Raw genomic sequence first — 288358 nt, 5'->3', positions numbered from 1 at the left:
TTGGGTAACATAAATCTATATAATTCATTGGAACACAACATTTTTGCAGATTTAAGAAAATAATGCTTTTGTATTACAATTGGCAAATACAACCATAAATAAATGGCTGCGTTCCAATATCATTCATTCATTGTTTTCTAACATCAACTGTGTGATAGCCTTGCCCCAGTGTTAATCTTTAGAAATATTACAGTATAGGTACAGATTAACAGAGTTGGAAGGAACATTGTAGGTCATCTAGTCCAATCCCCCGCCAGGTAGACCCCAATATCTTTCTTTAGCTATCAGCCTTTGATGTAGAAGACCTGCTCTGTCAGAGAATCTAATGGCTATTAGAAGATCCAGAATCAAACTAGACATTAAAAACAGAAACTATAGCCACTTTCTAGGACAAATGAAAGCATGACTATATATATAGAATGTCAAAGATTTGCAGCAAATCCCCATTTCTTTTACATAAAATCAGATACTTGGTTTAAAAACTAAAATAAATGTGGTAAGAGTTAGAATAGATTCTACTACCAAGTTTTGAGAATGAAAACATGATTCATAATATCAATCCATTAGCTTAAGTTCAGTGCACAGCAATAAAATATTATGCCTGGGATATTTTTAAAAAGTAAAATTTCTCATAATGCCAGCATTGTTATTGAATTTTAGCATACAAAAGGGTTTTTTAAAACAAGAATCACTCCAGTTAAGAATTACTCCAGTACAGTATGTTGAAAATATGCTTAATGCCAGAAGTGCTTATAAAATTATAACATAGTTCTCAGCACTTTCATAAAATTATGAGCCGTGGTAGTGCAGTGGTTATAGCGCAGTACTGCAGGCTACTTCTGCTGATCACCAGCTGCCAGCAGTATGGCAGGTCGAATCTCACCAGGCTCAAGGCTGACTCAGCCTTCCATCCTTCTGAGGTCAGTAAAATGAGGACCCAGATGGAGCAATATTCTGACTCTATAAACCGCATAGAGAGGGCTGTAAAAGCATTGTGAAGCATTATATAAGTCTAAGTGCTATTGCTATTGTTCTTTTTCATAAAAATACTATATTGCTTTAGCTTCAGCAGTACTAATTTGCCTAAGGCCAGGCTTTCTATATCCATAAAACGTCTCATGTTGTGAAGGTTTCTTATTATGATTTCTTGTGCCACACCAAATAGGGCTAATTAATTAAGAACTCTTTTGAAATATATTCACAAATTAGTAGTAATCATGTGTTAATAGTGATCTCATGGCTGCTTGCATCTTTGCTGTTATTGTGGATATCCAATGTCCAAAAACACAACAACCAAAAGCAAGGAAAAACATTTTCCATACTGCTGTCAATAAACCTGTATTGACAGGAGTTGAACTTAAATTCAAAGAAACTTTTCTTTTTATAATATATATAATTTTCTTTATATATATATATATATATATATATATATGTATGTATGTATGTATGTATGTATGTATGTATGTATGTATGTATGTATGTATGTATGTATGTATGTGTGTTACAACCCCTGGTATGCCTAAATATGGGAGGAAAGTCACTACTCCCTCTTTCTGTCCTTCGGCTCATCACAGAGGACTAAGTTAGCACACAGAGCTAATTAGCTCGAAATAGATCTATACTAGTCTCCCTTTATTTATTTATCAGTACAAATACAACACACACACACACATATAGCATTTATATATATATATATAATGGATTTAAGAAGAATGTATCTAAAACTGTTAACCAATTTATTATGAAATATATAGTAAATATAAACCATACCTTGTCACAATCAGACTCAGAATTACAAAGTAGTAGCTGAACATTACGCTGAGAAGAATGGATGCGAGAAAGAGTGGTGTTGAAAAGATTCTCACTTTGAGTATTTGCTGGCTTTAAAAGTAAGGTTTCATTTATAAAGCACTTAAAAGCAGACCAGCAACAAGAGTCCTGGAACAAAAACCACATAAGTCAGTGTTGCATGATCATTCTGAACAATACATTTTTAATAATAGAATAAGTAACTTCAGAGATGTTCTGGGCCGCCATACAGACAGCTTTCAATTTTTTTGAGCAAATGTGATTATTACTGTGCATAGTAAGAAGTTATTTTTCAACATTCAAAGATGTTATTTTTTCTACTTCTGATGTTTGCATGGTAAGTTAAAATTTAACTTTAACAGATTTGTCTATGATCAACTATATTTGAAAGAAATAGTTCAAAATAAATAAGGGTTCTACTGAATGTCTCCATAATCAGCATCAAAAAAGACAGTATTATGGTAGTCAAAGGAAAAAGCATTTAGCATTTAAATAAAATTTTAAATGTAAAAACAAGTAGCAGACAGTTCGTAAGGCACAGGATCCCAAACTTCCTTTATTATTACTGAATATTGTTAAAATATAAAGTTTAATATCTAGTAGGGATGTGCAGTGCTTTGGAAATTGAGAAAAGATGTTCAGAGTTGAGAAGACCACAAATATAGTAATTATGCGCTGCTCTTTAAATCATGTAGGAATTCTCCAGGGATTGCATAAGTAGCCCTATTTATCTATAGTAATTATTTAGATTAGTAATGTAAAGTAAAAGTATCTATTTCCATTTTCTATTTTAAGCTAGGATAAGGAAGTTAAGAAATTACACACACACACACACACACACACTTATTTATTTACTTATTTATTTACTTATTTAAAAACTCTCGGGGCAGTATATCAGTACTTAAAATTTATTTTCCCGTTACCTGGTATATTATAATCAATTTAATTTATTTGGTGACAAGAAAAACTTTCCATCTTCCGTATAAATTGAGAATATTTTAATTACTCCTGAGATACATAAAGAGTTGCATATTTATCATGTAAAACTTCACCTACATAAGCTTCATCAATTAGATTTAGATGGGCTGAAAACTGACTGAACACTGTAAGTGTACATAGATGAGTTATATAAAGGTTGTGGTCAGCATTTAAGGATATTATCTCAATAATACCTTGACAAATTATCCTTTTTATAATATCCTTTTCTTAACAAAACCTTTTTTGAAAAACTTCTGAGTGAAACCTATTTAAAAATTTAGTGGTGGGGTGGTGGGGTAGTAGCATAATACTTAAGCAAATAGTTCCATAATGCTTACTCTAGCAAATCATGTTCACTGATGCTAATTAATGCCAAAAAGATAAAAGATCATATCATTTTTTTACTTTAAATTGAATGGAGGGAGGGGAGAACTCTGATGAAATAGAATTTCATTACCCAAGCTAGGTAACATCATCAATAGACAATGTGAGTATCCTCATATAAATATTCCACATTTTGAACCAATTGCATTTTTCATACTGTCTTTAAAAATAGCTCCATAAGGGCAAAATTGAAACAATTTAATTTGGAAGTCATGTATAAAAATAAAACTAAAGTCTCTCAAAGGTTGAGCTAAAGTTTTGTGACTTCACAGACATACTGTGTCCATGTAGGTTTTTGGCAATTATATGAACTTGTTTGCTATTGCCATAACTGTTGAGCTGTTGACAAAAGTGCAGCCACATTAGCCAAGGATAACGAAAAGCAGACCTGGCTCCATCTGAGCCTTCAAGGAAAAATCTGTGCAAAAGCATTTCCTAGCTATATATAACATAATATAAACAAAATGTCAGATTGTTTAGTAATGTGAAAAATGCACACATATTAAAATACTACCTCAGGAAGTTTCTACTGTGCTGAAGAAAAGTTGGTCAGGTCTTTAAAAGATGCTTGCATGTGTGTGAAACCACTAATTTCCTGAACTTGGCAGACATATTTTTTGAGAAGTTATGATTAAGCAATTAGTTGCTAGCTATAGCTATTTGGTCTGTGGAACACTGGCAATTTTTAAGAAGTGATAAACAAGACTATTCAATGCAAATATTGGAGCATTCAGAGAATTTGGTTCTGATTAGGGATTCTTGCATTAAAAAAAAGAGAAACACATCGAGCAAAGAAGTGGAAAATATATTTTGTTCAAATATTTAGCATCAAAAAACCCAAGTCTGTAATGTTGAATGTGCTAAAAGAAAAGGAATAGGTGAGTGGAAGTTGTTTATCTTAGTCTTTTTAAACTTGTAATTAGATTACAATTCTGAATATAAAGCAATTGCCATGTAGTACTGAAATGTCAGTGAATGGAACCAATGATTTTGCATATTTCAGATTTCAGAAATACCTTTTCTTTTAACATTGCTGTTGATGTTAACTAGAAATTTGAAGATTTATGGAGCAATGTTATTCTGCTATATTTAATTAGCTATAAAATATGTTCAAAACATCTAGTAAATGTTTTTATCTGGTTCAGAATTCTTGTTACATGGAATTATTTATTTTATGAGCTAATGCCATAGTGCTAATTATTTAGGAGTTTCTCCCAGGGTCATTTGACTGATAAAGCACAACCATACAATGATCACTTAGCAAGATATGTTGTAGATATCTATCATTCAGAAACTTATACTTTGTGATACACACTGTTCAAAATCTTCTATATGTGCCAATAAGAAAACAAGTTATAACAAATTTTGATAAAGTCTTACCCGGTAATTTCTGGGTGAATGTAGACTTTGCATACCCTAAATAAATGCAAAAAGTAAATACATATTATTATTCGCAAGTTCATATAGTATTTCAGTTTTCAGTATTCTAGAAATGTGACTTTTCACATAATAATTAATTAGTCATTTGTAATTAAAAATATCAAACATATTGTACTTACCACTTTTATAGTTTTACTCAGAATGTCTATACTCTTAATGACTTCCCCATACAAAGGAGTAGCACTAATGGGTGTAGTGTTTGTCAAACTGAATGAAAAGGCACCAACTAAAAAGCAAGCAAGCAAAAGTTTCATATCTGCAGGAGTTTAAGTGTTCTCTGATGAGATGAATTAATTTAGCTGTCCTCAAGTACACTACCTATTTATTAACATTTTATGGACAGATAAGAAGAAAACCACGCATTTCAGTTTGGAAAGCTTTATTTCATGGATCAATGAGTAACCCTTTTTCTTTTCCATTGGCCAGATGAATATAGGTAAGTGAGTTTGTGCGTAGGAGCCAGGATTTATGAAGCTAGTGAAAATGTGTCCCATTCGCACATTAAAAAGGAAAAAAAAAGTGAGAGGGTAATTCCCATTTTCAGTATGAGTCAGACACTACAATACAACATATCTGTACACATATCTTGATGTAACAAATCTACTAGCAAAACAAACTTTGCATCAACTTCTAAACCTGAAGGTGGGTAAATGGTTTTGGGATTTTTTCTGCTACTTATGAACACTTAAATTGGCATGGAAGGAACCATGATAGAGATAGGATATTCCAATATTACTCACTCATAATTACAAACTGATCATTAATGTTTTAAGGGTTGTTTAAATTACCTAAGATATTGAAAAGGAGTCTTCTGTAAATGTGTCAGATTATTTTAAAAGAAATATAGATTTGAAATGGTTCCCTGTCATAATTCTGTATCATGTCAAACTTTTATAGATCAGAGAGAAGTACAGTAAGGTATTTGCTTGTGTTTCCTGAATGTTTTCTTCCAATCATAAAGTTGGCAAATATGGTCATTTATTGTTCTACTCGCCCAATAATCCTGTAAAGCAGATTAAACTGAGGTATTATGACAGGCCCATTGTGTCCAACATAGATGGACTTGAGCTTAAGTGTGAGCAGCCTGAATGGAAAATAAATTGCATATGGGGCTAGGGCAGTCACACCTATTTCAGGCCAATCAACCTCATAGGTCAGTGATGGTGAACTTATGGCATCCATGCCACAGGTGGCATGCAGAGCCATATTGGTAGGCTCGCAAGCTCAGTTCCAGTGTGCATGTGTGTGCCGGTCAACTGATTTTTGGGCCGTCTTGGCCCACCAGAAATTGGGAAACAGGCCGCCTCTGGTGGGCCTCCGGGGGGGGGAGCCCATTTTCACCCTCCCCAGGCTCCTAGAAAGGCCCTGGAGCTTGTGGAGAGTGAAAAACGGGCCTTCCAGTCCAACCAGAAGTCAGCAAATGGGCCATTTACGGACTTTGGAGGCCCTCCAGGGAGGTGGGGAAGGCCATTTTTGCCCTCCCCAGGTTCCTAGAAAGGCTCTGGAGCCTGGGGAGAGTGAAAAACAGGTCCACCATGCCATTGCATGCCAAAAGTAAGGGAAGCATGGGGGGGTCGTGTGGCATGTGCTGGGGATGGGCGCATAGAATTATGGGTGTGGGCATGCATGGGCATGACCCCCTGCGTGCCCCTCGCTTTGGGCATTTGATGGCAAAAAGGTTAGCCGTCACTGTCATAGGTTGTTGCTATGGGAAGAAACTGAATAGAAATACCCTTATAAAACACTTTGACGTTTGATGAAGAAAAAGAAGAATATAAATCTAATAAATAAGGAAATAAACAAACAAACAAAAAACAAATAAACAGGAAAGGCCTAAGTGGCTAAAATGATCTAACCATAGCTACTATGTAGATATCTGGACAGAGAATTGAAACAAAGAGCAGTTTTCACAGAAAGTGTGCTTACCGGAAGACACTGTCAACATTTCCTAATATCTATAATCTATTTGAATTTCAATTTGGTCACTATATCTAGTCCATCAGTCTTCCTTATCTTTGAGTTGATGATACATGAGCCAGAGTCTTTGCAGATATTTAAATATTGAACTGATTTCACTATCAGTCGTAGGTATTGAACAGCATGGAAAACAAGATTAATGTTTGAAGATTTCTGTAAGATCTTATATAAGAAAGATTAGAACAGTAATCCTATTTCTAACATTGGAAACTAGCGGGACCACATAAATATGATACAAATCCAGGGGTGGGATTCAGACAGTTCGCACCAGTTTGGGCGAATCAGATGTTGATTTTGCATCCGTTTCACTGAACTGGTGGTTGCAAGGATCCACCCACCCTCCCCTCCCAGGAGTCTCCACGCAGCTCATTTATCATGCTAGATAATTGCAGGGCCTGCGCAGAGGCTCTGAGCAGGGGAAAAAAGGTCTCCTGGAAGTCCGAAAAGCCTTTTTCGCCCTCCAGAAGGCTCTGGGAAAGCCTCTGAGGTCTGGGGAGGGTGAAAACGCCCTCTCCCTGCTGTGGTGCAGGAAACTGAGTAGGCCACGCCCACCATGGCCACGCCCACCCAGCAACCGGGCAGAGAATTGATTGCTAACATTTTTGAATCTCACCGCTGTACAAACCTAATAGTTGACACATGGCCAACTCACCACAGGGACAGCTACAGCGGGCAGCTGGAGGGATAGCCAGGCAGGTAAGCAGGCAAGCAAATGAGTGGACAGAGCCATTCTGTGCTCTGCCCACCTGCTACCTTCCCCACCATCTGGCTCTCCCTCTAGCTGATTCTGGCAAGTTGGCCGTGTGGCAAGTTGCTCCCTATGACAAGTTGGTCATGTGGAGTTGTCCTGCAGTGACTTGGCTGCAGTAAACTGGCAGAGGTGACTTGGTGGTGGCAAGATGGTTCTCAAGTTCAGGTCAAAAGTCAGTTCCATGCCCATTCAAGCACCAATATTTATATTTATTCAGAATTTCAAAGTTCCAAACAAGTGCCTTAGAAAGCAAGAATGGGACATAAACTAGCACACGTTTGCAATTCTTTAAAGCAGTGACATCTTTTCCTAAGATCATGTGGTAGTTACAGAAGAGAGCCAGAGAATTCCAGGAAAGGAGGCAGCCATTTTAAAAAGTGGCAAAAAAGAAAAGAAAAGCTATGCCCACACATCCTGCTTTCACAGCCTTAGTAGTAAATAAGACTTAGGAATGAATTGAGAAAAAAACAGGATAACTGCCTACCAATAACCTTCGGGATTTCTTTCATTGAACTGCCGTAACTTTGGCTTCATTTTCAGTTCTATGAAACAGATTTCAGCGACAATTTTTCTGACACTTTGGTTTAAAGTGATGTTGTGGTCACAGTCTTATATGTGTCAGCATTTCTAGACATCCTACAGATTCCCAAAGTGACTTGCAAAAGTTAAGAGATATCAATGCGTTGGAATTAAGACCTTTCAGAATTGTGACACCTTTATTATAAAATAAGCACAGCCCATCATTTTGTCTTACACACACTATTCTCATGTAGGCATACTGAAAATATACATTCCAGGCTTACCATAGCTAGGCTGCAGAACTCCTGGCAATCTTGAGATAGCATCAAATGATGAGAGCTTTTGGTATCACTTTGCTTTCATCTAAAGGTCTCCCTTTAAGATGATGATATCCGACCCTCTCAGTTCCTGGCAAATAGATGGGGAAGAAATGGAAGTAGTGACAGATTTTATTCTGGGCTTCAAGATCACCGCAGATGGGGACTAAAGCCAAGATGCTTCCTCCTGGGAAGGAAAGTTATCGCAAATCTAGACATCATAGTAAAAAGCAGACACATCACCCCGCCAATAAAAGTGTGCATAGTCAAGGCTATGGTTTTCCCAGTTGAAATGTATGGCTGTGAAAGTTGGACCATAAGAAAGGCTGAGTGCCAAAGAATTGAGGCCTTTGAACTATGGTTATGGAGAAGACTTCTATGAGTCCCTTGGACTGCAAGGCAATCAAACCGGTCAGTCCTAGAGGAGATCAACCCTGACTGCTCTTTAGAAGGCCAGGTCCTGAAGATGAAACTCAAATAGTTTGGCCACATAATGAAAAGGAACGACTCACTGGAGAAGAGCCTAATGCTGGGAACGGTTGAGGGCAAAAGAAGAAGGGGACGACAGAGAATGAGGTGGCTGGATGGAGTCACCAAAGCAGTAGGCGTGAGTTTAAATGGACTCCAGGGGATGGTAGAAGACAGGAAGGCCTACAGAAATGTTGTCCATGGGGTTGCGATGGGTCGGACAGGACTTTGCAACTAACAACAACAAAAGGTCTCCCAGTTTCTGTAAGCCCATCATACACACAGTTACTGGGTCAAACATTTCAAAAACTCCTAGTGTACCTCATTTACTCATAGTTTGTTAAAGAGGTTAGTGTTGGCTAAGTTTGCATATTCTGTGAAGTCATAAATCTTGGCTTACAAGCCATAAGGGAGCTCGGTTCTAAGAGTATACTAAGCCAAATCACTAACCCATATGCAGAAATTCAGTCATAATTCTTAACCTGTGCATTTGTAACACATATGTACTTACTTGCATCAATTTCTATAAACTTTATTTTAATGTATTTATGATGTATGTAAATTAAATACTTCTGAAATAATTTTACTTTCGTACTGAATAGCCTTCTTTGGCATTTCCAGGGCAATATTCAAACATCCCTTTCGACAAGATGGGCAGCATATAAATTTAATGATAATTAAAAGTGAATAAAAATATTTTTATTTTAAAGTCAAGTCTAAACATCAGTTATAAGCACACAGAATATAACCAAAAACACTCAATAAATATTCAGATAAAGTAGAAATAGATTTAAAAGTCTGAATACACAAACTTATTCATTTGTGTACTAGACTTGTAATTGGGGATGTGGTGGCTCAGTGGCTAAGATGTTGAGCTTGTCGATCGAAGGTCGGCAGTTCAGTGGTTCTAATCCCTAGTGCTACATAACGGAGTGAGCTCCTGTTACTTGTCCCAGCGTTTGCCAACCTAGAAGTTCAAAAGCACATAAAAATTCACATAAAAATGCAAGTAGAAAAATAGTGACCATGTTGGTGGGAAGGTAACAGTGTTCCGTGCTCCTTTGGCGTATAGTCATGCCAGCCACATGACCACGGAGATATTGCTTTAAAGTGGTAGAATTCCCCATAGTCCCCTATGTCATTCTTTCTGAAGCCTGATATACATCTCATCTGGTAACATCAAATGCTTTTTCTAATCTGTATGTTGGAAACATGCTGAATCAACAATTTTCATGCTCTGAAGTTTAATTCCACTTTGGAAAGCTCAGGCAATTTTACTTCACTCTGCCCATTTACTCTCCATCTCTTACTTCCCAGTTATCTTACTGTCTTACATTATAACATCTAAGTTTCCCCACCCACCCTTGTTAATGTTAAGAAATTATTTTCCTATAGTTTAGTCATTACTGGGTTAGATGCAGTTCATCTGTTATGAGGGGAAGAACTGCTTTCAAAGAATGTGACAAAATTAGCTTGTGAAATTTCAATTACCCTGTGAAACCAGGTACATTATAATTGGGGACTGTAGATCTCAAGAGATAGTTGGCTGTTTTATTTGAGAGTTTAGCTGTTCATATCTTATGCACATGAATTATCTAAGTGCCAAAGAGAAATGCTTTGGAAATAGGTGAATCACCCTTTCTCCCCAGACCACTAAAAACTAAACAGGTATGATTAACTATCTCATTGTTGAAATTGTCATCGTGTTCATGATCATTTGCATGATCATAAGCATTGCAATTCTGAAGTTACTATTCTGGCAATGTGGTTGCATTTTACTTGAAACTGGTCTGCTGCCTTTAGGGACTTTTTCTTTTTCTTTTTGCTGGTTACCTCAGTTCTCATGACATCAATGAAAGCTAAGCTGTTTTTCTTAGTAAACATTTTCCGCAGAATATGCTAAGACTTTTTTTAAAAATGACATCCTGCAGTTAAAACAAAAACATTTTAAAAATCTATTCAATATTATTTTTACATTCATGTTATTTCCTATCAGTAGTTTAGATCAGAAATCTGGGGCACATACATTTAAATGGGAACACTAATCAGTATAACATCTGGATAAATTTGTGTGAAAGATGAAAACATATTTTCTCCAAGGAAATACTGGTAGTTACCTTTTGAATCTGTTAAGTACATAAAAAAGACATTGCAGGTTATTCAATCAGTAGTGTGGGAATATTTTCCATAAGAGTAAAAAATACAAAATAAGTGGCTTTTATATTAAACGCCGCTGTCAACTGTACAATTAGTGAACACAAAACAAGGAAACACTTTTAGAATTGAATTTCCAAAAGTAAAACTTAATTGGATACACCATGTTGGTACTGAAGAAACAAAACCAGCTCTCTTAAAGAGGTTCTCTTAAAAACTCTGTCATTCGTACAAATTCAACCCCTGTGGTTACTTTAAAAGGGATGAATTCAGTACTGCTATCACCGAGTTCTGCAAAAGTAGAACACACTTCTGCAAAAAGTAGGAGATCCGCCCAATTGGTTTGCTGATAGTTTACATAGCAACTTAGCTATTGCTCCATCATTGTGTTACTTTTTAAGAACCCTCCCCCCACTAGCTTCACATGGTTTTTCATTGTCTCAAAATAAATGAGAATATCATTCAGGCACACCAACATCCCTTTATATAGGTGCTCATGTAACACATTGTTGATTAGTTGCATGAACACCATGGGTGTTCCCTGCAGCTCAAAAGGCATCACTCAGAATTGGAAAAACCTTAAAGGACAATCAAAAACAGTTTCCCATTCATTGCCTTCTTTTATTCTTACTTGGTAACATGCTTCTCCCAGGTCCAGCTTGTTGAATACCTTTCCCTTGGCCAGGTATCCCAGCATGCCCTTCACGACGGGGTAGGATGCATGTTTTTCACACAGACACTGTTGATTCTGTGAAAATCCATGCATAATCTCAAAGACCCATCTTCTCTTTAAAGAGCACCACGGCTGCCGTTCTAGACTTTGCTGGATGGCTGAAACTCCTAGCTAGACTACTATGAAATGTATAGTTTCCTCATGTCTTTCTGATCTGAGGATTAATGTTTCGGTTAGACATTTGGCAGGTTGTTCAAGCAATGGTGTGGGGTACTGAGCAGTACTGAGTCTACCAGGGCCATAAAGACACCCCACACCCCTGAGTGGGGCATTAGCATCTCCACCTGGGTGATCAAAGGGATGATGGCTCCACTTACCATTAGATCGCCATCCCCTTCACTGTCACTTTCGTAGAAGACCAGGTTTGGGTTGCTGGGGGTTGGAGTTCCCTCCCCCTTTCTAGAGGAGGAAGAGATCTCCATGATCTCCTATGCAAACTGTGTCTTCTCTTTTGCCCTCTCTTTTCCCCTTCTTGGCCTTTGGCTGGCTCAGGCCCCTTGTTGCTGACATGGGTTGTGGCAGTTGGCTGATCAATGGCCCTCTTTTTCCACATTGGAAGCAGGCAAGTGCCATGGGTTCTCCCTAGGGATGGCAGAAGGGGCTCTTGATCCCTTGAACATTGGTGGGTATCTTTCCTGACCTTGGGGGCAACTCTTATGCGCTGTGCTGCTGGTACTCCAACAGGTATAGATCTACTATGATCGCCAGCTGATACTGTGCCCTGAGGTTATATGGAATTCCTTGGGGCAGGCAATTTTAGTATAGCTCCTTATTTAATCCGTTTCAGAAGTGGTAGACTAGTAAGCATCCGGCCATCCTCTCAGCTTCCCAGCCAGGCTATGAAACCCCTGAATGTATTCAGCTACTGGCCGATTCCACTGCCTTATGGCACGGATCGTGAATTCTGCTCAGCACACCTGGGTAGGATCTCCAAACATGCCTCAAAGTACATCCAGGAGGACATCCGCTTCCCACAGCTTGGATGCTCCTTCATCATGGACGTACATCACTCCTCTTCTGCCTCATCCTCTAGGTTGGATGTGATGGCATTCACATGGGCAGCTTCAGCTGGGTGGATTGCCCCATAGTGTTCCAGATGATTCCATGCCTGGTTCAGGAAGTAGACTAGTTTCTCCGACCACTCATCAAACATGGCATTTAGAGGCAGGGGGGCCCGTTCATCCCAAAATAGCATATAGATAGGGTGGCAGCCCTGCTCCCTGGGGGACTGCTTGTGCCTGGGCTTCTGCTGCTGCAGGGATTCCCTCGACTTGCCCCATAGCTGCAGCCAGGGCAATGGCAGCCCCTGCTGGAGGGGCCCCAACTCCTTGAACAATACTACCCAGTCTCACTCTCTGTGGTGGAGGGGGCTACCAATACATGGCCCATCCTAAGCTCCATTCCTGGAACTGACAGATTCATCGGCGTTGCTTCCTGCATCTTCATTCTGACAAATATTTCATGCAGTTGCTCCAAAGATGGGCTATGGCATGCTGTTAGGAATTTACACTCCCCTGGCTTTTCCCAGTCTGCAGCCCTCCGTGCCTTCCATTTGCTCTCTTGAGTAATGGCCATTCCAGAGAGAACCAAGGGGAACTTCAACTTGACTGCCTTCACCACATCATGCCTTTGGATCAGGACAAATGGATCCAGCCACAATCCCCTCTTTATGCACTGGTGGTTGCTCCGTCTTCTCTACTCTCACTTTGGATCATGCTACCACTGTTAAACTCTGGTATCCACTTGAATGACTACTGGTGCCCCCCAAGAGGGGAACAATCCAGGCTTTGCTGTGGCATCAGTTTTTTGCTCTGTTCTGAACATTGTTAGGTTACTGTTGTGGCCCAGCAGGTGCCGTTGCTGCTGCCACCAGACTCCGAGAGTGAGGTCCCTATGAGTCGGCTCCAGAGGAGGTGGGGGACCCTGGACAGGATTCCGACGCTGAGCAGGGATCGGAGAGTCTGGTCGGCCACCAGGAGGCGCCTGAGGCATGGAGCAGCGGTGAGAGCCAGAGGAGGGGGGGCTCCCGATGCCATGCCTTGGAGCAGCGGGGAGGAGTCACGAGACAGTGAGTCAGAACTGAGCAGGGAGTTCCTGGACGCTCGTTACCGCCGCGCCCATAGACGCAAGGAGCATGGGCGTAATTATCGGCGATAAGAGCTCTCAGCTGCTGATCAGGAGCTCCTCTCCAGGTTATAAAAAGGGTTGACTGTGCATACGCCCTTTGCAGCAGTCAACAGAGGACTTATGCCAGAAGTTCTAGTCTGGAATTCTAGCAAGCTGGATAGCTGCTTTCGTGTTTTGTTTTTGTGAGTTTTGTCTTGGTGGTTTACTGCCACGGAACCTTCTGTTTGTTTGTGCAATAAACCTTGTTCCCTTGTACTGTTCCAGAGTGTGTTCTGTGTGGGCAAAGGAGGAAGGGGGGTCAGAACAGGTTACAGCTCTCTTGGGCTTAATTGAGTTAGGAGAGCTGGTTTAATGTCAACTGTCCAATTAGCGAACCCAAAACAAGGAAACACTAAGGAGAATTGAATTTCCAAAAATAAAACTTTATTGGATACACCATGTTGGTACTGAAGAAACGAAATCAGCTCTGGTTTCCCATGCAAATGCTTGCCCAATTAACCCATAACCACAGACCTGGGGTCATAGTGACCACAACAGTTTTCCAAAGTGTTCGAAACACTCCTATTTTTAGAAGTGGAGCATTCTGGTTGCGAATAGCTTTTGTTTTCCCACCAATAAGAGTGTATGCAGCATCAATTATTTGGTGTTTTCTGTAATAGCATTTGAATTTGACTTTTGGTCATTTTGATTGCACATCTTTGTTAATGTATTTCTTTTTGTAATGTTGGGGCCAGGTTTTCCACCAAAAAGAGTGCGATTTGGTGATCCAAACTTAGAATAAACTGTTCTAAAATGGTATGGAGAAGCAGAGAATGATCTGAGTGAAGTGGAATCGGATTGTGATGAAAATTTTGTAATAGACAATGAGGAACTGCCTGCTACATCAGCGATGATGAAGCTCCCAATTAAATTGATGACTAGGTGCAATCTGACGTGCAATAATTTATATGGCAAGAAAAAATTCAAATGGTCTTCTGCACCTTTTGGAAGCAATAGATCCGGAACCGCTAGTCACAATATTGTGCAATTACCTGGACTATGGCCAGCAGCTAGAAATCTCAGAAATTCACCTACTCCCCTAAAGATTTGGAAATTATTGTTTTATAAAGAAATTATTAGTGCCATCATTCAGTGGACCAATGTAAAAATTAGAAAAGCAAGATTGAAGTTCAAGGATGCAGAAAGAAAAAGTGACGTCCGTGATGCTGATTTAATAATTTTTTGGTTTACTGCTCTATACATCAATGTTTAGATCCAACCATGAAAACATCGAATGTCTTTTTGCTAGTGAGGTCATTATGACCTCATGACTGTAATCGCGTAGCCAAAATAGCATGTCTGTGGTTAAGGGTTAAACAACCCTTTTTCTTCTCCCCACCCCTGGTTGATCACCTTGTCCAATTATGACATGGTCTTTTGTTATGACAACGGTCCATCTCTTTCTCGAGCACCTGCAGCGGTGACCTTGCTCGCTCCAAGCTCTCATGATCCCTGCATACATTCTCCACATTCCATCTCCCTCTCTCCAGTTCCTTGGCAAGTTGAAAAGCAATAGGTTTGAAAGAAGCAAAGCAGTTCAATCTTGACAGCCACAGCAATACTGAACTCCTAATTATTCCCCTCTAATTCCCTTGTGAATTAAGCAAGCTTAAACTGGAAAGGCAATGGAATATCTGCTTGGGATATGAATGTGACTCAGTTAGGGTGCTGAGTGATTCAGAGTCAGAAGGACATTTGGAAGGCTGAAAGTATCTTATTTTAAAGAATAAAATAAGATTGTACTGAATCATACTGTATCTAGATCTGAATCAAACATGCCTCTCAATTTTCCTTTTTGCCACTGCCCTCTGCCATTACCAAACGTACTCAACTTTTTCTCTTCTGAGATATACTTCCTCTTCCCTTTCTAGGGGTGAATTGGTGTGATCAGTGAAATCTGAACTAAAGGGAAGAGTGCCTCTGGTAATTTGATAGCCTGAGTAACAGTTCATCTGAAGGGTAAGATCCTATACCAGGGTGTCAAACTCAAGGCCCTGGGGTCAGATCTGGCCCACGGGGTGTTTAAATCTGGTCTGCAGGGCCGCCCTGGAAGCAGCAAAAACTGGCCCCTGCTGCCACTGCCAGCAAAAACAAAGCTTGGGGGGGGGGCACTGCCGACCTCTATTTTCTCTAGCAGAGGATTTCAGGAGACCATCATAGCCAAAAACAGCTTGCAAGGACCACAGGTGGCCCTCCTGAACTTTGTTTTTGCTGGCAGAAGATTACAGGAAGCCGTTGCAGCCAAAAATGGAGCTCAGGAGCCTGTTTAGATTGGCAAAGTGCTCGGGCCTCCACAGGCACCCCTGATACGAGTGATGTCAAGATGGCCATACCCACTCCGGCCCCTCGAGGTCAAACGCAACCCTGATGCCTTCAATGAAATCGAGTTTGACAACCCTGTCCTATACTATTTGGGAGCCTGTGTTCAGCTCATACTATAACACAGTTCATCATACACTATAATGAGCCATCAGTTGGATTTACACAGCACACTAAACTATACATTCAGATTAACAAGACAGTTCAGCATTCATGTAACATGCTATGTCCAAATACAATAACCACGGAATGATTTAATTTGATTCCCTGTTTTCCACATTATACTGCAATATAGAATACCCAAACTAGCCAAGCTGGTGAAAAATTAATTTCCCTACTGTATTGCCCAAAATCTACCAAAAATGGAAGATAAGAACCCCACTATAGACAAAGGAAGAAATTTTGTCTTTAACAAAAAAAATCAAATGTTCTCATACGTTTAAAAATAAGATAAATTTCCCAGCAAACAATGTAATACCATCTTTCACAACTGCAAATATTTTTATGATTTTATAAAATTATATATATATATATATATATATATATATATATATATATATATATATATATATATATATATATATATATATATATATATATATATATATATATATATATATATATATATATATATATATATATATATATATATATATATATATATATATATAACCTAATTGTGGTTAGTGATTAGCATGGCCTTCTTTACTGGTAGCCCTTCAGTTATGACTGGTGACACAGCAACCATTCAAATTACACCCAACTCCCCTCAAAAGTACTTACTGTATGATCTATGGCTGAAATTATGTCCACTGCAGCATCCTTGCATTTGTTTGCACTTGCAACTACTCCAGATTTTCTGTGTGTGCCCCCTGGCTATTTCCCTTCCATCCTGTTCGGCTGGATCCCCACATACACTGGTCCTGCTTTATCATCCCAGCCTGCTCCACATCCTTCTCCCCGAACTCTTGTCAGAATCCCACAAGTAGACATCTTTTCCTGAACAAATAATAATGTTTAGTGAGGAACTTCTCCTTTCTTTATTTCCCCTAGCATTAGCAAAGCCCTCACCCTACTAATGATGTTTCTTAGTTTGAGTAAGGAAACAAGAAAGCAAACAAGTTCAGAAAGCACCAAAGAGCCCTCAAAGAGGAGCATGTTACCATATTTCTTGGTCTATAAGATGCTTGGTCTATAAGACGCACATTAGCTTTAGAGGAGGAAAACAAGAAAAAAAAATCTGCCTCCCAGCATCCATCCAATATTCATCTGGCTAGTGTCATGGCAGCAAACAGCAAACTCTTCAGCTTCAGCACGTTATTGCAGCCCCAGCATGTGACTTGTCAGGGCTATGCTTCATTACACCCACCACCTGTCAGCTGATCAACAGCTGGATACTGGCCTCCCATAGCCCCACTGATCAGTGGGCTGGCCAACCAGAAATGCTTCCATGGCTGTCTCCTTCATGTCTTCTGCCTCCTCCGTGAATGCTGCAGCCTTCGCTGCCGAGCAGCTGATTGGTGGTTGGATTGGCCTCCCAGAATACAGCTGATCAGCTATTCTAGGCACAGGCATCACTGCCAACGCTTTGCTGCTGCCACCTATCATGGCTACCACCATTTGGTAGCGGCGATCTGCAGTGATCCCCACAGCAGATTGGCAGTATTCCAGGAGGCCAATCCAACTGGCAATCAGCTGCTTGGCAGTGAAGGGTCTGTGGGGGTGGGGAAGTGCATCTTATAGACCAAAATATGGTAATTTATGCTAATTCAATTGTGCTTTTGTCATAAAAATTTAATTGATCTTTGAAGGTCTCAGAAGGCTTTGTCCTGTTTTGCAATGAAGAGTACTTGCAAATAAATTAGTGGAAGACCAAGATAATGATTTCGCCATCACGAGTACATGAAATGGAACAAACCCCTGGTCTAAATTTTAAGCATAACATAGCAAATTTTGGGTAACCAAAATTTAGGGTCTGCCAGGAGACAATATTTGGATGATGTTGTCTGGACTGTTAGACTTTTTGTTTTGCTTTATCAAAGTATGGTTAAGATTAAACAAAAAGGAAAAAAAATAAAGGGCAATTTTGATGGAATAAAGAATTGTTTTGGAAATGGAAGTAAATGAAGACCTTCTGCAGAATGAAGGGTATTAGGAATAAAAGTGATGATTTGGGAGAGAATGAAACTGAAACAAGTGAATAATAGAAGGGATATTTTAAAGATTAAGAATAGGAATGATACCATTATGTTCAAGAGTAGATTAAAATAAATGCCATTGTGTCAATATCCATGGAAAAAAAGTCCTAAATGCTGAATCTGGGAAAAAAGATCTGCACATGTAATTAGTGCAAAAATGGAGAAATGTTTGTGGATGTGGTTTGCTTATAGTGACAACTTGCAGGACACATATGAGACGTCAGCGTCTGTGCTTGGTAATTGGAAGAACACCACATCCACATTTATTCCATTTGCAAAGTGAAAGGTAATAGCAATGTATGAAAAAATAGAAGTGATTAATTTGTTAAATACACCTGAGCAAATGCTGACAGTGAATATTAGATTGATTGATGCAGCAAGTATTATCAATCTGAAAAAAAGTATCAAAAAACTAAGATAATTGTGTTTGACCGAAAAAGTAAATGATTATATATTATACAGACCCAGTATGGAATAATGATTAAGGTGCTGGCTTGCAAACCAGGAGTCTACTTGTTCTAGTCCTTCCATGGGCATGAAAGCTGGTTAGGAGGCTTTGGGCCAATAACAGTCAGCTCAACTCAACTTACAGAGTTATTGTTGTGGGAAAATAGGAAAAAAGAGTATTAGTTATGTTTGCCACCTTGAGTTGCTAATGAGACAGGATAAAAGTAAATGGCAACAAACAAAAGCAAGTAGATGTGTATTTTTAGCATGTTAATTGTGGAAAACATGTTAAGAAATGTGAAGATATGCAAATTCTGGAAGCAGTGATGTATAGTATGTAGTTTGTTAAAAGGAATACATCTTTATCAAAGGATGTAAAATCAATTGTGTAAGAGGCTCTTTCTGCATACAGGTTGAGCATGTCAACATAAATGAAGCAGTTGAAGAGTGAGAAAGTTTAGTTGAGTTTGCTGGCAATTCAAGAAAAGATGTAGTAAAAATGAATGGATAATGAATAAACATGAAGGCAAAAGATAGGATTAGTATGAAAAACCCTTTTGAGGTGGTTTGCACATTTAGGAAATGATCAAATGAGATCAAAATATCCGACAAGAGAATGGAGGAGACATTATCAGATGTTACTCATGAACTCAAAAAAAATTACATGGGAAATAATATAGAAGAATTTCTAAGGGTAGGAAGATATGGAAAGGCACAGTGAATGGAGTTGTTATAAACAAAGTTAGTATCCTTTTTCCTTATTGCTTTTCCTTATTTCCTTATTGCCTTCCATTTCTGTTACTTTCTATTTCATATTGTTTTTCTGCATTTTGTATTTCATGGCTTAATTTTAACAGGAGACTGGGAAGTATGTGTGTATGTATATATAATATATATATAATAAAACAGAATAGCTTTGTGTTTTGAATGATAACGCTGATAATTTTATGCTGTAAGTGTAAAGATTTAGAAAAATAATCACACGCAAAGTAACTTTTAATCAAGCTCAGTTTCGCTATGAATTGCGAAATGGAACTTTAAAAAATGTCCTGTATTGTTACTGTAAACCTAAAGAAAAAAATGTAGGTGGGAATCATATTTCCGAAGTTATCCTTTAATCTTATGTGACAGCACTATATTAGCAGAAATCCCCTTTCGTCTTGGGCAGAGTCCTTATCTTGTACTATGCTTCCTTCCTTGGAGCATCTGATTATGACTCCACATGATGTGTTTTGATGCACAATCTTCTCCATATTTTCATCTCTACTTATCTAATTTCCGGTCTCCCCCAGATGGGTCTAATTTGTGGCAATCTAGATCACGATTTTAGTACTTTGAAGGCCATTTCAAGAAGAGAAAATTGGTGTCTGCCTTAATGATAGATTAGAAACAAAATAGTAGAGAGAAACATAATAAAAGTTAAAATAGTTTAGTCTTTGTTAAGCATTCAAACATAGACATAGGCAGCCAAAAGAATTACGAATTCGTTGGACATTATGAATACAGCACACAGATCACATGAGATGGAATAAATGATTCATACGATCTTAGTTCTGAGACTTTGTTTTCTGCACAATAAGCACTGTCCGTATCTATTATAGTTATGCTATTTGGAAATCAAAAACACATTAACTGAATCACCAAATTGCAGAGACCATCTATTTTCGATATCATTATTGCATTATTATTGCCAAGTATTTGATTAGGCTGCCAGATTAATTTCTTTTAATATTACATTGATATTTTCATTGATTAGAATTTCTGAACTTCTGAAGTGTCAAGATTTATGAATAGGTCACTGAATATCTGTTATCTGATGGTATAGCATTCTTTTTGACTTGTTAATAGAAGAATTGCTATGAAGCAGTTTCTTGGGCTATGGATCTGTTATGTTAAAAGACAAATTTAGAGACACAACAGCATGTTTGAAATGCAGAAAAATATCAGTCACCCTTTGATGTTTGCCATTATTAATTTAGTAATCTGTAAAAAGATTAACAGATATTTGTAGAAATAAAGACCTTGAATAATAAATGTATTGAATTCTATTAACATCTATCATTTTTTTAAAAAAATCAGAAATGTAAACATGCCTCCTACAAAGATGTTTAATTTTTTTATCCAAGTTGAAAGTTGATACAAAAATTTCAAAATTTCAAATGCTGTAATAATTTTGCATATACACATTTATGTATGGAGTGGCATGCAAGTCCCAGAAGTGGCTTAAATCAAATTGAGAGAACTAAGCAAAATGGCATCCAATATAGCAAGTGAAACATAGATATAAGTGGTCAGAATAGTGGGATTCTTTATAATTATTTTCGTATTAAAACATTATACTATCTTATTCATTATAGTGACCACAGTAGTTTTTCATTGTTATGCAAGAACCAAAATCAAGAAACGCAGTTCTCTAGCTTTCTTACTATGATCTCTATTTTCTTACTATGATCTCTAGTGAGATCATAGTAAGAAAATGCAATGCCAATCCTTCGCAAACTAAATTTTGCTGCTCAATTATCTGGTAATAGGGTGAAAAACACAATAAAAAATAGTCAAAGGATACATGCTAAATTCAGTTTTTGAATCATTCTTTCAACAAAACATGTTTCCACTGTTTGGCAGATAATTGTTTAGCTCTGTTTTTTGGTGTTGAAATTTTTCTGTAGCAATTTTCTTCTAATGGATAAAGCAATTTGAGGTGGAGTTGACAGGAAATTTCTAGGGGGGAAAAGTGAAAGATTAAGCAAGGCTGGCATGGAGCTTAATATCACACTTTCTCCTGCCAGTTTAAGATGCAAAAACTAATCAGATGGGAGACTTCTAGTCTTTTTTCTCTTAGTATCTGGTAGTTTGACCATTAAACAGGCGAGTATGAACTTGAATAACCAAAATGTATTTTTATATATTTCCTTAAAATTAACTCCACAATTGTTAAAGCATTACCATTTCTCACTTTTTTGTTTTTTTTTTGAAAACAGAGCTGAAATAGACGTCTGGGGTTATTCTGACATATAAAGAAGTTTGGGAAATCTGAGGATAAGGAAAACACAACTCTGATTTCAGGTTGCCATATGGATAATGCTTCAAGAGAAGAACTTTTATTATCAGCATTATAAAAATATGAGACACGTAGGTCTTAATTTAGTATCCTTTAACTACACAGCTAACAAGTTCTTGAATGAAGTAGTGCTATACTATAGATGCATCAAGAGAAAAATAATCTGATTGGTTTTTATAATTAACGTAAGGAACCTTGAGGCTTCTAATATGCTAAGAGCCAGTTTGGTACAGTAAATATACGATTTAGACTCCAAACCCCTTGCCACCTGTTGCTTTTTTGCACTCTTTCTAGGGCTTCAGCATCTATTGCGTATCATGGGGACCAGAAATGGACACAGTATTTCAAGTATGAACTCATTAGTGTGATCTTGATGCTATTCCTCTGTTGATGCAGGATGGGACTGCATTGGCTTTTTAGCAGCTGCAGCAACTGATGGCTCAAATCCAGGTGGTCATCAACTAAGACAGCAAGAACCCTCTCCACAGTTACAGCTATTGAGCCAGGTACTACCTATTCTATACTACTGCATTTGTTTTTTCTTGCTTAAGTGTAAGAGCTTACTTTTCTCACAATTGAATTGCATTTTATTGGATAGAGCCAGTGGTGGATTCCTACCGATTCAGATCAGTTCGGCTGAACCGGTAGTGGTTTGGCGGTCTGGGTTGCTGGAAGTGGCAGCGCCCAAGGCCTGCCATACCCGCAAACTGGTTTTCAGGGTAGCGCATGCACAGAACAATTTTAATTACATTGCACATGTGCACACAGTGCGCACATCAGTGAATTAGCAGTACTGTCTGCTGGAACCCACCCCTGAATAAAGCCCAGTGTTCAAGTATGTCAAGCTCCTTCTGAATCTTATTTTAACAATTTCCCCACAGCTTGGTGTTGTCTGCAAATTTGATGAGCACCCCTTCTATTCCATCTAGATCATTTATGAAGACGTTGAAGAGCAGTGAGCCAAAGACAGATCCATGAGATATTCCACTGCATGCTTTCTTCCATGTAGTTCTGATGAGGACTACATGCTGAATGCATTTGGTCAGCTAACTGCATACCCATTTGGTGGTGATCCAGTCTATCTCACACTGTTCTGTCTTATCAACAAGTAGGCTATGATCTACATTATCAAACGCCTTACTGAAATCTAAGTTTACTATATCCACAGCATTTGCCCGATCCACTCATTTAGTCACTTTATCAGCGAAGACATTATAAGGTGGGTTAAAAGCAGGTCATGGCAAACATGAGCATGCTGGCTTCTAGTAATCACCTTATTCATTTCTAGATATGTGTAACTGTCCACTGTTTATCTTTCCCAGGATTTTCTCAAGTATTGATGACAAGCTGATTGGTCTGTAGTTTTCTGGATCCAGTTTTTCCCCTCTTTTTGAAGACTTCTGAAAGTGTTGCTAAGAAAACTGCAGGGACTTGTTCAAGAAGTCACCATGAGTCAACACCGACTTAAAGGGGTTCAGACTCAGTCAGACAGACACACAGACATAGGCACTCACACAATGTCCTATTCATCTAATGTTTCTTAATTTCCCCTCCCTATTCTTTTTCATAAAATTAGACTTCTGACTTCGATGCTTATAGCAATACAGAGCAGAAAAATTACTGCAGGTAGTCCTCGACGTATGACAATTGAGCTTAAAAATTTTGTTAAGTGAGACATTTGTTAAGTGGGTTTTACCCCATTTTACAGCATTTTTGCCACAATTGTTAAGTGAATCACCGCAGTTGATAAGTTAGTGCTTATCAAAAGATCACAAAAGGTGATCTCATGACCCCAGGACACTGCAACCATCATAAGTATGAACCAGTTGCCAAGCATCTGAATTTTGATCACACGATCATAGGGCTGCTACAAAGGTTGCAAGTGTGAAAAATGGTCACTTTTTTCAGTGCCGTTGTAACTTTGAATGGTCACTAAATAAACTGTTGTAAATTGAGGACTACCTATAGCTTAGTCATTGTTTAAGCTTTTTGTGGCCAGGTAAAGCAAATTGTATTTAACTGTATGTGTCAAATATGATGCAATGCATGCATGTTAAGGTATAACTTTATTATCAAAAAGTTTTGTTATCATCTCAGATGATAATTCAGAAAACAACCCCGTTTTCTTAGGTGCAACAAGCTTTCTAGCATGCATGAATCGTGACTTCATCACAATGATATAAACAATAAATTTAAAAAATCCCTCCCAACCGGATACCCTTTTTATACATTATAAAACAGTAAGCATGTTTATAATTTCCAAGTCATTTTTAAGGGTAAAGAACCATTAATATAGATTGGTCTTCTTCATGATTCGCAAGAATTCTTCCTCATTTATTTCTCCATCTCCATCACGATCAGCTTCATCTATCATTTCCTGGGAAGCAAGGGGAGGAGAGAACCACTGAAGATTAGGCACTGTTCTAGAAGCATCTGACACTACTTTCATGGAATACATCCTCAGCGTTAAACTTATAACTTTTATAATGTTTAAACTTCAAATATTATAGGAGTTATATATACTGTAAGAAGTTATTGTTATATGTAAAGTTATATGTAAGAACAAATTTATAAGTATTTGCAGCTCTTAAACATATAAAAATGACACCACCATTCTACCAGTGACAGAGAGATTAGGGTTGAGAAAAATCCTCGGGTCTGTAGAAACGCTCATATTGTTCAGGGGAAAAAAGTATCTAAGGAGGGGGGATAAATAGAGGCTATTTTTCATAGAATATATACAATGACCTTGTAATGTTGAATACCAGGTAGGGGAAAAGAAACAAATAAAAAACTGTCCTGATGGATTGTGAATTCTGTAAAAGTGTGTCACCACTAAATGCAGACTGAACATGTTCATTTGGTATAAGGCTCTTTATTATTCTATACACACTGATAAACTGGAAAACCATAACTGAACAACATTTAAGGTTGTGTTTCTGTAATTCGTAACATGTTAAAAACTTATTAAAATAATTTTATCAGCTCCTTAACGAGGTGCCCCTACCTAATTTTAGACCCACAACTAACAAAATGTGGGTTGTAAAAACTGTATATCAAAAAGACATCAAGAAGATTCCACCTCCACCCCATCTAGGCATGAGATCCTTTTATCTACTTTATTATTAAATTCAATATTTTAATTTAATGCCCAATGTTTTAATATTTTTAATCTTCTTTGTGTTTTATTCTGATATTTATGGCATTATAACCTACCCAGAGTTGCTTGATAGTAAGATAGATGGCATATAAATTTAATAAATAAATATCAAACTGATTTAGATCCTTTATTTTATCTCTTTGTTTTGGTTTTATTCACTTTTTAATTGTCTTCCACTTTGTAAACTGAAGCATTAAAAATAATAAAATTTCTGTAAAATAATATCATGAATTGTATATTAGAAGCTAATTCAGACCTTAAACTGAAGTGTACTGAAAAAATGACTAAAACAGACTCAATAGTTTTAACCACACAGGAAAACAACACCAGAAAGACCAATCAGTAAAAACGAACCAAAGTTTGAAGAGAAAATAAACTTTTATTAGAAACCAATAAAGAGCAGGAATTACAACTCTTAAGTGACATGACATAAAAGTCCAAAATGCTATGCAAAGCTGAACAGTTACCTGCAGTTCTTCATCTGTTAAATTTTCCCCAAGTTCCTTGGAAACTCGCTTTAGGTTTTTAAAGGAAATCTTGCCTGTACCATCATCATCAAAAAGTCGGAAAGCTTTCAGAATTTCTTCTTTAGAATCTTTTTCATTCTTACAAAAACAAAGGTAAGATAGTAAAATAAAACAAAAACACCTCCAAGCATCCTACATCTCTCTTTAATGACAGTGAAATCATGTTACCATTTTTGTGGTCATCATTGTTAAAAAGTCTTCAAAGTTTATGGTGCTGCTTCCATCTTTCCCAGTGTCTGCTATCATCTTTTTAATTTCTTCTTTCTTTGGCTCAAAACCAAGAGCACGCATTGCAACCTGCAATATAAAAGCTAATAACTTGTACACATCCAATACATACTTGAAAATTACCTACAAATGTTTCTGCCTAAAGCAGTTTCTCCTGATTAAAGAAGTTCCATTGTTGTCCCAGTTTATACTAGATAGGTTCTTAATGTGGGCCAAATTGAGTTCCACTAGGCATAGAGATCTTTGCAAAATTTTATTCTGTACAGAATAATGTATTCATTTATTTGTTTGTTAACTTTATTTGTTGCCTATTTTTCTTACTCTAGGCTACTCTAAACATCTTAATGCTGTTTGGGAGTAGATTCCAATTCAAGCATGTCATCTATTTCTTTTATGTAGTTTTTACAAAGTACGTCCCAATAAAGGAATATACAGTCATAATTAAGTCTTAGATCTTTTACTGCTCTTACTCCTTCAGTCTCACTATAGGAGTTAATAGGGATCTGCAATTAGCTTGCTTTCTGTTTAATCCATGGAAATTGCCCCATTGTTCTTACTTTTCATATTCTATTGGTTTAACAATTTCCATGCAATTTCATTTCCATATATTTTTACTAACTCTAACTCTAAATTACAATTTGCTGTTGTTTCCCTGAGACTGCTGTTTCCCTCTCCCTTTCTCTCCAATAAGATAGCTGCATAAAGGCTGGAAAAACATCCTGTGCTAAATCTTATCAACATGTATGCATTTATGTTCATGAAACGATAGGTTAAAGATGCCTGCTAATGAAAGTAGTGAAGCCTTGGAGCCTTGTCCAGGAGGGAATCCTGTTTTCTGATCTATACCTGGTAGAACTCAAGTTTCAAATCAGAAACAAGAGTTGATCCATAAAGCACAAAATGTATGGTATGCTCCCTCTACAAGAGGCTATCTTTGGACCCAACTGTTTTGACAACTACTGACCAATCGTCATCCTTCCCTTTTTGGGAAGATTGTTAGTTTGCAATTGATTAAAACCCTGGAAAAAACAGATCATCTAGACTTGTGATGGCGAACCTATGACATGCATACCACAGGTGGCACATGACCCATTGCCCCAGCTCAGCTTCACTGCGAATGCGCGGGGGAGGTCACGTGTGCATGCGCAGGGGGCGAGGAAGCACATGGGTTGTACAGCACAACCCCCCCCCGGCCTGTTTTTCATCCCAGGAGGTTTCAGGGAGGCCTGCTAACCCCAAAACGGGGGGCGGGAGGGTCATGCGCATGTGCGGGGGGAATGCATCCATGCATGGGGGACTGGCCACATTGCATTATGAGTGTGGGCGCACCTGCTGCCGCCCATGTGTGCATGCTTTAGGCACCCAAGGATGAAAAGGTTAGCCATCACTGATCTAGACCCATTTCAGTCAGATTTCAGGCTGGAATTTAGTATTGAGATAGTCTTGGTTGCATTTGTTGATAACTTTTGGCAGATAGTACATCGTTATGCTCCTTGATCTATTAGAAGCTTTCAATACTACTGACCACAGTATCCTTCTGAGGTGGCTCTTTGGGTTAGGAATTGAGACCACCATTTTATGGCTATTCTCTTCCTCTTTCCAAGGGCTGTTGGTTCTAGTTGGTTGGGAGATTGTCCCCTGGACTCCTCTGTGAGATGCTGCAGAGTTCCTCTATCCCCTCCTTTTCAACATCTACATGAAACCACTGAATGAAATTATCTGATTGTTTGGAGTTTAGTATCATCAGTTTTTTACTGAAGTACTGTACTATGGTACCCATATTTTACACTATTTTCAGTTAGCACAAAGTTTATTTAAGCAATGAAACAGCGAAGTGAAATAAGGTAACCTGTAAGTTGGGTTTCCATGGACATGACAAACAGATATGGCAAAGTTGGATTTTGCAAGCTAGTCCTGATGTAGCCCTTAATAGACCACTTTGGGTAATACCATAGAGTTGTAAGACAATATTGCAGTATAAAAAAATCCAAATAAAACCAAATTGTTAAAGAAGACAAGGAAAATTAATATATACCTTCAGTTCTTTGACATCAATGCTACCGCACCCTTCAGTATCAAACAAATCAAAAGCTTCTCTGATCTCCTGCTTCTGATCTTCAGAAAGCTCATGTTTTAACCCACCACCTCTCCGACGATGGGTGCCACTCAAACCTGGTTTTTTGAATCCAGATGCCTTCAATAAATGCAAGTTAAAATAGTGTTTGAAATGTCTATTTCATTGAACTTATTTTCCACATCGGCAAACAAGCCAATAGTAAACAGCCCAAAGAACTGCTAAGACCACCCTCACCAACACTGAGAGAGCAAGCCACTACTAGAATATAAACTGACACCAAACCCCACTCCTTACTAGCACTGGTGATATTACCTAGTTTGGGTAATGAAAGAAAACAATCAAAACTTAGAGAATACCAAGGACCCCTCATTTCAACCCTGAACTATAAATATTCTCCCTTATTTGTACATGTTGCTTTCAAGTGTAGATGTTCACTATATATGTGGTACTTATATTGTACTGCGCTTAGATATAAGCAGATATAAAACATATTAGTTGGTAGAAAACATAAAGGTTTCTTCCTTAAAACCATATTTCAATTACATATACTTTATCTGTCTAAACAGAGGTGTACTTTGAATGCTCTCTCAAGGGGAGAAACACTTGAAGGATGGGAATAAACTGCAAAAACTTGCAATTTTTAGTAAGACTGGGAAGGTGGCGTCAGACATGGCACTAAGCCATGTTTACTTTTGAGTTGTCGTGGAAATACAGCCCTTTTATAAACTATGATTTTTAGCCCGCTGGAGCTTAGTCAGCAAGTTATGGCTGAAAACCACGCATGCGGTGCCTTTTTACTACAAGTATTAACACTGCAAAGAGGAAACAAAACCCACTGTATTAATACAATTAATGTTATTTAAACCGCCCCATGGTCCCTCGTGAAGCATTTCTTGATTTACGGTACTTAGGACTCAGGTATATTCACTGGCAAAAAAAAAGGCACCAGTTTTCTGCACACTTATCAGGGAATAAATAGGAAAACTTTTCCCCCCTCCCAGCAGAACTTCAGAAGATCGAGATGCACCACTTTTTTTCAAAAAAAAAAAAATATCGGGTCGGTTTTTACTTTGCTCGGGTTCTAAAAATATCCGCGAGTAAAATAGGGCACAGATTTACTACAGCCAATCAGGCTTGGTTTGGCGCGAAAAGGGATCCGAAAGCCACTGGGTTCAGGATGAATTGCAACTGTGATCGCTAAAGAGTTCATGATGCTGTAACTTAATTCAGTTAAGTAGATCCAGAGGGAGGGGAATGCGTGAGAAAGGCTACAGAAAGATGAGCAGGTATTATTTCCTTTAGCAAAGCCTGGGGGGAAAGAAACACTCACCATTCTCTTACAGAAGCTGGGTTCCCGTGTTCAAGAAACCACACAAACCAAACCACCTGCAAGAATCGATTACGTCCCGCCTCTAACGTGCCCGGATTGTCCAATGACAGAAGAGATTCCCGCGAAAACTCGCCTCCCTTCCTTACGCCCGAGGCCAATCCAGAACCGCGAGTGACGGCCGGGCTTTGTGACGCCATTTGGAGCTCGTGTTGCAGTTTCCGCTGGATACACAACAAACGAGGCGCTGGCGTTCCTAGTAACCAAAACCGAGGACGCGAGGAGGTTGAGCGTTGGTTTCCCTGGGCAGCTGCTGGTTGACACATTAGTTTGCAATAAGCCAAGTGAGGTCAGGGTGGCTTCAGTCTGTGCTGAGATTATTGCGGTAGGGAGATTCGGAATAAGGCGTTGGCTTTTGACCACTTTCATTAATGAAACAGCAATGTAGCCACATTGGTCCAGCAGGAACACCAAACCAGAGAAGAGCAACAAAGATGATTAGGGGACTGGAGACTAAAACATATGAAGAAAGGTTGCAGGAACTGGGTATGTTTAGCTTAAGAGAAAGAAGGACTAGGGGAGACATGATAGCAGTGTTCCAATATCTCAGGGGTTGCCACAAAGAAGAGGGAGTCAAGCTATTCTCCAAGGCACCTGTGGACAGAACAAGAAGCAATGGGTGGAAACTAATCAAGGAGAGAAGCAACTTAGAACTGAGGAGAAACTTCCTGACAGAACAATTAATCAGTGGAACAGCTTGCCTCCAGAAGTTGTGAATGCCCCAACACTGGAAGTCTTTAAGAAGATGTTGGATAGCTATTTGTCTGAAACGGTATATGGTTTCCTGCCTAGGCAGGGGGTTGGACTAGAAGACCTCCAAGGTCCCTTCCAACTCTACTATTGTATTGTATTGTATTGTATTGTATTGTAACCGACCTTCAAGCCTAACAACGCAGGATTTATTTATTTATTTATTTACTTATTTATTTGTCTAACATGTACAACATAACAGGTATAAGTATGAACATAAACATGAACAAAGCAAGTAAATACAGATAAATGGGGACAATAAGACAGGGACGGTAGGTACGCTGGGGCGCATATGCATGCCCCCTTTAAGGACCTCTTGAGAATGGGGGGAGATCCACTGTAGACAGTTTGAGTGAAGCTTGTGAGGGTTTGAGGCTGTAACAACGGACTCGGGGCATTCCAGACGTTGACTACCCTGTTGCTGAAGTACTTGAGTTCTTAGTGTTTAGCCATTTACTTGTCACAGAAGCAAGCAGTGGAGATAAATTTATCAAGGTCTCAACAGGATCAGAACAATAGTACTGGAAACTCTTGCGATGCATTTATTGCGACTTATTTCTAAAAGTTTTTTGGCTCCAGCCTTTCACAAAATCCTTCCGAATCATTGTTTAGACTGGTAAAGCCTCTTGTTTATTTTGTTTACACTTTTCTATAAGGATCGTATTAAACTGAAGGACTATCGGAAATAATCAAAAGCTCAAGCAAAAATATATGAACGGAAAACAGAGAGTTGGCAAATAATTACTGACATGAATGAGTTCCTAGGTGAAATAACCGACAAGTGAAGCAAAAGTATGTTTTAAGGAGATCACAGGATAAAAGTGATTCGTGAACTTCCTGTCGGTTATTGATAGTTCACATAATTTACGATTTTTAATGAGCTTTATTAAGTGACCTGAATGTATCAATTTTGGAAGCAAAGATTAAAAGTACCCAAAATATTAAAAATAACATTTAAAATGTAACCAAAAAATACACCTTTTCCTGAGCTGGTGAGCAGACTGTATTTCAGTAACATTGTAATTTTCAAAACAATAGAAAAGAGCCGGGAAACCGAATACAGTCACTAGGATCCTTACTTGAAAACCCACGCCCTGCTTTTATTTAGTCCTTTGCAATTTAAGCTGCAGTCGGATTATATTAATGCTTATCATCCTGTTCGAAAAGCTTCCCAAGGTCTCAACAGACTCTGTATTTCGCTCATTCTTTCGTCTGTCTTTTGGCTGGAGTAAGGGCAGAACACGGGCAAAAGCCTCAGAGGCTACCGAGCATGCTCAGCAGAAGACATTTCCGTCCGGGGCAGCGGCGGAGAGACCCTGGATTGCTCGGGATGTAACCGAGGGCGCCTTCTTTGCGAAGAGAGGCAAGATTAGGGCCCTTAATGGGAGAAGGATTAGTAGTTTTTCGGGTTCAAGCTGCGGATTCTAACGTTCACAAAGGGAACTAAAGCGGAGCAGGTAATTGCTTTCTTAAAGCCGATTCAGTTCGCGGGAGATATTTCGCACGCTTCTTTGGAAAATCTCCCTAGTCCCAATTCTGTCCAACGCCTCCCCGACCTTACTGGACGAAGGGTGCGTGTGGGGTGCGTGTCCCTTTGTATCATGTAGGGCGGAGTCCGAGGAGCGGCAGATGTTGCTGATTGACACACTGGCGCTGCGCTGCCCCTCCCTCTGGTGACACTTTATGAGTTTCAATCACACAAGAGCTGGAAGGGACCTTGGAGGTCCTCTAGTCCAGCCCCCTGCTCAAGCAGGAGACCTGTAACATTTCAGACAAGGGGCTAAAAACCTCTAGTGATGAAACACCCACAACTTCTGGTGGTAAGTTGTTCCCCTGGTTAATTGTTAGGAAGTTTCTCAATTCCAGGTTGCTTCTCTCCTTGATGAGTTTGCATCCATTGTTTCTTGTCCTGCCTTCTGGTGCTTTGGACAATAATTTGGCCCTTCCTCTTCTTTGTGGCAGCCCCTCAAATACTGAAATTCTCTGCTTCCCCAGAGGACTGGGTTCGGAAGGAGAAAATGAGCCACCTCCTAGTTTCCCCGCTATATTACTCTGGGGCGACAAAATACAAGGATTGGGAGCGGGTCTGGATGCGGTCCAAATCCTTCCCTTGTCACCCAGACTCAGAGGAAGATGGTCGGGCAAGGCAGAGCAGACGGGAAGGAATAACTGCTGCTTGGGGATTTCTCACTTGCTGCACAGAGAAATGGGCATCTAACCCATTAATGGGGGGGGGGAAGTGTGTGTGTGTGTAGGTAATGGTGGACAGGACAGTTAAGCAGCTAACGAGTGTTGCAGCTCTTCAGGTCTACTAGTCTCATTTGGGTGAGCAAGAGGGTGAAGAGCTCTTCCAGGTTGCAGCCAACAGCTACTTGCCCCAGGAGCAGGAAGTGAAGCCAATTCAAGAACTCCTTTTCCAGATTTCAGCCTCTTCCTTCCCCTGGGCTACGGTGATGGCCAGCTGATCTGTGTGAATAGCTGCTGACAAGGTCTTAAGAAGTGGTAGATTTCCCTACTTCTGAAGCCCTTCACCTGCCCAGGGGGAAGCAAGCTCGCTTTCCTTTTCTTTCTGTGAAGGACTTTCCTTTTGAGGAGGGGGACATTGAAACAATTTGTATTAAAGAGGAACCAGTCGGTTTCACCTATATATATTTAAGCAGTGCAAGGACCTTTCCCCCCACCTAGGTGAAACCGACTGGTTCCTCTTTAATACAAATTGTTTATATATATATGTTTGCTCTTTCATGCTAGTGGATCATTTGATCAGAGAAACAAATGCCATTTTCTCATCCACTGGTCAAATAAGCAAAAGCCTAATCCGAAGTTCTGAAGCAATTTTTTTCAGATCAATCCTGAAATGTTTCTTATTGTGGCGGCAGAAAAAGTTTTCGCAGGTGAAAACTGTACCCTGTTGAGCTCCCTGAGGATTTTTATATCAGAACTCTGCATGCTTCAGGGCCTACTTTAGATCCTGTTTGATCTCATGTTGCCCGATTCGAGGTGTTGAGTTTTTTGGTGACTCTGCTTTAATATATTTGTAATCACAGCATAGTTTCCTGTGAATCGTTGGGTTCTATGGACCTTAGTGATATCATTTCCCTTGGTCGGAAGTCTTTGCCTGGCTAGAGAATTCTGGGAATTGAAGCCCACACATTTTAACATTATTGAGGTTGAAATACACTGTTCCAGAGAATATAGCATCTGCTCTCTTCCTTATTTAGAACTTCCCTGAAGAAGGCATCATAGCAGCATGCAGCAATGGTCCCATCTGATTTGTTGGGGAAAGCACTTGGTTATAAAATTACCAACATTACCAGAATTCAAATTTGAAATGCAACTGAGGAATGACAGCCAAAGCCTTTGAAATATTTCAGTGTGGTACTTTACATACTTTACAATCAATCCCAACTTTTGGAAATTCCTCCTATAATGATCATCAGATTTTATTCTGCCAGCATAAGATGTGAAATATAAATAAAATACATGTACAAAACAAGATTGAGGTGTGTTATCAATTTGTTCTCTTTGGCGTGAAGTGGAGATGAGCCTTTTTTCTTGCAGGACTATTGGCAGGTAGGAGATAGTGACAATGGAGGATGATTTTCTCTTGGACAGGTGGGAGAAAGGAGAGTAAGCACTGCTCATCTCAGGATGCTTTTTCCATTCATGGCCTGGTGGACTGAAAACAATTAGGTAATGTTTACATTGTTTTCTAAAGGATTGAAGAGGAGGGATAGAAATGCAGATGATGTGGATGAGCCCAAGTGGTGATGGGAAGGTTTTACAGTTGTTGTGCAATGCTGACATAAACCCTTCCAATTTAGGCACCATTGCAACAGTTGACTATACTCTTGTACAGCTGCTTTATTATGCAAATTATTATATTCCAGTTATTCAACTCTCTCCAATATAAAGTTTATCTTCTAGTATGCTATAATGCATAACATTTTAGTCCTGTTCACTGACTTAATGAAATTATTTACCCAACACTTCAAATCATACAGTCACCACAATGGATTTGTCCAACACACTGAGCCACAAACTAGTTGATTGCATTTCAATATAGCGTGTTGTGGGAACACAGCCTAAATACTGTTTCTGTGATGTGTCTTCCCACAAAGAAAAGATAGCTTGCATCTGATAGTTTCTTGTATATTCCTTGAGAAGTTTTGTTGGTTTTAAAAAGAGTAATACAATTTCGTTATTTTTATTAAGATAACAGTGGTTCCATAAACAATTGCATTGATGTTTCTGTTTTAAAAAGTTGTTTAGAGGCAAGACTGATATAAGGAGCCCAGCAAATCTAGATTATGAGCAAAGAAAGTTGCCAAGAAAAAAATTGCTAGAAGAAATAACCAGTTTTGTACTATATATTTTTCTTTTCTTCCTTCTGAATTTTGCATGCATCTAAGAACTTTTCAAGCTAATAAAGAAGTTGATTAATTTAAAGATATGTCCAAAGCATTTATTAGCACATGCAACAGATATGACCATGGCATAATTCTAATTTTTGGAAGCTCTATAAGCTTACTCTGTTCATCTGCTAGAAGAATGGGAGAAAAAGAGACTTTGGTTTTAGTACAAAGAGAATCTGCCTGCATGCCTGGTCAGAGCAAATCCAGAAATCACAGAAGCTTTTTTTTCATTTGCCTGAATTAATTGTAACACTATGCATATATAATTTTTTTTTAAATAGCAGTATTCTGGAGGTAGTGCTGCTCTTTCTTTCTTACAATCTGGTCTTTATTGCTTCCTTTTGCTCCAGTAATAATAATCCAATTTTCCAATTAAATCCTTACTAATCCCAATTTACTTGATTAAGGTCCATTTCTAATGCTAAGGGTAGAAGTTTGTTCTTTGAGTATTTTGCCACCTCAACCATCACATTTCTATGGGATATAGAATTTAATTTCTGTCTGAACTGGGTGCAGCACTATCTCTGAGAGACATGTCAGTCGTGTCCAGAGGGTAACATAAAAGCCAAAACAAATAAAGCACAAGCAACAAATATGTGTTTCATTTGCAGCTGTCCTGAGAAAATGGCTTTCAGAAACGTGAACAGAAAGAGACATATTGGTCTGCAACATCTTTCAGCTTTGGCTTCCACTGGACGGACACTTTTAGGACCCATGAAATCGTCCAAGTTTATAGTTGATGAAAGTATCCCTGGTGGTATGTTGATTTGCTCTCCACTGAGACTTCTTGAGAACATGGATTTAAGTAGTGCTGTGGGGCAGCTTCTTAATGAAGCCATCCAAGCACAGAACAAAGATTATAAAACAGGGATGACCACGTTGCTCTTTCTTGTTGGTGCATGGAGCAATGCTGTACTTGAGTGCCTTCAACATGACGTTCCACTTTCACTCATAGTAACTATAATGTCTGAAGGTTTGGATTCTTGCATAGAACAATTGCAGTGTATTACGCTATCACTACACAACATACAGCAAAAGCTAAAGGATATTCCTATAGAATGCGAAGGCTTGAGCCTTATCAATAGTAGCTCTAGCTCCTCTGGAAAACAGTTTACAGACATTAGGAAAACGGTTAGCAAATCTGGCACTAGTATTTTAAATCTGCTTAAAAATGAGCTAGCAGAAGAAAAATCAGAAGAGCATATGATCCAGCAAACAAATGATATCAATCCAGGCACACCCATCACCAACAGTATGAAATGTTTACTATCTGAGTCAATGAACAGCAATTTTGTTTCCAGTGTTTTCAAGACAATGATTCAGAAAAACTCTGATTTGCATAATTGTCATTTTGATGCCTTGACTTATAACAGCAAATCAAAATTAACCCATAGTAGATACTTTAGCAATGTAAATAAATATCAATCGCCACAACAAACAATACATCTGGATGAGTGTCCAAAACCTTTTGACAAGCTCAGTTACTTGGGACAACTCACATTATCTCTTAGCCATGGAAATGAATCTGCCACGGAAATGATAAAGGGCATTCTCAGATGCCAGCTTCCAGGTGCCAATAAAAAAACTGATACCTGTCCTTTCCAATTTGATATTTCAGAAATTGTGACATGCTGTTTATCAGGAATATCTGAAAGTCATTCGTGTGTTCACCCTGGCTATATCACACTTGTATGTCCAGCAAAAGCTGCTGCTGTGAAACATTTTCAGGCTAGGCCTATTCGTGTTATTCTTACAGATGGTGACCTAACTGAAACTTATCACCATTTAGGGTTTAACAGATTAGAGAATATGAGCATGTTTTCAGAAAATGTGTCTCATTCAAAGGAAAGCTCAAGCTTATGGGTTGATTCTATAATGGACATTCTGATTCAGTCTAATATTAATTTAATTTTGGTGCAAGGTGACGCATGTGAAATTCTAGAAGAAAAATGCCTCCTACATAAAATAGTGATAATTAATCATGTGGACCATAATGTATTGAGAGCTTTTAGTAATATTATGAGAACTGAGATAGTGACTTATATCAATCAAGTGAATGAGGATTGTATTGTCAAAGGCATATGCGTGAATCTCTATGGAACTCTGGAATTGAATTTGGTGGAGGTCAGTGGCCAAATCCCACTTGCTTTAACAGCAGAAGGACTTCGATTGGTAACAGTTGTGCTCTGTTGCCCTTTAATGTCAAAGATGCAAGCCATGGAAGATCAGTTTTGGACCTGTGTGTACCGTCTGCACCATGCGCTTCTTGATCAGGCTGTTTTTCCAGGAGGCGGTGCAGTTGAGCTCCTATGCCTCAGTTTTCTTGAAAAACTAGAAGAAGCAATCCCAAACTCTACAGGCCACTTTCATGTTGCCTCTTCCTGGTTCGCAAAATCCTCAGAACAATATAAATCTTTGGTGCTTAGCGTTTTGGCAAGTGGTTGGCGCCAGTACCTCTTTGCTGTCATGGGTAATGCAGCAAACTGTACGTCAGAGTTTGAAACCCACACTGTCATACAGCAGCATCTCAGAAGAGCAGCCATGCATGGTTCACCATCAGCCTACATCCTGGAGGAATTTAGTAAGGGAAAGATAGGAATAAGCATTGGACATTCGGATATAGATGGAAAGGCTTTGAAAGTGTGTGATAATATTACTGCTAAGATAGAAGCTTGGCGCAGAGCTCTAGAATTGGTGCTCTTGGTCCTTCAGACGGATGCTGAAATTATTGCAGGTCCAAAAAAGGATGAATTGTTGAAATCACAAGACTCATGTGACTTCCTATTTTTATAGGATTCTGTGTTGCTGTTAACAGATAGTTAACAGTATTAATTAGCTATTAATAGTATTTGTGGGCAAAGTCAGGAGCAAAAATGTCTCTGAAAACACAGTCCAGAATGGAACCTTTGTTTCATAAAACAAAGTTTACCCTCAGGGAATGAGTTCAATCCCCGAAAGACTCATTTCCATTATTTCAATATATAATTATAACTCTGGTTTCCTTAATTGGCAATAATGTAATCTGGTGAAAATTTAATTGCAGCTGTATCCCCTTTAATCCCCCATTAATTTTGTGAAAATGTTGTCTTTCATCAACAGAAATATTAAAGGGATCAATAGTATAGAAAAGGTACTTTTAAAGGCAATCTTTGTACCAGCATGTTCATTAAATTTGTTTTAATAAATGCTTGTTGAGCATTTGTGTTTAGAGTGTAAAACAATTTTTTTTAAAAAATGATTGTTATCTATATGTATAAGCAATAAATTAGCTCTGGAAAATAATATTTTAAATATCAGAAACTATACTTCATTTTTTTTCTGTTCTGCTTTGACTTAAAATATTTGAGAGTATTGCTGTTCTTAAAATAAAATCTATACGTATACATAATTTCTTGTACAAACCCAATTTGAAATCTGAGAGAAATCTAGAGTATAGTAAGGTAGACTTACACAACCTGAGCTATTACTATTCAACTTTTGAGTCTAGCTGATTTTTTTCTCATAATGCTCCTAGTGTTCTCACTGTAGGGCACTGTGATGGTATCCAAATGACAGCAAGATCAACAAGAGATGTGAAAGCACACACACACACACACCCCTAACACCTGACAATTTTAGAAAGAAGAAAGGCGGAAAATAGATATTCACTCCCCCCCCCCCCCATTTTTCCTCTAGATTTTATGTACATTTTTCTTTCTTTTGTGGTCTTAGAATCTGCTCGCCATGGCTGATCAGATAGCACAAGATTCTTTTTAAAAATCTAGTAAATGATTGGCCGAATACCTAGATAATATATTAAAACACTGCAAATTCTAATGTGATAATGGCACCTTTAATTTCAGTGGGATGCATTAGAGCGTTAGAGAATTATCCAGATGTTTGACTGTCATTGATAATAATCCTAGTGATCTATGTTTGTAAGATTTCTAGGGCAACACATTCAGGAACCCCCCCCCCCCATTGAAACTTTCCTTTCCTTTCTTCCTTCTGAAACCTTCTTTTTCCTATGTCTGCTCTAAATCTCTTAACAGATCATTAGAGGCCTTGAGGAGAAGAAAAACCACTTTTATCTACATACGCCAGTGTAAAAAGAATTGACTCCAGCAGATGGCAACCTACACTGCTATTTACTACAACCTTAAATACAATTAACCTTAAACATTTTAATTAAAAGCAACATGATTTTGTTGCATAAAACTGTATTCAGGTAGTCTGTGTTCATGCAGTATGAGAAAGGACAGAGAATCAAATAAAAGCCATATTTATACATCATCAGGGAAGAAGGGCTATTCTATCAGCTTGCCCCAGGTGCATGATGTGGACTCAGTGAGTTTTCAGAAGGAAGTTGGGATGATTCCTGAGGCTCTGCTGCACAATTTGAAATTAGCATGCAACTTGGGTCTTATATTGAACGATATCTCTGCAGACACTTTCAGTTTGTGGATCCTGTAATGTCCACTCTTTTATGGAAGAACTCTCAAGAGATGAAATAGCACAAGATTCCTAGTGCCCTGCTGGAAAAAGAGGGGATCCAATTAAACAAGGCTGATAACCTTCAGTAGGACATACATTGCAATAATAAAAATGATGAAGAGAAAGTACTTATATACTCTTAGTGTAACCACACATATTTGTTTATTTATTTAATAAATTTGTAGCCCACCCATTTCATACACTACACATCATACCAGGGTACTTATAACATAGCCGGCTGGCAGCCTTCTTCCTGATAACCAGGTCCCTCTTTGGTAAGAAGGGTTTGTGGAAATCCTTGTGAATATTACTGCAGGCATCTGTCAGATAAAATCACACATTCAAAATATCTTGAAGTCCAGCTGGACAGGTCCTATGAATGTGACTGGAGCATGTTCAGTTCACGTTTCAGCCAATTGGTCCTGAGGAAGAGGCCTGGTCCTTGCAGCTGTGAGCTCTGCAACCTGTGTTTTGGACCCATATTTCTCCTGAGTTATCAAAGCCTCCTGGGAGATGGCATATGATTAGATCCAAGTGGCGTTTAATGCCTCTGCAGAAGTGGATAGCTAAGGTGACCAACTTTTTTACAATGAAAAGGAGGACAAATAAATTGGGAAAAAATATCGTAAATAAAAGAAATATTTTATTCATTGCAACAATAATACACTAAAATATGATATATGTATAATAAAAACATTTGTAACATTTTATATTGTAATTATGCTTACATGCCTGTTAATTATTATTTAAATGAGTACTTTTCCATTGAATTAATATTTTTTGTCAATGTATCATCTTCTAACAATATATTGGAAATATCTGAACGAGGAATATCCTTCATATTGAATTTTACGGCAAGTGCTGCAGCTAGAGTATCAACATTCAATCTCAATCTCAGTCTACTGCATGCGTATGTGCCGTGTCGTGTTTCGGTAAGAAGTAAACAAATCCACTTGCACGCGACACTCTCTCTCAAGGTCTCCCATGCGGAGCGCATGCATCTCATAATCGCATCTTATACCGCACTATATCGAGTCTTGACGAATTGTCATGTCAAATACAAATACGTCACATAACGCGCAACAGATTAGTCTACAAATATAGAAAAGGAAGACATGTAGGAGGACACTTTTCGAGGGAGGACAAAACTTACAAAAGAAGGACTGTCCTCCCTAAAGGAGGGCGGTTGGTCACCTTAGGATAGCGCTCTCTGCTTTGAAGAAGGCAGTATTTCACTTCAAGAAGCCATTTTTGAACCTAACTTTCTTAAACAACTTTTGTCCAATGTCCTACACTTGCCTTTTTAGGAAGGTTGTTGATATGGTGGTAGATGCTCAGCTTCAAAGAGCCCCAGAAGAAGATCTTTTTCAGTTGGAATTCAGGCTGAGTTACAGTAGTGAGAAGATATCTATCCTGTATTATGGAGTATGAGAAAGACATTTTGAGATTAGACAAAGCTGTCAAGTTCAGATAAAAGGCAGCAAAACCTCAGCTGGATAGAAGGAAGGGCAACAAACTCAGACACCGCCAAGCTTCTCCAGTGGTAAAGGAGATGTGGGGAAGAGAGAATTGTACTTTCAGACTCACAAGATTATGTCTGTAGCATTACAATAAAATACAATTAACTCATCTGGTTGTGAGTCCAATCTGATTTATCCTGTGAGCCTGACGTCAATCTAGCTTTGCAGAGTTGCTTTGGATAGTGAGATGGGAATATAAATTTAATAAATAAATACAAATCTCCCTAGCCTGAAATATTTCGAGAACAGCTACGGTATAGTCTGTTTGCTATGCCCGCAGACTAAAAACAATTATTTTATTAGGCTAGCACAAGAATTGTATCCATACCTTTCTGTTGTGGCCCAGCAGGAGCCGTTGGAGCTGCCACCTGACTCCAACAGTGAGGGTCCCTATGAGTCGGCTCTGGAGGATGTGGAGGACCCTGGACAGGGTTCCGACTCCGAGCAGGGATCAGAGAGGCTGGTTGGCCACCAGGAGGCGCCTGAGGCATGGAGCAGTGATGAAAGCCAAAGGGAGCGTGCTCCTAATGTCATGCCTTGGAGCAGTGGGGAGGAGACAAGGGAGGGTGAGTCAGACGTCAGCAGTGAGTTGTTGTTAGATGCTCGTCACCGAATAGCTAATAGGCGTCAGAAACAGTTGAGCAGTTACAGGAGGTAATTGCACTCGGCTGATGGTAATTAGACTCCTCTCCAGACTATAAAAGGACTGCTTGTGCACACGCCCTTTTGCAGAAGTCAACGCATGAACTAATGTGGGAGAACAGTCTTGTGAGCATGGCAGGCTGGATTGCTGCTAATGCTTATCAGTGCCGGGTTGTTGCTGAAGCTTATTTGTGTTGGATTGCTACCAAGGACCTGTCTGTCTGTAAATAAATCCTGTAACTTATCTTTGGCTCGGAGTGTGTGTTGGTGGGGGATGAGGGGGGTCAGAACACCTTTCTAATTTTCTTCTTTATATAACTGTAGTTATAAAGTCACTACTTTATTTGTATGCTTGAATATGCTATGTGAAAAAGATTCTTCACTGGATGTGTTTTCAGCGGGGATAAAAAGCAAATAGGCAGTTCAGCAGCCTCCTGAAACTTTTCCTTGCATAAAGCAAAACTTCTCATAGTGTACAATGGCATGAACAGGATGTACAGAAGGTTTCCATGTGGTGTGTTCCTTGAAGTAAACAAGTAAACAAAGAGGAGAAAAAGTGTATTTATGTTTGCAAGCTATTGCCAAGCTTTATTTTTAATTTTTCACTCCATTTCTTGAACACAGCTATTTACTTTTAGGCAAAAATAGAACTGCACAATTATTTTCACCCTAAGTTTCTTGAAGAAAACTACGGTCTGAGTTCTAGCCACATCCTGAATTCTTCCTGTCCACATTAAGTGATATAAAAAATTTGGACTATTGTGCCATACAATACATTTTAACTGTTTGTTTGGATCATTGTGGTTTCTTGAAAAAAAAAATCAACATTACTGGGTTCGTGCATTGCAATATATCAAAAATCTTCACAAACCACAATAGCTGGATTAAAACCATAAACTAAAGTCAAGAAATCATATGGCTTTGCACTATGCATAAACATTTTTTCCAGCTTCCTTTTTGCCTGTTTTCATTTCCTATATGTCATCTCAACACAGCTTTTTATAGTATATATGAAATGCTTTTTTGTTTGAACTTTCTGTTTTAATTAGCATCATAAATAAGATAGGTTTAGTATATTATTTCCTAGTCTTTATCAGTCTTCAGTCAAAACAAGCATGCCTCAGAATAACACAGCGGTTCTCAAATAGTGGGGCGCCCCCCCCTGGGGGGGCGCGAGGCTCCGTAAAGGGGGGCGCGAAGGCTCCCTTTCCATCTGGGTGCAACGGCGGCGAAGGCGTGGGCGAGGCATAATACATCCCGCCTGGAAGTGGCAGCACTTCGGACTGTGGATTTTCATTGGAGCCGCGGGCTGGAGCTGTGCAAGAAGCCTGCTCGGGCGGGGGTGGGAGGGAGGGAAGCATGGGACCGCCCGTCTTCGCCACCACGTAGCTCGGCTCCCCGCCAGCAGCTCCACCGCCAGCATTCCGTCTGGAAGCGGAAGCGCAACAGCCGCTGTTGGGAAAGGGACAAAGGGGCGGCGGTCGCCCGATCTTGCCACCGCCACCCCTTCGCCCCTGGTAATGGCGACTGTTGTGCTGCTGCTTCCAGCTGGGATGCTGGAGGAGCTGCTGGCAGGGAGGGAGGGAAGAAGGGGAGGAGGGAGTAAGGATAGACAAGCAAGAGGGAAAGAGGAAAGAAAGCAGGAGGGCAGAAGGGAGGTGGAAGGAAGGAAAGAAAAGCAGACACGCCGGAGGGAAAGAGGAAAGAAGGCAAGCAGGCAGGAAGGAGGCAGAAGGAAGGAGGGAAGAATGGAACTGGAAGGGAGGATAGGGAAGGAGGGAGGGAGAAAGGAAGGATAGGAGGATAGGGAAAGAGGAAAGAAGGCAGGCAGGCAGAAGGGAGGGAGGTTCAAGGAAGGAAGGAAGCATAGATAAGCAGGAGGGAAAGAAGGCAGGCAGGCAGGAGGAAAGAGGAAGGAGGGAACTGGAAGGGAGGCAGGAAGGAAGGGAAGGAGGAAGGGAGGGTGGAAGGAAGGATAGACAAGTAAGAGGGAAAGAGGAAAGAAAGCATGTGGAGGAAATACCGGTGTGCTATGTTATGCAGAGGTGTACTTATAACAATTTTATAGACAAATGATACTATTTACAGTCGCGCGGGGGGGGGGGAATGTTTTCTTCTTCCTAGGGGGGGCATGACAGAAAATAATTGAGAAGCACTGGAATAACAAGAGTTGGAAGGGACTTTGGATGTGTTCTAGTCCAATCCCCTGATCAAGCAGGAAATCTACCATTTCAGACAATTGGTTACCCAATCTCTTCTTAAACAATCTCCAGTTTTGTAGCACCCACAACTTCTGGAGACAAGTTATTCCACTGATTAATTAATTAGTTCCAGATTGGTTGTCTCTGATTAGTTTCCTTCCATTGTGTGTTGTCCATCTTTCAGGTGCTTTGGAAAATAGATTGACACCCTCTTCTTTGTGGCAGCCCCTTTGATATTGGAACAATGCTATCATGTCATCCCTAGTCCCTTTTTTCATTAAACTAGACATACTCAATTCCTGTATTCATTCGTCATATGTTTCAGCTTCCAATCCCCTAATCATCTTTGTTCCTCTTCTCGGCACTCTTTCAAGAGTCTCAAATCTTTTTTATATTGTGGCAACCAAAACTGGAGACAATATTCCAAGTGTGGTCTTACCAAGTCCACACTTGGTAAATTCTAAAGAGGTATTAACACTTTGCATGACTTTAATTCTATACCTATCTATACCCTGTAACCCTAACTCTCTGCTGGGAGTTTATTGTTTGCATTAATATTACCAATCAAATCAGATGTCTATGCACACGAGATTAGTTTTAGGACCCAGATCTTGCACATAGCCCAGGCACAATATTTCCTTCTCCTTTTTCAACCAGATTGTCTATACATATATCCCAACATAAAATGGAAGGGCAGGAGTGTACATTTTAGCTGCAAATCCAAAGCTCGGGGGACGAAAATGGATGTGGGAAGCAGAAGAAACTTTTCTGGTCTTGTCCAAGCAGGTTGTTCTCTGCTCTGACCTTGAGGGAAAGGAGAGAAATAGTTAGAGATCTGAAAGTAAGCAGATCACCTGGAGGAGGACCATGAAAGAAGAACACCTGAAAGACAGTAGAGAGATTGCTGAAAAATGTAACCAAGAGGAAGGCTGGAAATAGCTGCATGAATTTGGTGAGCTATTTTCCATGAGAAATAGAAAGGTCAGGAGGAAGAACTGTATGTGGTAGGAGGGAAGCGGATCTCCGGGATTAAAGTTTAGGAGGGTGCAACTCAAAGCCAAGAAAATCTTCAGGGATCTGTGCAAAGACCTGCTTGGGCGTGAGAAAACAGGAATTGGAGGAGAGAGAAGGTGCTGAACTATGAATCAGAAATTTCTAGGAAATAAACAGGAGATAAGAAGAAATGCTCTTACTAAAATTTGTTTTAAGGATTGTAATTTATGAAAATTGGGGATTAGTCATGCCCAACTAAATGGAGAAATGACCTGGAAGATAATTCCTGCTCTTGGAAATAATATAAAAGTTCTAGGCCAGCATTTGAAATCAACTTACATTGCTTTTAGATAGGCAAATCGGCTTCATGGATTCTGATGTTTGAAGATGATTTTTAACTATTTCAAGAGATTTGCTTCTGAATCTTGTAGCAGAAGTTGATTATTTTTGGGGTTATCTTAAGACTTCTCATCTAAACCACACTCCTATGTCCCTTGCCTGATGGTAAAACTATGTTTTCTGGAGCCTTTAGAAGCCAGCAAGGTTGGGGCTTAATCTGATGTCTTGGGAGATGTTGTTCCAAAGGCTCTCTTCCTGAACCTCATCAGATAAGACTCCTTAGCTGTCAGGACCCAGAGCATGCCTCTCCTGCTGGATATGATGGGATGGGTAGATTTGATTGGAGAGAGGTAGTCCCTCAAATAGTCTGGTCCCATGCCATGAAGGATTTTAGTAATCACCAGGACCTTGAATTGAACCCAAAAGCAAAGGGGCATCCAATGCAATCCTATCCAGTACAAAAGATGGAATGTCCCCAGAAACAGTGGGCCCCCACATCCATAGATACTCATTGTTGCATAGATTGAACTGAAGTCAGGTGTTTCTCATACAATCTCCCACAGCCTCCAGACATCAAGACAAGACTTCCGTGTCATCATTTATTTGATCTAGAGTGGAGATGTAAAGCCAGGTACCACCAGGATGTTAGATGGTATCTTCTTCTTGTGATTCAGTTGATAAGTCATGTCCAACTCTTTATGACCATAGCACGCCACTCCCCCATCTTCCACTAACCTCCTGAGTATGCCCAAACTCATTCCCACTGCATCAATGACACTATCTAACCATCTCACCCTCTCCTTTAAAAAATTTTTTTTTAAAAATTTTTTTAAACATAAAAGACAACATATAAAACTCTCATCCATTACATACAACATGTCATTTGGTTACAAGTGTTTGTGCATCCATATTTTCAATTACGTATACAATCACAAAATTTCCATCTAATATAACTAAGTACCTCACTTTCATTGTACATCATATAATCAATTACGGTTAATATTTATTTCTTTTCAGCAAACCTAATTCCCTTGCATCCTTGATTGTCTATTTTATAACAATATACCTTTATGTAATCACTTATCTCACTCTGATTATTTTTACAATGTAAAAGAATTTTCCAACTGTTTTATATTTATACATCACTACTTTCAATTATGCATAATCCCGTCAATCATCCATCAAGTATGCTTATGTTCATTGTTGTCCTTCTACATCATACATTCAAGTACAAATATTATTCCTTCATTTTTAAACAGAGTATTCTAAATACTTACTTCATACATGTACCAATCTTTCATTACTTCCTTATTAAACTATTTATCAACAAGATATCTGTATGATATACATCACTACTTAGAATTATGCATAATATCACCGATCATCTATCAAATATACATAGATTCATTATTATCCTTATCCTTCATTTTAAAACAAAATATTCTAAATTATTCAATTCATACCGTGTTTCCACGAAAATAAGAAAGGAGCTTATTTTCTTTTGACCCCCCAAATTTTGTTTGGGCCTTATTATTGGGGGGGACTTATTGGTTTGAGGTTGCTGGGTGGCTGCTCTCTTGCGAGCGGGCACCCGAAGAGCCGGGCACAGCCTCCGGGGCAAACGGCTGTGTTGCGCTGTTGCAGCAGCGCAACAAAGCCGCCATGAGGTGCCCATGCTCATGAGCAGCTGCCTGGCAACCCCCCTTTCTAACCGGGCAGAGCACCACTCACCAACCCAGTAATATCCCAAAGGAGCTAAGCCGGGTGGCGCTCTGCCCAGCTGGAAAGAGGTTGCATGAGCACTTGTTCTGCCTCCAGCTCGCGTGCCTCCCAGCCTCACCATGGCCAGCTCTCCCTGCAGGGCTGGGCCAGGGCACCGCTGCAGCCCTGCTGCCGCTGCCACTACCATGCTTGGAGCATAACCGGCTTCCAAACTCCGGAGATCCGCTGCCGAGTCTTCCAGCAAGAGCTGGGCATGGTGAGGCTAGGAGGCACGCGAGCTGGAGGCAAAATAAGTGCTCGCGCAACCTCTCTTTCCAGCCAAGCAGAGCCTTTGGGATATTACTGGGTCAGTGAGTGGTGCTCTTCCCAGCTGGAAAGGGGCATTGCCGGGCGGCTGCTCATGAGAGCAGCTGCCCAGCAACCCCCCTGCTCCATGTGGGCCCAACGCCACCCACCAATCTAGCGGTATCCCAAAGGCGTCAAGCAATGTGAGCGCCTTTGCCCCCCCTCCCCCGGCTCCTGCGGCTTTGCACTTCGGGATATCGCTAGGTTGGTGAGTGGCGCTATGCCTGGCTGGAGGAGGGTTGTCCATGGGGCTTATTATTGGAGGAGGGCGTATATTTTTGCCCACAGGAAAAATATGGCATGGTCTTATTATCAGGACACGTCGTAATTTCGGGGAAACACGGTATATATGTCAGTCTTTCATTGTATTGTTATTAATCTATTTAACAACATGATTGTATTATCACTTATCTCCTTCAGTTAAAACATAAATAAAACATTTTTCATTTCCAGGTTTTTTTTATCAAGCCACTAATAAAACAAATCCCATATCTTATAGAATTGCTCATCTTGTTCTCTAACTTCAAATGTCAATTTACTCATTTCAGCACACCATTATTTTTCGAATAACTTCCTCCTGTTTTGGTATTGTTTCATTTTTCCAGTTTTTTGCAAATACAATTCTAGCTGCTGTCAAAACGTTTACAATCAGATATTTCAAGTCTTTATTGTAAGTTTCTGGTATGATTCCCAATAAAAAAATCTCTGGTTTAAGATCTTTGTGTTTGTGTATCATTTTCTCCAACCACATGTGAATTTTAGTCCATTATCTTTTGGCTTCAGTGCAAGTCCACCACATGTGGTAATATAAGCCCGGTGCCTGATGACATTTCCAACACTTTTCTGATTTATTCTTGGACATCCTTGAAATTCTTGTTGGGGGTAGAAGCCACCTGTAAACATCTTATACAAATTTTCTTTATATGCAGTTGACATTGTCATTTTATAATTTTGAGACCACAATTTCTGCCATTTCTCTAACTCAATCCCATGTCCAAAATTTCCCCCCCAAGCTATCATAGTTTCTTTAACTTGTTCCTCTTGTAGTTCAACCTCTAATAAATATCCATATAGTTTTTTAATTATTTTTTCATCAGTACCTGTTAAAAGTTTGTTTAGCTCAGTCATTTTGTTGTAAAGACCTTTTGATTTTCTATCTTCATTATATCTAGAGTGTATCTGCACATATGAATACCAATTCATTTCTATTCCTTCTTGTTTCAACTCTTGGATAGATTTGAGTTCACCCTTTGCAGTCAATATTTTAACATATCTAACTGTTTGTTCCTTTTTATATATTTTTGGATATGAAAATGCTTCAATGGTTGATATCCAGGCTGGAGTTTTTAAGTAATGTAATCTTTTAACCTTTTCCCAATTTAAAGCCTCCCTTAAATAATGTCTTCTAAAATAACCATGTGCTTCAGTTCCCTTATACCATTAAAAAGCATGCCATCCCAACAGTAAATCATGACCCTCTACATTCAATAATCTAGAGTTTTTTAGTGTTATCCACTCCTTAATCCACATCAAATTTGTTGCTTGGTAATATAACTCCCAGTCAGGTAAGCCCAATCCTCCTCTTGTTCTAGCATCTTGTAGCAATTTGAGTTTTATTCTTGCTTTTTTCCCTTGCCAGATAAACTTTAAAACTATTTTGTTTAGATCTTCAAAAAAATCCTTGCCCAATCTAATTGGGATTGTCTGGAACAGGTATAAGATTCTGGGTAAAATGTTCATTTTAATTGTAGAGCTTCTTCCTATCATTGATAGTTGTAGGTTTTCCCATTTCATCAAATCAGTCTCAATTTGCTGCTTCAGTCTAATATAATTGTCCTCCTTAAGAGTGCTGCATCAAGCTGATAGGTATATCCCCAAGTATTTAACCTTGTTTGTGACTTGAATCTGCAAAACCTCCGCCAACTCTTCCTTTTGTCTTAATGGTATGTTCTTTGTCAAAATCTTTGTTTTATCTTTGTTTATTTTCAAACCTGCTACTTTTCTGTACTCCTCTATTCTTTCTAACAATTTGAATGCTGTCTCTAATGGGTCTTCAAGAATAAAAACCAAATCATCTGCAAACGCTTGTAGCTTGTATTCTTCTTTTTTAATTTTCATTCCTTTTATTTCTTCTTCTTCTCTAAACTTTCTGTTTAAAACTTCTAATGTTAAGACAAAAAGTAATGGTGATAGTGGGCAGCCTTGTCTCGTACCTCTCTTTATTTCAATAGTCTGTCAGTTCTCCATTTACCATTATCTTTGTTGTTTATTTATGATATACCATTTGTATAATTTGAATAAATTTCATACCAAAATTCATCTGGTCCAATTGTAAGAACATAAATTGCCAATTCACGTTATCGAAAGTCTTCTGTGCATCAAGAAACATCAAAGCCATTTGTTTTTCGGGATGGGCCTCATAATACTCCAAAGTATTCAAAATCATTCTCATATTGTCTTTAATTTGTCTCTTTGGTAAAAAACCATTTTGAGAAGAGTGGATAAAACTATTTAGGCATTTTTTTAAGTCTCTCTGCCAATATAGATGCAAATAACTTATAATCTGAATTTAATAAAGAAATTGGTCTATAGTTCTTGGTTTGTGTTAAATCAGTCTCCTCTTTGGGTAGCTATGTAATGAATGCTTCTGACCATGATTTAGGTATTCTACTCTCAGACATCACTTCATTCATAACTTCTAAGAGTGGGAGAGACAAGGAGTCTTCAAATGTTTTGTAGAATTCCACTGGTAATCCATCCAGTCCTGGAGACTTTCCATTATTTTAAGTGTTTCCGTTAGCTCCATCATCGTTATTTTACCTTCCAACATTGTTCTAGCTTCGTCTGGTATCTGGGGAAGATTAGCGTCCTGTAAATATTTTTTAACTCCTCCCTCTTCTATTTTCTCTTGTTCATACAGCTTAGCATAATAGTCTTGTATAATTTTCTTCTTCTCAACATTTCCATACTGACACTAAATAATATGATATTGAAAGAAAAAGACTTTGTACAGAAAATGGAAAAAGAACTGGCCTTTTTCTTTAAAGAAAATAGAAAAGGAGATACATCAATGCAGGATCTTTGGGATACAATGAAGGCCGTTACTAGAGGTCTGATAATAGACTACACAAGGAAGAGAACTTTAAAGAAAAGACAAACACATCAAGCTTTAGAGAACGACTACAAAATACTTGAAAAAGAGCTACAGAGATCTCCACAAAGAGATGTTAAAATAAAAATGGATACAATTAAACACAAAATGGATCTACTGGAAAAGGAAGAACTGGCACAAAAAATTAGAGGTACTAAACAGAACTACTTTGAAAATACAAATAAGCCAGGCAGATGGTTGGCATATAAACTGAAAAAAGAGAGAGAAGCAAAGAAAATGTTGCAGCTAAGAGATGAGCAAGGACAAATTCAGTATGGAAATGCTCACCCTATCCTTTTGCTGTTAATCTTTCCCAACATCATAGTCTTTTCCAACGAGAGCTCTCTTCTTATTAGGTGGTCAAAGTATTTGAGATTGAGAGTCAGGATTGATTTCCTTTAGGATTGACTGATATGATCTCCTTGAAATCCAAGGGACTCTCAAGAATCTTTTCCAACAATGGTATCTTACCCTGCACCATTGGATAATCTCACCCAGTGGCTTTATATAGATGTTAAACAGATTGGAAAAAATACCTAAGATGTGGCATCTGCAAAACAGGTCTCCCCTTCCCAATCAACAGCCCCCCCCCTCCAATCAACATCAACTGGAATAGTCCCTGCAGGACAGAAGAAAATTAGTCATCCACTCCCAACCCCCAAAACTGATCCAGAATGATACTATGCTTGTTTATACAGTTTTTACTGTATAAATAAGGTAGCCTTGTATAAACATATTTTTATCTTAATCATTAATATATAATCTATCGATATTTATTAAATATTGAATAATATTTGATGCTTATTTTTGTTTTGTTCTTTTTGTATTATAAGTGTTGGGCCTAAGGTTAAATCTTTGTAAACTAAATGTTTCCATTTCCTCTATCTATTACATAAAAGGATTTTACTGTGAAGTTTCCAAGAGTTGGCCTAATTAATTTACGAGCCCCGAGACAAAGTTCAAAATTCATTCATTTATTAGGACTAACATCTTGGCATGGACTTCTGTGTAGCCGAAACTAAAGCTCACTTAATGGCGTCTGAACTTTACCCCTGTGCCCCCTCCCCTCTGGCTGAGGTCATCAGTCACATTCTCCAACAGGACGTTATGGCAGGGTTCTGGACATGCACATTCACATCCCAGTACAAAAATATGAGACTTTTACTCTGGCCAAAAGTATGCATGGCATTCCCCCCCACCCTTCTCAAGTTGATAGTAGTCATGGAAACACTTTAGGCATTGACATTTACATTTATTCTGGAGTTTCCTTTCTAAATATGCTTTCAACGCAATTGCTCTATTTTTCTTTTTTAAAAAAAACACCAAAGTTGTAGTTTCAGAAGCCTTTGGATACTAAAACATGATTATAGCTGCTGTAGCAGCTGTCTAGCTGTTGCAGTTAATCTAATGTTTTAATATGGTTTTATTTAAGTTGTAGTTGTAGTTTTGCTGCTTTATTGTGGTTATGCAGACTTGTATTTAATTATATTTAATACTATTGTGTTTTGTTGTAAGCTGAGAGTTTGCTGTACAGGCCACATGGCAAAATTAAAATAAATAAAAATGTTAAATGAATAACATATAAAAAGATACAAATGTTATTATCAATTTTATAAGTGGGAAAAAGTTTTATATCACCCTTCTTCTTCTCAATTATTTTGTTGATTACCTTGAGCCTTTTCAATTTATGAGAATTTATGAGAAACATTTTACTATCTCCATTACAAACGAACAAACAAAAAATTCTTATTTCCCCCCTCCCAAGATTTCAAAACTCTGATGAGAAATGCTTTCTCTTGCATAGCCTGGTATAGTCCAAAAATGTTGGATGAAAGTTAATTGCTAGCCAACATTTTAATAAATTTAAAGCTGCCTTTGGAGAGATGGAAGGCATACTATACATGGAGCAATGTCACACAAGAATGGGAATGAATATAGGCAGGGAAATTTTTATTGATAGAAATAATAAAGGTGAGATATGAATAAATAAGTGTTTATTAAATTATTTTCATAAACTGCAGTAAAGAATCAGGGAGAGATGAACAAGCTGAAACTTCATGAAGGGGTCAATGAGCTGAAAAGTTGGAGGAGCCCTGGTTTAAAATCATGTACCGGACACCGATGTATATGTTCATTTTACATCTCCTGACTTTGATTTGCTGATTTTTGACAACCTATGCCCATGATGGCGAACCTATGGCACGCGTGCCAGAAGTGGCATGCAGAGTCATCTCTCTGGGCATGTGAGCCATCAGTCGTTGTTCTTCCGGGTTCTGGCGTGCTGGCCAGCTGGTCTTCCCGTGCGCAGGAGCAACAGAAACCAGAAGAACAGCCGTCCGGTGCACATGCGTGCACTGGGAAGATGATCTTCTGGTTTCCGGCGTGCGCATGCACACCGGCCTTCTGGTCTTCTGGTTTCTGGTGCACGTGTGCACGAAGACCAGGTGGCCGGTGTATATGCGTATCAGAAACCAGAAGACCAGGTGGCCGGTGTGCATACATGTACTGGAAACCAGGAGATCATCTTCCCAGCATGTGCATTCACACCGGGCAGCTGCTCTCTGGTTTCTGGCACGTACGCCCGCATGCACCCCCCCTTTCGGCACTCAGTGCCAAAAAGGTTCGCCAACACCGACCTATGCTCTGCCAATCCATATGTCATATTATGCCATAGTGAGGTCTCTTTGTTGTAGGTTATGACATGCCATGTTCACCAGCTGCCTTCAAATAAACTAGCTGTGGGTCCTAATTTCTTGATTTATTGAATAAAAGACATATCCCTTTTAACATATCCCTCTTTAAAGTTTCAAAAGAACTCTTTCCTTCCTTCCTTCCTTCCTTCCTTCCTTCCTTCCTTCCTTCCTTCTTTTTCTTTCTTTCTTTCTTTCTTTCTTTCTTCTTTCTTTTTTCTTTTTCTTTCTTTCCTTCCTTCCTTCTTTCCTTCCTTCCTTCCTTCCTTCCTTCTCCTGTTCCTCCCCTCCACTTCCTTTCTGCTTCCCTTCCCCTCCTTTCCCCTCCCTTTCCCTATGTTCTCTTCTTTGGCAAACAACTGGGCAATCCATCAAAGGCTGAAAAGGTCAGCCAAAATACAAAGTTGAAATGCTAATTTCAAAGTAAGTGTACTGCAATTTTTCCAAGAGCAGTCATGTTAATTAAATGTGCTCCAAGTGCATCTGAAATAATTTAATGTACTCTACAGATGTCGCATATTATCCAGCTTCCAAAAGCATTTATTTTAAAAAAAAGCTTTAGCTGGAGAAGAGTTAATCAACCATAATTTCAGTGTAAATTTGCCTATATGTTTGCTTGTTTTGAAATATGGAGAAAAATATTTCAGTTTTCAGTTAATAATCTTACTTTAAAGATTGTTTGTTGATATTTTATTATTTCCATTCATCAGTTCTAGATGTTTCAGCATACCTAAATTAGGTTCTAAAATGGTGCTAAGACAACTCTTCATTGCAGCAGTTTATAGCTCCTCCACCTCACTCCGGCTATAATATCAGGGCAACTGTTGACTTTAAGACAGGCAATGAAAGATAATGTTTTCATTCCCCTTGAAAATTCAGCTTTCTAACACCTTTAAAGGTTTTGGATAGGCCTCTATTATATCTCCCCTATTTTAGAATCTCTTTCGTGTTCTCTTTTGAATCTTTTGTTTGATGCACTCATGCAACAGTTTCCTTTGCTTTCCCTCACTAACTCAGTTATCTCCCTCTGAGAATGATGGCTCCATCTCTTTCCGACCATTAATTTAATTCCCTAGTATCCTGGTTTTCTAGTTAGAATTTCTTGCACAAAGTCTAGACTGATACGTCCTCTTACATTTTTCCTGGGGCGTCATTAGTTGTCCTTTCCCAATACAGTTCTGAGTCAGAGGATCTATTCCAGGTCTCAAATTCCCATACCATGTGTCTGATCATATTAGTTGGAGGAGGAGAAAGTTTGCTGATTTCCTTTGCCTCCTAACTTTCTCCTATGTTTTTCTTCAGAACATTCTAGCACAAGCACCAAGATGAAGGAAGGCAACTCTACCTCTTTGTTCTTTATTGTTTCCCATATAGAATGCTACTACAAATATTGGGAATATCCTGGGAAATGCAGTTTATCTATTATTAAAATGGGGATACTACATCTCCAAGCAAGATGCTTACCTTTAGACAACTATTCCATTAAGGATGACATAGGATACAACTAGAAGGGTTTAGCTTCATTTTTGGCTCAAATTATTTGAACTGAACATCCATTTTATGTCGCTGTTATGTGGACTCTATATTTGAAATGAATATTAGAAATTGCTGAAAATTAGTTAGCTGTATGAAATTCTAGTCAGGTTTACTTCCACTAGTCAGTATTATTACTTCTTCTTACTTCAGTAGATGATTACTTCCACTGAATCAGGTAACCTAACTTTTTTTTAAATTGTTCATGTGGTTTTTCTGCTTTTGCAACAATTTTCTTCAGTTTGTTATTTCAATATATTTGATTGACAAATTTGCTCATTTTGGAAAAGCTCATCTGTCTGTTAAAATGTGTTGTTGACTTTCCAAATAGAAAACCCAACACAATGAATAACTAAGTACTATTAGAGTACTTTTAGAAACTTAGTACTTTTAGTACAATTAGAAAGATAATACTGTTTATGATTCAAGGAACCTTGGAAGTTTCATTTTAAAAATCATCTCTGATCTTTTGCTGATTGAAGACATACAAAAATGTAACCTTTCCTAGCACAGCCTTCTAGCCAAAATGCACACAAATACTCATAGGTATAGTTGATTGTTAAGAGAAAGAATAACAAAGTGTGAGATATACAATATGTGTATGATAAAGTCCTCATTTTATAGCATAAAACAAGCATTTGGGGAATAGGACTGTATAATTTTTCAATGAAATATTAAAGAGCAGACTCTCAACCTATTGATGCAATGTTCAGGACTGCTTCATTGTATTGCAAATTGTTTCATCAGATGGAGGGCTATACAAAATGGAAGAGACTCAAAATATTTCTCATGTTTGTTAAAATCCATCTCCACATAAAGAGAACCTTTCCTATAATTATCAGCCTTACTTCTTAAGATGGCAATGGTATTCTCCTAAAGATCACAGAATTCTAGGAATGGTTTCTTGAGTGTGACAAAGAGGAGCTAAAGCTGGAAAAAGAATGAATAACTTCAAGATTTCTTCTATACACCTTAGTCTAACTGAAACTTTGGATCCGGTGACTAATATTTTTTCCTATTCGGTTAACTCACAATCTTTAAGCTTGGAGAAGCATCTGTCATGGTGTTATCCAGATGTTACTTTTTAAAGTTCAAATAAAAACCCCCAAATGTTTCAGGCTTTATTTAGAAGGAAGATGATGCTATCTTGTATTGAATCAGAATTTTGGAAGTCCTCCAAAAGCCAAAGACATTATATCATCTAATGGAATAAAAATCTTCAGAATACTGTTCCATTTCATTCATTACTGGCTTGTTTCCTAAAGTTAACAGAAAATTCACTATCTATTTAGAAGCCTATTATGCTAAGCTGATGCTTAACATTTTTCCGGGCACCAGCATGGCTTTCATTGTGTTTTATATATGTGGAAAAATAATGATTTTAGCTACCGAGACGGATGATATTCTACAACATCAGGAATGTTTTATATTTTAGAGTTTAGTCCCCTACAGTGCGAGGTAATACTACCCAGTTTGGCTCAACTGAGTGGGTATTTAGTGCAAGGGTCCCCAACTCCCAGCAGCAGTCCACTACCGAGCCTTGAGCCTTTGGGAACCAGGCCACAGAAGTGATGGGTGAACACACAGGTTCACACATCTCCACTTGCGCGAACAGTGAGTAACAGCACGTGCACACACTCCATTTATGTGAACGGTAGGCACATGTGCAATTTTCCAGTCCTTAAAGCTGAAAAGGTTGGGGAACTCTGATCTAGCACAACTCTGGAAACTATTCTGAATTACTGTTCCCTTTGCTACTATAAAAAAAACTATGTGTGTGTGTGTGTTTTTGTTTGTTTGTTTGTTTATAAAATTTATAAAATTTATTGGTCACCCATCTTACTATAAGGTAACTCTAGGCAGCTTAAAGATGTAAAAATACATCTACGTTAAAACAAGAGTAAATTAAAACCAAGATTAAAATCAAGGACACTTGAGGAGGGCGGGGGCAGAATGGGGAGAGGTGGGATCAGTTGTTAGTTGATCAGCTATCTCCACTGTGCTGATTCCCCATTAAGACCCCAGGCCAGCTGGCAGAATCAGATCTTTAGGCCCTTACAAAAGGATAGGAGGGTTGGGGCCAACTTCACATCAAGTGAGAAGAAGAAGCAAGAAGTTCCCGAGGGCAGTAGCAGAGAAATGTTTAATTCTATAGTATTTAATTCTGTTTTCTATCAGGTCATTTCCCTATGAAAATTCTGGATTGGTTCAAAAGCAGGCTTCTGTGATCCCTGACATTAGCAGTGCTCATCTGGTGAGATATCCGATAGAGGAGCACAGCAGTGGCTGTTCAGCTCCCCCTCACAAAAATTGCTCAAACGTTCTTTTATTTTGGAAAGTATGACATGGCAAAGGGATATATCATGAAATAATACCGATGAAGTTAAGAGACTGCAAGCGATTTATATTTTTTTTCATTTTTAATTAATAAAGGCCTTTTTATGTGAAGTGTGATTTTGTTATTCTAAGATCTCTAATAGCTTAATATCTGCCTTTATGAATAGAGAACAGTTTAATAGATAGATTAGCTAAAACTGTACTGGATTGATGAGAAAGGGAAAGAGTGTTTCATAGCTGAAGTAGTATTTTGGCAGTTCTATAAGTGGAATGTTTCATATTAAAATACTGCCTTGATTAATATTAGACATTTTAATTTTCTGATTGTACTACACAAAAACAAAGTAAGTAAAAAAATGATTTTGTGCTAGATCCGTGATGGCGAACCTGTGGCACGCGGAGGCCTGTCTGCTGGCACACAAGCCCCAGCTGAGCTCCCCCAAGCATGCACTGACAGCCAGCTGATTTTCAGGTCTCTGCAAAACACTACACAAACCATCTATATACATCCAACAGGAACAGGAAGTGCCTCACAGGAGCAGATAGAGGTAAATCCTAGAGAGGCAGGAAATGCATCACTGAACAATGGAGATAAATGCTAGAGAGGAATAAAGCTGCATACAAGGCTGATATAACTCCTGTAACAGCGTAGGCATGCATGGGGGGAGCGCGGGGGGATGCATGCCGCCCCGGGCCCCATTTTTTGTCCCGGGAGGCTTCAGGGAGGCCTGCTAGGCCCAAAATGGGGCGTGGGGATCGCAGGTGCATGCGCATGGGGGGTGCGGGACTGCATGCATGCATTGTATTATGGGTGTGGGTACGGGCATGTGCATGCACGATAGTGCATGTGCGCGTGCCCACACCCATATCATGCACATACACCTGCTTTCGGCACACAAGGACAAAAAGGTTAGCCATCATTGTGCTAGATGAATTCAGTAACCTCATGCTTATCATTTGGCTGTCTGGTTGCTACCTAAGTACTTATTCAGCTGAACAGAAATGTTATGCCAGGGTGATCTTTTGATGAAATAATCCTTATTTGAAATGAAGACTAACTTTTTATAATTTGCTCTTTCTCTCTAAAATATCTTCCTAATTCTTTGCAAGGAAAGAAACAGCTATAGTACAGCCCAAGGCATTTTTTTTGCTGTTTGAAGCAATATAGCAAATGGTACCACCCGTTCATTCAAAAACCAGGAGCAATACTGTACAAGTCATCGAATAATTTTGGAGTAAATGGAAGAAAACCTGAAGGAAGAAAATATCAAGAAAAAGATGCCGAGCAGAATACAAAATTCAGGATAGAATTCAGGATAGAATTTCAGAATTATTGTGCAATAATTTTCTGTATTGGTGGTCATCAATTTATGACCACAATTGGGATTGAAATTTCAATTGCAAAGCAATTCACTCACTAGCAAGCCATCATGTGGCCAGCCATTTTTACGGTATACATTAAGTGAATCATACGGAGTTAAGTGTTTCATGCAGTCATTAAGTGATTCTGGTTCTCCCAAATGACTTTGCTTGCTAGAAGTCTGTTGGGATGGTTGCAAATTGAGATCACGTGACTACATGATACTGCAACCATCATAAATGTGACCCATTTGCCAATATCCAAATAGTGACCACATGACTGTGGGGATTGATAATGGTCATAACTGTGAAGGTGGGTTGTAAGTCAATTTTTCTGGGACTATTGTAACTTTGAATTATTGTTAGATAGTCATAATCTGAAAATTGCTGTTGGAGTCTTATTTAGGTACCTTCAAATCAATTTTGACTCCTATTGATTTCCTGGACAAGTACCTACAGTTTTCTATTTTTTTTTTCAGATTTGCTTTGCAAAATAGGCTCTCAATTTCCATCCTAATGCCTTTAGCCCCTACACCAAATTGAGTCTCTAGGACAGGAGTGTCAAACTTGTGGTGTCACATGACATATCATGACTTTTTTTTCCTCTGCTAAACTGGGGCTGGGCGTGGCCAACATGTGATGCATCCGGCCTACAGGCCCCAATTTTGGTACCCCTGTTCTAGGATCAATTATATACACCTTAAAATATGTTAAATTATGTGCCATTTCATATGCTGTACCTTTTTAGTAGGTATATACCTAGCAAAGACATTTTCCCAGTTTTCTTAACCAATCTTTCCACAGTAATGGTTTGTAAACAATTGCTTCTAGCTGAACATTAGCCTAGTCATTGTGGCTTATTCAATAAAGTTTTTAAAAACTTGATGATTAGTATTGTAGCTTGTAATTGTTTTTCATTGCAAAACAGCTGCAAAGCATCAGTTTGGAGATAGATTTGCTCAAGAGATTACAGAAGAGAAAAGCTCAGACAAAATTTCTGAAAGTAGTGAAAAAAGAACAAACTAAATATTATGAAATACATTTAAATGATAGCAAATCCAGATTTTAAAATACTGAAGTTGCTGGAAAGAGGGAAATTCCAGGTTAAAGTGACTAAGAAATTCTTGATCATACAACCAAGTCTAAATTAAGAAATCAAAAAAGCATATGCTCATAAAACAGACATGTTTTTAAAATGAGTTTTTAATTAGGTTGGTTGATTTAAAAAAAGTAAAAACAATTCTAGACTTTTCTAATCTCTGCGGGATTATGGAACTGGATAATGGTTCAGCCACACATTTAGCAGCTGTATAAATACAGTACAGATATCTAAGTATTCCTTTTCAGTGTGTTTTGGAACAGAAGACACAAAAGTCATCAGTAGTGCTATTAGCCAGAAACACTTGCTGCCCTACAGTTTTACTATTCTTAAAGGGATAAGTTTGTTCCCAAGGCACTTCAAGCTTTTCATTCCAAGATCTTTTCTCTTCTTTATGGAGCTCACCCATGGATGCAAGATATCACAGACCAGTTGGAGATAATACAATATTTTAAGAGCCATTATGGGTGATCCTTAATATGCAGAATTTGTTAATTTGGACATTATCATTTAGGGGAGTACTCACTTTTGTTGCCAGCAGCTTAGACATTAATGGCTGTGTGTTGCATCATTTTGAGGGGACAGCACATTTACACTGTTATACAAGCTGTATACTCACTACTTTACATTATAGTGTAATTTCTTCAGTGTTGTCACATGAAAAGTTATACTTAAATATTTACAAAATGTGAGAGGGTTTATTCATTTCTGTGATATACTGTATCAAAAGCTGAAGCAATAACTTCAACACTATTAAATAGGACCCCATTTTTATATTGTACACGCATTAAAATATGTAAACTAAAAACATATTCCAGATCTTTTCTATATTTGTCCCAATGTCTCTTTCCCCCCCCAAAGCTATCAACTTTTCTATAAAGGGAATGCTGGTTATTTTGTAACCAAAGTAAACTGGATAAAGGCACGATAGTTAACCTTGGGACCCAGTACACAATCATTTTCTCTGTAAAACAAAAGAGCAGCTTACAATTCATGAAAGGGTGTATGAAATGGTTTTTCCATTAAAAGATAAAAATGTTAGGATCCTAGCCAACAAGTAAGGAAAGTAGAAATACAAGAGCAGTTGGACAGTACATAACCTGCAGATGAATCCTCTCTGAAAGTTGGAAATGCAGTTAATGCAGAATGCAGGAGCCAAATTTATCTCTGGTATGTTTTTTTAAAGCTGCCATTTCAGTGGTCTTACATCAACATCATTAGCTTCTATTCTTTTTCTCCCAGTTGAAAGTGCTGTCCTTAAATTCAGATTATCTTCTGAAGACTTGTTTTATAAATTTCCATAAAAGTAATTCAGATGATGAGAATGTGAGATAAAGCCATTTTTGTGGCAACACGCTCCTAAAGTCTATGGGATAAGCGGCATCACTGGTGCTATTTAGGCAGGCAATATACCTTCCCTATTTTTAAAAATATGATTAATGTGTTTTCATACTTTCTTGTTACATGGATTATATATGTTTATGAGCATAGAAGGATATTCTGCTTGTATGTTTCATCTTGTGCCAAATTCTTTGTTTTCAGATGTCATCTTTTTTCCACCTGACTGCCTCTGTTTCTGACGGATTTCAGTAAACAATAAATCAAGAGGCTTTTCTATTTAAAGCGGATAGCTTTTGAGAGATTATAAAAACATATGTTTCAGGAAAAAACATGTGTTTCAATCACTTTTTCCATAAGACTTAGTAGTATGTGTAGAGGTAAGAGCTTAATTATAATTATTGGCATCCCTTAATGTTCCTTTCTGAAAATTGTAAGATGTCAATTTTCTGAGACTGGCTGAGAATTCCAAACAAATTTTGAGAGCAACTGAAATCTCAGAAGACATCTCAGAGAATCACACGACTACAACATCTGCAGGACAGACTTTACTCACCTGGCTTTCTGGAGACAAGAACAAAATTTTCTGTCTGCATTGAGACAATATGGTCTATCTAGCCTAAAATGAATCTTCAGATTTTTGATCCTATCTTCTGGTTTCCCCTTTGTTCTTGATTGCTCTCATATCAATTTAAGAACTGTGGTGGTACAGTGGTTAGACTGCAGTATTGCAGGCAAATTCTGCTGACTGCCGACTGCCAGCAGCGTGGCAATTCGATTCTCACTAGCTTAAGGCTGACAGCCTTCTATCCTTCAGAGGTCGGTAAAATGAAGACCCAGATTTTTGGGGGCAATATGCTGACTCTGTAAACCACTTAGTGAGAGCTGTAAAATACTATGGAGCAATATTTAAGTCTAAGTGCTACTGCTATTGTATTAAGGGTCTTATCCTGATGAAATATGACAGAGCCAAGAATACAAACTGAATGACAATTCAAACAGCTTTTAAGTGCAGCAGAATTGAATGGCTACGACGTTTTGGACATGCTTCCTCTCTGAAATAACTTAGAATTGTATTTTAGTCACTTCATCCTGACAGTGATGCCAAATGCAAACGTTTTTATTCCAGACTTTTCCACTCCTCAGGCTTTTGCCATTATTATTCACTATCCCTATGTTAGCTAGGCTGCAAAAAGCCATATGTTTTGGGGATTGTGGAAGTGTGCTTTCAATTAGCTCACATGTCTTTAATCCAAGTATAACATTAAAGCATATAATAAAAGAGTACAACTCATGCAGCCATAGTATAAAAATAAGAAATGAAAACAAATACATATTCGAAGTTCAGTTTGACTACTGAACAGTGTGAGTATGTCTTTTAAAAGCAAATTCTGTCCACTCTGATTGACATTCTTTACCAGTTCATACCATAAAACTAATATGGCATTATAGCATTGTAGGAAGTTATCACCTAGCCCTCTCCCAGAAAAATGAAATATCCTAGGAAATATTGATAAGGCAGAATATTATATTTTCCTGGATGTGAAAAAGGGAGAAACACATTTTAAACACTAAATTCCTACAGCTTCCTGCCCATCCCCACTTTTGTCAATGGGCCATTAAGAAGGCCAAGCTAGTCCACTTTACATAATAAAGAGTTCTCCTCTTCAGTTGTGATGGGATTAAGGCAGGATAATAAGCCTTTACTCAACTGACCACATGGCATCTGAACTCAATCAAACCTGAATTCAAAACAGCCTAGAGGGTTGCCTCTGCATGGGCCCATGTGAGTCTGGCAACCAATCAGAATACATTTCTTACACAGGAACAGGAAACAGATAGGTGGGGCAGAACAGATTATAAAAATCCCTGCAAGCCCTTCTTCAGTCCTTCTCTTCCCTTCTCTTCTCTTCTCCACCAACATTGAAGCATGTGATCACCTTTGCTGTTCAGGGCTCAGGCCATGTGGTCCTGTCCACCATTAAAACCATCTTTCCAAGCAGCTTCCATGTCTCCAGTGTCTTTTTCCCCACTTGGAGCCGAACCCAGAAGGACATTTCTTCCAACAGCATATTCCTCTGACATGTTTTATATTAAAGTGATGTATGCATATGCATTTGGCAGTTGTACCCAAAAATCATTCAATTTTCTATGTAAATTTGATGGACTGCCTGGACTGCACAGATCCCAATGAAAGAGTAATATGGAAAATATTGAGAGAAAGATGCAATGTCCTACTTTAAAAACCTGATGGCTAGAAGAGAGGAATATTTTGGGCCACATGGAATCACCAGGAGTCTGGGGTAGAGGCCCCCATATCCCACAAGAGTTGCCATCAAAGTCTTAATGAGACATGAGGAAAAGTGTTATCCATATGGAAAATGCTCATCTTCATAGCATTTAATTAAATAGTTATTTTAAATGTATATTACATTACATTTTTGTTTTGGCCATACCCAATCCATTGGGATCTATTTCATTCGAGGCCAGTAAGACACTCAGTATTCCAAGTTATAACCTCCTGGATCAGTTTTGGGAGTGGATTTGGAAGACTTATAAAAGTCAGATTGGAATCATTCTTATCAGGGAGATCCTTAGATGACCTTTGTCCAGGAATCTAAGCCGTAAGGAGCTCTTTATTGTTTTGATCTTCTTAATGTTTGGAAGTATACATTTGCTTTCTTACCTAACTGCTGGTTTAGATTTAACTCTTTTCCCAAAATCCCACTGCACATTGATGTTGGCGTGCTTTCATTGATATTGGTTATAAACAGAATCCAGAATAACAGAGTTGGAAGGGACCTATCTTCCAATAACAGAGTTGGAAACAAGCAGTCTGGACATATGTGGAGTGCTTCAGATTGGAGGCAGGAAATCCTATGCCATTTCAGACAAATGGTTGTCCAATCTCTTCTTAAAAACTTCCAGTGTTGGAGCATTCACAACTTCTGAAGGCAAGTCGTTTTACTGATTCATTGTTCTCACTATCAGGAAATTTCTCCTAGGTTGATTCTGTCCTTGCATAGTTTCCATCCATTGCTTCTTGTCCTGCCCTCAGGTGTTTTGAGGAATAGCTGATTGCTGATTCCCTCTTCTTTGTGGCAACCTGTTAAATATTGGAACACTGCTATCATGTCACCCCTAGTCCTTCTTTTCATTAAACTGGACATACTCAACTCCAGCAACTGTTCTTTATATGTTTTAGCCTCCAGTCCCCTAAACATCTTTGCCTGCTTTCCTTTTTAGAAGTATTGAGGCTAAAGGGTGCAATACTCTGTACACTTTCTTGGGAATAAGCTGCATTGAATTTTCTTTTATACTTATTTATGGGTCAAGTGGCAATAACAATAACAATAAGTGTGGCAAAGTAAGTGAGCATCTTCCATTACTTCTGTTGATTTATTTTCTCATGGTGTCAACTACTAAAACCATCTCTTTTTCTAAATGAGTTATATGTTTACCTATTTTCAATTACAAGATGATATATAAGGTAAAGATTCCCCTCGCACATATGTGTTAGTTGTTCCTGATTTGGGGTGTGTGTGTGCTCATCTCCATTTCAAAGCCGAAGAGCCGGTGTTGTCCAAAGACGTCTCCGTGGTCATGTGGCCGGCATGACTAAATACCAAAGGCACACGGAATGCTGTTACCTTCCCACCAAAGGTGGTCCCTATTTTTCTACTTGCATTTTTACATGCTTTCGATCTGCTAGGTTGGCAGAAGCTGGGACAAGTAATGGGAGCTTACTCTGTTATGCAGCACTAGGGATTTGAACTGCTGAACTGCCAACCTTTCTGATCAACAAGCTCAGCGTCTTAGCCACTGAGCCACCGTGTCCTTATGATATATATAAAGATCGCTAAAAAGAAACACACAAGTTATATGTAACCGAGATCACACTTGAAGGTAATGGTAGGGCTAGGGTTACATTTAACTTTAACTTCACATTAAAAACATACACCATTTCCTTTTCCTTTATCTAAATTATTTTGTTAATCATTAGCTGCTCTTTAGCCAAACTCTAAGAGTCGAAATTGACTGCAAGACATTAGCAAATACCCAGTTCATTTTTCTTGTGAATAATAACTTAAGAAAAGTCCAGCACCACCCATTAATGTCTTATCAAAAAAGGAAAATATTTTCATGTTCTTTGAATAAGGCACGACCCCAGCAAACCAGACTTGACCGAGCAAAATACAGTTGTATTGCTGGTTAAATGATTAAAGGATTAACGTCATGTGACTGGAATGGAAGTGCATTATTAAACAAGAATGAGACAGATTGTTGTTAGGTAGTGACTCCTTAACAAACAGAAACCCACCCAAGCAGTATAAATGACTAATTTTTCTCCCTAAATTCTTTCACACCCTACATATGAGATAAAGTAGGGGATAAGGGACCTGTCAATTAGCTGGAATAAATGAGTAAGAAAAATACAGTGAGGTGAGAAAGTATTTTTTCAGTTTGAGGACCAACTTGAACTAATCAATAAAATCAGTGATCAGGCTAATTATTATTAAAGTATTATTAATTATTTTATTTTATTTATAATTATTACTAACATTTTCAGTGTTTTAAGAAAGCAATCCTCAAGGGGTTTTGGAACAGCCAATTAGTTAGCCAAATCAATATGAATTGCTAATTGCTCAATTTCATATCTGTTGACTGAAAATATTTTCAGCTCCATTAACTTTAGATCCCAAGGCAAATACCATCCTCAAAATCTGAGTAGTATCCCTCTGCTTTCCTACAATATATGTAAATAATTCTAATTTTTAATCATGAACTGAATGGTCAACAAACTCAATGGTAATTAAATTAAATCTATTTTAAATTTAAATCAAAATTTGTTTCCATTCTCTTTCTGCAGTCCAATTCTTGTCAAATAATAAACTTGGGTTCAAAGACTATCCTGATTTTTAGACCTTGAGATCTAACACTGAGGATAAATATTGATGTTTCAAGAGTGTAATATACGCATTTATATTATGTGAAATTCAGAGATGGGAGGAAGAATATGCACCAGTTCTTAAATGTACAAGAAATATGAGTGCATGTCTATTTAAAAGGGTGTCCAGATTTTCTCCAGCAAGAAATCTGTTCTCAGCTATTGTTTATGCTTCAATAACTGGAACGTTGTTATTGTTGTGAGACATTCCCCCCTCCCCCACTACTGAGTTAAAGTCTTATACACCCAATCTAGAATCAGCAGAAAACAATGCTTGCATGAAATTTCTTGTTCCCATTGCCAACTTCTCTCTTCCTCTAGTGTGTTGCTTCTGAATCACTGTTGCAAATGGTTTTCATATCTTCATCATCAGGTGGGGAACACATCCGTCAGTCTTGGCACCGCAGTCAGGAGGTGGAGGGTCTGGGTTGAAGACTTTGCCAGGTTGCTTTTGTTTATTTTGGGTGTCCTTCTTCATACTGTAAATTCTACTTATCACAACATAAATTGAGTAGAATTTAAAAAAAAATGCAAAAAGGAATCGCAAATGGAACTGAGCTTCTATAAGTGGATCTTGGGGGAGAAGACTTTCAACTAAGATTTCCTCACCTACTTTCTTATGCAATCAAAGAAATGCTGATTTCCAGTATTATATTCAAGAGACAAGGAAAGGGTAGGGGAAGTTAGTTCCATTGTTTCACTGTTATCAACGTTTCACCTTTCACAAAACTGGTAAATTCTGGCAGCTAGAGTGGACTATCCCTATGAGGGTCATCTGAAGGATTGTCCACTCAGTGGGGACCTGGGTTGGTGTAATTGCAGAGAGGCTATAGAAACTAAAGTGGTTGTGCAAAGACAAAGCAGAAAGCTATATCAAGACTAGATACCGTGAACCTTCAATTTAAACGGGATCTCATTTAGCAAACTTAGAAAACAGTAGGTCAAATTTCTGTGTGGATAGTTGCAAATCTATTGTGTTTAAGTAATCATAATTACTTATAATTGAATGAGAGAATTAAGTGTATGTTAATATTATCTTAATTCTATTACATTTGTTGTGATATCATTTGCATAATGACATGACAGAAGTGATAGTGACGCTTAACATTTTTGCATAATGGGGCATTACCATACTTACTCCTATAGAAAGTGTTCTGTACTTAGGAAATGATGAAACAATGACTACCAAGAATTTAAATGGGTTTTTAACCATTACAACTTAATTATTTCAGCTGTTGAAGATTGGCTGGAAAATTAGACATGTCATATTTGAGAAATTGCAGACATACTTGGCACAAAGCTGACATGATGAAAAAAGGTTCAACATTCCCCTCCAATAAATAAATATTTATTGGTCCAGTACATCAATCTCAAAAAACACAACCAACCAGACTTACCTATTTGATGGCTGCATATGCCTTCCCATCAACAACACCTAGATCTTCATATTATTGTTATGAGGATATGATAACTATACTCATTGAATGACCAAGTCAGAAACTAAATGATGAAATTTTCCAGAACTTAACAGTAACACATTGCAAGATTTGATGTCCAGTATACAGGGTGCATGAAATAGAGTTGAGAAGACTGGTGACAATATACAGATCTCTTCTTGGACTATAATAGTTGAAGCAACAAATATTCTATCTAAATTTCTATCTAAATTACTACCTTCCTAGACACTTCTAAAGATTTCCTTGTAATAGGCACCTAAGTTTAGACCATATTTTTCAGGAAATTATTATTATCATCATCTAAAACTTGCACATACAGCAGCTGTGCTCTGTAATGGAGATGTTGCTAGTAACATTCTAGTTTCAGTTGCTGGCTGCAAGCCCAGTTATTCTTCTGGGTCTTCTTGAATATGAGATGTAATGTGTGGTCTGTCTCAAGTTGTGAGAACAGCTTATCTTCATTATGTTAAAGTGTTCGGTAACTACCGGTAGCTGTTTCTCAGTTACTGTGGATACAGGTCCATATATCTTCTGTCATATATCCCTTCTCATTAGATCTGCTCTTGTAGTAACATTCCATCGATTCCAGGTTCTCTTGACTTCTCCATGTATGTGTATGTGTATAGGTTTCTGTGTATAGGAGAAATTGGCTGGATTCTGGGGTAGGAAACTTTGGATCCTAGGATTTAGGGATAGAAGAGACCAGTTGGTAGGCTAGATCTTGGGACAGTTTGGATTCTGAGCATAAAGAGAGGAGAATAAAAATGGATGACATGGGAGGAAAAAGTGGAGAGTTGGGAGGGAAAGGGAGAGATTAGTAGGATGGTTCATTGACATGAAGACGAGAAAGAAGTCTTTATAGAAGGAGGATGAGAACTGTTGAGACCCAAACCAATAATCTTCATGCACACAAATAGACACGCACACACACACACACACATGCATAGACATATATACTCACAGACAATTTAAACTTTTTTATTCTTGTCCATAGTGATTCAAAACATCAGATTGATGGGAAAACAGGGGATGGTGGATAAACATATGGAATATTGAAAATTAAACACACAAAAAGCTTTAAAAATAAGTATTAACGTTAATAAGTATTAAACAAATAATAAGTTTTTCACAGAAAGCTTTGCTTTTTTCTTTTGTTCAGCCAGGACAATAAAAATACATTGTATGCATTGTTAGAAAGATTTTAGGAAACAAATGGTACAATAAGCTGTAATTATGCACTGTTTTTTTGTTTGTTGAGATGTACTCAGTGGCTCTTGCTTTGCAAGTCTCTTGAAACATCACTTAAGTACTAAGCACTTAGAATCCCTTGTTGGGCCTCATGCTGGGAATTTATGGCAATAGTTGTAGACTGAAATTAAAGCAAAGTAGAAAGCAGTGAATTTTTATGTCTGTTCTTTGGGGAGAGCGGAACTATAAAGAATGGATAACATGACATGTGTTATTTAAACACAGTGCTGATTAATGTTCAACCCATCATTGTTAATTCAACTGTTAAAAGTTGTTATTCATTAACTATGTCTTTTTAAGCTAAGAAAGTTTTATGCACTTAGGCATCATTTAAATAGTGAAAAAGTTTGATCATTATATTATCATTTAATTATTTTATTTATTTGTTGGATTTATCAACCGCTCCCTCTCCCCAAGGGGACTCGGGGCGGTGTACAGACAGAATAAAAACATTATAAAAAACATTATATACAACAATTACAAAACCCCATAAAAACAAATTAAAGACAAGTCTGTACAATAGTGCAAAGATTAATTAATGATTAAAACCAAATTAAAATACCCCAAAATTTAAAATAACCGGCCAGGAAAGTCAAGGGATTAGATCATGATTGCGATTGGGTCAGGCCAGCTAATTGGAACAGGTGGGTCTTGAGTTCCTTACAGAAGGAGCGGAGATCAGTAATGATTCTAATGTCAGGGGGAAGGTCGTTCCAGAGGGTCCGGCCCATCACAGAGAAGGCCCTACTCCTGGGCGCCGCCCGCCGGCATTGTTTGGCGGACGGCACCCGGAGGAGTCCCTCTCTGTGAGAGCGAATTGGTCGCAGGGATGTATGGGGTAGGATGCGATCACGCAAATAGCTAGGTCCTGAGCCATGGAGCGCTTTAAAGGTGAGAATCAACACCTTGAAACGCACCCGAAAAGCCACAGGTAGCCAGTGCAGCTCGCGCAGGAGAGGTGTTACATGGGAGTACCTAGTACTCTGGACCGCATTCTGGACCAGCTGCAGCCTTCGGATGCATCTCAAGGGGAGCCCCATGTAGAGAGCATTGCAGTAATCCAGACGGGACGTCACCAGGGCGTGAGTGACTGTGCGAAGGGCGTCCCGGTTCAGTAGGGGGCGCAATTGGTGCACCAGGCGAACCTGGTGGAAGGCCCCCCTAGCCACTGCCGTCACGTGGTCGTCCAGCGACAGCCGCGTGTCTAGGAGGACGCCCAAATTGCGCGCCCGGTCCACGGGGGGGAGTTGCTCACCCCCAATGGCCAGAGATGGAACCCACTGGCTGAACCGGGGTTCATATGATAATAAACTTGCCAGGGATTTGATCACCACTATAGTCTGCAATGATCATATTTCATTTCTACATTAATGTGCAATACTTAAAATGCAGAATTCTTTGAACGTATGACCCATTGGGGACACTTGATTGAGAAAGAAGAACCAAATTTAAGAATAAAGTCAGAAAAAAACTAGATGTCCTGATCCTGTAAGCAGCTGCTGATAATTTATAATACAGGATGATGACACACAAGCTTTGCCCTTGGAAATCATATGCTGTAATATCCAGTCAATGTTGCAAGTCCACATGTTTTTAGGGTTACACTATATTGTTGCCAGATTTACATCATAACTTTTATAACACACACTGTTTTGAAGTCCCCAAACTCACAAGAAATTACTTTCAATCCAATTGTGCTTATATATTTTTAATCTACCAAATCATAAATAATGTTTATTGCTAATACATTAGAAAGCTCTGTATTTTCTCATGTAAAACTATAATTAATAGTCTTTGGCAACATAATAAGAACTTTATTGTAGCATTCTTATTGCATCCCTGAGTGCCCTAATGCCTATTTTGTTTACAAAATTTGCAATTTATTTTTACAGCATAAACAAATTCATAACATCTTCAAGTCTACATCACAATGTCAGTTTGTGTTATCTGTAGGGAAATGTTTGGATGAAAACATCCAAAAGTGATGTTTTCAAAAAGAACATTTTCTGCTTTAAAGGACAGAAATACGTAGTGTGTTTTCATTTAGCTGAGTTTTTTCAGATGAAAAAAATTATCTGGTTTCCATATGTACAACAGTCCATCGCCTAATTAAAGTATTTACATTCAAGTTAAACCACACAATAATTCTCTGAGTTTTAGGCACATTTAGTTTTAATATAATCCTGGGTTTGACCTAATCAACAGGAGACTCCATTGTTCCAGGATCATAACATTTCCTAATCATTCCAGAATTCCATTTGTGTTCCAGGAGAGAGTTAATTTCTTGCAAATAAACATGATTGCACATCTGATTCCTGCCCATTTCATAGGAACATATGCCAAATTCGTTATTTGTTTAGCACTTAGGGAGTTGATTGAATCATTTTTGCTCAGTGTGAAATTGGCACAGCAGCTCGTCATTGAAAGGTGAGTCTAAGTTGAATGAATGAGGCAAGGTGTGAATTTTGGCAGTAACACATTCAGGTTGGGATGATTAAGACAAGTGAGTCTATTACTGCACTATGATTTTAAAAGAAGCTTTTCTGTACTGTCAATGTTTCCAGTTTCTTTAGAATTGTTTCAAAAAGTTACCAATAATGAATTCCTCTATATATTTGACTATTGACTTTTGGATTCAGGTAGTCTTGAACTTCCAACAGTTTATTTAGTTAGAGCAGCACTGAAAAAAGTGACTTACAATGTTTTTGACACAACCATTGCAGCCCCCGCCGTCACCTGATCAAAATTCAGAAGCCTGGCAACTGACTCATTTATGTTGGTTGCAGTATCCCTGGATCATGTGATCACCTTTTGCCACCTTCTGACAAGTAAAGTCAATGGGGAAGCCCAAGTCACTTAACTGTTACTAACTCAACAGCTTCAGTGATTCAGTTAATAATGGTGGCAAGAATGGTGGCAAGAAAGGTGGAACGTAAGGGGGAAATCAGGAGATTCAGGCAGTTCAAATGTGTATAAAGATTTATTGCAAGAATGTGAACTACTAATGGTAAAAGGAAATAAGCAGGAGTTAAAGAGGAATTCAAGGTGGGCTGAACCTAGATTTCTTGTGGGCATGCAAGGACTCATGACTAATGATACATTTGACCCTTCCCTCTGGCTCAGCCTAGTCATCTCCTACAAAAGGTTGTAAAATGGAGCAAAACTCACTTAACAAATGTTTCACTTAGTAACAGAAATTTTGGGCTCAATTGTGGTCACCCGTACACATCTGAAACATTAATAGCATCATAAGCAGATCACTCTGCTCTATCATCCAACAGAAATGAATTCTGGCACATTTCAGTTGCCAGAATGTTTTGTAATACGGGTACAGTTATAGAAAGAATGTAACTTAATTTTAAAAAAGGACAAGATCTTATGGGATTCCAAACATCGTGCTCTATGATGGAAATAGATAAATGTATTCTAGAGGTCTATTTTTTTTTTGTTCTGTAGCTGATTCTTTTTTACTGTCATATGGTAATCAAACCATTCATATTCTTAGCTGTAAGCATATATAGTGTCGAGGTCATAGGTGGATTGAAGTCAACTGATGCCCTAAGCACAGGCCATTGTGGTGCCCCTGGAAAAATGAGACTCTCACTTCATGAGAAGGAAAAAAATATAATGTTTGATAACAATGTCAAACCTATCTTTTAAATGTTAATTATTCACCATGCCAAAGAAAATGTTTTGAACAGTGCACACTAAAGTCAAATACAGCAAATAAAGGCAAAAAAACCCCCTGAAGTCCAGTGTGGTAATGAAAGAGTTAATGGTATGATTTGGGGAAAAACTCTTCCCCCTAACCTTGCTGCCCTAAGTCTATATTTATTTTACTAATGGTTAGTGTAGGAATGGTCCAAGTAGAAATTCACTTTGCACTAGGATCATAATGATTTCTTAATGCTCCTCTCTTCCCAGATCTCTATGGGATTTAACATTCCAACTGACCAGAATATTTCTTCTGAAAATTTCCCAACAAGTAAAATTCCATGATCATTCCTTCAGCATATATTGGCCAAACGTTTATTTTGTTGCTAAGCTTTACTTAAGGCATACTGATCAAGAAATCTAGAGCTTTGCAGTGTAGCCAGGCTACAGGTAACCTTTCCAGTCTGGTGAGCATCAATTATAGTTTTGGGGAGGTCTTCAAATGCCTTTGAGTCAAGACACAATTCCAGATACCCGTGTGGTGAAGATAAAATGTTGATAGTGAAAGCCTTGCATTCTGGTCTATAACCGGTTATTCTCTCATGGACTGAAACACTTGATTCAAATTTCACCCTTTAAATGAACTGATAATCCTAGAAATCCACCTACTTTTGCCACAGAAAATATTGGTTTGGATCATTTCTCTTAATAAATCAACAACTAAGAGATATTTGTTTACTTATTTGTTTAATTGGGTTGTCTTTGTTTCTCTCTTTGTCCTTTGTGTGGAAAAGAGATAAGAGTTTTAGTCACTTTTATGCAGAAACATTGAAAATTCAAAAGGTTTTGTTGTCTTTTAAGCAGCAATTAACACTTGGGGCTATAAGTTTTATTCTCTTGAAGAGGAAGTATTGATCCAACTAATTGTAATGTTGATTACAAGTACTATACCACGCGGTATAAACACTTCTCCGTGTATGAGATCAGAACAACTGCCTCCATTGCCTCCCCATAAAAAAAAAAGGAAAGTAAGCAAGCCATGAAACCTCTCTTAGGAAAATAGGCACCTCTGATCCCTAAGTGCTACACGGTCACCTCGATCTTTCAAGAGAGTTTTGTTTTTGGGATCATTGCGCAGGCCGAGGAAACGTTGCCACCTGGAAACGTTCCCATCGGTTGTCACGAAAGAACCGCGAATTATCCTCTTGTGAGAGAACCGGGCGTCCCGGGGCCTCTAAATTAGTCCGAGGCCCGTCTTACGGTGGGGTAGCAGTGGTGACCGATCGCGCAGGAGCAATGGCCAAACTCGGGATTTGCACAGGCGGCCCAAAATAGGGCCCCGGAGCGGAGCGAGCGCTGGGCAGGGTAGGGTTACGCGAAGGGATGCGAAGGAGGCGGGAAGGAACGAACCTCTTGGCTTCTCCATCCTTGCCAGTTTCCACAGCAGCGGAGCCAGGGCGAGCGATTCTCTCGTACCGGAGACAGGCAGAGAGCCAGCGCAGGGAAGCACCGAGGGGAAGGGGAGGGGGTGGCTGGCTGGGGGAGGAGAGCGGGAAGGAGGTGGGGCCGGGGGCAACAAACAAGTAAAGAATAGCGCGGACTGAGCGGGCCTCCCGAGGCAGCCAAAGGAGCGGGAGCGACTCCCCCCTTGGCTTCTTTTATTGGGCGACAGCAGGCGGCGAAGCCTTCAGCCGGCCGGCTCTGCCGACCGCCTGGCTAAAAGAACGGACTTGAACGTCCAGCTCGGAGCTGCGGAGCGACGTTAAGGAGTTCCGAAGGAGAAGTAAAGCGGGGGCTCGACTCGGCGAAGCGGACGCCCCGTCCTCCCCTCACCCCTTCCCGCCTTTCCTCCCCGTGCGAGGGAGCGCTCCCTTCCAGGCAGGCGCTCCGCGGGGCAGCCGTCGAGAGGCGATACTGGGGGGCCGCGGCAGAGGGAGCCGTCGAGGCGCGGGGAGAACTGGCGGAAGGGCGCCCAGAGGGGAGCCCTCGGCTGAGGCGACGGCGGGGATGGCGGCGGCGGGGAGCATCACCACCTTCCCAGACGACGGCGGCGGTGGCGGCAGCGGTGGCCCCTTCCCGCCTGGACACTTTAAGGACCCCAAGCGGCTGTACTGCAAAAACGGAGGCTTCTTCCTGAGGATTAATCCTGATGGCCGAGTGGACGGAGTCCGAGAGAAGAGCGACCCGCACAGTGAGTAGCCTCCCTCGGGTTTCGCCTCCCACCCCACTGCCTTGCCTGTCCTCAGATTCCTCGGAGGGGGGGTCGCGCGGACCTCACTCACCCGAGAGAGTGGGAGGGGGAGAGTTAATCAAGTGGAGGGGATGACTTGCGGATTCCCTCACTCTACTCCAGCTTCGGACTAGCTGCTTGTCGTCTCCAAAGTGCTTTCTCAAAAGGCAGCTAGACCGCTTTTTCTTTGAGGAAGAAGAAGAACAAAACGTTTCGTTTCTCATCCAAGAAACGTAGTCAGTTGTGATGGGGGAGGGCGAATGGAAGGATAGGTTCTGACCCCCATGGGGGTGGTAAGGTGGGATTGTATTTCTTTGCAGCCCTCTGGTCCCTTAGCACTCTCTGTGACAGTCCGTCCAGTCTCAACTGTCAGTACCTATCCTTCCATCTCCATCGCAATCACAACTGATGGAAGTTTCTTAGATGAGAAACAAACGTTCTTCTTCCTCAAGGGGAAAAAACAACAATAGTCCAGTTGCTTTTTGAAAAAAAACACTTTTGAGACAACTATGAAATGGATGACCAAGAATCTTCACAGATACTTCACTGTCTGTTGGTAATACTTTCGATTATTTATTTGGTTTTTATTCTGTTACAATAGTCATGTCTCCAAATTGTATCTAAAACTGGTCTACGCCTTAACAGCGATTAAATCAACTCCTTTCATGACATTTTATGTCTCCTTGACTGAAAATAAGGCATTGTAAATATGTATTTAATCAAATTTTATTATATTTGGGCACAGAAGGGAAAGCCTTTTCAATGTGCTCCTATCTGTAGCACAGTCCTTTGCAGGTCTACCCAGGGGTAAGTTGTTAACACATTTAGAAATCAGCAGGATTGTAGCCTAAATCAATTTGATCCTTTCCTTCATCCACAGAGAACTGCCTGTGGGAAATTTAGCTGTTGCGTATTTCTGTGTGTGGATTTATCATTTATTTTATGAATAGAATAGAATAGAATTCTTTATTGGCCAAGTGTGATTAGACCAGGGGTGTCCAAACTTGAGAACTTTAAGACTTGTGGACTTCAATTCTGGCTGGGGAATTCTGGGAGTTTAAGTCCACAAGTCTTAAAGTTCTCAAGTTTGGACACCCCTAGATTAGACACACAAGGAATTTGTCTTTGGTACATAAATAATAAACATGTATGCAGTACTGTAGAGACTGCAAATTCATAAAGAGATGCAGCTTGTGCCATTCACAAAGTATGCCACTTTGTCCAAACAGAATGCAGTGGCTCCCTATGCCTGCTACTGTAGCATCTTAGCAATAGCAATAGCACTTTGACTTATATCCCACTTTACAGTGTTTTACAGCTTTCTCTTAGTGGTTTACAGAGTCAGCATATTGCCCCCAACAATCTGGGTCCTCATTTTACCCACCTCAGAAGGATGGAAAGCTGAGTCAACCTTAAGCCTGGTGGGATTTGAACTGCCAAATTGCAGGTAGCCAGCAGTCAGCAGAAGTAGCCTGCAATACTGCACTCTTAACGACTATGCCACCGAAGCCCTATCTTCCTCACATTTCCATTTTCATCCGTGCCCAATGAGAGTTGAATTTGACATGGTCTCTAAATAGTCATTAAAGTTCAGTTTTGGTTTAGTGCCCTGTGTAGGGCTACCAGATATATGAACAAACAAAGGAGGACATGGACAAATGGCAAGGAGAACAAATGAGAAGAGAAAGCTACTCTGTTTAACTTTCTGGTCTCTGTGACAAGTATAGAAAAAAAATGAATCTGTATGTACTTTTTCCAACATCAGTAAGACTGATTTTTCCATCACAGTATTTATCCAACATTTATTTTGAAGAACATATGCTAGAGATAATATAATTGCTGATGACTCATTTTTCAAATTTCACCATAGAAATGTATGACGAGTCAAGTGATCTACATACTACAGTGATCATATGAAGGGGCTGGTGCTGATTTCTGGAAATAAATGTCATTTTTCTAGGCTATTGAACCTGTTGAAGGAAAGAAAGAAGCAGACAGTTTAAAATGAACGTTTGAATGACTATTGTTGTAAAAATAAATCTAAACCCCCAAGACATTCATAAGGTTAGACAATATTTGATTTTAAGCTTATGCCTGCCAGATGGGAAACATGTGATCAAAAAGGACATCTCCATTATATTTGCTCTCATTTACTCTGAAGTAATTTTTTTTTTACTGTTAAGACCATTGGGATGTAAGCCTTGATAAGTGTGCCTAACTCTCTGGAATATGAGGTAAACATATTAGATTGTCTACCTGTTAAGTCTCATTCACAAAAATTTGAGGAAATCTACATACTGTTTTCCTTTTGTGATCTGTATTTAAAAAAAAAACAATAGAACTAGGAATCCTGTCTCATGGTATGCGTTCCACACCTACACTATTTAGTGCTGTAGGTTTTTACTGCTCTTCTAAGATCATGAGTGGGCTAAAATATCAGAACCATGTTTGCTGTACCTTCTACATCTATAATGGATACCATTTCCTTATTATTACTAAACCCTGACTGACTCATGTTTACATAGAAAATTTAAAAAGCAACAAAGTTATCAAATAAGTTTAAATAACTTCTCAGTTAAAGCACATTAAGGAAGTACCTCAATGATTGTAATGTATCCTGGTAAAAAGGTCTTAAAATCTGATTATCATGCTTAATTTGGCTTTACCCAACAGAATTTCAAGAGTTGTAAAATCTCATGAATTTGGAAATTAGATGATAAGGAAAGCTTAATCTATCTAGCTATAAAAGGCATACCTTTATGGAAGAGAATCTGGCCACTGGGTGAATGTCATAACATCATAACCATTTAGGAAATAACTATCAATTAAGAGTGCCTAAGCCATTGAATCAGTAGACATTCTTAATTTCCAAAAAGATTCTTAAATTCACTTTCTTCCTTGACACTATGTGTTCTTTCTCTAGATAATTGAAATCAATCAGTCCAAAATCTTGCTGCAATTTGTCTGGTAATACATGCTTTACAATACAAAAGAAAGATATGGCTTATCTTCTTGCATTATGTCCCATGAATTTGGTGTTGACTTTAGCAACCACATAGATATTCTCCTGGAAGTTTTAGCCCTAATCTGGTATTTCAGCAGTGCATGGGTAAAACATACAATCTATCTAATTAGAAGCTAGGCTTTGAATCTAATTCTAAATTTTATTTGACTAATTAAAGAAATTAGAACATAGAGTAAAACATATTTCTCAAATATTTTTGTTTGATGATACATGATGAGTATTTTATATATACATATTTTTAAATAAATGTTATTACTTTTCTATTTATTACATTTCTTAGTGCTTAATAAACATCATGTTGTCTGGGTATTTAAATTGCTTAATAATACAGATTCCATTCTTACTTTCCACTCCTTTTCCCAGCCATTGGTAAAATAAGTTCCATGTTTGATCATATTCTGTGTCTTCTTTCTGGTCGATTTTCCATGTAATACTATCCATTTCTGCACAATCTAATATCTTCTTAATTATCTTTGTCTTGCAGCATTTTTTCATTTTTCCAATATTGGGCTAAAATAATCCTCACTGCTGTTAAGACATGTAATATTAAATGCACGCTTTTCTTATCAATTTTTTTCTAATATCATCCCTAATAAAAACAGTTCAGGTTTGAAATCTACATGTTTCCCTATTATCTTTTCTATCCATTTGTGTATTTTTGTCCCAGTTTTTTTTGCTTTAACACAAGTCCACCACATAGGATAAAATGTGCCAGTTTTTTAAAATACATTTCCATCATTTGCTTGACATATATTTAAACATTTTAGCTAACCTAGCAGGTGGTAAATGCCATCTGTAAAACATTTTATATAAATTTTCTTTATAAGAAGTTGCTATTGTTAACTTATTGTTTCTTTCCCATAAATTTTGCCATTTCTCTAGTTCTATGTTATAGTAAAAAAAAATCCCATTGTACCATTGTATCTTTTATCTGTTCATCCTCCATTTTTAAATTTAGTAAGAAGTTACTGTATTTGTCACAATATAAGACACACTTTTTCCCTAAAAAAAAAACAGGCTGAAAATCTGGGTGTGTCTTATATACTGAATATAGAATTTTTTGCCTCCTGAAACCACGCCCCTACACCAAAATGGCAGTGCATAGCCTTTAGGAGGCTTTCAGAGTGCTCTTGGGGGCTGGGGAGAACAGAAATGAGTGAAAAACGGGCCATTTTTTGCTCAATTTTACCCCCCCAGCCCCTAGGAGCAGTCTATAAGCCTCCTAAAGGCTATGCATGCCCTTTTTAAAACAAACATGGGTCAGATTTTGCAAAAAAGGAGTTTTTTTGCTCATTTTTTTGGGGGGGGGCACCTCCCAGGAGCACTCTACAAGCCTCCTGGAGGCTATTCATGCTCTTTTTTAAAAGGGGGGGGCTATTTTTGCAAGAAACAGGCCGTTTCGGGGAAGTCTGCAGAGCACAAAACCTTTTTTAAAAAATTTGCCTCTTCAAAATCTTGGTGTCATTTATACTCCGGTGCAGCTTATACTCCGAAAAACACGGTATATCCCTTCTTAATTTGTTTTTCATCAGAGTTCAACAGTGTCTTATCAAAAGGTGTTTGTTCTTTATAAAAACCATACTTTTTCATATCTATATTGTATTTGAAATTGATACCACCATGATAGTATAATGTCCTGGTCTTGAAGCTCTTTGCTTCAATTTTAATTTCCCTTCAGTGTCCAAAATATCTTTATATGTCACAACTTTTTCAAACGCTACCAGATTTGGGTATATGAAGGCTTCCATCGTTGAGAGCCATTCTGGAATTTTCAAGTATATTCTAGGTTTTATTTTTTCCCCACAGAGATATTAGTGAGTTTCTTATATAGTGATTTTGGAAGTATCTATGGATTTTATTTTTCTCATACCATAGGAAGGTGTGCCATCCTAATTGTAAGTCATGCCCTTCTAAATGTAACAGTTACTGTTATATATATTTATTTTTGTTGTAGATTGAAGTACCTGTATTCAACAAAATTATGCGTGACTAAATACCTTAACTTAGGTGCTATATAGAGAGGTTTAAATGGATATGTTCACAATGCTGAACAAATAGTTGGTGCTGTCCGTTTTGGCAGTGCTGATCACATGCTTAGGAAATTATTTCTAAAGGAATACTGTAATGTATAATATTGAATTAGTATAATTAAGTAAGTATAACTATAAATCTTTATTACAGTCAAAGACCAGCAATACACATTCGTTTTTACAATATATTAAAAAGTACTGACATTAAGATATAATTAAAAAGTATTGACATTAAAAGTGGAAAATAACATACATGTTCTCAGATTGTTCAGGTCACTCCCTGGTTTACCTGGGTACAAAACCATTAAGTATGGGAGTAAATACAATGGTCCAAAAATTGTTAGAGATATATCCAGATAATTGGTACAAGATGACAACTATACTTCTGTAGCCAATTTTTTTCTTATGGACATTGCAGCAGCACGGATCTTTGCCATTGCATACGTGGTAACCGGGTTTGTGTCCTGGAGGAGAAAGCCTAGATAAAAATTGTCTGCCCTTCCTGGCAATCTCTCTCATAAGGGGAGAATATGTGCAGACCTATAAGCTCTAATTAGTATAATTAAAATATATATGGTGTTATCTCTAGAAACAATTAATGGATTTTTGCTAACATCATTACTGAACTGATGAGACTTTAAGGATTTATTTTTAGATAAATAATAGATGGGATATGGGAAGAAGAGATCATTTGCTGTATTTCAAAAGAAGGTGATAAGTTACTAAAATTATTTATACTTATTGTGATGGAGGAAAGTCATTTTTCTTTTTCTTTACTACATGTTTATTTTTCTTTTCTATTTTTTTTGTTTTTGTTTTGCACCTTTTGTTCTTTTATTTTTTTAATGTTGTAATAGATTTTATGGTTGCAATTGTAATTTTTAATAACGTTTAAAAAAAATAGTTCAGTGTTTTTGTTAGCGTGTTACAACTTCTGTTTTCTAGTCCCTTTAATGTTGTTAACATTAAGGTAATGAACACAATTTGAACTTTTTAAAAATAAAAAATGCAAAAAATTTGCAACCTATTCTTGACTTCTCTATATTCTTGCCTGGTTTCCACTGTTCTTTTGCTCTGCTGAACACCTAGGGATAAAGATTAAAATTCTCTAAATTTTTTACTACAATGGTACTTATCTCCATTTTGACATTCTACTTAACAAAGGACTAAAGTTCCTTTTTGTCTTTCCAGAACTTTCTACTTTCTATTCCTTTTTTGCAATATACAATTCTCTCATATTTTACATTACATTACAATTGCTGGAAAAAAAGATGATCAGACAAATTAATTGTTCCAGTATAACTTTTTGGTAATATATTTTCATCATATATTTTCAATCAGGTCATTGTTTGTGCATCTGGGCACATTTTCTTGTTTCCTTCCATTTCCAGTACTGAAACAGATTTGCCTAAAGTTTTTCCAGTTTTTTTTACTAATTCCCTCTATGAAGGAGATGGGTGGTTCAAAAAATGTCATAGCTAGCTAGCTAGCTCCTCTCTTGCTCTGTGTTTTTTCACATACTGTACTTTTTGCTTCACCTTTCTTGCTCTTCTGCTTCTTTCAACTATGTTCAAATATTTGCTTTAAAAAAAAAGAACTAGTTGTGTTACTGCTCTTTTACACTTGCCTTCTGTCTCTGAACTATATCTGAAAACTCCATATCTTTTTCCAGTTCTAATTAACATTTCTAAGATTTCCCTTTCCCCAAATACATGCTTATCCTTAGTTATGTACTTGATGTTTCATAATGGTAAAGGTTTCTCCTGTCCAGTCATGCTGGACTCTAGAGGGCGATACTCATCTTCATTTCTTGGCCAAGGGAGCCAGCATTGTTGAAATACATTTCTGGGATCATGTGGCCAGCATGTCTATACACTTAAGATGCACAGAATGTTGTTACCTATATAGTGGTACCCATTTATCTACTTGCTTTTGCATGCTTTCAAACTGCTAGATGGACAGGAGCTAGGACAAAAAAAGTGAGCTCACCCGGTTGCGTGGCACTTGGGTCTTGAACCTGTGCTGATGAATTAAATGGCTTTAACTGCTGAGCCATCATGCCAACTTATAGCAGATGGTAGCTTTCATAGCTGATGTTTATAAAGATCTTCTGATCTCCCACTTCTTGAAAAACAATAGTGAGAGGACACCTGCTTGAGTGGAAAATGGTAGGACAGTTGTACTGTTTAATATAGTTTCTTTACACAAATACATAGATATGTATACGTGTGTGTGTGTGTGTGCGCGCGCGCGTGCATGCACAAGTACCATTCTAGATGCATTTTCACATGCATTTTCACATGCAGGAAAAATGTAAGGATTTTCAAACAAAAGATATGCCAATTCCAGCACTTTTAAATGTTTTTGAAAGCAATGAGAATGTGCAATCTCTGGGAGACCAACTACTCTCATTTCCACTCTTAAAAAACTCTCTAATACCACTAGACCATGGCTACAGTGGCACAATATTGAATGCTTGGAGAAACTTATGACCTATAGCTCGTAGGTTATGGGACACCTATGGTTTAAAGGAACTAAACTTAGCTTTATATATACTAGTTTTTTACTGACCTATTGATGTGACTTTATGTTGGCTTTAAATTACCCACCCAGTTTTAGACTTTCATTTCATGATTTACATCCATCATTATTTGCTGATGAAAAAAACTTTAGGTGATGTTCACAATCTCTTATTCTCTACAGTTTACACAATATTCTTCAATGTGTGTAGATCTTTTAAATTATTCAGCTCACTTATTTTAGATTCAGTGTCTTGATAAAATTCATTTTAAATATTATTCTTTTTTCCCTGGGAATTATATAGGATATAATCCTTTTCAGTTTCCCAGGAATAACTTCTATTGAATCCTGTATCAATCTGCATCATCAAAGAGTTATTCAATCAGCAAGGTGTTTTGTCAATTTTTCTTTCACTCTCTCATAACAGATTTGTTGTAATTATTCATTAAATTTATGAATTAATACTGCATCATCAGTGGCTTTATATAAAGATGAGTTTTACACTATGGAAGCAATGTGGTATAGCGTTGCTTACACTATTAAGGAAATGTTACAGTATTTAAAAGTTCTTATATATTACAGTAAAGAGAAAGATCGCTATGATGGGAAAAAAAGACCCAGCTATAATTGTTAATTGATAAAAGTAATACAGTACTTGTAATTTTTTTTCACATGTAAACTGCATCTGTGTAATCACCTTGCCTTCCTTCTCTTTTATCCCAATTTAAATCCTGTATCAGTTTAATTACCTCTTGCATTTGATGAAGTGAACTGTACCTTACGAAAAGGATGTGAAATACAAGCAGTGATGTTACTGGCATTGTTTTACCTGCAGCTGAATGGGAAGTCGGAAATGTCATTTAACATTTTTATAAGTTAATTTGACTGTTTTCCCATACTTGGCTAATAGATTAGCCAAAGATTAACTGTTCCTGTGAATTGCCCTGCAGTACTTGAATATGCAGTAATAACATTTAATTTAGATGGATTTGGCGCTGTAACTTCGCCACAGAGTATGTCATGCAGGGCCTCATGAAAGAATTTTCCTCAGAGGGCCTCTGCAAAAATGTTGGAGATGAGCCTTGAACTCTTGGCTCGGAACTGGCTTTTCCGTAGCAGAGACGGTAGTAATGCTGCTCATTGATCTAGAGACGTGCAGCCTGAGGTTTTTTCAGTGAGTACACAAACTCCCTTCTTGTACATTGAAAATGAGAAGTGTTCTTCTGATAATTTTGCCAGTTGAAGTAAATTAAATGTACTTGAGAAAGCAAGACTCCCGAAGCTGTGTATGATTTCCTCCTTCTATTTCTCTTCGTAAGTTTGTTTGCTTTATTTGGATTATGCAGTGTTCTAAGCAAAATGAACATATTTTTATTTCATTTATTTGTTTAATGAGGTTTAATGAGGGCCTGAGATTATTAGGGAACTTATTGTAAAGAAAAAAAAGACAGACAGGTAAAAATATTACGAACGTAGTGGGCTGGATAAAAGTATCCATTGGTCCATGCATTTATGTAGAAACAATCATCAAATTATTGGTTTAAAACCAACTTTTCTTTTTTAGATGTTCATGCAGAAATATTTTAATTGTGTGTGGGGTGAATGAGCAAATAGTGAAGGCCTTAGAATTCTATTTGGATTGCTCCATATTGTTCCTGATTAACATAAATGATAAATCCACTACTAATACATAGTTGTGACTATAATATGTATATACACGGAGAGCAAAGCTCCCCAATTTTTCCATATGAATTTGTTACCAAAAGAGAAAATAAGCTGAAAAATATCTACTGTTTAAACTGCAAAATTGACAAATCATTATTACTTCCTCTCTGGAAACAGAAAGTAGTAAGTCGCATACTCACTATAACCATCCTTGAGGTTTTGGATTCTTAGTTTAGCCACCTTCTTAAACATTATCAATAAACCAGGAACCAAAGCACGTGCACTTATGATTTTCATAAAATTTGAAATACAATCCTATGTGTTTACTTTGAAATAAATTCTACTGATTTCAGCCCCATCAACCTCATATTTACTTTAGAAATTATTGCTGTTAGTTTTTTTTAAATCTGATAATATATTTGCAATGCGGTCTTAAACAAAAGATCAATGCACTTTACACGCAGGTAGTAAATTAGAGAGATGAGCTGAAGGGATTCTTGCCACAAAAACCGGTGAACAGTAGAAAAGGCAGAAAAGGAAGAAGGATTGGAGCCAAATATAATATTTTCCCTGTTAAGTGTAAAAATATTAATACTTGGCTCTTTGGAAAAATGTTAGTCATCACTAGTTTCTGTAGAGTATTGTTTGAAGAATATAGTACATCATTTTTTTTATTTCTTAGCAAAGGTAGAAATTAAGAGTATTACTTTATTTCCTCTACTATTTAAATACCCTACAGTTCAATGGAATTTTTTGTTGGTCATTTTTTGAATGATTCTTTGTTGGAGAAATTGGGGGCTACATAATATTATTTATGCTTTTATTGATACATAGTTGAGACTCATTTTGGAATAGTGGTGAAAGACACCAGGCTAGAACCTGGGAAACCATGAATTCTAGTCCTGACTAATGCACAAAATTCACAACCGGGTGACTCAATTTCCCTCAGCCCTAGGAAGAAGGCAATGGCAAATCACTTTCAAAAATCAAGAAAAACTGCATGGACTTGTCAAAGCAATGACCACTAATGACCACTAATAAACAAACGCAATTAAATCCAAGCAATGCTTATAAAATGTTGCAAGTGTATTTATAGTACATTTCCCATAGCTCTGTATGTAGAACTATATTATGTTAATTGTAGGAGTTGGTAGATATTTCTTCTGGATTAAAAATGTTGAGAGAGGAATGTTCTAGCATCTACCTATATGTAATAAGGCACAGTAGAAATTAATTTCATGAATACATGGAAGTATTAATTCATTGTTTTCCCAATCAGTGGAAGAGTTATCTTGCTTTCCTTTCTATTAATTAGTCTCAGGTTTCCAGGTAGATGTTGAAAGTTCTTATACTCATTTATTATGCCTTTACTATGTATGCTTGGTGGTAACAAATAAACATGGTGTTTCCTACAATAATCAAAGCTAGAGATAGCAAAGCCATTTTTCCCCTATTTTCAAGCAAATCACTTTAGACAATGCTTTATGGTGCTTCTTAGCATGGCTATTCACTGTTATTGGAAAATAAGTTTTTCTCACATATTTTGGAGGTTCAAGAATCCCGTTTGACTTTAGTAGCCTGCTAAACCAAAGGTTTAATTTCAAAGCAATCATAATTGTCAATGGTCATTAAGCAATTTTTGGTGGATCAGATGAGGAGCCTGTATATGACTAACAGCCTTCTGTAATAAATGGAAAACATTGGTTATAAAATTATTTAGACTAGTTTTGGTATATGAATGTAAAAATACGTTTTTTTCATCTTTAGCTATTTAAAATTTAATTTTCAATTTTAGTTTTTTAAATAAATTTTGGCATATATGTATATGCTCATTTTCACTAGACTAGACATACCCAGGGATTGGGTATGACTAGTCTCGTGAAAAGGACTGGGGTGACATGATAGCAGTGTTCCAATATTTGAGGGGTTGCCACAAAGAAGAGGGAGTCAAGCTATTCTCCAAACCAGCAGAAGGCAAGACAGGAAGCAATGGATGGAAACTAATCAAGGAGAGAAGCAACCTAGATCTTAGGAGAAATTTCCTGACAGTTAAAACAATGATCAGTGGAACTACTTGCCTCCAGAAATTGTGGGTGGTCCAACAGTATGTTTTTAAGAAGAGATTGGACAGCCAGTGGTTTGAAATGGTATAAAGTCTCCTGCTTGAACACGGGGTTGGACTAGAAGACCTCCAAAGTCCCTTTCAACTCTGTTGTGCTATTATTCATAATGAGAAAGAAAAATAGGAGTATTGTGGTTCAATCCCCCCTTTTCACACACACACAAACACTGTTAAAGTCATTATGACGGAAATCAGATTTCCTAAAATAAATTCTAATTAGCTATAGTCTGTAGCCTGCTATGTAAATTCACAGCACCAGAGATGAATGAATACAAAGAAATATAGGTTAAAGCAAAATGGGGCTCATTTCCCCCTCTTAGAAACCTCATGTTCCCATTCATGTGGTTGTTTAGAGGTTTATTTTCCCAGGTTTTGATTCTCTTCCTATTACCGACATGGAAGGATAAGAGGTGTTTTTTTTTCCCTTTACCATTTTGTGCCTGAATGTCTTGGATTTGGATTTCTCCCAATTACTTCCCTATGTTTCTAATATAAATGTGATGGCAATAGTGAAGGCCAAATCTGGTTCTAGGCTTGTGCCTCAGTATGCATATTTTTCCAATGAAACAGCTGAGACAGGAAGATCATTTTATTACGATTTATTCAGAATGTGCTGATAAAAAGGAATCCTCTCATTCAGAGGGGGAAACCTGAGATCCATCTTACATTCTCTTTTATAGTTAAGACATCAAAGAAAATTACAAAAGAAAAATTGAGAAAGGCACACACACACACACACACACACACACAAACACACACAGACAGACCTGCACTGCCTTTGCATAGGAAATCAGTTACATGGGGGTTAAACATGTTACATTTAAATGAGCTGTAATGTAAGTAGGGGTGTAAAATTTAGCATGTTAATAAGAATAGGTTCATAAAGAGGCAGACCAGATGCCAATTAGCTTTCTACAGTCATCCTATTAAAACTAACATAGTCCTATCCTATCCTAACCTGGAGAGCAAAGGCAGTTTTTATCTTGCAATTTAGGAATGTTCCAGTAACAAAACAAAGACCTTTCCACATTTCCAGTTTGCCATGATTTAGTAAACCATTAACATCAAAACCATTTAAGAGAGAAAACCCAATCCAAATTAAAAAACAAAATAACTATGTTAGTTAGCAAATACCATACTACAATAAAGTCCATGTTGGTACTACAAAGTCCATGTTGTGTGGCTTTCAATATTCATGCATTTTAAGCAATAAACTTGATGACTTACTTGGGATTACTCCAAGATTTTTGGGTAGGGATATGAAACATTATTCCAAGAAAGTGTGCTCTATTAGATTTTATATTTTAACTCAAATGGGACATTCAGTTAACTTAGCAATACTTATTATGTACATTATTTAAATAATGTATCTTATTTCTACAAAAGTTAAACTCTTAATGTTTTTAGGCTTTAGGATACATATGCAGAGAAATAAATTAGGTTTGTTTTTCCATGTATGCATCCAGACCTTAATTTTAAGCAAATCGAAGAATAGCTTGTAGGCTGATAAATTACTGAAATATCATGGTTGTCCTTTTCCTTCTGTTCAGTCAAGTTGATACTTCAAGCTGAAGAGAGAGGCGTGGTGTCAATCAAAGGTTTACGTGCAAACCGTTTCCTTGCTATGAATGAAGATGGACGATTGTTAGCACTGGTAAGCGTTTGTCAATTCCTTCCGATTTTTTTCCTTCTCATAATTAAGGCTTTAGGACAGCAGCGTTAATATAAATATTATTATTAATATAATATATACATTTATATAAATTTAATATATTTAAATATTTAAATTTAAATTTCTAGGGTATTGCAGAATGCTTTCTAAAAATGATGAATTTTTGAATAACTTGTGGGTTAACATAGTCTCCACTTTTGAAGTTCTTATCAACAGCATTTCTTTTGATCTTCAACATGCTAGTTTTCACTACAATGCTTGTCTGATTTTTGGATAAGCTGATGAGAAAATTAGGTTTAACTTTAAAGGATATTCTATAGGACTCCGTAGCACTTCAGATTTGAAGGCACATGTGGTGCCTGTTTGGAACTCTTTAAACCGAAAACATATATTCCTGATCATGCAACTGCCATGCAAACCTGGGGAAAGGACATTAAGGTTCAGGGCACGGCGAGGTTTACATACATTCCTCCATGCACTCCAAAGCAACATTTTAGTTTTGATCTGAAGTGCTGCAAGTTCAACTATTCCATGTGATTTATTTATACATTATATCAAAATAGGCTGGCAGAAGGTCCTTGTTGTGGTTCTCATTGCCCTCAAAATGATACTGCTGATTTTCAGTGGCAAATTACTGAAGAACTAATGTTTCCTAACTTTTTTGGTATAAAAACATACAATAATGGTCCATAAATGTTTTGTTTATATTTGAAATTTTCCACGTGCCAGCTCCTTCCACTTCAGTTACTTTACTATTGTTTGCTCTTTAGTAACTCTACCTGTTTTATATTATCAATGAAATGGTTAATAATCCATTAATCAAAATCTGGAATAATTTTGTTTAAATTCATAAAATGTCAATTGTCCTTCCATTTTAGGTCAGGTTAAATGCTAGTCACTTATATTCTAAAAGTTAAAACAGGATTTTAATGTGACTGACAGCACAATGCAATACCCTGGTATTCAGAAAAGTATTAATTCAAAATAAGTATTTCAGCTATAGATTTTTCAGCTCATTACTATACTCCTACTAAAATTTCATAAGCGTAAGGATGTTAATCTTTCACATGGAAATAAGAAAACTAATTTGTAGAAAGCAGTTACTTTAGACTTAAGTAGTATTTGTGTGTAAAGATGGTTAAATGAGGAAATCTGCAGTTAAAATATTATGATTTGATCTAAACTCAATATAGATTTGATTATATCTTTTATATCAAATGATTTATATCATTTTGGTAAATAGTTAATCAGCCAGAAGAACATATATGATAAACCATTAGATTTTTTCACAAAGGCTATGAATAATACCTTCCTCTTTTTCTTTCTTTCCAGAAATATGTAACCGATGAATGCTTCTTTTTTGAACGCTTGGAATCTAATAACTATAACACGTATCGGTCTCGTAAATATTGTGATTGGTACATTGCACTGAAACGAACTGGTCAGTACAAACTTGGACCAAAAACTGGACGAGGACAGAAAGCTATTCTTTTCCTTCCAATGTCTGCCAAAAGTTGATTTGAGTGTCACAGTTAATAAAATATTGTGCAACAACAACAGTAGATATTCCCTCCTCCACAAGACAAATTAATGTGATATTTTCCAGTCAGCTCTGTTTGCTGATTAATTTGAGATCATTACTGTGTAGAACTGTAAGAGTGAAAACCATTTTCATTCACCATTTATATAAAGCTGTTTGTGTATGCGTACTAACATGAGTGTGGCATGGAGACATAGTACCACTTAAATATGCCAGTTAAGTACTTCCAGTTAGATTTTATAATCATTTTAATATTATGGTTTAGGAATAGACATTCTGATTTAGGGTATTGAATGTGAAAAAAGTTTTAAAATATGCAGTCTAGAGAGTCTTTATTATTTAAGGCTAATATCTTTTTAAAAGGCATAAACATAAATACTGATTTTAATTTGGAACAAAACACACAAACACAGACTTTGGTTTCAAATAATCTTAAATTAAAAATAATATTAATTTTACTCCATATCTGTTACATTTCCATAATTTTCTGGCAGTTTTCTGTGGTACAACTTATAGAAAAGACCTGTATACACAGCTGGAAATTCTCTCATAGATATATCAATTTGATCAAACCCTTCCCGATATCCATAGAGAAGTAATCTAGCTATATTGCTAGTGATTGGAGTAGTTTCTTTTGTCTTGGAAAGCTCTGTTAGGTCCATCCATTCACATCTTAAGCACTCCTGCTGGCAGAAATTAATATGGAAAGAAGAAGGCTCCAGACGGCAGATTATGTACATATCTGATTTCCCAAAGGCTCCAGGTTGCCCATGCTGCTGTCGTATGCTTAGAATAGACTTGAATTCAGATGTTATACCTGTCTCTTCAAAAACTTCTCGAACTGCTGTGTTCCCTAAGAGGAAGAATGAATGAACTTACATATGAATTTTAACCAGAAATTATAATTTTAGGAGCTTGTAAAGTATTAGATAAGTCCCTCATGCAAACAATCATTATAGAGACTTCAATTGCTCTAGAACAAGGGTCCCCAACCCCTGGTCCATGGATTGGCACCAGTCCATGGCATGCCAGCAACCAGGCCGAACAAACAAGCAAAGCCCCATCCACGGTTTGCAGGCAGCACACAAAACCATACCCTTTCCAGTCTGTGGAAAAATTATGGAACCAGTCCCTGGTGCCTGAAAGATTGGGGGCCGCTGCTGTAGAAAGTAGGGAAGACAATCTTGGCAGAAATATGTAGAAGCCATTGTCTAGACTATTATTTTAGCCACCCTCAATAAAAGTAGTTTTAGACTTCTTGTAGAATTTCCTGGTCTGGTCCACCTAATGAAGTTGATATCAATCTTACAAGTCCAATTATGATATAACCCCTTCATGCTAATTCTGTCAATTAGGGAAGGATCTGTCTGAGACACTTCCAAATGTTATCTCAATCTTCTGGACTTAAATGCTTCAGCCTCTTTTCTCTAAGCAACAGTTCTTTCTTATCTCTGTCACGGTCATCTCCCTTACTCTCTGCAATTAGTTATATTCTAAAATAATTATTGAAGTCACTTTAAGAAAGATATATATCTGAAATTTGAGAGGTTCTAGTAGAAAACAGTTGGTCAAAGTTAATGCATTTTAAAAGAAATGCAACACTATATTGTTTAATTACTTATTAATGTATGTAACGAGCATAAGTTAATGATTTTAATTTTTTAGTTTCAGAGCAATGTGATTACTCTGCTCTTAATAAAATAGAGGTACCTTTAATTGACCAGGTTAATTGTCTGCTCCCTTGCCCTCCCAAGATTTGTTCTAAAGGACTGGGAGACCCTCTAGAGCAAATTTTGGAGGCTACATGGAACAGTAGAGCAAAAAACCTCAATTTTGTGGTTTTCGGTTTGAAACCCCTACATTTCAATTTAGGATACATTCTTGAGGGAATAAGCAGTACCAGCCACAATACAGCATCTATCCAAATATTGAGGGCCATAGCAAAAAATGTATATCCAGAAATATATTACTTGGGAGCAACTAAATACTGTCATTAAACTGATGAATTTGGGTTTGTGTATATGTTGCTGCAAATTTGCAGCAGCTCTGAAACATTTACCAAAGTGGTGACATTATAAAAATTTACAAAACATAAGAACAGAAAATTAATTATGATTCAGTTTCCTGAATAGAGGTAATCTTTGACTTACAATAATTCATTTATTGACCATTCAAGGTTACAACGGCACTGAAAAAAAAGGATTTATGATCATTTTTCACACATAGGACCATCCCATGGTCATGCGATCAAGCATTTCAGATGCTTAGCAATTGGCTCATATTTATGAAGGTTGCAGTGTGCTGGGTTCATGTGATCACCTTTTGTGATCTTCTCACAGGCAGTCAATGGGGAAGCCAGATTCACTTAACAACCGTGTTACTAAATAACTGCAGTGATTCACTTAAGAAATAAGGCAAGAAAGTTCTTAAATGGGGCAAAACTCACTTAACAAATGTCTCATTAGCAATAGAAATTTTGGGCTCAATTGTGATTTGCAATACTACCACTATTGCCATCCTCCCCTCCAAATTGGCTGGGAATTTATGATCTCAAACATTTATATTCAAAGCTTTAAAGTTCCTAATGAAAAGCAGTGTCCTAAGTACTTTGAGGATACCTTTCAGCAGCTATTTAATTTAAAACCTCAGATTAGTTTCCCCAATCTGCCTTTATATGTGGAATAAAAGTGATATATGCAGACAATTATCTTATTGGCAAAGCACGGTTTTCCCTTTTCATGTGTGCCATTACTCCCATTTTTGAGGTAGCAAAATTAGCAACCATTTCAATAAGACAGTGGTTATGGGTGCTATCATTAAACCACTTCTAAAAAGGCTGAATAATAAGCCATTCTGCATTGCTTTTAGACCATCTTTAACTAAAACATCTCTTTACCATTCAAGTAATAACATATATCTCCATAATTTAACTGGTAACAGCCATATTAAATATGAGATAGCCTATATAAATTAAGAAAATGTTTGTATTAAATAATAACAATACCAGCTATTTTGATTCAGTATATATTTACCTCATTAACTCGGTTACAACTAAAAGTCCTGAATCTTCATAAGAAAATGTCAACTAAATTTTGACTACTTTGAAGTACTTATACATCCTTTTTGAAGAGAGCTATTGAGGTATCACAAATCACAACTAAGTTCTCAAATCTGCAAGTTTTGGCACCAATTTGTAACTGATGTAATAATTTCTATAGCTAAATACTTACCAATGTCTTCACCTGGTTCAGACAAGCCTCCTGGAAATTTCCATGCATTTCTTGTCTTAAAAGAAATAAAAAGAATTCATTAGCTCAGGGGTCCCCAATTCCTGATCTGTGGACCAGTACCAGGCCACGGCATGCCAGAAACCGGGCCATGCAAACAAGCAAAGCCCCATCTGCAGAATGCACCAGGCAGCACCCAAAGCCACACCACTTCTGGTCCACAGAAAAACCTCTCACCAGGGGACCAGACACTGATGTCCAAAAGATTGGGGGCCACAGCATTAGCTATTTTCTTTTCTTTTTCTCCTTTCTGCGAGGAAGAACTAGAGTTGACTAGTCCTTATTTACAAACTTATTTTTTCAGATGTGATAGAGATAAATGTCTATATAATATATTGCAAGAAAACATCTACTGATTCATCTAGTGATTGTCAATTTTGCTGCTCATTAACTATCCAAATAATAAATATAATATTAAAGAAGTTATTTAGTACTTTGTGGCCAGTGTTTAGAACAGCGCTTTGAATTTGCAAGTACAATTAGATATGTATTAGATGGAAGCCCGAGTAATCTAACTTTAAACACATATATTCTATTTCAGTGTTTCCTTTTTGAAAGCAAAATCCATTCCTTTTCTAAATAAATATGTATTGATCTAATACTGTTCTATTCAGCAGTGGATATAAAGTTTTCTTTTGTGTCTGTTATAATCAGTAAGTGCAGTGTATTACTTTTTTGTTATGCATTGAAAAATAAACCAAATTCTTGTGTATCATGATTTCTTATTCTATAATTCAGATTTTTATTAAATGGAGATATCTGTCTGCTGTAATTGTTCGTGAAAAGATATAAGCCATTTTCCAAATAAACAATGTTTTATAACTTGTCATGCGTCTAAGGGTGGGAGGCAGCTATATCTGTTATTGAGCCTTTCTTTAAAAAATAACCTAAAACCAATCAGGATGAATCCCAGTTTGTTTAGCTAAGGTACACTTTGCCCTCTTTTCAAACTTTTCTCTTCAGCCCAACTTTAAAAACAACAACAACAAATAGAAAAGATCACTCTGTCTAAAATACAGAACTATATACCTGCTGTTTTTTTTAAAATCCCGAAACAGAAGATATGTGCTCTAATTATGCAGTCTTAATGTTTATTTTTTAAATAATTGGAGCGAGGAGACAAAACCAAAAAACAATTATATTACAAAACATTCTGAATAAAATCTCTAATTAGCAATATACATTCTACCTGCTTAATCATGATCCTGCCTTTTAGAACATATGGAAGATTCATTTCAAAGATGATATCTTGACAGAATATTCTTATTCCTTTATCTGATGCTTCCGGATAGAGTATTCTGTTTGTTTAGTTTTGAAGTAATACTTTCCCAATTTTATAGAAAATACAGGCACTTAAAGCCAGCCCCTTAGGGGAGTTGACTATTGTTTTATCCAGTCAAGTGATATGCTCCATCTCTGACATCAGCTGACAAATCAGAAAGTATCTAGCCATCAAACCTCTTTCTATATACACCCAATTGAATGGGGAAAGATTCGTCCTAACTGGTTAAAATATGGTGTAAAAAGAGAGACCAAAACATCAAGAAGTAGAAGATAATGATGAATAGGAGTAATTCTTAATTCACAACTGGTCACTAAGCAACCATTTGAAATTACAATGGACCTATCCAGGGGAATCACTTACAACCTGATTCAAAATTCTTACAGTGCCCCCCCCCCACGAAGATTGCACTTTGGGTCCTTAGAATTTATAATAATAATAATAATAATAATAATAATAATAATAATAATAATAATAATAATAATAATAATAATAATAATAATAATAATTTAATTTGTTAGCCGCTCCCTCTCCACAAGGGACTCGGGGCGGCGTACAATAAAAACATACGGTACATAAATACATATAAACATACACATACACATACATATACATACACGGAGGAGGTAACAATTACATATATCACAATAATAATAATAAAATTAACCATTAAAAATACCCCATAATAAAATTACAAATTTAAAAGGACTGTCAGGAGGAAAAGATAAACTACGGTTGAGCCAGGCCAGATAATTGAAAAAGGTGGGTCTTGAGCTTTACACGGAAGGAGCGGAAATCGGAAGTAATCCTGATGTCAAGGGGGAGGTCATTCCACAGGGCTGGGCCCATCACAGAGAAGGCCCTGCTCCTGGGTGTCGCCCCCCGACACTGTTTAGCGGACGGCACCCGGAGAAGTCCCTCTCTGTGTGAGCGGATTGGTCGTAGGGATGGTCATTTGCAGCGTCCCATAGTAATAGAACCATGTTTTACATTGGTTTTGACAAAATGGCGCGAACCATTGGGTTTGGTTTTTCCAGTGATCACTAGAAAAAAGGTCACCAAAAAGTGGCTGATCTACTTTACAACTATCATAACTTTGACTGTAATAGGCAGGCTTTATTAACTTATAACTTTAGGACACCCTATGCAGGAATATTCCCTTTCTAGAATCTAGTGAAATTATCAGATACTTTCTAGCAGGGTTTTATCAGCTGTTCTGGGCAAACCTAGGGTTTTGCAAAATTGAATGGGGTTCCATTAATGGGGGAGACAGGCCAAAACAACAACAACAACAACATTAAAACACATCAAGTTCTGTGTCACTACAGTTTGTCTCTTCTTAATCTGGAATTCTGAGGTTTTTTTTCTTTTTCTGAGGTTCTACTGCCTGAAAAAAGTTTTAAATCCTCTACATATAGAGCTCCTTACATATAGGATATATATAAAGATGTCTTAGAATGGGGTTAACCAATAAAAAAATTCAACTTGGACATTTTTTCACCCGCAAAGGGAGAAAAATCACTAGGTTACTTTATTTTTAAGGCCATCTAATTCTACAAGGATCCTGGGCATCTTACAAAAAAAAATCAAATACCATAGGTAACAAAAAACCAGTTTAAAACATAACAAAACTGCCCAGAGAAGAATGTAACAATAATATTAACCAAACATGACAGTGGTTCCATCTGAACCTTAATCCCAGCCCTGGAACAGAGCCGGATCTTAAGGGACTTCCGGAACACTTGGAGAGTGGGAGCCACATGTACCTCCGGGTGGGATGGGGGGGGGGGGAGGAATGCTATTCTAGGACAGGAAGAACAAATTTCTTAAGCTTCCAATTCACTGTGCAGGTGGATGTCCTTACTCTAACCTCTGTCCAACTTGCCCTTCTAAAAACAGTAGCTATTCATGTGTATTAGAACAATATCACTATCATTGTTGATATCAAGTAGGTCAACCTCCCAATCAGATATGTTGAATTATACAGTATCTCAGAATTCCCAGGTAGGTGAGCTTCCATTTGGCAAAGTTAATTCAATCTAACTGGAAAACTCCAGATGAAGCAAGGTTATTTTTGGCAAGTTAATTGGTCAGTATTGTAGTCATCCCAACCATGAAATAAACAAGTATGTGTTTGTGGAAAAGGGCACATTCTGGCTTGTGGAAAACAATGCTGATTTCCTACAAGAGATACGCTGTTCTATCAGAAAGAACAAAGAAAACTGTACTCAAGTGACAGCATTGGTAAATACCAGTTTGGCTCCTTGTTCACAAAATATTAATGAGTTCTTGACTACTGCATTTTAAAAACCATCTGACAAAATAAATATTTTGTTTCATAAGATTCAAAAATACTTTATTTTCAGCCACTGGAAACTGTTCTGTATTTTAATTGGCTTTTAACCATGATGACATCACACAAGCAGCTCTTGAAATAAATTGACAAAGTACAGGTCACTATTATGCAAATACAAGCTAATTTTGAATTTTCACTAGGCCACATCCTTGGATGGCTGTAATATTTCAAAACACATACAAAAAGAGAGAGACACACACGTACATACAGAAAGCATTCAGAAATACATTTCTAAAACTAAAAAAAGCTTTAGCAAATTTCAAGTGAATTTTAAAGACAATAAACGCAATCTTTAGAAAGTACGATGTTTAATAAACTTTTTTTTCATTCAGAAATGTATCTTACAGCATTTTAAGGAATAGACATTAATTTTATTTCTATTCAATTATTTTTTGAATCATAAAATGAGAAGTTGAAAAAATAATTCAAGATTGGGGAAAATATTTAATAAATGAATACTGCATGAATTCTCTGCAGAGGCTTCTTCTGTTTGGTTCTTGGGCTATAGAATACACCAATTCATTAAAGTATAAAAATATAAACTGAATTTATATTTTTAAAGTTATGTAACCTCTATTTGACTTTTAATACAGACAGAAGAGTGGATATAAATCTGACAAGTTACAAAAGCATGTAACATGACCATAATAAAAATATGAGAATGAATTAACACAGTTGCGATTATGCTTCAACAAAAGTAGCAGAAAGCATAATTGTTGCAGATTACCACAAACAAATTATTTCAATTATCCAATCAACTGGATTTGTTTCATTCGTTCCTATTATTGTTCATCAAAGTAACTCCTGGAAACCATTACAAAGCACCTGGGGATCAGAACTCTCTGATGCTGAGAACTCTTCTCTCCCGTGACTAGACCATTGCATTATCCATTTAAAAGCTTTCTTCTGAAGCCACAATAGTGAAGACATTTGCCTTTGAGCTATTCGACTGGATTACACGAGTCCCAGAGTCCTAGTTTATAGAACTGAGTAATTACAAAATTGTGTTTCTAACATCTACTTCTTCTCCCAACCCATCTTTTGCAATATATCTAAAATCATTGTTAATAGCAGGACATAATCTTCAAGAGTCTTTTCAGCATCTCCTATAGATCAAGATCAGATCATTTTGACTATTTTCAAGGTCAAATCATTTTGCTCCAACTTTACACCAGTCAGAAACAACTCCCTAATTCCCATCAAAAGCTACTAAGCATACTAGCTAAACTTATGTCACCTATCAGTCCATGTGAAAAGGAAAGTACCATTTTTGCCTTCCTTTTGTAAAATAAATGAGGACATGGTATAATGTGTCATGTATAGCTGTTCATCTGAGATTGTATTTAAGAACATTTAAGAACCTCTAAACTGCAGATGATTTTTATGTATGTCCTGATACATAAAACCATAGAATTCAAAGAGAATGTACTTTCTTTTTCACATGACTGTATAGCGCTATCACAACTGGAGAATGTCAGTTTGGTGAGGCTATCACTTGTTTCCAAAAGAATGTTGTTGTTGTTTTCAAATATTTCTGAATTTGATTCTTGCAATTTTTCTGTTATAGTATTTATAATTGACAGATTATTTTTAATGCTTGTTGCCTTCATATGTGCATAGTAATACTCCGTTTTCGGTAATAATATTGTTCCTGCTGCATAATGCATCTTGGAAGGGCATTCTTTTTCTCACAGTGCCTTGGTTTTCTGGGCAAAAATGGGATTTGCACAAATATGTGCTTTTTTGGGGGGGGGGGGAATTGGTGATTGGATTATTTGTAATGTTGTGGGTAGAGACTCTAACATTGCTATGCAGGGTTTGCTTCCTATGATTATTTTATTACATCCAATATTGGTTTATCATGAGTTACCACTACTTTATACGGGGTTTAATATTGTAATAGTTATTCTCCAAAACAGCCAATGTCATATTGTGACATTGAATAAATAATATACAATTCACTATGGGTTACTGCTTACACACTGGTGTCTAGTCTTGCCTGCCTTTCTGTCTCTGCTAAAACCTTTACACCGGTTCCTGTACACCGCCCCGAGTCCCTTCGGGGAGAGGGGGCGGTCTATAAATCAAATAAACTTGAAACTTGAAACTTTATGAATTCTCTTCAAGTAAATTAAAATAGACACCCAGTATCTTATTTCTAAAAATCTCAAATGTTGCCTGCTGTTTCAAAATTCCTGAAAGTAGCAAAATTATTGTATTGGCCTTCTAATTATAAGAATTTTCATTTTTGTTTTCAGTGGAGATTATTAAAAATCCATGCAATATTATCCTGAATCTAAGAACCAAAAGTAAAGGGTCTACTTCTGTTATTTATTTATTTGTTGGTTTATAAAATATTTCCTCAGACTTATTTCATTATGTTTAGTAATGCATCATGTTTCTATTTTATGCTTTACAGCGTATATTAACATATGGTTAAATATCAACTGCAGTCCCAAAAACAAATAATACCCCTGCATAAATTGAGAAACAAAACCAAATAAGCAAACACCTTAATTAACTCAAGCAGAACACAATTACAGATAATGCATTGACCAAAAAAGATGCCAATATCAACTTTCAGTTAAAAAAATAATCCTCTCAGTGAAATTTAACATTCAGAAAGTTTCAAAACTTAGCTTTGCTTTCTAAAAATAAAACTGGCGAGGAAGTCAGCTGATTGCTATTCCAATTGATCTTGGCTTTAAACTCACAGAAAAAAATGAGTATTTACTTTTTCTTTCATTTTAACTGCAGATGAAAATGGAATGAAGTTTACTTTTAACCATTATTAACTTATGTTGAAAGAAAATTCATAGGGTTGCCAGTGGTGGGTTTCAAATTTTTTTAGAACCTATTCTGTATGTCTGGCCTGTTTTGTGGAAGTGGCTTGGCGGTCATGTGACCGGGTAGGAGTGGCTTGGAGTCATGTGACTGGGTGGGTGTGGCCAACTTGTAAAATGTGGTGAAACTCACTTAACAACGCTCTTGCTTAGCAACCAAAATGTTGGCTCAGAAACTCTGGCATTTGAAGCATGCAAGACTTAAAGCTGTCAAGTTACAAGACCCTTGCACCCCTAATCCTTTAGAAAAAAAACCCCAGGGGTGTTCAAACGTGACAGCTTTAAGACTTGTGGACTTCAACTCCCAGAATTCCTCCTTCCCTCGCTCAACTGCTATCGCCGGAGTGCTGCCAGGACAAGCGAGGTATGGGAGGGATTTTCCCTCCCCATGCCGAAAGTTTGGGGAAGGGAGAGCCGGAACTGACTGCATGGGATTGTGCAGCCGCTGCTGTGAAAATGTCTGTTTTGCCAGCCGCAGGAGGGAAGGAAAGAAGCCGGTCTTTGGAAAGAACTATCCCTCCCCCTCCAGAGACCCCATGCCAGGAGAGAGAGAGGAAGCGGGCTGGTCTGAATGCGGGTGAGCGGGCGGTTTAGTGGCCAGTGAGTGTCTCCTTCACTCTTTCAGGCAGGCAGAGAAAGAAAGGAGGTGTGCGATAGCCAAGGGCGAAGGAGCTCTTCTTTGCACTTGGTGGTGGGGGTGTTTTCTCTCGTGCCTCCTTTCTTTCTCTGCCTGCCCGAACGAGCGAAGGAGGCGCCAGGCCCAAAACCGCCCGCTCGCCCGTATTCAAACCTTCCCGCCTGTCTCCTTTCTCCCGGCATGGGCTCTCTGGAGGGGGTGGGAAGGTTCTTCCCAACACCGGCTTCTTTCCTTCCCTCCTGCAACGTCAATCCGTAGGGGAGCGTTCGGGGGTGACGGGGAAATGAAGGCTTCTTTGCCAGCTTCCCAGCTGGCAAAACAGAATTTTCACAGCAGCGGCTGAAGCACCATCCCGGGCAGTCAGTTCTAACTCTCCCTTCCCCAAGCATATCCTGTTGCTGCTGAAGCCACTTTTGCTGAATACAGAGCGGCGGCCATTGCTGAGAGCATTGCTACCTCTTGCCATAGCCGCCGCACCGCGAGGTAAGGGAAGCAGGTCTTGGGAGAGACCTTTCCTCCCCCTTCAGAGAGCCCATGCTGGGAGACAGAAGGGAGGACGACTGGTTTGAGTGCGGGCGAGTGGGCGGTTTGGGACCGGTGCCTCCTTCGCTTGTTTGAGCAGGCAGAGAAAGAAAGGGGGCGTGTGGTAAAGCACCCCCCCACGAAGGGAGAAAGCTATCACACGCCTCATTTCTTTCTCTGCCCACCCGAACAAGTGAAGGAGGCACTGCCGCCTGCCCACCCACATTCAAACCAGGCTGCCTCCTCTCTCCCCACACGGGATCTCTGAAGGGGGAGGGAAGGTCTCTCCCAAGACCTACTTCCCTTACCTCGTGGCACAGTTCCGGGATTGCGGGATACTTTTTTCGCCAATACGGGGGTGTAGCCTCGACCCCTGCCTTCTTGCCCACTCCAGGCCAGTCCCACATAATCTCCCCATCACCTCACTGACATGGGGACACTCACTGAGCTGGCATTCTCCTAGTGATCCTTCCTGGCTATGCCCCCAGAACGGTCACATGGCAGAGGCGCATGGGCTGCTGACTGACCCAGGGCCTGCCCAGATGCCCGTAGAGGAAGGATTGGCAGGAGAAAGCCAACTGTTGTCGGCAACAGGCACAAAGGCACAGTTGCCGCTCCTCATTGCAGGCATCCAGGGTGGCCTTGATGTTCCACCTCCCTGCTGTCTCCAGCCCCGCGCAACCTCCCTGCCAACCCAGTGACCAATGTTCCCACTAAGGTGCACGGCTGCGCGGCCATGCACATGGCAAGAAAACACCATGCAGCAGTTTTCAACTGCCGCGCGGTCATTTCTACTGCCAAAGGCTCCGGAAGCTGGGGAGGTCCTTTGCAGGCAGCTAGAACGGGCTGCCCGCAAAGGACTTCCCCGGACTTGCTTTGAGAAGCACGGGGCGACTGAGGGTAGTTGTGAAGCCCCAAAGCCCCCGCCGCCACCGGAAGAACTGCTGCCCCCTCCTCCTCTAACAGCACAGCCGGATTTGGTGCCCGGTGCTGCGGCTGAATTGAAGCCGCCAAAGCTCCAGCCGGCATCCCTGCGCGTGGCAGCGCCACCTCCCCTCCGCTCGGAGTACCTGAGCTCAGCGCCGCGTTACCCCTGCCCCCTCCTCCTCCGCCGTGCTTTTGAGGAGCCATGGGGCTGCGGGAACCAGTAGGAAGGCGCGGGGGGGAGCAGGGGAAAAAAAAGCCTCATGGCTCCTCAAAAGCACGGCGGAGGAGGATGGGGCAGGGGTAACGCGGCGCTGAGCTCAAGTGCAAATCTGGTGGTGCTGTTGGAGGAGGAGGAGGTAGCAGCTCGTCGGCATCTTCAGCAGCAGCCCTGCCTCCAGTGAAAAAAGCCGAAGATGGAGCAGATCCACGCAGATGACATCGCTGCAACATGACTGGTGGAGGAATTCTGGGAGTTGAAGTCCACAAGTCTTAAAGCTGTCAGGTTTGAAGACCTCTGCGTTTTTTTCATAAAGGGTTAGGGGTGGAAGGGTCTTGTAACTTGACAGCTTTAAGACTTCCATGCTTCAAATGCCAGAGTTCCTGAGCCAACAGGACTGGAGGAGGAATTCTGGGAGTTGAAGTCCACAAGTCTTAAAGCTTTGAGGTTTGAAGGTTTGAAGACCCCTGGGGTTTTTTTCCCTAAAGGATTAGGGGTGCAAGGATCTTGTAACTTGACAGCTTTAAGACTTGCATGCTTCAGTGCCAGAGTTCCTGAGCCAACATGACTGGAGGAGGAATTCTGGGAGTTGAAGTCCACAAGTCTTAAAGCTGTCAAATTTGAACAGCCCTGGAGTTTTTTTTCTAAAGGGTTAGGGTGCAAGGGTCTTGTAACTTGACAGCTTTAAGAGTTGTGTGTTTCAAATGCCAGAGTTTCTGAGCCAACATTTTGGTTGCTAAGCAGGAGTGTTGTTAAGTGATACTGATATTATATAACACTTTGAATTAAGCGGGTACCTTGAAGAAACGTAACTTTGAGTTTCAAATAATGCTGATTTCGTTGTTGTCTTAGGTGACATCTGTGAAAAAAATTCAGGTGCTCAGGCATGAAAATGTGCCGCTCAAACACTATACTTTTCTGCTCACATTGAAAAAAAATTAGAGGGAACATTGCCACTGACCTCAGAACACTCTCCTGGACGGCCCCTCCTTCATGTCCTGTTGCCGGCTACAGCTGCATCTGGGCAGGTGCTGTACCCCCAGAGTGGCACGTGGGTTGCTGACTGTCCCAGGGCCTGCCCGGTTGCTTCTGGAGGGGGCAGACAGACGGGAAGTATTCACCCCCCCCCAGCCGCCTGCAGCCTCGGCTGGGTGGACAAAGGAAGTGGGTGGGCAGGGCAAGCATGGTGTGGATGGACAAGGCGAGCGAGCGGTGACCAGGGGGGAGCGAGCAGGGGGGACAGGCCAGGGGAGGGAGCATTCCGGTATGGGGCCTCTGGAAGATCAGGTACAGGAAGGCATGCTAAATTTCACCAACCGGCATGTTTGTAGTGGTGCATACCGGCTGAAACCCACCCTGAGGGTTGCTTAACCAATATAATATGTACTCATATTAGAGGAATGGGATTAAGGCAATCTGCACTTAAAGTTGGTTCAAGACTTTGCATAATCCTATCTTGGCATAAACACATTAGTTGAGAATGTGTGCAACAATCTATGTAGAGGATTATATTACATTTTGAGCTAAAATGAAAATCACACTCCTGGATCTTTTTTCTTCTTCACATAACAGTTCTTGGTCTAAAGTAGATTAAAAACCTTTTGCTCAAGGAAAGGGCCTCTTAATCCAAATCAATTAAATAAATTATAAATAATGTGACATACTTACTTTATTTTTGTCTTGAACAACTAATACTCTCCCAGTGTGGATATCCAATACAGCACCTGTTGAGAGATAGAATATTTTCTGTTTTATCAGAAAAATGGTAATGCCATGATTCACTTTGAAAGTAATATGGGACTTCCTCTCTACCAAAACCACTGGAATAAAGTTTTAGTTTCTTGATTACGTGGCCTATAATACAAATTCCTGGCAGACTCAATTATTTTCACTCATATACATCTATGTCACTGATTTTTCACCTTACTTCAATTTTAGAAGTATTTCTAGCTAAGTGATTGATTCTGTAATGTATGCTAGCAAGTAACATATTAGGTTACTTGCAGATTATTAAGACTATGTTATTTCAGATACAAAAGTATACAAAAAATTAATACAAGGCATAAGCATTTCCAAACAAAGGAAAAGCTGAAGAATGAGATTAAAAATAACACCCTCTTTAAGAGACTAATCACACTTCTGTATGTGGGAGAGAATATTTTGTAATTGCAACAGCAATCCGGAACAAAATTTCTGAAAGGACATTCCTTTCGAAAGTACTCACCAGTTTTCTACATTCTACAATGAGTATGATTTCATCCTTCTGATATATGACTGTTATGTGCTAGTTGGTGTGGAATTCTGTTTATTATTCAAACTGGAAGTTTGGACTAACTTTGAACTTGTCTATTATTATATTAAGACTATATTTAGTTTCTTTATACGAACATACATCTCAGCTGCTAAAACCTATCAAGCCCACTGAAACAACCTTCCGGCTTATCCATGTAGGGAATAGTAATGTCACCAAAAAGAGTACACTTGTATTATCTCACATTTTGAAGCTCTGGGGAGGTATTTCAAGGATTTGAAGCATAGGATGTGCTCGTATCAACCCTTGCTATCCAAACATATTACAGATAAGCACCTACATGTGGGAATGATGAAATTCATTCATAGTCTAGGTCAACTTCTACTCATTACTTTTAAGAAATACAGGGAGAAGGTACCAAATGACTGGAAAAGACAATGTTTTCCTATATCCAAACAGAGACCTAGGGGGGAATTGGAGAACTACAGCTGTCTGTTCAACATCAACATGCAGAGATAATTTAAAACGATGTAGCAAGTTCCAGATGTCATGAAGCAGGCCTGTCAAACTGGCATCACGCGTAGGTCATGTCCATCCTAGCTCTGCAAAGGCAAAAAGTGTCACGATCTGGTCTGTGACCTGATCGAGTTTGACACCTGTGTCATAAAGGATTTGTCCAGAACCAACTGGACTTTTCTTATTCCATTTTTCAATTCATTTCCTAAACAGCTTCTGGTAATGTGATGGACATACTGTAATCTTGATTTAGTGACATATCTGGCATACTACTCTATTAAATTTTAATCAGCAGGTTATAGGACATATCAGCACTATTCCTCATTACCAGACTAAACTCAATGAGCAAGTTCTCAGTTGTGAAATAACTAAAATAGAGCTGTCTGTTACATTTGCAAAAAATAATCCATACCACATAATGACTGTATAATGTATAAATACACTGAAATGACTTTCCCAAGTTGATTTGAAGGGCAGCTTACCTCAGTCTGCATTTTGGCTCTTTTGTATTTTGGCCATCCTGACATAAACACCTCAAATATGATTTTTTGTCTACATCATATATAATGTCCCATTCATGTTGGTAGGAAAGCCATTTGGTGAATTCTGCCCCTTTGAGATATAAAGGACTAGGAACCTAGAAGCACGATTCACTGGTTCTAGCCATCCTGCTCTGGAATAGTTTTCCTTTAAGTTAGGGTGGCCCCTTTCCTAGAGTATTGCTACTGCAAAAGAACATAACATTGCTGCTCTAAAAAACCTTCAGGGCAAAGATACCACATGAGTGAAAGCAACATTAGAATTGGGGTACATTATCTTGGGAGACATTTTATGTTTGCAAGTATGTTTTAATTTGTCCTTTATTGTGCATTGGAGGTGAAATAATCTAAACTGAATTGGCATAAAAGGATCCAGAAAGAAAAAAATAAATGAGAATTAAAATCCATCACATCTTCAGGCCTGAATCAGTTTCTTGATACAATATGATGTTGGAAGAAATGTCCTTCTGGGTTCGGCTCCAAGTGGGGAAAAAGACACTGGAGACATGGAGGCTGCTTGGAAAGATGGTTTTAATGGTGGACAGGACCGCATGGCTTGAGTCCTGAACAGAAAAGGTGATCACATGCTTCAATGTTGGGGGAGAAGAAGAGAATGCAAAGGAAGAGAAGGGGAGAGAAGAGGCTTGCAGGGCTTTTTATAATCTGTTCTGCCCCACCTATCTGTTTCCTGTTCCTGTGTAAGAAATGTATTCTGATTGGTTGCCAGACTCCCATGGGCCTGTGCAAGGGCAACCCTCTAGGCTGAGTTTTGAATTCAGGTTTGATTGAGTTCAGCTGCCATGTGGTCAGTTGAGTAAAGGCTTATATTATCATGCCTTCATTGTCACTGCCAGAACTCTACACCCATCCCCCTGGAGCTGAAGGGGAGAACTCTTTATTATGTAAAGTGGACTAGCTTGGCCTTCTTAATGGCCCATTGATGAAGTGAGGATGGCAGGAAGCTGCAGGAATTTACTTAGTTTTAAAAATGTGTTTCTCCCTTTTTCACATCCAGGAAAATATAATATTCTGCCTTTTCAATATTCCTAGGATATTTCATTTTTCTGGGAGAGGGCTAGGTGATAACTTCCTACAATGAAAAAAGAAAAAAATATGTTGCCAGTAATTGACTACAGAAAGGAGGATTAAACAAGACATATGTTCAGGCCTAAATGTGATTTTGGGAAAAAGGGAAACTGTATTACGGTACTTCATTAATTTATTTCTGAAAAAGACAATGAAAACAAATTGGGAACTAGAAAGTTTGAAAAATTCATTAGGTAAGAAGGATGGGACATTCATTTTACAAGAAACTGATTAACAGTATGAAGATAATTAGGTTCGAGTTTTTCCTTTTTTGTCAATGTGTATTATCTTCTCTTGTTTGGAATTTATATTTTGTATCCCTTTTACTATTCTTCACTGCAATGCATGATTACATAGGCATTAATACTATTAACAACAGATTGTATATATTTATATTGGAAACATGCTCTTTGTTATTGTTTAAAAGGATTTGCAAGAAGATTGACCTTTTGCAAAAAAAAAATCCATAGAACTTCTAATGGACAAGGAAGTCACTACAGCATACTGTTTCACTTAGGCTCGGAATGATTTTTACATGTTTTTTAATGGTTTTAAGCTATTTTGTAAACTGCTGGGAACCTTTGGAAGTCTGCTGTGGGGAAATGACGTTAATCATTCATAAGTAAATAAACTGAATGATGAAGGCTCTACTTTTTTAAATACCAAATTCACCAGGTCATCTAAACTTTCAATTTAAACAATTTTAAACAAGCCACTATGTCAACAGGAAATTATGAAAAAAAAGGAGTAGGCAGCACAATGCCTTTATATATTTGGAGTTCAAATCCCATTATGTCCAACTAGTAAAGATATGTAGAGGGCACATGATGCTCACTTTTGGACTAAAGATTTTATTATAACCAGACCATGTTAGCACAGTGGAACCTGATACAAAATTTCCCAGTTTCCACATAGTGTCAGTATATTTTAAGTTTTTGTTTCAATCCCTCTCATTTTGTTTGGAAGAACTTAAAAGGGCTGAACTTTAACTAATTCATGCTTAAGTAACTAGGATTTCCACCCGGAAATTAAAATTTCATTGATAATTCATGTTGAGTTGTATCTTTCACACTTTAGGAAAACATGCTCAAACATGCCCTTAGAAATAAATCCAACACATTCTTTTGTTTTGCTGCCCTCTACTGACTTATCTACATTAAAATCCAAATAGATATATTTGTGCCTAGGAATTCAACTTCAGTTTTTGTCTTGTACTTGTAAATTCACATACCTTGCTGAAAGAAGAGAAGCAGCAGAGAACTTTCCATAATGGATGGGAGAGGTAAGATAAAAGGTAGATAAAAATAAAAGATAGGATAAAAGAGCCAGTGTGGTGTAGAGGTTAAAGTGTTGGTCTAGAAACCTGGAGTTCTAGTTGGCCTTAGACATGAAAATCAGCTGGGTGACTTTGGGCTACTCACTCTCTCACTCCAAATTATCTACAGGATAAGTGTTGTGGGGCAGATAGGAGGAAGGAATATTAAGTATGTTCATTACCTTAAATTCCTTGTGTGTCTAATCACACTTGGCCAAAGCAAGCTATTCTATTCTGTTCTGTTGGGAGAAACGTCCTTCTGAGTTCAGCTCCAAGTGGGGAAAAAGATATTGGAAACATAGAGGCTGCTTGGAAAGATGGTTTAATAGTATTACAAAAAAAAAAAAAAAAAAAAAAAAAAAAAAAAAAAAAAAATAGTGGACAGGACCACATGGCTTGAGGTCCTGGGGAAAAAGGTGATCACATGCTTCCCGATGTTGGGTAAAGAATAAGAGATCGAGAGCTTTATATTCTCTGTTCGGGCTTACCTCTCTGTTTCCTGTGTAAGAAATGCATTCTGTTTGCTTGTCAGACTCCCATGGGCCATGCAGGGGCAACTCTCTAGGCTGTGTTTTGAGTCCCAAGTTTGGTTGAGTTCCCAGATGCCATGTGGTGAGTTTCTGTAGAAAGTTAATCCCACCTTTGTTATGCAGAGTAAACTAGCTCAGGGTCCCTAATGGTCCATCGAGAAAGGTGGGGCTATTAAGAGTTAGTCTGTTTCCTGCCTACAAACACGTTTCTCCATTTCTTATCCATTTTCAATATTTCCTAGTGTAGGAAGTTATCACCCAGCCCTCTCCCAGAAAAATGAAATACCCTAGGAAATATTGAAATGGCAGAATATTATATTTCCCTGGATGTGAAAAGGAAGAAACATGTTTTATAAAGAGAGAATAGCTCCCTGCAGCTTCCTGCCCCCACCCACTTTGTCAATGGGCCATTAAGAACGCCAAGCCAGTCCCTTTACATAATAAAGAGTTCTCCCCTTCAGCTCCAGGGGGATGGGATTAAGGCATGATAATATTGGCCCTTTACCCAACTCACCACATGGCATCTGAGAACTCAACCAAACCTGGATTCAAAACGCAGCCTAGAGAGTTGCCCCTGCATGGCCCCATGGGAGTCTGACAACCAATCAGAATACAAGCTCAAGATCAAAGGCCAGAGAGGGCATAAAACCAGGGACTCAGCATCTCAGCTGCCCTTTTTTCCTTCTCTTCTTCTCCCCAACATTGAAGCATGTGATCACCTTTTCTGTTCAGGACTCAAGTCATGTGGTCCTGTCCACCATTAAAACCATCTTTCCAAGCAGCCTCCATGCCTCCAGTGTCTTTCCCCCCACTTGGAGCCGAAACCCAGAAGGACATTTCTTCCAACACTAGGATATTTCATTCTTCTAGGAGAGGGGTGGGTGCTAGCTTCCTACAATTCAATTCAATTCAATTCTATTCCTAATCTCATCCCATTCTTCCTTATAAAACATAATAAAGGTGGGATACAAAATATAACAAATAAAAAAAAATCCAAATTCAAAGAAGTTTCCTTATGTCCAATAAAGTAAGGAGATGGGGGGATCGTTAAGCCTGCATTATATGCTCATTCTACCTGCTTATCAAAAATGCTAGGGGTAATAAGATGTGGCTATCTGGTATTCTGTACTGTTAATCTTTTGTGAAAGAGTAGTTATTTTTGGAGTGTGTTTGTGTGTGTGTGTGTGTGTGTGTGTGTGTGTGTGTGAGAGAGAGAATGTTTTGTAGTGCTTACCTGCAACACCTACTTGATGAGTGGCATAAACTGGTAGTCTGCTACATCCTTCTGCTAACCAGAGAGCCAGTGTAGCTGAGTCTGATTCTGCATGGTGAAAAGTAAAGCCTTCCTGTGCAGCAGTAGCTATAAATCTGCTTTGCAGAATAGGGACATGCAGCCATACTGCTATGTGGCCTTCTGCTCGCCATTGCTTGATAGCACCTAAAGAAGAAAAATACCGCATAAGGTGTTGATAATGTCTGTGCTAAACATTTTAATCAGTGGTTGACTGTCTGCCTTTTATTTCTATCATACTGTTTTAACAGTTCAGAGAAAAGCTAGTCCAAATTTCCTTAGCCTAAGATATAATGAGATGCAACTCCTAAGACACAATTTGAAAACTCTCAGTATTTGAGTTCCAATCTAGATTTTGTTTGCTTTTTATGACCCTTTACTCCCTTTGTTTGGAGTCAGGTCGATTGAGTGGAGCTGAGCATTTACTGGCTGGATGCCCTTCCTGATGCCTACATGGAGTTCACAGTAGATTTTCTTTTCGTGCCCTGATAGAAAAACATCTGTTGCTGCCTAGGATCAAACTCTCAACCTTCTGAGTGGGAAGCAAACTTCTTCACCTCTAGGCCACCGCACTGCCACTCATTTGAGTTCTAAAAAACCAAATAGAAAGCAGCTAATTATATAGATGGCGTTTGATCTCAAATCTGCTTTTAAATGATTTAAATACTTCATGTATTCAATTATAAATTTTTGTAAAACATTTTAGGATTTAGTTATAGTAGATATTCTCTGTGGAAAGAGAGTGTATTTATCTGAAAAACACAGGATATGAGAGAGGCACCACAGGGCTTTCTGGAGATCATATCCCAGGGACATTGGTGCAGCCAGAAAAGCAGGCATGAAGTTAGATGTTTGAAAGTGAAATGGAAGCAGTTTTGGATCATATACCCTTGCACAAGATTTTTGTGGTTAGCAAACATTGGAAACATAACCTACATCTTTTTTTTAATGGACACATTTTTAAATGTGAGACCAGCACTAGATAGAAAAATTAACAATAGCAATTTTAAATTAAGGATTCTTCACTCATATTCAGTACCATTTTAATTATATTAGCAAAGTACAGAAATTAATAATTAATAATTTTCCATACCCCTGTAATGTGTTAAATCCTAGTATTGCAGTGGGGTGCAAATTTGCTAAATGAGATAAATGCATATTTTAATAAAATATTGAATATGGACATTTACCATTATAGATTTCTCAACATTATTAATACTAATAGGGATACTTGCAAACTAGATATTTAAAAAAATGCTATTCTGCAGTTTTGGTTTGGGGAATAAAAGGCTAGTTCAACAAAACTATTCCAAATATAAGAAAAATGCTCTTCGGAACTGGTGGAATGATTTGACTTCATCCCTGTAATAGTATTACGGGTTGAACTGTTCTCAACCTGCAATGCCAGTTATTTAGGGCTAAAATTCATTGAAATCAAGGTAATTTACTACATAAAAATATTTATGAATGAGAAATAATCTTTCTGAAGTTTTTATTCATAATTATTAATAACAACCCTACCTGATGGTATTCAGAGCAACAGCAATGTTGGTTTAATCTCATTATTAAAACCTCAATTCCCTGCATCACAGCTTTTTACTAGCAGGATGTCCCTGGTATGTACAATCATTCTCCTATTTTATTACTAACGATTACATCAATTCATTTCTAATTGGCAAATATCACATCAGACTTTTGCATCTATGTTCGATCTCAGTTGTCGACACGTCGGTGTCGGTAAAGCTGAGTGATCAGGGGAGAGAGCATCTTTTGCTTATAACGATCACGCATCATTTGGTAGACGAAATAGAAGTATTAAACCTAATCGGTCCAATGGATATCTGTTAGCTTGCTCCCTTTTCCCGGGAAAGAAACAGCTCTTGGGCCACAAGATCATTCACACGTTTTGTTCTGAAAATTGCCTCCGGGGCAGTTTTATCAGGGAAATGTGGGGAGTGAGAGAGAGGGAGAGGCATTCTGTAGGTATTGAAATTCACTAGGGGTTTTTCTTCTTCTTTTCTCTGTTCTGCGGTGGAAGCTGCGGAGTTTTCTGAAAAGCTGCGAGCGGAGAGACCGCACGGGGCCGCTCGCCTTTGGTCCGACTGTGTGCTCTGTCCTCTGTCTCCCCACAAGCTTCCAGCAAAAGGCACTTGCCCTGTAGCCAGCGCCCGAAGGCGGCTTGATCCAGGCTCTCAGGAGAGCGCAGCTGAGCCAGGTGTAAGCTCACTCCGCCGAACTTATCCCGTCGCGGCCTCAACTCTGTTTCGGCCACGCAGAAGCCTCGGTGATCGCTCACGCCGCCCCGGAGTTCGGGCAGCTGCAGGAGCCGCCAGCGCCACGAGAGCAAACGCTGGCTGCGAGAGGACCAAGCAGCCCAGCCAGGCATGGCGGCCGCGTTGCTGCTGCAAAGGAACGCGGAGAGAAAAAGGACGTAGAGTTACTCACAAACTGGACTTCCGTGCGGCTGCTCCGCTTGGAAAACTTGGCTCCGTCAAGGCTTTTCGTACAGTTCCAAATTTCTTTCCACTCGCTACCGTGGAAAAGATTGTATACTCTGTACGCGGGATGGGCGGCCGTATGCATTTAATAAATACATTTCATAGTAAAATAAATTGTATCAGAGTTTGGTGTTCAGTTTCTGATCTCTGAAATCTGATACGCATCAGATTTAGGTTCCAACGTTTTCCAGTCTAGGAATTCTGGGAATTGAAGTTCAACACTTCTACCCAGTGCCAGACTAAAAAAAAAAGGTGTTCGTTGTGGCACCTATATTTGGTCTTAGATCTTACAATATTTTTTACTTCCTTCAAAACTTCTATATACTATTATATTTATATATTATTTATTTATGATGGGAACATGACAGAAGTAAACATATAAACACAGTCCATGTAATAAGAAGTAAAACTTTCATGGCGGTATGGCAGTGGCCTTATAACTGGATTCCAATTCAGCTAACCAAGCATCACCTCTGGGGTTGCTTCATATGCATGTTTTAGGGAACCAGAGAATGCACATTGTGGGCAATCTTGCACAAATAGAATTATAATAGGAGAGTTGGAAGGGACCTTGTAGGTCTTCTAGTCCAACCCCCTACTTAGGCAGGAAATCATACCATTTCAGACAAATTGTTATCCAATCTCTTCTTAAAAATCTCCAGAGTTGGAACATTTAAAACTTTTGGAGGCAGGTTATTCCACTGGTTAATTGTTCTGTCAGGAATTTTCTCCTTAGTTCTAGGTTGCTTCTCTCCTTGATTAGTTTCCAACCATTGCTTCTTGTCCTGCCCTCGGGTGCTTTGGAGAATAGTTTGACTCCCTCTTCTTTGTGGCAGACCCTGAGATATTGGAACACTGTTATGTCTCCCTTAGTCCTTCTTTTCATTAAAGTAGACATACCCAGTTCCTGCAACCGTTCTTTATATGTTTTAGCTCCCTGGTCCCCTAATAATCTTTGTTGCTCTTTGCACTCTTTCTAGAGTCTCAACATCATTTTTACATCGTGGTGACCAAAACTAGATGCAGTATTTCAAGTGTGGCCTTACCAAGGCATTATAAAGTGGTATTAACACTTCACATGATCTTGATTCTATGTCTATTTATGCAGCCTAGAACTGTGTTGGCTTTTTTGGTAGCTGTAGCACACTGCTGGTTCATATTTAAATGGTTGTCCACTAGGATTCCAAGATCCCTCTCACAGTTACTACTATTGAGCAAATTACCACATATACTGCACGTATGCATTCTGTTTTTATTGCCTAAATGTAGAATCTTACTTTTTTCACCATTGAATTTCATTTTGTTAGATAGTGCCCAATGTTCAAGTCTGTCAAGATCCTTCTGTATCTTAAGCCTATCTTCCGGAGTGTTGGCTATTCCAGAGTGTTATTCTGGAATGTTGGTTACAATATGTTTAAAAGTCTGCATATTAGCACCACATAATATATATTGATATTGCTTGAAAATATATTGATATTGCCAGAGTCTGTATTTGAAAATAACCTATTACGAATAGGATAATAAGTTGTACTTTTAAATTTGTGCGCTGTCCTTTTAACACAGACAGAATGAAAAGAATATGTGGGCCCAGAGAAAAACTGCTGATTCCTTGCTGCCCTCTGATTTGCCTTGTTTGCAGACGTTTCATTACCTGACTGGGTAATATCATCAGTGTAATTAGGTAATGAAATGTCAGCAAGCAAACAGCAGCTCAGAGAGCACCAAGCACTCCACACATGATGGAAACTTTGTACTATGATGCCTGTTTTATATAATTCTAATAAGCAATATAATAACAATGACCAGACAAAAAAAGAGACGTGAACCTAAAACAAATGCCTCAGAATGCTGATGAAATTTATCAGAATCGAATTCTGGGGAAATATTTAGGTTAAATTAATTTTGAGTAAATATTTAAAATTGAGGCTGTGATTTAACATCCACTAATCTGAAATTTGTTCCATTGAGTGTACAGCATATGATTTACACTCTAAAACTTAATCTACTACTAAGAAGACTAAGACTCTAAACTTAAAACTAACACTTAAATTAAATTAACACATAGATTAAACTTAACACTAACACTCTAAAACTTAAATCTAATACTAATAAGACTAAGACTATATTACTATTATTCTTCTCTTCCTTCCTAGTACCTATCTTTCCACTTATGACTGTAACCATGTTGCTTGTATCTTTAAAATTTATATTATTTCCTAGTATAATTTGATTGCTTATTAGTAACCTAGTATCTTGATTCTTGATGAATGTATTCTATTTTCTTTTCTTTATGTACCCTGAGCGTATGTGCACCAAAGACAAATTGCTTGTGTGCCCAATCACACTTGGCCAATAAAGAATTCTCTTTTCTCTTCTCTTTTCCATTCCACTCCATTCTATTCCATTCTGTTAAGGTTAACTAGAAACAAGTTCCACAAAAAACAGAGTAACTAATCATTTCATTTAATACGCTGAGTTTAGGATTTTATCACCTACAATTATTGAAAGTAATATCTTCTGCTTGGGGTAGCCGAATAAACAGTTTAATCAGGAAGTGACTAAACGAAAATAACAGCATTGCAAATCAGACCCCTATTGGGGAGAATAAAGCGAAGGCGCCCAGAGAACCTGCATTTCGGAAAGACTTCCGGCATTACATTGAACATAGCCAACTATGAGTTATCCATAGAGACACAATAATAGAACAACATCCGCTCCCTGCTACTGAGCATCCCTAGACTCTAAAAATGAAGAGTGATATTCGGTGTAACTTCCTAAAACATAAAAGCACATTAGCATTAGAATTTCTTTTACGGTTGTGATCAGGAACATTTGACTTTTTAAAAAACGCCTCGAGGAGACGGGCGTTTTTTTTAAGCGCTTGAAACTTATTTTCTCAATACTGAAATAACTGCATAGGCAGTCTTGAATCGATGTTCTCTAACTCTTTAATATCTCTTTGAGCGCATTTTGTCTTCCGGGGAAGAAGCCGCGCTCGTGGTCCAAATACCGTTAAAGCGGCGCTGCCTCCGCCTTTCCAGCGTCTTCCCTGAATTCTTGCAATGTCCTCTTCCAGCAAGAGGAAAAATAAGAAACGGCCTCCTTCGGAAAAGGACTCGGCTCTCGACGAACGAGATGCAGCGCAAGAAGCCCTCGGGTGGCAGAGTTTGTCGGTTTCAGACTTTTTGGACAAGGGTAGGATGCTGGTAGCGTGCGCGGGTTGTCGGGGATCGTTCATGCTCTCAACAAGCCTGTAAGGTAGGCTAGGTTGGGAAAGCATCGAGGAATCTAAGCACCGTATAGGACGGTCGCTCTGGTTGTTGCGACAGAAACACGTGGCTCTTGCAATATTCATGCAGCAGTTATAGCATCACTCCATCGCATAATAGATGTTATCTTAAGAGATAACTGCGATATACGGAAATTGGGAATCAAAATTCTGGCAATCCCAGTCCAAATCAAAAACTATTAAGGCACAGAGGCTCCCAAATGCAGTTTGCATGTTTGTGACCATCCTTTTTCTTTTGCAATGTTCAATATAAAACTCTTATTTTTTAAAATTTCTATGTTGAATGTTGCAGGTATCTGGAACTGCATGAGATGGAGTGCAATTTAAATTTTTTTAGTAGGAATTTAGGACAAATGTAGATTTCATCCTCACTACCTGTCGGGAAAACCAGAATTGCTCTCTAGCCTCAGAAGATTGTATTCAACTGAACACAATTTCAGTTCAGGACTACGTAGCTTAAAGTTGTAATTAGCTGCTCCCATTTTGTTGTTATCATTTTTCCAAAACAGGTCATGCCATGTGAATTTTCTGTAATTTCACAGTTGTGGAATGTCACAGTTGGGGGCTAGGATATGCTAAATCCCTTTTGCCTGCTTAGGTTGTTTCAAGCATCTCCCCTGCCTTTCCATCCAGTTGTTGGGTAGTACTCTGTATGGCAATTTTGACTTGAACTACTTTGTGACAAGGCTCCTGGCTCCAACATAATATACCTGTCTGCATAATGTCTAACATATAGTGATCTTTCGGAAGATACTATATCTGTCTTTAAAAGAGGGGGGGAAAGTTGGATTCTACACCAGTGTGCTCTTGTTGCCCAATGAATACATTATAGGTTTTCAACTGCTGTCAGTTCAAGTAAATTCATACAGCTACACTTGTTATAGTTATTCATTTGAGGCTTGATGCAGTTCTTTTTCTTACTACTCTGCCATCTAGTGTACTTCCATGGACCATTTTGGGTGCATTAACTTGCAACATTTAACTAATTGCTTACATTATGTAATGTAAAATGCAGAAATATAATGAATGGGCAGAGCTGATTTTCTTTTCTCCTCAAACTTTAATATTTTCAGGACAGCATAAAATAGAACTTTAGTAGAACAACACGGGCAATGTTTGTTTAACATCAGAATGTTCTTGCAACAGTTAATTGAACGGCCCAAACATGGTTTATGTTCTAATTCAAAGATATCATATTGCTTATCATGTTCTGTTCTTATATTGACTGTGGGGAGATAATCTGCCCTTTATTCTAAATGATTTTAGACCAACCAAATGATACGTACATGCATAATTGTATTTTTCTCTTTAATTTTAGAAGATGACAAAGTCCCCAAAATATACAGAGGATCTTTTGTGCAATTGGCACTCAACAACATGAAGCTGGCAAATATTTGCATAGGGCGTCCAGTGCTGCTTACCAGTACAAACGGAAAGCAAGAGGTAGTGTTTGTTTTCTTATCAATTCTATGTGTATCTGTGTATGTAGGGCGTTTGTTTATGTAATGGTGTATTTTATTTTCCTTGAAAGGGTCAACACTAGATGGATTATTTTATAGCTATATTTTCTATTGTTTTGGTTAGGTTTGCACAGCATGGCCTGTTGCAGGTTTCCCTGGTAAAAAAATTGGCTTAAGTGCAATTACACAAAAGAACCTGAAAGTGGTACCCGGTGATACGGTCTTTATCCAGCCTGTGACTGGTGCTGTACTTCAGGCAGAGGAAGTGGAAGTAAAGCTAGGGTATGTTGATATTCATGCATTTTACCTATGGTCAGATTTCCAATTTATTGTGATTGAGTCAATTTTGTGATGAAGGGGTTTCATGTGATCATAATGAAATGTATTTTAAAGACCTTAGTTTTCCTCATATTTAAAACTGTGGCATTGCATGCCAGGACATTTGCACTGCTTCAGATCTGAGTTATAATACAATACAATACAATAGTAGAGTTGGAAGGGACCTTGGAGGTCTTCTAGTCCAACCCCCTGCCTAGGCAGGAAACCCTATACCGTTTCAGACAAATAGCTATCCAACATCTTCTTAAAGACTTCCAGTGTTGGGGCATTCACAACTTCTGGAGGCAAGCTGTTCCACTGATTAATTGTTCTCACTGTCAGGAAATTCCTCCTCAGTTCTAAATTGCTTCTCTCCTTGATTAGTTTCCACCCATTGCTTCTTGTTCTACCCTCAGGTGCTTTGGAGAATAGTTTGACTCCCTCTTCTTTGTGGCAACCTCTGAGATATTGGAATAATGCTATCATGTCTCCCCTAGTCCTTCTTTCTCTTAAGCTAAACATACCCAGTTCCTGCAACCGTTCTTCATATGTTTTAGTCTCCAGTCCCCTAATCATCTTTGTTGCTCTTCTCTGCACTCTTTCTAGAGTCTCCACATCTTTTTTACATCGTGGCGACCAGAACTGAATGCAGTATTCCAAGTGTGGCCTTACCAAGGCATTATAAAGTGGTATTAACACTTCACGTGATCTTGATTCTATCCCTCTGTTGATGCAGCCTAGAACTGTGTTGGCTTTTTTGGCAGCTGCTGCACACTGCTGGCTCATATTTAAATGGTTGTCCACTAGGACTCCAAGATCCCTTTCACAGTTACTACTACTGAGTATGGTATCACCTATACTGTACCTGTGCATTCCGTTCAGTTCTGGAAGAGAAATTTGGAACGTGTGGAGAGCACAATTGTAGCACTTTAAAGCAGTTTGTCTTTTCTTTAGATCTCATGGTGGATATGAAGAACATGTATATTTATGCTATGCACCTTCTTTCTTATTCCCGAGAATACCTTTGTAACTGAAATCTGAATTGCTGAATAAATTAAGTACATTACACGCAGTGTATTTCTGTAAAGTGTAATTTCCTTTGGAAAGCTTAGATTACAGACACTTTGCTCTTAAAGCTGTTGTAAGGAATTTGGGTGCTTCTCGTTTGTTTGTAAAATGTATTTGCCGCCCATCTCACACTTCAGATGACTGAATGGAATTCTCATTTGGATCGTTTGGATTAACTGTAATTAACTAACTTTGTACTGTGTTGTGTAGAGAACCATGGTATGGGGATTTAAGGATTGGTGATATGAAAGTGTTCTTGTGCATCTAATATCAAGTAAAAATATCACTGGCTATAAACCATATGAAACAAGGACCAAGATTTATTTAAAAGTAAGGCTTCAATCTGTGAAATAGTTCATATAATTCTAGAACTGTAAGTAACAAGATAAAAAGGAAGAAATTTAATGAACGAGATGTCCATTTAAAATCTCTTAGGATTCGTGCATTCTGAGTTTGAAGGAGACAAATTACAGAGTCTCATATCTCATGGGTCTTCTGTTAGATTAACATTGCTATTTGACTGTTGAAGAATGATATTCTTTTCTCCATTTGCTTCCTGGATGTTTTTAAAAAATTCTCTCAGTGTGTAAAATCCCTAGATCCACCCCCCCTCTCTTGTATCTTTGGTTTTCATCTTTAGAATCTCCCCAGATAATGCTTCCAAAATTCTCTTGAGAAATTTCTAGCCCATAATAATAATAATAATAATAATAATAATAATAATAATAATAATAATAATAATAATAATAATAATAATAATAACAACATCAATAATATAATAATAATATCATAGATAACATCAAGCATGGAGAAGTAAAAACTATTGTCAGGGGAGAGTACACCAACAGAGTTAGGAAAATTTTGAAATCTAAATTGAATGGTGGAAATACAATCAAGGCCATAAACACCTGGGCAATACCAGTTATAAGATACACAGCTGGTATAGTTAACTGGACACAAGCTGATTTGGACATTTTAGACCGAAAAACCAGGAAACTAATGACAATGCACTACAGTTTACATCCACGTGGTGATATTGATAGACTATACCTACCCCGGAAATCAGGTGGCAGAGGATTATTACAAGTGAAGCAAATAGTTGAAGAAGAAAAACATGCACTGGCTGATTATTTAAAAGAAAGTCAAGAACATCTATTAATCGAAGTAAAGAACAAAAATCTATTGAAGGCCCAACAGACGAAACAAGAATTCAAAAAAGATGTGATAAAATTAAGAATGGAGAGTTGGCAGAACAAAGCATTGCATGGCCAATTTCTGGAAAAAATAAAAGATAAAGTGGACAGTGAAAAAACTTGGTTATGGTTAACAGCAGGTACATTAAAGAAAGAAACAGAGTCACTAATCCTGGCTGCGCAAGAACAAGCTATCCGCACAAATGCCATTAAGACCAAAATCGAAAAATCCTCTGATGATGCCAAATGTAGACTTTGCAAAGAGGCTGATGAAACTGTTGACCACATACTCAGCTGCTGTAAAAAAATCGCGCAGACTGACTATAAAATGCGGCACAATTCAGTGGCACAAATGATCCACTGGAATTTGTGCAAAAATTATAACATTAAAACAGCAACAAACTGGTGGGAACATAAGCCTGAAAAAGTCATCGAGGGTCAGATGGTCAAGATCTTGTGGGATTTTCGCATACAAACGGATAAAATACTGGCGCATAATACACCAGACATCACACTGGTTGAGAAAAAGAAGGTTACAATTATAGACATCGCAATATCAGGTGATAGCAGGGTTGAGGAGAAGGAACATGAAAAAGTCGCGAAATACCAGGACTTAAAAATTGAAATCCAACGATTATGGCACAAACCAGCAGTGGTAATTCCAGTGGTAATAGGCACACTGGGTGCTATTCCAAAAGCACTGGAATTACATTTAAAACAGTTAAAACTTGACAAAATCACCATCAGTCAAATGCAAAAAGCTGCACTGCTTGGATCTGCACGTATATTACGAAAATATGTTACGACGTCCTAGGCCCCTGGGTGGGGCCCGACTAGTAATCAATGCCAAATCCGGCGAATCAACTGGCCGCTGTGATACAATCGTATAATAATAATAATAAAATTGTATTTGTTAGCCGCACCCTCTCCCGGAGGACTCGGGGCGGCGTACAATAAAAAACACATAAAATACAAATATAGACAGTACATACACATAAATATAGACGTATACGTGGAGGAGGTAGACAGATAAATGGAGATAGAATTAAGATTGCAATTTAAAACCCCCTAAGTAAAATTACAAGATTAAAAACCCATCAGGAGCGATATGATCAAACTATGGTTGAGCCAGGCCAGCTACTTGGAAAAGGTGGGTCTTGAGCTTTGCACGGAAGGAGCGGAGGTCAGAGGTAGTCCTGATATCTGGGGGGAGGTCATTCCACAGGGCTGGGCCCGCCACAGAGAAGGCTCTGCTCCTAGGCGCCGCCCCCCGACACTGTCTGGTGGACGGCACCTGGAGAAGTCCCTCTCTGTGCGAGCGAATTAGTCGCAGGGATGTATGGGGCAGGATACGATCCCACAGGTAGCTAGGTCCTGTGCCATGGAGCGCTTTAAAGATCGTTATCAAAACCTTGAAACGCACCCGATAGACCACAGGAAGCCAGTGCAGCTCGCGCAGGAGAGGTGTCACATGGGAGTACCTTGTACTCCCCATAATCACCCGCGCGGCCGCATTCTGGACCAACTGTAGTCTCCGAGTGCATTTCAAGGGAAGCCCCATGTAGAGAGCGTTGCAGTAGTCGAGGCGAGACGTCACCAGTGCATGAGTGACTGTGCGTAAGGCATCCCGGTCCAATAGGGGGCGCAATTGGCGCACCAGGCGAACCTGGTGGAACGCCCCCCTTGCCACGGCTGTCACATGATCATCCATGGACAGCCGGGCATCCAGGAGGACGCCCAAATTGCGCGCCCGCTCCACGGGGGCCAGTTGTACGCCCCCGATGGCCAGAGATGGAATTAACTGATTGAACCGGGGGGCCGGAACCCACAGCCACTCCGTCTTGGAGGGGTTGAGCTTGAGTCGGTTGTCATCCATCCAGACCCGTACGGCTTCCCCACACCGGGACATCACTTCGACGGCCTCGTTGGGGTGGTTCGGGGTGGAAATGTACAGCTGAGTATCATCAGCGTACAGATGATATCCCACCCCGAAACCACGAATGATCTCACCCAGCGGCTTCATATATGTGTTGAACAGGAGTGGCGAGAGGACCGACCCCTGTGGCACCCCACAAGTAAGGGGGCTTAGGGTCGACCTCAGCTCCCCTGCCAACACACATTGCGTCCGGCCGGAAAGGTAGGAGCCGAACCACCGCAAAACGGTGCCCCGAACCCCCAACCCCTCCAGTCGGTGCAACAGGATACCATGGTCGATGGTATCAAAAGCCCCCGAGAGATCTAATAGGACCAGGATAGAGGAACAACCCCTATCTCTGGCCCTCCAGAGATCATCCACCAACGCGACCAAGGCCGTCTCCGTGCTGTGCCCGGGGCGAAAGCCGGACTGCCGCGGGTCTAGATAATCATTTTCTTCCAGATGTCGTGGAAACTGATAAGCCACCACACTCTCTACAACCTTCGCCAAAAAGGGAAGGTTGGAGACAGGACGATAATTGGCCAGCTCCGTAGGGTCCAGGGAAGGCTTCTTGAGCAAGGGTCTCACCACCGCCTCTTTCAAGGCGGCCGGAAGAGACCCCTCACCCAACGAAGCATTCACTAGGCCCAGGAGCCAGTCACGTGTAACCTCCCAGGATGCCAGTACAAGCCAGGAGGGGCACGGGTCCAGTAAACATGTGGTAGGTCGCAGTCGTCCACGCATTCTGTCCAAATCCTCGATGGCAACCAAGTCAAACTCCTCCCAGACTGGTCTCTCAAGACTCGCCGCGGACGTCTTCACTAGACCACTGAAAGGGACCCAATCCTTCTGGATTTGAGCGATTTTATACTGCAGATATTTCCCAAATTCCTCTGCCCTACCCTGTAAAGGGGCCTCCCGCGGCCTCTGAAACAGGAGGGAGCAGGACACCCGGAACAGGGCGGCAGGGCGGTTCTCTGCGGATGCAATGAGAGCGGCACAATATTGACGTTTGGCCGCTCTCAATGCCACAAGGTACGTCCTTAAATGGGTTTGTACCTGTGTTCGGTCAAATTCGGAATGGGAAGATCTCCAACGACTCTCTAGGCATCTCTTGCGGCGCTTCATCACCCTTAGCTCCTCGGTAAACCAAGGGGCCAGGGTGGATTGTTGCCGCCGGAGAGGCCGCAAAGGCGCCACCCAGTTCAAGGCCCCGGTAGTCGCATTATTCCACGCGACCACCAGGTCCTCTACCCGGGGGCAGGTCAGGGCTACAGGAGGTGGCCCAAGCTCCATCTGGAACCTATCTGGTTCCATCAGGCGCCTGGGGCGGAACCATCTAGTGTTTTCCGGTTCCGCCTCCCGCAGCAGGGGGTAGCACCAGGGAAGTCATGTCGGAGGAGTGAGTGATCTGACCATGACAGGGGAGTGATGGTTAAGTTCCCTCCTCCCAGATCACTCAACCACTGGCCAGAGACAAAAACAAGGTCCAAGGTGTGGCCTCCCTCGTGTGTCGGGCCCTGAATCAGTTGAGTCAGGTCCATGGCTGTCATGGAAGCCATGAACTCCCGAACCCCCTCGGATGCTTCTCCCACCGATGGCAGGTTAAAATCCCCCATCACTAAAAGTTTGGGGGTCTCAACCGCCACCGATGCGATCAGCTCGAGGAGTTCAGGCAGGGCCGCTGATGTATAGCGAGGAGCCAGGTATACTATCAGCAGGCCCAGCTGTCTCCCAGGGCCCCATTTCACGACAAGGGACTCACACCCGGACGTCTGTGGCACAGTGGACTCCCTCGGCTCTAAATCCTCCCGAATAATCGCTGCTACCCCACCGCCCCTTCCCTGGGCCCGGGGCTGGTGAAATGCTCGATAACCTGGCGGGCACATTTCCACGAGGGGTAAACCTCCCTCGTGGCCCAACCAGGTCTCCGTTATTCCTGCGAGGTCCGGCTCCCCCTCAAGAATTAGATCGTAAATGAGGGGGGCCTTATTAACAACGGACCTCGCATTGCATAGCAACAGCCTCAGGCCCTGGGTCTGCAGCTCCTGACCACCTAGTACGCGGGGGTTGGTACAAGCGACCAGGTGTGACCAACACCCACGGTCTCCCAACCGACTGCGAGTTCTTGATCTGTCCTCGTATCTGGCCCTCCCTACGACCGTTGGAATCAAAGAGCCCTGTATTGGAACGATATCCTCCCCCTCCTCCTCCCTTCCACTCCTTCCGCTCGCGACCACACCTAGTGACCTGGCTCTGTCATCACTCCTGACCTGACCCACCCGCCCCCCAACCCCAGAACCCCTACAAATTTTTAAAAAACATTTAGCTAAAAACCCCCTCAGTCTCCGCTTCCTCCACCTCTCGAGATTAATAAATCCGTCATCAAGGTGGGCCCTCGAGAGGGCGGAGGGCCACACCTGCGAGAGGGGGGACTCCCGCAGTAGGATTAGGTCTGACCTTAAATACATGTGATATTAAAAATTCGGCAGGGCCTAGGATCTGTGCTGAAGATGTTCCGGCAATTATGCCATAGTCCAGTATAGTTTGAAAAAGCCAGGGTTCCCATACGGGAGAAAATTATCCAGTCCTAGATGGGGGTGGTGGTGGTAGGCTGGTCGGATGATTGATCGATAAGTGGGGGCTAGTGGGTGGTCAGTGGTGGATGGCGAGGGGTAGATAGACTATTGTTGGTAATGGGCAAGGGGCAGATGGTCAATCAAACGTTAGAGTTACAGAAGATAAGGAGGTGATCCTCTGGGCGCAGACAGATGGTAAGCAGGGGCAGGTTGTTAGTAAATAATCAGCAGGGGGGTAGGTGGTCACAGTCAAGGAGGCAGCTAGCAGGAGGTAGATAGCTCCTCTGCCGAGCCTGATGTTGGGGCCTCCTGCCAGCCACCAACAAGCCCCCTGGTCTCTGATCGGCCTCTGATCGGCCTCCCAATGACATATCCCAAGATGGGAACATTATATAAAAGTAATCTGGTTGCAGCAGAGGCTGTCTTGGAAAGAAAATAACCAGAAGTGAATAAGTGAAATATCTACTGGTCTTTTTGGAATGTCAGGAAAAGAAGCATCAATATAAGAATATTGACAAAATTTGTATTGCTGATTTCAGATTTGCTAGACATTTACCCAGAACTACTATTGTAGGTAGGTAGGTAGGTAGGTAGGTAGGTAGATAATTTTTACGTTTAGTGCACTCCCTACTGATGTTAGCTTAATAATTTATATCATACAAAATATTTTTAAGGCTTGGACTTAAGAGTCTATGCATTGAATTGGCAGCGACTGCATAGCAGTAGTTATGCTAAGAACCAGTATAACACATTTCTGCATGAGAATTGCTGTATGAAGTCACTTTTGCAGGAGCCTAATTTATTTCTTATATTGGAGTACATTTGATGTTCTTGAAATAATGATATTTATTAAATTTTAACAACAATTTTTTTTCCTTAGGGTTAAAGATGACTGTATCAGTACTGAAGACTTGTCCATTAGCCTCCTAAGAAATTTAGGTATGTGTTTAGTTTAGGTTTTCTGGTTTATATTATACTTTTACATATTTAAATACATATACATTTCTGTCTGTCCTGTAGTCAAACATTTTGGATTTCTGAGTTTTACAGAGATCCAGTACAATCACTCTGGATTAAGAGAATCAACAATAGGGAAAAATACTGCATTTGAAACTTTATAACTATCTAATTTGAAGATGCTGCCTTTTAAAAGTGCAGATAATATTCTCTTAAGAAGGAAAGTGCTATTCGAAAATAGGTTGTTCTGACCTCAAAACAGGCTTATTGTCACAATAAATTAATTTTGGATGCTAAAAGCAAGTATAAGAATAGGATATGATAGAACCATTTTGATTTCAGTCCTTTTAAAGAACTGACTATTAATTTATTGTTAAAGCTTACCAAAACTATAGAAAATGCAACCTTTTTTAAAATTTGAGAACTGGCAATTAGATCACCAAGATCATTGCTTTTGTTTTGAAAATTATTATGTTTCTTGATGTATGGCTACCGTGTTTCCCCGAAAATACGACATGTCTTCATAATACAGCCATGCCACATTTTTCTGGTGGGCAAAAATATAAGCCTCCCCCCGCATATAAGCCTCCTGGACAACCCTCCACCTCCGGCCAGGCATAGCGCCGCTCACCAACCTAGCAGTATCTCGAAGGTGCCAAGCCACAGGAACCTGGAGGGAGGCAAAGGTGATCACGTTGCTTGGCACCTTCAGGATACCGCTAGGTTGGTGAGCAGCACTGTGCCCAACTGAAGAGGGGGGGTTGCTGGGTGGCTGCTCTCTTGCGAGCGGGCTGCCAAAGAGCCGGACACAGCCTCATGGAAGAATGGCTGTGTTGTGCTATCGCAGCAGCGCAACACAACAGCCATGAAGCGACCATACTCACGAGCAGCCACCCGGCAATCTCCCTTTGCAGCCGGGCACAGCGCCATTCACTGACCTAGGGGTATCGCCAAGCCGGGTGAGCACCTGTTTGCCGCCGCGGCTTGACGCCTTCCAAATACCAGTGAATGGTGCTCTGCACGGCTGGAGATGGGGGTTGCGCGAGTGGCTGTTCCGCTCTCGCTCACCCGCTTGCCAGCCTCAGGATGCATGGCCCTGGTCTCATTACGGAGCCAGTGCACCTCCGCCGCTACTGCCATCCCAGTCTGGCTTTTTCTGCGGTGTCCAACCCGAGTCTTTCGGCAGTGGCCGCTCTGGGCGCACGCTCTATGGTTGTGGGCCAGCTGCCTGCAGAGCATACAACCATAGAGCATGCAGCCAGAGCAGCCACTGCCGAAAGACTCGGGTTGGAAGCCGCAGAAAAAGCCAGGCTGGGATGGCGGCAGCGGCGGAGGTGTCCTGGCTCCGTAATGAGAGCGCCATTCACTGGCATTTGGAAGGCGCCAAGCCGTGGGAGCTGGGCGGTGGCGAACAGGCGCTCACGCGGCTTGGTGATACCCCTAGGTCAGTGAATGGCACTGTGCCCGGCTGCAAAGGGAGCTTGCCAGGTGGCTGCTCGTGAGCATGGTCGCTTCATGGCTGTTGTGTTGCGCTGCTGCGACAGTGCAACACAGCCATTCGCTCATGAGGCTGTGCCCGGCTCTTTGGGAGCCCGCTCTCAAGAGACCAGCAGCCCAGCAACCCCAAAACAATAAACCCTCCCCCATGATAAATCCCATGTCAGGGGAAGTTTCACCCTGAATTAATGAGGCGAAGCCCATTGGCTCTCCTAGCACCATATTTTCGAATAACTCAGAATATAAGCACAAGTTGGCAAAGCAATTAACGCAGTGACATCCCAAGCCATATTTTGTAGGTAAAAAGAAAATAAGACCCTGTTGTATTTTCCGGGAAACACGGTATTATTAACAGATACTTTTATGCAATAATAAACAGAGTCTATGTGAGAAATCTGATTGGTTTTCTTAATCTTCCTTTTGCAGATGGAAAGATAGTATTGCCAGGAAATTTCCTGCAAATTACTTTCTATGGCCGATCTTGTGATCTAAAGATTACAAAGGTGAAAGGAATGGATGGTGTGTTGTTGGAAATGCAGGATATTTTAAAGATATCACAGGAATTACCGCTGGAGAATTCGGCCAGTAGTCATTTCAATATATCTATTGAGCTTGGAAAACTAGTAATAACAGACAATGACGTGTCTACCAGTACTCCATGTAAGCATGAGGATCATATCATATCCATGAATGATTCTTTAAATAGTATGGGGCATGAAGCATTGAGTCCTGATTCAGCAGCATACATCCTTGATGGTGATGAGTCTAACCTTCATTCTGAATCAGTCATATCACAAGATTGTGAGAAAGGCTTTGCAGGTGAAGGATTACCTTTGACTGATAAAACAGGACTGACACAGAATTGGGAAACCTTTTACTTCATATCATCAAGGACAAGGGTCAGTTTCATTCAACCACAAGCCAAAAAGACGGAAGAGTACAATCTTGAACCAAAAACTACTTATGATTCAATAGGTGGACTCAGTAACCAGCTGAAAACTCTAAAAGAAATGATTGAACTTCCCTTGAAGCAGCCTGATCTATTTAGAAAATACGGTAGGATATCTATGATATAGAAACTGTGATATCAATTACTTTGTACTTCATTTTGTAACCCTGTCAAACAATATAAGACACAGTTTAAATGCCTTTGTTTTTCTTAAAATGGCAGATCTTATACTGCTTTTAATATTTTGCTTCACCTGCCAAGTGCTGTGCAATGATTTAATTGGTTTTTTTTTGTCTGTCATGGTTTGCTTAACCATAGCTTGTTAAATAAGCGGGAATGAATTAATGGCCTAAATCAGTTTTTCCAAATATTTTTTCTGTGGTGGCATCCAAAAAGCTCCTCTTAGAATTGGGCAGCTTTCTTTAAAAGTCCATATCGGTGAAAGAGTAGCAAAATATTTCTATGTTAACTGTCTTGTGCTCATGAAAAAGCAACTCTCATGGTTTTTAAAAGCTAATAAAATTTATAAAAGTTTACACAGACCTTTTCAATTATTTTAAGTTAAAAGATAATAAATACACAGTAGTTAAAATGGCTCTTAGTAACAAAAATTGTGGTGTTGATTGTTCGGTTCCTTACAAATACTGCCATTTGGGATGCTTCTGAAAATAATTAGGACACATTTCATATATAATACAGTATTTCATTAGTAATTTAATGTTAATATAGGGATAATTTTATTGTTACGATTATGAACTTTTAACTTTATTCAATGTCCAAGAATTAAATTCAGTTCTTTGCTGTTTATGTGTGACACTGAAGGAATCCCACCTCCAAGAGGAGTGCTATTATATGGCCCTCCAGGTACAGGAAAAACATTGCTAGCCAGAGCAATTGCAAATGAAGTTGAAGCTCATTTCTGTACAGTTAATGCCCCAGAAATAATAAGCAAGTAAGTGCCCTTCAATGATTTATTTCAGCCTTTCTTTATCTAAATTTAAATTAGCAATGTACTGGAATATAACAAAACTCAAAAATAATAGTTATGAGTAAAATAAGAGAGTTAAGAATGGTGAAATCCAAATGAAATACAATAGAAGGGGAAATAATATAAAGTGAGCGGTCTCGATTGATAATTGCTATTAGAAAGAACAGGAAGCTCCTGTTTGTATTGCATTGTGTAAATGTGTTGTAGGTCTAAGTTTTGTGTGTATGTATTTTACATGTTTGTTAATAAAATTGAAAAATGGGAAAAAAATAAAATAAATTAGCAATGTACTTACTGTATTTAAAATACAGGGCTTCTTTGTTACCCAGATAGGATACAGCTACATATGTAAATGTAAATGAAGGACCTACGATGTATTTATATCAAGATGTTGACCCAATAATCTTATCTGTATAGGAAACAGTATGAGGGTCACACTTTTGACACTGAATCATGTTTGATTTTCTTGTAGATTTTATGGAGAAAGTGAAGCCAGGCTACGACAAATATTTTCTGAAGCCTCTTTACGGTATGCTTCTATTCTTTCAGTGAAGTTACTTCAGATGGTTTAACTTAAGGAACAGGTAATTTTTTTGCTCTAATGCTATATTTAGAGCAAATATTTTTGAGCCCTCATAAAATAGCTGCCAAGAGAGGGAGTTTGTCTCTTTAAAAATGGCTGCTGGGCTCATGAAATGTTTATTTCTTAGAAGGCAAAGTATTACAATTCCTCCCTACCAACTCTTCTATCTTTAGAACATGCTTTTTAGCACTTCCAACTTAGCTTTGTTTTTCTTTTTGGGTAGATGGAGTTTCTTCTAAAGAAAGCACTGACTTATAGTCACCAAAAAATGAACATGCAGTTTAGTCCAGAAGCATTCTAATGATGCCAAAGGCTTTAATTTGTTTTGTTGAATGCCAGATTCTCATTTACTATTTTTAATTAGAATAATATTTTTGTAAATATTAAATCATGTGAATCAACATGGCTGATGGACACCAGTAAGATATCTGTAGGCTGATTGGTGCTCATAAGGGTCATACTGTTTACCTAGGTAGGTAGGTAGGTAGGTAGGTGGGTGGGTGGGTGGGTGGGTGGGTGGATGGATAGATAGATAGATAGATAGATAGATAGATAGATAGATAGATAGATAGATAGATAGATAGATAGATAGATGACAGATAGATATAAAAATCCATACCCCAGGATAATTGTAGAAATTTATAAATGACAGTGTGCCATACTGTTTTCATAACCATTGTATTTTGGTTTGTATTTTCATTGGGGTTACATTTTGCTTTCATGTTTTGAGGAAGAATAACCTCTTCTCTCTTTATTTCTATGATGGTTAAGGAGTGTGTATTCCAAATTTTGGCCTATAGTTAGTGTTTGAATGTATGCCCTGTTTTAAGATACATTCTTATTCTCTTAAATTATTCAGTGTGATTATTGGCTGATCTTGAAAATGTTAAGCAGAGTTGGACCCAATTAGTAATTTGATGGGAGGCCACCATGATGTCACAGGCCAGGACGGGGTGTCAAACTGGCAGCCCATGGGCTGGATGTGTCACATGTAGGCCACACCCATCCCAGCTCCGTGAATGGGAAAAACATCACGAAACATCATGTGACAGTAATGTGATGTGGTGAGTTCGACACCCGTGGGCTAGTAGATGAAGTTGGAAAAAATACCCTAGAAAAAGGCAATAATGGTTTGAAAAGTAGGACATGACCGTATAGTCTGTAGACATTGAGTTTAATTTGAGGATGTCTTTACTTTTTCATCTTATATGCATATTTATTCTAGTGTGCATATTGTAAGAGGTATGCTGTTATTTTGTTTTAATTGTATATTCCAAGGAACATGTTATTTCTCATTTTTATTAAGACGACCATCCATTATATTTATTGATGAAATTGATGCGCTCTGTCCAAAGAGAGAAGAATCCCACAACGAAGTTGAAAAAAGAATTGTAGCTTCATTGTTAACATTGATGGATGGCATTGGATCAGTAAGTCTCTTTGTCTCTTTGCTCATCTCTTCTGCGACTCTGGAGCACATTTGGTAATGTATACTAGGTGTTTTGCTCAAGAATGTTTTGGGGCAAAATTTATTTGTCAGTGAAGATTCCAGATGATGAAATAGAAGCTTACATTGCATAGCCGTATAGATGTGCCTCCTACGTTGTTCCCTCTATAGGAAAGTGTCGTGATGGAGCTATATTGTTAGGTCACACCTGTCAAACTGGTGGCCCGCAGGCTGGATGTGTCACTTATAGGCCACACCCACCCCAGCTTTGCAAAGGCAAAAAACGTCATCATGATGTCACATGACACAATTGAGTTTGATACTCATGGCTTAGTTGGTAGAGTCCAGAACTAGTTAATTATGTGAAGACACTGCAGTGCTGCATGATTGGAAATTGTGCCATAGTGAATGGTATATCTTATTAAAATCTTAAAGTTACTTAGATCCTCAGTTCAAGCCAGAAGGTAGCTTTCCCTTTAAAGGGAACAAAGGGCACTTTTAGTTGTTTTAAGCATCTGCAATACTTTGCATCTGAAACCAATGGCTGTTTTGGAAAGGCCATGGGTACACATCCTGTTGCATTAAAAAAAAAAGATATGATCTGCTGGTAGCCATGAGATTTTCATGAGTTAGGTAAATTGTGATGCCTTACCCATACCAAAACATCTTGTCACACCATGATGAGGTCAAATCTTTAGCTGAAAGATATATTTTCCCAGGATGATGTGACTTTGTGATGATCTCAGAGCACTTTTTTGGCTTCTGATCCAAAATGCTGCATTGCCCTGATTGTTTTTATCAGTGGCAAATAAGGATAAGCGAGTAGAGAGTTTTTCTAGAATTATGTAAAATCTGTGTTAATAAATTATTTGAGCCTGGTTTAATAAATATTTGTATAATTCTTTAGAAAGCGAGATCATTGTTTTTCAATAAGCTTAGTGGTACCTTGGGAGGAACCAAATCTCTATGTGTTATCTTGGATTGTGAACTTAATGAGAAGTCATTTCCACAACTTACAGTAAACCTGTTTTCAATAAAACTGTTTTGTCATTTAGGAAGACAATGAAGGGCAGCTCTTGGTTCTTGGAGCTACCAATCGCCCTCATGCACTAGATTCAGCCCTGCGCAGACCGGGACGTTTTGATAAAGAGATAGAAATTGGAGTTCCCAATTCTCAAGATCGACTAGACATCTTAAGGAAGCTTCTCACTAAGACTCCTCACTCATTGTCAACAACAGATTTAGCTCAACTGGCAGACAGTGCCCATGGATATGTAGGAGCTGACCTAGCAGCACTGTGCAAGGAAGCAGGTAAGCTAAGTGTGCTTCCCACTGAACATCAGTGTTATTGAGATACTTTAGCATTTAGATATTATTTACTTACAATAAATCATTATCTGTATATATGTACTAAGCAGTGGTGGGTTCCGGATCCCGTTCCAACCGGTACGGTTGGAACGGCCTGGTGTCGTACACATGGATGCGCCCATGGACTGGAGACTAAAACATATGAAGAACGGTTGCAGGAACTGGGTATGTCTAGCTTAAGAGAAAGAAGGACTAGGGGAGACATGATAGCAGTGTTCCAATATCTCAGGGGTTGCCACAAAGAAGAGGGAGTCAAACTATTCTCCAAGGCACCTGAGGGTAGAACAAGAAGCAATGGGTGGAAACTAATCAAGGAGAGAAGCAACTTAGAACTGAGGAGAAATTTCCTGACAGTTAGAACAATTAATCAGTGGAACAGCTTGCCTCCAGAAGTTGTGAATGCCCCAACACTGGAAGTCTTTAAGAAGATGTTGGATAGCCATCTGTCTGAAACGGTATAGGGTTCCCTGCCTAGGCAGGGGGTTGGACTACAAGACCTCCAAGGTCCCTTCCAACTCTACTATTGTATTGCATTGTATTTAGTGGGACTATGCTCAGGATTTAGCTTGTTCTCTATTGTATATAAAGTGAACAAAATAATGTTTAAAATAGAAATGCATTAAATAATGTCATATAATAGCATACATTCGCTTTTTTAAAAATATACATGAAGATCAGTTAAAAATTTGGATGTGAATTAAATAAATTGCTAATAAATACAATTTCTTCAGCTTTGGAAGGTGACCTCTAGTGGTAAGAGGTAAGATTTCATGCAAATATGTTTAAAACTGTTTCTCATGTAAAACTTAAAAGGAATCTCTGAAAACCCTACATCGAAGTTGAGTATTTTTAAAAAGTAGGAAAATTTGAGATGATTATAAGATCTGAAAACACATGGATGCTATACACTGCAAAATAGTAAATCATTAGTAAAACTGACACTAGGTAAATTCTTTAAGGATAGTTTTATGTAATGTATTCTCACATGCATCATACTCCCAAGCAATAAAATTTGCACAACCTTGCATATAATTGTGCCTCTTGCCAATATATAGAAGAAGTGGACTGTTTTAAGTATGACATAGTACTTGCATATTTTGCCGCAGCGAAAAGTTAATACTTGCACAACTTTTGATAAAAAAAATTATATTCTAATTATTAGAATTTTTTAATGCATTGTTTCATTTTATTTCACATGATTTGCAGCTGTGAATAGTTTTTAAATCAAGAATAATAATCCAACTGACAACTGCACTGAAAATAAAGCAAACATGTGATAGTGCTTTTTGGAGGAAACAACTTTTTATGCAATGGGTTTCATTTCTTTGAAATGAATTTAATATTGTTGTCTGCTTCCTGTGCCTTGGCACAATATCGTTAGGCCAATAGGCATGTTTCAGCAAATACCGGTACTAAGCATTCAGAAAACCTGACAATTCCACATTCCTCCTTCTAATAGTTTACCCAGTTGAACTTGCGATGTACAGATTGCGAAGGACCAAATTCTTATACTTGTATAAACAGGAACAACTTTATATAACTTTTGTAATTAATGTACAAACTTAAATAATATAATAAAGATCCCTTTCCATCAAAAGTAGTAAATGTATTGAGGTTTATCTAATAAACCTCATTACATTTCCAAATATATCTTCATGGAGTCACATATTATGTGTCTCCTAATTGGTGGGACCTGGGCAACAGTATGTTAGTTTTCAAGGTTGTCTCCAATAGAGATTCTTTAACTTAAGGTGAGCAACTTTTTTACAATGAAAAGGAGGACAAAACACGTTCTATTGTCCAAAATGCTAAGTTGACCAACTTTTTTACAATGAAAAGGAGGACAAATAAATTGGAAAAAATATATCGTAAATAAAAGAAATATTTTATTCATTGCAACAATAATACACTAAAATATGATATATGCATAATAAAAACATTTGCAACATTTTATATTGTAATTATGCTTACATACCTGTTAATTATTATTTAAATGAGTACTTTTCCATTGAATTAATATTTGTTGTCAATGTATTATCTTCTAACAATATATTGGAAATATCTGAATAAGAAATATCCTTCATATTGAATTTTACAGCAAGTGCTGCAGCTAGAATATCAACATTCAATCTCGATTTCTCACTTGTCGAAAAATCATTGCCAATTGAAAAAAACTCTTTCAACTGCTGCATTAGTTCCAGGGCAGCACAACGTAAATTGAACAAGTATAAATAAATGTTCACATGGAATATGTTCATTTTTGAAATGGCTGAAAATATCCACCCATCTTTTATCAATTTCAACATGTTGATTTTCCCATTGTATTAATTTTTCAGAATTTAAATATACATTCAGTCTTCTAATTTCTTCAAAGAGACAATTGTCATCTATTTTAATGTCTAGCATTTCTTTAGATAAAAATTCAACGCAAGATTCAATATCTGTTCAATATACTTGTGATGAAGTAAAAAAAACACTATTAAAAACTGTTTAATAAAATACGTCACATAACGCGCAACAGATTAGCCTTCAAATATCAAAAAGGAGGACATGTAGGAGGACACTTTTTGAGGGAGGACGGAACTTACAAAAGAAGGACTGTCCTCCCTAAAGGAGGATGGTTGGTCACCTTATTTAACTTGCAGAAAATAGTGTGAGCATTCATGGTGTAAAATTGGGATTTGATTGAACATCTAGCATATTAGTCCAGTTGTGCTCAAATTGTTAAGTATTGTAGAATTAATGATGATAAGCTGGTCTATTCTTTTTTTACAGTACTAAAGCCATATATTGGAAATGGAGATCAATATTTACGACCATTTTTATTGAAGATTGACACTTGGAATGAAAGAGATATATGTGATAAAAAGTATAAATTAAATGAATTGAAAGAAATTTATACATGTTGTATGTTTGTGGAATTTGAGAAAATAATAATAATAATAATAATAATAATAATAATAATAATAATAATAATAATAATAATAATAATAATAATAATAATAATAATAATAATAATAATAATAATAATAATAATAATAATAATAATAATAATACCGTGTTTCCCCGAAAATAAGACAGGGGCTTATTTTCTTTTGCCCCACGAAATATGGCATTGGGTTTATTATAGGGGAGGGCTTATTATTTTCTGGGGCAGGCGAGAAGTGAAGCGCGCCTTTTACCTTTCCAGCTCCGTCGCGTTCCTCGCCATTGTGCTCAGGGAAGCGGCTGGTTAAAAAAAAAAAACCTCCTCCCGAGTTCAATCAAACTTCTTGAACTCGCGAGAGGTTTTTTTTTTTTTACCAGGGCTTCCCTGGACACAATGGCGAGGACTGCGACGGACCTGGAAAGGTAAAAGGCGCGCCTCGAGGCCCAACACCGCCCACCTTGCCCCAATGGTAAAGGCAGCCTGCCTGGTTCCCCTTCCCTGCCGCCCCTTTAGGGTGGGGGGGCGGAGAAGCGAAGCGCGCCTCTTACCTCGCTGCGTTCCTCGCCCATTCGTCCAGTGAAGTCCCTTGTAAAAAAAAAACCTCATGAGTTCAACTACGGAAGTTTTTTTTTATTACAAGGGGCTTTAATGGGCGAAAGGGCGAGGAACCCGAAGGAGGTGTCAGTCTCTGGTATCTCTAGGATATGCGTCTGTCTTCTTCCCCCCCGCCCCCCTCGCTAAAGGGACATTGATGAAGGGAAGAAGCCAGGCAGCCGTTACCATTGGTGGGGTGGGAGCTAGCAGGACAGCAACGCGCCTCGCACCCCATTCCCTCCCGAGCAAAAAGAACAACTCCCACTAAGCCCCAATGATAACGGCTGCCTGGCTGCTTCCCTTCCCCAACATCCCTTTAGGGAGGGGGTAGCAGTGGTTGGGGGGGGGGGAAGCGACGCGTATCTTAGTGCTACCAGAGATTGACAGCTCCGCTGCGTTCCTTGCCGTTTCGTCCAGGGAAGCCCCATGTAAAAAAAAACCCCATGAATTCAACTAGCGAGGTTTTTTTTAACAAGGGGCTTCAATGGGCAAAGAACGCAGCGGAGCTGTCAATCTCCGGTAGCTCTAGGACACGCGCCTGGCGGCTCCCCCCACCCCCTCTACATTGGTAAACGTTGCTACAAATGAGACTCCAAACAAATGATAGAATGGGGGGGGGGAACGAAGGCAGAGGACAGAGAATGAAACAGAAAAGGAAGAGAAGGGGGGAGGGAAGGAAGGGAAAGGAAGGCAAAGGACAGAGAAAGAAACAGGAAAGGAAGTGAATGGTGGAAGGGAAAGGAAGGCAAAGGACAGAGAAAGAAACAGGAAAGGAAGAGAAGGGGGGGAAGGAAAGGAAGGCAAAGGACAGAGAAAGAAACAGGAAAGGAAGAGAAGGGGGGAGGGAAGGAAGGGAAAGGAAGGCAAAGGACAGAGAAAGAAACATTCTCCCCCCCTTCTCTTCCTTTCCTGTTTCTTTCTCTACCCTTTGCCTTCCTTCCCCCCATTCACTTCCTTTGCTCTTTCTTTCTCTGTCCTTCCCCTTCCTTCCCCTTTCTTCCCCCCCCATTCTCTCCCTTTCCTGTTTCATTCTCTGTCCTTTGCCTTCCTTTCCCCCCCTTCTCTTCCTTTCCTGTTTCTTTCTCTGTCCTTTGCCTTCCTTTCCCCCCCTTCTCTTCCTTTCCTGTTTCTTTCTCTGTCCTTTGCCTTCCTTTCCCCCCCTTCTCTTCCTTTCCTGTTTCTTTCTCTGTCCTTTGCCTTCCTTTCCCCCCTTCTCTTCCTTTCCTGTTTCTTTCTCTGTCCTTTGCCTTCCTTTCCTTCCCCCCCTTCTCTTCCTTTCCTGTTTCTTTCTCTACCCTTTGCCTTCCTTCCCCCCATTCACTTCCTTTGCTCTTTCTTTCTCTGTCCTTTCCCTTCCTTCCCCTTTCTTCCCCCCCCCATTCTCTCCCTTTCCTGTTTCATTCTCTGTCCTTTGCCTTCCTTTCCCTTCCACCATTCACTTCCTTTCCTGTTTCTTTCTCTGTCCTTTGCCTTCCTTTCCCTTCCCTCCCTCCCCCCTTCTCTTCCTTTTCTGTTTCATTCTCTGTCCTCTGCCTTCGTTCCCCCCCCCATTCTATCATTTGTTTGGAGTCTCATTTGTAGCAACGTTTACCAATGTAGAGGGGGTGGGGGGAGCCGCCAGGCGCGTGTCCTAGAGCTACCGGAGATTGACAGCTCCGCTGCGTTCTTTGCCCATTGAAGCCCCTTGTTAAAAAAAACCTCGCTAATTGAATTCATGGTTTTTTTTTTTTTACATGGGGCTTCCCTGGATGAAACGGCAAGGAACGCAGCGGAGCTGTCAATCTCTGGTAGCACTAAGATACGTGTCGCTTCCCCCCCCCCACTGCTACCCCCTCCCTAAAGGGATGTTGGGGAAGGGAAGCAGCCAGGCAGCCGTTATCATTGGGGCTTGGTGGGAGTTGTTCTTTTTGCTCGGGAGGGAATGGGGTGCGAGAGGGATAAGGTGGGGGAGGGGGGGATCGCATTGCTGGACTCTTTTTGCAGCGGACACTTTTTTTAATGGGACGGAATGGGGCGCGAAGCACTTTGCTTCGCCTGCTGCTCCTTTTGCGCTGGGCTCTTTGCAAGGGAGGGAACAGGGTTTTTTTGAAGTGCATTGCTGCCGCGGGATCGGGACAGAACAGGGTTTTTTTGAAACGTATTGCTAGCCTACCGCTCTTTTTGCGGTTGGCCCTCTTTTTGCCCGGCAAACTGTACCCGTAGGTACGGCAAGGGCTGTGGGGTGCGTGGGGCATGCCCCCCCTCTTCCCACTCCGGTTTTGGGGGGGCTTATTTTGGGGGGAGGGGCTTATTTTGGCGCATGCTCTGAAAAACCCGATTGGGTTTATTAGCAGGGCGTGGCTTATTTTCGGGGAAACACGGTAGTAATAATAGTAATAATAGTAATAATAGTAATAATAGTAATAATAGTAATAATAGTAATAATAGTAATAATAGTAATAATAGTAATAATAGTAATAATAGTAATAATAGTAATAATAGTAATAATAGTAATAATAGTAATAATAATAAAATTTATTTCTTAGCCGCACCCTCTCCCGAAGGACTCGGGGCGGCGTACAGTAAAAAACACATAAAATACAATATGGACAATACACACACAAAATAAACAAATACGTGTACATGGAGGAGGTAGGCAGATGAATGAAGACAATTAAAAACACAATTTAAAATCCCCTAATAAATTCCAAAAACCACAAAATTAAAATTAAAAACCCGTCAGGAGCAGAGTGAACGAACTATGGTTGAGCCAGGCCAGCTACTTGGAATAGGTGGGTCTTGAGCTTTATCCGGAAGGCGCGGAGGTCAGAGGTGGTCCTAATATCCGGGGGAAGGTCATTCCACAGGGCTGGGCCCGCTACAGAGAAGGCCCTTATGAAGTAGAAAAATAAAATTATAAATTTACAAAGGAAAAGGTTGAACAGTATGCCAGAAGTTATGAATTGGTGTTACAGAAAATGTGCAATATTCTGAATTAATGTGACCTGCAGAGAAAAGATATAGTGTTATGTGGCATGAATTGTGTGGGAATGAAAGGAAAGAGATCCAAGAATGAATCAGAATGGTAACTATTTGGAATGAATTTGTTTAGAAAAATATCTTCTTGTTTCAAGAAGTGATTTAAACGTATGACTGTTCATGCATACAAATGAAAAAATAATGAGACAAAGAGCAAGTTGAGTTGATTGTTTATGGTAAAGATGAGATAATTAATGAAAGATGTAAAGGTGATGAGAGGTTCCACCTACTGAGATAGGACCTTATTTGGTGTTGATCATCAGAAATAAATGGATGTGAAAGAAAAAGTAACAAATGAAAGAAACAAATGAGACTGACTTCATAAAGAGAGGTACTAGTTCTATATGAACAAATATATTAGAAGATTAGGTAATCTCCAAACAGAATGGATGCAGCGAAATGAAAAAAAATTACATTAGAGAATACCAAAAAAGTATGTGGAGTTACATTGATGAAAAATTTGAAAAAAGTGCTTGGTTAAATGACAATAGAATGAGAAAAAACATCACATAGAACGATACAAAAAAAAAAAAAGGAAAAACCATGTTGTACAGTGCATGTATAGAGAAAAATAAAGTTGAAAACTATCCAGTCAAAGAGAGCCTGGTTGGTTAAAAAAAAGCAGAGAAGTGGAGAGAAATTATGATCAAAATATTTACGATTTGGGTAGAGTCTAATGCAAGGAAGAATGCTTATTGAATGTATCAAAAATCACTGTATGAGAGTCTGCTTTTGTTCATTTTGTTATAAGGAAGCAAAAGTAGAGTATGTTACAAAATGAATTCAGGGGAAAGAAGTGTCTGTGATATAACAAGAAAAAATGGGGCATAGGTCCATGATGGTGAACCTATGGCACGCTTGCCAGAGGTGACAAGCAGAGCCCTCTCTATGGGCATGCGCGCCATTGCCAGCTGCTCTTCTGGTTTACAGCACGTGCATGCAGACTGGCCAGCTGGTCTTTGCATGCGCCAGAGTGCTGGAAACCCGAAGACTAGCTGGCTGGTGGACATTGCGCGCATGCACCCCGGCCAACTGGTTTTGGGGTTTCTGCCGCTCCAACGCGTGCACATGTGTTCCAGTTTGGGCACGCGGTGCTGAAAAGGTTCGCCATCACTGGTCTAGATAATTGGATAATGAATGAAATACTGAATGCAGAAGTAAGTGAACAGTACAAAATAACACCTTTATTTAGAATTGATTTGATAGTGAGGACAGGATATACATTTAATAAATATTATTACTACTTTAAACCATCATAAATATGAGTCAGTTGCCAAGCATCTGAGTTTTGAGCACGTGACTGTGGAGATGCTGAAGCTGTCATAAGTGTGAAAAACTGTCATAAGTCACTTTTTTCAGTGCCGTTTTAACTTTGAACAGTCACTAAATGAACTGTTGTAAGTTGAGGACACGCTGTAAGCATGTAAAACAGTGCTACAAATTTAATAGTATTCAAACTAATAACTAGACTTTGAATGCTAGCTAGGAATAGTGGTGGTACATCCCGTATTTTTCGGAGTATAAGACGCACCTTTTTCTCTCAAAAAAGAGGGTGAAAATCTGGGTGTGTCTTATACACGGAATACAGCATTTTTGGCCTATCGAAACCCCGCCCCATTTGAAAAAATGGATGTGTAGAGGGTTTGGGAGGCTTGCAAAGTGCTCCTGAAGGCTGGGGAGGGCAAAAAAAGACAGCAAAAAACAGGTTGTTTTTGCCCCCCCCAGCCCCCAGCCCCCAGGAGTCCTCTACAAGCCTCCCAAAGCTCTGTGTGCCTTTTTTTGTGTGTGTGCCAAAAATGAGGCCTGCAGGGGGTTTGAGAGGCCTGTAGAGTGCTAAATCTTTTTTTTTTTAACTTTACCTCTTCAAAATCATGGTACGTACTCTGGTACTTCTTATACTCTGAAAAATATGGTAATTTTATGCTTTCTAATTGTTCATTGAATACTAAGTTTTCCTGTAAACACATATTCTTGAAAACAAAGCATTTTAATTAAGTCAAATGCTGAGTCGAGTTCAAAATTATATATATATATATATATATATATATATATATATATATATATATATATATATATATATATATATATATATATATATATATATGCTGGTTTTGTTGTATTCGGGTCTTTTCCCATGTAAGGTTCTCAACCTTACACGGGAAAAGACCCGAATACAACAAAACCAGCATACCTACACCCGTGAAAATCTACGAAAACAAATATATATATATATGTTTGTGTTACAACCCCTGGTATGACCTAATATGGGAGGGAGCTCACTCCTCCCTCTTTCTGTCCTTTCGGCTCATCACAGAAAACCATCCAGGCAGAAACCCATATTTTTATATATCCCTTTTTTATATATCCCTATATATCCCTTTATATATCCCATTTTTTTTATATATCCCATTTTTATATATCCCTATATATCCCTTTATTTATTTATCAGTACAAATACAACATATGTGTATGTATGTATGTATGTATGTATGTATGTATGTATGTATGTATGTATATATATATATATATATATACACACAACAATCAACTTTGATTAACTCTTATAAGCTATGTGGAGTTTTTATATGATGGGTATATTTCATTTAGATGCTTGATTCATAAATATTTTACAATTCTTTGCTTTTATTAGGATTTTGGAAAAGTTAACCACAGTAGTTAATGGGAAGGGAACATGATTATCTACTAAGGAGTTGGCAAAAAGTGCTGCCTGATATATAGGCATGTTCTTCAAGCTGTCTTTCAGTACATGAGTAAAAGCTGGGTCTTCTCCAAAATGTGCTCTGGCAAACTGTTTTTTAAACTTCCTTTGTTTTGGACATATGTCTGCTATTTTTGGAATGCAGCTTTAATCAAAGGGTGAGGTCATTGTTCAGGATTTGCTCTATCTTACAGCTAGAACACAGTTCTCACATATACAAACACATTATCAAGTTCTTCCTCCTTCTAATTTTATGAAAATGAAGATATATTTCTGTGTTTGGTAAAGTACTGACTAGATTCATTCCTGGAAATAACATAACCACTGATTAAGGTCAAGGTCAGCGGGGGCAGCAGAAATAAATGATGCTAACAAGAGGAAACAGGAAGGATTAAGGTTTTGGCTTCAATCTGTCTTTTATTACTGGGTTTGCTTTTTTTGTAAAACATTGCTTCTTTTAAATGCTGAACTACATAATGGTTTGGACAAATGTGTACTTTAAATAATTTAGATTTTGTTTTGAACAGTTCTAACCATCTCAGTTTTTTAACTGCTTTATTGCCTACATGGTTTTCCCAGTTGCAATGTATGGCTGTGAAAGTTGGACCATAAGAAAGGCTGAGCACCAAAGAATTGAGGCCTTTGAACTCCTGCGAGTCCCTTGGACTGCAAGGCGATCAAACCGGTCAGTCCTAGAGGAGATCAACCCTGACTGCTCTTTAGAAGATCAGATCCTGAAGATGAAACTCAAATACTTTGGCCACCTAATGAGAAGGAAGGACTCACTGGAGAAGAGCCTAATGCTAGGAAAGATTGAGGGTAAAAGAAGGAGGGGACGACAGAGAATGAGGTGGCTGAATGGAGTCACCAAAGCAGTCGGTGTGAGCTTAAATGGACTTCAGAGGATGGTAGAGGACAGGAAGGCCTGGAGGAACATTGTCCATGGAGTCGCGATGGATCGGACACAACTTTGCAACTAACAACAATATTGCCCACGTGGAGAATAGTAGTGTGTTCTGACCCCCCTCTTCACACCTGTGAATAAACCAGAACACAGATTTGGCTGTTTGCCACTGTTTAATTACTGAGATAACGAATCCTTTGGCTGAAGGCCCAGACAACTCACGTTCAATAGAGCAACCCAGATAATTCGAATGAAGCAATGCAGATAGTCCAAATGAGCAGACACGGCTAAAATACATAGATTTTCTTTACTAGTTTGAACGGTTGTTTCCTGCAAATGTCCCCTCCCAACGCCTCACCTATAATCCCTCTTGGGAGGGGCCAATCGATAACCACCTGTGCTTAATCATCTTCTGTGAGTCTGCCTACGGAGTTGCTGCTTCCGTTTCTCAGCCCTTCTCAATCTAGCATCAGGGACAAACTGCCTTTGATCCTCCCCACTGCTCCATGCCTCAGGCACTTCCTGGTGGCCAGCCAGCCTTTCTGGTCCCTGCTCTGAGTCTGAACCTGCACAGGGTCCTCCACATCGTCCAGGGCAGACTCATATGGTTCCTCGCTATCCGAGTCCATCAGCAGCTCAACCAGATCCTGCTCGGCCACAACAGTAGTGCATAGAAAGATGCAGCTTTTTCCACCTTTCTCAAATACTGCACTTGTTGTAAAACTAAGCTGATTGAGGAATCCCCAAAACAAAGTGGAGTAAAGATCTACTATACCCTCTTTTCTCATCCTAGAATAACCTTCCAATATAGCAGAGTACCCAAGATCTTAAGGAAGGAGTAGGTACAGGTGCCCCAGAGGAGTGGGGAAGAAAGATCTAATTAGTTTGGATGCAGCTTGGAAACAAGGGGAAGGCATGCTCTATTCTGCTCGAACAATTACTGAATGGTCCTATTTCTTTATTTTTTTTAATTGGCTGAGAGCAAACTGATTTATAAAAAAACAGACATATTGTATAATAGCAAATAAGATATTACATGTTGCCTTTTACATATCAGATTTCATCAATAACTACTTTTTGGATTAGAAATGGTTAAAGATATGTTTTCTTTGAACAATGCATGAAATAAGTGGGTTTCCCCCCCCATTGAATATAACACTAACCATTTTAAATTGGTAACTTTGACTTATTTTAATATGCTACTTTTATCACAAAAATATTGTGCAACCCTGATCACCACCAGGTCTCTAGTACTTGCAGATTATGCTATAATAATTTAGTGTGAAAATGACACATTATTTTATTTGGGAGTTGTAGAACCTTTTTCTTCATTGTCCAAAGCGGTTTCCTAAAGATTAATTTGGTGGGTTAGTCCAAATAATTTGGTGAATTGGATAAGTCTAAAGAAGACAGAGAACTGTCATCCTCCCCCCCCCCGCTCTTTTTGGATACCTTTTTCTCCCAATTAGGCTTATGGAAGAAGATGGATAACCGTGATCAGAAATTTAAAACCTTTTCTTATGAAAGGCTTGAAAATAGTCTCAAGGATGTTTACTTGGAATGATGGTAGACTTTTTGTAAATAATTACTAGTTTAAGCCACAAGCTTGTCATTGTTTACAAGTGTACTTTCAGAGTACCAACGAGCCTCAACATAGTCTGTACTTAAAAGTTAAAGATTTTGTGACATTTCTGGCGTAATTCAATGTATGACAACTTTAGTTATCTTGGAAAGGGGAACTGGTGGTGGAAGAAGCTGGGTCATGGAAGGTGCAGTTCAATAGTATCTGGAGTACAGTAGGTTGACTATCGCTACTATAAATGCTAAAGCATTCATTTGTTTATGCTTGATGAATCCTAATTAAGAGAAATCTCTTACTTTCTCATATTTTTCATTTACTACATTCAATTCAATTTTTATTACTGTCACGGATCAGCACAGCATTTACTACTTATGTATTGTTGAATATCTGTGATATGTAATAAGAAATCCATACATTATTTTGCATACAGGAATGCATGCTTTGCGGCGAATACTTCGTAAGAAAGAGGATCTCCTGGATGATGACGTGTCTGTATCTGTAATTATTAATCACAGTGATTTCCTGCAGGCAATGAATGATGTCAGGCCCAGTGCCATGAGAGAGGTGACAATTGATGTACCCAAAGTAAGATTTCTCTATTCAATATTTTACGATGATTATTTGGAGGTTGGCGAATAAGAAAAGAGTCATGCTTAAAGGCAGTCATCTGATCACAGAAGTAGATAAAGCGGTCTTTAAGTCTTTCCTCTCCATATCTTGGGAATATATTGGAACTGTAACTCCTTTAATTCCTAGTTCTGCTGTCTGGATATTCTAGAATGTTGACATTCCAACATAGCTGGAGATCAAGATGGCTTGCCTAAGAAAACATCATGATGAAAAATAGTGAGGGGCCCAAGTGAATAATCAGTATTAACCTTGTATATTTTCCAACATCATAAGTTTCTCACAAGGGTGGAAATATAGCACATTGTTGTACATTGATATCATTCTCTATTTTTCTAGAATGTGTAGGGACAGACTATTTTAAGACAGGCATATGGGTAGAATAGAAAAATATCCACACATGGAAACAAAAACTATTGCATCGGCAAAGTCTTTCAATACATGATGAATGAATTTCATGAACACAGGTTAGTTAAAGAAAAATCTTTATAGTAGATAATAATGTAGCCATGCAAATGATTGACCATTGTCAACGAGAGAGTGCAAATGACTGTTATACTTGTGGTAGTTTATATTTATGATGTTTTTTTTCTTGTGCATTTCCCATGAATTAACAGCTTGTTGCAATATTTGATGACCCCGAACTGAGTAGTTGTATTTATATAACTGCCTTTTTTAGCCTAAAAATGGTCTACATATTTATAGGACAATAAACTTGAGAAAGATCTTCTAAAGGGATACTACATCAGTATTACCAGAAGTAAAAATTGATTACTGCATCCTATTTGGCACAGATTGTGGTGTGGGTGTTCAATAAAAAGTGATCCAAGAAACAGTGTTAAAATAGATGTAATTAAATACTCAATTCCTAGTAGCTGCTTGATAATGAGGTATTTATGCTGCTGAGCATGGGAGCTACCAAAAATCAATGAATAAATTAATTAAAGTGACTTGCTTTATAGATATCCTGGTCAGACATAGGAGGGCTGGAAGATGTTAAACTGAAATTGAAGCAAGCTGTTGAATGGCCACTGAAGCATCCTGAATCTTTCATTCGAATGGGCATTCAGCCCCCAAAAGGAGTACTCCTATATGGACCACCAGGATGTTCTAAAACCATGATTGCCAAGGCCTTGGCTCATGAAAGTGGTCTAAACTTCTTGGCCGTAAAGGTTAGTAATCACTGTGTTCTTAAACATGATGTTATCAAATACCATAAAAACATTTCTCTAGTAATCCTCAATTATCAGCCTGTCAGATATGTTGAATGTATAATGGGCATTGCAATAATTACCTTATATATGTTTATAATGTTTCTCAAGATTTATCAACTTAGTCTGCACTACAAGTCTAAGGAAGGATAGTACATTTAGAAGAAAAAAGGAAGTTATGCTACTTGCTTAGCTAAATTTCTGGCTTATTCATAGCTATAATGTATAATAGTGCAATAATTGAATACACCTCAAGAAAGTGCCAGAGTAACTTGGTGCCAAAATTAGTGAATTTTCATGGCATGATTTGTTTTACAAATAAAAAGTTGGAATAAGAATGGAAAGACTGGGAGTCAATTCCAAGTTTTACTCCTAAATTCACCATGTTCCATAGAAATGGCTTGAGATAACATCCTTCAGAGATACTTTGTTTTTTTATTAAATGATTTGGAATTTGAAGCTATGAATCAAAATTATGTCAGCTTTGTTTCTCTCAGTTACATCATCAAATCACCAGATGGTTTCCTGTACATTGATATGTTGTTGCTATTTTTATTTTCTTCCTAGCATTTTCACACATTTATCATTTTTAGATAAACCAAATATTAATCCATTGGTTGCAATTGACTGAGCAACTTGTCGCCAAAGCCTTGTGGGCTGAAAGAGTGACTGGACTGGCCCAAAGTCACCCAACTGGATTCCATGCCTAAGACTTGAACTCACAGTCTTCTGGTTTCTAGCCTGGTGCTTTAACCAATAGATCAAACTGATTCTCATTTTAGATTTAAAATATTGTAAGGGGCAAAAAGCTTTCCATTAATGTCTTCAAAATTAGAATCAAACCATAATCTAAAATCAAAAGCTGAATTGCCAATATTTCTTTTAGAAGGCATCAGTACATTTATTTATTTTATATATGTTTATTATAAGAAAAAAGTAGCTTAGCTCAGAGTATAAGCTTTAAAAAAATGAGATTAAATGAGATGAGTATGTTTTGTGCTAATTCTAGCCATTAGTTTTTGTAAATGAAAACAATTTTGGTTATTTATTAATTTATTTCAATACTTTGTATGATGCTTATATATCAAATATGGGGCTTTAGGGCAGAGGTCCCCAACCCATAGGCCGCGGACCAGCTATGACCCACAACCTGTTGGGAACCACTCCACACATGCGAGTGAAGTTTCATCTGCACGTGTGGGATCCAGGTAGTGCGTGAAGCCCCGGTCTGTGGATTCCCCTCCCCCTGAAACTGATCCCCGGTGCACAAAAGTTTTAGGCCACTGCTCTAAGGGAGTAAGGGATGCATAAGCACACACACACAAAAAGAAGCTGAAATTTTCTTCTGTGATTCTTTCCCTCCACTAAAGGATTCCAGTTCTACTGTATAGCTCCCTTGAAATTTTGCTGAATGGAAAAGAATTTGGCATTTTACGTGCAGTGAGCAGTAGAGGAAAAAGCCACAGAAAATAGTTACATTAGTATTTTTTTTGACATTTTCTACAAGAATGCTTCTCCCGAAGAGGGTTGGTTGTATCATGTATATTAAAAAAAAACCTTTTGCAATAATGCTGCTTCATGTGTCAGCTGTGTGGTTAGCTTTTCTTTTCTTTTTCCAATTAGCAGTACTTTCAAAGTATATTCTGTTGGCACATTATTGACTTCACTTTGGCTTTGCTAACTTCCTGTATCCTTCTTCAGATACTTTGTGGTTTATTGCACTTGACATGGGCTTAAGTTTGGGTTGTCATCTGGATCAATTACAACAAAATGCCTTCCAGTTTAAATTTTCTATTTCTTTGTCTTTATTTCTTGGCTGCAGCAGTTAAAATAGATTTAATGGTTTTCGGAAGACCTGCCTCTTGACTTTATGAGTAATTATCATTACATTTCTGGAGAAGATTGGTTAATGTTCTGAAAGGATCTTTGGACTGTTCCTCATTAATTGTTCTTTATTAAATAAGTAACATGAAATTCATGAGATAAAATCTTTTTTTTAAAAAAAGGATCTCATAATTAACTTTATATAGTCCTAGAGAGCATTTAGGTCAATAAATATAACTCTTTGCTGAGTACAAAAATTCAAATTAAAGTATAGATTAACAGCAGAAATTGGGATCAGAATTTCTTTTGTTAAGCAATGCGGTCATATAGTGAAAAATCATGTGACCGTATCACTTAGTGACAACAATTCTGACAATCCCTGTTGTTGTTGTTAAGCAAGAATTGTGTGTTGTTACGAGAAGATTTCCTTGTGAGTTCCTGCCAGCTTCCAACAAGCAAAGTCAACGGGGATTCTAGCAGATACTTTCGAATTCTGGATAGCTTCCAAGCAGGCCAGCCAGAAGTTATGTGTTACTATGGCCTGGCAACAATAACAGCAACTAAGGGATGGTGCACAAGCAACTTACTATAGTATGAGCATTGCCGGGCCAAGGATGGCTTCTGCTAGGTATGGGAAGCCATGCAAGCTGCCCTGTACTCTGTAATCCCTACTGATGAGGCAAATCCAGCTGCTGACTACATGATTCTTTCTTCCTGGTGATTAGACTACTACTGCTGCCTGCCGGCTCCCTACAGTAAGACAGTTCAAATGTCACCAGGTCAAGGTTGACTCAACCTTCCATCCTTCCGAGGTGGGTAAAATGAGGACCCAAATTGTTGGGGGCAATTTGCTGACTCTGTAAACTGCTTAGAGAGGACTGTAAAGTACTGTGAAGTGGTCTATAAGTCTTAAGTTCTATTGCTATTGCTACTTCTGAGGCGTTGCATGTAATTCCTGAGGCCTCAAAACAAAGACCTTGTGTGACGTTAGAAAGGCTATATGCAGCCTGGGAAAGAAAGTATCATGAGGCCGGCAGCTGCCTTGTGAAGGGCCTGGCAGGATGCACCTCATCAGCAGTGGGATAATGGCAAAGGTCAGTTGGGAATGGCAGGAGGTGGCAGAGTACAGGGCACCTAAAAGGGCAGAGATGGGTGTGAGATAGGTTGGTGTGGGGAAGTTGAAATGCACTCTCTGATCATAAATGTGGGTGGTTGCCAAATGCTTGAATTTTGATCATGTGACCTCAAAAGTGCTGCAATGGCTGTAACTTCAATGACCAGACATAAGTACCAGCACATTGTAACTTCAAAGTTGCTAAATGAACGGTCCTTAAGTGAGGACTATCTACATCCATAATTGATCCTCTGTCAATCATCTAGGAATTTTAATAGTGCTATTACATTGTCCCCGAATAAATTTTCTTAAGGTTATGTTTACCCAGTTCCCTTTATCTTTCCTTACAAAACTTTCCATTTTGTCTGAATCTTTCTTAAAATGTGGAACCATCTGTACTGTATTTCTTGAAGTAAGTATGACCAAAGCAGATACTGAATACAATAACATAAATGCTAATAGAAGTATCATTTCCCATGATTTGGAAACTGTATTTCTATTGATGTGGCCTAAAATGCAATTTCCCTTTTTAGGAGCCAGGTTGTACTGCTGATTCAATCCAGACTAATTACTGTAGGTTGGTTGATCAGGGAATAGCATGCGCCTTCCAACGTTTTTCAAGTATTGTCTTCAAGCTGTTTTTTTAACATTCAAAATAAAGTATGATGTAAAGGAAACATCCTTGAAAGTTGTTTGATTTTTTTTTCCATGCAGGGACCTGAATTGATGAACAAATACGTTGGGGAATCTGAACGTGCAGTCAGAGAGGTTAAGTATAATAAACTTAGTAGTACAACAATTCATATTTACTTATGGAAGGGGTAACTATGGCTTGCATGATAAGAGAGAAAAGTATTCCTACTTTACACACAAACACACACACACACACACACACACACACACACCTGACATAGGCTTCCCCCAAAACACGAGGCAGAGTCCTGGTCCCGACAAAATCCCTTTTATTTAGCGAATGTGAATTCCTCTCATTCACATTCAACAAGGCCTGGCAAACAATCTTCCAGTGGAATATTTATGACTACGGACCTTATCTATCTTGGAAATCTGCCATGTAAATATTTTCCAAATGAGGTGCTGTGCAAGGAAAGACTGGGTGCACAGTCTGTGAGATTCATGGACAGATCTTCACACTCCTGAAATGAATCTAACGAACAAATGAACGAATTGCCCACTCCCTTTTTGCTCCTTTTTATTTCCTATGGGAAGGGCCAATCACTTTCCACCTGTGACTTTACTCCCAAGTCTACCCTGATTTCTGAGTTGTTCTTTTCTTCTGGCAGCTCTGCACATGCACACGCTGGGAACAGGCTGTAGCTATTTCTCTGCCTCACTGCTGTGTATCTCCTTTGGCACCTGATCACTACCAGACAGCCTCGGCCCCGTCTCTCCCTCCCTCCCTCCCTCCCTCCCTCTCTCCCTCTCTTCCTCTCTCTCCCACCAAACAGATACAGGACAATATTACCTGTCCGAACCATTGCTGATCCTGGACATTTTAATTATTCAAAGTGATTCAGGCTGTCAAGAAATTTTATAGATAAGATGTTGATACTTTGCAATCAAGTGCTTTATCAGCTGCAACTCTGATAGATTTATAAGGGAACCTGGTTAGGCTTTATTGGATGGGTGAATTATCATTGGATGGATCTGTTAAGCCTCTATAAGAACATAGTATACTTTTCAACAATTTAAAAGGATTTTTTTGTCATCATAATGCATGTTTTTCCCCCCTTAGATATTTAGAAAAGCCAGAGCTGTTTCACCGTCCATATTGTTTTTTGATGAACTAGATGCCTTGGCTGTAGAACGGGGGAGGTAAGAGAAATTATTTATAAAAAGCATATTTTATGGTTATATGAGAGTTCCAGTTCCATGTTCTATAGCTTTCTCTGTTTTTTATTTCTGCATGAAAGCAGTATAATTTATGAATAAGAAAAAGGTTTTTTAAAATCTGCTCTTGAATGTAATAGATTGATTGGAGTAACAGTAACTTCCAAAAGATCTTTATCCTTTCCAATAAACACCTTAGCACTTTTTTTTTCTTTTAAAAACAGCCACAAGGCAGTTCTAATTTCATTGTAGCAAGGATTTTTGGTGAGAACCGTATTAAATGTTTTGTCTCATTCTGTTTAGTTATAAAAATTGCTACATGGAGTTGGTTGTTTCATTACATTAAGATAAATATATTCATTCTACATCTTTTCCTTCTGTTTGCTATGAGATACCAAGCCAATTTCTGTCAGTACAGTACTTGTACTAAAGATGCACCTTGCCTTGAATTATGATAATTAGACATGGTAGGAAAGTCGTATAGTGAACTTTTGTTTAACTGGATTATTGTGATTTGAATCTGTATAGTTATTTATTGTGTACTTGAACAAAGCAAAAATTGGACACAATGAAAGCTAAATTATCAGATTTGAAACTTATATTAAGTGAATCACAAGATGTAAAGCTCACCAGTATAATAAAAAAATGAAAAAGTATATTAATTGTTATCTGCATTTAAAATGTTAAGTTCTCTCTGGATATTCTTGACCTATTATCTAATGAAGATTTAAAATGGAGAAAAAAATGAGAACTTTTACTAGCTGATGTAAAAACTGACATATGACTTTGTGAAGTCATATTCCATTAAAGACATCTGCAATTTGTGTTGTGGTGGAACATAGAAAAGAGCAGGGCAGGATATAAACATTTTATTGTTAAATTTGAACCATATGGGTGGTTAAATGCATAATGTGCTTCTCATAACATTCATCTGAAATTGAATGGTGTAGGAAACCAGATGAGGCACTAATTGGAAATGGACTGTTTTTACAGATTGATTTTCCACAGTAGGAATTTGCAAATGTATTAAAGATAGTAATGAATTGCAGCCTCCGTAGATCCACTTTCCTTTTCTATAACCAGATTTAGAACTTTCAAGTAAACACCTGTTAACATTGTCGCACTATTTTGCTCTACCAGTCACATTAAACAGTCTGTAGATTTTTGTCCAGTGATACCTGATTTAATCTCTTGTTTATAATTTACTCATTTGACAGCATTTAAAAGTATTTGCAATATTGATTGGTGGACTGGATAAAATTGATATGTAGGATAGGAAAATGTAAGGAAGCAGTTGCTTGCATTTAATTTGCAACTGAAGCATCAGGTATGTAGTGAAACGAATAACGCTAACGTAAATCCAGCAGCTGCATATTTCTTCTTTCTTTCTTCTTGTTCCCTATTCTAAAATAAAAGTGGTCTGTCTTTTGGAGACTCTGGGTTAATGTAGTGGCCTTAACATTACTCTGATTTTTTTTCTTGATTCACACTAAATTTACTTCACTGAATTAAAAACAGATTTATTGGTTTTAATGGATTCCCCCTGGAAATCCAGACCAGGAACGCAGAACATAAGAATCCAAGCATCAGGCCCCTTGTCTATTTAGTCCAGGGGTGTCAAACTTGATTTCATTGAGGGCCGCATCAGGGTTGTGTTTGATCTAGGGGGACCAGGGTGGCAGGACCAGAATGGGCATAGCCAGCTAGATGTCACTTGTGTTGGGGATACCTTTGGTGGCTCAAGTACTCTGTCAGCAAAAACGGGTTCCCAAACTCTGTTTCCATCTGTGGTGGCCCCCTGCAACTTTCTGCTAGTGAAAACGGAGCCTGGGAGGGCCACGTGCAGCCCTCACGAGCTCTGTTTTCAGCTGCGATGGCTTCCGTTTTCGCTGGCAGAGATACTGCGAGCCTGTCCTTTGCTGTTTCCAGGGCAGTCCCACGGGCCAGATCGAAACACTCCGCGGGACCGCCCTAGTGTTTGACACTCCTGATTTAGTCTAATAATCTGTTCTCATAGTAGTTAACTAGGAAGCCCACTAGTCTCCCAGGATATGGCCTTAAGATGCAGCCACATTGCCATCAAGGCTAAAGCCATTGGTCCCCATGACTTATGTGAACTGGTTCAACTTTTTTGGGGGGAACCAGCCAAGCTGGTAGCCAGCGTGCAAATTACATTTTGTTTATTTTTTTCTCCTGTTATCTTTTCCAAGATTCAGTTTCACTGAGGGACCTCTAGTTTAGCATTGGAACCAAACTCCTTTTCCCATACCCACACCCTTTTAATCCAAACTAAATCCCCTAAAGTTACTTTTAAAAATGGAGAAAGATATTAATTATAAAATATATAATTGGATTCAAGTCTTACATGAGAATGTATTTCAGGTATACCTAAAATAGACTCATACATTCTTATACTGTTGCCCTGAGTAGATTAACATGACTAAAAAAAAGACTTCCAAGACTTAGGAACTGTTAACATTTTGAAAGGTGTGGAAGTATCCTAAGTGTGAGAAATGGTCATAACTCACTTTTTTCAGAGTTGTTATAACTTTGAACGGCCACTAAGCGGACCGTTGTAAGTCAAGGACTACTTGTATACTATGACAATTGTTGATTCATATAGTAATTCTTCATGTTGGCTTGCAAGATGAAAAAGAGTAGTATTACCCTCCCCCCTTCTAGTTCACATTAAATACTTTCATAGCAAAACTTGTTTAAGAAAAATGAGGAATTAATAGGAAGAGAGATGTTCCTAGATGTTATTCCTCTAGGAAATGCTCCTTAAGATTGCCGATTTCTAATTTTGAAATCTTTTGATTTAAGAAAAGTACCACAAAGCACAGCAGGACAGAATTATGTAAGATTTGCACATTTAAAAAAAAAGTTGGGAGAAAATAAAACGAGAGGCTTTGTTCTGAACTGTACAAGTGGTTGTTCCAATTGTGGTTGTTCCTGCTGACTACCATAAAATCAGTTTGGCAGAAATATTTATTAAAATATTTAATAAATACCGAAGACATATGGGTATATCTGGCATATATTGTATGTGACTGGCCAATCCACAGTTCAAGTGTACAACTGGTACAATCTGTACTACTCAAGAAATGGATGCCTTTCCATTTCTTTGTGGCTCCTTCTAATATTAGGTTTCCTTTCCTTAGCAGTGTTTTCTCAAACTTAATTGCAGAATAAAAGTCTCCCTTGAGATCATGTCCACATAAATGTTCCAGATGCAACTATATGTGAGAAGGAATGTTTGTTTCAAAAAAAAGTCCTTTCCTTTTCAAAGCTTCAGATCTTAACAAATTGTACAGCTGAAGAGAATTATGGGTACTTCTAATTCCTTGTTATCCTGACCATGTAAAACTTAATTCCACTGACCAGTAATGGCTGCCAAGAGGAAATGACTTTGTAATTAAACTTGAAGGTGATGAATGAGCCTGGCTCTGTGTAAATGCTGTTCAGACAGTCTGTTTGCTGAAGTTGGGATATATATGAGCTTTGGAAATAGGATGCTGTTTATATATGTAGAATTGTGGGGAGTTTCAGCATTAGACATGTTTGTTCTTTTGTGTTTTTTATAAGCAGTTTTGAGCAGAAGTTTGGAGAGAACTCTTCTGTTAAATTCCATTCTGAAAAATCCAGTCCCTTGGTGTTCATTATTGCAGACCTGAAAATTATATAAGGATTCTCTTTTCCATTTTAGGCCAAAAGCAATATCTTTATGCTTTCTTCTGATATGATAATGTAGCACAATGAAAAAATAAAATAATGACTCATTTTGGTTGCCATCCAGTTGTTTTCCTCTTTTAGCATCCCCATAATGGTAGATAGATAGATTTTGCCCATAATAGAGGAGAAGGGTCTTGAGCTTTACACGAAAGGAGCGGAGGTCAGAGGTATTCCTAATATCCGGGGGGAGGTCATTCCACAGGGCTGGGCCCGCCTTCTCTGTGGCGGGCCGAGCCCTGTGGAATGACCTCCCCCCGGATATTAGGAATACCTCTGACCTCCGCTCCTTTCGTGTAAAGCTCAAGACCCACCTTTTTCAAGTTGCTGGCCTGGCTCAACTTTGATCCAACTATATCGCTCCTGACGGGTTTTTTATTTGGGGTATTTTAATTGTATTCAATTTATTTAGGGGTTTTTAAACATTGTGTTTTTACTTGTTTTTATCTATCAGTTCACCTCCTCCTTGTATATGTCGTATATATGTCTTGGTATATGTTTTGTTAGATGTATGTCGATATATTTATTTCCTATGTTTTGTTGTACGCCGCCCCGAGTCCTTCGGGAGAGGGTGCGGCTAAGAAATAAATATTTATTATTATTATTATTATTATTATTATAATGACCTATCCATGACTTGGTCTTTCCGGTCTTCCAACATTGCTTTCTCTGCCACTGTAACTGAATCCTTTCACCCTGCTGGAGATCGCCTCTTCAAGAGCTAGGTTTTTGTATCAAATTATATAACCCAACCTATCTATTTCAGATATAGCTGTAATTAATTAGCATCTCTACTTATATATAATATGTATACATTCAGCATATGAATCTGGCTTCAACCCATTACCTCAGTTCATCCCACCTGGTCAGGCAGGAAAGAGATGTTGTCGACTCTGTCGGAAAAGAGCCTTCTCTGCCATTGCCTATGCCTGTAGAACATGCTCCTCCCAGAGGTAAAATAGTCCCTCCACTTCCCTGGCCATAAAAACATGGTTTTGTACCCTTGGTTGGGGCATGCAGATGAACATGCAACTCTGTGATTGATCGATGCTCCTAAAACCTTCCCTCATTCTTTAATTAATTCTTAACATCTTTTGCCTCTTTTAAATTTTATGTACTGTTTTTCACACTTTTAATATTGTACGCTGCCCAGAGTCCCTCTGTGAGGAGAATGGCAGTTCTTAAATATGACAAACAAGCAAACAAACAAAGAAATAAATTTAAGTTCAGATATAATTATTACTACTTTTAATATTTTCCTCTATTATCATAGTTTTTTAAATTTCTTTTCTGCCAGAAATTCTTTAAATAAAAAATAAACTGAGGTTTCTTTGATCATGTTAGATTAAGTTTACCATCATCTAGTGAAGTGTGGTCTTATGACATTGCTACTTAAAAGACTCGAAGATATGTTAAAATTGTCTACTCAAGAAAACTTAGGAAATCTGTTGATTTTTAAATGCTCCATGAAGTTTCTAGAGACCAAAACCAGTGATCCAATGAATCCTTGATTACGTATGAAACCAAAAAACAGAATAGGACATTGATTTGAGTTTTCCTAGGGCAGCGATGGCGAACCTTTTGGGGCTCACGTGCCATAAGTGGGGCGAGTGCAGGGGAGTTGTGTGCAGGCGTGCCACACCCATAATGCAATGCACGACCCCCCCAGTGTGCATACGCGCACTACAGGTGCGCAGGTGCGATCCCCCTTTTTGCATGCTATTTTTGCCCTCCCCAGGCTCCAGAGGCTTTATAGGAGCATGGGGAGGGCGAAAACAGCCTCCTCCGCCCCCCCCCGGAAGTCCTTCGGAGGCTTCAGGAACCTTCAGGAGGCTTCCCTGAAACCTCCGAAGCAGTCAAAACGACCTTCCGAGCAAACCGGAAGCCTCCGGAGGCCCTGCCGGGGTGGGTGGAGGAAGCTCTTTTCGCCCTCCCCAGGCTCTTATAAAGCCTCTGGAGCCTGGGAGGGCGAAAAATAGCTTTAAAAAGGGTGAACTCAGCTGCCAGCCCGTGCATGCGCGCTGGCCAGCTAACAAGGCAGCGCCTGGCATGCCCTGACAAATGGCTCCATGTGCCACCTGTGGCACGTGTGCCATAGGTTTGCCATCACTGTCCTAGGGTCTGTAGAGCTCTGTAGAACACTGAGCAATTATGTCAGGCTGAAGATTTATTTATTTATTTCTTGGATTTCTAAACCGCCTCCTCTCCCAAAAAGGGACTCGGGGCGGTGTACAGTCAGATAAAATGCAGATAAAATACATGAATAACAATATAAATAGTGTAAAAACAATTAAATACTAAACATTTAGATGGAGGAGAAGAGACTGTACAAGAAATAAATATGCTATGGAAACCCTAAAAAACATCCCCAATTAAAATACCCAAACCCAGTTAAAATATATCCCCGGGAGACAAAACTAAGAGAGTGCCAGGCCAGCTGATTGAAACAGGTGAGTTTTTAATTTTTGACGGAAGGAGCGGAGGTCGGTGGTGGTTCTGATGTCGGGGGGGAGGTCATTCCAGAGGGTTGGGCCCATCACAGAGAAGGACCTACTCCTAGGTGTCGCCCGCTGGCATTGCCTAGCGGACGGCACCAGGAGGAGTCCCTCCCTGTGTGAGCGGATTGGTCGTAGGGACGTATGTGGTAGAATGCGATCCTGCAGATAACCAGGTCCTATGCCATGGAGCGCTTTAAAGATGGTAATCAATACCTTGAAACGCACCCGAAAGGCCACAGGTAGCCAGTGCAGCTCGCGCAGGAGGGGTGTTACATGGGAGTATCGTGTACTCCCCATGATGACCCGCGCGGCTGCGTTCTGAACTAGCTGCAGTCTCCGGATGCGTCCCAAGGGAAGCCCCATGTAGAGGGCATTGCAGTAGTCCAGGCGAGACGTCACCAGCGCATGAGTGACCGTGCGCAGGGCACTCCGGTCCAGTAGGGGGCGCAATTGGCGCACCAGGCGGACCTGGTGGAACGCCCCCCTTGCCACGGCTGCCACATGGTCCTCCATTGACAGCCGGGCATCAAGGAGGACGCCCAAGATTGCTACAGCATAAAATTAACTATCTGAATATTGAACGGAAGCTGGCTTAATTGTTCATAGTTTTACTTTAGCCATTCTACAGGGCTCTTCTGACTAGTTAAGGGCTACTGGAAATAATCTGATGAAAACTTACTATAGAGCCCTTTGAAACCTATCATGATAATTATATAAACATTTTAAGGATAAAATTATCTTCATGTAGACTAGGACACTTCAATATGAACTGTTATTTACGTTAATATATATTGTTTCATCTAACTGTATGGGATCAATTTTAATTTGAGAACCTGAGAATATGACCTTTAACCAGTATTGGAGGACATGCTGCCATTGAAAGAAGTTAGGCAACAAGCGTCATAAATATCCTGATCTCATTCAGCTTTACTTCTCCATATCTTGAAATTATTCATGTCTACGTCAGTGTCTGGTTTTGGTGTCACAGTGGATAAAGCACTTAAAATGAAGCAGAATCCTGAAAAGATAGAGAACTGGTTGGTGTGGTTCTGAATGAGTTTGTATTCCTATTGAAATGGGAGGGAGGAGGAGGAGCTTCCTGGAGAAATGGCGGTCTGCTACAGAGCTCCGTAGATCCGCGGGGCTCTTTAAGGGAGCAGGGGTGCTGCCGCCCCCCTTTTCCACCATGGGGGACCGGGTGTCCAGCAACAGCTACCCTGGATCTTTTTACGACCCAAGTGGGGGTCCCCCAGGGTAGCTTGACGACTAAAAAGCCTGGGAAGTGAGCCGGTGAACAGCTGAGGGGAGAGGCCATCCGAGACGCCGTTTGAAAACGGCGGAGAGCGCCGTTTGAAACCGGAGGAGAGCAGAGGAGTGGTGTAAGGCTGCGCAAGGCTCGGAAAGGCTGGGAATGGCTGCTGAAGTGTGTGGGAACGCGCTGGTGCTGGCAGTGCCGGAATTGGAGGCCTTTGATCTGCAACCGGCTTGGGACCGAGGCCAGAGCCGGCGGTGGGCGGAGAGGCCGACTTTGAGTGACGAGGACCCAAGCGTCGGCGGCGACGGCTGGGAACGCCGAACGCCGAATTCCCTGGCCTGCTGCCAACCGCGCTAACCGTGGGAGGCGCAGAAACTATGGAGGCTGAAAAGGAAGGCTCGAGGCTGGTAGGAGTGGCGCTGGGGTTGAAATGGTGGTTTGGGTGCTAAGAACAAAGATGCTGGCCATGGTAAGAATTAAATACCGATGGCCTGGTAGGAGGAGGGCTATGATTCAGGAGGCTATTCAGAGACTTGGGGGGGGGGGCTTGCTGAGGATGGGCAGGAGGCTCCAACATCAGGCTGAGCAGAGGAGTTATCCACCGCTGCCAGCTGCCTCCTGGTCTGTAACCATCTACCCCCCCTGCTGACTATTTATTACAACTTGCCCCTGTTTCCATCTGTGTGTGCCCTGGAGGACTATCCCCTATCCTCTGTGACCCTATTGCCTGACTGACCATCTTCCCCTACCCATTATCGTTACTCCCACGTAACACCTCTCCTGCGCGAGCTGCACTGGCTACCTGTGGCCTTTCGGGTGCGTTTCAAGGTATTGATCACCATCTTTAAAGCGCTCCATGGCAGAGGACCTAGTTATCTGCAGGATCGCATCCTACCACACACGTCCCTGCGACCTATCCGCTCACACAGAGAGGGGCTCCTCCTGGTGCCGTCTGCTAGGCAATGCCAGCGGGCGACACCTAGGAGTAGATCCTTCTCTGTGATGGGCCCAACCCTCTGGAATGACCTCCCCCCAGACATTCGAACTACCACCGACCTCCGTTCCTTCCGGCAAAAGTTAAAGACTCACCTGTTTCAATCAGCTGGCCTGGCACTTTCTTAGTTTTACCTCCCAGGGATTTATTTTATTTTAGGGTTTGGGGTTTTAATAGTGATGTTTTAAGATTAGAATTATTTATTTCTTAGTACAGCCTATCTCCCCCTCCAAATGTATCTTAAATGTAGTTTAAATGTATTTAATTATTATGACTGATTTTATTATATTTATTATATTGACTGTACACCGCCCAGAGTCCCTTTTTGGGAGAGGGGCGGTCTAAAAATCTAAGAAATAAATAAAAATAAATTATCAACAACAGTTTAACTACCCCTCGCTGTCCATCATTGTCCATCATTGACCATCTACTAACCCCCACCATTGACCATCATTGACCATACTACCCCCACCTATTGTCTGTCATCTGACCAGCCTACTACCATCACCCCCCCCACCTAGGACTGGACAATTCTTTTTGCACTGGAGCCCGGCTTTTTCAACTTCTTCAAACTATACTGGATCATGGTACTTTGGCTGGAACATCCACAGCACAGTTCCTAGGCCCTGGCGAATCTCTTTTCAATATCATATGTACTCAAGAGCAGACCTCATCCTACTGCAGGAGTCCCCCCTCTCGCAGGTGTGGCCCTCCGCCCTTTCGAGGGCCCACCTTGATGACGGATTTATTAATCTCGAGAGGTGGAGGAAGCGGAGACTTAGGGGGTTTTTAGTTAACTGTTTTTTAAAATTTTGTAGGGGTTCCGGGGTTGGGGGGTGGGAGGGTCAGGTCAGGAGCGAGGACAGAGCCAGGTCACTAGGTGTGGTCACGAGCAGAGGGAGCGGAAGGGAGGAGGAGGGGGAGGATGTCGTTCCGGTGCAGGGCCTTTTGATTCCAACGGTCATAGGGAGGGGCAGATACAAGGACAGATTAAAAACTCGCAGTCGGTTGGGAGACCGTGGGTGCTGGTTACACCCGGTCGCTTGTACCAACCCCCGCGTTCTAGGTGGTCAGGAGCTCCAGACCCAGGGCCTGAGGCTGGTGCTATGCAATGCGAGGTCCGTCGTTAACAAGGCCCCCCTCATTCACGATCTAATTTTGGAGGGGGAGCCGGACCTCGCGGGAATAATGGAGACCTGGTTGGGCCACGAGGGAGGTTTACCCCTCGTGGAAATGTGCCCGCCAGGTTATCGAGCATTTCACCAGCCCCGGGCCCAGGGAAGGGGCGGTGGGGTAGCAGTGATTATTCGGGAGGACTTAGAGCCGAGGGAGTCCACTGTGCCACAGACGTCCGGATGTGAATCCCTTGTTGTGAAATGGGGCCCTGGGAGACAGTTGGGCTTGCTGATAGTATACCTGGCTCCTCGCTATACATCAGCGGCCCTGCCCTAACTCCTCGAACTGATCGCATCGGTGGCGGTTGAGACCCCCAAACTTTTAGTGATGGGGGACTTTAACCTGCCATCGGTGGGAGAAGCATCCGAGGGGGTTCGGGAGTTCATGGCCTCCATGACAGCCATGGACCTGACTCAATTGATTCAGGGCCCGACACACGAGGGAGGTCACACCTTGGACCTTGTTTTTGTCTCTGGCCAGTGGTTGAGTGATCTGGGAGGAGGGGACTTAACCATCACTCCCCTGTCATGGTCAGACCACTCACTCCTCCGACTTGACTTCCCTGGAGCTACCCCCCGCTGCGGGGAGGCGGAACCGGAAAATACTAGATGGTTCCGCCCCAGGCGCCTGATGGAACCAGAGAGGTTCCAGATGGAGCTTGGGCCACCTTCTGCGGCCCTGACCCGCCCTCGGGTAGAGGACCTGGTGGTCGCGTGGAACAATGCGACTACCGGGGCCTTGAACGGGGTGGCGCCTTTGCGGCCTCTCCGGCGGCAACGCTCCACCCTGGCCCCTTGGTTTACCGAGGAGCTAAGGGTGATGAAGCGCCGCAAGAGATGCCTAGAGAGTCGTTGGAGATCCTCCCGTTCCGAATTTGACCGGACACAGGTACGAGCCCATTTAAGGACGTACCTTGTGGCATTGAGAGTGGCCAAACGTCAATATTGTGCCACTCTCATTGCATCCGCAGAGAACTGCCCTGCCACCCTGTTTCGGGTGTCCCGCTCCCTCCTATTTCAGAGGCCGCGGGGGACCCCTTTACAGGGTAGGGCAGAGGAATTTGGGAAATATCTGCAGGATAAAATCGCTCAAATCCGGAAGGATTGGGTCCCTTTCAGTGGCCCTGTAGAGACGTCTGTGGTGAGTCTTGAGAGACCAATCTGGGAGGAGTTTGACTTGGTTGCCATCGAGGATTTGGACAGAGTGCGTGGACGACTGCGACCTACCACATGTTTACTGGACCCGTGTCCCTCCTGGCTTGTACTGGCATCCTGGGAGGTTACACGTGACTGGCTCCTGGGCCTAGTGAATGCTTCGCTGGGTGAGGGGTCTCTCCCAGCCGCCTTGAAAGAGGCGGTGGTGAGACCCTTGCTCAAGAAGCCTTCCCTGGACCCTACGGAGCTGGCCAATTATCGTCCTGTCTCCAACCTTCCCTTTCTGGCGAAGGTTGTAGAGAGTGTGGTGGCTTATCAGTTTCCACGACATCTGGAGGAAAATGATTATCTAGACCCGCGCCAGTCCGGCTTTCGCCCTGGGCACAGCACGGAGACGGCCTTGGTCGCATTGGTGGATGATCTCTGGAGGGCCAGAGATAGGGGTTGTTCCTGTATCCTGTTCCTATTAGACCTCTCGGCGGCTTTTGATACCATCGACCATGGTATCTTGTTGCACCGACTGGGGGGGTTGGGGGTCGGGGGCACCGTTTTACGGTGGTTCGGCTCCTATCTTTCCGGCCGGACGCAACGTGTGTTGACAGGGGAGCAGAGGTCGACTCTAAGCCCCCTTACCTGTGGGGTGCCACAGGGGTCGGTCCTCTCGCCGCTCCTGTTCAACACATATATGAAGCCGCTGGGTGAGATCATCCGTGGTTTCGGGGTGGGATACCATCTGTACGCTGATGATACTCAGCTGTACATTTCCACCCCGAACCACCCCAACGAGGCCGTCGAAGTGATGTCCCGGTGTGTGGAAGCTGTACGGGTCTGGATGGATGACAACTGACTCAAGCTCAACCCCTCCAAGACGGAGTGGCTGTGGGTTCCCCCCCCCCCCGGTTCAACCAGTTAATCCCATCTCTGGCCATCGGGGGCGTACAACTTGCCCCGGTGGAGCGGGCGCGCAATTTGGGCGTCCTCCTGGATGCTCGGCTGTCCATGGATGACCATGTGACGGCCGTGGCAAGGGGGGCGTTCCACCAGGTTCGCCTGGTGCGCCAATTGCGCCCCCTATTGGACCGGGATGCCTTGCGCACAGTCACTCATGCACTAGTGACGTCTCGCCTGGACTACTGTAACGCTCTCTACATGGGGCTTCCCTTGAAATGCACTCGGAGACTACAGTTGGTCCAGAACGCGGCCGCGCGGGTAATTATGGGGAGTACAAGGTACTCCCATGTGACACCTTTCCTGCGCGAGCTGCACTGGCTCCCTGTGGTCTACCGGGTGCGTTTCAAGGTCTTGATAACGATCTTTAAAGCGCTCCATGGCTCAGGACCTAGATACTTGCGGGATCGTATCCTGCCCCATACATCCCTGCGACCAATTCGCTCGCACAGAGAGGGACTCCTCCAGGTGCCGTCCACCAGACAATGTCGGGGGGCGGCGTCTAGGAGCAGAGCCTTCTCTGTAGCGGGCCCAGCCCTGTGGAATGACCTTCCCCCGGATATTAGGACCACCTATGACCTCCGCGCCTTCCGGATAAAGCTCAAGACCCACCTATTCCAAGTAGCTGGTCTGGCTCAACCATAGTTCGTTCACTCTGCTCCTGACGGGTTTTTAATTTTAATTTTGTGGTTTTTGGAATTTATTAGGGGATTTTAAATTGTGTTTTTAATTGTCTTCATTCATCTGCCTACCTCCTCCATGTACACGTATTTGTTTATTTTGTGTGTGTATTGTCCATATTGTATTTTATGTGTTTTTTTACTGTACGCCGCCCCGAGTCCTTCGGGAGAGGGTGTGGCTAAGAAATAAATTTTATTATTTATTATTATTTATTATTCTAAGTTTCATAATTGTTATTGCAAGTAACTTATGTTGCTAGAAATGTCTACTTATTTGATATGCTAATCAGCATATTTTTCTACCTTTAATATAACATATAGTAGTGACGCAGTGGCTTAGTGGCCAAGATGCTGAGGTTGTCAATCAGAAAGATTGGCAGTTGAGCTCCCGTTACTTGTCCCAGCTTCTGCTAACATAGCAGTTCGAAAGCATGTAAAAATGCAAGTAGAAAAATAGGGATCATCTTTGGTGGGAAAATAAGTGTTCTGTGCGCCTTCCACATGGCCACGGAGACGTCTTCGGACAATGCTGGCTCTTTGGCTTTGAAACGGAAATGAGCACCACCCTAGAGTCAGGAACGACTGGCACATATGTGCGAGGGCAACCTTTGCCTTTACTTTTATAACATATAAACTGTGATCCAGTGGCCATCTGCATCATTACCCATTTGGCTTGTTTTGTACTGATTCCCTAAACTTGTGTGTGCAAGCGCCATACTAGATTTGCATTCTCAAACTAGTTAACTGAGGTCTAATGTTGGGGTAGGGAAGGTGTCTCAGAGGTTACTTTTGAGGCTGAGAGAAGTCTACTTATATCCTTACCTAGTGGAATTGTTATTTGTAAAACTCTACTACAACCAAGGCTTGGTAACATGTTCTTAGCTACTTTCTTCACAAATGTCTACATTTTGTTGCTATTATGGAAACACAGTGTTAAAAATAAATACATGGGAAAACCTAGGTTGGCGAAAGATATATTTCAATAGGACTTGTGAAGAAAAGGAGATAAAGTAGTATGACAATTAATTAAACAAACATGGTAGAAGGACTGAAAAGCCTGGCCTGGCAAGTGTGCCTTGCTCTCATCCCGTGAAACCTTGACGCAAATGTCAGGAGCAATATATATTTTTTCTCTTGGTGCAGTTAGGGTAACTATTGTGGGAGGATTGATGAGTGGAGAACTTTGGTATCTTAGGAATGTTTTTACCTCAGAAGTGTCACCAAAAAAGCAGAAATACGGAAGAGTTCTCTGCTTAAGTTATTACTTATCCAGTAGCAAGTTAAAGGCTTTGAATAAGTGTTTTAAAGTTCCCATAAAATGCAGTTAATTTAGTTTTTTAAACATGTATAAGAAATCAAATACAGCCAAACTCTATTTTGTTTACATTTCCAAAGAAATTAACATATATTTTTTTAAAAATTAGTTGAGTAGGAGTTTTAAATATATTGGAAAACAGAGACTTTGTTAAAATCTACCGTGTTTCCCCGAAAATAAGACAGGGGCTTATTTTCTTTTGCCCCACGAAATATGGCCTTGGGCTTATTATAGGGGAGGGCTTATTATTTCTGGGGCAGGTGAGAAGCAAGGCGCGCCTTTTACCTTTCCAGCTGCGTCGCGTTCCTCGCCATTGTGCTCAGGGAAGTGGCTGGTAAAAAAAAAAAACCTCGCGAGTTCAATCAAACATCTTGAAATCGCGAGAAGGTTTTTTTTTACCAGGGGCTTCCCTGAATACAATGGCGAGGAACGCGACGGAGCTGGAAAGGTAAGAGGCACGCCTCGCGGCCCAGCACCACCCACCTCACCCCAATGGTAAAGGCAGCCTGCCTGGTTCCCTTCCCCGCCATCCCTTTAACGAGGGGTGGCAGGTGGGGGGGGGGAGAAGTGAGGCATGCCTCTTAACTTTCCAGCTCCGTTCCGTTCCTCGCCCTTTCGCCAATTGAATCCCCTTGTAAAAAAAGCCTCATGAGTTCAACTCGCAAGATTTTTTTTATAAGGGGATTCAATGAGCGAAAGGGTAAGGAACGCGACGGAGCTGTCAGTCTCTGGTAGCGCTAGGACACGCGTCTCGCTTCTCCCCCCCATCTCTCCCCCCTCACTAAAGGGACGGCAGGAGAAGGAACCAGGCAGGCTGCCTTTACTGTTGGGGTGAGGTGGGTGGTGTTGGGCTGCGATGCGCACCTCTTTCCAGCTTCATCGTGTTCCTCGCCCTTTCGCCCATTGAATCCCCTTGTAAAAAAAAACTCATTAGTTCAACTCGCGAGGTTTTCCTACAAGGGGATTCAATGGGCGAAAGGGCGAGGAACGTGACGAACCTGGAAAGATAAGAGGTGTACCTCACGGCCCAACACCGCCCACCTCGCCCCAATGATAAAGGCAGCCTGCCTGGTTCCCTTCCCCACCATCCCTTTAGTGAGGGGGGAGAGGTGTGGGGGGGGAGAAGCGAGACGTGTGTCCTAGCGCTACCAGAGACTGACAGCTCCGTCGCGTTCCTCGCCCTTTCGCTCATTGAATCCCCTTGTAAAAAAAATTTCATTAGTTCAACTCGCGAGGTTTTTTTTACAAGGGGATTCAATGAGTGAAAGGGCGAGGAACGGGACGGAGCTGTTAGTCTCTGGTAGCGCTAGGACACGCGTCGCGCTTCTCCTCCCCCAACACCTCTCCCCCCTCACTAAAGGGATGGTGGGGAAGGAACCAGGCAGGCTGCCTTTATCATTGGGGCGAGGTGGGCGGTGTTGGGCTGTGAGGTACAACTCTTATCTTTCCAGCTTCGTCACGTTCCTCGCCCTTTCGCCCATTGAATCCCCTTGTAGGAAAACCTCGCGAGTTGAACTAATGAGATTTTTTTTACAAGGGGATTCAATGGGCGAAAGGGCGAGGAACGCAATGAAGCTGGAAAGAGGTGCGCATCGCAGCCCAACACCGCCCACCTCGCCTCAATGATAAAGGCAGCCTGGCTGGTTCCCTCTCCTGCCGTCCCTTTAGTGAGGGGGGAGAGGTGGGGGGAGAAGCGAGACGCGTGTCCTAGCGCTACCAGAGACTGACAGCTCTGTTGCGTTCCTCGCCCTTTCGCTCATTGAATCCCCTTGTAAAAAAAGATCTCACGAGTTGAACTAATGAGATTTTTTTACAAGGGGATTCAATCGGCGAAAGGGCGTGGAACACGACGGAGCTGGAAAGGTAGGAGGCGTGCCTCGCTTCTCCCCCCCCACCCCACCTGCCGCCCCTCGTTAAAGGGACAGCGGGGAAAGGAACCAGGCAGGCTGCCTTTACCATTGGGGCAAAGTGGGCGGTGTTGGGCCGCGGGGCGCGCCTCTTACCTTTCTAGTTTTGTTGCATTCCTCGACATTATATTCAGGGGAGCCCCTGGTTTAAAAAAAAACCCCTTCTCGCGATTTCAAGATGTTTGATTGAACTCGTGAGAAGTTTTTTTTTCACCAGCCGCTTCCCTGAGCACAATGGCGAGGAACGCGAGGAAGGGAACCAGGCAGGCTGCCTTTGCTATTGGGGTGGGCGGTGTTTTTTTGCACGAGAAGGAACAGGCAGGAGGGGGTGATCACATTGCTGGCCTGCCGCTGTTTTTGCGGCGAGCCCTCTTTTTGCCCCGGAAGCTGTACCGGTAGGTGGTACAGTGTTAATGGCGGGGACTGGGGGCGGGCTTATTTTCAGGGGAGGGCGTATTATGGCGCATGCTCTGAAAAGCCCGATTGGGCTTATTAGCAGGGCGTGGCTTATTTTCGGGGAAACACGGTAGATTCATTAGTATTTAAAAAAGAAAAAAATCAGATCTTATTCTCAATTTGATTTTTCTTTATTGTTACAAATCAATATAAACTTGAAATTCCAGATATATAAAATAGGTAGCAAATTATTTGAATTCATATAATTGATAGAAGAATATCATGTGATTTCATTGACATGGAGCAACAGTCTTCTCCTTTTTAAAGGGATTATTATTATTGTTGTTGTTGTTGTTGTTGTTGTTGTTGTTTCCTAAGGTTTTTTTTTACTGTTTCCCTGGGAGAGTTCTATAAGCATGTATGGATATTGCATAAATGCTGGTTTGTTGGATAATCAGTTTGTTGATAGGAAGTTATTTTGCATCAGTGTCTGCTCAATTGCTATTTCTATTTGGCTTGGATGATGACATCAAAATTCCATAGGCTGGGTACAGAGGAAATAACATAGCTTGGTTGCATACTGCTTTGTAAATTAGACTGGAAAGTTCAGCATAATTTGGTCTTTGCTTATGCTTGTGTCAAAAATCCAGGCATGTTTAATAAGCATTGACTGACTTAACTTGAAAATCTTGCTAGGAAATCATGGGAAAATGGAAAAAATGTGCTTCTATCTTATCCTGCAGATTAACAGTTTATGCAGAGCTCAAACATCTGAACACACATGCTGCTGACGCAGTTCTGAAGCAGCTGGTGGAGAAATCTCCTGTTATAAATGTCTGTCTGTCTGCATTTTATAGGATATCCTGTTAAGCCATAAAGGCTTGTTTACTTGTAAGAGTCATGCTAAATATGGTGTGTAATCTGACAGCTGACTTCCATGCCTAAAGGGAATCACGACAGCTTGGAGGAACATAAAGAAATTTACTTCAATTTCAGTAAAAGTAGTAGCCTTACAAAGCCAAGGATTATAAGGTAACTCCTTGAGGCAAAGTTAATGAAACACTACATAGAATATAATTAAAATCATACATGTAACATTGCATTTTAGGATCTTGATCCATGTACAAGAAAAAACAAATTATTTTTTATTTTACTTACTTTAAATTTTCATGGATTTTTCTATAATCTTTGTTAATTTGGCTCCAGTTGAGAATTTTGACATGTGTAAGTATCTGAATACTAAATTCTATGACTGTGTATTTGTCTTTTTGCTCTTTTTCCCACATCCACCTGTTCAAAATTTTCAGCTCCACTTAACAGTTGTTCAAGAGAGCTTTTGGAGGGAATCATTCCCTGAATTCTTCTAGACTCTTTTTTTTGTTTTTTGTTTTTGCATCAGGTTATCCATGTAAATAGTGCCAACTGGGAAAATAAGGGAACCATTCAGCTTTGGAGCTGATTACTTAATTCCCCATTTCATAAGTGTGTTAAACATGTATGGCATTTGAAAACCAGAGACATATACCCCACTGAGCTTACTTTGGAATAACGAGTTTAAGAATATTTTTGATAGAATTGCATTTTAAGATTAATGACTATTTATATTGGTATTAACGCTAATCTACCCCAGGCCCTACCTAGATCAATATGCAATTGTAATAGGAACTGAACTATTGCCTACTTTCATTTCTTCCTAAAATTGCAAAAGCTGTTTTATTATTTTACTTATACAAGTTATTTTATAAATCTTTCAATGACTTAAGGACCCTAGGCTGTGGTTGTGTGAAACAGAGTTGATTTTACTGTGCCTTGATAGTGTCTGCCATATTTGTAACAGTATTCTAGAAGAAGAGCTAGGTTGGTATAATGGTTAAGGGATCAGACTATAAACTTTGAGGCTGTGAGTTCTAATCCCACCTTAAGTACAAAGCCAGCTGGGTAACCTTGGGCTAGTCACTTTCAGCCAAAAGAAGCATCAGTGGCCAACCATTTCTGAAAAAAACTTTTCTAAGAAAACTTCAGTGACTTGTCCAGCCAGTTTGCAAGGATCAGACACAAGTGAATGGAAGGGTAAAAAATGGGGGCCTGACATAGATGATAGTCCCATTGCTGTGGGAAATATAATCAAAGCTATAGTATCGATCATGTATCAAAATATGATACCATGTATTTATATGTGCGCGCGCACACACACACACACATATCTATATGTTAGTATTGTCCAAGTCTACTGAGATTTGCTGGTGCCAGTAAGAAACAGTATTTATGAGAAATGTTTGAACAACATAGAAAACTGAATTGCTGTTCTAGAATAGCAAACATATGTATTCTTGTATGTAAATAGGAGATCACCAGGACTGTAGCTAAACAAGGAAGAAAAAAGAAAAGCAAATCACAATAATTAAGAACATTCCCCAAACATTTCAGTATTGTTGGCAAGAAACTATATGAGATCTATGAGGTCATTAGGAGTTGAGCTTGACTTGGCAATTTTACTTTATGTGACATAACCACAGGTTCTAGAATTAATTGTGCCTAAACAGGCAGCAAAGTTTGGGGTAGGTGGAACACCACAATAATTGGGCACTTAATCCAAGGAAAGCAGAAACAAGGACCCAAAAGTACATAGTCTTCTCCATTAAATGTATCATTTTTTTCTTTCTCAAAATATTTCCTATGAAATCTTGCACCTACAATTTATTTTTGGGGAACGTGTATTAATATTCCTATATCTATTATTAAAAGATAACAGATAATAATAAAACTTTGTAATTTTTAATGGAAGTATCAGTGCCTTGCATATTTATTTTACCTAGTTTACTGAAAAATACTGCAAGCATTTTATTATAGCAATACCGGAAGGTGGAAGAAAACTACAGGCATTCCTGCACAGCTAAACCACTTAGCTTTTTTATCTGTGGAATGTGAACTTGCAAATGAAACTTTAGAGGTGTACTATAATTCACTATTTTGCAATAAGGAGGCTTTAAACAAGCCATTCTTTATACAATGTTTGCAGATACTTTAGTCAGAAATATGAGGGGTATGGGTAAGTACACACAGAAGTATATGGGATGTTTGTGAAATATTTACAGCCATACTGACTGAGGATTTTAAAGGACTGAAATGACTCCACACCAGTTTCAGTCCTTGCATATTTTGGAATACATACAATTAGTCCTCAATTTTGATAATAACAATTTCATTTTTAAAACAAATGATAGTGTTCTACTTCAGAAGTTGAAGGAACCAGAAGGTTGTCTACTATGTCTTCATGGTATGTCAGGGTTTGAAAATAAAATCAAAGTAGATATTCAGGGAAGCATTTTTGGCAGTAAGGAAGCATAGTTTTCAGATGCCTAGTATGCTGCCGTTTAGTTTTGAAAAAATGCTGAAGTTAAAGGCTGAACAAAACACTTCTGTGTTGTGATGTAGCATCATAAGTTTGAAAAACAGTGCTAAATCCATTTTTGCTGCAAAAACGTTCTCTTATTTTGTCCTTTGGAATAGAATAGAACAGAAAGGGACCTTGGAGGTCTTCTAGTCCAGCCCCCTGCTCAAGCACGAGAACCTATGCTATTTCAAATGAGTGAATGTCTAGTCTTTTCTTAAAAATCTCTAGTGATGGAACACCCACGATTTATGAAGCAAACTGTTCTATTGGTTAATTGTCTTCACTGTTAGAAGTGAATTAATTCACTTAATTCCAGGTTGCTCCTCTCTTTGATAAGTTCCCAACCATTATTTCTTGTCCTGCTTTCTGGTCCTTTGTAGAATAATTTGACCCCCTCTTCTTTGTGGCAGCCCCTCAAATGCTGGAATACTGCTATCATGTCGCCCCTAATCCTTCTTTTCTTTAGAGTAGCCAAATCCAAATCCTGCAGGTGTTCTTCATATGTTTTAGTCTCCAGGCCTTTGATCATCTTAGTTGCTCTTCTCTGAACTTTTTTTTCAAAATCTCAACATCGTTTTTGTAGTATGTTGACCAAAATTGGTTGCAGTATTCCTGGTGTGGTCTTAATCCAGGTGTGGATTAGAAAGATATAATTTTGGGGGTGGTGGTGGAATATTTTTATCCTTGAGTTATAAAGTTTTGGGAAAAAAAAGTTAGTGAATCCAAACATCATCAAAGTGTGTGTGCGTGTGTGTGTGTGTGTAACTGTAACTGGGATCTTTGCTCCACAGAACTTTCAGTCTGTGAAATTGGGCAATTAGACAAATTGTTGTGAACAGAATTTACAGATTTCTAGTATTAAATGCTTTAATATAAATTGCTGTGGGTTTATTTTTTATTAGTTCTTCAAGTTCTGTGAATGTTACGAACCGTGTCTTGGCACAGTTGTTGACTGAAATGGATGGGATCGAACAGTTGAAGGATGTGACAGTTTTGGCAGCTACAAACCGGCCAGATATGATAGACAAGGTAAGTGATGGTTGTGGCTCTTATTACTACTTTTGTGCCAAATAATGACTTATGTTCATTTGACTTTGTTAAGATTACAGGCAGTGGAGAATTTAAATTTTTATTAAAATTCATGATTTTAAAACAGAAGCCAAGGCATGTACGATGTTTTCATTGATCATTGATCTGCTGCATGCAAATCATATGGTCTTTTTACAGTTACGTTTCTTCCACCCTTCCACCTGCTCTTCTGAAGTTTTTAACTGTCCCCTAGATTTATTATATTTCAAAAGATAAAACTGAACCTAACTTGCTACTGATGAGAAGAAAAAAAGAAAATATTTTCTTACAAATGAAATTATATTCCTTCTTTAAACTTTGAATTTATTCAGTCCCAGTTTTTATTTGCATTTTTAAAAGCTGCCAGATTCAACCTTTCTGAGATCACCCTTTAGTCATCACTGAATGCATGCGTCCATTTATCTGTATGTATATCCCACTTTTATTATTTTTACAATAGCTCAAGGCAGCAAACATATCCAACACACTTTCCTTCTTCTATTTTCCCTACAACAATCCTGTGAGATGAGTTGCCTAAGAGTTGTGATTGATCCAAACTCACCCAAATGGCTTTCATGCCTAAGGCGGAATTTGAACTCACAATATCCTGCTTTCTAGCTCAGTGCCTTAACCACTAGGCAAAACTCACCCTTCTTATGAGAAAAACAGAAACTCACTAGACTAAAATTTCCTGGTTTTCTTGCCATCACCAAGGAGGTCTATGGCCTATATTTGTAATGGTGGACTAGAACAAAGGTATCTGTGTAGCTCCATGATTTTTTTTCTCAACAGGAAGTAAGTTATGTGTAGCTAAGCAATTGTATAGTTCTGAGTGAAAACTGAGTGTCTAACACACTAGCTGCTTTATCTAAAGAATAAGGGCTGAGAATGGATACTTTGCAGTCTCTGATCGTACCCCAGAGTTTTTTAAATTGTCAGTTTCTTTATCATGTGTTTTGGTGTTAATATTTGAAAAAAAACATAAATATAAATGAAGCATAAACCTCCCATCATTGTCTTAAGCAAAATAATTTATTTGTTTTCTAAATGCTTTTATTTCGTGTCAACCAGACAACTCTAAAGAAGCGTTCAGCAGAACACATTACAACAATTCCAATATTATCAAAATGACCAAATACAAAGAATGATAATATTTTCACTTAGTAGAAGTACATTTAAACAAGTATGCCATAAATATGCCCTCTGATACTTAATACCGTATTAAATACCGTATTATTTATACCATATTTAATGTTTGGATATTTATTTATGACTGCCTACCAGTCTTGCATGGAATAGTGTCTCCCCACCCAGACCAAGAATGTAAAATCCCAATATTGGAGTGGAGGCAAGGGAAATAACCACCTCCATTCAGGTATGTAAGAGTGAGCTTCAGTCTGAAGTTCTCCATCCAGACCCACACAGCCTCCAGACACTGGATCAGGACATTGGCAGCATTGTGAGCTGTGGTGGCACAATGGTTACAGTGCAGTACTGCAGGCTACTTCTGCTGAATGCCGGCTGACTGCAAATCTCACCAGGCTCAAGGTTCACTCAGCCTTCCATCCGTCCAAGGTGGGTAACATGAAGACCCAGATTGTTGGGGGCAATATGCTGACCCTGTAAACCGCATAGAGAGAGCTGTAAAGCACTATAAAGCAATATGTAAGTCTAAGTGCTATTGCTATTGTCACCTAGACTGAGGCCTGGATTGAAGCATTATCTTCTAGGAGTGACGTGATAGCAGTGTTCCAATATTTCTCAGGAGTTGCCACAAAGAAGAGGGAGTCAAGGTATTCTCCAAAGCACCCGAGGGCAGCACAAGAAGCAACGGATGGATATTAATCAAGGAGAAAAGCAACCTAGAACTAAGGATAAATTTCTTGACAGTTAGAACAATCAGTGAAACAACTTGCCTCCAAAAGTTGTGGATGCTGCAACATTGCAAGTTTTTAAGAAGAGATTGGACAACCATTTGTCTGAAATGGTATAGAGTTTCCTGCCTGAGGAGGAGGTTGGACTAGAAAACCTTCAAGATCCCTTCCAACTCTGTTATTCTAATTCTAATTCCTCAAATTCGCACCCTCCTATTCTAAAGATACACCTTGCATAGATAACTTCAAAATGTTTCCTTGAATTCTGGTTCAAGTGTGCAGCAGCTAGGGTGGAAAACAAATTCCATGATAGTAAAGGAATTAAATGCAAACCTGCTAACATTTATGGTATACTGGTTGCTATATTTTGAAAAGATGTAATAGAGTGCTTTATTTTTAGGTTTAGGAATATAGATTCAGGATAGACAAAATGGTATTCTGCTTATTACATATGTAATGGAATTTGCTTAGATAAGATGTTAGCTAGCCATTTTTACAGATTATAAGATTAAAAAACAGTCATAGAAATTAAGTTATCTGTAGCTTTGTTAATACTCTCAGTATCTAGGGATGTGCGCTGGGGTATCCAAACAGAAAATGCTCATACTTCTGGGCTCTCCATGGTATGAATATAGATTAGATTTGTTTCTGGTTAGGTCCAACTTAACTTTTAAATCTGGTACCTTGAATGGGGACTAGAAACATACTTTTTCACTACGGTGGTTGAATTAAGCAATTCATTCTAATTAAAAATACATCACAGTTAAGAAAATAGTTAAAACTCGCCTTATTTAAATTAAGGGATGTATTAGGACAATGTTTGGATATTATTAAACAGTTACTTAAAAATGATAACGATGATGATGATATCCATTCAGTTGTGTCCAACTCTTAGGTTTATTAAATTATTAGCTTTTGATAATTGAATGGCTTCAATATAACATTAAGACTTCACATTAAATAGTTATGTGGCCTTACTGAATTGTGGCAAATTTGCTGTGTGTTTTTATTTATTGATTTTATAGCCGACATTTATAAAGATATCTGAATTTCCAAAGGAATCTGCAAAGTATTTTTTAAATGCCGAATACAGTAAATAAATATTCCCAGGTGTGCTGAAATGTTCTTTGTTTCCAGCCCTTCATTTGTCAGGAAATATTGAGAATGGCAAATCAGCCTTGAGGCTGCGGAGTTTGCTCCCTTTTACAATCCAGGTTGTGACAGTTTGAGGAGCATTGTGAGCTTTTCACTAAAGATTTATTACTTACTTGATAAAACAAGGCATAGATGAACTTGTTGAGTTGCGTTTTTCACAGCTGTACTGAGACAGACAAATAATCATGCTGCTGTTCTATAATCCTATATAAATAAAACAGAGAATATAATTTTATAGTGGATAAATTTTCAAATTGTTATAATCAAATTATTAGGACTGTGCAAAGAATATTTAAGTTGATGATAATATATTTTGCTGATTATTTTTTGCTAAACTTGTAAAATTTGTTGTGCTTTTTTCATTTATTAAAAAAAACCAATCCATTCATTTGAAACAACTTGAATTTGAAACTTAGAGTTTGGGATGTTTTGTGTGTGTGGCGGAGGTGTAATCCAAAAACCATTTTATTTCCTTAAAAATAGGAATGTGGAATAACAGTATCTACTGAAAATTGAATTTCTTAGCTAAATATATATCATACTTAAAATATTCCCTTGTTTCTTTTAACAAGTTTAAATTAATTGGCATTAATAGATTCACATGCTTCCTGATGACATTTTTAAAAATGTCATCAGGAGAAATGCAATATAGGTAGTCTTATACTAACCATTCATTTAGAATCAATTTGAAGTTAAGATGGCACTGAAAAAAGGGACTTTGCAGCATTCCCACAATCACGTGATCACAATTTGGTAAATGATAATGAATATGTATTTACAATAGTTGCCGCGTACTGTGGTCATATGCCTGCCATTTTTGAATCCCATCTGGCTTCCAATAGGCAAACTCAGTGGGGAAGCTGGATTTGCTTAATGACCTCATTATTCACTTAACATCTGCAGTGATTCACATAACAACCCTGGGAAAAAGGGTTGTAAAATCAGGCATGACTCACTGGAAACCACCTTGCTTAGTTATAGAAATCCTGTTCCCAATTATGGTCGTATGTCGAGGACTGCCTATATTCATTTTTGATTTAATTTTAGAAATATTAAATATTTTGCTTCAATTATTATCTAATTATGTGAAACAAGACGCATGTGATATTTTTGTGTTATGTGTAAAGGTCATAGCTGCTTTATAAACCCAGTTATTCGGCAACTCGAAAGACCTGCAGCAGCAGACGTTACCATTAAATGAGCCTTTAAAATGTCATGCTGTTTCTATTATATATACAGTGTAAGAATATGAAGCCCTGGATTAAATTTGCAATTGACAGCATCAAACAAAATCTTCCTTTACTTTCAAAGAAGTAGAATTCCCATGCAGGACAGACATTGTTTCCAGTCACGGTATTATCAATTTCTGAACAAACAAACAAGTGAACACACACTGGTCTTTATCTGGATTAAATTGCACTCCTGTTCATTCATGAATTGATATTTCATAGTCTTTTCTTGCAGGTTCTAAAATATATAGGTTATGGATAATATCTTATACTTTGCTAGATTTAAGAGAGAGCCTGAAGATTTCAGGAAAAAATAAGCATATCAGAAAAGATAATGTGTGTCACCTTTTTAAAAAATCATTAATGCATATTTTCTAAAAGCAGAGCAAAAATATCATTTTAGCCAACTTGCTGAAGCAGGGCTAATTCAGTGGTCGGATTCAAATAATTTAACAACTGGTTCTCTGCCCTAATGATTTCTTTCAACAACCAGTTCACCAAACTTGCTCAGAAACTTAACAACCGATTCTCCCGAAGTGGTGCAAACTGGCTGACTCTCACCACTGGGCTAATTTCATTACTTCACAAGCAAGTGTATAGGCTGTGTAAGTAAAAACGGGTACAACAATGCATGTTCGTCAGTCAGCATATGAGACGCATACCCCTTGGAACATATTTACTACTCTTAATTTTTTAAAAAAATCCTTCGATTTCTGTCAAATCATGAGGTGAAAAGGTCTGTTTCCAGACTTGTTAAATAACTTAAATGCATTTTTATTTCAACCAAACGTAATGTTTACTCCAAACAAGCAATTTATTTTCTGTTCTTTTTGTTCTCAAATTATATGAGGACGAGAAAAAAGGAGGCCCCAATTCATCAAATTATCTTAAAGAATAGTATGACATAATGAAAGCAAATATTGATGCTGTAGCATTTTTTCTTACTGAGAGGGCCCCATAACAACAGTTAAAGAAGTACGTAAAAGGGATTGATTTATTTGTACAGTAAGGTTTTGCCAGTATCAGTGGACCTAATTAAGCCAGTTTATTTTTAACAGAAAATAGCTGCAAGTAAAGGCATGTTTGGTTTAATGGCTTAAACTACGGTAGAATCCAAAATGTTTGTTATGTGTTTTTCCATATTTCTATTTTTTTAAAAAAACTGGGAAAGACATGTTGGATCTGGTTTTCCATGTGCAGTATACATTTTATTGGTAAAACTGAGAGTAATAGTAGATTTGCTGTAAAGAAAAATCATAAACACATAAATATCTTTTTTATTTAATGGCTCTGCTATTTCTTACACAATAAATACAACAGCAAGAGGCAAAATCAATTTATGTTTGCATGTATTTTGTTTCGTTGATTGTTATTAATAAAGATCATTTTATAAAGAATTAACCAGTTTAATGATTTGAGCATTGGATAGATTCTTTTCATATCAGCAGATGGCAGTCAAGCCAAGCTTCGGTATAATTGGTATTAGTTTACAATGTACTATGCATATCATATAGACAGGGACAGAAGGTAAATGGCAAGGCTTGTTAAATTTCTATGTATTTATTTAGAAACAGATAAATCTTTCTGTCTTGTGCAGTATACAGGTCCTCAATGGAAGGCAGGTTGGCAACAATTGCTTTTTCTATAGTCGTAACTATCCAGACATCTGTGTTTTGTTTGGTTGTTGTGCCAAATCAGTCAGTTATAGAGGTAGATGGCAGCTTTAGCTGTAAAAGCGTTAGCGTTTAGAAAAGCTTTAACATTTTCATTTTTTAATTTTAATGCTAAAGCTTTTATAAATGCTAAAGTTTTTATAGCTAAAGCTGCCATCTGTACCTCTATAACTTACTGATTTGGCACAACAACCAAACAAAACAGACACAGACTTCAACGGATAGTTAAGACTACAGAAAAAACAATTGCAACCAGCCTGCCTTTCATTGAGGACCACATATTTACAAACTTTCCAGAAATAATTATAAAATCATTTATATCTTCATCTGTCCTGAAGCCACAGGGTGAGATCCATCACCATCAGTTGAGATATCATCCATATGCTGATGATGCTCATCTCTACTTCTCTATATCTGAAGATCTGAGTGATGCTGTCTCTGCCCTCTCATGATGCCAGGAGGCAGTAGGATCTGGCTTCAGGACAACAGACTTTGACTGAATCCTGGCAAATCTATGGCTTTGGGTGCATGAAGACTCAAGATCTGAGTTTTTGTCATCCTTAGTTCTGGACAGGGCTGCATCTTTGGGGTTCTCTGGTTTCACATCTCCAGCTTGAATAGTAGGTAGTGGACGTGACTAAGAGAGCCTTTCCAAAGTTCTGATTTATGCACTTTTCCTGGATCATGACTCCCTGCACTCAGTTATTGAAGTCCTAGTCTTCTCTGGTCTGATTTGGACTATTGTAATGCACTATTCATGGGGTTACTCTTGAAATTGATTTGGAAGCTTTAGCTGATGCAGCCCCGAGAACAGTCTTTGTGGTTCTAAAATGGCCCATATTACACCTCTGTTCCACAAACTTCACTGGCTACTGGCCTGCTTCTGAGTGCAGTTCAAGGTGTTTAGTTATGACCTTTTAAGCACTTAATAGCATAGAGATAGACTACCTGATGAACCTAGGACAAGCCCTTTCTACTCATACCGAGGGGCTTACTATGGATTCCATCGGTCAAAGTTGTAAGCCACCTAGAGTAGCTCTGTGCCGAAATAAGTGGCAAATAAATTCAATAATAAATAAAATAATAAAATCAACCCTTTCCTGAATATTGCAAAGAATTGAAAAAAATACTTAATAATGCTGAAAAGATGCAATTCTCTTTCTTTTTAAATGGATTGAAGGGAAACTCCCCCAGTGACAGGTAGACTTGTAGTTTCAAAGGTTTTTCAATTTTAAAGAAGCAATTTAAAAAGTGAAACTCCAAAGTGATTAAAGAGATGAGTTTTGTTTGAACGTTGAATCATGAAAGACTGCATTTACTGATTAGACCATGATGGAACCTGTGAATCCCAGCTGTTTACAAATGGCGACAAAAACTGTGGTCTTTTCACAAAAATCAGCTGCGCAGAGTACATCTCTAGATCTCACTTTAGTCCAGAGAAAAGGTCAGCAGTCTGCTGCCTTTTTGGCTGTAATGTACCACAATGTGTGGAAAAGATAAAAATGTAGGCATTAGTTCACTTTTCCTCAGAGGAATTCCAGAGTTGTGTACCGTTTTAAAAACATTTTGTACTAATTTTCTTTTAGGTTGTACCTTGGAGTAAATTTGATGGATTTGATCCATAATTCTTCCTATTGTAGCATTGTTACCGTTTCTTTAAAATTTTGCATTATACAATTTTTTTTTATTCTGTTTGTGTCCTATCAGAGTAGGACTTTGTATATGTTCCCTAATGGTATTGATTTTGTATAAACATTTCAAATTTTGTCCCAAAAGTCATTTTCCCCCCAAAAGGAAATTGTACTTCGTTTTTCCTTGAAGACATTTCACTTCTGATCCAAGAAGCTTCTTCAGTTAATGAGAACTGAAGAAGCTTCTTGGATGAGAAGCGAAACATCTTTAAGGAAAAACAAACCCCAGTTGCCTTTTTTTAAAAACACCTTTGAGATAACTATGACCAGGATAAGTGAGAATCTCCATAGACATTTCAAATTTTGTTATTTTTCCTAATATCCATTCTTCATTCTTAAAATCAGATTTTATCCTTCCTACAATTTGTAAAAGTATCAGATATCATATCTTCTAATTCTTGGTACTGTATTTAATTCACTGAGTTTGAGTATACCATGTCTACATATATGATTACGTTTATCTTACCGTAATTCTCTACAAGATGCAAACATTTGAAGGAGAGGCTAATCATGAAAATGTTGGGCTAATAATATTATTAAGCTGCTGTTTTAGTAAGCTTCTTCAGAGTAATGATAATGTAATGTGCACAGAAAGTTTTCTGATGTCTTCCCATAGCTCAAAATAAATTATATATATGGAATGAGCAGCTTAGTCAATTAATGGTTATTAAATAAATCCTTGACTTAAGACTGCCTTGATTCTGATCATACACGGATGTTGAAGATGGCTAGAGTGAGCTGGTTAAATAATGATTTATGCAAAGAAAACCCAGCTAAAATAGAAATGAAGTGTTATTTATTACTTAGCACTAGAAGTACTGTGTTTCCCTGAAAACAAGACAGGGTCTTATTTTCTTTTGACCCCCAAAATAAGTGCTTGGCCTTATTTTCGGGGAGGTCTTACTCTTTTTGGGGTGCAGGAGGCGGTGAGCATGGTCACCTCATGGCTGCTGCTGTATTGCAATATTTTTTGGGAAGACTTATTTTCGGGGGTGGGCTTATTTTAGCGCATGCGCTCAAAAGTCCGATTGGGCTTATTATCAGGGGAGGTCTTATTTTCAGGGAAATAGTAGGAAAACAGTATATAATAATTTTATCACTAGAAGCCATAGTAAAATACATACTGGAATAATCATAGTTTTATTATTCCCTGCCATTGCCCCAATTATCTTATAGCTGGATTAGAACCAAAATACTAAATTTAACAAAATTATGACATAACATTGTTTAGTACTGTCATTTAGTTTCATAGTCTTGCAGTTCTTATATATTTATCCTAAGTACAAGCTCAGAACTAATTTTTCTTCAGTTTGCTTATCAATAATTTACTTCTGTGCTGATGCTGGGTCATATAAAGCATTTAAAAGAAAAAACTGTGGGAAATCTTATAGGTATTCAAATGAATCAAATGCAGTTTGTTTACTGCATATATCAAGTTATACCTAAGAGTTAATGTTATATATATTAAACTAAACAGCACAGTTTACACAAAGGGTTATTTAACATCTACTGGTGGTATTACCATACTTCCTGTTTTGCCTTCACAATAATAAATTTCTGAAGAGCTCCCTTTGTGTAAATACCTTACTTATAGTCTAGGCAAGTACATTCATGTCTTGAGCTAAATACAAACAGAGTGATGTATTGGGACACTTCTAAAGAAGGAAATGCTTGTGCTTTGTAAATGATATCCTTAAAGTCTCATAAGAATATTTCTTGGAAATGATCATTGTATATTTGTTTTTCTCTGCTTTCATTATGTGGGTTTGAAAACAGTTTAAAAACCAGGGCGAGAGAATACTCTTCACTATAGCATTTACTATATTTTTTCTTACATTTTTCCTATAATTTGTAAAGCCAGAAACATAACTGGATATGTAAAATTGGGTACATAAACAAATCAATTGCAAATTGAATAAATGATTTAATGTAAGTTATACTTCATGTACTGTTTTTGTGCTTATTTGAAGATATGAAATATGTATTTAAAGTGTGCATGATTTCCATTGTTAGTGAAACCTGAATGTGTTTGTAAGTGAAATGAGCATGGAACATTAGAAGTTGTTTAATCCTGAACATTTATTAAGGAACTCTCAATTCTCTGCATTAAGTTTTTAAAATACTTCAGTCTGACAACTTAGAGGACACTTCATGACCATAGTTTAATTATAATAATAACAAAAAATTAGGACGCAAAGTAAATAATACTAAAAGGTAAAGTTTTGCCTGTCCAGTAGTGTCTAACTCTAGGGCGTAGTGTTCATCTCTGTTTCTTAGCCGAGGGAGCAGTATCCAAAGACATTTTCTATGGTCTTGTGCCAGTATGTCTATATGCCAAAGGTGCACGGAATGCTGTATCTTCCCGTTGAAATGGTACCTGTTAATCTACTCCCATTTGCATGCTTTTGAACTGCTAGATAGGCAGGAATTGGGACAGAAATGGGAGCTCACTCTATTACACTGCGCTCAGATATCGAACCCAGGCTGTCTTGAGTGTCTTTAACGACTGAGCCATCGCGGCCCAAAGTAAATAATATAATTAATTAAGAAACTGTGCATCGTGTCAATGATTATTTCAGTTATTTAATACTTTAAAAATGGATAAATGAGTCTTTACTTGGAGCAGAGGATGTGAGATTTAAGACTATTTCTATGTGATGTAATAGAGTTGTCCTCAACCTTCTTTCTTTGAACTCTTCAACAAATATTGGTCAATGCATAGGACTGAAAACTATACTAGTCTTACATTATGTCTCTGAACTCTTGAATTAAGAGTTTTGGCGTTAGATCAACATCCCTCTGGAGAACAATTTACAAATACCTATATTCCTGTGTCTAAATATTTTGGAAGTATTAACACACAGGAAAACATTTTTTTTTTAAATTTTAAGAGTGATTCTAATTTCGTCTTTGTTAAATCTTAGTAGAACAGTCTGTTTTGTCTTTGGGTGCCAATATATAAATTGTACTTTTTACTAGGTTTATATTTTTATTTTATTTTATTAGTCCTGTAGAAATAGTGGATTGCCCTACAACAAGCATCTGTGAAACTTAAAATTTTAAAATATTTGTTCAAATTAAACTTTGAGGCATACCTAAGTTAAATATTTGAACTATGTCTTTTTATCTTTTTAGAGAGAAAATACAAAGATTTCCCTTAAAATTTATGAACATTTTTAATACAACAAAGTATACTGAAGAAAAGAACAAATAATACAGATCCTCCCCAATCAGGTCTTGAAACTAAACTTGATTTGCTAAATTTACTGCATGCCTAGATAGGATGACAAAATCTGTACGTTACTTACCTTGACTCTTGGCTGAAGAGTAAAGGAAGGGAATGAAGCAAGCAAAGAAAATATTTCTGCAGAAAAACACACACACACACACACACACACACACACACTTGGCAAGCAGCCAGCTAGGACATCTCTAAAAGTTGTTGTTTTTTTGCTATTGACTGACTGCCTTTAGGACCCAGCTAGGACTCTAAAGGCAAGTCCTAGCTAGCTGATTCTTGAAGGCAGTCAGTTGAATAGCAAAAAGCTTTGCAAAGGACCTAGTTTCTCTTTGGTTTGCACATGTCGTGCTTTAGAAGCTAAACGTTTTGAGCACTGCTTTTTTTTTCTTCAGCTCCTTCAGGAAAAAAGCTGCAGAAACATTTTATTTGCTTGCTTATTACCTTTATTCTGTTCTTCAGCCTGAAGTCCAAATAAGGTTTTTTAAAAGGGATAAACATTGGAGAGTAGATGCAGGGAGTTAAGTTTTAACACCTAATGAAGGAAGGAGGAGAAAGATTTATTTATTTAGCTAGTTAGTTAGTTTGTCAAACATGTACGTGATAACAAGTCTAAGTATAAACATGGACATGAACACAGGAAATGGAAACGAATAAAAGGGAACAATAAGACAGGGACGGTAGGCACGCTGGTGTGCTTATGCATGCTCCCTTACAGACCTCTTAGGAAAGGGGTGAGGTCCCCGCTAGGCAGTTTACGTTTAAAGTTATGGAGGTTTGAAGGAAGGACAAGTCTGTCCTTTTTTTTGTTTTGTTTATTGAAGAAATGTGGCTTTCTGGAATAGGGAGGAGGTTAAAGCAAGGGAAAGATTTTGGGAAGCGCGTCCCAAAGCTGCTGCCTTAGCAGGCAGGTTCTGGTTTTTCAAAGCCTAGCAAGAATCGGGCGGAGGTTTGTAGTCTCCCGATGGCCAGCTGATGAAAGAAAGCTCTGAAAGGGTAAGGAATGGGTCCTTTTGTTTGCCTCAGAAAGACAGGGGCACCTTGGTAGGAGGGAGCGTCAGAACCAGGAAAGATAAGTGTGCCCAGTGTTTTCCTTCCCTTAGCAAGACACTCAGCTGTGTGGCGGGCACATTTGACAGCCATCCAAGGGATGGGAAGCAGATCATGGGTTATCTCAGAATGGGAAAGGCCTTTGGTCCTGGGAGGTCCGAAGCAGTAGGTCTTGTGCATGCTCTAGGCCCCCTAGAGTCTTCCCCAACCCTGAGCTCTGCTTAATGACCTACTCATTCGTTTAATGAATGCACCGGGGAGAGCAGGATTAGCTGGTTTTTCTCTTCAGACATTTAGCGTTTGTTTGGACTTCTGACCCTAATGGCGAAGCTCCATTATGGTCTTAACTCAAGGGCAACCTGTAATAGTTATCTTATTAAAAACCACTCCCAAAAGCAAACCCCCTAAGATACTTTCATCATTAGTACTTTATGTGCTTTCTCCAGTTCTTAACTCAATTGTCACTCGGATTGCATTTTCACACCTGCAGCTCTACTAATATACCTTTTAAACTTGATCTTTAGGCTAAATGTCATTCATTTAGCAGGACTTGAGTTCTCTTTGAATTAGGTTAGGTTTTAAGAAACTGCAGTGAATTGTTTTAATATTGTGAATAAAAAAATTTGACTTGAAAAAAAACGGAAGTGCTTGGACTAATTGTTTATTTAGAATATAAATACTTGGGGAATAAATAGATTAGGGTACACCAAGTATAGAATCAGTGCACTGAAAATAACAGGGCTGTAACTGGGTATTTGAAGGAACAGCATTTAGATGATCTGAGACTTTCTGATTAAAAAACCCACAGAATAATAACTTAATGCCTATTTTTTTTTCCTATTCATTCAATAGTTTCCTATCTTTCCAAAGCTGTGTTATAGTGTTTTATTCCTAGTTCCAGGCATTTTAGGTCAAAACAGTCCAAAATGTAAATATTCATTTCAGTAATATAAGATAACGTATCATATTTCTGTTTACTTCTGTTGTTAATTATGAAAACGTTAACATATAATTGCAAATTCTTTATCTTATAATCACTAATTATCTTGTTAAAAGTATGATTGGATTTATTTGAGCACAATATAAAAGTGAAATAGAAATTAGAGATATATCGACATGTGGAACACTTTATTACTGGATGCAGTAGCACCGTTTTAATTATCTGACATTCTTTTCATCATTTTTCACTCTTTCTGGCTCCTTCCCATATTTTAAATTTAACAATCCAAGGAAAAGTTAAGTCTGCTTGATGGAGTTGTAATCACTTATGACTGTGATGGCGAACCTATGGCATGCGTGCCATAGGTGGCACACAGAGCCCTCTCTGTGGGCACACGAGCTGTCGCCCTACCTCATTCTGCGGCGCATGTGCACACTGTCTTTGCAGTGCATGCACGGGAGTGGGGTGCATACGGGATATGCGTGCGTGTGCACAGGGAATTGCACACACATGGGTGGAGTGTGCTGGAGGCATGCCCATTGCATTATGGGTGTGTGCCCACGTGCTTTCGGCACTTGGTGCCAAAAAGGTTAGCCATTACTGACATACGACATTCATGCCCGCACATGCTTTGGAATAACGTTTGGTGTTTGTGTCTGAAGTTCTGCATAGCTTAAGGCAGGGGTGTCCAAACTTGGGAACTTTAAGACTTGTGGACTTCAACTCCCAGAATTCCCCAGCCAGCTGGGGTAGTATCTTAAGTAGTATCTAAACTGGCTGGGGAATTCTGGGAGTTGAAGTCCACAAGTCTTAAAGTTCCCAAGTTTGGACACCCCTGCCTTAAGGAAAAAAAGTTAAGTGCTGGGGAATAAATGTATAACTGTGCATGATATAGAATAAACAAATAAATTACTTCCTCTCATAATACAGGTATTTCTCGACTTACAACCACAATGGAGCCCAACCTTTCTGTTGCTAAGTGAGACATTTGTTAAGTGAGTTTTGCCCCATTTTACAACCTTTCTTGTCATTGTTGTTAATAGTTGTTAAGTAAATCACTGCCGTTGTTAAGTGTATCTGGCTTTCCCGTTGCCTTGGGTTGTCAGAAGGTTACAAAAAGTGATCACATGACCCAGGACACTGCCGCCGTCACAAATATTAGTCAGTTGTCAAGTGGCTGGATTTTAATCATGTGATCATGAGGATGCTGCAGTGGTTGTAAGTGTGAAAACTGGTCAGAACTCACTTTTTTCAGGACTGTTGTAAGTTTGAATGATCACTAAATTACTGTTGTAAGTCAAGGACTACCTGTACTAAAATATTAAATGTCCACTAATGAAAAAGAATAATGGAAACGCAGGACATCTACATAATTCTTATTGAGTCCAATAAAGGTGTCCTTTATGCCACCTGTAAATATTGGTATGGTTTTGGAAAGATAACTAAAGATAACTAAACTTCCAGTAAGTTGCAACTAGTGCAACAAAGAGAGCCAGTTTTTTTTAAGATACTACTTAAAATAATCATTCTTCTGTTTAAAACACTGAAGATTATATTCCAAACGTAAATTCCGTTTGTAAATTTATCCCCACAATTGCAAACATTTGTTTCAGGTATTATTCATAACTAAAATGCATCACCCACATCTCTATAGCCTTTAGTTTTGTTTTGTGATTTCCTAATCATCATGTTCATTTCTGACGGAAAGAGAGAGAGAGAGAGAGAGAGAGAGAAGAAATGGCAAAATACTGTGCACATGTATTTTCTTTGCATTCAAGGAGCACAAAGAATATTTGATGCAAAGTGCTCAATTAATTGCATGTGGCATGGTTTCTTTAACTTCCTGCCAATCTTCATGACAGAAAACAATATAAATTGACTTCTTTGTGACAAGCATTTCATGGAAGTTATGCATTTTAATTGAGTCAACATTTCACATCTGTTCTATGTCATAACAACTTCCTCACAGAACTTGGAGTAATAGAGAAGGAGGAATTAACTGTCTTTTTCTTCAAGCTGCCTAAGAAAATTATGAATTGCGGGGATTTAAAAACAGATGATACAAGCAACATTTTATATCTTACAATAGTAAAATTAATAGTCTTAAGCTTCTCAATTGTTTTGTTGACACTGTGAAATAAAGCTGATTATAAGAATTGCTTTATTTCCAAAATAGGTGCCTATCAGTGCTTTATCTGTGCATTGATAGACATTTGCATATACTGTATTTCAAAGGAAAGCTCTACTAGCGGGAATTCTGTCTTTTGGTATTGTGTATTTATTTGGTAAAATACCTTAAAAGATATGGACTATTGATTCTTAGAAGAGCTTCCCTTTGTTTTTAGAGGCAGGTCTCTTTCTCCAGTATTCATTTGATTGTCCCACCAAATCAATGTTGACTATTGATGACCAAATAGATAGAATGTCTTCAGGAAGATCTTTCCCCGATCTGGTCCTTCTAATACAGGCAGTCCTCGACTTACAACCACAATTGAGCCCAAAATGTCTATTGCTAAGGGAGGCATTTGTTAAATGAGTTTTGCCCCATTTTACGACCCTTCTTGCCACAGTTGTTAAGTTAATCACTGCAGTTAATAAGTTAGTAATCCTGTTATTAAATGTGTCTGTCTTTCCCATTGAATTTGTTTGTCGAAAAGTTGCAAAAGGTGATCACATGACCCTGGGATGATAAGTATGAACCAGTTGCCAAGCACCTGAACTCTCATCACATGAGCATGAAGATGCTACAAAGGTCATAAATGTGAAAAATGGTCATAAGTCACTTTTTAAAGTTTTGTTGTAACTGAACGGTCACTCGGTGAACTGTTGTAAGTCGGGGACTACCTGTATTCCAATAGAGCACCCATCTGTGCTGTCATTGACTCCATTCAATTTGCAGCAGGACCTTTTCTATTTACGTCCATATTTCTCAGAATTAGCAAAAATGCTACAAGTATATCTGCATAATACAGAGGTGGGTGGCCAGATCGGCCAAACCAGTAGTAGAAGTGGTGGGATGCTCCGCCCACCCCCTTAGATACTTCTGCGCATGCACAGAAGTGTCATGCGCGTGGGGGAGCACACACAAACTGATAGTAAAAAAATTGTCAATCTACCACTGACATAATATTTCCAAAATAAGATTAATTTTAGCCTGGTAATTTATGCCGCAAGTGAGAACTCTGGATTTGTTTTCTTGGCTGAACATGTTATTCTCCAATCCAAAATTCAAAGTTGTCCGTACTCTTTCTATCCTGCTTCTTCAAGTTTGCTTCCATTGAATGTCACAGGGAAAACCTTTGATTGTAGATATAGACACATCCGAACATCGGAATATTATTATTTTTATTAGATTTTTATCCAGCCCTTTTAATATATAACTGAAAGTAGTGAACATTCCTAATATTCCTGCCTCCTATTTTCTCCACTACAACAACCTTGTGTGGTGAGTTGGCTGAGGGACAGTGACTAGCTCAAACCCACCCAGTCAATCTTTCATGCTTGAGGCAGGACTAGAACTCAGTATCTCCTGGTTTCTGGCCAGCACCTTAACCATTACACCAAATTGATTGCTTTCCAATACCCTAATGACTACTATACCAAATAACAGTCTATCACAGGACTGTCAAACTCGCGGCCGTTCCCACGCCCAGTTTGGCGGAGGGGGGGAAAGTTGCAATATGTCACGTGACCCTGCCATGATACTGTGAATTTGACACCGCTGGTCTATAGTGTATGGTATTTTTTGACTGCTGTTTCCTTCAGTCAATCCTGATTACTAGCAAATTCATCATTTTAATATTTTCATTGTTGATTGCAAGGCTATTACTGTATTTACTTTTATTAGTTTGGTTGCCTTTATGCTTAACCGTAATTCTATGCTCCTTGGCTTTCATCACTACAGCTGGAAAGTCATTTGCATTTTCAGCTATCGGAAGTGTGTTATTAGTACAGCACAGGTCACTGATATTTCTTCTTCCAGTTTTAAAATCACATCATCTTCCAATCCAGTTCCTCTCAATATACAGTACATTTAGCATGTAGGTTGGATAAATAGGTGTTGTGCATATGTGAGAACAATGAGGTGTTCTGAAATTCCCATTTTTCTCTCTACATTCCAAACTTAAATGGGATGGCTACTAAATGAATGGTAGTAATTCAGGATTAATAACTTAAATATATTACACCTGTGCTGTAAACTCTGCATAGGATTTCAGTTAGCTTTTGACTGAAATTCAAGATGATGGTTGCTTGGCAACAAAATATGTTGAGGATCATCATCTTCAGCCAGAATCTACTTGCTGTGTGTATTTATCATGAGAAAAAACTGCTGTTTGTACTTGTTTCCCACAAGGTACATGATAGAGAGGCTCATGGTGCTATTTATGCTATGAAATAACTTCCCTCTTTAACAGAAATTGTCTCCAATTGTTTGGCCTTTCTAGAAACTACCAGAAGGTCATGATAATGCATGATATCTAGAATAGATAACTATTATCTATCTGGTCTTATCACACTATAATTATGCAATCTGGAGGTTTTATTGTATGTAACCACCAATATTCTTGGGATTATGACAATAAGTACAATAACCAAATAACAATATTTTGATTTATATTAATTTATTTAATAATTTTTGCTATTATTCACATTATCCAATGTGAATAATGAAACCTAACAGTCTTATTTAGTATGCTGCTTGCTTCATACATTGTGCAAACCAATGTTTGTTTGTCATTGGTTTAGTATCTTAACTGGGCCAGAAAAAGAATCACACTTTTGTTTCTTTTTTGCTAGCTAATCAGACAAGAAATTTATGACTATTTAATATGCATTTGTATTTGTCTCTTTTTCTTGCCATGTTGATGACTGAATAATGAAGAATTACATCAATAAAAATTCTAAAAATTTAAAATCATGCATATAAATTACTTACAAATGCTATATAGAGTTTTTAATATTTGTACCTTTTAATTTCTTTCCTCTTATACCTTTAGCTGACATAATTAATAATTTGCACCATAGTATGGTAAATCCTGTATAGCAAAGGGTTCAATGAAGATCAGGTCTCCTACTCAAAAACTAAAAGAAAAAAAAGAAGAAAAGAAAAGCCGACAACCTAAATTATACCAACTTAGCTACTTTTGAAGTAGTAAGTGCTGCATTATTACAAAAGCTGTCTTTGTTCTGTCATTACCCAGAATGTGATTGTTGTTTTATAAACAGCGTTCTGTATTGGGTGCCAGATGAAAGCATAGCCAAGAGATTAGATTACATTATCAAGGGAGAGACACAGGAAGATGTACTGAGAATGGATCTGCTTGCTAACCACCAGGTAATTATCAAGGTCCATAATTAGAAAGATGTGGCCTCTCTTTCTTATGTATGTTTTAAATGATAGATGTGATTTAAGAACAGATTGTTTACTTGAAGGGAAATTAAAAAATAGTTAGTTTCTCCTGTTGGTTTTCCAGTAAAAAAAGTATAGATATTTAAAAAAAGTTTTGAAATCGTATGTTTAGAAAACAATTTCTTTATAACAATAGTTTTAATCCTAACAATCTTTTCATTTGGAACTGATAGTCATTTTTATACAGTTTAGTTTTATTAGTTGTGCTTTGCAATAATTTTTCCCTTTAAAATTATAAATGAATAGAAAGAGATTCCTCCGATCTCAGTGCATTACTCTCAGGAAAGTGTTACAGGGAATCTGAAGGCAAGAACTATACTATATTGTATTGCTTTGAATTGCATAAAAGAGCAAACATGGATACACACACACACACACACACACACACACACACACACACACACACACCAAACACATTCCTAGACTACAGAGCCTGTGGATATTTCTATAGCAGAAAAGTTAAATATGATTAAACAAAGCAGAATGTCTTTTCAGTACACCACTATTTTTTTATTCTAGATTAACTAAGCATGTATGTTTTGAATTAAATTCCATTTTGTTTAGTAATAGTAATTAGTTATTATGCTTCGTGACATTTTTGAGAAAATATAACTCCTGTTATTAACTAATTCTCTATTTAATTAATTTGTGTAACAACAACAACAGGAAGCTGTCATACTACAAATCAGAAGTACAATTAACAGCATATTTGTTTGAAAGCAAATCCCATATAGGCCCTGTGAGCATTATTAGAAAATAAAAATAATGGGTGACATGCAGCCTTGTGCTTTATTTGGAAATAAATTGAGATGCAGATAAGCCTGGTTACAAGGAGAAAGGGAAAAGTGGAGGGGTCGCATTGTCCATTTATCCATTATCTTCTGGTATCTATTATAGTGACTATTATGTAAATAAATCTCCCAATATGAGCACCCATAACTTGTTCTCAAAGGACCATGGTGACTTGAGTGGTTGAAACACTGGGCAGGAGGTTAACAAGCCTGTCACTGAGACCTGGGAGTTGCTGTGGGGCGAGGTTGAGCTTTTGTCCTTCACTCCGACTCCTGCCTGGGACATGAAACAAGAGCCCAACTGGGTGTCCCCAGGGCAATGGTGATGTCATCATCTAATCTTTTCAATCTAGAAGCACTTTGGTGCTTCTAACTCAAGTGCAAAAAAGCTCAAGATTCTGATAGTAAAACACTAGCATCTTTAATTGCAGCATTGCAGTTTCATATATTATTGTTGTGGCATAAGAACTACTGGAACATAGCCTAGAAATATAATTTGATTTGACATATTTCTTTAGCTTTTGATTAGTCCTTGCAAAGTACATTAATATAGGAATATGTGAGAAATATTCATTATACTTTATTTTCTCAATATTTTTGCCAATTGTATTATCTAATCATAATATGGGAACTGGCAGATTTCAGTAACCCAGAAATCTGCTACTTATTATTGGTTACTGCTTTATATTAGCTTAAATATGAAGATTAAAATGTAATTGTTCTTATAACTGCTGTAAGAACATCAGAAGCCACTTCTTTTCTATCTCTTTTCTTTCTCTTTTTCTTCATTTTTTCTTCTTTTATTTCAAGTTTTTGCTTTTTCTTTGCTTTTTCTTTACTTCCTTAATTTAAATTAGCTCATATTAGTTTTATCTTTTTTAAAAACATCAATAAAAATCATATTAAAAAATAAAAAAAGACTCTTGGGTAGCTTGCCATAGCTAATTCCAACACATTATCCTGAATATAGAACGACATAGATGTAGCTTTACACGTGTGGAAATGAACCACTATAGCTTCTTTCAGCTATTCTTTCCTATTCTTTTTTCAGTATGATTCAGTGAGGACGAGTACCAAGCAGCAAGTTATTATGAGTGGTAGTTAAATATTTTCACAATAGGTTGTGTTCCACTTACTGCTACTAAATTTATTTCTGTTTAAATTGAGATTATAAATGCAGATTGTAAAAGGAAAAAAAGTTTTGTGTTTAATAATGGGATGGAGAAATACTTGTCAGTAGTTTTGGGAGTAGCTACCAAGCAGCTCCCATGTTTTATTCTCTGATTGGTTTATCATTTCTTCCTTCTTAGGTAACCATATCAAAGTTTTGGTAGAGAGAAAGTCGATGGCATGGGAAACTAAAACACATAGGTTTATTTAAGTGCATATTTAGATGAGATGGAACAGTAGGAGAAAGAATGGAGTTAGGAAAAATATTGGCTGTTGCTAGAGATGGGAGAAAAAAATCCAATTGCTGGAATGCTAAAAATGTTTAGTGTGTGTGTGTCAGAGGGAGTTTCACCTTGTTTATATAGGATTATAGAAATATTGTTAGCTAGATTTATAGGTGGCTGGTGAGCTCTTAATTCAAAGTGCCTGTATTGAGAAAAGGTTAATTTTAGACTTTATTAGGCCTGCCATGTTACCTCTACGTGCTTTGATTTCTGCTCATTAAGCAGGTGGTTTTTCCAACAATAGTGTCACCAAGGTCTATGGTTACAGTGGCTTTTCAGGCATGCTTTTACTAATTCTTAAAATCCACAGAAAAACAGCTACTTTTCTTAGAAGTGGGCCTCAGCGTTTACTAATGGTTATGCTTTTTATCTTTTCTTGATATCTGGAAGTGTCAAGGTATATTTAAAAATGTTAGGATTGCCAAAAGTTGTTCCATTTGAACAGGGTATTATTATTTTTCTTAAAAGTGAGAAGTTTGTTTACCAGCTTTTCAATTGAGCATAACCACTTGTGAACTTTTCATAGAAGTTCAGTTGAAATTAATAGGAGTTAGCCAATGAAATTGACAGAAGCAAGCGACGTACAGATAGCCCTTACTTAGTGTTGACAATTGGGATAGGAATCGCCATCATTACGTGGCGTGGTTGTTAAATGCAATGTCACACGACTGTACTGTTAGCAATAGTAGTTCTAGCAGTCCCAATTGCTGACAGTAAACGAATACTATGGGAATAATTAAATCAGGACTTAATGATTCCCATAATTTCCTGCTGGCTTCCCCATGACTTTGCGTATGAGAAACTAGCTGCAAAAGTCACAAATTGTGATCATTTTTACTGTGGGATACAGCAATGTTGTAATTGTGGGCCATTTGTTGAGTGACCAAATTGCAATCCCGTAACCCTGGGGCGCTGAGATACCTAAACTATGATGATTGGTTGTCAAGTACCACTCATGCAGCAATGAACATGATAAATCGTTAAATGCGGACCACTGGTATTAAGCACAGATTTAAACTCAATGTTTATACATAATCTAATATAATATGTACCCTGTTTTCTTGAAAAGAAGAGCTCTCCGGATAATAAGCCCAATCAGGCTTTTGAGCGCAGGTGACAAAATAAGCCCTCCCCTGAAAATAACTCCTCCCTGAAAATATTTAAATGTATGCTCAGCCGGTCCCCACCATTTCCTCTGGTTGCTTGCCGCACAAACAACATGAGGTGAGCAGTCGAGGCCGGAGTGGGGAGAAGGGAGTTGGGAACATGCCCCATGCCCCCCAAATGCCCTTACCTAAGCCGCTCCTACAACCCTAGCCACCGTACCAATTCTGTCACACTAAGGGCCGCCACAAAAACAAAAAGAGTGGCAGGCCCAGTGATGTGCCTCATGCCTTGCTGCCGAGGTGACCACACTGGCCGCCTCCTGCACCTCAAAAATAATAAGACCTCCCTGAAAATAAAGCCAAGCGCTTCTTTTAGGGGTCAAACACGGTACCTATTGGATCAGCTATTTACAATATACGATTACTATATATGTGTCAGAAGCACCTTTCAAGGCACTTCCAGGTTGAAAGGATTAGCTGGTAACATTATCATTACCCAGGGGACACAAAGAGGGCTCCTTTCATGTCCCTGTTATGCAATATACTAATAATCCTTTTCATTAAGCAGTATGAAATCAAGTTATTTTTGGAGTGAAAATGTAGCTGACGTTCATACCATGCTAGTCCACAGTTTCCATTCTTTTATGGAGAGTTTGTAAATATGCAAGTTGAGGTGGGGTTTTTTGGTGCTCCAGTGGTATTATTTGCAACAGGACTTTCCTAGCGTTATTGAGAAGTAGTAGTAATTTGTTTGCTTAATAAGAAGTAATGGCTTTGCTCTAAACCAATGATTCCTAAACGTTTTCAGTCCACCGCCCCCTTGGTGCTACAAACTGATCCTCAGTGCCCCCCACCCAGTGGTGGAATTCAGTTTTTTTTCTACCACTTCTGTGGGCGTGATACCAGGTTTTTAAAGTCTGATAGTCATTTATCAAGAACCTTAGTGACTACTAACTTAGTAAACTCAGTAAAATTTAGTAACTACTTCACTGTTCAGTAAATTCTTAATGAGATGGATGGGCTTGAAGAAGTGATACCAGTTTCCCAATGTCTGGTTTTAAGTCACTTAGCAGGAGTCTTAAATCACCACGTTCAGTAATCTGGAGTCAATTTCTTTGCTTGGAGAGAAGTTGGATGACCATACTGAAGTCACGTTCCACCAAATATGATGTTGGAAATGCAACAAGGAACTTCTTAACCACTGTCCACAGTGCAGGATAGCGATTAGAAATTTCTTTCTGTAACCAAAACTCTTGGTACGATTTCTTAAACTTTGGCTTCAGCTCAATGCCATTTTGCAGCTCTATGAGTTGTTCCTCCACTACCCCATCTTCCTCAGTATCTGAAAATGGATTTATCACCCAATCTGGAATTTCCATCAAAAGAAGATCCTGATATCGCTCAGACATATCTTTATGCAGCATGTCCAAATGGTCACAAAAAACTTGAAGATCATCATCTTGTATTCCACCTTTCTCTTCTAGCTCAGAGAAGCTTGGAAATTGGTATAGCTTGCAACGGCTTATATTGCGCTTGAATAGAGTTAACTTTGAAATAAACGTAGAGATGACAGATTTGGCCTTAATAAGAATTGACCTAATTTCCTTGCAACTGCAAATTCACTTCATTGAATTTTGCAAATAGTTCTGATAAATAAGCAATGTCATGCTTGATCTCTTTGAGTTCACCACTGAGCAAGGCATTCTTGTCTTCAAAAAACTCCACAACAGTGTCAAAAAGATTGTAAAAGCGTCTCACATAGTTGCCTTTTGATAGCCAACAAACTTCTGTATGAAGCAGCAAACGATCAAAATCTTCATCATTGAAAAGATATTGAAAAAGTGAATTATGATCATTTTTGACAGTTATGACCATTGTAGCATCCCAATGGTCGTAAGATCAAAATTTGGATGCTTGGCAACTGACTCATATTGTATTTATGATGGTTGCAGTGTCCTGAGGTCATATGATCATCTTTTGCAACCTTCTGACAAGGCAAAGTCAATGGAGAAGCCAGATTCACTTAACAACGTTAGTAAGAAGTGCAGTGATTCATTTAACAAGTGGCAAGAAAGATAATAAAATAGGGCAAAATTAACTTAACAAAAGAAATTTTGGGCTCAATTATAGTCATAATCCGAGAACTACCTGTAGTCTGTAGCAGGAGGAAAAAGGCTTTTCAGAGAGCAAAGAGATAGCAGAGTTTGGAATGTAGGCAGGAAGAGAGCAAGTTTGTATCTTCCCTAGCAATTTGTGAAATACAGGTGGTCCTTATCTTACAACTATTAGTTTAGTGACAGTATGAAGTTACAATGACACTGAAAGAATTGAGTTATGACTGTTTTTCACACTTATAACCGTTGTACCATTCCCATGCCCATGTGATGAAAATTCAGAAACTTGTCAACTTACTTATATTTATGATGGTTGCAGTGTCCCGGTGATGTTGATCACTTTTGTGATCTTCTGACAAGCAAAGTCAATGGGAAAGGAGGAAAAATGCCACTTTATAGCTAGTACAACTAATGATTAAAGATATTTCACTCATTACTGGGAATGACATCAGGGCAATGACAATTCATTTTGGGGGAAACACAAGGATATAGTCAGGACATGATGTTAAACTGCACTGTAAGCTACTTTTATTAGGTGTGTCAATGCTTGAGAACCACTTGTCTCAATTCCACAAACTATTCTGAACAAAACGTACCTCCCTCTTTCAGCAGATCAGCCAGCCAGCTAATGCTATAAAAATTATTATTAATTTAAAAGACATTTTCTGGAGTATTTCCAGCAGTGGCCAAGATTAAGATTGTTTATTAATCCAGATGATTTTTAAAGAGAATCCTATTAACAATACTAATACTATAGAAAAAAAACGTGCATCTATGAAGTAGTTGCAAAATCACGCCCTGCCCCAGCATGAAAGGATTACAATCCACAACCTCTTTTGTACGCTGTTCAATCCTTATTTACATAAGAAAGTAGTTCAAGTGGAGTAGATGCTCTTCCTCTTAGAATCACATTCCAAAATTTCAGCTTCTCCTGTAATTTTTATGGAGGCAGCAGCTCAGTTTCTACACAGCATGACAGACCGGCCGAGGGTCTCCATAGGCTCATGTCGGGTGGGACAGCACCTTAGGCTCTTGTGAAGCTGTTCACTTACACGCCCATTCGTTAAATAACAGTGGGCTGCGGAGAAGGAAGGTGGCAAAGCTGGCGAGAAGCAGGGAAGACAACTCCATCACTATGTTTAGGGGTTCACGGCCGCCCACCCCTGCAGCTGGAGGAGCAGTTTTAACTGCCAGTCTTGCGCGACGAAGAAGAACCCAGCCCTTCCGCCCATTGAAGGCGCGCGCGAGACCCAAGCCTTCCCAAAGGCGCGGCGTCGCCAGTTCCTGTTGAGGCGAGACTGAGCCGCCACCTCCACACAAGCCACGCGGGGAAGAACTCACTTTTGGTCCCATCGCATTCCCTTCCGCACCTGCGCACTAAGCTATGTGAGTCGGGAGTACAGTACAGCAGAACACCTCCAGCACTCCTCTGCCACCACCCTTTCCTCTTAGTGCCCCCCCTAAGTCATCCCACCACCCTTCTGGGGCGGTACTGCCCCCTTTGGGAATCACTGCTCTAAACCAACAAATATTTGTACATAAGTTGAATATTTTGTTTCTTTGAAATGGACAGGAAATGTTGTTCTGTAATTGAGGTTTGTATTATGTCCAATATTTATTGGAAAACTGTATTGGAACTCCTTAACGATTAATATAGTACACATTTTGACGGTGGATACTCCAACTGGGTTTGAGTTAGCTTCATATCTTAAGAAATATTAAAACATTGCTTAAACATTGCTTAAAACAACAAACATCCAGGAAAGCTTTCTATAGTAAGCATGGGTGATAAATAACTAGTGATGAACCGATATGAAACAATAAAGAAGTAGTGACTGTGATAATTGTTGTGTTGTCTATGTCTCAGGAAGAGGTGTGGCTGACTTTGCCTCCAGTAATACTGATGACATGGTCTGATAGACAAGTGCTATATAAAGACAGAAGAATTTATAGGCACCTGAAGGAAATACAAGTTGATGATGAAACACTTATGCAGTGTTAAACACAGTGAATTGAAATCTTACAATGGATTTGTGCCTGCAGTGGGGCTTCTCAGGATGAAATCCGACCCAAATTCCTTAGATTGGAGTAGTTTATTATTTAGTCTTGTGGTTCCATACTGAAGTTCACAAACATCAACAAATATTAATTAAAACTCTTCACAGCAAATTTCTTATGGTTTTCTTTAATGACTATGACACTATTGCAGCCTGTAAGTTTGCTTGTGACTTTATTTTGGGGGGTTTAATCACATTAATATATCAGTAACATCAAATAATATTTTTAAAGAATTTCTCTCTACTTATTAGAGAAGAAATTACTAAGATTCCAGTTTTGAACAAATACAGCAATCTTACATATTTCTTCTGTAATAAATAGTATGAAGATTCTACATATTTTAAAGGCATATACAAGAGACCACTTGAAGGAATTAATGTGAAGTAGACTTTTATACTTTATTGCTAAAAGCAAATATAATTACTTCTTCTCCTCTCATCTCCTAAAGCAGCAGTTCTCAACCTGTGGGTCGCGCCCCCTTTTGGGGTTGAACGACCGTTTCACAGGGGTCGCTGAGACCAGCGCAACTCTAAAGTTTAGACTCTACCTTGCGTTCCTTGAAATCCCCGCGGATGGGCTCCGGAATGGCCGCTCAGAGCGTTGCTGTGGCTCCACGCATAAAAACATAGGTGCGCACGCACACCCCATACAATTAGCCTTGGGGACTTTGTAATGGAGGGAAAGTGTTCCTGTGAGGGAGGAAGAGGCTTAGGTCCTGCTCCAGGCTGTAATTGTGCGGGGTGTGCGCGCGGCTATGTTTTCCACGCCGCTGCCAGGTACTTTTAACTATATCTAAATCCACAACCAGACCTGTCATCAAGAGCCAAGCTCAGGAGCCCTAATTAACCCCATTCACACAATGAAAACCTCCTTGCTAAAAGTACCATAAACCATGCACAAAGGAAAAGAACAAAAAAATATATATGCAATGCAAGATAATTTTAAAAATGATACAAGTGGAATTATTATTAGAAATAAAATGTAATTATATGTATGAAAATATAAAGTTGGTTTTCCTGAAATGCCTCTCCGAGAACCCATCAGAGAAAGTAAATAAGCAAGGGCAACAACGGAAAGGAGGGAAGATGAGGAGGGAAAGGAAGAAAGGGGAGTAAGAGGGAGTAAAGGGGGGGAAAAGGGGAAGAAGAAGGGAGGAAGGAGGAGGAGGGAAAGGAAGAAAATATAAAAGCAGAGGGAGGGAAATTAAGAGTAAGAGAGAGGGTAGGACGGAGGAGAAGAGGAGGGGAAGAAGAAGGGAGGAAGGAGAGGTGGAAAGAAGAAGGCAGAGAAGGGAGGTAGAGAAGATAGAAGGAGCAAGGTTGTTGCAAAATAAAATGAAGTGGCAATAAAGTGACCCAAACTGTATTCTATATATTTGTAAGAAAATAATGATAAATGATTAATGATAATGATATAACTAATGGTAATTATAAGAGTGTATATTTGTGAATGAACTTGAAAGAGAAAATAAACTAAAAAAAAAGTAAAAAATAAACAATGCATGACGTTTGCTCAATAAATTAAGGTTAAGCTTACCACCCCCACCAAGGTTAAGAACACTCCTGCAAACAACCCCAAAACCAGGTTGAAGATCCATCCAGGCAGGGTAAGCAAGTTTGTGAATGCAGCTGCAGGCAATTTAGTTAAGGAGGCTGTGGGAATAAAGCCACTGTGTGTCTCTGTGTATGTGTGTGTATGATTGTATAGCAGCCGAGGTTGTCCAGCCTCCAGAATGTGATTCTTTTCAGACCCAAAATTTAGGAGAAGACAAGATGTTGGCTGCCTCTATAAAAAAGATGTGGAGACTAGTCTAGAAAAAGTGCAAAGAAGAGAAACTAAGAGGATTAGTGGACTGGAAGCTCAAACATATGAAGAACAGTGGCAGGAACTGGGTATGTCTGGTTGAATGAAAAGAAAGACTTAAGGGTGATATGATAGCAGTCTTCCAATATCAATATCTACATTACAATTCATAACAGTAGCAAAAGTACAGTTATAGAGTAGCAATGAAAAAAATATATGATTGGAGGTCACCACAAGAGGAACTGTATTAAAGGGTCGCGGCATTAGGAAGGTTGAGAACCACTGCCCTAAAGAGAATAGAGATAATTTTTGACTTTAAAAGTTGTAAAACCCAAGTGAGTGAAGAATCAAATTCAATACAAATTCAGCAATATCTCATAGTGATACTAATGTACTTTATGGCTGATAATCAAGACCTTGAGGCATTTGCTCCATGGAAGGTAGATTAGGATTCAAGTTTAACAGTTTCTAGCTTCTTGTGTCAAGTTTCTTTGTTTCAACTCTGTATGTTAATTTCATTCAGTTTGTATGCAGTATGCAATATTTTTCTAGTACTATATTGATCTTCAACATTCTGAATTGTAGTAGTTTTATTCAATCTTTGATTAAAAAGAAAATTATCATTATTTAATTTTCTATATTTTTAACCTAGCACAGCGATGGCGAACCTTTTTTGGCTCGCGTGCCACAAGGGGGGGAGCACAGGGGGGTCGTGTGTGGGCGTGTTGCACCCATAATGCAATGTGCGACCCCCCAGTGCTCATGCGCGCACAACACATGACACCCCCCCACTTTTACATGCTTTTTTCGCCCTCCCCAGGCTCCAGAGGCTTTATAGGAGCCTGGGGAGGGCAAAAAGAGCCTCCCCGCCTCCCCGGAGGCCCTCCAGAGGCTTCAGGGACCGTCCGGAGGCTTCCCTGAAGCCTTTGGAACGCTTAAAATGACCTTCCGAGCAAACCGGACTTCCGGTTTGCTTGGAGGGTCGTTTTAAGCGCTCCGAAGGCATCAGGGAAGCCTCCAGACGTTCCCTGAAGCCTTTGGAATGCTTAAAACCACCCTCCAAGCAAACTGGCTCGGAGGGTCGTTTTAAGCGCTCCGAAGGCGTCAGGGAAGCCTCCGGACGGTCCCTGAAGCCTTCGGAACACTTAAAACGACCCTCTGAGCAAACTGGAAGTCACTTCCGGTTTCCTCGGAGGGTTGTTTTAAGCATTCCGAAGGCTTCAGGGAAGCCTCCGGATGGTCTCTGAAGCCTCCGGAGGGCCTCCGGGGGGGCGGGGGAGGCTCTTTTCGCCCTCCCCAGGCTCCTATAAAGCCTCTGGAGCCTGGGGAGGTCGAAAAATGGCTTTTAAAAAGGTGAACTCAGCTGGCCAGTGCGTGCATGCGCACTGGCCAGCTGACAGGGCAGCGCCTCGCGTGCCCTGACAAATGGCTCCGTGTGCCACCTGTGGCACGTGTGCCATAGGTTCGCCATCACTGACCTAGCATGATTGCTTAGATCAGGGGTCCCCAAACCTGGCAACTTTAAGACTTGTGGATTTCAACTCCTAGAATTCTGAGAGTTGAAGTCCACAAATCTTAAAGTTGCTAAGTTTGAAGACCTCTGGCTCAAATCTTAACTATTTTTTCAATTCTATCCCCCCTGCATGCTCTCTCTCTCTCTCTGTTTCTCTTTCTTTTTTAAAAAAAGAATCCTGTTTTGAAGTTTGGAAAATAACGCAGAATAATTTGAAAAATATTTTCTGATATAATCCAATATGAAAAAGGTAAATAGAAAGTCCTTTGGGTATAGTTTTGATATCAAGGCTTCAGATGCTCTTTGACCTTTTAAAATATTAAATGAATTAATATTAAATGAATAAAGTATAAATTAATACTTTACTGTTTCTCACTCATAGGATTTATATATTGTACAAGTTTTAAGTTCAAAGCTATTATTAGTTCTATTTCAGTAAAATATCCTGTGCATTAATAATTTTAAAGGTACTTCTTTTTGTTGTAGAAAAAAAAATCTCTGAAATGGTTTAGACTTAATTCCAAGTGATTAGGTTTTCATTTTCTTTTTGCATATCATTGTTTAAATTCTGCTGTTTTGACATGTTCTGTCCTAGAGCACTACCTGTTTACAATCCAGTACTTCCATTAGCTTAAGGCCTAACTAAGCCAATCCTGTTCAGTGTTAGTAAATGCCTTACTTTTTGACAGATATTGCAGAAATACTGTGATGGATGTGACAACTTCAGTCTTAACATGGTAGTGATGAGAGAGGATGTATGTTTGTTGGTAGCTGTACAATTCACAGATCATACACAAAAAGGTGTATATGTGGTTTAGAAAGAAAATTCAAGTAGTTTGCAGTTTTCAAGCCACTGAAAATTTACTTGCTGGTACTAAAATACTAATGATTAAAAACCATAAGTTTACAGTCCATTCCAGTGATCAAAATCTACTGATAGTGTACTGAAAGATGCAAGGTTTACAACTTTAGATCCAAGACTTTATGAGGTTCCCTGCAAAATTTATAAAAAGTTTTCATGACATTAAAAAAGCTTCAGAATAACTCCCAAAAGGAAAATGTGGCTTCTAGTCTAAAAAGAAAGGTCACCTGTGCATTGTGGCACATTGTAAATATTCCTCATGACTTTAAACAAAAACTCTTGTGAAGGAAAGTGCACCATTTTCTTTCTGAATCATTGACAGTTTTATCATTTTGAATCAATAGCAATTCATCATTGATGTAAATTAATATGTTCAATCCCAAGATTTTGGATAGTGAATTTATTGGTGTGGTCCTGTACCTAATCCCTTTTTTGGTCATATAAGTGAATGTAAAAGATAGTAGATATCTTTGATCGGGTTGATAGTTCAAATTGATTTTATATCTCTAGGGGTCAATGCCGTTAGATTTCTTATCTGAAATTTCTGTTAACTCTCCTCTACTCCAGCATTTTTGATGTGATATTTTAATTGAATAAGCAAAGCTGTTTACATTTAGATTCCGTGCAATCTCATTGTAGTGCTTATATTTCCCAGGCATGAATTTTTAGGTATAAACAAGATTGGCTGCAATTTTGGGGGTTTTACTTTTGAAATTAAATATTAGCAAATTCCAATAGGGTTCAACCATATAACTAACCTTTTTTTTAATTAAGAACAAAAAAAAAAAACAATTTTGGTGATTATTCTGGACTAGACAAAGCATCCATGATTCCCAGTGATGATCAGTTTTTCACTATAAAAGCTGTGATGACTTTTTAACTTAAGATATTCCTATAGGTTCCAATCATGCCTTTCTTCTATAGCAAAATAAATTAATAGTCTAGAGATTAAGGAATGGTGGTAAACTACTTGATAGTCATTTTGAATACCTAATATAAACTCAAAATACATATTACCAGGTTAGTCTACCCTGTCTGATTTCAAGAAATGAGTATAATCTTATACAGTATGCAAGGGTATCAAAATAGTGTTAGGATTGCTGAAAATCAAACTTGAAATGTTTTGGACAATGCTGAGAATTATAAGGAGGGGAAGGATGAAATATTTTCTGCCTATGTTTGTTTCCAAAATAACTTAACATTTCCCATAATACCTAAGTATTCTATAATCCTTAACTTCAGTCCTTTGGGTATTGAAGTTGAAATTTGTAATTCCTCAAAGTTTTCTTCCTACTGTAGAAATTGAGGCTACTGTTTCTTTCAAACTATTAACTCACATTTTCCCCACTGAATATAGAGAAACTCATTCTTACACATAATGATTTTTGCTCCTTTCAACAAAATGTTCCTTCCTTGTAATAGATTAAACACTATTCTCTACCTTTCTTTTAGCATTTGCATATCTGAAAATTTTCTCCATCTATTTTGCTAACTTTAGTAGAATTCCTAAAAAGCTTCACAAATTTATTTAATCTAATTTTTCAGCATATAAGAATAACTTGAAATTTGTTCATTCCATTTTTCCTAATCATCCCGAATATATTGCGATACATTAATTTTTATGCCCAAACTCTTTACTACATTATACATTGTATCTGTAGATCTGAGGGAGATGGGCATTTAAGAAATAGGAAGTATAAATAAAATAAATAAACATTTGTTGACACTGATTTAAGTTCTCGGCTGACATGAATTATTTGCATACCAAAGTACATGCTTACAATGTTGTTGGAGTGCAAAGATACAGCATTTACGGACATGCTAAATATTTCTCATAGCCACTCCAAATGCAAATTATTTTAACATTCCTCTAGTTTACCATCTAAATAACCAATTTTGTTGTATTTAAGTACAATGACGATAACGATTATACTTATACTTATAAATTTTATCTTTTTTCATTTTTAAACTTTCTCGCAGCAGTCATGACTTCCTTTTCAATATTTTTTTCCTGGATACTGATATTTATAGAACAGTCTTTTTATCCATTTTTTTAAAAAAAATCTGGCTCATCTTCATTTTTGCACCTACCATCTTCCCTATTTGGTGGCGGTGAAGTTTTGTTTTTTGTTTACTCTTATTTTTGATACATATATTCCTTGCTTTATGACCATTTGTTTAGCAACTGTTTGAAGTTACAGTACATGGTCCTGAAAAATGTGACTTTTGTCCAGTTCTCCCACTTATGACAGTCACAACATCCTCATGGTCATCCTCATCAACATTTGCAACCTTCCTTAAATTCTACATTTTAATGCTGTTCAATGCCTTTTCATACTTGCAATTTAATCATTTTTTTTCTAGTGAAGAAATTCAGTTAATAATTGAATAAGAATTGCCTCTTCTGCTTTTCTAGTATAGTATGAGAAAACAGATTCATCCAGTCCTACTTCCTATTCAATTCAGGATCTGCTATAAGTTAACATATCCTGTTTGGAGCAGGAGTTGTTATTGAACTACAGCTTCCATGATCAGTTACCATAACCATGGTGACGGAAGTTGGAATTACAAGAAGTTCTTGACTTATGACCATAATTGGTACCAGAATTTCCATTGTTAAGCAAGGCAGTTGTTAAATGTGCCACGTTTGATTTTATGACTTAATTTTGATCATGTGATAACCAGACTCAGCCTGACGGAGGAGTCAAATGCATCATCAGTCTCAAATCTTTTCGTGCCTATAAGAGATCTAAGTTCAGCCCACCTTCAATTCCATTGACTCATCTATTGCCAACTTGTTTTGACTGTTAGTGCAGATTCTTGTAGAGAGCTTAAGTATACCATAAATTTTATATTCATTTGAACTGCCTGGATTTCCTGATTGCTTGCACTTAACAATGACCTTGGAGATGCTGTAAAAGTCGTAAGACTAATTGTAAATTTTAACTTCAAATAGTCACTAAGTGAATGATTATATGTTAGTTAATTAATTAATTAACCTTGAGGATTATCTGTATAGTTCAGCCACATCTGGAACGTGAAAGTTTTGGCCATTGATGTAAGTTGTGAGTAATGCTATCATCTGAACTGAGCCATTAGTGCCATACATTTGGGCAATATCCTTCCACTGCTTTTGTTTTTTCCAACATTGCTTTGAGATGATTGCAATAGACTTAATAATCTCAAATTTGTCTTACATTTGTTCACAATTTAATTATATGATCATTACTATTTTGCTCCAAACACCATTTTTAAAATAATACTACTATAAAAGAGCAATTCTTTAAAATACTTTGGTTGTTTTGCTGCAACGGTAGGATCTTGGATTTGACAGTTAATGGCAGATTTCCATGTGGATTTCTTTGGAACATTCAATTTATGGAATAGTCTAATTAGTACATAAATATTATGTAGCCATTTGGCCCTGCATGAGTGAACAAAAAATGTGATGCATTGTCATGTCATATTGGAATTTTGATATCATTTGAGGGACACTCTCATAAAAGGTATGATGGATCACAACAGCCACTTAGAGAAATCAGGAATCATAAGATTGCTCCTTTCCTCTCCTTCTGTTTTTATCAAACCTCCCATATTTGCTGATGTTTATCTCCTGCCTTCAATATCACATGCATCATTAGAATCTTAAAATAAAAATATATTGAGCAAATATATCAACAAAACAAAGTAGAGGTCTTAAATTATAAACATCAACTACAGGCTTGAGACCAAAGTCAGATTTTCAAAGCTTTCCAGGAACATAGGACAGATGGTGCCATACTTACCTTGGAGGAGGGGGGGAATACTGTTCTAGAGGAGGGGGCCCACAACAGAGAAAGCATGCTTTCTAGGCCCTACTTTTCTACTTTTGATTCAAGTAGATGCCCATTTCTACCATATTGGAGCTATAAAAATCCAAACAGCCAGTGATGGGAGAAGAAAGGTAAAAAAAAGTCCAACTCCTTGTTCCTATTTACCAGTCACCCCAATTTTTGCCTTCAAGATATGATAGCTCTTGAAAAATGGGCAATAAATTTAACAAACAAATTATGAAATAAATATGAACTATAGCCTATAGTTGAATACAATTGTTGAGTTACTTATACTCATATTTTCCAGACTGTATTTGATATTTGTTCTTCTTGTTGTACCATATCCATCATCAGACATTGGCGATCATGTTGGCAATCCTATTTTTATCAACAGCAGCACAAAAAAGTGCTGTTGAGTTTTGTCCAAAATAGTCCCTTAGATTTTGAAGACATGTTCTTCTTCTGCTTGGCCCTCATTTGTCTTAATCTTTTCTTGGAGGATTAAGTGAAGCATGTCATATTTTTCTGGGTCACATGTCCAAAATAGTATAACTTTTGCTTTTTTATGGTTTTGATGATTTCCCTTGGCTTTTCAAGGCGGCTTATCACCTCCTCATTTCTGATTTTGTCAACCCAATTTAAATGTAACAGCTGCCTGTAAATCCACATTTCAAATGCTTCTACTTTCTTGAAGTGGCTTTCTGTCAGAGATCAACTCTCCACTCCATAGAGCAGGATAGAAAAGATGTAGCACCTGACAAGTCTGATGTTCAGTCTTAGGCTTGAAGAATGCTGTTCGAGCTTTCTCTCTCCTTGTTTTTACTTCAGTGGTCATGTTCCAGCTTTCCTATAAATTAGAACCAAGGTACATGATCCTTTCAACTTTTTCTAGTGGTATTCCTTCCAGAGTTATTGGTAGTAAATTAATGGTTTTTTTGCTGACGACCATGATTTTAGGTTTTGAGGTGTTAAGCTTCAAGCTGTATTTTTCAGATATTTCTGTGACTCTGTTGATGAGGAATTGAAGGTCTTCATGCTTACTGGAAAGCAGAACTGTGCCATTTGTTTGATATTTGTTAGGCCAGGTTATTAAGCTCCCTGTTGTGTAGTATGCAGTCATATATAATTAAATTCTCAGGTTTGAATAGTTGACAGCTGATTCAACTGTTTTCAACTAAATGAAAATACAAACAACCTATAGAACAGTGCTATAGGTTTTGAGACATACAGTATATGCAAAGGCATAAATGTTTATAAATTTGTATTTTGGCCTGCGATAATTCTGATTGTTGTATGGTATGTTTAAAAAGTCTACTGTAAATAAATTTATATTTTAAAATATAATATTCTTTCTTACATAATTTATTCAGGTTTATTCAGTTTACTTTCTAATATTCTAGTCATGTCCTGGATTATGTGTACTGTATTGAATGGCTGGTATATCCAATCCCTTCTAATTTTATTCAAAATGAGTATTCACTTAAACTATGTTCACCTGAACCTGAAAACTAAAAAGAAGCTCTCGTCTGTTCTTAAAGTTTTGATTATCATGTATTTCCTTCTGTAATCATCCATGGCACTTCTGTATAGTTAGGAGTTTTCACTGAATTTAAGTTAATACAGTGATTGTCAAAAAGAGGTATAGTAGGGGAGGCTCTAATAAGCTCTCTAGGCTCTTATAAGAGAAAGGACACCTCTGCATTGATGCACATCACTTTTTCTAAGTTTGTTGGCGCTGTCCTGGCCTCAGGTAGCAGAATTGTTGGGCTCCTTAATATCTAACTCTAGGTAAACACCAAATCTTTATGGAGTAAATCCCTCCATGCTAGAGTGTTAGACAAATATATAAACCTGGAGTGTATTATTTTTTTAAAATAATTTTTTTCATTAGTTTTACAAAATTTTGAGGAAAAAGGGTAATGGATATGGTTACAAATTTTGACAGCTACATCATGTAGGAAATGGTGTTCCCCCCAATTCTCATGACTTTTACATATTAATAAACAAAATGATTATTGCTTAGCTAGATTTTGACAGCTTATTTTTACCTTATATCTTTCAATAATTTCAATCTATTTTGTATCAAACAGAAAAGATTCCCTATTTCAGCAATTGCATTATTTTTCTAACTCACTTCTGTGATCTGAGTTTTCTCAATGTTGCCTCCTCCCCCCCGCCTGCCAGCAAAGCCTCGGCACCTCCCGTTTCTTGTGTAGTATCGTCAACTTTATCTAGGAGAGTTTTATTTTTTTCCATGAAGGCCTCCGCCTCCATAGTTGTATTAATTCTAACTCTACCGCCCTCCCAGAATATCAGCATACCTTCTGGCAAAAGCCACCGAAACCAAAATCCTTTATCAAATAGTTTTTTTTGCTAATAGCGCACATTATGAACCTCTCTTGGAACATTGTGTGTTCTAGCATAAGCTGAATTAACACTATAGACCAGGTCAATATCCCATCCTAACTGCTGTCTGTCTTTTTTAATATATTCAGCCAACATTTTTGTCATGATCTCCCTCAGGTCTTCATTGTCAGTCTCAATTACGTTTTGAAATCCAAGGAAAAAAGACATCCTTTCAAATTCCATTTTCATCATGTGGTTCTCAAGTTCTAGGTTTCCTCTCTGGACCCCCCTCACCTAAACCTGGAGTGTATTATTGAGATTTAACTAGTAATAATAGGAATATAGACCTGCCAGAAATCTGCCTGGCCAACTTTCAGATCCTACAACAGTTTCATTATCAAGTAGAGGAGGAGAACCTATGATCCTTATGATAAGTATTAGCTGTGCCTCAATGTGATCAATTATAAAAGCATCTGTGAAGATGCACTTTGGCATCTTGATAAATTGGGCTTCTGCTGATGTATTTAAGCTGCCCAGCAGCTTATTTAAGCTGCCCAGCAGTAATTAACTATCCGTTAATTACTCAATTTTTGTAATGGTTTGTGGGAAAGGCCTTGATAGAATGGGCTAAGAGAAGCTGAACAGCTTAGAGACAGCATAGTCCACAGCTGGATAGTGGGCAGAACAAGAAGTTAGGAAGAAACCTTCCTATTTTCTCAGGCTGTAATGGAGATGAAGGGTGGGGAGGGGGAGAAGGGGACAATTGTACTTCCACATTTATAAGATTCTTTTAACATAGCTTTACAATAAAGGTAAAATAACCCATCTGTCCTGTCTGGTCTGCCTTGTGATGCTGACAATCTTGCAGTGGATACTGGGATTTCTAGGGCTTTGGGTCTTGAGTAACTTCATTTTCCATATTCTGAGTGATGATTCTATCACAGCTTGTGAAATTCCATGGCAACTATGGCTTCATGGGCAGGACATAAATATTATAAAATAAATAAATAATTGAGCCTGATTATTTTATACCGGCACCTGGTCAGATAAAGTTACTTCTTTGCATAAAGTTGTACTACACATAGAGAGAGTGAAATGAGACAGATAGTTTTAGGGGAGTGCTCTGTGTGTGACACTTTTACCCAAATTCACATGTTTGTTTAAATTACTAATTGAACATTTGTAGAAAAATACCGTAATGTGTAACGTGGGCCAGATCTCTCCGTATCTTCCGATCTTGTGTAATATTAAGCATGAGAGTATTCATATTGGCATGAGTTGGAAATTCTATTTCGATATCAAACACCTCTATAGTTAACAAGACAGATTTTATTTGCTAAGTGCAAATAAGTGTGGTATGCATTTATCTCCCTGCCTCCCTTGTTAAAGATTTAACTTTTTCAAATTATAATTTTTAGGAATGAACTACAACGATTAGGCTACACTGGGATTAAAAACTGAAATAATTACTTTGTCATTTTCTCCTGCCTTTTTAGGTTACAAGGAAATGATTATGTACAACTGCTATGCTCTGGCAATTATGAAGTTGTTAGTAAGATCATCTGTTCTGAATGAAGATTTTTTCAGTGCATTCAGCAGAGATTTTGGTGACATTGAAAAGTTAATGAAACTAGTTTCTGTTGTCAGGTAGCTTTAGGGTGTCCTATGAATACAGAAACCACCGTAAGCATTTTTCTTTTGCTTTCAAATCTTGATCTTAAAAATGAAGCATTTCTCTTGCAGAACAAGGACAGCATGTTGTAGCTTGTTGTAATAAAACTTCCCCACCAATGTAAAATGCGAACATTAATATTTCATGTGGGAACATGACTTGCCTTTAAACTGACAAGATCATTGCAATTTGAAAACAACATAGAAATCCAACAAGCCCCAGCAAAATTCTATTTTTAATAAACTGTGTTAAGCTTAAAAAATAGCTTTCTAAAATGCTTTCGCTACTTGGATGTTATGTTAAAACATTAAATTAATGAACCATACCTAAGCATTGTTATATCTTAATTTGCTATTTCCACTTGGATTATCTTTGTATTCATTGTTCAGCATTTATTCAAATTGGGATTACTTTTAATTTTTTTTGTCATCTTGTCACTGTCATCTCAAGTTTCCAGATTCCTCCCTCCCTCCCTCCCTCCCTGAGAATGGAGTTGTGGATGCTCTATTGCTGGAGGTTTTCAAGAAAAGGTTGGATAATCATTTGTTCAGGATGGTATAAGGACTCCTGCTTTGGGCAGAGTGTTGGACTAGAACAGTGGTTGTCAACCTTCCTAATGCCGCGACCCTTTAATACAGGTCCTCTTGTTGTGGTGATCCCCAACCATAAAATATCATCTTCTTCCCCTCTCTTTCTTCCCCTCCTCCTCTCTTCTCCTCCTCTTACCTTCTCTCCTCCTCTTACTTCCCCTCCTTTGCTTCCTCTGCTTTACCCTTTCTTTCTTTCCCGCCTCCTCCTTCTTCCCTTCTCCTCCTCCTCTCTTTCCACCCCTCCTCTTCTCTTCTCCTCCCTCTTACCCTCTCTCCTACTCTTGATTTCCCTCCTTTACTCCTTCTGCTTTACCCTTTCTTCCTTTCCCTCCTCATCTTTCCTCCTTTCCGTTGTTGCCCTTGCTTATTTACTTTCTCTGATGCGTTCTCGGGGTGGCATTTCAGGAAACCCAACTTAAAATTTTATACATATCATTTTCTTTGTTGCATTTTATTTCTAATAATAATTCCACTTGTATCATTTTTTAAATTGTTTACTTGCATTGCATTTTTTTTTTGCTCTTCTCCTTTGTGCATGGTTTATGGTGGATTTAGATATAGTTAAAAGTACCTGGCAGCGGCGTGGAAAACATAGCCGCGTGCATGCTCTGTACAATTACAGCCCGGAGCAGGACCTAAGCCCCTTCCTCCCTCGCAGGAACACTTTCCCTCCATTACAAAGTCTCCAAGGCTAATTGTACGGGGTGTGCGCGCACACCTGTTTTTTATGGCGTGGAGCTCTACACGGCCACTCAGGAGCCCATCCGCGGGGATTTCAAGGAACACGAGGTGGAGTCTAAACTTTAGAGTTGTGCTGTCTCAGTGACCCTGTGAAACGGTCATTCGACCCCAAAAGGGGTCGCGACCCACAGGTTGAGAACCGCTGGACTAAAAGATCTCCATGGTCTCTTTCAGCCCTATGATTCTATGATAGTACTAAAGATATATTTTGATAGAATGCAGCAATACAAAGAATGAAGAATTGCAATAACTCACAATAAATTCAGCGTTATGATTTTTCATAATCAGAAAAAAAAACCTTATTTCTTTATTTACAACTTTATGTTTTGTAATATAGGATTATCTCTGGATAAGGAGAAGACTGGAGAATTACTGCACACCTACTCCACACCTATTCATTTCTGCCTCCTGCCTTTTATCCCTAGAGCTAGGGTGGGGCTTAGCTAGCAGCAGTAGCTCTTCCATCCCAAGGACCAGCCCATAGCTTCCTGCTGCTCTCCTCTGCCTTTTATGCATCCATGCATCAGGCATGGGACCTAGCTGTTCTCTTTGTCATCAGTCTCTGGGACTGGGGGCTGTTGACTCTGCATATGGGGGCTAATGGACGGCCCAGGCTCTGCCTCTATTTTTATCTCTGACAGCTCCAGTCCCTCTTCTCCATCGGAGCTGTCAGATTGCCTGGATGCTGGCCTCGATTCCCACTCCACCTTCTCATCTGATTCGGCTGCTGGAGGGGCCAGCAGCTGACAGGTCACAACACTGTTAGTAGTAAAAGCAAGTAATATAAAGTTGGTCTTTTTGATCAAGGTTAAAATAACCCAATCTGTTGTAATGTTCAGGTAGCCCTTCATGGGGATTTTCTGACATCAAGGTTGAAAAGAGATTTTATGGTCTTATAGATAAGGTTTGAGATGAAGAAATATTTGTTTAACCTTATGAAAGTGAAGAGTTATTAAATCTGTTTATATGTATTGACATAAGGGTTGGAAGTCACTTCTTTATATATTTTTCTCTTTTCTTGTACTTTTTATTCTGTATTTCCATACAGTTCTCTTTCTCTAAATTCAGTTTGTATTAGTTTTTACAATTCTAATTAATTTTTTTAAATAAAAATTATATTTGGAAAAAATATAATTTTGCAGATTTTATATATTTAGAGAATAAAATATTATGCTGTATGAACACTATTTTCTATCCATGTATTGCAGAATTCAAAATATAAAGTAACTCTGGATAGTTAATATTTCAACTCCAAGTCCCAAGTTCTAAAAGATAATTGTTATAACAAGAATATAAAACATTCCATTCCTCCATTAAAAGCTACAGTCCTATAATATGAATTATAGGTGATGACTGTGGAAGGGATGCATGAAAGTTTTTTGTAACCAATTGACACACTTTCTACAATTTGTAATGGAAGATGGTTTTGTGGTGTTTTTTGTGTTTTGTTTGTTTGTGTTTATTCAAAAATAAATTCTTTTAAAAAAAGCTACAGTTCTTAGAGCGTGTTTTTCATAAAATAAATGAATAAAATGAAGCATTCTATCTTTTGCCACTTAATAGTTTCTCCAATAAAGAGTATCATCAAAGAATGTAGTAATATCAATACAAATGAAGGTAAATGAGTAAGAATTAGCTTGAAAATTCATTTAAAATAGCCCTCTTTTTTTTGAAGAACAAATATTAGGAACTTTATATAGTTGCTAAGTCCATGGTAATGTTGACAACAAAATGAATACTTTGGAACAAAAACTTTTAAAAGGCATAAAAGTGATTATGGCCAATGTAGTACTTTAGTTTATTTTTTTCTTGGCTCTGTCAGTCTAGCTATGCATCTCCCCAAAAAACATGTTGCTTGCTTTCCTGTCAGTATTACTGGCGACAGTCAGTCTGACCTGGAAGTGAGCCGAATACAGTTGCTGTCTTCTTTAAAACCCGGAAGTATTAGTAATTCACTTCACTCATTAAGCCAACTATATTTATCTAGGATATGATGTATTTGTTTCATGTGATTGTATTGTTGGAAGATAATTTAGGGCATATGCAACAGTGCTGCAGTTAATTAAGTTATTATATAATGATTAGGGAAATATTTCATGATGCAATTCTTGTAGAAAGAACAGGTATGCAGAGAAATGCTACTGGATATGCAGAAACATGCTATGTCCTTTTTTTGCATCTGAATATTTTCTTGATTACTTACTAATTTCAAAAAACCCTCTTTGCTGGCAATATAAGGCCTCTCAGATGCTGTTAGACTGCAATCTGTTCATAGTTGCCATTAACAATGGTAGAAATTAAAATTTAAAGAATCAGGAACACAGAACGCTTAGTTTAATTTAGCATTATAAATGTGGAGATACCTGTTGTTAAAAACTGTAGAGAAAGATCCATATTCAAAGTAAGGAAAAATTTCTTGACTATGAGAACTAAACAGTGGAACCTAATTCCTGGAATTGTGGCGGCTCTGTTACTGAGAGTTTTCAAACAAATATTGGGCAGTCATTTGTCTGGGGCTGTCTGATTATTGTTGTCCCGGACAAGAGGGCTACACCACAAGTCCTCTAAAGTTGCTTCCAATTCTGTGATTCTATCACTCTGACCACCATGAAATTATAAAGAGCTATTTTGTACTTTAATTTTGCTTTCTGTAGGAAGGAACCATGATCATGATAATTGACAAATTATCTGGTTTATTTTAAGGAACTGTATACAAAGTAGTCATTTTATTTATACAGCTGTCCTGTATATTTTTCTGTGTTTATGTATTTTTGTACACTGGAGCTTCCTATGAGTAACTCATATATACCTTGCCCTATTGCCTCTAATATTCTGGTTCAAGATTTTATAATTTTGTGGTTTGCCGCTTTTCTTTAACTCTAATATCCACTTATTTTGTTTTTTTAATGCCAAGATGTCACACTTCTTAGAACTGTCAATATTCCCCTGAATCCTTTTCAATTATTTTCTTTCGATTTCACCATTTTGCATTGCCTTGTCATACATCCTAACTGTTGTGGGTGCCCTTTCTTTTTCTATTTTATTCTTCAGCATGTAATCCAGGGGTGGGTTGCTGCTGGCATTATTGCCAGTTTGGCGAGCAAAAAGATTTGCATTAAAAAAGAAAAAAAAAACATTTCTGCAATGAAACTTGTTCTGCGCAGGCGCAGAACCGAAAATCAAGATGGCAAGAGGAAAAGCGGTTCGGGGGGGGGGGTGTCAGGGCTGGGTTGCTGCTGGTTCCAGCGACCCAGGCTGCCAAGTTACTTCCTATTCAGCCGAACTGGGCCAAACCAGTAGGAACCCACCTCTGATGTAATCACAATAATCCAGGGAGAGTTTTAGAAGAACTATAGCTTTTGTTGTCACTACCAAACCTTTTTCTCATTTTAAAATTAATTAGTATTTTTTATTTTGTATTGGTACAGCATATAATTAAGATAATAAGACTTAATGGAACATGGGAATGTATAAAAACCGTAGCCATTTTTTGTGTGTTTGAGCAAGGAAGTAACTTTTTGTTATTATCTTTTAAAAGATTATGAACACGTACCTTTAAGATTACAATTCAAGTTAACCTCTTTAGAATATTCTCCCAGTTCTCACAGTAAAACAATTTGGAGCAATTCACATTATAAAATGTAGACTGATAATCTTTACCTTACCTTGATAATAAATATTTGTTCCTAAATTTGTCAATTTTGATAGAAAATTTTCTTAGGCTAGGATTCTGAACTTCTCTGAAATCTACCTCTCCATCCACCTAACCTCTCTTCCTTTCCTCCTCACTCTGGAATTTAAAGTGAGACAATTAACATCCAGAGGACACAGTATTGGATGGCAAAGCTAGGTTAAAGAAGTGGCATAAGGATGAAAATAAGGATGTTTATACCTTTAAACCATTGTTTTAAGCCTAAAGATGGGGTTTTGCATTTCACAGTCTTAACCTTCCTTTACAAACTCTATTACACATGTTACATGCGAAGATGGGAAGCAGACTTCCTTATTTGGTAAATGGGCTTTAAGACTCCGTTAAGAATACCCTCAAAACCTAAAGAATACATTCTTAAAATAATACATTTGAGTGTCAATGGTATGTATTTAACAGTTGTTAATTGTATTTACAAAGTAGAACTTGTTCTCTGTACTTTGTATAATCAGCATAATATTTAAAACAGAGCCAAATACGTTGCCAGACTTCTGTGGCTTCCAGGCACCTGAAAATTCTTGTTGCTTAGTATGTAAGAATGGGAGAGGTGACCAAAGTTTTTAACTGTATAAGAAGAAAAAGCAACTAGGAAAAAAAAAAGGAATTTTGTCAAGGCTTGGAAAGCAGATGTAATATGGCGTGTGTCTTCAGTGTTTGTATGTTCCATTTTAGAAATCTTTTAATTTTTTTTATCTAAAAATTGATTCTAGGAATGAAAATGATGGTAGACAGAAGAAATCATTATAGCTGATTACGACCAACCTTAGTTCATATTAGCATTTTGCTCCAAAAATACTAACCAGGTTCTCAGAAGTATGCTTTCACTAAATTTTGTGTATCATGTCTCATAACTTTTAATAGTCCTATCATCTGTAATTTTGTTGTATTTGGAATCAAACAGAAGCTTTTATTCCCCTTAAAATATTTTTAAAAAAATTATAGGTCTATTCAATGGACATGCTCAGGTAGATGCTAAACTCTGTGTTACTGGTATCTGTATACAGTAAGTTAAACAGATTCTAGTTGTCCTGAACTTCTCAACATTTAGTAAAGGTAAAGGTTCCCCTCGCACATATGTGCTAGTCATTCCTGACTCTAGGGACGTGCTCGCCTCCGTTTAGTTCATTGTTATTGTTCTCTATACCAAAGACAGAGAGATTCATTGTGTCTTTCCATAGGGATAAATAAAAAAATAGAGACAAATCATTATATTTCTTTAGTGTGGCTATTCTACTGTTGCATATGTAATCTTCAGTTCTTAAAAAAAGGATTAAGAATTGGTTTCATGAAGGATTGAATTTTAGTGACAAAATTGTAAATGTTTTGCAAAAGGCTTTCATTGCAGTCTTCCTCTACCTACTAAAGGAATGGGGTTGGGTCTGGTTGGGCCAATAGCATGAAAGTACTGCAGGTTATTAGAACCGTTTGTTTTTCTTCTGTGAAATTGCAGAAGGCATGATGCCAGATGAGAAGCATTAAAATTATTATAATTCTTTTTGAAGTTTTACCTTGAAACTTAAATTATGCCATGATGTTAATTAGCTCAGGGCTTTTAAATGATATGTTTCTATAAAATCATATGTGTTTTACCATATGTCATAATGCTATTATCTAAGGTTAGAAATTTAGATTCCTGTTTCCTTGATTTTTAGACATAAGATAATGTACAAAAATCCACTTGCATCTGTTAGGATTTCTTCTTGTTGCAAGCACGACATGAATTGACAAGAAAACGCACACATTTTTCGTAAAGCACTATGGTTACAATTCAGATTCTTAAGTGTATCAATGGTTATACAGATTCATTTCCCACTATACATGTTGACCAAGGAAACTATACTTTTGTCCGTTACAATATTTGTCTGGAATTTTGGATAATTAAGTGATCTGAAATGTTTATTTTGTGGATGAAAATGCTTTCATTGAATATAAAGTTCTTTGTAGAGAAGACATCCAGTTTTGACAATATTGGAATATACACTTTAAAAAGTATTTAATAATCTTTTTTCTGTATAATGCATTTTTATTCAGGATTTAGTACAGTTGCTACTAATATGCTTAGATTGCAGCTTTTGCTCTTTTAAATTCATAAGTAGTTGTGCCAAATCTATCAACTACTTTTTTGCTGGTAGCTATTTTGTTGCTAGTAACTTTGAAGGATGTTGACAATTTAAAAAAAAATACTTTTACAAGAACTGAATGCTACTGCTGACTGCTGTTTTTCATTAGTAATCTAATGCCCACATTCTAAAAAAGTGGCTGCGTGTCCTTTCTATCTTTTAGGATGGTAGCCATAGAGACCTCTTTTTACTTGGTGAATAATTCTTCACATGACTCTTAAAGGCTCAACACTTTTTTGCTTTAGGTGTTCATATGACTCACCACATTAATCCACACCCATTATCTCTTCCCCTCATAACAGAGTTGATACTTATACAAAGGCAGACGAATGTTGACATCTTCCAAAGCTACCAGCAAAAAATTCTAAACTGTGTTAACCTCAGTACATCAAAATAGAGGTTTAAATCTAAAGGTGGTTAACTTTACACAAATGCATTCACGACATGAATTTTAGGTTTCATGTGCCAAACTGATTCTATATCATTGGATTATATTTCTTTATGAACTATCAGCGCCTTACAGAGGCGGAATTCTTTAAATTCCACAAGCATAATTTTATTAATTCAAAGAACTTGAATAATGTTCCATTGTAAAAATTTGTTCTGTTTTGAGGTAAAGTTTGATTCCAATGAATAATGCAAGATTACAGTATCTAAATCTGGCAGGGAGAATAGAATAAAATTACAGAGTTGAAAAGGGCCTTGGAGGTCTTCTAGCCAATCCTTAGGCAGGAAACCATATACGACTTCAGACAAATGGTTATCCAATCTCTTCTTAAAAACTTCCAGTGTTGGAGCATTCACAACCTCTGGAGGCAAGTTGTTCCACTGATTAATTATTCTAATTGTCAGGAAATTTCTCCTTAGTTCTAAGTTGCTTCTCTTCTTGATTAATTTCCACCGATTGCTTCTTGTCCTGCTTTCATGTGCTTTGGAGAATATCTTGCCTCTCTCTTCTTTGTTGCAGCCCCTGAGATATTGGAATACTGTTATCATTTCATCTCTAATCCTTCTTTTCATCAGACTAGACATACCCAGTTCCAGCAACCGTTCTTTATATGTTTCAGCTCCAGTCCCCCAATCATCTTTGTTGCTTTTCCCTGCACTCTTTCTAGAGTCTCAAAATCTTTTTTACATTGTGGAGAGAAAGCTCAGAAAAACTCAGTAAGGAACAAGATATAGCTAGTCCTTCACTTACAACCATTTGTTTAGTCACAGTTATAACAGCACTGAAAAAGGTGACTTATTTTCCACACTTATGACTGTTGCAGATCCCAGTGGTCATGTGATCAAAATTTAACTGTTTGACAATTGACTCATATTTGTGATGGTTACAGTGTCTCAGGATCATATGATTCATTTTGTGACTTTCTGACAAGCATTGAAGAAGCCAGATGCACTTAACAATCATGTTACTAACTTAACAAGTGCAGTGACTCACTTAACAACTGTGGCAAGAAAGGTTGTAAAATGGGGCAAAACTCACTTAACAAATGTCTTAATTAGCAACATAAATGTTGGGCTCAATTGTGGTCATAAGTCGAGGACTACCTGTTCACCACAGTTTAAAAGATTTTCCTCTTGTTTTCTTTTGTTTGGTCATAACATATTGTGTTTTTGCTTTTGCTGATCTAGATTCTATGTCTGTACTGTATGTGTAAACATTGACTTTCCTGCTTTGATTAAAACAGTTTTTCAAAAAAGCACTAAACATTAAATTTATATTCCATACGATAATTTAACTTGAGAATGATGATAGGAACACTTTCGGTCAATTTGCCTTTTGCTAAAAGCATATACAGATGCATGTAAGAGAGCCAAGCCAAGTCCCAATGGTGCAACTGGATAAGTGAATGTACAGATTTTCATGTAAAGATAATCATAAATTAGAAAAAATAATCATGTTACAATTATAAAGTGACATACTTGTATATAATGTAAAGCAGTGATGTTGAACTGAAAAAGAAACTTGAATAGTAAGCCCAAATAGGAGTCACTATTTTATACAAAAGTATCTTTGAGGGCCATGTATTAATTAGAAAACCACATTTATTTTTCTTTATTTTATTTTTCTTAATTTGCATTAATTTTTATCTTTTAAAGTTATTTTTCAATTAGTTATTTTAGTTAAAAATATAACTAAAAAAGAAAGCATATATTTATTTCTTTTTTATTGCTGCATTAATATCAGATACGAACAGATAAGAACAAGATGTAATACATAACATATATATTTTATTATTAAATGGAATTGTTTTATTTTCATTTTAATAATAATAATAATAATAATAATAATAATAATAATAATAATAATAATAATAATAATAATAATAATTTTATTTGATTAGCCGCAACCCTCTCCCGAAGGACTCGGGGCGGCGTACAATCAAAGCAAGTAAAATACAGATAAAGACAAACATACATACATAAGAAACAAAGACATATACATGTGCATGGAGGAGGTAGACTAATGAGTGAAAACAATTAAAAACACAAATTAAAAACACAATTTAAAATCCCATTGAATAAAATTACTGAATTAAAAAACCCATCAGGAGCGTTATGAAGTTATGGTTGAGCCAGGCCAGCTATTTGGAATAGGTGGGTCTTGAGCTTTACACGGAAGGAGCGGAGGTCAGTGGTCAGTTTTATTACACACACACACACACACACACACACACACACACACACATATATACACACAGAGGGATTAAATTTAACTTATGTAAATGCCACCCAATACCTATTGTACAATGAAAGCCAAATCCTGAAACCAGTTCTTATTAGTAAGTTCTGGTGACATACCTTTCATTGCTAAAAACATTTTGATTTCATGGGAAGACTTTATAATTTCTGAATGATATAATAAACTTTCTTGCTGACTTTCAGTTTCAAAGAGTAATGAAGAAAGCTGCCATTGATTCAACTGAGTGTATAAAATTTACTCTTATCAAACTTCAGTACATGTTTCATTTTCACTCATTTTGAGCATCATATTTTCTGGTGTATAATGAAATGAACATGATGAAACTTACTATTGAGAGCATTTCCACCCGGCTTGGCTAATAAACTTTGCCAATAGTTTTGAATCCATTTGTCTTCTCTGTCCATTGCTGTTGCATGTTCCTTCTTTCCAACTTTATGCTGGGGCACTGGGCTTTTTCAGTCTCTTTGAATTAATATAAAAATTCCTATATTCATACTGGCTAAGTGCCACATATATTTCAGTAGCGTAGCTTATATTCTATGACATTTAAAATTTAGGAAATTGTTCTGGTTCACTAGATCTGAAAAAAATGCTGTTTTTAAAAATGCAATAATTAAATCAATGTGAACATTTTAAAAGTGTTTTATACATACAAATGCTATTTATAAGCAGCGGGAAATGTTTTAATGTGTTCAGGATTCAACCTTTAAAGTATTTGGCTGGCATCCCAGTCCTTGCTCCTAAATCTGTACTCAAGTGGCCAATATTAACCAGTAATGCTCTTATTTGTGGAAGACATTTAAGTATCTAGAATATAACATGTTCATACAGTGAGGCTGGGTATCTTGCCTTAAAGGATTAAACAAGGTGTTTATAAAAGAAATCGAGAGAATATGCATTGTTCTGTCAATTCATCTTTTAGATGATCTACTCAATTGTTTATTTAGAGTGAGCTCTAACTTTCTGGCCGTTACAGACATTTATTAATAATTAGTTTTATTCACAAGAAATGCATTACTCATAATTTTGATAATTCAGTAAATGTTCACTAACAATTGGGGGAGAAACTGCTTAAATCAGGTGTGGGCATTCCGCTCAGAGAAATTTTTAATCATAGATACTTTTTCTAAAAATAGCTATCATATCTTTCAGAGTATAAGACGCACCAAGTTTTTGAAGAGGCAAATTAAAACAAAGTAGGTAGGTAGATAGAGGGATAGAGAGGGAGAGAAAGAAATACAATAGGTAGATAGGAAGAGAGAGTAAGGTAGGTAGGTAGGTAAATAAAGGGAGAGAGAGAGAGAGAGAAATACAGTAGGTAGGTAGGGAGAGAGTTGGTGTAGGTAGGTAGGTAGAGGGATAGCGAGAGAGAAATAGAAAAAGAAATAGAAAGAGATAGAGAGATAAATACAGTAGATAGGTAGGGAAAGAGAGAGAGTAGGTAGGTTGGTAGGTAGAGGGAGAGAGAGATAAATAGAGAGAGAGAAAAAAATATAGTAGGTAGGTAGGGATAGAGAGAGGGTGTAGGTAGATAGGTAGAGGGATAGAGAGATAGAAATAGAAAGAGATAGAGAGAAATACAGTAGATAGGTAGGGAGAGAGAGAGTAGGTAGGTTAGTAGGGAGAGGGAAAGAGAAAGAGAGAGAGAGAAAGAGAGAGAGAGAGAGAGAGAGAAATACAGTAGATAGGTAGGGTATGTAATTAGAGGGGGGGAAGAGAAATACAGTAGATAGGTAGGGAGAAAGAAAGAGAGAGTAGGTGTAGGTAGGTAGGTAGATGTTTCCAGATGTATTTATCCATGTGCTGTAGAAGGAAATTGCTGACAATCTGTAGCATCTTAAGACTTTGTTTCTGCTGGCATAGCACTTGATCAATGTAATTCTCATCAATCAGTTAAAGAGTTTTCCAAAAGGAAAAATTTTTTTTTGCACTCTGCAAACCTCCAAAAAACGGCCCGTTTTTCATGAAAATGGCCTGCTTTTTTTTCAAAAAAAGGCATGAATAGCCTTGGGGGGGGGGCTTGCAGAGTGCTCCTGGGGGGGGGGTGAGCAAAAATGGCCTGTTTTTTGCAAAAACGGGCCTGTTTTTTGTCAAAAAAATTGCATGCATAGCCTTATGAAGGCTTATAGAGTGCTGCTAGGGGCAGGGAGACAAAAAACGGCCTGTTTTGTGCTCATTTCTGCCTTCCCCAGCCCCCAGGAGCTCCCTGAAAGCCTCCATAAGGGTATGCACGGCCATTTTTGTGAAGGGGCGGGGCTTCGGGAGGCAAAAGAATGCTGTATTCGGTGTATAAGACGCACCCAGATTTTCAGCCTCTTTTTTGAGGCAAAAAGGTACGTCTTGTACTTCAAAAAATACGGTATATTTCTCTTCCCCCCCTCTAATTACGTACCCTACCTATCTACTGTATTATTTGCGCCAATGTTTTCTATAATGGAAGTGAGCTGGAATCTTTACCCAATGAGACGTCCACTTAGTTTCAAAGTTAGAAAAAATTTGTTAGGTCATTGAATGCAAATCCTGGTTCCAGATTAACCTCCCTGTCTTGAATCTGTTTGAATACATGCATCAAAGAGAAGTGTTTGACATCTAGGTCATCAACTTCAAGTGTCCTCCAAGGTTCCATTTTGCTTAGAAGTTGTTCAACATCTACAGGGATCACTGCAGGAGGGTTTTTTTAATTATAAAAAAAGCGTAAGACACGTGTTAGCCAGGGATCTCCAAAGTGGGTGGCTGCTTCTGTGAAAGGAATTTTTTTTCCAGGTGGTATTATCTTACCTGCGGGACGTCTGAATGTCAGTATGCAATTGGGGGGGGGCTCCTTCCTGTTCCTATGGGATTTATTTGCTCACAGGAATCGAACCGCCAAGCTGCTGACTTCAGTGAGCACAAGCTCAGCGTCTTATCACGTAAGTCACCGCGGCCCCCACTGCAACATCCAGAATGTTGGTACAGGTTACCATCAAAATCTAGTAAAAAATGGAAATGTGTTCAAGAAAACAGACTGAAGTTGGAACTTCCATTGAAAGAGCAGATTTGTGGTAGTTGATTTTCATCTGTTACTAAATTTGTAGGTGATAACTGGTGAAGAAGTACTTTTATATAATTACACCTGGTTTGCAACCATGAGTTTCCCGAGACCGATTGATTAGATGATGATTATGCATAGCTTGGTTACATTCTATTTTGATTACTGCAGTACTCTTAGAAAATGTCCAGAAGTTGCTGTTGGTACAAAATATAGAGGCTAAGAAATGCCAGTTGTTTATCAAGAAGAATTTAAGGCTGATACTAATAGTTATGCCAACTGTTATGAGCATCCAGCTGACCCTGGCTGCTCTTTAAAAAAAGAAAAGCTAAACAGGGTTCGTTCTATTAGTATTTGGGAGAAAAGACAACCAGGAAATATCAGGGCTATAGACTAAACTGAAAAACAATTGAGAAGGTAATAGAAAAATAATCTATATTATTGCCCAAAAAACGATAATGTACTCATGCAGTAATATTATTAGAGGAAATCTTGGAAGTCTTATTTTAAAGAAGATGCCACGTTACCTGTTCTTATTCTTTCTGGCTATTAAAATCTGCAGGAGATGCCCATCTCTCTGGTACGCAGGCTTTTTCCAAAATTGCTGAGGTGCCAAAAGTGCTTTTCAAAAGGCAACTGGACTTTCTTAGTTTTATCCCTGAAAATGTTCGGTTTCCCATGCAAGAAGCTTCTTCAATTCTGACCCTTCTTGGATGAGAAGAAAAACATTTTCAAGGAAAAAAACTAAGAAAATCCAGTTGCCTTTTGAAAAGCATCAAATTGGCCTGGTTGATTGAGAATCTCCATAGACATTGCTGGTATTGCATTTGGAACCATTCTCTTTGTGTTTGGAAAATCCTTTTCTCTAAACTTATGATTTTTCATAAAATTTATATGCAACTAAATTTGTTTTTAACATTTGTATTTTATGGAGTTCTGCCCCATTTTTTTACACTGTTTCAAGTGCTTACCAGGGAGAAATATGGTATGAGATAAATGAATGAGCAAATAACCTGCAAATCTGCCTTTTAAAAGACTTACTATAAATGCTTGCCTCAGTGTCTCCTTGTAGGGCATAATTTTTACACTTTTATTATATCCTTTAAAAAGTTGAAAATAAATATCTAGTGTTTTTACACAGCATTAACATTTGGATAAATCATACTGTCCTGTTTATAACTATATTACCTGTGAAATAAAAAAGCACATATTCATCTCCATCCCTTTATTAAAAAAGAGAAATAAAATAGCCTAAGTATGGAAGTTTCTAGTTTGTCTACACCTAGCTTACTGCAATACGACTTTCATATCACAGTTGATTGTGTCCTTGATCTGTCTTTCCTTTATCTTGTAATAGATGAATAATTGTAATTTATTTTGGGTGTGTGTGTGTGTTGAACAATAATTTTGGAAGTGTTCTTTTATTTCTGGATGTAAGTTAGAAACTTCTTATTATCACAATGATTTCACTAAAATGGGGATGTAAGCCACACCCTGTTTGGATGCATCTTTAATATTTGTGGATTGATTTTCAGTTGAGACTTCATAATTTGTTACTATGTAGGCTGTTATCTCAGGTGTCAAATACATAATAAAAATAGTGGAATGTGTTACCCCAGGTCTTAGATACATAATAAAAATAGTGAAATAGGATGTTACTTTTGTTTTATAAAATATTTTATAATGTCTTATTGAAGTTTTGGTAAGTAATCATAAGGAATATATTAACCATTCCCTTCCTTTTCAGACATACTTCTGTTCCTTGCCTGGAATGGATATTATTCCCAAATGCTGTGTTTTAACAGATTATGGCTTATAAAGTGGAAGATCTCTTTCTAGACAAAAACAAAATAATTAAATTCCACAGCTGCTGATTGCTGTGTTGGTAAATGAGTGTGTCCAAGAACAAGGCTGTCCATAGTAGTTATCATATGCTACCATGTAAAGGAAATACATTTTCCATTGCATAAAAGGAAAAAAAAATATTTTCATCTCCAAAACGGTATAAAGTAATTTTGAAACTATGTGAATCCTAAAGGTATGAATATGCCATGAATGCTTAAATCCCATTTATTTCTCTTGTCTGGTTAAGTGTAAAGTCTAATAAGTTCAAATTTATTTCAAAACTCCATTATTATTCACAGCTGCTGTTCTAGCAGTTTATTTTGCCTTCAGCATGTGATTAAATAGATCAGTTTCTTCTATGAAATAAAGTATGATATATTGCATGAGAGGTGACAGTCATATATGGTGCATAGAGAGAGAGAGAGTGAAGTTTTATGAGAACTATAAGGTTATAGTAACTTATGTGAGCAGTTGTTCCCTCCTTCCCACCCCCCTTTTTGGTCTTATCTTGGGATTTATTTTGCTCACAGAAATGGAAAAGTTATTACAGCTTTTGAAAATTATTTAACCTTATGACCCAAGAAATCTTGTACTGTCAAGAAAGTTTGCATACAGATGGTCAGATAATATATACAAGGATCATAGAAGGTTTTGGTTGTGCCAATATATTAATATTCAGGAGAGAGCTTGGACAGAACTACTGAATGGTCTTGCATGGTAATTAGTGATTTCCATTCTGATCTCCCTTTCTATTACTAGCAGCTTTTAATGGCCTAAATTGTTCATTATATTTCAGTTATTTTTTAAAAAATGTAGAAGTTACTCTGTGTCATTAATATGTACAAACTATTTAATTTGGTCACTTTTTTTCAGAAATTATACATTTTGAAGAAAATCTTTCACTTGAAGAATATCCAGAGAAGTAAGCTAGGCAGTTTCAAGTAATGTCTCCTAGCACCTACTAATATAGGCAAATGATCCAATCTAGTTTACCAGTACCATTCAGTGGTGCATATTCAATTTAAGAAATTAAGATTTACAACTATAATATGCATGTATAGTGCCTGTATTGCTAAAGCAAACCAAACTAAACCATATTATAGCTTAGCATAAGCAAAGGAAACAATAGAAATGGGAAAGCTCCTACTTTAAGTTTCTCTTCAATCAGAACACAAATCAGAACACAAAATACATGCTGGGTGGATATGAGCTCGTAGATGACCCCCACACTGTCAATGACCTTGGGGTACTCATCTCAAATGATCTAAGATTTGGATGAAGAAATAAATGGGGAACTCATCAAATTTGCAGATGACACCAAGCTGGCAGGAATAGCCAACACTCCAGAAGATAGGCTACAGATATAGAAGGATCTTGACAAACATGAACATTGGGCACTATCTAATAAAATGAAATTCAATGGTGAAAAGAGTAAGGTTCTACATTTAGGCAACAAAAAAGAAATGCACAGGTATAGTATAGGTGGTACCTTGCTCAACAGTAGTAACTGAAAGGGATCTTGGAGTCCTAGTGGACAACCATTTAAAAGCAGTGTGCAGCAGCTGCCAAAAAAGCCAACACAGTTCTAGGCTGTATCAACAGAGGGATAGAATCAAGATCAAGTGAAGTGTTAATACCACTTTATAATGCTTTGGTAAGGCCACACTTGGAATACTGCATTCAGTTTTGGTCACCACGATGTAGAAAAGATGTGGAGACTCTAGAAAGAGTGCACAGAAGAGCAACAAAGATGATTAGGGGACTGAAGACTAAAACATATGAAGAACGGTTGCAGGAACTGGGTATGTCTAGTTTAATAGAAAGAAGGACTAGGGGAGACATGATAGCAGTGTTCCAATATCTCAGGGGTTGCCACAAAGAAGAGGGAGTCAAACTATTTTCCAAGGCACCTGAGGGCAGAACAAGAAGCAATGGGTGGAAACTAATCAAGGAGAGAAGCAACTTAGAACTGAGGAGAAACTTCCTGACAGTTAGAACAATTAGTCAGTGGAACAGCTTGCCTCCAGAAGTTGTGAATGCCCCAACACTGGAAGTCTTTAAGAAGATGTTGGATAGCCATTTGTCTGAAATGGTGTAGGGTTTCCTGCCTAGGCAGGGGGTTGGACTAGAAGAGTCCCTTCCAAGGTCCCTTCCAACTCTGCTATTGTATTGTATTGTAAGTGTCAGCGCTCACTGTAACAGCATTGCCAAAAAGGCATTAAGAGTTGTTAACCTAATCTTGTGTAGCTTCTTCTATGGAAATATTGAACTGCAAACTAGGGCATAACTAGGGCATAAAAACTTTTTCTAGACCAATTCTTGAATATAGCTCATCTGTCTGGAACCGGCATTGCATATCAGACATAAATACAATTGACTGAGTCTAGAGATATTTCACGAGAAGAGTACTCCACTCTTCTGCTCACAACAGAATACTTTATGCCACCAGACTTGAAATTTTGAGCTTCAACAACTTAGAATTTTGCCGTCTTCGATCCAACCTTAGCGTAGTACATAAAATTATCTGCTACAATGTCCTACCTGTCAATGAACACTTCAGCTTCAACCGCAGCAAAACACAAGCACACAATAGATACAAACTTGATTGCAGAAAATATGACTTCAGTAACAGAGTTGTCAATGCCTGGAATGCACTACCTGATACTATGGTTTCTTTCCTAAACCCCCAAAACTTTTAACCTTACGCTGTCTACTGTTGACCTCACCCCATTCCTAAAAGGTCTTTAAGAGGTTTGCATAAATGCACCAGCGTGCCTACCGTCCCTGTCCTAATATTCTCTTATCGTATTCATTTCATGTATTCATAATCATGTCTATACTTATATCTGTTATCTAATTCATACTTGATGAAAATAAATAAATAAAATAAAAAATAAATAAACCTCCCTCCCTCCTTACTTCCTCACATCATAGGGGCTTGTTGAATGTGCATACACATACATATAGTTTCATAAAATGTATTTTAAACATCTATTTGAAATCTTAAAAATCCCTTCTCTACAGACTATCAAAGGAGTTTTTCTGTAATTACTTTATACCTTGAATCAGAATTGGGTTTGTCAAAAGCTGTTACAAGAGAATAGAAAGTAACAGAAAAGGCCCTAAGTCAAGTAATTTGTCAAGAAATCATATTATCCTATTCTTTCCACATCCCTTTCACTTTTGCTAATAAAGCCTAAGCTTGTTTTGGAAATGCCAATTGTTAATTTGTATATTAAACCTTTGAAATAACTCTCGAAGTAAGTGAACCACCCTCCTAAAATTCCAAATATGGCCATGTCATAAAAATTTTACTCCCTTTTTTAAAAAGCAAATTGATAGCTTTGTAGTTACTTGTATCTTCTAGTTAGTAACAGAAAAAGCAACGGCCACGCTTTTTCCATCTGTTCTTATAAACAGAAAAGAAAAAGAAAAACGAGGGAAGCCATACCAAATGAATCATACCAACTGCCAAGATTGATTTCCGTCTATTTTTTGGGGGGAAAAAAATAAACTTGGTGATAGATTTATATCCAAATTTTTAAAATGCAGTTAGTATCTTCTCATAGCATTCTGTAGGACGAGCCTGTTGACTTAAGAAGGGTGAATGGAGAGATAAACAATTTTAGTTTGGGAAGAGAAAAGGCTCTTTTGTTTTGGTCATGTATGCTGTTTTTAATAGAAAAGGATTTGTGACAGGAAGCTCTAACAAATTACAGAGAAAAAGAGACAAAGAATGATGATGAATAGTATTTATGTGCGAAAGCCTGAACTGATCCTGGAGTGTTTTAATTCAAACAATATAAGGCTAAAATCAATATATACATGGCATTCTTGAGGACTTTATTTACCATTAAACAACCCATGATCCATTTGGTCATCATTTCAGAGCTATTTCCTTACTTAAACAGAAAAATATAATGAGCACTGGTAGGCAACAATGTCATTGAGAGCAGGATTGACTTCTTCTAGCTTCCCCAGTGAGTCTTTAAAATCTTCCTTCCTCCCTCGCTCCCTTCCTTCCATCCTCGCTCCCTCCTCCCTCCCTCTCTTCCACTTCTTCCTTTCCCATCCTATCCTGCAGGTAGTGGCTCCCCCCTCCCTTATCTATTATCTTGCCTTACCTCCTTCTTCTGTTCTTCTTCCCTGTTTGTTCCTCCATTCCTTCTTCCTTCCTTCTTTCCTAGCTTCCTTCTCTTTCTTCCTCCCATTCACAGGAGGCCGTAAGTGGTTGCTGTAATGAGGAGGAGAGAGTGGGAAGGATGAGGGAGTGTGCAAATGGTGTGAGTGCAGAGCCACTGGGAGAGAGCGCACTATTTCTCCAGTGACTTTCTTCCTGCAAACCTCCCATAAGCAAAGAAAAAAGAAAAAAAGAGGGATGGTGGCAAGGAACATCATGCCACTTTTTTCCAGGTACCCTATTGACTTGTAAGAAGCTGCCAAGGAACATTGAAAATGGGGATAAGATGACTGCACCACCTGCAATGGCATGGTGGTGGCATTGAATAGCAGCAGCCCTGCGGTGCTGAAGTGGCAAAGTATTTCCCAAATTACATTCCCTTGAGAGCAAAGTGTCCCAAGCATTCTGTAGGTCAGCTCATTTGAGGCTCCTGTCGTGACAAAGTTCTGCCCTATGATCAAAGGTTACAAATTATTAAACAGTCACAGGAGTTTTGGTAGTATACAGATGATACAAATATATTGTGTGCTCTTTCCATAAAAATGATGTAATATTTCTCATTCAAAATATTTCATTCCTGCAACTATGATTTCACATATTGCTGGAGCTAGGGTAATCTTTACTATCATGCTGTGGTTGATGTATTTCTTCCTTTTCCTTCTTTTTTTTCCCTCCCTCGAGGTATAGACAAGGCAAAGACTATGCTTTTATACTGAAATTTCAGGTGGAATGAAGTGGTTATAAAAGCATCTATCAACACAGCGTGAGCTTGCCAAGCCAAGTATTTGGGTTGGAAGTCATACCTTCCCAACTGCTTGAAAACAGGAAGTATCTTTGTTAAATGGTGGTACTTTGCTACTAGGACTAAAAGAATGTCTAACAATTCTCAGCAAGTATGTATTCTATAATTAACGATATTGGATGATAATTCTAATATGCAGCCGTACGTGTACCTGTGTACTTGCATGTTGTGAATCCATTTAGCTTTTTTATTTTACTAAAATTTCAGCACTTTATATATAAGCAGTCCCTGTCAAAAGCCAGCCCAGACACATCTTATCCTTGGTGATTCCTGTAAAGCACTCAGAATCTGTCAGAAACTGCCTGCAGGATTGCAACGGCTCCTGAGTGATTAATTACCAGAAAAGTCTGGTTCCAGGTTTCATTACATATAATTGTTGCTTTCTCTCAGAGGAGTTCTTTTAAAAACCCCATCTCAAAAGTGTAAAAAACAAATTCCTGGGGTTTAGTACTTCTTTGCAAGGAAACTAGATGATTCAGTTTATTATGTAAATGAAGTTTTCTTTTTTCTTTTTACAGTTTGTTATTTAGCTGCTAATAGATTCACTCCACCCAACTGAGTTCATTTGAAATACTTAAAATCACTTTTGAGAAGTCCGGAATGGATTTGTTTCAAGAATTCCAAGTTGGGATTTCTTTCTTCTGTTAATTGCTGCTTATTAAAATGAAGCAGCTTAGGATAATTAGCTAAGAAGGCACGTTGGTTTAAAAGAAGCCAAATCCGAAGTCTCTGGAAGTGTGTGCATTGCACTGACCACTTATATCTTCATGTTTTTTTTTTTTGGTGCCTGTACATTTACAATTGGCACCTGCAATTTTGAAACCTAAGGACTTATACAAGTTTTTTTAGGCTTATGGAGTAGGAGCAGAGGTTTGCCCAAACTGGTAGCGGAAATCATGGGTGCCCCCCAATCCCGGCATCCTGTACATAGATTTAGAACTGAAATACTGTTATTTTACTATACCTGCTAGGAGAATTTAACTGGTGCAATTTATAATATACTATTTTATATGATTCATTAGAATAAAAATGTTTTTAACTTTCCCAGGATATAATATAAAACAAAACAGAATATATACAGGTGAAGCTTCAAAAATTAGAATATCGTGTAAAAGTTCATTTATTTCAGTAATGAAGCTAATATATGAGATAAGACTCATTACATGCACAGCAAGATAGTTCAAGCCATGATTTGTCATAATTGTTATGATTATGGCTTACAGCTCATGAAAACTCCAAATCCACAATCTCAGAAAATTAGAATATTACATGCAATAAATAAAACAAGGATTGTACATAGAACATTATCGGACCTCTGAAAAGTATAAGCATGCATATGTACTCAGTACTTGGTTTGGGCCCCTTTTGCAGCAATTACTGCCTTAATGCGGCATGGCATGGAAGCTATCAGCCTGTGGCGCTGCTGGAGTGTTTAGAAGACCAGGATATTTCAATAGCGGCTTTCAGCTCTTCTGCATTGTTCGGTCTCATGTCTCTCATCTTTCTCTTGGCAATGCCCCATAGATTCTCTATGGGGTTCAGTTTGGATGAGTTTGTTGGCCAATCAAGCACAGTAATCCCACAGTAATTGAACCGGGTTTTGGTGCTTTTGGCAATGTGGGCAGGTGCCAAGTTCTGCTGGAAAATGAAGTCAGCATCCCCATAAAGCCTGTCTGCGGAAGAAAGCATGAAGTGCTCCAAAATCTTCTGGTAGACGGCTACGTTGACCCTGGACTTAATGAAGCACAGTGGACCAACATCAGCAGATGACATGGCTCCCCAAATCAACACAGACTGTGGAAACTTCACACTGAACTTCAAGCATCTTGCAGTGTGTGCCTCTCCATTCTTCCTCCAACTCTGGGTCCTTGGTTTCCAAATGAGATGCAAAAGTTGCTCTCATCAGAAAAGAGGACTTTGGACTACTGAGCAACAGACTAGGTCTGTTTTTCTTTAGCCTAGCTAAGACGCTTCTGACGTTTGTTGTTCAGGAGTGGCTTGACAAGAGGAATACGACATTTGAAGCCCATGTCCAGGATCCGTCTGTGTGTGGTGGCTCTTGATGCACTGACTCCAGCCTCAGTCCACTCCTTGTGAAAGTCCCCAACACTTTTGAATGGCCTTTTCCTGACAATCCTCTCCAGGCTGCGGTCATCCCTGCTGCTTGTGCACCTTTTTCTTCCACACTTTTCCCTTCCACATAACTTTCTATTAATGTGTTTTGATACAGCACTTTGGGAACATCCAACTTCTTTTGCAATTGCCTTTTGAGGCTTTCCCTCCTTATGGAGGGTGTCAATGATGGTTTTCTGCACAACTGTCAGGTCAGCAGTCTTTCCCATGATTGTGATTCCTACTGTACCAGACTGAGAGACCATTTAAAGGCTCAGGAACCCTTTGCAGGTGTTATGGCTTAATTAGCTGCTTAGAGTGGGACACTTTGAGCCTAGAATATTGCACCTTTTCATAATATTCTAATTTTCTGAGATTGTGGATTTGGGGTTTTCATGAGCTGTAAGCCAAAATCATCACAATTATGACAAATCACGGCTTGAACTATCTTGCTTTGCATGTAATGAGTCTATCTAATATGTATTAGTTTCATCTTTGCATTACTGAAATAAATGAACTTTTGCACGATATTCTAATTTTTCAAGTTTCACCTGTAGGAAAACCAGTTATGATTGATTTGTATGTTTTATTCAAGGACACATTAATAGTACATTTTACCTTTTAGTGATGCACTGCTATTTTTCTTTTTGAAAAAAAGGGAAGGAACAGCAACAGATTAAATTGCATATTAGTATCTGTTTTTAAAATGGAACTCTGTGTTTTCTTAAATGTATTTAAAATAAAAAAAAACACCAATATTATTACATGTAATTTGAAGAAGCATTTTAAACTTGAAGTAAAATGTCCTGAAGATTTAAAAAAAGCATGTATTGGTAACTTTTGAACACCTTTTAAATTCAAAATATGAAACAGTAAGAAATTTGAAAACCTGCAATAGAAAAGTGTCAATTCTGTAAATTATAACCTAGTCAGAACCAAGAAGAAAAAGAGTTGGTTAGAGAATTTGAGCACAAATGTGTATAATGATTAATATATTAGATTTGGACTGCGGGTGGTGGTGGCGAGAGTCCCTTTCAACTGTGGATTGGGTAACTTTGGCTAGAAACAAAGATGCTCAAAATGCTTGACTCTGTTATTATTGAAAGGATAACTTTAAGAGAGCATTTTTGTTTACTGCCTCAAATACAACAGAAGAAAGAGAGAGAAAGAAAAATGTGAATTTTGATAGTGTTCATCAAATTGACATCCTGTTTTCATGCTTCCTGCACATTGGTCCAAAAGGTTTGTTTACATAGACTTATGTGAATTGAAGTCTGAAGAGCACCAGATTGAATTGAGATACAGAAATCATTTTTATGTTACATCGAGGCAAGCCAAATACATACTTTTTAGATGTTTATTCTTCCAATGCGATGTCAGATTTTATGCATTACAGAAGAAAACTATATTTAATTTATATGTTAGGTATTCATATTCATCTCATGTAAGTTGACCTGTTTGGATTCCCTTCAAAGAAATATCCTCTCCTCCTGAATTGTCAAACCTTGTTGGAACTGCAATCCATCTGTTTCTTTTCTGCTTTATTAATCTTCTGGGTAATATCCATATAAATGTTTATGCCCTGTCTGTGCCTTACAAAGTACTGCCACTTGATATTGCAGATTCTTCCTGAACACCTGCTGTCATATTCATCATGTCTTTTCTTGTCAGCTTGCACAATGTTTCAGGTCTTGAGCAAGTGTGATATGATAGAAATGTTGTGCAGCCTGATTCTTAAAAAAAGAATTTATATCTATTACTATTTAGAATAATTATTTCTCAACATTACCTCTTGGTCACATCTGTAAGGTCAGACTTACTGTAATTTAGTGCTCTCATAGCAATTCCAGGGACATAATTTAGATTCAGACTATTCTTATCCACCCATGGTGCAAAGCACTATTTTGCACAAACATCACCAGTGCAATTAGTTACTAAAATACATGAATATCTATGTTTATTTCTCTAGTGCTAATATAAACTGGTACATTTTGACAATTTGGTTTTGATAAAGGAAAATAACATTTCCAGCTTTCTCATGGGATTTCATGGCATGTCGTTTTTGGATGGGTCTCAATTGTCAGCAGGGACATTATTGACAGGAATAAAATATATTTATAGCTCTAGATTAAACAGGCCTATATAGAAGGTTGATGAGCTCTCAGGCAAATGTGATACTAGGACTCTTCCCAACAAGATTCCATTGAAATTTAAGTGAACAGCTATAAATGAATTACTGTTAAGGAGGGACTTAGGCAAGAGATTACACAGTCCAAGGAATAATGAAAAAGAAATTCAAAATAATCCCAACCTTGACTTTGATTAGTAAATGATGGAGAAAGAAACTTGAACAGGCTTTCAATTTTCTATTATTAAATCAACAACAATAATGCAACATTCCCGGAATCCCCACAGTGTCTGTTGTTTACCTGGTCTGCCTCAAAGGGTTGACATCAGTGTATCCCAATAAAAGAGAATACATGTAACTCGTTGAACTCTGGAGTCCTTGGTACTCTCTGAGCTTGGTTATTTGCTTGCAGATAAGTCATTACCCAGTATTATAGGTAATGCTTGTTTCCCAACTATACCAGAACAGCCTTTATGCTTTACTAATGAATTGCAGGATTTCTCATAAGTTTTTAGAGGTGCTATTGCTGCTGCTGGGGGGGGGGGGGATCCAAGCACACAATATATTTCTCGAGGGATACTGGACAATACCCAAGGTGCTCAAGAATTCCAAGCAGCATCTTGATATAACTGCGATCTGACTTAACAATGAAGTGGCAGTTATATCTTCCAGCTTGTTGAGACTTTAAGGAAACATTCTGATGGGCGTCTACACTGTTCCTCTTGTTTAATTTCATTGTGAAAATATGTGTGCTTTTGTTTTAAAAATAACAGGACATCTCTTAGCATGCCACATAGATTTCTTTTTCCACCTGAAAGTGCTCACAATGGCCTTTTTAAAGAAACTCAAGGAAGGGTGTTAACTTGATCAATTCTGTGCAGGAAGGAAGGCTTCTTCCTACTATTTTTCAGCATGACTTTCACTGACATGATCAGGCTGGGAAAAGTCTTACTGGCTGAGAGCCCAGGACAACCATGCAATATCTTAGTCAACTGGAACTCAAACTATACTGCCTAAGGGAAAAGTAGAGCATAAAAAATAATTTGGGTTACATACTGTGGCTTAAATGCATCCAGCTGAAAATATATTTAGAAAGTTTAAATCTGCATGCAAGATATTTTTTAAAAATATGTCAATGTAATGACAATGAAAAATATTTTTGTTACATAAATATTAATGATTGAAAAGGGTCTTTGTTGGCCAATAATATAGCCATGTTTTGGTGTTATTCTAAGGATAAAATAACAGTTTCTATTAGGAATATGGTATGTAATTGAATATGTAGAACTCAAAATTTAACTAACATTTTGTGATCTGTCCAATAAATAGTGGCTTCAAAAGCCGCCTTCTGACTTGAGAGGTGTACCCTTTCTTATCTAGAGTGAATTTCCCCTATTTTTGCATCATTTGCAAAACTGATAATTATATTTCCTAACATCTAGCTTAACTTTGTTGAACCCTGTAAATATACTGGTTGACACTTTTGTCTAGGTTGCTGCAGAATCATTGATTTATACTTTAAAATTATGTTTCAACTGGTTCTTTTCCTATCAGCCAATATTTCTAATCTTTTCTAGTCAAATCTCACTGGACATCTTGTCAAATATTTTGATGAGGTCTAGGTACACAGTGTCCATTACTTTTCTGTGATCAGTGAAACCAGTCAATATAGCCAAACATATCAACTTGCTTTGGCATGATTTAGCACATATTGTTAAACTATTGTTCGTTCCTTATAAGCAATGAATTCTCTTCTAAATGCTCAAAGAATACTTAATAGTTTTGTCATTACATTTTTTGTCATTACATTGCATTGTTTCCTCTGTCAACAATACTGAACAAGTCAGGCCATGGCTACCAAAATATATGCCAGGTTATCTCACCTTCTCTACATACTGTCTGAAGCTGTATGGAAAAACACCATCTGAAATAGAAACACCGATCAACACTATCGGTATATACAGCCAAGATATTGCAATGGACGTAGACTGAACAAACTATTTTACCACCAGTAGGGAGAAAATAATGAAAACTGAAGTAATCAAGATGACCTATAGGAATAATATCAAGAATGTGCACGAAGAACATTACTACAGACAGCTGGGCATCCTTCAAGCTAACAACATCAAGCATACTGAAGTCAGAAAGAGGTTTTGTAATGAATATATTTTCTGAGTGAAAAATATAATAAAGCCCAAACTGTATGAAATACCATCAAAGCAATTAACACCTTGGCAATTCCAGTCATTTTAGGTAAACATCTGGAATGGTAGACTGGTGTCAAGCAGAACCAGAAGCCTTGGATACCAAGATCAGAAAAACGATGACAATGAACTATGCCCTTTAAGCATGTGGTAACATTGACAGACTCTATTTACCATGGAATTTGGGTAGGTGTGGAATTCACCAGCCAACTAAAGAACCAAAAGGATATTTGAAGAATATCTAAGGACAATGAAGAAGATGCATTGAAACTAATATACTATGAAGGATTACTGACTATCGAAGAATGCAAACTGGCCTATAAGAAAGACCAAGTGAGGAACAGAAATGAGACATTTCAATAGTTTCAAAAACTATTACATGGTCACCGCACACACCCCTAGAAGTCAAAACAGATAAGAAGACCTGGGAATGGCTAAGGGCAGGAAAGTTGAAGAGACACAGGGACTAAATCTGGCTGCATAGCACCATGTCCTAAGAATAAGATCATATAAAGTGAGAATTTAGAAGATGGTAACAGGCAGAAAATGCTGTCCTAGAAAAGAAGCTGAAGAAACAGTGGATTGCCTAATTACTGCAATAAGAGTGCACAAACTACCATATCAATAGTATGAGAAAGAAGCAATGATGATGCATTGGAATATCTGCAAAAAATGCAATTGCCAGCAAGTAAAAACTGGTGGGACTACAAAGATAGACAGTGATAAAAATTAAGAAGCTGTAGAGCTCTAGGGCTTTATTATACAGTAGTATTCAAACATACAAATACCTGCCACATAACAGCCCTTATGTATTTTATTTTGTATCATTTTGGCTTTAAGCTGCATTCTATGTATTACAGAAGTATTTATTTTAAAGTGAATACTACTTTTATAAGTAGTATATAAGTATTCATTTTATTTGTTAACCTTTTCTGATCTATTAATAAGCCTTATTTATGACTTTGTTACTATAGGCATTGATACGACCTGGTCGATTCGACAGAATTATATATGTTCCTTTGCCCGATGAAGCCACTCGCAGAGAAATCTTTAAAATTCAGTTTTGCCATATGCCAATATCTTCTGAGGTCAATTTGGATGAGCTTGTCATACAAACCGAAAAGTATTCAGGAGCAGAGGTAATATTTATCCTAAATGAAAACTTGAAATTCATCACTATCTGTTGTGCTTTGTACTTTATTGTGTTCTTCCTTGTAATACAATGAGTTAAACGGATATTTCTGCATTCACAAATTGTAAAATCTACTATCTCTTGATCAGCATAACCCCAGCTTTTCCCATTCTCTTTAAGGAATCACCATTTATGTGGAGGGCATTTCCATATAGCAGTTACTAGAAACATAATACAAAAATGCTGTATGTATGCAAAGGTTTGTCTGTGAGTTCAGTGCATGTGCTAGTGTCCATAGTTTTTGCATAAATTCTTCAGTGGGCATAACTTTAATCACTTTTTCAAACATCCAAATGTGACATTTATGTTTTCAGACTGTTGCAGGCCTACAACAGAAGGATAATCTCTTTGCAAAGAAAAAGCTAAATAAAAAGGATGGGTTAAAGAAAAAGCTTAAAACATTTTTAAATGTTGGTATTTTGCAAGTGTAGAAATTTTACCCTTGTTTAAACATTTCACATACAAAAAATACCATCAGTGTTATTTTTATATCAATGAATATATGTTTAAAACTAGAGCCTTCTGATTTAATTAATAGCTATTTGGAATATTTGAATAATTGAATATTTTCAGGTTTCCAATATTTGATTTTCTTTTTTTAAAATGCAACTTGCATTATAAGATACCAGATGTAAGTATTTTAGAAGCACATAATTTGCAACAGACAAAAATCAAGCAAGGAGAAACCTCATATACCCTGAACAAGTTTAAACAATAAATATCTAAACTTTTCATTGTAGATAATATTCTAGTCTTTGTCAAAGACTGGTCTGAAAGGGGTTGACTATGGAATGCTAATTCAAAGAGGTGTCTCTTAAAACCAGCCATAACTTTTTGTCAGGTTTGCACAGAAGCTATAAAAATGATAAGCTGTTTTAACAAAAATCAATGAAATCCGATGTACCACTTCTGAATTATTTTCAAAGTATGCACAGCCCTACTGCACATCTTTTTAAAAATAATAAAACTGCCAATATTATTTTATTGAAATCATTCATACTGTTTTTGATAATTTTAGTCAGATGCTTTTCAAATTAAATTTTAGGAAGATTGGTATAATAGTGCGGCTTAGTTATATTCATGGTACACAAGATTGAAAGTGGTGCAACTTGAGTGTAGATATGTCAGTACATTGTTTGCATTCTCTATGCCACCCATATGAATGATTACCTAACAAAGAAGATAAAATTTACACTTGGTCCTCTAGATGTACATATATATCTGATAGATTTATGGGCTTTTCTCTCATTTAAGGATTGGGGGGATGGAAATGGGAGGATAAGCTTACTACAGTATATGATATAACTGTGCAATCATGTGCCATATTTTTTCTGTATTAATCTTAGCCTGTTTCCAAGCTAGTAGTGAAGCATACTGCATGCCGAGAAGAAAGCTAAGAAAGAATTATCCACAAATTGTTTTTCAAAATTATATGTGATAGATATTAGGTATAAACTACCAGCATTGTTAATGAGAAGATAAATCAGCATTTCCAACTCAATGTATGGAACAATCATGTGTCCTAACTTGGAAAATATCTAGTAAGCTAAGTAAAAGCAACTAAAGCTCCAGTAAATAAAAGAATTATGGTTATTTTATAATCAACACAATTTATTTTGAGAATAATTTAGTATAATCACATTTGTAGCCAGAGAATAATAGGAAAGAATGCTTATAGAAACAAATAAAGGTAAAAGAAAAATTGTAACACTTTGATTATGTTCTGATTATGTATTTGTAAATACTTAACAGAAACTTTAAACACTGTCCTATTAAGGGAAGACTATTGTTGGAAAATGCAGAAAGGGTATAGTACCCCAAAGTGTCCTGAAAGTCATTTGTACTTTTCCCAGTTGAATTAGGAATATTTAGATTCCTGCTTAATTGACTCACTTGCCTGATCCATTAAACATTTCAACGTGCCATTATATAGGTTATCACAAGGTGGCACTGGACTGTATCAGGATGGGGTCAAGATTACTGTTCTGTTCTCATTAAAAGGAAAATCCATTTGCCATTACTATTTTCCAAGACAGCCCCGCCCCTTAAGTCTAGCATGTTAGGGGGGGAAATCTATGCTCTTGTTTAGCTTGTGGACTGTTGTATCTCACTAGCTACTCATACAGTAAAAGCTTGAGGTATAATGCTATTACAAGTTATTTTGCATTTTTTTCGAATGGATACAAGTTTTTATATATCAATAGGCCTTCAAAGAAATTAAGGTTTTTTTATTTTCCTGAATTTTCCAGAATGAATATTTTAAAATTTATTTTCTATTCATCAGTACAGTGTTTCTTTTTTTCAAATTTCATGAATGAATTTCATTTCTATCAACTACAGCTTTGATAATTAAAAATAGTAAGCCATTTGAGTGTAGTGCAAATTCAGGAAAAAATGCCTATGACCATAAATTTAAAAGCACTGCACATATCAAATAAACGTGTATAACTGAAATATATAGATAACTCTCCTTTTAAAAGAATTTTTATATGATATCATAATGGAAGAATGCTTGCTGATCAATAATGTAAAGAGTGATTATTATGTGTATTCGGGGAGAAGGGGCGGTCAAGAAATCAAATAAATAAATAATAAATAAATAGTATTAACACTATAGAAGTATGCTTGACTAAAGTAGAATGTAAGAGAATGCCAAAAATTGACATTAAAATGTTTTCAGAAATACAGTACAGTGTGACCACCACAGTCATTTATGCAGGTGAGATGGGCAGTATATAAATTAATTAATTAATTAAATAAATAACCAATGAATAATTTTATAGATTAGTTAAAAATAACTTTCTTCAACTTTGACTGTTGACTTACAAAGTGGCTCCTGAGCAGTCCCCTAAATGCAAATTTATTTACTTATTTATTTGTTTATTAAATTTATATGGTACTCATCCAGAGCTACTGGGTGGCTTACAATGAAAAGCGTTAAATTCATTTCACATATCCAAAAGTTTTTAGAATAGAATAACAGAGTCGGAAGGGACCTTGGACGTCTTCTAGTCCAATACCATGCTTAGGCAGGAAACCCTATACCACTTCAGACAAATGGTTATCCAATCTCTTCTTAAAAACTTCCAGTGTTGGAACATTTACAACTTCTGGAGGCAAGTTGTTCCACTGATAATTGTTCTGACTGTCAGGAAATTTCTCCTTAGTTCTAGGTTGCTTCCCTCCTTGATTAATTTCCAGCCATTATTCTTTTCCTACCCTCAGGTGCTTTGGAGAATAATCTGACTCCCTTTTCTTTGTGGCATCCCCTAAGATATTGGAACACTGCAATCATGTCACCCCTTCTTTTCATCAAACTAGATATACCCAGTTCCAGCAATTGTTTTTTATACGTTTTAGTTCCAGTCCCTAATCATCTTTGTTTCTCTTCTCTGTACTCTTTCTAGAATCTTAACATCTTTTTACACCAAGGTGACCAAAACTGGATGCAGTGTTCCAAGTGTGGTCATACCAAGTCATTATAAAGTGATATTAACAATTCATAGGATCTTGATTCTATCCCTCTGTTGATGCAGCTTAGAATGTTGTCTGTCAGTTTGATGAATTCCCTCATCCAACTCATTGATGAAGACGTTGAAGAATACTGGGCCTAAAACAGAGCCTTGGGGTACCCCACTACATACTTTCCTCCATGTAGATGCAATTCCATTGAGGACTACACGTTGAGTGGGGTTGGTTGGTCAGACAAAACCCAAAAAAGTCATTGAAATGCACAGATAATCAAGCTGTCTTGGAAACTTATTTTGAATTTATAGTTTTCTACTTGCATAGTCAATGATGGCACACTAATAGTTTACCTAAGTATCTCCTGGTAATGTTATACTTTCCGCCCCATAATGTTGATGAAGTCAATTCTTTCCATCCAGATGACATGCACATGTGTAAACATAGACATAGAAACAGATGTGCACACATAAATCTTTATTTCCATATACATTCTTTATATCTTGTTTCTTTAAGATGCCTCATTTGCATTAATGTTGTATGGAGAGCAAGGACAGAAAATAGAAGTTGATATTTTTTTCACCATCTATTGCTGGTCATTGTATGCATGTGTATGTACATAAAAATTACATTAAAAATATGTGGGAGAGGAAACTGCATTTTGTCACTTACCACCTACGCAAAAGAGAAAGTAGCTTTCTGCCACTCAGTTGTGCTTCCCATCGCTTTTCCCCTTCCACGTAGGGCATGTCAACTTTTTCAACCTTCAATTTCCAAACATTAGGGGTGCTCCAAAGTTGTGATATGCCTTGGGAATTGTAAGGATATTTTGGTTACTTTAGTATAATTTAGATGTGCTTGGTAAGTAACTACACAAATATCATAACTTTTAAACATTTTTTTGTTTCATTGTTCCAGTCTTGCGTAGGGTCATGCCTCCTAAATTCTTCTCTTCTTGGCAATGGTTTATGGTAAAGAAAAAACATGTTGCTTTTTACAAGCAGTTAGGAATTTAATTCTGGAAGGAAATAGAAAGCGTTTTGCAGAACTGAAATTGTTTTGTTTCTTCAGTTTTAAAAATATGCTCTAAGCCAGTGGTAGTCAACCTGGTCCCTATCACCCACTAGTGAGCGTTCCAGCTTTCATGGTGGGCGGTAGGGGTTTTGTCCGATACTGAAGCACTTTCCTTTTTTTTCACGTTATGTAAGTGAAACTAAATGGCGCTATAGTACGACCGCAAACAGAGCCTCGTCCCAGAATAGTTCACGCATCTTCCCCCACACCACCCAGCTGTAACAGACAAGCAGAGCTGGTAGCCACCCCCCCCAAACCCAATCCACGATGCATGAGAGGCATGCACAGCGCAGGGTCGTTAGTTTGCGGATGCACTGATCAGTACACAGTTAGATTTGTGAGAGTGAGTACGTGCCTACAGCTTTAAATAAAATATTGTGAAATATTGTGAGCCCATGTCTCAAAAAAAGAAATACGCTTGTGGCTATTTGCCACAGTATCTGAAAATGGGTTTCATAGAATCTGTTGTAAATAAACAACATCCAATGTGTTTATTGTGTCATAAAACATTATCCAATGAGGCAATGAAGCCAAGTCGATTGCGAGAACATCTTTTTACAAAGCATTCAAATGATAAGGACAAACCCACTGAATATTTTCAGGAAATATATAAAAAATTTCAAAATCGTTCAGCAATTGTTGCATCATTAAAGGAACAACAAGCAGCGAACCAAGATGAATTAATTGCCGCTTATCGCATTTCACAATTAATTGCAAAAAGTGGTAAAAGCTATAATATTGGAGAAACTGTAATAATACCCTCTGTAAAAGAATTTATCTCAACAGTAATGCATCAGGATATACCTGAGAATTTAAAAACGTTGCCCCTAAGCGATAGCACAGTAAAGTGATGAATTGAAGAAATGGCAGTTAATGTTGAAAAAAACTCATAAGTATTCTCCAAAACTCGTCATTTTCCATGAAATTGGACGATTCTACCATTGCAGATAATAATGCTTTATTGATGGCATATGTACATTATTTTGATGAAAACAATACATTACAAGAAGAAATGCTATTCGCAATAAATCTCATTACAGATACAAGAGGATTATCGATATTTAATACTGTGAAATCATACTTTACAAAAAATAATATTCCTTTGAATAATATTGTTGCATGCACTACTGATGGAGCACCATCAATGGTAGGTCCCTATCGTGGATTTGTTGCTTATTTGAAGGAAGAAGTGGCAAATTTTTTATGTATTCATTGTGTGGTGCATAGACAACATCTTGTAGCAAAACATCTAAGTACAGGTCTCCATTCATCATTAACTATAATACTTCGAGCCATAAACAAGATCAAATCCAATGCAAAAAATGATAGAATGTTTCAACAGTTTTGCAGGACAATAATGCAGATTTTATTACGTTACTTTTGCACACAGAAGTTTGGTGGCGGTCGAAGGGTACATCTTTGGCTCATTTTGTAGCATTATATGATAGTGTTATACAATTTTTTGAAAGTAATAATGAGACCAATCTGTGTCAACAGTTAAAAACAGTAAAGAATGATGACTTTTATTTGGCAGATATTTTCAAGAGATTTAATGATGTCAATTTGCAGCTTCAAGGAGCTAATAAAACTCTTATAGGTTGCCAAAGTATTGTGTCATTATTTATTGACAAACTTGAACTACTTCGTTATAATCTATTGAAGAGAGAATTTCATCAGTTTCCTGAATTATCATCTATAAAAGATGATGTAACTCCAGAGGATATTGACTGATTCAGTAGCCACCTCAACGAAATTAAATTGGACATGGAAAAATGATTTGAAGATATTTTGAAATTGAAGGTGTATGACTGGATGAAAAATCCCTTTATCGCAAATATTGAAGAGGCTGATGCAACTTGCCAAGAAGAACTGTTAATTAGATATGAGGAAGAAAAGAAACATAAATTCGATAGTGGTGGATATGAAAACCTACGGCAAAATAAAAAAAATGCCGGTCTTATATCCAAATAGGTGGAAAATGATATTCAATTTATTGATACCTTTCCCTACTTCATATATTGTGGAATCAGGCTTTTGTGCTGTTAATCATATTATGACCAAAGAGAGAAATTGCCTGAATATTTCCGAAAGAGGAGACCTTCGTTTGTTCCTTACAAAAATTGAGCCAGATATCCAGTTTCGCAGGAGCAGCCTCAGGGATCTCATTAATAATTTAATTAATTAAATGTAATTTCATCAGACTTAATGCTTCTATGTATGCAAAGTATAAATAAAAAGATAGATTTAACTACAATAAGTTGTTTTATAAAGATTTATTCTGTCAAACTTAGCAAAAGTCCAACATAAAGTATTTGGTAAGTAATTATTATTATATGCTTTAACTTGCTGTAACTCTGCTTTATAAATTTTATAAAGTAAAGTTACTTTCCTACTTTATAAAGCATCATTACTGTGGAACAGGTGGGCGGTTAGAAAATGTTACTACTAACAGAGATCCAAAAGTGGGCGGTAGGTATAAAAAGGTTGACTACTCCTGCTCTAAGCAAACCTATTCTTACAAATCAATTGTAGTAGTTAATCAAATTATATTATAATAAAACACCATTGAAATAAAAATATATTGATTTTGATTATGTGTCAAAGTTGTACCTTATAATAATAATAATAATAAATTTTTATTTGTTAGCCGCACCCTCTCCCGAAGGACTCGGGGCGGCGTACAATAAAAACACATACAATATACAAATGAAGAATACATACACAGATAAAAATAAACACATACACGTACATACACATATACATATACATATACATGGAGGAGGTATCAAATATATAAAATAGAATTTAAAATAGACAATTTAAAACACCCGCGATTAAATTACAAAATTTTATGACCACATAGATAGGATTTCTCCTTGAAGATCCATTTATAATTTGAATAATTATCCATATTTTGAACTTTTAGTCCTTCCAACAGTGTATGCATTGCCAATGAAACTGAGTCAATCCATCTACTATTTGTAGTGTTCTTCTCTTTCTGCCATTTTTCCTAGCATTAGTAGGATAACATTTGAGACTGGTCAGTTGCGCTTTGAGTGAGAACTCTGGGCTGGTTTGTTCCGTGATCAATCCATTTGATTACAAATTTATTGAAGATTACTATAATTATTATTGCCATCTTTATAATCTTCATAAACCATCAGAGCATTACAATTTTAGTTATCGGATACCAAAATGAAATGAACTATTTAAAATATCAATTTCAATAAAGCATACATATGTAGCAAATAAACTCAGCCTAATTCCATCAGTGTTTCTTCTTAATTTTACAAATTAAGATTGCACAGTTTACAACTGCACAGATTAAATCCAATTAGAACTTGATATCTATTACATATATCTTAAATTGTTGGTGATTTATAATATGTTAAAATTACATATTGCTGTGTGGGATCCTGCATCATAAAAATCTGGTTTAGGTAAAACTTTTTGATTGCAAAACTTGTATGTGCTTGAGATTGTAGCCAGCTAAAGGAAAGAGAAAAGAAGTAAAATCAAAGACTAAAAGAGGGCGCCCAGAAAAACAACAAAGAAAAGTCTTAGATATGATTGACTACCACTCAGCACAACTAGAATAATAAAAATCATTTAATAATGTGCTGGTTCTTATATTTTTTCAATATATTTTATTATTTTGATATACTCTAGTTTTGATTTGAATCTAAACTAAATGAAAATAGTTATTACCTTTATAATTCAATGTCACTGAAGTGGCATTTCTATTGCTTCTGTTTTTGCAATCTAATTTAATAATATGGGATATTGGAATTATTATTTGTCACTTCCCATTACAAATTTTGCCTATAAAAAAGTGTTACATGGATACGATCATACAGTACATGTTCTACTGAGTTGTTATTGGCATTAAGTATATTTAAATTATAACTACCTGAAGACATATTTTGTTAGGATATTTATTCCAACAATCCTAGTCAGGAACACATTGTGCTGCCCTACTTGCATTTCTAGTTCTGTGCCAGTTAATTGAAACTGATGTCAGATGACATCATATTAAAATACAACAAAGATAGAAGTAAAAATCTGGAGACTATGAAAAATAGGACATCCAGAAAGATTTTAATTCATGTTGGATGATTCCAAGGGTCTGAGTACTTTGATGTATTTTGAATGTCATTTGTTTTTTATTTGCATTCTACCATTTATATGTAGAAATTTTTGATAGTGTCATGTTGGCCAAAATCACTAGGTGACTCAGCAGTTCTGTAAATTGCAGGCCCAAAATGTGAACACATGACCACAGGAGTGTGTGCGGCCATCATAAATCTGAAAATGGTCATAGGTTTTGGTGCCAGGTCCAAGTCCAAAGATGACACAGTGAAATCCAAAGAAGTCCAGGGCTTTATTTGCTTATACCCAAGAGACAAAATCTCACCAGATCTAAGCTATACTGGTAGTCCCCCATTCATTTAGTGACTGACGTTACAAGGGCACTGAGAATAGCGACTTAAGACCGATTTTCACACAACTGTTGCATCATCTCCATGGTCTCCTGATCAAAATTCAAATGCTTCATATTTATGATATGAAGGGTCATGTGATCACCTTTTGCAACTTATGATAAGCAAAGTCAATGAGGAAGCTAGAATCACTTAACAGTAGTGTTATTAACTTAAAACTTAACTGTGGCAAGAAATGTCATAAAATAGGACAAAACTCACATAACTGTCCCGCTTAGGAACAGAAATGTGGGGGTTCGATTGGGTTGTAAATCGAGGACTACCTTCTAATCAAATAGATATACCCTGGGAGATTCTAGGATGGCTTCCCTAAAATTCTTCCTCCTTCCCAAATTCCATTCCATTTATTTTGGGCTTCTGTCTGGAATGTATTGCCTCCCCTGTGGGAAATCGTGATGCTCTTGCTAGAATTCCCCCTTCCTGTTCCAGCTGCACATTCCATCACATTGGAATGTCTTGTATAACTTTGCAGGGTCATTAAGTGACCGGTCATAAATCAAGGACTACCTGTATTCCACCTTATAAAGCTACGTTGTCAATTCTAGCTGAAATTAATATGTGTGCTTATACATACATACCTGTCAGAGCAGAATTGGCACAAGTAAAGATGCTCCCTTTTAAACTATTGGCAGCAGAATTTTGATCGGTAAATACCTATATTTTTAAGAATGTCATAATTCTAGATGAAGTAAACCAGTGACATGATAGCCACTGACTTTTACTTTATCTTCTTTAGTAAAATAGATGTGTCATTGTGCAATTTATTTTGTAATGTATTGTGTTGTTTCAGGTATCTTTTCAAATCAGGTTCACTTTGTTGATTGACAGTGTGAGGTATAATATTACCTCACTGTCCCTGACTTATATTTAGATAACACAGGTTTGCACATCATATTCCTGATATATTTTGATAATACAACGCATTTTAAGATCTTGCATGTCCTGTTTGCTTCTGATTTGAAGACAAAACCTAAAGTTTGCTGTAATTTTTTTTTATGCCTTTGAGTCAACGTTGACTTCTGGCAACTGCCCAGATTAGTCCCTGCAGTTTTCCTGGCAAGATTTTTTGGAAGTAGTTTGCCATTGTTTCCTTACCAGGGTTGAAAGAGTGTGTCTGACCCAAGGTCACCTAGTGATCATTTAGACATATCCTAAATGTCAATGTTAGGTGTAACATCATGTGGGTGTGAATTACTTTTACTACAGGTAGAAATGACTGCATAGATATTCCCAATGAACCAAAAAAAATCTGAATTATTCTTTACTTATTTATTTATTATATGAATGGGCAGTGAAATAGGGCATTAAAGGAAATAGAAAAGTAAACAATTTGCACTGATCCGAGATAGAACACTACATGAATGCATGACAACAATGGCCATTCACAGTTCCTAAACATAGAATGATGGAGAGGAAATGTATGCTAAATAGAAAATAACAAGAGGAAGAAGAGCTAGGTTTTCCTAGCCATTTTCTTAAATAATCTTCTACATGGAAGGAAACACCTGGTGTATGTATGTATTATTATTAATAACTGTTCTCCAAATGAAATTTCAATTTCTAATGTTTATCTTTGTTTAATTATACTAAATATGTCCAATTGGTTTATCCTAGTTAATAATGGGTTTATCATTAGTTTAATAAAATGAAAAGATATTAATATTGAATCGCTCTAGGTTTTTCTTTCTTTCACAAATTAAATATTAGGCATCTTTAAACTATAGCTGATATGTTTAACTTTTAAAGTAAAAACAGATGGCACACACTTAAATAGAAATGTTTCATTTTCAGAAAGCAATGCTTAATTTTAATACTTTGGCTGAATAAAACTATCCTCTTTGCAACAAAAATAGTAAAATATTGGCATGATGACTGATGACTGATAAATACCTTGTTACTATATGACTAAAATAATACTAAGGATGGTATTCACTTACCTTCCCTACCGGTTCGCAAGTGGGAGCGCTCAGCCTTCTGCTTTGGCTTGAAAACATGCCAAAATGGGATGGCATAGAGCTGGGGCGGGGGGGGCAGGTCCACCCGCAATTTCCACTACCAGTTCGGGTGAACTGGTCCAAAGTGGCAGAATATCACCTCTCCTCAGGAAACTTTTTGCACTTTTACATACCCAGTTCTCCATATAGCCCTGAAAATGTCAGGAGTTCATCTCACTAACATTTACTGCATAGCACACTTTCCCCCATTCAAATCACTCTTAAAACACCTTCTATATGAGACTATAAGAGTATAAAACATAAGAAATAATATACTTAAACCAGATACAATAAATATAAATGGGTATTTAAATAAATCCTAGATATTTGCCAAGCTGAAACTCTATAATCTGTTTGATCACTTTTCTAGAGCTCCTGCTTTGAAATTGTTACTTAGCCACAATGGAGACATGTATATGCAAGTATTCTAGATATTATTTTCATTTGATTTTCACTTAATTTAAGCCACTTTATGATTGTTTCTGCTAACTTCCCGTCCTCTTAATTTTTTATTTTTAATGGCAGTTTTGATCTAGTATGCATGCACACAGACACACAGACAAACACACACACAATCAAACAAAAAATACTGCATTTGTTTTAACTTGTATAAGTTTCAGGGATCTTCTTACTGATCCTTACAGGAATATAGATCGTAGTAGCATTCTAGATGCCATAGATGCATTTAATAAAAAGTAATTTAATTTTTTCCCCTGAACTCAATTAAGAACTGCACCGATTCATTCAGAATGATGCTCGTTATTAGCCTTAAATTAGCCTATTCTGTCTTGGTGTTCTCTAAATCCATTGGGACTGCAGTGGTTAAATGTAGGCACTGGTTCCAAGTAAGTTGGTGAAGCACAGATTTAATTCTGTTTTCAATATATGATAATTCATTAGACTACAGAAACCCAGATGACCACTAGATGGTGAACAAGAGATATAGTCAGTTGAACGACTGTAAGCTTTTTTGCTGCCCAAAACACATAATTAATCTATTTCATTGAGGGCCTGCTAGGGCTGAGTACTTCTCTCTCTTTCAACAACCTCCATAAAAAGGAAAGCTTGGAGATTGGACAAAAGTTGTCTATCACTGTTGGGTTCAAGAATAGTCTTTTGAAAGGGGGTGTACCACCATTTTGTTCAAAGTAGGAAGCACTACTCACTCTTGCAAAATAACATTGATCTTTGCTTGGATTCAATCACTTGCATTAATTAACTAGGAAAGACATAGGTCCAGGACACTGGTGACAGAACTTACAACAGTAAGGACTCCCTTCCCAGAACTGACGAAATGTTCCCAAGTAAACAATCTAAGGTACACCTCAATCATTTACATAGGACCTTACATAAGTCAGTTACAAAATCTGCTTAGCTCATATCCAACTTAGAATAAAGCCAAGTGACTTTATTTCACAGATGCCTAGAATAGTCTTCACAACAGCTTTGCAAGGGCCCCCTCAGAAGGGACTTGCTTTTTCATAAGAGGGCCTCTGGCTGGCCATCTGTGGACTACTGAGAAATAAACTTGCTTTATTACTCTTACTGCCACAAAGTCCTAATAAAGAGTTTTACCTATGCCTGGTTAGCATTATTGTTTATCTGTCTCCAGGGATACTTTAGGCATCGTTTGGATGCTAGTTGCATCAATTCTTTTTGTTCACTGTCACTTATGTCTTAGTCACCATCCAATTGGACTGCTGCAATGATGTTGCCCTTGAAGATCAATTGGAAACTAGCTGTTCCAAAATGCAGTGACAAACACAGAGTACTGGACTCACAGCAAAATACTTATGTCACACCAATGTGAGTTGGCTTGCAGTGGGCAGTTCATGAGACCAACTTACTTATGGGACTGCTTATACTAGATATTTCTGCCTATCTACTAGATTTGGCAGGCTGCACATATTCTTGGTCCTACCAACAAAGCACTGATGTCTTCTGGGACTCAGGCGGTGTGCCATCTGTATAATGTGGAACAGCTCCCCTCCTGCCTTAATCCTTGTTATGAGATAAGTGGCAAACAAATTTAATAAACAAACAAATAAATATTAGCCTTTGGAGAGACTATGAGGTTGTACGTTAATGGAGCTACTTTAATTTTTAAGGGCCTCCACCCTTCATTTTAAAATTGGATTTGCATAAATTGTTTTATTTCTGTTGATTGCCTGGAATTCCTTGGGTAGTCCCGAAATTGAAATATGAACGGATGCAGAAAGAATTTAATGTACTGAATTCTGATTTGTATTTTTAATTAAGGAATATGAAGGGTTTCTTCCCAACAACTTTATGCTGCTTGGGATAAGAAGAGGCATTACTTGCAACTGTGAAATCCTAGTTTTTGCTTTGTATGCCTAAATGATCACAGCAAGCAATTTCTTATTTTTATTCTGTAGAGGAGAATGGCCTTCCAGTCCTATTAGGCTCCCAGTCCCATAAGGCTTACCTCCTTACAGAGGCTAGGTAACCAACTAACTTCTGTAAAAGTAAGCTGGGTAGCCCACAGTGGGGAAAAAGGTACCACTTTTCCCCTCATATAGTGACTTTTTAAAAATTGCTAATATATAAGCCATTCACTTCCAAATGGTTCTGGGCAGTTTTAAATGTAAATTACAATGTCCGCTGCAGATAGAAAGATATATTGTTTTAGTAAATATTGTTTGTTTTCAGCATTAATAATTATAACTATGTATAAGACTTGATATATAGTGATACACATAATTTTAGAACAATGCATGTTTTGATAAATCTACTCCTTTTCTTAATAGAACAGTTCCTAAATCAATTCTTGGAGGCTGGTAGAATAAGAAAAAAAAAATCTCAAGAAGGATGAAATAAATTTCTCCCCCCCCCCCCATTCCATATTTTTTCTTTCTACATATTTATTTCTTTTTGGAGATAAGTGTATTACTACAAAAAAATAATTTGGCTATTCTCAGTTATGCTTTTGCTCTGCTTTGAAAGTGTTAACTTACTATAGTTTTTATTTATATGCTCACTCCTAAGAGGAGGAAAAGCTAATTTGTAAGTCAGTCTAAAATTAGTACAATCTATTCAAGATTTATGTAAGTTTATATTTTATATGAACTTATATAAAATTTATATTTTCTATTTATATATTTATAAATAGAAAAATATAATAAAATAGAAATTAGAGTTGATCTTTTTTCATAATTATTCAGTTTTTCATATATAGTGAATGAGATATAAATTACAGTTCCTGTTCCTTGGTGGCCTTAATATTTTTATGCAAGGATGCCTTTTGGTCTTTGTGAGTAGGCCTTATTTATGATTTAAGCTGGCCCATGGGACTGGTTTAGTAGGAGTTGCACATCAGAAAGTTAGGGAAAAGGAGTAAATGCTTTTTAAAAGATTTGACTCTTGGGGTTTCCTTTTTTCCTTTTTAAAAGGGCTCCATTTTGGAAGCTTTTCAAAGTCCTGCATGCTGAGTGGGAAAGTTGGAGTTCCCACTCCCTAATCCTGCTTTAAGAAGTGCCTAGGAGGGTGCATACCACAGGCTAGCCATACGCTTGCAGGTAGTTGTCATCCAGGAAAGCTCCACGGTTTGCACTATTCACTATCCACCACAGGATGCCAATCTGCTCCAGGTCCCTAATCTCTTTCTCACATAGTCTCTTGTAACCATCTACAGGGAGGAGGGGATAAGTCTGAAAGAAAGGCATGGAAAAAGGAAGCATAATGTAAGACCAGCCAGTTCCCTGCACACACATTCAGCTCCAGCTGCAGCCGGACTAAATTCAATGGCTAAACAGGTGTTCTTGGCAGACGATGCATTAACAAAGCTACTTAAAACAAAAATACCTAAGATTTTAACACAGAAGCTCATTGCTTTCCTTCTCTTTCTCAAGGTTCTTTAAAGTTTTTTCCTAGTACTTCAGATGCACAAAAGCTGAAAGAGACTCAGCTTTTTGGAAGAAAGTAACTGCTGAAAATCACAAAGAGCCTGGCTCAGGTCCTTTGAATTGGCCATTCATTTTATCTGATTTATTGAATTAGCCCTGGGTCTACAAGCCTATGATTTATGGAATAAAATAAGCTATATCTGACAAGGTTTTCATCTGGGAAATTACAACTGATTACATCCTGCCCTTTCTATTACCGTAATTTTAGAATCTGAATGGTTAAAATCAATCAGAAGTCAAAATTGGTAGAAAGTCTCCTAGGACTAAGTAAAATAAATAGACAACTCCTCATTGGTGTTTCCGACACCTCTTTTAATATACTCATGACAATTGTGTTGTGACAAAAAATCCTTTCAAATATTCTGTATGTGAGTAGAATACCTATGGTTGAAGGAAGAACCACAGATTATGTGTGAAAATCCAAAATAAGATTGCTGTTTCTTTAATTTCAGTTTGTAATTTGTTAAAAAAATGTTTTCTACAAAGTATTGTTTGAAAAAAATGAGTTTTTCTTTATAAGTTTATCGGCAGAGTTCAACATTGCACCAAAAGCTTAGCATAGCAAGGGGCATACTTCCCTTTCAGGAATACAGATTATATCATGTGTTTTCAAGTTCCCTGTTGAGCAAAATATTTATACGTGATATTACATAGTTCAGTCAAATAACCTCAAACCACTTCCATAGGCTATGTGATAATCCATGCATGGTACACAGTGATTATATATTTATTAATGCCTTTGAATTTACTAGTGACCCAACTCCAATGAGCATAAAACATCAGAAATTCACTATTTAAAAAATCCACCCAATTTACAAATGATTGTTCATTTTTAAGGCAGAATACATGGCAATCACATGTCATAGTGATGCAGGTATTATCAATTGACATAGATTTATACGGTTAGGCATTTGAGCATATAGGAAAAATATTGTTTAATTATGTGTGACTACATGCAGGATATGACTAACTAAATTTAAATTGAAATATTAATTCTTCCTTCCTGCCCCATTACTTTGTGACTCTGGTTTAGAATGTTGTCTTGAAATTTGCATTTAAGCTCCTTTTGCCATACCTTAATGATATTACTAACAAATGAGGAGTTACCATAGGATTTTTAGCAGAGCTTCACAAATCTGATTTCAGATGCCATCTGTAATGATCTATTGTATTTATATTTAATTAAATGTTTTCAATAACAAGATTTGTTTTAATTTAAAGTTTGAATTAGGCTGCTATTGTTGTTTTTATGCTATATACCTGAGAAAGATGGTTCTGATGCAGAATGATAAATGACTCCCAGTGATAAATCAGCTATTGGGAAAATGTACCAGAAAACTAGTATTTTTTTCAAGAAATTGTATTTATTTTAAAAAATAATAATTAAGGTGGCAGTGGTTCGCTTCCCTGATTTGACAAAATGTTACCTACAAGGTAGCTGTGCGCAATTTTTTTCCTGCCTTCCCTCAGTGATCTACCGTGGGCTGTAAAGAATTCAAATGCAGCAGCAGAGCACTGATCAGAAATGTTTAACAGAATATTATACTAACAGAATATTGTAGTAACATCCAAAGAAAGACATCCAAATTTTTCCCTTCTCAGAAGCCTTTACTAAACATATGCTAAAGCCCCTAAATGATTTTGGCAGCCATTAGCCCAGCATAAGCAGTGTAACTCCTTTCAAGCAAGTGAACAAACAAGGAACAAACATTGAATGGCTGACATAAATGCATTTCAGCTGGCGTTTTCTTTTCCACCCATAAGGGTGCAGTCAGTATCAATCACTGTTTTCTCTTCTACACTGAAATAATGGTCATTCATTCCACCGATGTTTTTCACGGCAGTAATGTACCTTTGGAAGGAAGCTTTCATGAGGCTGTTTCCTGAACTTCCTAAAGGCACCTTGAAGAGTCTAGCCTTTTGTCCGTATTTTTTTCTTCTTTGAATTTTAATTATTTGTCTCTGTTTAGTTAGTTAGTTATATTTCTTATTTCTCAATCATCTGTCTCATATTTTTTTGGAGTGTGAGAGTGTTACACAGGTAGATTTTAAACAAGAAAGTCAATATTACAAGCTGGGTTAGTTTCAATTTCCACTTATTTCTTAAACATTTAGGATTGTGTGCTGCTCAGCTTTTTAACTGAGTATCTGACATATGTTTATTTTGGATACAAAAAATATATGGTATATAGAGCTCTGATAGCAGAGTGCATTGTTGTTTTAATGATTTGTTGAATATTATTGCAGCTGGACACGTTCTACTGATGTTCAGCAAAAGTAGGCCAAAAGATGGCCTTCTGTTGCATTTGTGACTTTTCTGCCTTTATTCCAACAGAATTTGGATTTTTTAAAAAAGTAATTGGTTCTTTTCTTTTTCAGATAGCTGCAGTTTGTAGAGAAGCTGCTCTCCTTGCACTTCAAGAAGATATTGAGGCCAAATATATCACGAAGGAGCATTTTCAACAAGCTTTGGTCGTTGTGACTCCTAGAATCCCAGATTCCCTACAGAAATTTTATGAAGAGTATCAGCAGCAGAGTGGAATGCATTCGCTGTGACAAAGTGATTAATGAACATACAGTCCACAACTTCATTTCTAGAAAATAAGTAGGTTTTTTTTCCCCAAAGAGATATGTTCTTTCAATTCAGATATTTAAAATTAATTTGACTAATACTTTTTTGAATAAAAACAATGAGTGTTTTGAATAAATACTAAAGGAGCTTTAGGAATAAATAATAAAGTTTTTTGAATAAAAATAAACTGGAGAACTGTGTGAAAGCATGATTGAAACATCAAAAGCACACAATGATAGTGCATCATCATGCCAAAAGTGGTGTGTGTACATGGAATGGACAGGAGCAGCTCAAAATCCTAGGCTTTCCTCTCTGATGATATCATAGTACTGCAATTTTGCCATAGCACAGGGGTGTCAAACTGGCAGCCTGGGGGCCAAATACATCACACGCAGGCCACGCCCACCCCAGCTCTGCAAAGGGAAAAAACATCACGAAACATGTGACGGCAACGTGACATGGCGAGTTTGACACCCGTGCCATAGCAGCACTCATTCATTTCCCCATAATCACTATCACTAACTAAAGGTTTCATATAATCTAAATTTCCTTACTTTTTTCACAGCTGTCATGTACAGAGTACAAGTTGTTTTTTGGGTGTCCGTGAAATGCCTTTTCTCAAATTATATCAGTTTAAAAGTGGATTTTAACATTTCTATTCTTCTCCAGTTTATAAATATTGTTTTGGAATACTGTATAATTCTTTCTTCTTTTTTGCAGTATAAAAATTTTTGTATCACTGATGAACTTATGTATCATACCTGATTCCTACCTTATAGATCAAACCAGTTCAGAAAATTTTAAATGACTTTCTGAACCATTTTAGATGGTCCCTCTAATTTTTTCTGCCTTTCCAGTTCTTTCATAAGTTATTACTGTATAAGATGGTTCAACACATTGATTAAAAAACTACTTGGAAAACATTGAATATCAGTCTAACATACTAGAGATGGGATTCACGAAATCTTTGTTAGTCTGTGGAACAAAACAGACATAGTCTGTTAGTTTTTTCAAGACCACTCAACTTTATTAGAGATAGCTGCTTCTTACAAAAACCTATGCCAAATAAAATTGATTGTTTTTAGGTTTTCATGTCTCCAGCTATTTGGTAAATGAACCAGATTCCCATGATAGTTAATTCTTTGTCAAATAATTCTAAAAATTTAATTTACTTTTGCAGAAGCCATGACAATCTTTCTTCTTGAAAGGTTTTTTTTTTCTTCCAGATTCTTGGTAGTATTTTAAAAATACTGCTGTTACTGCTGTTTCCACAATTATACTACTTGACCCATAATTTCCAGATCCCTTTTCCAGATGTCCTTTTAAATATAAAAGGATCCAATGTGGTTTCTTGATTAAGGCACCAGCCTAGAAACTAAGAGATTGTGTTCTAGTTCTGCCTTAGGAGTGAAAATCAACTGAGTGACTTTGGTCCAGTCACTCTCTTGCAACCCAACTCACCTCTCAGGGTTATCGTTACGGGGAAAATAGGAGGAGGAAGCAATATTAGTTATATTAGCTGTCTTCAGTTATTTATCAAAATAACAAAGGTGGGATATAACTAAAATAATAAATAAAAATGTTTATGTAAACTATCCAGACTTCTAGCAGTGAGACAAATTTTCTATCTTGATTTCATCAAGAAAAAAAGCCCTGTAAAATTCACTTTTTGCAACTTTTTCTATTTTTTAAGTTTAAAACTGCCAAATATATACAATACTTTGTTCACAAATGAGCTTTCAAATCATCCTATGCAGTTGTATGCAGATTTTCATATATGCTAAATTTTATATGTATGCAAGTTTTTAGCTTCTGCTTCAGGAATATATAGAAACATACAATTTAATCAGGTATATTTCCTCAAGTTTTGTATACAACTGAATGTGCAACTGAATCACCAGATTTAAGTTCAGTTTGCATTTAAGATGTAAGCAAGATTAAGCAGTTCTAGAAAACTTCATTTTTCTTCATAAAATTTTCCAGGCCTGCGTAATATTGCTTAACTGGAATAATTTGCATTTAAATAGTGATGCAATATTGGAACCAACTAGTTAGCACAGACTGATTCTGTTTGAGGCTTTATATGTAGTTTTTGTAAAAAATGTTTTTGGTAAGGTAAAAATATATAGTAGTAGCTGGTTAGGCATTTAACTACAAAGGAGTGTTTTATTTGCCTGAGAGATTAATAGTAAGCCAGAATCAGCTGGTAGTGCCAAGTGCCTTGATAACACAATTGACCACAGAATGCTTTGTTAGATTTCCCCCCCTCCTCTCTTCTTTTCCCAGAGAAAACTGGGAGACAATGCAATTGCTGATTAGTAGCAATGATTTTTAAGCAATTAATTATGATAAACAGCAGAGAAAATAAACATTATTCTAGAACATAAGCATAGATAACAAAAAAATAGCGAAGAGAGTGAAGGGTATTTAGGATAACGTTTAATCAGAAACCAAAGAATATTTAACATATCCTTCTTACATCCTATTTTCCAAGATGTAACCTGCCCATTCTTTACTACAAAGCAGTACTTAGTTTTTAATAGACAAAATGTTACCATATTAAACTTTGCATTAGCTGAGCAAGTCTAAATACTTTGATGCAACACATTGATTTGTCAATTAATTATTTCTGAAAGTTTTTACATGGTAGTTTCACTGGGAGCTTTGGGCTGGCCACTTAACCAATAATAAATTGAATTGACGTTTAAGAAATAATAAATAGCTTTATGGTGTAGAAATGTCATTCCAATCTATGATGTCAACCATTTTATTATCTCAACCTGCTTTTGGAATTTTGCTAAGTGAGGAAGACAAAAAGAGTTTTAATAAAGTATAAAATAAGTGTCTTATCTTGGCTATAACACCAGTTAGTAAAACTTGGGAGATCAGCAGTGCTTGGAGGCGGGGAGAGCAGTGGCACTAGCCGCAGCTGGGCCAGGCCAATGTCTCGGGGCGGAGAACAAGTCACAAGTCGAGAGCAATGGCCTGGCCTGGCCCAGCTGCAGCTGACGCCACTCTTGCTGCCCCCCTGGCCTGCTTGCTGCTCTTGCAGCACCTTGTGCAGCACACTTAAATTTAGCGTGCTTCACAATAGGGGAGATGGCATCCCCGCCTCCTCCTGGAGCCCATTACAAAATCTTATATAAAATGATATTGTTAAGTATATACTGTATGGTGGTGATGTGGAGTGATTGTATAAGTTATAGCAATTTTATATCTCCATATGTTATTGATAGAAGAGTGAAGAAAAATAGTAGCAATCACACCTTGAGAACATTTCTTTGAACATTATCTTAAAGTGTTTTAGCTCTTAAACACACATTTTCAAGAAATTTAGATTATCAGTGTGTCATTTTAAGATGCATTGTGTCAGCCTGAATTGCAAAAATTGGTGAACATAGTTGAGGACTGAAAATTTTAATGTACTTTGGTATATTGTGTAAATGATGAAATGAGCTGCCTCTATTAATTACATTGATAAAAGCACAAAGAGCATGTATCAAAATTGATAAACAGAACATTGCTTTTAAAACAGCTGTAGCCAAAAATTTGTTCCTAAAGTAGAAACCACTTCTTAAATGTGAGGAATATGATTTTAAAAAACAGTTAGCACTTACATACATTCTACTTATATTCTCAAGTTGTCCTTTTACTTTTAAAGAGCTGGATCTAAATCTTGTTTACGAACTTAAAATAAAGATGACATTTTTGAAGACTGTTTTTGGTGATATAGACAATATCAGATGAGTAAGACCTGAAATGTATTTCTATGTTCATTCAAACCATCCATTTACTATATTAATGCAGTAGTGAACTTGATTCAGAGGAAAAACCATAGTGGCGGAGTGGTTAGAATGCAGTATAACAGGCTAATTCTGTTGACTGTCAGGAGTTCGATCCTGACCGGCTCAAGGTTGAATCAGCCTTCCATCCTTCTGAGGTCAGTAAAAATGAGCTGTAAAGTACTATGAAGCTGTATATAAGTCTAACTGCTATTGCTATTGTTATTTATATGAATTTATGTGGCAGCCATCAGGTGAATATCAATAATTAAAATACAATATAAATGCCATATACCTCCAAATTATGTACCTGTTCTGTCTGAAGTAGTGTTCACTACTTCACCATTCACTACTAAAACTATAAAATTAGCAGATCCAGGAGGGCCAACAATAAAACTACTGTTTAAACTGAATGAATTTATTTTTTATTTCTTCTTTTTTCACTTTTGCTTACACCTATGGATTAAAATCATTCTTTTTTTAGAATGCTTGATTGGATTGATTGGATTGTTTTTGATCTCCATTTAAGTGTTTTTTCTTTCTTAAACTTGGAATATAAAGAAGATAAGAAGGATTATAAAGAGGGTTGTAATAACAGGAGGAAAAGCAGTTACACTGCCACTTAGAGGCTGGAGGCTGGATACATTGTTTTTTCCTTTCTCTTTGATCACTTGAGATTCAAGGTTCTTTCAGTTTGTTTACTGAGAGTGATAGTAGAAGAGCACAAGTTGTTTATACAGGTGCTTTTCGGGAGTTCTATCACTAGCTATTGGAGGGAAGACAACGTTTTGACTTGAAAGATAATAAATGAACCTGTTTGAAGTTTATTAAAATAGCCTTGAATCCTATAGTGACAGTGCCTGCCAAATTGAAACAATGGCGCAGCAGGAAAAAGAAACTGTAATATTGCAAATGATTATGTTTGAAATTCAAAATCTATTAGTTGTGACAGAGAATTGAAAAGAGATTGGAGAATATGGAATACAAAACAGAAAAAAATGATGGGAAAACTGAGGATGTTTACCAAATGAAGAATGTGGAGGACAGAGTTCAAAAAATGGAAGAAAAAAATGAGCAAAGAGATAAGAAATCTGTGGATACTGACAACAAAGTGAGAGTGGTTGGTAATGGCAAGAGCGGAATATGGAAAGGGAGATAGATGGATTGGAACTCTACCCCAGACTTCAAAGCACAGAAGAAGAAAAGAGAGAAAAATTGATGGAGATAAGGAGAGAAATCTTGACAGAAGCACCAGTGATAACCAAAGATAAGCTGATGGAAAGAGCAGATGCTGGGTTTCGAGCTTTTATGAGATATGAAAGGAACAACATGTTGGGAAGAGAGGTTCACACAAGATTTATTAAGAAAGTAACTAGAATATTAATGCTACAAATGGCAAGAGATAAGACTGCACTATTACTGGAAAGATACAGATTGATGCAATGAAAATTTATAGTAAAAACTAAGCTAAATTTAGTTTACTAGTATGTATGCAATACAATACAATAGGAGAGTTGGAAGGGACCTTGGAGGTCTTCTAGTCCAACCTCCTGCCATCGTTGGTGGATGATCTCTGGAGGGCGAAAGATGGGGGTTGTTCCTCCATCTTAGTCCTGTTAGACCTCTCAGCGGCTTTCGATACCATCGACCATGGTATCCTGTTGCATCGGCTAGAGGGGATGGGGGTGAGGGGCACCGTTTTGCGGTGGTTCTCCTCCTTCCTCTCCGGTCGGACGCAATGTGTGTTGGCGGGAGAGCAGAGATCGACCCTGAGGCCGCTCACGTGTGGAGTGCCACAGGGGTCGGTCCTCTCCCCTCTCCTGTTCAACACATACATGAAACCGCTGGGTGAGATCATTCGAGGATTCGGGGTTGAGTGCCATCTGTATGCAGATGACACTCAGTTATACATTTCTACCCCGAACCACCCCAACGAAGCCGTCGAGGTGATGTCCCGGTGTCTGGAAGCCGTGCGGGTCTGGATGGGCGACAACAGACTCAGACTCAACCCTTCCAAGACGGAGTGGCTGTGGCTACCGGCGCCCCGCTTTAGCCAATGTGTTCCATCTCTGGCCATTGGGGGGGTACAACTGCCCCCGGTGGATAGGGTACGTAATTTGGGCGTCCTCCTAGATTCCCGGCTGTCGCTAGATGATCATGTGACGGCCGTGGCTAGGGGGGCGTTCCATCAGGTTCGCCTGGGCGTTCCATCAGGTTCGCCTGATGCGCCAATTGCGTCCCTTACTGGAGCGGGACGCCCTTTGCACAGTCACTCATGCCCTAGTGACTTCTCGCCTTGATTACTGTAACGCTCTCTACATGGGGCTCCCCTTGAGATGCACCCGAAGGCTCCAGCTGGTCCAGAATGCAGCCGCGCGGGTTATTATGGGGAGTACTAAGTACTCCCATGTAACACCTCTCCTGCGCGAGCTGCACTGGCTACCTGTGGCCTTTCGGGTGCGTTTCAAGGTGTTGATTGTCATCTTCAAAGCGCTCCATGGCTCGGGACCTAGTTATTTGCGGGATCGCATTCTACCCCATACATCCCTGCGACCAATCCGCTCTCACAGAGAGGGCCTCCTCCAGGTACCATCCGCTAAACAGTGCGGGCGGGCGGTGCCTAGGAGTAGGGCCTTCTCTGTGATGGGCCCAACCCTCTGGAACGACCTCCCCCCCGATATTAGAACCACCTCTGATCTCCGCTCCTTCCGCAAGAAACTCAAGACCCACCTGTTTCGAGTAGCAGGTCTGGCTTAATTACAACTATAATCGTAACTGTATTTAACATCTATTCAAACCTTCCTGGATGGCTTTTTAAATTTTTAAATTTTATATTGGGGTTTTAATGGGTTTTAAAATTGTTCTTAATATTTAATTGGTTTTGGGATTTTATAACAGACCGTGTGTGTGAGTTGTTTATGTTGCATGTCTTATGTCTTATGTCATTTTATTGTTTTGATTACGAATGGTCTGTACACCGCCCCGAGTCCCTACGGGGAGAGGGGGCGGTCTATAAATTAAATAAACTAAACTAAATAAACTAAGCAGGAAACCCTATACCATTTCAGACAAATGGCTATCCAATATCTTCTTAAAGACTTCCAGTGTTGGGGCATTCACAACTTCTGGAGGCAAGCTGTTCCACTGATTTATTGTATAAAATGAAGTGACAATAGCTATAGTTAAATAATGATTAATAATGATAACAATACATATAGATATATTAGTTTAATAATATAAAATTTTATATAAACAACACATGGAGAATATGAGAGTAGGTTTAAAAGCTTTATCTAGAATATGTTATTGTATTGTGATTGGATGATTTTAGGATGATTTAATAGAATGTTATCATATAATCCTATTCTAGATTTTGAATATTATATATAAAAGGATGTAACAACAATTATAGTCAAATTAAGGTTGAGATATAATTAAGGTTGAGATATAATAATCGTGATATACATGAATATATGTGAATTTAAAATACGTGATTTGATATGAAAAGCAGGTGATGACTATGGAAGAGATGCATGGAAATACTGACACACTTTTTACAATTTGTAATGGAAGATGGCTTTTTTATTTTTATGTTTGTTTGTCTTTGTTCAAAAATAAATAAAAATTGTTTAAAAAAAAGAACTGAGAAATTTCCTGAAAGAACAATTAATCAGTGGAACAGCTTGCCTCCAGAAGTTGTGAATGCCCGAACACTAGAAGTCTTTAAGAAGATGTTGGATAGCCATTTGTCTGAAATGGTATAGAGTTTCCTGCCTAGGTAGGGGGTTGGACTAGAAGACCTCAAAGGTCCCTTCCAACTCTGCTATTGTATTGTATTGTATTGTAACTAATTGTAACTAAGAATGAAGATTGCAAAATAATGGAGCCCCAAAAATCTTACTCTTGCATATATGCATATAATAATATTGGTGAAGAGTATTGTCTGTCCTTTATGAAATCACTGAATGAATTTAGTACAACCGCAATTTGTATGTCTAAGAATACACAAAGTCATTACAAGCATTACAAAAATAGTCATAAAGATTATATTCTCAGGGAGGTATTTAAAAAAATGATGTTCCGGATTATTACTCATAATACTTGTGTTTGCAAATAATCCAAGCCAAGGCAACATCGCTTCTTGTATTATTGTTCGTGACGTGACGTGAAGGGGAAAACATGAAGATTGGTAAACAATCATTATAACTGGGAAGCTCAAAGACATGAATGAGTAAGATGAAACAGTGTAGCTGCGGGGAAGAAACTCCACTCCGGGTTTTTCTGATCGCTCTCTGAGTGACAGATTGACATCACTGGAGGCGTGAGGAAGGGTTGAGGTGGGGGCTCTGTGCTGAAATGCTGCCGTGCGGAGTTTAGCTCATTCTGAAACAGCTCCGCTCGCGCACAAAAGAGCCTGCAAAGTGATAGCTGCAGCGGGCAAAGTCAAGCAACTGCCGTCTCTCCGAGCCAGGCGATTTGGATTTAATTCTATTCCCGTGGGATTTAATTTAAGGGAACGGCTCCCAATCTTTGCATTCGGTAATCATGATCTGGAGGTTTTTGCAAGGCTTTCGGAAGTAGCTCAGGTGCTGTGTGTGTGTGTGTGAGAGAGAGAGAGAGAAAGATTAAATGCGCGCGTCAGTAAGTGGGTGCAACCAATTTCTGGCTTAAAGGCTGCCGGCCGTTTAAAATAAATTGATACCCATTATTGCCATTCGTGACTTTTTGAAGGTTTAACGATCTGCAAAGACACCCTTAATAAGTAAAGCAGCTAAGTTATTTTAAATGTAGACACAGGGACTCTTGGGGGGGGTGTTATGAAAGCCCCCTCCAGAACGCAGTTCTCCATTTGTCCTCCTTCTCTCCGCGAAATCCTTTGCAACCTTTGCACCTTTTCGGATTACACGGGTGTTCAACTCAAACACCAACGGTGTGCGTACGTGTGTGTGTGTGCGTGTGTGCGTGAGAGAAGAGGAATAGTGACTCTAAGGCTACTCCTCCCCCCCTGGTGAAATTGGTGGTGCAATCAGCCTGTCAACCAAGCTGCGCCAAGAAGCACATGGTAGCTCTGCTTCTTGCCTCCTTCTGTTATGCCCGCGAGGATGTCTTGCGCCTCCTGGTTGCATTTTTTATTGATGTTGGATTTCCTCCCCTCCCCCAGGCATTTCCCTTGCACTTTGCCTCGCTTAAGGTTGGAGCGGAAAGCTGCGGGCCAAGGACCATGTGGTGAAAAGAAGGTTGGAGTCGAGGAAGTGGTTGGACTTATCTGCTACACGCGCGCCTGACTGGGAGGGGAAAAATCTGCGCCTCCAAAGGGGGAGAGAGGGGGGGGGGAGAAAGAAAAAGCTCCAACTTGGCGGAAGGCAGGAGGGAGAACCGAGCGTGCCGCAGCAAGCTTGCTTCGCGAAAAGGCGGCTACTCATTTCTGTTTTCTTTTTCTTTTTACCCCCCCCCCCTCCTCCGAAGTCGTTCGCTGCTTTAGGAGCGACCCTCTCTCGGGCTGTTGCGGATGCGGCGTGTGATGGAAAAGCGGTAGCTCGAATTTGCAGAACCAGTTCGGCCTCTTCTCCTCTCGACTGCCGAAGAAACCTCGTTGGGATTTTGCTCTCCGGAGAGAATTTCCCGAGTAGCTCAGTTGCAGGGCAGGGGGCGCGCAGTGTAAGCAGACACCCCTTTGAATGTGGGTGTTCGGAAGGCGAGCTGTTTGGGGGTGGGCAACGAGTTGGGGTGCCTCTCGTTCGAGGACCAGGATTTTTGCGAGCGCTCGGCGTGAGAAGGCGAAGAGAAACAAACTTGGCCTCTCGGATCCGACGACAGCTGGAGAGCAAAGGTTGGGGGGAGCCGAGAAGGTTTCGCCTTCTGGAATGAGCTTCCCTGCGCTTTAAAGGACTTATCGGATCCTCGCACGCTACCTTATGGATCTAACTTAGCTGGGAGGTGCCTTCACGCGGATTTGCCATTCCAAAACGTAAGTTTTGTGCCCGTCCCCTTTCTTGTCCTAGCTTGGCTTGCAAAATGGATTCTCGCTGCCTTTTTTTGCACGTGTGGCGCTCAAGTATTCAGCAGGTGCCCTGGCATTTCCCCTTCCCAATAGAGGAGTTTTCTGTGGGCCCAGCTTGAAGAGGGGTGGGGGGAGCCGAGGGTGGCGCTGCGGTCGCTGGAGAGCTCGTTTGGATAGATTTCCTTGGCTTAAAAAGAGGCGGCTTCGATCGTCTTCCAGCCCAGATTTGCTGGGCTCTGAACTTGTGGCTTCGGACAAGGCATATAGGCGTGCATGTTGTTGTAAGTGGGGCGGCTGGATCGAAACTCGCCAACTGCTTCGGTGGAGAAGTGTACCCTTTTTCGACCGTTAGAGATGTTTGGTGCCAATGCCTGGTCTGTAAGCCTCTGCTCTGATGTCCTTTGCTAGCATTTGGCACAGGTGACACTGGAAGGAAATCATTTTGGATTGTTTTCCCCAAACAAGATGAGGCTGGAATAAGTAACCAGGTTGGGTCTTACTTTTACTATTACTAGTATTGCATGCTTGCACATATGTTTCTGGAAATTGTTCTGTTAGGGTTCCCTTGTTTATTCTCCAGAGTAGAGATGTGGTTCAGAGAAGGGAGCATACAATTGTGTAACTGTGTTGGCCACATACTGTAGAGGTAAAAGAGATTTTTTTTTAATCACACGAATTAGAGCTCTACTCTGCTATATGCAGTTCTTTGGGTGTAAAATGTGGTGGATGTCATAATAATCCCTACTAATTCCGTGGATTTTATGCTAAAAGCAGGGTCAAGGTTTTGCTTTCAATGGTTTACTAAGTAATCCCCAACATTTTTTTTCTAAGAATGCAGATCTTAAAAATATGTCTTGTGTGTGCATGAACTACGTAGTCCAGGGGTGTCCAAACTTGGCAACTTTAAGACTTGAGGCCAGCTGGCTGGGGAATTCTGGGAGTTGAAGTCCACAAGTCTTAAAGTTGCCAAGTTTGGACACCCCTGATGTAGTCAATAGTGGAGGGATTTTCCCTTGCAATATGTGTGAGATTCTAGTGGGTCACTGAAGAGGCATGGAGGCTACAAGAAGGAAATGGTGTTTCAGGCAGAGATAAAAAGGCTTCCCCGCCCTCCCCCACCTTCTAAGAAATCATTGAAGGGAAAAGGGAGGGGGGAATCCCTGCATGCTCAAACTAGCACACACAAATCTTCCATATTTGCCTTGAAAGGTAGGGGAGGCTGTGCAGCTTTAAGCATTGGAAAGTCCGCCCCCCTGAGGTAATAGTAACCTTAGCCGATTCCCCTCCTCCTCTGCAAATGGGGGTGAAAAAAAATCCCTTGTTTTCATTCATAACTTTTTCTTCTTCCATCCCAGCTCTGCATTCACTGCTGCCTCTGAGCTCAGATTGCATGTGGGCAGTGCAACCACTGCCTCCAGCCTGCTGCTGGTCCCTTTCTCTCAAGTCCACACAAAGCTGATTTTTGTAGAGTTTGTTCACTTTCCTACCATTTTGAAGGCTAGTAATGAACTAAAAGAAGAAACGTGTCAGGCTTTGTTCCACAAAGCACAGGAATCCTTAAGATTTCGAATCATTAAGACTTAAAACTATAAATAAAAAACCTCTGATTTTTGGTATTAATTGTATACTTACTGTTTAATTGAAAAGCAGTTGTCTGTTTTTTTTAGACTTAATCAGGCTATAGCATCCAAAACGTTTTAGAAAATAAGTACTGGTACTCTGGTATAAATAATTTATTTTCAAATAAACTCCACTTCTTAAAGAAGGAACACAATTCCATTCCATCTTGCTGTTTCTTGTGCATACTTAAAACTTTTGAATGCCACAACTGTAGAAAAAAATATCTAATTTCCAGACTTCTCTTTTATCCCAGTAGCATTTTTTTGAGTAATTTCTAGAACTTTATGGAAAGGTTATTTTGTGGATTATATTTGTATTTTGGCCTTTAGTGTGTGTGTGGGTGTATAACAATGTGTTTCTGTAAGTATGTGGAGAGTAGGGTAGTATTTTTGCTGGAAATCAGTTACTTAATTTGTATAATTACTAAATGGTAAGCTTCCGTTTATAATTATACTACCACAGTTTCAAATGCTGTCGCCCAATTTCTGACTTCTGTTTGGCCTTTCAAAGCGGCTCACAACATGATGTATAAGATGCATACAACTTAAATAAAAATTTAAAAATAATGTAGCTTATGTTATAAAGCAAAATATGTGACTTGCTATATTTAGTTCCAATTTTTTTCTCAGCTGTAAACTAGTTGACTTTCAGCTTTTTTGTACTGAGGTTTGATGAAGAATCTTTGCACACTGAGGGTTTATGGCCAAATTTTGGCCATATTGGTTAAGTGCTGTGCAACATTATCATTTATTTTACACTTATTAAATCAGGTGAGAAACTATGGGGATATTTTTCCAAATCATGGGCTGTATCCCATTCAAAATTGTCATTGTCAGAAATTATTGTCTCTCTCTATATAGAGCCCTTTCCATAGACACCTGTGTTAATTATTGTCACAGTGATCCCAAAAAAGCAAATACGGATTCAAATTTCCCTTTCACCTTTCTTTTAATATTCAAAGGAATGTTTTGAATCTTGTCTACTGTATGCTTTTTTCATGACACATCATGATCAGCTCCCTTTTCCCCCCTAGTGTCTTATTTACCCAAAGAACTGCACGTACATTTGCAAAGATCTGGTAAATGGAGCGGGTTATTTGCTTATCTCTTCTCCTGATATCTTTTCCTTCATCTACCTCCTTTCACATCCTGCATTAGATGCATGGGCACTTGGAAGGATGTTGTGTAACAGGATGTGTTTACATCTGGTGTTTTGCTCTAACAAGCGCTAGACATTGAATGTACGTTTGTGTATACATTATATAAATGCACATTACCCAGAAATGATTCACATACTTTTCCCATTGGTAATTGGCTTGAGGCATCATGGAATTAAAACTAAAAATACTGCTTGCTGACAATGTTTAAAATAAAGAATGGTCTTAGAATGCAGCTTTGACAAGTAAAACTGACTACCAAAAATCCAATTAAGAATTTTCACATCTCCTTTTGTTTAGAATTTGAATGTCTTCTATCATTCTTCCATCTGATAGAAACTTGGTGTGGCTTTGCATGTTTTGTGTTGCAATTTGCTGATAATGGGTGGCATGGAGGTGAAGTAATACTACTTTTGCAATAGCATGTGAGGCAGTAAAGAATTTACTTTTGATTAAATGCAATGGAAACCTATATGTATAGTGTCATAATATACTTAAAAGGAAATCACATTACAATTTACTAAAAAGCAAAATGCTTGTTTTAACTGCAAAAGGACTTTCAATATATTTTGTTTATGTAGTCATCTAAATTGGTTACACACTTTGGTGTGTAACTCAGGGTAATTACCCATCTGTCATTATTAGGATATTGGGGCAATATTGTGACTTGTTGTAAAATGTTTCAATTCCCCCCCCCCCCACCAAAAAAAACACCACTTCTGGGAACTTACCCCTCTTTCCAATTTTCTCTCTTTCTTTTAGATTTCAGATGCGTGCCCAGTTCCTGGTGAATGCCAGAACTAGAGACCACTACCGATGGAGTCCACAGGTCAGCATGGAAACAGCAGTTCGTTAGTTGTCCATCAGCAGCTTTTTCTGGACAACCGGCAAAGGTTGGACTATGAAAGAGATATTCAGCCAACTGCCATTCTGTCACTGGACCAGATAAAGACTCTCAGGGGCAGCAATGAATACACTGAAGGTCCATCTGTGGTGAAAAAGTCTGCTCCCCGGACAGCTCCAAGACAAGAAAAACATGAAAGGACTCATGAAATCTTACCAATAAATGTGAATAATAATTATGAGCCCAGACCCAGCCATCCTGGACATGTGCTACATCAACACAACTCAAGGGTTCCTGTTTTGAGCAGATCTACAAGCACTGGAAGTGCAGCTAGTTCTGGAAGCAACAGCAGTGCTTCTTCAGAGCAGGGCCTTCTATTAAGATCGCCACCATCAAGGCTGGGCCTGGGTCAGAGATTTGAAAGGCCAATCAGGACACAACCCAAACCATCATCTTTGATTGTAGATGACCTGAAGATTCCTTTGAAAGAAGATTCTACTCAACATAAGTTCATATGTGAACAGTGTGGAAAGTGCAAATGTGGAGAATGCACAGCACCCAGGGCCTTGCCTTCTTGCTTGGCCTGCAACAGACAGTGCTTGTGCTCAGCAGAAAGCATGGTGGAATATAGCACCTGTATGTGTCTGGTCAAAGGAATCTTCTACCACTGCTCCAACGATGATGAAGGGGACTCATATGCGGATAATCCATGCTCATGCTCCCAGTCACATTGCTGGTCACGGTACCTATGCATGGGGGCCATGGCTTTGTTTCTGCCTTGCCTGCTTTGTTACCCTCCTGCAAAAGGATGCCTAAAACTATCCCGTGGGTGTTATGATTGGATGAATCGTCCAGGATGCCGATGCAAAAACTCCAATACAGTTTATTGTAAGCTGGAAAGTTGTCCATCAAGGGGTCAAGGCAAGCCTTCCTGATTTCTGGAGGGAAAGATTCAGTTCCTCAGACACCAACTTTCAGATAGTGGCTGACTTTTCTGTCTTCATGCCCCTTTTTATTTCACGCCCAAGATCTTCTCTCACTTCTATTGCTTATCTCAATGAAGGGCAAATCTGAATGCATTGGTCTTTGGTAAGTGTGGCTCAAGTGCTGGTGTCTTTTTTCATCTTGGCAAGTCATCTCAGGACTCTTATCGACTCCTGAAAGAAGTAATGAGGGTACTGGGTTTTTCTGAAGTCCTTTATTCTGCAAACAACTTTCCAAAGATGCTGTTTTGTTCTGTTCTATTTTTAACTAACTTTAATGACTTTCAATGTTTTTTTTTCAACTCTTCCCATTCCCCCTTTTTAAAAAAGGCTGCACAATCCAATTATTTCCCTTAAACAAAATAGAAAGGAAAGGAAAGAAATATGGGTTGAAATTTAGCAAACCTAAGTCTCCTCCCACCCTTTTTAAATTAACCACTTGCATTTTACTCATTCCTATTTTTGTCAGTCCAGATTTTAAATATTTACCTTCATTGCCCCCATTACTGGTTTCTTCATAAGCTTCTATTGTTTTCAGATATAGATATAGCTTGCTCTTTTATATATATATATATATATATATATATATATGTGTGTGTGTGTGTGTGTGTGTGTGTGTGTGTGTGTGTGTGTGTGTGTGTATGTGTATGTGTATGTGTGTATGTATATATATATACATACATACATATATATACATATATATATGTATGTATATTTACATACATACATACATACATACATACATACATACATACATATACAAGCCCTATCTGCCACTTTTATTTTGATACTAAAGTTGGTTTCTCCACAACTGAATAATACAGGTAGTAATACAATTTAAGTTGTATAAGTCACTTTTGATTTCTTAACACTTCTATTTCTGTGGTTTAAAAAGTTTAACGCATCCTCAGCTCAGTAACTTTCCTCCTCTCTTTATTGCCTTAGCCACATATTGTGGTGCTTTTTGTATATTTTATGTAAAATCACAAAGTTGAATTCTGACTATTTTTAAGACAAAGGTCTGTTAAAACTTTTTTATTGTAAAGAATATTTATTATGTAAATCTCTATTATTTTATGATATTTATTATAAAAAACTGTTCCAAAAATGTATTCCTGTCTGAATATTACAAAATATCAACATTTAATGAAAATAAGGGTGACACAAGGAAAGTATGTATGTTAAACTATAATGCAGAAAATATAATAATTAATTAAAATGTCTTGGGTTCTTTATTTGTTAATAAATTGTTTGTTCTTAGCAGTATTAGAAGAAAGACTGTATAGCCGTTACCACTTTCCTTGGAGATAGGCCCACTGTACTCAGTGGGACTTCACTTCTGAATAGTCTTGTATAGGATTTCACTGTAAGACCACTGCCAGTTATTTCTTTTCTGAAGTTTTCATGACTGTGAAATCATATTTTTAAAATAATAATCAAATTTTTGCTCTGAAGTGTTTTTCAGCATTGATGTATCTTGCTCGTTTGAAAACATACACACCGCAAGCAATATTTCTGCAACTATAGAGTTTTTCATAGCCTATACATTGATTTTCATTCTTTTTTTGTTTTTGAGAAGATAATTTTTCTAAGGTGTGAAAATGAGATACCAAACAGTAATAAAAGTTTGGGACAGAAAAATGAGAATTCCTAAAAACCTCATTTTTCAAATTATGTTCATGATTTTTCCTCAAAAGATTAATTCTGTTTCCAGAATTCAGATTAAATGATTCTTATGGACCTATTTGGTGCATACTATATTAATAAAATATATTTAAATAAATTGATATCACTGAACCTGTTAGCTGATATTCTTCACACTGGTTGTCTTGCATCTAAGCTCCTTACAAGGCATTTTAAAAATAACATTGCCCATAGTGAAAGTGCTTGCTTTCTCTAAGATAACCAAGCATGCCTGTCCATATTTAGAAATCCTGTGTGTTATTTAACTACACTATCGTGGTATAATTCAACCAGCTTAATAAAACACATTTATTTTAAAACTTCTAAATAAAAAACAAAAAGGCAACTCCTATAGTGAGTTTTGAAGCTTTCAGGTGAATCTAGTTTTTAAACTCACTCATTATGGTTCTCTTCTAGCTTCCTAATGATTTCACAGAAGATTTAATAAGAATTAGTATAACCATTTCTCTCAGTGTTCTGAGCCCTTTGCCACAACTATGCATAAGGACATGGCATTCACTTGTATCATTTGGAACTAGTGATACCTGACATGTTTATATAAACTGCCTTCATTGCTGTGCATTTTTCATGGAAATATGTTTCTGCACAATAGTTCTTTTTGGTTTGCGTCAATAACTACATTGTTGATCATGCTCTTTTCATTCATGTGGAGGATCTGAGTAAGTTCAGCTCTTGTGATAGAAGCAAAATAGGCTCATGCAGTGTTTTTCTTTTCATTGAATTATTAAAAACATTTATGTAAAAACACTCACTGTATGTTAATCACTCAACATCAAAGCCTTCCCTTTTGTGAAAGGAAAAGTCAATTTATTGAGTCATTTGATTTCCCTCTGTCTTGATATTTCACACTAGCACTTTAATTTAACAAATGCAAACTCAAAGTCAAGATCAATCCATGATGAACTCCTCTGGATGTGTTTCTGTTTGCAGAAGAAGGGGTGAAGAAAAAATTACCCCACTTCAAAATCTTTGGTTTATCTAGTCTTTGCACTTTCTTTGAATATAGTAGAATATTCCAATCTTTGCATACAAACTTTTGTGCCCTGGTTTTATCAAAATATTTAATAAACATACTCTTATTTCCAGTTTTCTGGTAGCTGCTTTTTTCCCAGAAGAAAACACTTTTTTCTAAGGGATTCTGGTTCTAGGTGCTCTAACTGTAGTGATTTTTTAAAATTATTGCCCTGCTGTGTTGTATCCTAGAAAGGTGATATTTCCTATAAGTTGTTTTGCTACTTTTATTGCTTTATAAAACTTAACACAAAATCCCATCCTTTTCCTTCCCTTAAAAATGCACAAAGAAGTACTGGCCTTGTAGTGAGTTGCATAAGTATTGGTCTAGAAAGCATTCTGAGTATGGATAGAATTGCCATATATGCAGCTTTTTATTCAGGTACTGTAATCTCACTATCGTAAAGTTAGCCTTACACTAGCCTTAATATGCTAAGGCTAGCTTAAGGTCTGATACATCATAAATTAATAGGTCTGTTTTGATTTTGCATTTGTTTCAGGGAGAAGTTACTGATTCAAGAACTGATTCTAGCTAGGTATATGAAACTTTAAAATGATCTGCAATGTACTATGTGATGTAACCATAAAGTTGGGAAAAGTGTCAAAGTATATGCTAGTGGTATTGGGACATGGCATGCCCTTTCCAGTTCCAAAACCACAGTCTACTTTGCCTGGAAAAGTAAACATGTGCCATGTTCCCTATTAAATATCAAGCTAAACGACAAGCATATAACTTCTAAACGATAAAAAAGCTCATGTACATTTTAAAAGCTTAGATTTGAAGTAGATTTCTTTCAACATGTGATTAAAACAGACATTGTCAACATTGCAGCACTATGACCATTTAAAATTCTAAGAGTTTGTGTGACTATGTCCCAAGTAAAATAATGAATTCCTATGTGTTAGGGCTGGACAAGAAACAAGTACTCCACTTTTAATCATTTATTCACAGACTTTTTAAACATTGAGTTGCCATAACTAATCAATGGTGCATAGACAACATGAGCAACGCCTAAATCAGTTTCAAATGTGTTTCTGCTTTGTCCATCTATCAAGGTTAAAAAAAAATCTTCTCACCTCTAAAATTGCTCTTAACCTTCCAAAGATTCTTAACCCATAATTTGAGAAGCCTGGAATTACAGTAAACCAAAGATCTTTTAAAACAGCCCAACCTCTGGAAACTAGGTGGGCATGTCTAAAATTACTTTTGGTGAGATGTTTGGCCATATAAATAAAATGAATGGTTTTCTTGGGAGAAGGATATACAGTCTGGTATCTTTCTGGTAATCTCCCAAAGTAGAAATCATATGGTACCATGCTTATCTTTTGATTTTAACTACATTTAGCTTGGAATTCTCACTTACTGGGGACAATACAGATTGAATATGGTTTATAATACTTAAAGTGTATGGTTGAATTTTCAGATGGTTGAGATACAAGGAAGTTATATTTTAAAGGAAAGCTAATTGTCATCTATTATCTGTCAGAAAAAGTTTTATGTAGTTTCCAGTTGTGCCTCAGAATTAAACATAACATATCAAGTCACAAACATCTTTTTGGGTGGTCAAGATTTATGCAGTTCATGGAGCGATGGAATGTGTATATATTCCATCGGATGGAAACTAGAACAAGTCAAAAGTAAGAAGAAGGTTGATGACATCCTTACCAGTGGTTGGTTTCGGATCCCGTTTCAGCCAATATGGTTGCAACGGGGCCCGGCGTTGTCCACATGAACGTGCTCAGCACACGCATGCGTTTTACCATGCAGCGACACCTCCGTGAGCCTCTGCTCGGCGGAGTATTGCGCAGGCGCTGTATACGCTGTGCACATGCACAGAAGCGCCAAAGAGTTTAAAGACAGGTAAGGAGCATGGGAGGGTGGGTGGGCCCTCCAGAGCACCGGAACGGTACCTGGTACTCTGGGCAGGCTCCGGTAAACCCGTACCGGGGCATACCACTTGCAACCCACCACTGATCCATACTATTCAGTTTTAAAGTTTGAAATACATGCATATATATAAATGCTGTTATTTGAAAATAAATAAATAAATCCACTGGATTCAGTGCATTTTAATTCATTGTTCAACCCATTTTAATTCTTCAAACATGGTTTTCAGGTTACTGAGAATCAAGCTTTAAAAAAAGTATTTGCAATAATATTGTTGGGGTTTTTTAAATCTAAATCTGGCAATTAAAGAAAAAGTTGCAATTGGAATATAACTTAATTTTTTTAGTTACGGTTTGGTTAAACAGCCAGATTTGTTCACATCTGGTTTTACACGCTGGTGATGTGGGAGGTTAAGTATCCTAACAGTCTGCAGTACACTGACAAAACTGGTTTTATGTGAGTGTTGATCATAAGCTGAAGGGTAACAAGACCTTAGCTCTAGAAAATTCCAAATACACTATTTAAGAATATGTAAATTGATCCTGGGCTCAGAATGAATGACTTGGAAGACAATGAAGCGTATCTATATTGGTAGGCATATTGCTTTCAAAAAATGCAAATGATTCATATTACAATTATTTCTTTTCCACTTAAAACCATTGGATTGTAATATATATTGACTACAACCAATCAATAATTCAATACTTAAGTTGGAGGAATAAACATGCTACAGGGATAACTTGAAAAATCAATTAAGGCAGGGCTATCAAATTCATGGCCTGTGGTTGGATGTGTCACATGTTGGACATGCCACACCCGGTTTAGCGAAAAAGAAAAAACTCATGCTACAACACGTGATGACAAAGCGACAATATGAGTTTGACACCCCTGAATTAAGGTACCGTCAGAATTATTCCACTCAGTATTATACAGCTAAACCACCTTTACTATTAATTTGATCAGTAACTGAGTCAAAAGCTGATGTTCCAAAGATACGGTTATATTGTTTACTTTAAATCAGCAATCATTGAATCTCCATGTTGTTAATAATTTCCTACATCTGTCAGATATTTAAGTGGCTCATCACAATTTTCAACAATGAGGTTTTCATTTAAATCTATTCTACATGCACTGCCTATGAAAGTCTTAGATGGCAGCCTGGCTTCTGTATGTCTGATAAAAATGATTATTGCCATGTAATAAATGGTATGTATTCACATAAACAAAGTGTGTTCATTAGCTCACTTTAAAATACATTTTAAAATTTTCATTTAATTTTCAATTTTTTAATATATATATATATATTTACATGTGAAAACAGGGTCAAAGAACACTGAAATAGAAGCAGTAAGGTATGATGGTATACCACGGAAGCAGAGCTATGGGAATTAAATTATATATCAAACTGGAAATTACAATCAGTGCACTCACAAAACAAGAGCTAATCAAGTTTAGCATGCCCTATGAATGCAGCCATTCAGTGAACTGGATAAGTATGTCAAACCTCAGAGTTTTCTAGTCTGTAAATTTGAAAAACATGATACTGAATAACTTGAATGACTAATACGTATCCCATGTTTTTGTTTTCAGTATTATGTACAATGGCATCCTGCATTAAAAGTAAAATAATACACCTTGGCATATTAGCTCTGTGAACTGTCCCATAATAAGCATTTCGAAACAATTCCTTAAGAAAACAAAAGACAAACATAGTTTCCCTTGTTCAATGTTCAACAATTGATAATAAATAAGCTGAAGTATTTGGGTTACTTGAGAGCAATATTGAGGGATGGGATACACTATTTTTAATTTACTATGTAAGAAGTCAGTGTTTCCAAGTTTGACATTTTTTAAAAACAGTGTGGTGCTGGGGAACAGTAACACATACTTAATGTTACTTTCTGGTGCACATGTTTCTGAAAGTTTTTAAATGAAAAAGCTTTTATTTCCACAAATTTATTCGGTGGTCCTTCCAACAGATCTGCATTGGATTTGTAATGGGGAATGCTTGAGCAGGAATGTAGCCTTTTGTTACTATGAATAGTTAGGGCAGATTAGCTGTGTGCCAATTTCCTGTTGCCTTTCAGAGCTGCAATCTGAACCCTATTTGCTTCTGGCTTTTGCACAATAGAAAACAATGGGTGGCTTCATTCAAATTTCACTTCAGAACTCTTAGGAATAGGGGAAGTGGCTAAAGCTCTACTTTACAGGTAATTAACAATAGATCATGTTTGCTTCCCTTCTCCTCTACACTCTCTTTTTTTTTAGACTGATAAAAGCTTAAAAGGGCTTCCTATATGCCAGTTTAAAGGCTTCAGGAAGTTCCTGTTGTTCCTGCCTTTGCATTAATACTTCCTACATTGTATAATTCTTTGGAATTTGTTACACATGTATGCCTGAAAACACACATGGAAAAAAAAGCAAAGGCGTAGGGCATCTTAGGAGCCTGCCTTTTTTCTTATCTTCAATCTTCTGAAAAGCTTTGGCTTATTTATCAAACACAACACTTTGCGTTGTATGAATCACCTGGGAAAAAAAACTTGTTTCAAATTTTAAGTTTAATGAATGTTCAGGCTTCCTCTTTCAGGCAATACTCTCTCAAAGCCGCTTTCAGAATACAACAGCACAATGATATATAGCAAAGTAATAAAAGGTAGTCACAAAAGAAACTCCCAGCCATGAAATATTAAAATATTTTTTAATAAAATTAAAAAAAATAAAATAAAACTAGTAATCCTTTTTGGGACAGACATCCTGAGGTCAGATCAGAAGCAATGGATGGATGGATTGATTATACCAATTCAAATCAATCTCAACACCTAGTATAGATTTTTTTTCCACATAACGCTGTGCTCCTGAACCTTTTAGATCTTCCAATGGTGCCCCCATCACCACTGCAACTGAATCCATCCACCTTGCTGCTGGTTTTGTCATCTTCTCTTTCCTTCTACCTTTCTTAGCATTAGACCATTCTCCAGAGAGCTGAGTCTTCATATAATGCATCTTCTGGCTTTTAAAATAGCCTTTAAGGTCTAGATATTTTGGAATATAGTGGGGTGGTACGTGATGGTTAAAGATGCTAACCTTGACAGCCCTAGTTTGAAATTCAAGCTCCATGTAATGTCGTGAGCTCCCATTATTTATCCCAGCTCCTATACACCTAGTAGTTCGAAAGCATGCAATGCGAATAGATTAAGAGGTACCACTTCACTGAGAAGATAACAGTGTTCCATGTGCCTTTGGCATTAGCCATGTTGGCCACATGACCATGGAAATTGTCTTCGGACAATACTGGCTCCCTCAGGCAAGAAATGGAGATGAGCACTATGTCCTAAAGTTAGACACAACCTTAGGAAAACCTTGATCTTTTTATTTTGGAAAGCCTTTGGGACTGGAGACTGCAGGCATTAATAGAGTCTTTAAGAACTTGACAAATCGGTGATAGTGTTTTTCCACAAGATACTAAATTTGGTGCCAATAGCACCAAATTATATTAATCTTATAATACAATACAATAGTAGAGTTGGAAGGGACCTTGGAGGCCTTCTAGTCCAACCCCCTGCCTAGGCAGGAAACCCTATACAGTTTCAGACAAATGGCTAGCCAACATCTTCTTAAAGACTTCCAGTGTTGGGGCATTCGCAACTTCTGGAGGCAAGCTGTTCCACTGATTAATTGTTCTAACTGTCAGGAAATTTCTCCTCAGTTCTAAGTTGCTTCTCTCCTTGATTAGTTTCACCCATTGCTTCTTGTTCTACCCTCGGGTGCCTTGGAGAATAGTTTGACTCCCTCTTCTTTGTGGCAACCCCTGAGATATTGGAACACTGCTATCATGTCTCCCCTAGTCCTTCTTTCTCTTAAGCTATACATACCCAGTTCCTGCAACCGTTCTTCATATGTTTTAGTCTCCAGTCCCCTAATCATCTTTGTTGCTCTTCTCTGCACTCTTTCTAGAGTCTCCACATCTTTTTTACATCGTGGCGACCAGAACTGAATGCAGTATTCCAAGTGTGGCCTTACCAAGGCATAATAAAGTGGTATTAACACTTCACGTGATCTTGATTCTATCCCTCTGTTGATGCAGCCTAGAACTGTGTTGGCTTTTTTGGCAGCTGCTGCACACTGCTGGCTCATATTTAAATGGTTGTCCACTAGAACTCCAAGATCCCTTTCACAGTTACTACTATTGAGCACGGTACCACCTATACTGTACCTGTGCATTCCGTTTTTGTTGCCTAAATGTAGAACCTTACTCTTTTCACCATTGAATTTCATTTTATTAGATAGTGCCCAATGTTCAAGTTTGTCTTGATCTACTGGTGATAAATTTGTAGTTTTTGGTTCACCAACATATTCTAGCTTTTAATTTTTTACATGCTTTTTTTTGACAAAAAAAAATCATGTAAAATACAAACTGCTATGACACAGCTGGACCAGGAATCATTAGAGAGAAGATTACAGAAAGCTTACAAGTTTGGGTCCCCATTTCACCAATGTATTCTGTTGTCTGAGCCCACCACTCTGAGGAACTGATTCCACTGTTGAACTGCACATAGCGTTAAGAAGTCTTTTTCTAACATTCAGTTGGATATTACTTTACCATAACTTAAGTCTATCATTAAATTTCTCGCACTGTGCAGCAAGATACAGCATGCCTTGAACAGTTCCAAACTTCCCATAGTTTGGAAATTACACTCTTCCGGAAGAAACTAGAAACAACATTTGTCTTTTCTGCAGCCACATGTCAGTGGTAGCTGATACTCAGTTTGCAATCAATATTTAAAAAGCCCCACCAAAAATTCTATGGGCAGAAAATATATTAATCAAGCTGCAGAAAGCAATTGAATTATGCTAGTTTGGAACAACAGATTCAAATAACAAAGTGTTTTACTTTTTTGCTTATTCTACTCTTCTTTTTTTCTGCAATATAGCTGATTGTTTGACTTGTTCAGTAAAAATATTCAAAATACAAAGCACGTTTTAAGCATATGTAACTATATGAACATTTTATATTCCACATAGAACAATTTTCATTATTTTTTTTTCTTTTTACTAAAATGGTTGATTATTCAAGTATAATAAAACTCCCTTTTACCTTCTCAATTTCGTTTAAGTACCCCTACATACTTTAAAAATTGAATATTGCTGTCAAATTAATCAGGTAACAAAGAAGATAAGAAGCTAATTTTTTCAGGTTAAAAATGAAGTAATCGGGACACAAGAGCTTTAGATTAAGGCACTGCCTGTACTAAAATTCTATCTATTCCTTGGTGGATTTAATTGTCACAAAAGTGCTATGTGAGATCCTGCCTCTCCGTGCTAAGTGGCATGACTAACTTCTGTCAGGTGTGATTTATTTTCTTTTTCTTGTTTGCTTCATATCCTGGGGGGAAATCTTACGTGCCAGTGTAGGGATATGTTTGATTAGTTTTAAAATTATGTTTTGGTTTGATTTTTTTTTAAAGTGGGTGGATAATATTTTCTGTTTTCTCAGATGAAGGATGTTGACTTTTAGACATGTGCTGCTACTGCTGTGCGTTCCTATCAATGACTCAGGCTGAAAATACATATGGTACTCCTTAGCTAGAAAAAAAATATGGATTGCAGCTAGCATCTTTTAACTAAAGGATACAATGCTGATTGGCCTATGTATTCACAATGAATAATACTTGCATGCCTAAAAATATTTATGCAATTTTTAGAAAACATGATGTCATTAATGCTGAGTTCTAATAGTCGTCTTCTGTGAAAACTTCAGAACTCCAATTGAATTACAGGCATTGCAACCCAACATATCTGGACTGAATTGGTCTGGAGATAGCTGATGTTTAATGTTTGCAATAATTATAGATTATAAAATTAATAATACTAGTATATGTTTCAGAAGGACTTATTTTTCATGTTGCGTACAGGTAACATTTACCTGTATTGATGATTTATAACCATTTGTTTAACAACTGTTCAAGGATACAATTGCTTTGAAAAAAAATGACTTGAATCTAGCCTTTGCATGAACAACAATCACATATGTCAGGGGTGTCCAAACTTGGCAACTTTAAGACTTGTGGACTTCAACTCCCAAAATTCCCCAGCCAGCAGCTGGCTGGGGAATTTTGGGAGTTGAAGTCCACAAGTCTTAAAGTTGCCAAGTTTGGACACCCCTGACATATGTGATTAAAATTATGGCGCTTGGGAAATTGCATGCATTTATGACAACTGCACCATCCTGGGATCATGTGATTGCCATTTGCAAGCTTGCCGGCCAACTTCCAACAAGCAAAATTATTAAGGGAAGCAGGGCTCACTTAACAACTGTATGATTCACTTAACAACTGCATTGATTTGTGTAACAGTGATGACAAAAAGTCATAAAATTGGGTTCAACTCACTTAACAACTGCCTTACTGAACAATAGAAATTGTAGTCATAAGTCAAGAACTATCTATACTGATATAAATTGAAGTGCATATAAAGTGGATTAAAAATAGCCTGCGTATTTTATTTATGGGAAAAAAGACTTAGTGGTAAATAAAGATTTAGTCATTATCAGAGATGATGTTATGCATGATAGTAAGATCATTAGATGTTATCCAGAATACAAAGAATAAAGGAATAGCAATTCATAACTACATCAAGTCTGATTTCTTCAATTCTAACTACATAAAAGAACTGAACAGCTACAAAAGCTATTGATGTTAGAGGATAAATGAAAATTCTGACCCAAAATTTCTGGATTCTAAGCATGATCTCATGTAATTTTAGGGCTATGCACACATTTTAACTCAGAATTCTGGGGAAAGAATCTATGAGACTATGACGAATTGTAGAAGTTTTATCAGCAAAATTTAGAGTTTATTGTTAGTTTGAGGAAGTCCATTACTTATGAAATTTCTGTTATGCAAGACAGTTGTTGAGTTTTGCCCCATTTTACAACTTTTCTTGCCACAGTTGTTAAATGAATTACAACAGTTGTTAAGTTAGTAATATGGTTGTTAAGTGAATTTGGCTTCCTTATTGGCTTTGCTTGTTGGAAGTTTACAAAAACATCGCATGACTAAGTTGACAACTACCTGTAGTGGATATTGTTTCAAATAAACTCATTCACTGTTTTTTCATTACTCTTAAGTTCTCATTCCCTGCGAGATCTTTAAAAATAATAATAATTGACTTATAATCATTCTATTTTTAGAGCATAGTTCAGCATAGTTCAGCGCTGAGCAGATACTCTGCATGCAGATAGAAGGGGATCAGTTGTGGTACAAAGATATCTTTACAAGATTTTCAGAAATAGTTAATTACTATTTTGGTTTTCAAAGATTTTAGGAAACAAATATTGCATTAATTTTCAAAATAAGGTATTTAGCTGTTATACATGTCACCTGGTAGACCTGGTAATTTATCATTTATACACATTGGACAATATTAATTTTTTTGGCTATATTGCTTTTCCATTCTTTCTCCAGGACTTCAAAATGGCATGCAACAATCCCATTCACTCATCCCATTTTAATCTCACAAAAACATTATGAGGTAGCTTAGAAGGAAGAATTGTCTTCTTGATTATGTAGAACTTAAGCATTTCTTCATTTTTTTTGTAGGAGCTGTAAATTAAAGAAATGGATGGCCTTATAGAATGCATGTCTTAAAAGCTGTACTTGACATTGATAATCTTAATAGCTGAAGTAACCTGTCGAAGTAAAGCAATGAATAGAAAAGCTGCACCTAGTCAACATTGTCTTGTTTGATAGTCATGACAGGCATATGAGCTTGCATTGGATAAAACAGGAGTCCCCAACCTCTATGCCCGGCACCAGTCTGTAGTCCACCATGAACCGGGCTACACAAATGACAGAAGCTCAATCTATAGGCAACACACAAAACCACACTCCCTCCCCAATCTGTGGAAAAACTGCTCTCCACAGAACCACTCCCTGGTTCCTAAGAGTTTGGGAGCTGCTGGGATAAAGAATTACAAGAGAGGCTGAGTTTGAGAAGTTAAGGACTTCATTGCAAAAATTAATTTTGGATTAATTTTGGATTAATAATTATGGTCCTTGTATAATTGGATATGTACTAACAGAATAAAATTCTGCACTTAACACATAAACTTATCACATGTTCATACTAATTCAAGCAACTTACTTTTCCCGAAAGGTTGATGTGATAGAGAAAAATAAAACATTTATTTATCAAATTTATTTATCAGATTTGACTACTGCCCATTGCCCTCTCAGAAAAACATAAGAAACTTATGTCTTTCATGCTTTCCAGTTGCCATAACAACAATTCACATTGAAATGTTTAATAATTTTGTGTAGCCATTGCAGTACATTTTGTACAATTGATTATTTGATAAGTGAGAATTAAAATTTAGTTAATGGCTTAATCTATTTCAAACAAAATGCTTTTTGATGATTTGTTAGACATGGCATCTCAATTTCCTGTTTCATAATTTAATTCTGTTCCATGGACCAAGTACCCTGATCCTATACCTCGCTATGGCTTGAATCCTTTGATAGATGCCAAATCATGAAAACAGAAAGAAATGGTGATGAGATAAAATAAGATAAATAGATGTCTCAAAATTGGAAGGAGTGCAGCAGTTATAATTTTAAATTGTCCCCATTATAAATCTAGTTAAAATACCAATTGTTCTTTGCCTGGCTAGGAAAAAATAACATTCAAAAGAGATTGTCTGAGTTTATAAGGATTAAAGTTCTTTGACTATAGGATGTGATTTCTCAAGAACAAGTTGACATCTATTTCAAGATGCATCTAGCCTGCTTTATATTTAAATCTGGTAGTCTGGTTCTCAATTAAATCGGAAACATATGACTATCCTTGGCATTGTTTATTTTGGAGGGCTAGCTCATAAATGCAGCAGATGTGACTCGTATACAGGAATAAGCTATCATTACAAAAATAATTTAAAGACTAATTCCTAAAATGATGTTTTACAATAGAATACATTGGTTGTTTGAGCAGGTTTTGTGAAGAATTGATATGGTGTAGGAATGTCCTGGCACGCTTGTACCACTTCTTGTTAGCCTTCTGTTCATTCCTCTCTGATAAGGGGAAATATCAGAATGTAATTTTCTTTCCCATTTTCAAATTGCCTATTTTCTTTTCATGTACAACAAATCCAATGACTGAATAGGAAAACATGCAGAGATACTATTTACAGAATACAAATAAGTTGGAAGGGACTTTGGAGATCTTCTAGTCCAATTGCTGTTCAAGCAGGAAACCGTGTATCATTTTAAATAAATGGCAGCCCAATCTCTTCTTAAAAACTACTTTTAAGCAGACGTTGTAGGTGGGAAATCTTTTCTGCTTTAGTTATGATCCTGTGAAGTCCTTGGTGCTCTCTTAATTTGATTGTTTGTTTGACAGTGTACTTATTACCCAACTAGCTCATATCAGCAGCATTGATGATGTTACTTGGTCAATCATGTAATGAAACATCTGCAAGCAAGCAAGCTCAGAGGACACTGAAGACTCCACAGTTCAGGGGCGTCATACTGGTGCATCATGTGCAGGCCACGCCTATCCCAGCTCCTCAAAGGGAAAAACCTCGCAATACATCACGTGACAGCAACATGACACCACAAATTTGACATGCATGCCATAGTTCAACCCTAAAACACAATATATTCTCATCTGCTGTGTTCTATCATTTTGTTTGTTGTTCTTTTACTTTCTTCATGTTTGAGTTCTAGATTAAAACTCTTTTAGTTTGGCCCTTTCTGATTCTTAAATCTTATCTTCTGGTTTGGGGAAGTTTACGCATGATATTTATAACATATTTCATAACAGAATTTTACATGAGGGCAAAAATCAATTGATTATACCTCTTATTTATATGTTTGTGATTACTTATATCATCAGCAAAATTGTATACCATCTACTTCTAAACAAATGAATATTATGATTCTTTTCAAAAGTAAAAGAATTGGGTAAATTGTGCTGTTTACAGAGGACTTAGCAGAACGTGTTGGTTTTGTGATGCATTGCACTGATACCTCTTTTCCCATCCCAGGCTGGCCAAAGCAATAAGGAAAGATTTGCAACAGAAAGTTGCTTAGTGATAACTTCTCAAGGTACAAGATATGGCAGCAGGCCATCATAGTTAAGTTTTGCAATTTAAGCTTAACATCATGTTACTAATTACACATGATTACAATTGCTAGCAGTCTCTTCTTTCAAATATCCTATCCATATATATTTAAAATGGTAAAGTATTATTTCTTCTTGAACATACATAAAGTGATCAGGTTTCTAAGCTAACCACCTTTCTCTGACTTAATTGAAATGGTGGGGACACTATAAAACATGATTTTAATAGGATTACTTGTAGAAGACTTTGTTCATTACCCCAAAAATCTCCAGGGTTTGTTGGGCCACTTATTTAAACTGCCCCATCCTTAAAATCAGCACTTTTCAAGATGAGTCACTGAATTATATTTTTCTTTGCCACTAGCAAATTGTATTAATATTTGTAGGAGCAGTTGTAAGGAAAAGTTAAATGATTCTTCTTTGGGTTTCTGATTTATTCTTTTTTTGGATCTGCCTTCTTCTTAAAGCCTCGATATTCCAGTGAATAAAAAGAGAGACTCATCTTGCCTTCAGTGTATGATAGAACATGTCCTTCAGTCTCTTTGTCGGGAAAGTCGCCTTTTTCAATTTCTTGGTGCCTGGGAAAGTTGCTTTTACATTACAACAAAAGTTTGAATCATTGCATGGAGTCACTGGCCCCTCTGAGGGGGCTTTCTCTGTCTTCTAAAGAACAGACCACGCACAGAGCCAGATGGTTCCCGTCTGCTGGCTTTATTCAATGCACTTCCTCCCACAGACGGGAGCCCTTTTGCCCTGCTTCCACCCCTCCTCTTTCAAGCATCCACCATGGAGCCTTTCTGTTCTGTGGCTGGAAATAATCTTTTATTGCCCAGTTGTTCGGAAGTGACCTTTTGCCCTTGATTAGATAGCACCAGGCACTATCAGCGGATTGCTTTTGAGCTGGCAGTTTCTTTTTGTCTTTTCTGATCCGGTGTCAGGGGGAACAATGCAAAGGTTTGCAAAATTTTTTAGTTCAGCTAAGGCCCCATTTGAGATAGCAAGAGGCGGAGAAAGATACTTGTATATTGTAGATCAGTCTTTGCAGACTCTGATAGCTTGTGTGTGAGGGTGTGTTAAAGAAAAGTGTATTGCAATATAAAATAATCAGTTCTGGCAGGAAACTGCTTGTTAGTTTTACTTCATCTTTCCCACTCTTTATTTGGGACAAATAACAATAGAAAAAAGAAAAAAGGATAAAAAGACTTCCCGTTAGTCAGTCAGGTTTTTTTTAAATTCTTGCTTTGTACTTTTACATATATGCACAACGGTAAGTACACATTGTTTGTTTGTTTGTTTATACACACACACACACACACACACAATGTCTATTCTAGAATACTGTGTGTTCTATATTGCCCTTTGGCATTCATACACACACACACATGCTCTAGAATACTTGGTCCATATTCTATAATAACAAAAATCAAAACCAATAGAATGAAATGTTGAGATGTAGGGTTGACATTACCTTTTTACCACATATCCTTAAATTTTGTTTCTTAAATGAGCACAGCCACCCACTTATCTTTATTTTCACTGTGTAGCAACTGTTATTTTTAGATTTTAGTAGTGTATTCCCACTTTTGCCGAGACAATTGATTTTTTTTTTAAAAGCTGGAAATTTTCTTTTTGAAACTTCAGTAGTTGTTAATCAGGTTAATAAATAAATATATTACAAGTCCACTGACTTGTAATATATTTATTTATTAACCCAATTAAGTGACTGCAGTTTTAAATTTTCTTTGAATTATGAAAAATGTCATAAATATTACAGTAAAATTATTTGTTATGAATATCTGCATGTAGTAGGTTATATGCTCCCAAATCTTGGTTGTGCTGTAGAAATGTCAAATTATGTATTCCTCAGCAACAAATACAGATTAAGAGAAAACTGATTTAGAATAAGTGGAATTGCAATTATTCAGTTATGGTTTATAACACTTCTTAAGAGTTATCAAGGTAGAAAAGTACAATACTACTATTTTCTTCATAGTTGTTTTTGTTTAGTGCCAACACAGCAAAAAGTTTCCGATAGGAAGCATGATCATAAGGCAATTTTTGTTTTAGCCTCCAAAGGCTGCTGCTGGCATGGTGTCATGCACAACTCTTTTAGCAGTGGCATTACCTGAAATAGATAAATTTGCTTACACGTATGGGCCCCTTTCGTTGGGAAACCCCAGTTAAGCTATGTAATTTAAGAAGTAATAAAGTGTATGTAGAATATTGGTAGTCACTCTTTTCCTATTTTTTCTATCTTCTCTGTTTAGCTTAGGTAGAAGGTTTGATAATTTAAGATTAAAAGCTCAGCCTTTTCAAACAGGAAATGTCCCAGATTATTTTTAAACATATAAGCACAATAAATTCAATGACAGAATTCACAGATGATGGTAAGGCACCATAGATTATGGTAAGATTGTGTATTTGATTTTGCCATAATGGTGTGTGTGAACCTGGTAAGTTGCACTGAGTCACTAATAATGATTAAATATACAGTACTGTGTCTTATATCATATATATATCAAATTATTGTTGTGTTAATAACACAAAAAAGGAGGCTATTGAATGTTCCAATGATGAGTTGAACCATTTAGCTTATTAAATAGTTGTATTAACATTATGAAAAAATACTTTTCAGTTGTGACAAGCACCTATATTTTTTCACTGATTCAAAATTGAGATTCCTGTTGTCCAAAATTTTTATTCCTGCAATATTTAAGGCAAGATACTATTCCAGCCATATGCTATAGGAAGCTGTGGTCTGCAATAATAAATGCAGTATTCTCATCCTGTCTTCAAAGTTGTGATAAAGACAGTGATATATCTGATCACATATTGAAAAGTGTCTCAACTAACAATGGATATGTGATAGTAGTAAAAAGGAGAAGCAACAAGACAGAATATTAAAGTCTTTCAAGAAAACAGATCTTAAGAGCCCCCTTTTATACAAAGTCAGACATCTCTACCCTTTGGCAGTCCTGGATTTTCAACGAAGTCAACACCTTCACAAGATTAACATACATTAGCCATCATGTTTCAATATTTCCCTTTTTCTGTTTGCATGGCTATTAGATGCGCGTGGAAAAAATGCCATGCATATCAAAAGGTCTATTTGCATGAGAATTTCCAGTGGAAATGTCCTGTGACTTTTTCCTTGTCTGGGCTGGTTAATCCTATTTGAAATTCCTGCCTTGCTCCTATGGAAGGTCAGTGCACTTGGGAATCAAGTTGCACCTGCTGCAGGGCCTTAGTCTGCCTGCAAAAAAAAGAAAAAAGAAAAATACACATCGTTTCAGAGGAAACAAGTGCAATAGATAACTTCCTGTTGAAAAGGTTTGAAGAAATAGTGGCATATTTAAAAGAAAACAGAATTAAAAAGAGCAACTTCAACCACTTGCATGGTTACAGCAAATAATGGAAAGTTTAATGATAAATTAATTTGTATCACAATTTGCACCACAACTGTGTTTCCTGACGTATGTTGAAGTAGTGATTTACATGGTTGTATTTTTCCCTTCAAACCTATATATCAAAACTGATATCCTAATTGATGCTCAACATTATAGTTCCTATATAAAAAAACAACTGCATTTTCTCAAATGTGTTTTTTTGTATTATTTACACTATAGATATAATCAACTTATTAAAATTAAGCAGCAGTAGTACCAACAGCAATAACAATGAAGTGAAATCAGTGGCTTTCTCTCAGACAAACCTTCAATTCTTTTGACTTGATTCAATTCAAGTGAAAGTGACTTTTGTGATTCCAGATAATAAACACACAGATTGGGTTGGTATTAATGAAATAGAAACCTATCTTATGAAGAGGCAAAGCTGTTTTCCTCATGCTTCAGCTAAAAGTGTTGTTGTTTCCCTTTTGATTATGGAGAAGAGATGTACTTCTAGCTTTATCAACAGGCACAAGCTACTTGTACAGTAATATTTGTAGGTATATTTTTGAAAACATTAAGGAAGTGAACAACTTCAGTGCCCATTTGCTGATCAGAAGAAAAGATGAAATCCAAGAATGAATTACAGTATACTCCAGGTTTCATCAGAAATGAGAAACTTTTTCCCTGAAGAGAAAAACAGATAAAAATATTTTGCAAAATAGAGAAGAGTGTCCCTTTCCAAAGTTTCCAGAACCCATGGCAAATTGTCTTCTGTAAGGAACAGAAAAAAAGTTGCATAAATATCTACGAACAGAAAAATGCCTGTCCAAAGTTAGAAGAAAGTCTTCCATCCTTTGCTACTTTCTCTAGTTGCTGAATCAGTTAATTAAAGAGTTGAGGACAATGAGGTTCATTTGAAGCTTTCTGTGGAAATGTAAGACATGGCTTACTTGAGCTTATGAGGGATAAGGAGTTATACATTATAATTTATGTATACCGTTGTATGTTCTGCACTGCATCATATAAAACAAATGTAAGAATCCCAGAAAAAAAAATGCTTATGAGACCAAAGACCTGTTCAGTGAATCTTTATGTTCCCACACAGATGCCCACATAAAACCATAAACAGGACATTAACATAAAGAACACCTCTCACATTCTCTAGAAACTGTACTAGGAGACCCATAATATTCAATCTTGGAAGTACTAACATAGCTATCATGATAAATAGTAGCCACTGTAGCTTATCACCCTTAAATTTGTATGATCTCCTTTTAAAGCTGTCTGGTAGATAGACAGCTTGTGGAGTGAATTTGCTTAGTCTGCTGACAGCAGGCTACACACTGATTCATACTGATATCATTTAGAATTAATGGTGTAGGATGTTGCTGCAGTTTTGTTGAACAAAGTGGTAGAAATGAGAATGACTTGGAGGGCTGATGTCTATATATGTATGTCTATAAAAACAAACCAACCTGCAACTTGCATATTGTATGATTTTCTCATTGTAAACACTTTTACTTTCTGACATTTATCTTATACTTAATTGGATAAATAATTGATCCGTTAGCCTGTTCAGATTAAATATAATTATTTGGAAAATATATGGATGCAGAAACTAAAATATAAAATTAATGAGAGTGAAAATCAAATCTCAAATGTTGCATCTAAATGCAGCTTTAGAAAAAAAACCCACCTTATTGATGTTTTATTTGAAAATATGCTTTTGAGAGGTTCCATCTGAGGGGTGCATGCTTTGCCTGGCCTGTACTTTGACAACTGCAAATAATTATTTGATTCCCATATATGGGTTTTAGCCTCTATTTAAATGGATTTGGGGGGTGGGTGGGCGGGGGGGGGGGGGAAGCACCATCACAACTGTATATAAAATGATTGATTCATTTTTAGATACATTTATTCTTCATTAACCAGAAAACTTTAAATATATTTATAAAACACAATAACCTAAAATTTACTCCACTGTATTCTGAGAAATAACTTTAATACAGAGATTGTTAAAGAGCGAAAGTTAAGGAAAAACATAAATCAGTTAAAACATTTTTCAATTAGTTTAAAACACCAATTTGTCATAAATCTGTATAATCCTTATAACAGTGTAATCATCCAACTGTAGTTGGATGATAAATAACAATGAATACCTTTGTATGTATATAGTGAAGGAGTCTATTTGTCTGAAATATGGCTGACAGTACTTAGACTTTGAAACTGTGTTTGTATGACTGAAAATAGTTGTTTGAAGAAATATCCATCTGGATTCAGTTCCAAGTGGAGGGAAAGACACTGGAAATATGGAAGCTGCTTGGAAGGATGGTTTAATGATGAACAGGACCACATAGGTTTGAAGTCCTGGGTAGCTGACCACGTGGAGTAGAAAGTGAGTGTTATTTATACCCTCTCTTGGGCTTTGAACTTGATCTTCCTGTTCCTGTGGCAAGGGCATTTATCCTATTGGTTGCAGACTCCTATGTGAAATCATGTTTGTCTGAATCAAGTTTGATTGAAACTTGCTGGGTGATGAAATGAAGGGGCTTGGTAGTGCCATGTGGTGAGCTCTGCTGATAGATAATCCTATTATGTCCTGGAGAGTCATGTCTTAATCCCACCACCCTAAAGGTGAGGTCTTTTGTTTTGTAGATAGGCTGGCCCAGTCTTAATGTGCACCAAATATCTTCTAGGGACAGGGAGCTGCTCTTTGTCTTCAAAAACCTGTTTCTCCTTTTCTCAACCAGGGAAATATAACATTCTGCCTTTTTAATATTTCCTAAAATATTTCATTTTTCTAGAGGGTGGGTGCTAACTTTCTTCATAGTTATAGAAGATAACAATTGTTGTATAAAGTCTTTTTTTTTTTTGCAAGCTTGAGATTTCTTCTTTGTTTAATTGGACAAAACCCAATCCAAATATCTTTTATCACTTCTGCTGTGTTAACATTTTTTATCTATCCCAGTGGCAAATCCCTCCTTTTCCTAAATATTATCTACAAAAAAGAAAATTTTCTTTGCATATAATAATAAAGAATTATAAGAATTTCCTTGAATATAAAAGTAAGAAGAATAATTGTTATAATATATTGCTTATCTGTATTGTATATTTTGTAAGATCAACTTTACGAAAAAAGAGATGCAATGAAAATAATAAGAGCACAGTTAATCCAAAAACTTATCTTAGTACTAAAACAACTGCAAGATGAAAATTAAGCATTTGAAATTCTGTCATAGATCAAAGGTTGTATCTCTTATACTACAGTTTGACTTGTGATTTTTCTGATGTGGAGTAGGATAGTTCTTTCTGGCCATTTAACTACATCAATATAGATGTCATTTATCCTTTCATATTGTTTATGAGAATGGTGATGACAATTTTATCGTATTTGTGGGGTTACATTTTTGTTACGGGAATTACTTAGAGAGAGAGAGAGTAGAATAGAATAGAATAGAATAGCAGAATTGAAAGGGATCTTAGAAGTCTTCTAGTCCAACCCCCTGCTTTGGCAGGAAACCATATACCATTTCAGACAAATGTTTATCCAATCTCTTCTTTAAAAATTCCAGTGCATTTACAACTTCTGGAGGCAAGTTGTTCCACTGATTAATTATTATAACTATCAGGAAATTTCTCCTTAGTTCTAGGTTGCTTCTCTCCTTGATTAGTTTCCACCCATTGCTTCTTGTTCTGCCCTCAAGTGCTTTGGAGAATAGTTTGACTCCTTCTTTGTGGCAGCCCCTGAGATACTGGAACACTGCTATCACGTCACCTCACCCCTTGTCCTTCTTTTCATTAAACTAGACATAGCCAGTTCCTGCAACCATTCTTCATATGTTTTAGCCTCCATTCCCCTAATAATCTTTGTTGCTCTTTTCTGCACTCTTTCTAGAGTCTCCACATCTTTTCTACATCGTGGTGACCAAAACTGAATGCAGTATTCCAAGTGTGGCTTTACCAAGGCATTATAAAGTGGTATTAACACTTCACGTGATCTTGATTCAATCCCCCTGTTTATGCAGCCTAGAACTGTATTGGCTTTTTTTTGCTATACTGCAGCTGTCAAAAAATGATGATAAACTAGTTAGAAAAAACTAATTGCTTTATGCCTTTTCAGTGTATGACTTCAGAACATTGTATTGAACAAAACTTTAGTTCTCCCAAAAGCTGTAAAGACTCTTCGTAACAGCCATATTAATGCTTACAAAAACACAAAAATATAACCTGCCGGGTGCAATAACTAGTCGACAAAAGCTGGGACATTAGGCTAGCCTAGTGAGTCATTACAGCAGTTTGTAAATTGGTTGCTGCTAGCTATGGGTTGAAAAGTTAGACATTGGAGGTGCTGTGGAGTACATGGTCTCATTAGCATTTCAATGAGACCTGCTTGTTGACTCTGTGCCCAGCACTTGGGCAGCTCCCATCAGAATCTTTCTTTGTTGGTTTTAACTCCGGTCAAGTCCACTTGCCACAAG

At 38.1% G+C, this 288358-nt stretch overlaps 6 protein-coding genes across 13 annotated transcripts; 4 read left to right on the top strand and 2 right to left on the bottom strand.

Moving 5' to 3' along the window:
* Nucleotides 1-23341: 23341 nt before the first annotated feature.
* On the bottom strand, nucleotides 23342-29194 carry LOC309395653 (uncharacterized protein). The gene is made up of 5 exons (XM_081960084.1): nucleotides 29044-29194; nucleotides 27672-27830; nucleotides 25577-25705; nucleotides 25349-25486; nucleotides 23342-24098 (listed from the first exon to the last, which is right to left on the bottom strand). Exons 1-5 carry the CDS (start codon nucleotides 29044-29046, stop codon nucleotides 24009-24011), a joined length of 519 nt encoding a protein of 172 aa, XP_081816210.1. The 5' UTR covers nucleotides 29047-29194; the 3' UTR covers nucleotides 23342-24008.
* A 4252-nt stretch (nucleotides 29195-33446) lies between these two features.
* Nucleotides 33447-37491, top strand: BBS12 (Bardet-Biedl syndrome 12; the record flags this gene model as incomplete). Its single annotated transcript, XM_081960100.1, is given in 3 exon segments — nucleotides 33447-33501; nucleotides 33504-33543; nucleotides 34877-37491. Coding segments are annotated over 3 exon segments (2277 nt in total). The 3' UTR covers nucleotides 37059-37491.
* Nucleotides 37492-72729: 35238 nt separating this feature from the next.
* Nucleotides 72730-88563, top strand: FGF2 (fibroblast growth factor 2). The gene is made up of 3 exons (XM_081960102.1): nucleotides 72730-73505; nucleotides 86457-86560; nucleotides 87911-88563. Exons 1-3 carry the CDS (start codon nucleotides 73322-73324, stop codon nucleotides 88094-88096), a joined length of 474 nt encoding a protein of 157 aa, XP_081816228.1. The 5' UTR covers nucleotides 72730-73321; the 3' UTR covers nucleotides 88097-88563.
* On the bottom strand, nucleotides 88549-110142 carry NUDT6 (nudix hydrolase 6). Its single transcript, XM_081960101.1, has 5 exons — nucleotides 109872-110142; nucleotides 107661-107864; nucleotides 101858-101913; nucleotides 91349-91403; nucleotides 88549-88971 (listed from the first exon to the last, which is right to left on the bottom strand). Exons 1-5 carry the CDS (start codon nucleotides 110101-110103, stop codon nucleotides 88574-88576), a joined length of 945 nt encoding a protein of 314 aa, XP_081816227.1. The 5' UTR covers nucleotides 110104-110142; the 3' UTR covers nucleotides 88549-88573.
* A 3046-nt stretch (nucleotides 110143-113188) lies between these two features.
* On the top strand, nucleotides 113189-255516 carry AFG2A (AFG2 AAA ATPase homolog A). 3 transcript variants are annotated; one of them, XM_081959351.1, is made up of 16 exons: nucleotides 113189-113410; nucleotides 114823-114947; nucleotides 115089-115246; nucleotides 122918-122976; nucleotides 124918-125547; nucleotides 126263-126392; nucleotides 126901-126957; nucleotides 128318-128441; nucleotides 129514-129769; nucleotides 142003-142157; nucleotides 143162-143371; nucleotides 147063-147116; nucleotides 148102-148181; nucleotides 168545-168671; nucleotides 233642-233806; nucleotides 251194-255512. In XM_081959351.1, exons 1-16 carry the CDS (start codon nucleotides 113278-113280, stop codon nucleotides 251368-251370), a joined length of 2640 nt encoding a protein of 879 aa, XP_081815477.1. In that variant the 5' UTR covers nucleotides 113189-113277; the 3' UTR covers nucleotides 251371-255512. The 3 variants fall into 3 exon arrangements, with proteins under 3 accessions (XP_081815477.1, XP_081815478.1, XP_081815479.1); XM_081959352.1 differs by lacking the exon at nucleotides 233642-233806 and having other exon boundaries at nucleotides 251194-255516; XM_081959353.1 differs by lacking the exons at nucleotides 168545-168671; nucleotides 251194-255512 and having other exon boundaries at nucleotides 233642-233762.
* Nucleotides 255517-259518: 4002 nt separating this feature from the next.
* SPRY1 (sprouty RTK signaling antagonist 1) lies at nucleotides 259519-268561 on the top strand. 6 transcript variants are annotated; one of them, XM_081960034.1, is made up of 4 exons: nucleotides 259521-259707; nucleotides 260330-260405; nucleotides 260635-261136; nucleotides 264708-268561. In XM_081960034.1, exon 4 carries the CDS (start codon nucleotides 264762-264764, stop codon nucleotides 265722-265724), a length of 963 nt encoding a protein of 320 aa, XP_081816160.1. In that variant the 5' UTR covers nucleotides 259521-259707; nucleotides 260330-260405; nucleotides 260635-261136; nucleotides 264708-264761; the 3' UTR covers nucleotides 265725-268561. The 6 variants fall into 6 exon arrangements, with proteins under 6 accessions (XP_081816164.1, XP_081816160.1, XP_081816159.1 ...); XM_081960033.1 differs by lacking the exon at nucleotides 260330-260405; XM_081960038.1 differs by lacking the exons at nucleotides 260330-260405; nucleotides 260635-261136 and having other exon boundaries at nucleotides 259519-259707.
* The last annotated feature ends 19797 nt before the right edge of the window (nucleotides 268562-288358 follow it).

The sequence above is a fragment of the Natrix helvetica genome (genome assembly GCF_964273705.1).
Source record: "Natrix helvetica genome assembly, chromosome: 7".
NCBI lineage: Eukaryota > Metazoa > Chordata > Lepidosauria > Squamata > Natricidae > Natrix > Natrix helvetica.
The sequence above is the reverse complement of the archived record's forward strand: the minus strand, read 5'-3'. Positions and strand labels throughout refer to the sequence as shown.

What these genes read in the sequence shown, in the direction of transcription:
- AFG2A (XM_081959351.1), top strand. Translation starts at nt 113,278, where the DNA reads ATGTCCTCTTCCAGCAAGAGGAAAAATAAGAAACGGCCTCCTTCGGAA. An exon ending in GAAGTGGAAGTAAAGCTAGG is followed by an intron (nt 115,247 to 122,917) that starts GTATGTTGATAT and finishes TTTTTTCCTTAG; the next exon opens with GGTTAAAGATGACTGTATCA. An exon ending in TGATGGATGGCATTGGATCA is followed by an intron (nt 128,442 to 129,513) that starts GTAAGTCTCTTT and finishes TTTGTCATTTAG; the next exon opens with GAAGACAATGAAGGGCAGCT.
- SPRY1 (XM_081960038.1), top strand. Translation starts at nt 264,762, where the DNA reads ATGGAGTCCACAGGTCAGCATGGAAACAGCAGTTCGTTAGTTGTCCAT.
- LOC309395653 (XM_081960084.1), bottom strand. An exon ending in TTGATGTCAAAGAACTGAAG is followed by an intron (nt 25,706 to 27,671) that starts GTATATATTAAT and finishes TTTATATTGCAG; the next exon opens with GTTGCAATGCGTGCTCTTGG. An exon ending in TAACAGATGAAGAACTGCAG is followed by an intron (nt 24,099 to 25,348) that starts GTAACTGTTCAG and finishes CTTGCTTCCCAG; the next exon opens with GAAATGATAGATGAAGCTGA.
- FGF2 (XM_081960102.1), top strand. Translation starts at nt 73,322, where the DNA reads ATGGCGGCGGCGGGGAGCATCACCACCTTCCCAGACGACGGCGGCGGT. An exon ending in AGAGAAGAGCGACCCGCACA is followed by an intron (nt 73,506 to 86,456) that starts GTGAGTAGCCTC and finishes CCTTCTGTTCAG; the next exon opens with TCAAGTTGATACTTCAAGCT. An exon ending in ATGGACGATTGTTAGCACTG is followed by an intron (nt 86,561 to 87,910) that starts GTAAGCGTTTGT and finishes CTTTCTTTCCAG; the next exon opens with AAATATGTAACCGATGAATG.
- NUDT6 (XM_081960101.1), bottom strand. Translation starts at nt 110,103, where the DNA reads ATGCCTGGCTGGGCTGCTTGGTCCTCTCGCAGCCAGCGTTTGCTCTCG. An exon ending in CTTCGGGCGCTGGCTACAGG is followed by an intron (nt 107,865 to 109,871) that starts GCAAGTGCCTTT and finishes TTTCTTCTTTAG; the next exon opens with GTGCTATCAAGCAATGGCGA. An exon ending in TCATCAAGTAGGTGTTGCAG is followed by an intron (nt 101,914 to 107,660) that starts GTAAGCACTACA and finishes ATCTCTCAACAG; the next exon opens with GTGCTGTATTGGATATCCAC.